The following is a 235,295-nucleotide window of genomic DNA, read 5'->3' as shown; positions in this document are numbered from 1 at the left end:
CTTGGGCCTGCTGAGGGCAATATGGTCTTTTCGCCTTTTATCTGAGCTACAAACATTTACATTATTCGGTGCGGTGTGCTGCACACCAAGCCACTTTTTCATGGTGTGTGAGGAACAAAATCGGCATTGGTAGTGTGCTTGATACAAATCCACTTTTTGACAGTGTCCCACACACAAATTTCCCTTTATATAATGGCAGCTGGAGGGAGACCTCCTGTAGCCGGTGATTAAGGGGGGCTGATTGAGGTCAACGGTTGCGGAAGGGTGACACGTGGCAGTCAAGCCTCCAGAAGGCGCAGGCATCTTGTCTTGCCTGGGCTTGGGCCGGAGACCTGGAGTAGCATCAGCCGTTGATCATGAAACGGAGGGCTTTGACCGGAGGAAAGGGCTGACAAAGTCAACACTGAGATGAGCAGATGAGGACAGCGCTGGTGGACAGGCCAAGTCAGCAAGTCTACCGCGCATCACGGCTCCAAGTAGAAAGTAGTTCTCTAACAAAATTACCTGTACACTAGTGGCATTTTATTAGCAGTAAACTACTATCCACTAGTTATACTGGTTGATTTCATTTAACTTAAACCGGAGAAAATGGTACCGTCAAAAACTGTGACAGTTTTCACTTGATAAGTTGATCTCTTGAACTCTTGAAGGCTTTCTCCGGAACCCCTCCTAGAGTCTGGTTACCGTGAAACTCTAGCCAAATTTCATTGTCTCGATGAACATTGAACGTTTGAAATATGATTGGAGAGGAGCAACCAACACACTGATTTGTGAAACAACTAATTGTAGGCAATTGTTTTCACCAAAAGACATGCAGTTAAATTTTTCGCAATGAATGCACCCAATCAATTCCGGATGGTCCAAAACTCATCTTTGGGGGTATTCACAGGTTTGTATTCCGGATGGGACAACAATGCAATGTGGGCCCGACACCCACCTATATATGCTCCCAAAGGCTTGCAGTTGAGTTTTTTCACGTCGAAAGCACCCAATTCACTACGGATGACCCAAAACTCAAGTTTGGGGGTTTTTGGAAGTTTGCATTTTGGATGGGGTAACAGGTACGATGTGGGTCCGACAGGACCGTTCTGGCCACCTTTGCACCGAAAGACTTGCAGTTCAAATTTTCTCAACAAACGCACCAAATTCACCCCTAATGACCAAAACTCATGTTTGGGGGTTTTCGGATGTTTGCATTCCAGACAGGGCGCCGGGTGCAATGTGGGCCCGACAGGCCCTTTCTGGCCACCTTTGCACGAGAAGACTTGCAGTTGAATTTTTCGCAACGAACACGCCAAATCCACTGTTGTCGACCCAAAACTCATGTTTGGGGGGTTTTGGAAGTTTGCATTCTGGACGGGGCACCGGGTGCGATGTGGGCCCGCAAGCCCGCTCTAGCCACCTTTGCACAAAAAGACTTGCTATTGAATTTTTTTCACAATGAACGTACCCCATTAATTTTGGATGACCCAAAAATCATCTTTGGGGGTATTCGCAGGTTTGCATTCCGGATAGGGCAAGCCCGACACACACCTATGCGCCAAAAGGCTTGTAGTTGAATTTTTTTCCCGCATCGAACGCACCCAATCCACTCCGAATGAACCAAAACTCATGTTTGGGGTTTTCGGAAGTTTGCATTCCGGACGGGGTAACGGGTACGATGTGGGCGCGATAGGACTGTTCTGGCCACCTTTGCACCAAAAGACTTGTAGTTGAAATTATCTCAATGAACATGTTGTGGATCGGACGAGCCGAAACCAAACAGAAAAAGGTAAAGAGTGGCCAAGGCAACGTAGTAACCTTAGGAAGAGAGGGAGAGCAAGCAAAGTGATTGAGAGAGCAAATGGCCAAAAGTCACCACCTCCACCCTGGGAGCTATTTATAGGGAGGTAGTCGTTTATATTTATTCCATTGGTGGGGTCAAATATTATAAAAAAGTCTCTAGGATTTACAAATAGATCCCTGGGCCTCACAAATAAGCCCTTAAACCACTATTTCGGGCCTCTTTTGTACACAAAGGTGTGCATACCCCCTGCAAACTTAAGGCGCACCCTCATCAAAACGCACCAAATCCACTAATGACGACCCAAACCTCATGTTTGGAGGTTTTCGGAAGTTTGCATTCTGGATGGGGCACCAGGTGCGATGTGGGCTAGATAGGCCTGTTCTGGCCATCTTTGCATGAGAAGACTTGCAGTCGAATTTTTTGCAACGAACGCACCAAATCCACTGAATTTTTGGCCCTAGTATTGACCAATTTTTGGGTCCGCCACTGTGTTCTAGTATTTGCAATTTTGCAGCATCTATCTATTGCAGAATGTTTGTAGAGATACTAGCAGACATTTGTTTTCCTGAACTTTTTTTTTTGAGAATCTTCGGTAGGATTTTTGGCAATAATCAATGTAAGATTTTTTATTATGAGGTCATCTACATTTTGCTATAATGATAGCCTGCATCAAGTTGATAGCTGAACTGATGTGTTTGACTGCATTGCAGATTTTCCCTTTTAGAATTGCAATTAAACTCCATCTGATTGGCATTTTCATTATGTTGTAGGGGCTTGGATGGACAGCCATGCACCTATCCAATTTCTCGTTTCATCAACTTTGCTGATTTTGTTAGGAAGAACTCATTCTTGGAGAGGGTGCTTGATGATCGGCTTATTGATTATGTTGATCCAAGCAGACCATATTTCACATCCAACAAAGGGAAGCAGATATTAAGAGCAGGTCTTATGTTGCCGTATGTATCTAGAGGTCGTGTTGTTTGTGATGGGAGCTTTTGATGACGGACAATGTTGGTTTCGACACTATTGCCTTTCGTAAGTTGGATATTAGGCCATCTGCATCTAGTCCCGGTGGATCCTGTCAGCATATTTTATCTACAGAAGCAACATATGAAGCCTTCATCAGGTTCTTCAAGCGAGAAGCCAAGAAAGTTCTCGGCACCCCATCAGCTGGAAAATCTGTTGAAGTCTTTTGATGGGAGCACTAAAATCAATAGCAATCAAACTATATACCATACAGAATTATTCCCCTCGGAGTTAATTGCAACAATGTATATGGAATGCCATAGGATTTGAGGAAGCAAATCCAAGGGGGGCGGCGATTTTGCTTGCGACAACAGTCATACAGTACACTACAGCTCACTAATAAATTTGCTGGCGAGGAAGAATTTGCAAGGAGCTGGTAGTTCAAAATGTAACCAAACGTCTGAATCTGGTTCTAGATATAGAAGTGTGGCAGTACCGGCCAAATTAATCCGGCTCAAGTGCGCTAACCATCATCTTAAAGGTAATCCCGGCTAACACGCACTTCAAACGGAGTAATCCGGCAGGGCTGTCGGGTAAAGTCCCGAAGAATCCACCTGAGCGTCGATCGAACCCAAAGCTTACAGGCAACCCACACGAAGGTGAGTCCAGAGAGTACAACATTTCACAGATACATTACATTACAGAGTCTTAACTTAATTATTACAAACCAAGTTCGAAATCTCCGAAAGGTACTTGAAGTTCAAATTGAAAGTAGTTCAGAGTTTACTGCAGCGGAAATAAAGCGAGTACTAAACGACGATATAAGATGTCATGATGAAGCCCGTACATGACATCACTCGGCATGGTCATCGTTAGCCGGAGTCGTATCCCACTCCACCGACCAACCAGGAGGTAAAACACACGGCCAGGTCAAACTAGCTATCTGATCTTCGAACGTATCACCTGAAAACAAAGTGGAGCCACAAGCAAGGCTGAGTATTCTAATACTCAGCAAGGCTTACCCGACTAGGATATATTTAACCCTCTAACTAGACATGCAAGGCTTTTGGCTTGAGGGGTTTGTTTTTGCCGAAAAGCAATAAAGAGTAAGTCATTATTTTCCAATTTTAGCTTTCAAGTTCTAGTTTGATTAACCATTCTACATTGACATCTATCCAATAGCAAGCATGGTGAAAGACAATTACTTTTCATCATTCAACCATATTCCTCATAATCAATGTTCCACTTCTTACTCTATGTGGCAAAAGGGTTAAGCAGTCTCAATATCCGTGAGAGACGGACGATTCGAATCGAATTTGTTAACCTGGCCAGGCAGACCTAAACACACGCATGGGGAATGCAATCACCCACATGACTTTTCCCCTTTTTCCCCGGGCATGAAACAGGCCCACCGCCCTAGGGTGCCCTGCACCTGTGCGTGACCAAAGACCAGACAATGGGGAGTATGTTCCACGGTCGGTTCCATCAGGTACTTAAGCTTACTGATTACCATATTCTCGGCATGTGGTTAGTACGTTCAAATGCTTAACCACCACTACCACACACCGCGGCCTTATCCATTTTCACTAAACATACGGGGTATCACAAGTACAACAACTCCGCCCGTAAACCTTATATTGCAGTGTGTAGTAAGCATTCAACTCCTATGAGCTCGCGAGTGACAGGAAATCACTCGACTTCTACCGAATCATTAGCATAGCCAACTAGCGACCTACAGATACTAGTGTTCAAGTATAGGTACCTAGGATCATGCAACTAAGGTTCTAAACAATTCCTGCAACTTAAATGCACAAATAAAATAGGGATATAAATAGTTGCATAAATTTAAAATAGGTGGGTCATGCTCCGGGGCTTGCCTTCCTGAGCGGAGCTAGCCTTAGGCTCTTCTGAACTCTGGTTCAGGTCTTCAGTGATTTCAGTTAGGTTAACATGAGCTTCACGCTACTCACTCTCGGACTCCGGCACCAGCTCGTACGTACTGTCGGCGAGAGTAGTCAAATCTACACGAATGCATATGCGTGAGTTGTGGTGATGGTAACAATCTTAATTTAATTCACTATAGAGTTGTAAAATATTTTCTTTACATCTCCTTGGGCAATCATTTATAGAGTATTATCTAGATTAACTATTTCTTATTAAGTAAGTGGGGGTTTTGTTATTTTTAGAAAAGTTATTTTCAAGTGCAAGCATGGAATATTTAAAACGGCTGATGAGTATAGTTTATGAAGATGAAATTTTTATGGAGAGTCAATTACTCAATTACAAACGTGCCATAAAATTTTCAGCTATTTTCACTAAGCATATTAATTATTAAAAATGCATTAAATAGCCACTGCTAGGATTAAGATTCATTTATACAGAACAAACTCTACAAGTAAAGATGCTAAATTTTTTACTGAGTGCTCCAAAACTTATGGTAAGTCTACTGTAAAAATTTCAGATTTAACTAAGCATTACAAAAGGCATGAAAAATAGAACAATGTATAGCTGCAGGGATAAAAACTAAATTCCACATACTGTTATAGCAAATTACAGAGCCTCATCTTTTACCAGCATGGTTATATACTCAAAGTTAACCCCTAGAAAAAATTATTAGAATTTTCATGTGCAGGAACTATTTTTAATGATTTAATGTATCTATCCTCACCAAAAATCATTTGGTCCAGTTGGGTTTACTAAAAATTCTCAAACTTTTTCTATAGACTCTGGGAACGAAAATACAAGTACTGTAAAAGTTTGAACCTATGAAACATATCATAACAACTTAGATAAATAAAACTATCTATCCTAGGCATACATCAAGATTTAAATAAGTGGATAGCTAGGCATATCAACTGTCCACGAAACTTTTACACAAGGTTATACATCTAACATGTAACCCACTGACCAAAAATGGCTAACATCTCATGCTTGTAACTTGAAATCTAATAAAAGGTATATTTTCTTTGTATTTTAAATAAAGCAAAAAATATTGAGAAAATGAAAAAGTGCATGTAGCAAAAGTTGTAGATCTCTTTGTAAAGATTCCATAACAGTTGAGTTATCATTTTTTGATTTTTCTACGATTTTTAAACGAATTTACAACTTTGCTGTTTTTCAAAACAAAAGAAAAAGGAAACGAAAACTTGCATCTAGGCCCCTGGAACAATTTGGGGGCTCGCACATAAGCCCCTGGCCGGAGCTGGAACAGTGGAGGCGGCGGCGGGTGTTTCCCGGCGAGGAGGAGGCTCGCCGGCGGCGGGGATGGCGTCCAGGGGTGAGAGCTCACCGAGCTCTACCTGTGGGTGGGGGATGTCGTCAACAGGGATGGCCGGAGCAGGTGCGCCGACGGCGCACAGGGAGCGGCGGCGGCGGCTGCAGCGGGCGGCGGCGCTCCGGTGGCCTGGGGGGTGGTCGAGGGGTGGGGAGCTTCACGGCGGCGAGGAGAAGCTAGCTAGGGGGTCCATTGGAGGCGAGGAAGGGCGGGGGAGGGGGCTCCACGACGGGGTGGTGCTCGGCGGCGACAATGGTGGCCGCGGCGGCGTTCCAGGACGCGGGGAGGGGAGTGGGGGCTTGGCTTGGGGTGGAATGGAGAGGGGAGGAGCTGGAACATGAGGTGGCGAAGTGAATGGGGAGGAGAGAGCTCGGCAGGAGGGGGTTAAGGCCGGGCGGCACTTGTGGCCGTCGGCGCGTCGCGAAGCCGTCGTCGCGGAGTGCCACCGAATCGAGCAGGGGCACAGCGAGGGCGGGTGAGCGCTTGAATGCGTGCGCGGAGTCAACGGCGGGGAAGGGCGCGCGGTGGCGTGGCCGGGCGGCGAGGCAGTGATGGCACCGCGGCGCACAGGGCGCTGGTGGCGAGGGTGCGGGCGGGTGCAGCGAGTGGGGTCCGGCGTGTGCACTCGAGCGGGGTGGATAGTCATCGGCGCGGCGTCGCCGCGCTCGGTGGCAGTGGCGTAGCGGGCGGGCGGCAGCGACGTAGCGAGCGCGCGCGCGTGCGCGCTCAAGTGCCTGCACGCGCAGAGAGGGCAGGGAGAGCGAGGGAGAGAGAGGGAAGAGAGAAAGAGAGTGGAGAGAGAAAGAGAGAAGTCAACCGGGTTTGACTCCAAAATAAATCAAATTTTTGTATTGAAACTCCAAAAAGTTTGAATACGAAAGTTGTTTAAAAAGTCGAAATCTACAACTTTCGTTTCAGTCATTTTCCCATTTGAGGTTTCGTTTGCAAGTTAAAAATTTAAATTCAAGTTTAAATGAAAACCCCCTAAACCCACTGTTTTTCGGGGTTTTCTCCAAATTTCATATTGTAACTTGAAAAACCTTGAATACGAAAGTTGTTTGCCTTGTCAAACTTTACAACTTTTGTTTTGGGCAAAAGTTCATTTGGGCTAAGGTGTGAGAGTTGACTTTTTGGTTTAATTAAACAGATTTCTGACTTTTAAGTAATTTGAAAATTGGGGGGGGGGGGGTTAACTTGTCATTTCACATTAATTGCAGGTTTAAACAGTGATAAACACCGGAGGTGTCACAAGAAGTACTGGAGGAAGCATGTCGTGATGAAAATTCTCTCACGGTAGTGTTCGCAAGCTCGGATGAAAAACTTCTAGTTGAAAATCTGGAGCAGTTCAGTTGCATGACATATATCTCATTCTGTATGCAGTGAAAGTGAGAGTTGAAACTAGGTGTATGCTTTAAGTTATTTTGCACCAGCTGCGGTTTAGCTAGCCACTGCATGATGTATTTTTTATTGTTGGTGTTAGTGTGGGAATCTTTGGCTGCACCAGATTAGACATATGTATACATTGTTGTTCCTGTCCGAGTCTAACAAATCTAATTTTGGTGGAACTGTGGGTGTGTTAGGCTCATCTCATATCAGCTAAGGCTATAGTCTCCTTTTATTTTGCTTCTTGCTATTCAGCATGGTACAATATATATCGATGTAATGAACAATTTTGGCTGGATGTGTTGATTTGATGTACTATGATCATTGCTAGTGGCCTCTGTAAGGATCGATGGACCAAGAGGGGGGGTGAATTGGGCCTTTTTCAAATTCTAAAACAAAGTAAAGCAACCTTAACCTATGCAATGCTAGTAGGGCACCAATTCACCAACCGGATAACTAAGCTTCTAACACAAGCTAAGAGAGCTAAAACAAAGTAAAGCCTAGCAAGGTAGAGCTAAGTTATGATCTCTAAGTCAAGCACATGAGTAAATTGCATGAAAGAAAATGCTTGAATAAAAGGAATGGACAAGAGACAACCGGATTTTTTCCCGTGGTATCGATGTGTTGGCACACACCCCTAATCCACGTTGTGACACTCACAAAGAGTATTGTCACCTCCCAAGTCACCGAGACGAGGGCGCTCACTAAGAGTCTCCGTTCACCATCCCGGCGTGGTGGAGATCAAGCCACGTACAATCTTCTTCTCCGGGCTCCCACAATCCTTGGCAAGCTCCGCGAGAAACACCTCGATCACCAAGATCGCCTAGGTGATGCCAATCACCAAGAGTAACAAGCTAAGGCCTTCACTTGAGCAAGAACCGATCACCAAGAACGGATGCACACTAGCTTCTCTCTACTCAAGTCCTTAATCTTGCTTCTTGATTGATTGAATGCACAAGTATGTGAATGATGAAGCTCAAGGTGGCTCTTGACTATGGTATGAGTGTTTGGATGTTGCCTGGTGTCAAGAGTGGGCGAAATGACCCATTGGAGGGGTATATATAGGCAGCTCACACAAATAGAGCCGTTGGAGAAAAACTGCCAGAAAACTGCGTAGCGCCGGTTAATCCGACGTACCCCCCATTGTCATCGTCGGTTTAACCGGTGAATGTAAACTGCCTCTTCTGAAAACTAGCCGTTACAACTGGGGCAGATTAACCGACGTAGCATCGGTTTAACCGGTGAGTGTAGTTGTCCACTGAACCACTGAAAAATCAAGTCTCTGGACAACTGCACCGACGTTAACTCAAACCTATCGTCGGTTTAACCGGTGAGTACAACTTTTGAATTCCTCTGAAAAAACCATCTCACTGGTCAATTGCACCGACGTCTTGATTCAAACAGCGTCGGTTAATCCGGTGAATAGAACTTGAATTTCCCTGGAAAAACCAACTCTGGACCAATGCACCGACGTTAAATTCAAACACGTCGGTTTAACCGGTGTATTGAATTTGTCCAGACTCTGCTGACTTCGTTTAACCGACGTATAGAAAATTGAGAGCGTCGGTTAAACCGGTGTATAGACTTTTTCTGATTTTGTCTTTTCTGATTTGAGTCTTGAATGAAATCCAAATATTCTTGAGATATAGTTTGAGAACCACTTATTTGAACTTCTAGAAACCTGAGTGACCATAGTGTGCATCCATTTTCAAATGACCATGTCCATGCTCAAGTTACTAAGCCTTAACCCCTCTTAATAGTGCGATCACTACAAAACTATAAAACCTATACTAACCTAAGTGTCCTTCTCAACCTTGTGACACTTAGGACTAGAAAGATCCTTAGCCTTGACATATATAAGTTGAAAACCGAGATCGCCTTTTAGAATAACCGAAATTGAGGGGCCTCTTTTGACATATGACCAAATGAGCGATAATGATCTATTAAGCTGCACAAACTCATTAGTCACAATAATGGTTGTCATTAATCACCGAAACATACCTTGAGGGCCTAGATGCTTACAATCTCCCCCTTTTTGGTGATTGATGACAACACAAACATAAATAACGAGAGAGCGAGAAAGATAAAACAGGATAAACACAAGCAAACTCGAAAGCAGGACCAAAGAGCTCAAAGGCTCAAACGAAATCCATAGATATGTCTCAAAGAACGGCATACTCAAGCAACAAATGTACATATCCATGAATTAACACCAAATGTGATACAAAGAAACAAAGTCCTGATAACTACGAGCTCTCTCTAGCTCTACCCTCCCCCTAACTCTGGTGCTCCCCCTAACACCTCTCCCCCTTTGGCATCAAAGCACCAAAAGGCGAGCTACGGGTCGTGCTGTCGTGGTACGGCGACGAAGCGGTCCGGGTCGTCGTCGTCGGACGGAGAACTCTCACCCTCGGTGACAGACGGAAGCTGCTGGTCTGGGTCTGAGCTCACTGGGGGAGTAACTGTCGTGGAGGCTCTCGTGCTGGCACTGCCTGGTAGAGGATCCGTAGAAGTCGTAACCGGGTCAGCAGAAGAAGTACCAATATCTGAAGAGGTGACTGCTGAGGCTGCCGGCTGCGTCGACTGTGGAAGCAGGGACTCCTCTACTGCTCCTCCCCCTGAAGGTGCTGCCTGAAGTGAGGAGGGGAGGGCGACCGACTGAACCGCTGGCGGTGAGTCCTGAAAGAGTGTGGTCGCCGGCAGTGGTGAAAAGAGCGGACGACCGGCAGACCCAAAGAGTGCTGACATCGAGAACGTGGTCTCCGGTGTCGCTGAGGTAGCTGGAGCTGCAGTAGGAGCTGGAGCTGGTGTAACGGCAAGCTGAGGTGCTCCAACACCCTGAAGGCCTGGCTGTCCTGGCTGCTGCGGGGCGAGTCCGGTGTGAGAGTAAAGCTGTGAGATCATCCCGAACATCGCCATCATGCCCTGCTGCATCTGCTGGAACTGAGCGTCTGTCCTCTGTGAAACTCTGTCAATGAGGCCGACAAAACGCTCCTCTGTCGCTGCCCGCTCTCGGGCGGCCTCTCTCTGTATAGCAGCAATCTGGGCCTCATGGGCTCTCCTGGCCTCCTCCTGAGCAAGCCTGTCCTCTCTCTGCTGGGTCACGAGCTGCTGTAGTAGTGAAGTGAGCTCGGACGGCTGAGTCACCTGAGACTCAGAGACTATAGCAGCTGCTGAAGTCGGAGGTGCTGGCTGTCCTGAACCTTCTGCCTCGTGATCGTGACTGGCTGGGGCAGCTGAAGGAAAGTACTCAACGTCGTCGGAGGAGTCTGACTCAAGCTCAGACCAGTGAATCTCATCATCTCCCCCGGGAAGCTGTGCCTCTGCTGCTAGGAGTGCCTCATCCTCCTCTGCCACTCGTGCCTGAACCTCCGGTGACAGTTGAGCCATCGCTGCTCTATCTGCGTGTCTGCCCCTCCTCCTGTCCTGTGGAGCCGTGGGTCGGTAGACAGGGAACCTGGGAGCCTCGTCGTGACGGTAAGGGGCACTGATGGGTGACTCTGCTGGCACTATCATAGAGCATATGTAACTGATCCAGTGCGCATAGGGAAACTGTCGCACCACACCCATCCCATCAGTGATCACATCCTCTATCTCAGCCAGAATAAAGTCAACTATGTCAAACGGCTCGTGAGTGAGGATGTGTAGAAGCAGGAGCTGCTGCAGTCCCGTAAACCCCTCTGGGTAGCCACTCCTCGGTAACAGAGTCCTCCGGAGTGCCATATGAACAGCGTAAGCCTCTAGGGTCAGCAAGCTCGGCACTCTGGCGTAAGAGGCTGGGAACGGCTGGCGGAAGCACTGAGTGATCGCCTCGTGAGAAGGAGCAATCCCGCCAACCATCGCCCTGCGGGGTGGATCTGAGTCCCCGTAAACCCTCTCGTGCAGCGAGACGTCGACCAGGTCAACTCCAAGAATACCAGCAATGGTCGCCCTCGACAAACCAAAGTCCTGCCCTCCAAACATGAAGTGTACGGCTCTGCGCTCGGGGGCTATCCAAGCTGTAGCGTAGAACACTCTGACCCAGTCCTCGATATAACGGTTCTGCTCCATCTCTAGCAGTCTAGGCAGACCTCTGAAGTGAGCAAAGTGTGCTCTCACATCTGCTCCCCCTGCGGCTGTCCTCAGTGAGACCCAGTCAAGAACCCTGTGCTGAAAGATCCGGTGGCCCCGCCTCTGGTAGGTCTCGTAGAAACTGGCCTGTAGCAAAGTCCAGAACCTCCTGTCGACTCTGCTGTCTCGGGTCACCGGGAACCAGACCTCCTCGTCAACACTCCACCTGAGCCTCTTGACCTTGGCCGCATTGGCTCGGGTCAAGTTCTGGAGCAGCACACCTGGCTCCAGACGCACAACAGTGTCCATACGGAACACTGCGCGCTCGGCCTCTAGGGCCTCGGCTCTACGAGCTGCTGCTGCTGCAGCTGTGGACCTGCGAGGCTCCTGTGGCTGGTGACCTCCTCGCGTCCTCGGTCCAGTGCGACGCTCGGTCGCTGGTGAAGTCTCTGCTGCTGGGGATGTCTGCCGAGTGCGGCCAGACCGTCGTAGAGTCGGTGACTCCTGTGTGCTCTGCCCCTGAGACTGCTCGGACTGCTCTGCCTCTGAATCTGAATCTGCAGCTGTATCTGACTGATCTGACTCTGCTGCTGCTGCTGTCGCGGCTCTGGTGGCCCTGGCACCTCTCACTCTGCCCATGCCCCTGCCTCTGCCTCTGCCTCTGGGGTCCTCCCTGATCTGGAACGGACGAGCGCGGCCTGATGCCTGCTCCTCGGCGGCCTTGGCCACCATCTCGGCCTTCTCGGCCTCCTTCTCTGCACGAGTCCGCTTGCGAGCGGGCTTCTCGACCACAACTTCCTTCCCTTTCCTCTTCTCGCGACCCATCTCGACTGACGGTGTGCGAAACACGAACGCGGCGTGAAAGAGGCAGCTCAGGCAAATCGTCGAGCACCTGGCGAGCTTCTGATCGGGTGCTGCTGCGGTGTGGCTGCGGCTGCGGCGTGGAGGCGTGGAGCACGGCGGCGCCCGGCAGTGGCGGCGTGGAGCGGCGTGGAGTAGCGTGGAGCGGCGGCGGCGGTGGCTACGCGCGCAGGCGGCGGCGCAGGCGCGCACGGGCGGCGCTGGGCGAGCGCGAGGGCGCGGCGGCGGCGACTTCGACGTGCAGGCGAGCGGCGGCGCGGATGGCGCACGGCGGCGCGTGGGCTGTGGCGGAGCGGCGGCGGTGGTCTTGCAGGCGAGCGGCGGCGCGGATGGAGCGACGGCGGCGGCGCGAAGGGAAGGCGGCGGCGGCTCGAAGATGGAAGCGGGCGAAACAGAGGAAAGAGAGGCGGCGGCTCGAGCACGACTAATATATGACAGGTGGGACCCGCGATTTTCCTTTACACCGGTCGATCCGACGTCTAGGGTATGAGCGCCGGTTGATTGCGTCGGTGTAGTTCACCCGAGATTCTACCAGATCTGTTTTTGAACGCCGGTTGAACCGATGCTGTCAAAAATGAACTCGTCGGTTGATTGATCAAAGCACCGGTTGATTGCTAGGTCTGTTTTGCATTTATGATCACCGGTTGATCCGATGATGTGACTTTTGTATACGCCGGTTGAACGCCTGAAACTTGACTGAGCTGAGACAAACTTTAGTAACGCCGGTTGAACCGATGATGATGCTCCATTGAACGTCGGTTTAACCGGTGAAGCCAAAAACCCCACACTCAGCTCACTCTGCTATGCTAAGTCCAATAAACTTATAAAATTCAAATAAACTCAAGTTAATGGACTTGCATAGGCGACTTTACCCCTCAAAATAAATAGGATAGCACACTTGCTTAAATAAATTTCTTTTTAAACACAAGGAAAAGCCGCAAGAGAGACAAAGCGCCAAATAAAATGTATGAGCCATGTCATAGGAATATTGAAGATAGAAAGCTTCAAACTCATCATGACATTGCTCACTAGGCAATAACGCACCTAACACTTTGCTCTTTTCACTTTTCATGAATTAAGATCTTGTATATGAAAACAAGTCTCATTTTCATCAAGTGATCTCCTTTGTGACCCTAACGCATGCAATGATGATGCAAACTACAACCACATGCGAAAGTATAATAAACATGAAGTGCACACCTATATGACAAGAAATGCATAACAAGAAATTAAGATCTACTTGTCAAGTTTGAACCCACGGGAAGCTTCTTCATGATGAGCCTTTCTACAAGCCTAGAGGAAAACAAGTGGACCACCACCTCTAGCTAAACCCTTGCTCATCACTATCTTACCATGGTTAGACAAGTGTCCTATATGTATGCATTTTTCTATATGACATGGCAACTTACATGACGTTTGCCGCATCTAACACATTGAGCTCATTTCTTAGCCTAACAAAGGTACTCTCGTCTAAAGGTTTTGTGAATATATCCGCCAATTGCTCCTCGGATCTCACACCTTGAAGGGAAATGTCCCCCTTGGCTTCGTGATCACGCAAGAAGTGATGGCGAATATCAATGTGCTTTGTGCGAGAGTGTTGAACTGGATTCTTGGCAATTTTTACGGCACTTTCATTGTCACAAAGGAGTGGGATCCTATCTAGTTTCACACCAAAGTCCAAAAGGGTTTGCTTCATATATAGGATTTGGGCACAACATGCACCGGCCGCTATATATTCCGCTTCCGCGGTGGACAAAGCCACGGAATTCTGCTTCTTACTCGACCAAGAAACTAGAGAACGCCCAAGCAAGTGGCAACCCCCGGAGGTACTCTTGCGATCCACACGGCTTCCGGCAAAATCCGAATCCGAGTATCCCAAGAGATCTAAACTAGCGCCTTTGGGGTACCACAAGCCTATGCTAGGAGTGTGCTTGAGATACCGAAGGATCCTATTCACAGCCGAAAGGTGTGACTCCTTTGGGTTAGCTTGAAAGCGGGCACACAAGCACACACTAAACATTATATCGGGCCTAGATGCGGTAAGGTAAAGCAAAGACCCTATCATAGAACGATAGAGGGATTGATCAATCGGTTTACCGTCCACATCCAAGTCGAGATGCCCATTGGTTGCCATGGGTGTCTTGATTGGCTTGCACTCATCCATCTTGAACTTCTTCAAGATATCTTTGGTATATTTTTCTTGATGGATGAATGTCCCTTCCTTCATTTGTTTGACTTGAAAACCAAGGAAGAAGGTCAATTCGCCAATCATGGACATCTCGAATTCCCTAGACATCATGGTAGCAAACTCATGGCTTAGCAAATCATTAGTTGAGCCAAAAATAATATCGTCAACATAAATTTGACAAATGAAAAGATCCCCGTTGACGTCTTTTGTGAACAACGTGGTGTCCACCCTCCCGATCTTGAAGCCTTGCATGATTAGGAAGTCACGAAGCCTCTCATACCAAGCCCTTGGAGCTTGTTTGAGCCCATAGAGTGCCTTGTGCAACCTATAAACATGGTTAGGATTCCTCGGATCTTCAAACCCGGGAGGTTGCTCAACATAAACAAGTTCGTTAATAACGCCATTTAAGAATGCACTTTTCACATCCATTTGATACAACTTAATGTTATGATGTGAAGAGTAAGCAAGAAGGATACGGATAGCTTCAAGTCTTGCGACCGGAGCAAAAGTTTCACCAAAATCCAAACCTTCGACTTGAGAAAACCCTTTTGCCACAAGTCTTGCTTTGTTGCGTACCACCACCCCATGTTCATCTTGCTTGTTCCGAAAGACCCACTTGGTGCCGATGATGTTCTTGTCTTTTGGAGGAGCTTCGAGGACCCAAACTTCATTGCGGGTGAAGTTGTTCAACTCATCTTGCATGGCCATCACCCAATCCGAGTCCTCAAGCGCTTCCTCTATGCTAGTGGGTTCAATACAAGAAACAAACGAGTGATGTTCGCAAAATGAAGCATGTTTAGAGCGAGTTCTTACTCCTTTTGATGGACTACCAATGATTTGACCAATTGGATGATCCTTGGAGATGCGACCATGCTTCACTAGCGGTACTTGCGTTGATGCTTGTTGGGGTGGATCATGAGTGACTTGTGCTTGTGGTGGAACACTTTGCTCTTCTTGTTCTTGAACTTGGGGTGTTGGCGTTGGCACATCTTCTTGAGGTTGTGTATCATCTTTTTCTTGATCTTCATCCACTTGGGGCGCCGTGGAGGTGCTTGGTGTAGATGAGGAAGGTCCTCCTCCTTGATCATTGTCTTCATGCACCTCTTCCGGCTTGATATCCCCAATGGACATATTTTTCAAAGCTTCATCAATTTCCTCATCACCTACATTCTCATAGCCAACAACCTCCTCTTGGGAGCCATTAGATTCATCAAACTCCACATCACATGTTTCTTCAACTAACCCGGAGGTTTGATTGAATACTCTATATGCTTTGGAGTTTGATGCATAACCAAGAAAGAAACCTTCATCACATCTACTTTCAAACTTACCGAGCCTTTTCTTCTTATAGATGAAGCATTTGCAACCAAAGACTCGAAAGTATGATATATTTGGTTTCTTCCCGGTGATGAGCTCATATGGAGTTTTCTTGAGGAGTCGGTGAGGATATACTCGGTTGGATGCATGACACGCCGTGTTGATTGCTTCCGCCCAAAACTTCTCGGACGTGCCATAATCATCCAACATTGCTCTAGCTAGGGTGATGAGAGTCTTGTTCTTTCTTTCCACCACTCCATTTTGTTGAGGCGTGTAGGTGGCGGAAAACTCATGCTTGATGCCCTCTTCATCGCACCATTCTTCAATTTTCATGTTCTTGAATTCGGTGCCGTTGTCACTCCGGATCTTCACAATTGGGGAGTTGTACTCCCTTTGAGCTCTTCTTGCAAATGTCTTGAAGAGTTCCGGAGTTTCACCCTTATCGCCTAGAAACATAACCCAAGTGTAACGTGAAAAATCATCAACAATTACTAGGCAATAGAGGTTACCACCAATGCTCTTGTATGTAGTTGGACCAAAGAGATCCATGTGAAGTAGCTCGAGCGGCTTGGAGGTAGACAACATCGTCTTGATGGGATGATGTGTTGCAACTTGCTTCCCGGCTTGACATGCTTTACATAGCTTATTCTTGTCAAAGGTGACGTCCTTCAAGCCGGTGATCATCCCTCTCTTGTGGGCTTTCTTGAGGTTGCTCATGCCAATATGAGCAATTCTTCTATGCCAAAGCCACCCAAGAGAAGACTTGGTGAAGAGGCATGTCATGGTGCTTGTTTGCTTTGAAGAGAAATCCACCAAGTAAATGTTGCCATGCCTAAACCCCGTGAATACCAATGACTTGTCTTTTTCATGAGTTACTACAACACCATTCTTGTCAAAGGCACACGTTAGTCCAAGATCACACAATTGAGCAATTGAAATAAGATTAAAACTAAGTGCTTCTACAAACAAAACATTAGAAATAGATAAATCTTTAGAAATTGCTATTCTACCCAAACCTAAAACTTTTCCCCTTGAGTTATCACCATAGGTGACATGTTCATGATCGCCGGGGTCTTCAAGGGAGGTGAACATGCTATCATTGCCGGTCATATGTTGAGAGCAACCGCTATCAAGTACCCAATGTTTTCCACCGGCTTTGTAGTTCACCTACACACATGAGAATTCACTTTTGAGTTTTAGGAACCCAAACAAGCTTTGGGCCTTGCACATGTGTGACAAGAGCTTTTGGGACCCAAAGTTGCTTGGGGAGCTTCTTCTTTGACTCCTTAGTGAGTTTGCCAATGAATTTGGCCTTCACCTTACCCTTCACCTTACTCAAGAGAAAATGGTTATTTTGAAATATTGAAGAGTAATTCTTGGGTAATTTAGGAAGAGGACGTGATGGTAGAGTGCACTCCCTAGTGTGGTGCCCGGTGACTTGGCAATGTTGGCAATATGATCCAACTTCCTTGATGAAGCTAATCTTGATCTCCGGAGAAGGAGTAGTGGCTATGTTTGGCTCCGGAAATGAACCAAGACCTCTCTTGCCATAGTCACGGGCATTGTTGAAGAGAATCTCTTTGTGGATGTATTCTCCTCTTGAGAGCTTCTCCACACTACTCTTGAGGCTTGCAACTTGATCCATCAAATCCTTTTCCCTAGAAGGTGCAAGCTCGGGCAAAGCATTAGTAGCATTTGCATTAATGAGTAGGTCATCACATGAAGTAGAAGCATTGACCTTCTCAATAGTTTCATGAGCAAAGTTCTCAAGACTTGGGTCAATTGCTTCATAGGCAAATTCAAGTTCTTGATACTTGTGAGCCAACTCCCTATGCTCTTGTTTAAGCTTTTTGTGGCTCTCTTCAACTTGCTTAGCAAGTACAAGTGACTCATTGTGCTTTTTGAGCAAGTCATTGTACTTGCCAAGCAAATCGGAGTGGGCAAGCTCTAACTTTGCACGAGTGCTCTCAAGAATCTTGACTTTGCCCTTTTCCCTCTTGATGACGGATGTATACTCATTAATGAGGTTAGCAAACTCATTGGGGTCAAGCTCATCATCACTATCATCTTCACTCTCACATACCTTAGAGTTACCTTTGGCCATGAGGCACATTGGAGGTGGAGGTAGTGATGGTTCTTCATTTGTGAGGGCGATGGTGACTATGTCTTCTTCATCACTTGAATCTTCGCTTGATGAGACATCGGTCACCCACTCTTGTTTTTCCACCAAGAAGCTTCTCTTGGTGTGCCCTTTCTTCTTTGGGAAGAGCTTGGTCTTCTTGTCATGGCTCTTTTTCTTCCCAAGTCTCTTGTTTTTATTCTTCCTTTCTTCTTCTTCATCATCGCTTGAATCATGGCGATGCTTGCTCTTGTGATCCTTGTTTCTTTTGTCCGGCTTGGGGCAATTTGGACGGATGTGACCTTTTTCTCCACAATTGTAGCAAATTTTGTTCTTGACATCCATTGGCCGGAACATTCCCTTCTTAGAGTCAAAGTTGAACCCCTTCTTGTTGATCTTGTCATTCAAGCGGGTGAACTTTCTCATCATAAGAGCAAGCTCTCCATCATCTTCAACATCGGATGAGCTTTCATGATGATCATCTTCTTCATTGCTTGAGCTAGAATCTTGCTTGATCATCTTGAGCTTGCGGGCTTTGTTTGCCTTGGTCTTTAGAGCAATTGATTTGCTTGAAGTTGGCTCTTCGGACATACCAAGGATACTCATCTCATGAGCGCGAATTTCGCCCACAAGTTCTCCTACTTCCATTGTGTCAAGATTCTCCTTTTGAAGCATAGCATTGATGATGTTATACTTGGGCTTCGGGAGGAGCATGAGAATCTTGCGATTGATGGAGGCACTGTCAATTTTGGATATTTCAAGTGCATTAATGTCCTTGACAATGACATTCAAGCGAGAGTACATATCATTGCAATTTTCATGAGCTAGCATTTTAAAAGAATCATACTTAGCTCTAAACAAGTGATATTTTTGTTCACGGACTTTTGTGGAGCCTTCATGAATTTCAATTAGTTCTTTCCATATATCACTTGCTAAGTCCATGTCATTAACTCTAGCAAAGACTTCCTCACTAATGGCTTCGAAAATTGCATTTCTAGCCTTAGCATTCCATTTTAATTGTTCGGTGGTGGGAGTTCCGGTGAACCCGGTCTTAGTCGCCAACCATACTTCGGGGGCAATCGCATCAAGGTATGCGGCCATGCGAACTTTCCAATAGGCAAAGTTCTTGCCCTCGAAGTGAGGCGGCGAACCACCCATCTTGGCCATAGCTCTAGGCGGTGAAGCCTAATGATCCAAATGAGCAACGAGGCTCTGATACCAATTGTAAGGATCGATGGACCAAGAGGGGGGGTGAATTGGGCCTTTTTCAAATTCTAAAACAAAGTAAAGCAACCTTAACCTATGCAATGCTAGTAGGGCACCAATTCACCAACCGGATAACTAAGCTTCTAACACAAGCTAAGAGAGCTAAAACAAAGTAAAGCCTAGCAAGGTAGAGCTAAGTTATGATCTCTAAGTCAAGCACATGAGTAAATTGCATGAAAGAAAATGCTTGAATAAAAGGAATGGACAAGAGACAACCGGATTTTTTCCCGTGGTATCGATGTGTTGGCACACACCCCTAATCCACGTTGTGACACTCACAAAGAGTATTGTCACCTCCCAAGTCACCGAGACGAGGGCGCTCACTAAGAGTCTCCGTTCACCATCCCGGCGTGGTGGAGATCAAGCCACGTACAATCTTCTTCTCCGGGCTCCCACAATCCTTGGCAAGCTCCGCGAGAAACACCTCGATCACCAAGATCGCCTAGGTGATGCCAATCACCAAGAGTAACAAGCTAAGGCCTTCACTTGAGCAAGAACCGATCACCAAGAACGGATGCACACTAGCTTCTCTCTACTCAAGTCCTTAATCTTGCTTCTTGATTGATTGAATGCACAAGTATGTGAATGATGAAGCTCAAGGTGGCTCTTGACTATGGTATGAGTGTTTGGATGTTGCCTGGTGTCAAGAGTGGGCGAAATGACCCATTGGAGGGGTATATATAGGCAGCTCACACAAATAGAGCCGTTGGAGAAAAACTGCCAGAAAACTGCGTAGCGCCGGTTAATCCGACGTACCCCCCATTGTCATCGTCGGTTTAACCGGTGAATGTAAACTGCCTCTTCTGAAAACTAGCCGTTACAACTGGGGCAGATTAACCGACGTAGCATCGGTTTAACCGGTGAGTGTAGTTGTCCACTGAACCACTGAAAAATCAAGTCTCTGGACAACTGCACCGACGTTAACTCAAACCTATCGTCGGTTTAACCGGTGAGTACAACTTTTGAATTCCTCTGAAAAAACCATCTCACTGGTCAATTGCACCGACGTCTTGATTCAAACAGCGTCGGTTAATCCGGTGAATAGAACTTGAATTTCCCTGGAAAAACCAACTCTGGACCAATGCACCGACGTTAAATTCAAACACGTCGGTTTAACCGGTGTATTGAATTTGTCCAGACTCTGCTGACTTCGTTTAACCGACGTATAGAAAATTGAGAGCGTCGGTTAAACCGGTGTATAGACTTTTTCTGATTTTGTCTTTTCTGATTTGAGTCTTGAATGAAATCCAAATATTCTTGAGATATAGTTTGAGAACCACTTATTTGAACTTCTAGAAACCTGAGTGACCATAGTGTGCATCCATTTTCAAATGACCATGTCCATGCTCAAGTTACTAAGCCTTAACCCCTCTTAATAGTGCGATCACTACAAAACTATAAAACCTATACTAACCTAAGTGTCCTTCTCAACCTTGTGACACTTAGGACTAGAAAGATCCTTAGCCTTGACATATATAAGTTGAAAACCGAGATCGCCTTTTAGAATAACCGAAATTGAGGGGCCTCTTTTGACATATGACCAAATGAGCGATAATGATCTATTAAGCTGCACAAACTCATTAGTCACAATAATGGTTGTCATTAATCACCGAAACATACCTTGAGGGCCTAGATGCTTACAGCCTCTGCTCTATATCAATGTACTATGATCATTGCTTACGGATTAACATGCAGCCTGAGTATGGATTCTCTAATTGCAGTATTGAGAAATCAGTGTTCGACTCCTTATATGGATCATTACCCACACTACTTTCTCTATAGATACCTTTACACCAACACTAATATGGGAGACCAACTCTCTACAGGGGAACTCAAATTTTTATTCACAACTCAATTTGATACAACACTAGAGAACACTTGCACTCTTTATGTGGCTATCCTGTCATGGCACCACTATAATACATTGCATCATTGCCATCTCCTACTTGTGACCCTTTATGCCATGGTATGGCAAGGGGGAGGGGGGCACCCCTATCTATAGAAATCCATGGCTCATTTTGCCATGTGTCCATCTTTTACACACTTCCTACAAAATATGTAACTGTAGAATTTCCTCATACTTATCTAACCATACAAATACCTAGTTTCTAGAGAATACCACACTTCACCATGAAGCTTGACAACTATTACTCATACTTGCTCTCCACTCTTCTAGAACATTCTTACCTTGCCATGATTTTATCCTCGTGCATTACAAAGTTAGTTTCTGTGATTTCCACAATCTTCTAGAATATTCCAAATATACATTGCATATTTCAACATGTAGCTTTTCTATGAGTTGGAGTAAGTCCCACACTTTTCTATAAGTTGGAGCTCGGGTGTCTTGGTCGAGTGGTTGTGTTGTTTGTTGTACTCCCCTTCTTCTTAATAGTCAGGAACATTTTTAACTTAAATAAATATAGCCTATAAATGATGCATTCATGGTGGCATTGTATTGGTGTTCTTGTTTGAAAAGATTTAAAATATTTAAAAGCTTATAGTTTGGGCTAAACCCTTTCTCGTTTTCTCCTTCCTCCTTCCCTTTTCTCCGTCCCCGTCCAACCCCGGGACCTCCTATCCATAGGATGTCCTACTCGTAACCTCGAGTAGGACAGCCCATTTAGGTCCATTAGATTGTCCTAAATAGGCCCACTATGAGAAGGTAAATAATATTTGTTTTAAAAATAAATGTTCTGTAACAATGTTCTAGAATATTTTTCTGGGACAAAATTAAATATTCCCTAATATTTTTTGGAATATTTTTAGGTAACAAAATCAAATGTTCCAGAAGATTTTTCTAGAATATTTTTTAGAAACATTTTCTGGAACAAAAATCAAATAGTCAGTACATTTTCTCGGTATTAATCAAATGTTCCCAAATGTTGTTTTGGAACATTTTCTTGAACAATTTTCTCAAAATATTATTGTATAACATTTTTACGAGACATTATGCGAAATATATTGTTCAAAAATATTATGGAACATTTTATTTTGTGCAAAATATATAGAAATTTATTTATAAAAAGAAAAAAGAAACAAAATAAAAATAGAAATAGAAATAATAATAAAAGAAAAAATGGACACTAGCCGCCCCGCCGGTTGCTAGAGATGGCAGCGGATCGGGTTCGGTGCGGGTATCTGCGGGTTTCGGGTTTTCGGGTTTCGGGTTTGGTGTTGGTTTTTCGCCCACGGTTTTCAGGTTCGGGTTCGGGTTCGATTTCGGGTTCGGTTTCGGGTTTTGGTTTCCACCCGTGGATATCCAATGGATATCCGAAATAAATTATTTGGAATTAAAACTCATGTTTTATAATATATTAATGATAATTTGTTTACTTAGACTATTAAATTTATTGAAAGTTGAGTCATGAAAATATTTATTATTTGTTGCATCTTGTTTATTCATGTGAATATATGTATATTTATCTGCGGGTTTCGGGTATCCATTCGGGTTTCGGGTATCCATTCGGGTTTCGGGTATCCACGGGTTTGGTTTTGGTGATGGATTTCCACCCGAATCGGTTTCGGGTTCGGGTTCGGGTTTCGATTTCGGATTTCGGTTTTGGGTGCACGGAGACTCCACCCGATCCGAACCCGACCCGTTGCCATCCTTACCGGTTGCGGGCGCCGGCGAGTGGCCGTGGTTGCGACCGCTGGGCAGGCCGACGTGGGGTTTTATCGATCGGGCGCCGAATCGGTGGGTGCGGGCTACGGTTTGGCGTCCATCCGCGCGCTCTCGAGATCTGCTCTGCGTCGCGCGCTCGAGGTTCCTTCCTAGAAGCTGCCGGTTTCCGCCAGAAGTGGCGAGGTCTGGGGGCGCCGGTTTCCGCCAGAAGTGGCGAGGTCCGGGGGCGCCGAAACGAACGGCAGGGAAGGCGCCTTCTGTTGGTCGTGTTGTCGGTCATGACACTTGTCACTGCCAAAACCATCTACTCCCGTTCAAATAATAATAATAATAATAATAATAATAATAATAATAATAATAATAATAATAAGGGCACCCTTAATGATGTTCTAGATAGCAAGCTTATTGTGGCAAGATCCACCTCAGCTATAGGCAACACTATAGATCGGTTATTCAACAATCTATCAGTACCATTTATTTAACCCTACAGATTTTTTATGGCAACGAGGAAAGTGGTATAGATTTTGATGGCGATGAGCAAATTCTCAATTAGTCTCACATTAGTAGTTCGAGAAAATTGTAATTATAGGACACGAAACAATAGGTTCACTAAAATGACCTTTGAAACATTGACTCTTTATTATGCATGATATTTGTGGTCTTTAATCAACATTCACTCTAAAATACATGTATTTTACCTTGATGCGACTCTTTTGCCCTTCTGCTTTTCCTCCGTGACCGACGCCACCCCGTATCGATCAATTCATCATCTCCCTAAGCGCCGACGCCCAACGCCGTGCACACCGCCGCCCGCCGCCGCCGTTGGTGTCAAGCGGCGACCTGGACTCCGTCTCCTCAATCACACTCCGTGCGCAGTCTGGTACCCTAGGTTGAAGAACTTGGCGCCGACGAGCTTGTTGTTGCAGTACGCGGAGGCGTTGAATCGTCGGCGTCGAGACGCAGCGGCCACCAAACGTGCTAGGCGCGGGGGCGATGGGTCCGCGGCGAACGACGCGCGGTTCTTCAGGTACACGCCGGTGTCGACGAGGCCTATCACGACGCCCGTGGTGCCGGGAGGCGAGGTGCGCGGCCTGGGCCCCCGTCAGCCGCGCCGCGAAGCCCATGACGTGGGCTGCAGCAAAAACACAGAGGGGGCAAAAGGGACATTACACACCTCAAATACATGAAAAAGAAAAAAAGAAAAGAGGAAAAATACACCTAATGTCATGTATAACAAAGCGTTAATGTTTTGAGTCATTTTAGCGAAGTCGATATTTGGAGTCATATAATTGTGAAGCGCATTGTTTGGATCTAGATGTACCTCAATCGTAACTTTATTTTCTGGCTGTTCTCATACTTTAAAGTGCAGGGTTTCCTCTTTTATTGTTTATCGGTGGAACTAGCAAATCACCGACAGAGAACAACTGGCAAAGACGATGACATTTGTTATATTACAAATGAAAAGGTTAGTTAGCAGCCTTTGTCATCATTGCGTGCATATATTATTATATATCTGCAAGAGGTCAGATGGCATGATCTTGATACAAGTTTATCTGCAATCTAGCGTGTTTCCATGTCGGTCTAATTGTTTGAGGTATAAGCCAAGAGCTTCAAGTACAGATGAAACCTAAGAATAGTTTAGTTTGTGTTTGAGCTCTGAATAAAAGTCAAGGGAACATGTAGGGGTAGATGCAATGAATTGTATGGAGTTGGTAACGAGGTTGTTTATACTTTTTGCATTGGGCTGTTCATAGTTAATCACGTTCCTAAATTTATCTTTTAAAAAAAGATCAGCAATAATGTTATCACTAGAAACATCAGCTCCCGTTTTAATTTGTTCTAGAGATTGTATAATTGTCATGCTCACGGAGCAGAAACCATCTGATGTGATTAACAATTATCTAGATTGTTTTTTTTTTGAACAAGTGATCATCTAGAATGGTGAATGGTCAGAAACTCCAAAGTCCAAACCACGTCTTTAGGAGAGAAAAAGCAAGCTTGGTTCGAACAGTGAATGGTCAGAAGTCCAAACCTGTCCTTTAATTTGTTTTTAGGAAGATCAGGTAAAAGGTTGCTTGCTGAAGCAACCAAGATGGCTTGCTTGCAATTCAAGGACTATCGCAATGGACTTTCAGTGCTTGAAGAACTGTGGACGGGCAAATGTTCCATCTCTATTCAAATGATAAACAAAAATGAATGAACTTCAAAGTCAGAAGTCTTGAGTAATTGATACACGCTTCTTGCTGATTGACCAAAACTAATTAATTTTTAAGCTTATGAATGAAATGCGTACATCACAATATAAAATCCATGAATATTTTCAATGTTCAAATGATGTGTTATGGCCTGTGAAAATCGACCTACCATTTGCAAAATTTAAACAACAAGAGCTTCAAGGTAAAAAGGTCCAAAATGGACTGTCAATTAAAAAGTAGAACATGAACGAGCGTATGGCAATATGTAAAATAGTGTAAGACCAGATTTGCATTGCCATGTGCAGCGCTTGAACTGCACTCAGGCTCCATCTTTACAAGCAACAAGATCTATGAGCAGCCAGCTTGTTCTAGTGCTGCACAAGTCAGTTTCAGTGTTCTTGGATCACAAGACCAAAAGGCATGCTTCACGACTACTCAGAAAATAAAAAAGGCATGCTTTGTAGCTGACCAACTCACAACGGTAAAGTGGCGGTTACTTATCACCATTGGGCCTCAAGACAGCTGCACTTGTTGTTAACCTTTAGGTAAAATCCCTACTTTTTAACCATCCGATGCAGCTTTATTTTCCCACTCAACAAATAATTTCCGGCCTCATTTCTAATATTTTAATGAGTGGCCACCCATGGATTTGCAAAAGTCATCATCATCATATCAAAGGGCTGAGTGCAAAACACCACTGCAAAAAGATGTTTTTTTAGGATATGGTTAAAAAGTAGCATGATTTTTTAGGGTCAGCCACATCACTGTTGCCATGTAGGGATGAGGTATACATGGAGATTATTTTTGTGTGCATTTAATTAATATACATCTCTGTGGTGGTGTGTTCTCTTTTTGTGCTCATTAGGAGGTGAGATGGTGGCGTCTTTTGCTTCGCATCCAGGGATTAGCTTTCTTTAATCTCATGATGAGTATTGGATCAGAAGCAACGGCTCACAGCATGTCAACCATTTGTGTAGGCATAAAATATGAAGGCGGTGGAGGTGGTGGAATCCACTTGTTGTTAGGGCTTGAAAGGCAGAGATATCACAGGATTACAAATCTTCTTTTGGTCACTTCACAATCTACTGTGCCTAAGCTTTTATTTTTCTTGATTTGCTATAAACTAAAATGTATGGATTGTCTTCAAAGTGTGACAGTTACTTTATGAAATGTTACATCTAGAATTCCATTGTATGATTCTGAAAAAAAAAGCTACTTGTGTATATTTACATATCTGTCTGCATTTTTCCTATAAGGCACTGCCACAGATAGAGCCTCATATGCTTAGTACGTGGTTCAAGAAAAAAGTTTAGGAAATAAAAGCACTCAATTTGCATAGAATATTAGAGCTATAGCTCTCCATTAGTGGACACTCTTTTTATCAATTCAGAAAAAAGTAAAATTTTGTTGTGATGACGAGACGCAATTAGGCGGTGATAGTGGATGATGCATCTAGTGTGAGTAGTACCCCAACAATAGATAGATTGCCCGGCACATTTCCAGGTGTTTGCAAGCCCTTGCACTCTTGTAGCTGGTGATAAAAAGGAGGGGAATCCATCAGTTCCATTCCATATTTCCATCCATCCATAGAACATTTGCTTTGTGGAATGGGAGGGGTATAAAGCAGAGGCATGCATAAAAGGGAATCTGCAGACAGCACTTGGACTGATGGAAATTTCTTGAGGGTGAGTGGAGCTGGATGCCTCTCAGCCTCTGTGATCTCTCACTCTGTGTGTGCAGTGCTTGTAGACATGCATCAAGTGGAGGTGCAAACATATTTGGTTTGGAAGACCGAAAGTCCAAGGCCATGAAGTTGCTCGCCTTTTTACCAGCCGGATAATCATGGCTCCCAGCAGATTAGGGTATTAGGCCCCACTGCTGCTGCCATTCTCTGAGGATCGTATAGATTGTGTAAGCTGAAGCCCTAAGCATCTTCTAGTGCAAATTCAAACCATATCAGTATATCATACAAATTTTTATATTCACCCATGTTTTATGCTTGTGCTCTTTGCTCTTTGTGGACCCAACAAATATATGCATATATATAGGTGATTCTGGAAGCAATTTCAATGGACAGACTTGATAGATATGCAAAATGAAGAATCACTCGAGAGTTGAATAGCAAGATCACTTTTTTGTGTGCAATTTTTTTTTGAAATTTCGAATCACTGTATGGAATGCACTAAATACTGAACATATAATCGCTGTTACAAAAGTCTGCTCTGTTTCTTTGTGCTAGTCCTGATGACCTGAAGGGGGCATCTGTTCCCACGGAAAGAAGGGGGGAAAGGGTAAAATGAAGGCATCAGGTGGTTTGCATGTCACGTCAGACCTGATTTGGCCCACTGCAAGAAGTATCAGCCCAAAAAGCAACCGAAGATAATGGGCTCTGTAAACAGCCCAACGAAGTTCAGGAATCGAGTTGCCGTCCGATGTATTCTCCGGCGCCGGACACGCGGCCGCCGCGACGATGGACTGCGCCGGAGGCGGAGGCCCCGTCGAAGACTTGCTCCTCGGTGGCGCCGGCGACGACGGAGATCTCGCCATCTTCTGCGATGGCGTGCCCACGCTGGCCGGCGATGGAGGGTACGGCGAAACCAACTGTAACGATTCTTTCTTTCTTGTAGATGCAGTAGACTATATGCCGTGCGTAGATTTTATACTCCCGCGGTCGTTGTCGCTGCAGATTGTTTTTTTTTTAATTTGTGGGCGGTGTTCGTTAAATTATTATAGACTTGATTTGGGTGATGTAGTCTCTGATGCCTATGTGCTACTCCATATAGCCTTCGCGTATCTTTTTTCCCTCAAAAAGAAAGGAGCCTTATGATCTGTCAGGAAACAGTTTTGAGGGAAGAGTCCCTGCATTTCTGTAAGACTGAAACCTAATCTGCGGTTTTGGCTTATGCGAGTTTAGGAAATTTCACCTGTCGGCTGTCCTTGTGTATGGGTGGATTGAATTTGATATTTGCATTAGAGAATTGCAGCACTAGTTGCTCCATAGGTGCATCCAAGCAAATGCTGTGTTGATACCTGTGAATGGTAATATTCTACATTACTTGTTAATTCTTGTTACAAGTACGTAGATTTTACTGCATATATGAGTGCTGGTGCTGACGTCATTACAAGTCTTGCTAGCGATCCTTGAAGCAATCAGCGTTTGTGTGCTAGCTGGGAGCCTGGGATAGGCTGCTCCGATGTTCATCCTGCATTATATAATATATGGAAATGATTTGCATAATTATGGGCTAGATGTTTGTATTCTATCTTTCAACTGAAATATAAGCAGCAGAATCTTTTACCAGATACTTGAGCAGCTGCACTGCACTTACACATGTTCTGTTTATATTTTCTTTTGTTGTATTCGGTACTTAATTTGCAATTGTGGCAGACTTGGGATTGATGGATTCAGTGGAGATGATTGTGGCTTTGAGCAATCTAATTTAGGGAAAAGGTATGGCTTTATATCCTTACCCTTATTTCTGATTTTGAAGTATTCTTGTATTTAGCTGAATCATTTTCTTTAATGCGTGTGGATGTATTTGAGCCTCTTGCCCTTCCATTTCATTGGTTCAAATCTCCCAACTGGATAACTCGAGACTTTAGTGTTTATAACAAGCATGCAAATCCAGCCAGATACTCACCCAATAGCATAATGCTACAACTTTTTTTTATTTCTTATGCTTGCCGATGTTATAACTAGCACTACCAACATAGCATCTGTTTAGTATTATTTTTTTATCCACTTGTTTAACACAACTACTTAGATTTTATGCAGGCCTAGAGATGAACCATCTTCATCTGGTACGAAATCCAAAGCTTGTCGTGAAAAAATGAGGAGGGATAGGCTGAATGACAGGTACCGTGAAAGTGAAACTACACCTCTCAGCCATAGTTCTAGAAGAAAGGGTGCACATAGAAAGGGTGCACATACTTGCATATAACTTAGTTCTGATCTATTATTTTGACCTGCAGATTTCTGGAATTAAGTTCGGTTATGAATCCTGGTAAGCAAGCTAAGTTGGATAAAGCAAATATCTTAAGTGATGCAGCCCGTATGTTGGCACAACTTAGAGGTGAGGCAGAAAAGCTTAAAGAATCAAATGAGAAGCTGCGAGAGAATATCAAGGACCTGAAGGTATCTTCTTCATACAGCTGATTTTTCTTACAAATATTCCTCTGGATTTCAGAACATTTGATGCCCTCTGCATTCTTCATGTATTTTACAATTGTGTGTGGTGAAAATGCATGTTATTTTTGTTGTTCTGCTTATACATACCAGGTCCAAGCAGGCAAACTTGTTCTACTAAGTCCTGCCCATTTTGTTTATCCCGCAGCCATTGCTTGGTCCATGAATTAAGTTTCTAGATATGCTATAATTAATATGCAAGTTTAGTGATCGGTGGTTTGACCTCCCATACCTCTATATAGAGCCTACGAGCCAGCGAATTTGTAGGTTTTCAATTGCGAAATCATATATTATCTTTCCAGGAGGAGAAGAATGAGCTCCGAGAAGAGAAAGTGAGACTGAAGGCAGAAAAGGAGAGACTGGAGCAGCAAGTTAAAGCAATGAGTGCAGCTCCTACAGGATATGTTCCCCATCTCCCTCATCCAGCTGCATACCATCCTGCTGCTTTTGCTCCATTTGCACCACCGCAGCAGGCTCCAACCAATAAAGGCGCTCCAATCCCCGCAGCGTTCCTTGGGATGGCAATGTGGCAGTGGCTGCCTCCGACTGTGGTGGACACAACTCAAGATCCGAAGCTCTGGCCACCAAATGCTTAGCTGCAGCTACTGCATAATGCTGCTGTCTCATCCATTGGCGGCAAATCAGTGTCTGTAGGTCCCTGGAGAGGAAAGAAGTCTGCAACTCCGGTCATGATTTTTCTGTTACTGTTATTTCCAGCAGTTGTTCCATTGAAGGGTGATGTCTGTAATTAATATGGATCTTAACCCGCTAGTTGCATATATTCCATTGCGACCTTGTCTCGTCTCACCATCTGTGAGCATGATCTGCTGAAGCTGTCTGTCTGATCTTTGTTTTCCAAGGTTCCGATTTGAGCATCAGCAATTTTTGTATTGTCGTGCTAGTTCTCGTCAGGGTTAGCGTGTGAGCACACAGCTCATGCACAGCGGAATAAAATAATGTGATAAGATAAATCATTTCCGGTTCTCAGCTCATGCACATACAGCTGATCCAGAAAATATGTTAGGAATGAGCTCATCGACAAAAAATAAAAAAAAAATGCTCTGCAAAGGGAAAAACAACTCAGGATACGCATCTCTTTATCACTATCATTGTCAGTGATCACAAATAATACGGGAGTGTATTTCTACTGCTCTTTACAATGTCCTTTTTGCTCAAAAGAAAAGGCTCCCCGTGATCTCAAACTAGAGCAAACTTGCATAACTGTTAACAAACTCAGTTTTCTCTTTCCGCTTCCTCTATGTGTTTTTCCCCTTCAAATACAGGATCAGAATGATATAACAAAGGTGCTCTAATCAAGAACAGGAACAAACCCACCACTTTTCGATTTGGATCTGTGCGATTTCTATTATGCCTCCTGTTGTCCATAACGGCACTGAATGGATTCCCCAGCGATGAGCTTCTCCAGGGCATCTGGCGGAAGGCCAATCATCTCAAGTGTTTTCTCCCAAACCAACTGCGAAGTTTCAAGGTTGTGTGCCTCTTCAGATGCATTCATTGGATTACAATCGTAATTAATGCAAGCGCAAACAGGCCAGTCTTCAGACTTCAGCATCTCACAGTATTCCAGAACCTGGGGGTCAGATGCTGCAAATATTGTACTCCTAGAACCTGAATGGCATAAATATTTGTGTATATCAGAAGATGTATAGGTTGTTAAATGATAAAATATGCCAACAGAAGTTCAAAAATTCACCTTCTTGAGCATCAAATATGAAGTAGGGAATCAAATGATAGGCAGCTACAACAACCTTAGGAAGATCTCTTGCCTGTGTCATGTGATAAGCACCAACTTTTAGCGAACAAACATACAAAAGGAAAGAAGAATGGGTTGATACATTGTACACATGAACCACTTATCCCGCAATATATGCACCTTTTAATTATGTTCAATTAATCATGAGGTGTCATTGTGTTCAATTAATCATGAGGGTTGACTTCCAACCCTTTATATATTTCTCAAAACGTGAAAGTTTGGTAGCAAACATGTTATAGGAATTCACCTCGTGAAACAGAACAAATGATTAGAGAGAGAAAAAATGGAAATGGAACTCACAACATTCGTGTCGACAATCCCAGGAGAAGCGCAAATAATGTTGATGCCAGCTTCTGCAGGGATTCTCTTATGAAGCATGCTGCTAAATTTTATCTGAGAGTGAAACAAAGAATAGTTCAGACCTAACTAACATGAAACACACATGCATGTATAGGTTAGTGTATTGTTCCAATAGAACAGAAGAAAAAACAGTTGAAAAACAAACAACATTTTAGTAGCAATCTATGACAAATGTGGTACCTGTGCCAACTTGCTATTTGAATATCCCAGCCAACTTCTATATTTCCTCTTTCTCAAGTTCATATCCTCAGCATCAACAAAGCCTACAGTGTGCATCTGTAATTGGAGACATACATGTCGGATGCTGCTAATGGTCAAAATAAAAACTGTACAATTGCAACATACTTGATTTCAAATCAACATCAGAATGGAAAATCTTTGGACTTGGAAAAACAGTTGATTGCATTCATGGTAGAAAATTGCACACTAGAGCAGAATTGGTGAGGGAACAGAACTCACAATTGAATTGACATTAACAATTCTGCAGGGAGAACCTCGGAGAAGGGAAGGTATAAGCAACATCGCCAGTAATGCAGGTGCAAGATGGTTTACTTGCATGTGCTCTTCGTGACCATCCTTTGAAAAACGCTGTGGCTCTGCATGAAAGCGAAAGTGTTGATTACCTCTAGTACAACTTAAATACAGCATGTCTGCTTAAACGAACCCTAGAAGGTCAACACCCAAAGGATTGCGCTTGTAATTAAGCAGACCTCCTATAGCGAAGATTCCAGCATTGTTGATCAACACGTGTAAGGGTGCCATACGAGCATTCCAAGCATCAGCAAATTTGACAACCGAATCGAGGGAAAGCAGGTCAAGTTCCATCACCTTAAAGATTAATGTTCAAGAAATATCAAATACCTTGAAGATAAACCAAATGAAAAGATGCCTGACAAAGTTATAAACATGCCTTCATTCTTCAACAATAAAGGTATCCATATCTTTTGATTGATTATAGATGTCCAGTGTGAGCATAGATATAGACAGCATTAGTTTTTTTTTTAAAAAAAATGGCAGCATAAGTGGTTAAGGGCATACATCTTAAACAAACATAATCAGAAGCTCAAATTTATGTTACATCAGATCAAAAAAGGGTAGTAATATATGCCTTGAAGGCAACAATCAGGAAGTACAAAATATATTTAGCATGTTAAAAGCCCTCATCCATCAACCAGGGCCATAGCAAGCATCTTGAAAATTTACCTCAGCATTTAGTGGAGCTCCTGTTTCTGAACTTTCATTCTGCCATTTCTGAATCAACTCTTGTGCCACCTTGGGTCTCCTAACTGCCATCACAACATGTGCCCCGGCCTGTGTGAGTTGTCTGTTATGATGATGAAGGTAAAAGGATCCAGATTAGTATCATCTTCAGAACAAGATGCAAGCTTCTCACAGTGGAGCCTGCCTTCTGATCTATAGCTTCGTACAAAGACAACTTCACTTCAAAATTCCCACTGATTAAAGGAAAATGTGAGCTGGCAAGAAGACTAGTTTCTCCAATATACAATGGAGGTGAGTAAACAGAGACACCTTGAAGTTGAACAATTTTTTCCTTAATTCACTGATTAGATCAAAAGAAAGTTTTGAATCAACACAACAGAACATTTTAAGCTACTGCATGGCCAGATGCAGAGTTGACATGTTGAGCGCAGTCAGATTTTGACGTATTTACAGGTTTGTAGAGTGTCGAGGCACCATCATGAACTAGAAATAAATACTTAAGTCACTAAAATACACACAAATGAAATGAGGAGACATGTACTCCCTCCGTTCCAAAATGTAGTTCATTTTGGCTTTTATAGATTCTTAGTATTTACTATGCATCTAGATATAATATATGTCTAGGTGCATAGCAAAATGCATACTTCAATTAATTTTTGGTTGGCACAGAAGTCACATTTCACATGAACGGAAAGACAACATGCGTCGAGCCAGGGATGCTTGTTTTCCACATACATCAACGAATAAGCAAAAATGTTACTTTTTTGTAAAGAAAAAGAACTCTAATTTGTGTTTTTCAAAATTTCCTTCTTATGTGTTATTTGTATCTTTATTTAATTCTTTCTATGGTTATTTCAAAAACCTTTCCCTATGTTATTTTGTGTGGTTAGAGTGCTTGACATGATCATCTAGAATGTTTGATTGATTGAATTCACAACTTTCTAGTGAAGGAAAGCTATACTCAAGTACTCTCTCTCTCTCTCTCCCCCCCCCCCCTCTCGTTATATCAGCAAAAAGACTGAGAAAGATACACTAAACAGGATCTGCTCTTGAGTATGTTATCATCCATTCGAATTGAAGAAACAGCCCTAAGCTCGGCAACAATCCTGCAGGCAGCAGGCAAACCGCAATGGCCGGATAAAAGATACAGCAACGCGAAGAAGAGAAAGGAAAGAGAGACCTTGCGATCTCGAGGCCGATGCCGCTGGTGGCGCCGGTGACGATGATGGAGACGCCCTCGAGCGGGGGCAGCTCGAGCGGGTTGGCGAGGTGGCTGGCGGCGATGCGCTGGAAGAGGAACTCCCCCACGATGGCCATCCAGCCGCGGCCCCATTCGAGCCACCCCAGCGCCTCCCTCTTCCCCCTCGGCTCCCCCGCCCCATCCTTGCCGCTGGCGGCGGCTCCCTCCCCGGCTGAGGAGGCGCTCTCGCCCCCGTCCTCCGCCGGCGCGCGGCGGTGGCGCAGGTCGCCGGCCATGTGGGAGGAGGAGGAGGGAGAAGACACGAATCGAATCTTTGAGGAGGGAGGGAGGAGGCCGCGCCGGCGTCGTGTGGACTGGTGGTAGTTACTGTGCAGTGGTGTGGGTGGAGCTGGAGCGAGATGGCGATCTGTGCTGCCGCGACGGACACGAGACGGCGACTCCAGCTGGGCCGTTCCGTGTTCGGCTGGCCCATTCTGGGCTGCTTGCGGCTGGTTGCGGCTGCTCCTGCTGCATCCTGCATGCGCCCGCAGCTGTGCAGCAGTCGGCTGCTTTTTGCAGCCGTCATCCGTCAAGCAGCCGCTGCTGCTTTCACGTGCCACGCACTCACGCTGCTGCTTTTTGGAGCCCTTGTCGCCTTTGTCGGACCTGCACGCCCCGTGGCGCCCACGGAGGATTGATTACAAAACTCTATGATACTCCATGGGTAGGTAGTCCAGGCTCCATCGGCACTGTTTACTCTATGCATCTACCCACACGATTTTGTTTTAGAAGGTACACTTCTCAAATTCTAGAAGATTTGTCAATTTTTTTCCGCAAAATCTATACATCACGCACGCGGCTGCGAGCCAACGCGTCGCACCAACACGTCGCAGAAGGGGGAAAGGCGGAAAGCCCATGTTCATCTTCTTGCCTGGGCTAGAGGAGGGGGAGCAACCGCCAGCGGGCTAGGAGAAGGGGAGGGGGAGGGGTGGTAGGGGGTGGAGCGGCAGCGAGCGAGGTCGCCGGTGACCGGAGTGGTGAAGGAGGCAGCGAAGCTATAGAGTTTCGAATTGTCGGGACTTCCATGGCCACCGACCGATGGAGGGTTAGGTGATGCAGGAGCGCCGTCAGCCGGGCGCGGGGCCGGACATTGTGTGGGCAGTGGTCGACGGTAGCGAGTTTGGTTAGCGTTGGAGAACGGGGCGGGGGCGGTGGAGCAGTGCGCCGAAGGACCGGAGATGTGAAAATTGCGATGAATAGGCGCTCTCAACACCAACCCCCCCCCCCCCCCCGGTTTGGAGGTAGATCCAGGATCAAACTAATTAATGCATTCAACAGACACACCTGTAGGTGTCCAAGTTGAAAGGAGTGGGTAGCACTGAACCTGGTGTTGATATCTGTCACGCTCAATTTAATTCAGTCCAAGCCGCAGTTTTAATTAGCTGAAATTTTAGCGTGGCTGTATAGTGGATGAAATGGTGATAAAAGCATGGGAAAATTGACATCATTTAGGGAACTATAATGGAGATGCACGCATGTGAGTTTCCTAGACATCTTTCATGACTGCTTCACCAAAGAAAGTTACAGTAGTTACTCGTGCATTGGAATCTTAGGCACTACTGTGATGCGCATACTTACCTATGGCTCCTTTCAGTGCTGTTGAGACTTGAGATTATAGGGGGACCGAGCGGTAGCTCAGGTGGTGTGCGCTCTAGGTGTGGAGAGGATTTTCCCTCCGGGTGCTGAGGCGTGCGTGTGTGAGTGTGTGCGCGCGCGTGTGGTGAGAGTGCCTCAGTATGGTACGTTTCGAGACTACTCGGATAATTTTGTTTGTATTGAGTCCGGTCAACATGAACGTCTGAAATCTTACATGACTAGCTCCGGGTGGTGGCGCGAGGCCGGCGACAAGCTCCGTGCCGGCGGCGGCAGGATATTCGGGGCCGGTGAGGCTCCCATGGTGTTGCATTGGAATTTTTTTATTGTTGTAATGATTGTTTCAAAACGGCGTTGCCGCGCTTCGGCCTCGATTGGCCAGCATGAATACCATGAGCCCGGATACATATCTGTCGATAGTAACAAAATTAAATTTGGGTTGCTAGGAAATATTGAGAAAGAAATATTCCATAATCTCGTACAGTTTGCCCCTCTGTCCATTCTCTCGTATGTCGTGGTCCAAGCAGGTAACATGGTATAGCTCCTACTAGGCATTTTCTGTCTGTTGACCACAACAGAATAACTCTGAAAATCTTATGGTAAAAAAAAATAAAAAAAAGGTAGATGGCAATATTGGATGAACGACAATGCTAGATTATGATATTTACTAATGTAGCACATGAAGAATGAGATCATGCAGGTTTGCAAGGATGTTTTGCTTGCTATTGACCATCGGCCAGCCTTGCAAATTGTTACTTGAACGTGTGTAATATGATCATCAGTTTCTTCCAGAAGTTTTGCTGATGGAAGCTGTAGATTGGCCTGGTCAGGCTGGAATATTGAGTTATCAATAGATTTCTCAAGTAAACAGCACAAGATACACAATCAAGTAGCAAGATTTGGGAATTTTTTACTATCGCCCTTGTGATTGCAAGACGCACTGCTAGTGCTAGTTTCAGTAAGCCTTTCCCTTTTGGAGGAAAGCAAAGCAGATAAGTAATGTAAGTAGCACTAAGTCATTCAGATGTATGTGTACTTGAAATAAGTATTAAAGAGGAAATGAGTTCTTACCTTTATTTTCCTTTTTTTTTCTCCTTGTGTCTGGTTGATTTGTTGATTTCTGATATTTGGGATCTGCAAAAAATAAAAAAAACAATGTAGCAGTTCATGTTCTCCAAATATAGGCCCCCGAGCATTGAAGAGTAGCAACAGCTATGGAAGTGATTTGTAACAGTAGTGAATATGTAGTTCTTTTTTTTACAAAGTTTTATTAGATGTTCATTTAATGTGTATGTATAGTGAAATAACATATGAGAGATTAAATAATAATGTTGATAGATGCATCAACAGAGATGGATTTCACAATATAAATAAATGGTTTAGGACTGCAGTCACCAAGTAATTTAAAATTTCATCATTTCAGAAAGGGCATATGAAAAGTAAATTATCCTGTCACTTTCTGGAACTGTTGGTACACCATTTTTAGATAAGAACTCAATTGAGTCAGGATTATTGGATGAAAGAAAATGTAATCCCCAAGTCAACTAATTCAGAATTACTGAATAAAAGAAAGTGTAGTTCACAACTTGTATTCTTAAATTTTAGAGTACAAGCAGATAGATGAACATGTAAACACTTCATTTTGTTTCATTTGCAGTATACAAAACATATATACATACATCGGAAGATTAAGTATGCCCAACTCATTTCTCAGTTGTACACCTCAGAAAGGCTTATTTTATTTTTCATCCCTACACTTTAAAAATTCTGATTGATATATGGATTGGACGTGCCATGAAATGACATTTGCAAAGTTACCAAATATTACCATCTGACACTATAACCTTAAACATCTCTACAGAGGATAGCATCTCGGTGCCCCCCAGAAATATAACCAGAAATTAGCTGACTTATTCAGAACCTAGCATATACGGAAAGCAATAAGAAAAGTTCGGAGATAGTTTGAATAGATCCTTGTCATAAATCACGATGGACTTGTGCCAAGTAATCCATTGGATGTTCTGATTTGTACTGATTTGATAATACACCACAAAAAATTGAAGGTAGTAAAATAAATTGGCTATTACGATTTATGATATTGATATGCTGAAACTTTTTATTTTCTGTAAGATAAAGGATAACAGCTTGAGGGTTTATTTTGTATCCTGAATTATATTTACCTTGTATAAGAACCATCCGAATGTATGCTTATTTACTATAACTAACAGAGATGTCAAATGTTGTCTAATTATTAATGGGGAAAAACTGAATGTCTATTCAGAATTTGGAGTTACACAAAGCATTGAGCTATTGTATAAAGATGCAATCTCAGAACTGCATGCCTGCCAAAATCGACAAATTCATCAAACAAAAGTTAGTCCGAATGGTGCTAAATTGAATCAAGGGAAAGCTTATGATGTTACCTCGCTAATATATCCTGCTGGTTGTGCGGATGGGTGCAGCTACATCGGCGATGGCAGTTCAGAACTTCAGATTAGATGGAGGGCCCTCCGTCCTCCGTCCTCGGCGCGAGCCGCGGGTGTAGCGAAAATGGCCTCTCATGCCATATTTCAATATAATGTTTTGGTGATTGATATAGACAACACAACACTTGGACTAATGTCACAGAACAGTCCAAATAACACCGATCAAGTGCACTAATCAACCATTTAACTTAATCCTCTGCTACTGCACTTCACCAGTATACCCAGACTGCCTGCTATAACCAGGATCGATTACACGGGAACTCTCACCAAAAGACGAGCACATGTGATTACAAGCAACAAAAGTTTTCAAACTTAACTTACAACCAGAGTTAAACAAAAGTCTCCAAATTAATTTACAATAAAGTTTTACAAGCCAGGTTACATTTCGAATACAGAGTTCAAACGCAGCGGAAAGTACAAACAGGTTAAAACAAGTTTCAAAATACATTACGGTAGATAACGTCGATGACAAAAGAAAAGCTTCGCATCTTGCCCACTGATGTGAGGCTCCCCTGCCAGCACTTCACGGAGAAGACGGAACCCACTCGACCGTCCAACCTGGAGGAAGAGGCTGACCAATCCAGGACGCACCAATTTCCTCGAAGTCTTCCGGAATACAGCCTGCTCAGAAGGATTACAACCAAACCCTGAGTACTTTAATACTCAGCAAGGCTTACCCGACTATTGGTATATACTTAGCCGACTCCTAATTATGCAAGGCTTTTGGCTCTGGAGTTCTTTTGCTGAAAAGCTACTAATACTGGATCCCTACTTTCAATATTTTAGCTCCAATTGTGTTGATAGCTAGAAACTAGATTTGCCTAGTTCTCTAGAGCATACATGGTTAATCATATTATCTTTTCAAGAACATCAACATAAATCCATCTTTTCTCTTTCTGCCCTTTCAATCCTTACTACGATGCGACGCATTGACCAAGGCTCTCATATCCGCGAGTCACGGCGAATCGATCCGATTTAACCTTGCAAGGTGGACCTAACTCACACGACACGTGAAAACCCCGTCGGGCCACACACGTCAACTGTTCCCACAATTACCCCGAAGTCTGAATCAACCCCGCAAACACCCGGATGATGAGCCCCGCACGTGCGAATACCCGGTGAACCCGTGGGCCACTTCACCATCCGTCAACCCTACCCAGCACCGCAGGTCGAGACTCAGATTCCGACGCAATTAAGGTAATTAGCTTACCGATTTCGACTACCTCCTACTCCCGGTATGTGGTTAGTACTGTTCAATCCTCAGTCAAAGGGCCAACAACGGAACGGTCCTCAATCGACACAGGCGGAGACTTAACTTTCTTTACTCAATAACCATGTCCAACTTTCCCTCCGCCCGGTCTCCAATTTCCCTTCTCATTGCATTATTTCTCATAACACTGCCTGAAGTAACAACCATATATCTCGCGGGTGACAGGAAATCACCCGTCTTCTACCGAGTTTACTTAAACATAGCGGTGCTAACGATAACTACACTAGTAAAGACACTGGGTATACAAGATTATGCATCTATGGTTCCAATCAATTCCTTGAATGTAAATGCACAATACTTAAAGTATAACATGGAGTAATTAAAATAAGGGATATGCTCCGGGGCTTGCCTTGCAGGTCAACAGTGTTAGTGGCTTCTTCGGGAGCTTGATCAACGACTTCTCCTGGCTTCGGTTCTTCTGCGGAAGGCTTCTGGACTGTCTCGGCAATCAGCTCGTATGCGACTTCGGTTTCCACGTCTATACGATAAAATATGCCATGCATGAGACTCACGAAAAGATACAATGCAATGCAGTACTCGCAACTAAAATTATAGACAAAACCGATAAATAGCACTCTCAAAACTACGGTCCAAAGGAATGGTGTAGTGTTGAGATGGGGTTTCGGTTGCTAATTCCTTTTAGCCTGAAGTGCTTCCTAACAAGCAAAAGTTACTAAACTCGCTTTGAAGGATTAAACACAACCCTAGAAAAGAAATTAAACACTACAGATACACACACACACACAAAGGCCATGCACCTGAAACTTTTTCAGTGGACTACACATGCAAGGAGTAAGCTACCATAAAATTTTCAGAATTTTTAGACAAACAGAACAACCGATACAAAATGAATTATCTTAAACGTAAATCATAATTTTAGCAGGGCCAAAAGTGACATTTCACCCGCACAAGTATTTTTCTTCTGAAGACCTCGATTTTAGAAACCTAACAAAATTTATTTTGTATTTTTAGGATTTTTCCTCGATTTTATACAAAATTTCAATGATTTCAGCTGAAACATCACAAAAAGAATAAAAGAAAAACTATCCTTAACCCCCCCTCTGACCCGTGGGCCCCACTTGGCGGTGGCACCGAGAGAAAAGAGAGGGGGGCTCCCCTGCTCTGCCTGCCTCGGCCGCGTTGTAGGATCAAGAACACCGACTAGAGGGGGGGTGAATAGACGGTTTAAAATCTAAAGCCAACAACACTAGAGAAATTTAATTAGTAACAAAGGAAAGCCCTATGTCATGCTATTACTATCTCTAGATGGGTTTGCAACCTAGGGTGACAAGAGACAAATCAAGCTCTAGTAAAGTAAATTGCTCAAAGTAAAAGCAAGTATTAAAGTGAGCAAGAGAAGTAACCAAGCTTGACACAAGAGATTATCCCGTGGTGTCGATGACTTGCCGGTCACCCCTAATCCACGTTGAGGTGGATTCCAAGAATCAACCGCTCCTCTATCAAGAACCTCTTGATCTTGAGCCGGCTAGAATCAAGGAACCGCTCCACACCTCGATTCCACTAGAGTTGCTCTTCACCACTCCGGTGAGGTGAGCACAAAACCTCTCACAACCGAAATCGGGGCTCCTCAACAATCTCCTTGGAGGAGCTCCACGAAATCCACTTATCCAAGCCGTCTAGGGAGCGGCAACTCCCAAGAGTAACAAGTTGATGATGCTTGCTTGAAGTTTCCCTAATGCCACAAAGCTCAAACTCTTGATGCAATACACTAGGAAGCTCTCACACTCTCAAGAATGCAATCTCTAAGCAAGTGTGTGTGAGAGAGGGATGCTTTAGCTCTAAGATGTCAAGTATGCTGTCCAAATGGCCAAGAGAGCCTCCCAATGGCCGGGCATTGGGTATATATAGACACCCCTCAAAAAACTAGCCGTTACACTCTTTTCTGCGAAGTCGCGGACCGTCCGCGTTTCAAAAACCGGACTGTCCGCCGTTATAAACCAGTGAGTCAGAGTGCAATAAATGCATGTCAAAACTAGCCGTTAAGCCCTGGCGGACCGTCCGCGCCCCAGTGGCGGACCGTCCGCAGTTAAAAGTTCCAACCCACCAGAGACTAACATCGTCTCTGGAACAATTTTGAGATTAGCCTGCGGACCGTCCGCGCCTCAGGAGCGGACCGTCCGCAGTTTAACTTTTGAGCCCAAACCAGAGAAACATCCTCTCTGGTACAAACCTGAGATTAGCCGGCGGACCGTCCGCCGTTCAACTTTGAAGCTCACACCAGACAGACACCCTTTCTGGTACACATTTGAAAAACAGTGGCGGACCGTCCGCCCACCTGGGCCGGACCGTCCGCGAGCCCACCAGAGACTCTGCAAGCTCTCTGGAACGGTCGCGGACTGTCCGCCCCTCTGGTGCGGACTGTCCGCCGTTACTCAGTCAGCTCTCAAACTTAGTCTTTTTCAAATCTTTTCAAAACGCCGTTAGCCCTCATGCATGCAACTAGACATTTTGAGCAAAATGGCACTAAAGACCCGTCAAGCATGAGTACACAACCCCTCTTGATAGTACGGCTATCTATCCAATAAATCCAGTCACTTTTCATCCACTAAACGCCTTGTGACCGGTAAAATACAAAAGCCCTATTTTATACCTTTGCCTTGAGCCTGAGCTTTGCTCATCATCTCCAAAACTCCATACGTTCACAATCAAATCTCTTTCATCCGTGGATCAACCTATACTCATTATCTCAACTGAAATCGTTAATCCACAAACCGTTGTCATTAATTACCGAACTCGAATTAGGGGCCTAGATGCTTTCACGCGTGCCGGCGGCGCGCCTGCGCGAGCGCACCGGCCCTACGTCGGCCGGTCGGCCGGCGGGGTAGCGCAGGCGGGGCAGCGTGCAGCTCGCGCGCAGGGAGGCCCGCGCGGGGGTACCCCGGGGCGGAGCTAAGCGGCGGCGGCGCACAAGGCAGAGGCGGCGGCGGTGCTCGGCGAAGCAGGGGCGCGCGGCGTTCTCGCCAGCGCGGGACACGGCGGCTGCGCAGCAGGTTGGGTCGACGACCAGGGCCCCCAGGCGGCTCCGGGGCGCGCGGCAACGGCCCGTGGCCCCGCACAGGGGCAGCCCGCGGCGTGCGCCCGCGATGGCAGCATGGCCGCCATGGCGGCGCAGCTGTGCCCCGGCGAGGGCGGTGCCGAAGGAAGGGGAAAAAGGGACGGGGACAATGAGGGGCTCGCGGAGACGCTCACCACGGCTTGAATCGGGCGGAGGTGGACCGGAGGACGGAGATCGACGGAGGGGCGGAGCTCCGGCGCAGCGAGGCAATGGCGGCCGGTGACGCAGGCGCTCTGGAGGTCGATTCGGCCCGGGGTTGGCTCGAACGAGATCGGGAACGGGTGGAGGAGGCAAAGGGCGAAGCCAGGGAAGCTCTGGCGCGAGGGATCGAGGCGGGGTGTCGAGGATGGCCGACGGGGACGCCGGCGATGGCCTGCTCGGGCTCGGCTCGACCCACGCGCGAGGAAGGAGAAAGAAAGGGGAAAACGGACACGGCTCTGGGAGAGGGGATAAGGATGGGCACGCGAGCGCGGCGGGCGAGGTTCGCCGACGTCCGACGCGTGGCGTCGCCGGTGCTGTTGCCGTCGGCGCGCGTACGACTTCGAGAGCACAGTAGCCCAGTTGAATTCGTTTGCACAGATTTTGACCAAAGTTTGATAGCCCAAAACTACAAATTTCATATGGGAACATGAAATTTGACCAAAATAGAAGTTGTAGAGGAATAGAAAGTCTGCAACTTTTGTTTTGGGCGCAAGTTGATTCGAAGCTCGGATCATGGAGAAAAACACGCTCGAACTCGACTAAACCGATGTTTACCGCGCGAACACGATTAACGCTAATGACAAGATTAACTCCTAATTAGCGAATCTAAGCTCATAATTAGCGCTCAGTAACACTGGGGTGTTACAACTAATATGATTGTTAAGATGATCATTCTCAGACTTTTAAGTTCAAGTGATGACAAAGAGAAGATAGGCGTAGCTAGGCCCGAAGGGCCGCACCTACGGTGGTTCTCTTCGGTCCAAAGGACAAGAATTGAAGAGACCGTGAAAAAATCCAAGTCGAAAAGATCAAAATGAAGACAATTTGCTATCACCGGTTAAATCGATGATGAGCAAATTGCACTCATCAGTGCAATGACACATAGAAGCTACGAGCTAGGGTTTGGCACCGGATTAACCGGCGTTGGGTGTTTTACACTCACCGGTGTAATGGACTTGGAGGCCGAAGAAGCAGCAGGAGTTTTACAAGCACCGGTTAAACCGGCGATCAAGGCAAAGTGAACGTTAGTGTAGTTGTCCAGAGAGTTGGTTTTCGGGAACTCTGGGACAGTTACATGCACCGGTTAAACCGACGATGAAGATACATTCATCGGTTGATTACGTCGGTTGATTAAGGTAGCCGTTGAAGTATAACGGCTAGTTGGAAAAAGGTGCTCACCGGTTAAACCGGTGATGACACAAAGTGGATCATCGGTATAACCGGTGATAACGCTTTTTGTCAGCCACATTTCCAATGGCTCTTTTGGGGTGTGTGTGTGTTATATATACCCCCCAAGGCCGGTTGCTGCATATGGTTGGACGCCAGAAAAGTTGAAGGAAGTGTTGCCCAAGCAAACTAACATCTCCAACCATCCTAGCAAAGCTTAGTGTCATATCTAGCTTGTGAGAAGCTTTGAGAGAGTGCTTTGTGCACTTGTATAGGGATTAGTTCTTGCGAGAGCTCCCTTGAGCAAAGTCTTGCTGCGACAAGCAATCGTGTACTCGTCGTGTGACCCTTCGACTTGGTGTGGAGAGGCAACGACACTTTGTGCGGGGAAGGAGACCCCTCTTGGTGAGAAGCTCCAATAGTGAAGACGGTGCCGTTGGTGATGCTTTGAGAGAGACGGTGGCGGTGGCCTTGTCTTGGTGACTTGGCGCCACTTAGCCTTTGCTTGCCGGAAGTCTTGGTGGTGAACGCAAGACGGTGATCAAGCGAAGAGACTTGGCATCACACTTGTTCGTATTGGACAAGTGGCCGTGGACGTAGGGAGGGACTTGGTGTCCTAACCGAACCACGTTAAATCGTGTGTCTTGGTGTTTTCACGGGAGTTTGTATATTCTCTCCCTTACCTCTTTACTTACCGTATTACGTTTCCGCATTTTCTCTTTCTTGCGTGCCTTTACTTTCCTAGTTAGTTTGATTAGGATTGGCTATAGGTTGCAAGTCTTTTAGGGGTAAGTAGACAGTAGCATAGATAAACCTTAGTCATAACTAGCATGTGTAGGACGTGTTAGGTTTATCTTATGCAAATAGATTGAGCCCTAGGATAGAAAGCGATTAGCGACCCTATTCACCCCCCTCCCCCTCTAGGGTCGGACACCCAGTGATCCTTACAGTGGGGTCACGCCGGGCCGCCCGTGCCGCCGCGCCGCGCCAAGCTGCCCGCTGGGCCACTGTGTAGGACGAGAACGAAGAAGGACGACGCCACGCGGCGTCAGGAAGCCACGCCGAGCCGCCGCGCCAGCCGCTCGGCCACCGCGCGCCGCCGGGCCTGGACGCACAGCCGCGGCTCGCCTGTGTCGCACAGTCGGCCGCACCCACCCGCGCCGAGCGTAGCAGCCCGGCGGCCGGGCAGGACAGAGCAGGCGGGCAGGACAGAGCAGGCAAGCAAGCAGTCGGCCGTCGCCGCCGCGAGCGACAGTGGATGGGGAGAGGTACGTTCTCACTTGGAACTGGTGTTGGTGGCCAATCCTAGTGCAGCAGGGAGGCGCGACGAGGTCAGTAGCCAAGGAAGGCGCGAGTGGCAAAGGCGAGGGGGAACGTCGCCGGCGGCTTACGCAGACTACTTGAGCCCAGACGCGGTCGCCGGCGAAGAGAGGCGAGGGGGAATGACGTTTGCGGCTGAGTAGACGGAGCCGGTGGGCGGAGCGGCAAGCGGCAACGCATTGCCCTCTATCGCCGGCCTCTGGCACGGCCACCCGGTCCCCGCGCCGCGCGTCTCTGCCACCACCAGGAGCAGGGCGCCGAGGATGAAGAGCGGGAGGGGGAGCTGGAGGGGGGGCACGCCGCACGCACACTGCTCTCGCCAACAAACCGCGTTGACGCCCCTGCCGAGCTCGACCTGCTGGTGCACCCTCGCGCCAGAGCCGGAGCTGCGCGTCGCTCCCCCATGCTGGGGCGCCGACAGACACGGCACGCCGCCCTACGCAGGGGGGGCGGCGGCGAGAGGAGGGAGAGAGAGGGCCGCAAGGAGGAGGGAGGGAGGAGAGTTTGGAATGGGGTTTATCAAGATTTTGCTGAAAGGTGAGGGGTTTTTTGCAAAAAAAACCTGAGAGAGGAGGATGGACTGCGGGTTGATTTTATTAAAGTTTGAGGACCTTTTTGCAAAACAATCGGCAAATGCAAGATCTAGGCCATCCGCTCGCCCGATCGGACGGTCGAGGCGATGACGCGACCTGGCACGCTCTGGTGCCGGGGAATGAACCCAGGTTTCGATATTGGAAGATGTTACCATGGGGATATTCTGATTGTGGGTTGATTTTTTATGTTGCACGAATTTGATGTTGCGGTACTCTTGTCTTGATGTTGCATGATTTTAATAAATGTTGCATTAAACAACGTTATGACATGACGGTGGGAATTTACCCTTCGCATCCATATGCATTTTGATGCGTTTCATTTTGCAAATATTAATCTTTTTTATGTTTATGTTATATTTTTAATGTTGCGAATTTCCTATCGCATATGCGGACGCTGCTAGCGCCGTTCAGAAAAAGAAAAAAAATGAAGTTGGATTCATTCCTTGAACGCGTTAGACTGACATAATGACCCCACCCCATCGCTTCCATCCCCAATCTTACCTTTCTACCGTACCGTCCTCGCCGCTCCGGACCTCCGGCTGCGCTCGCTCTTGCCACCGCCCTGCCGCGATGACGACGAACCAGGGCGTTCTCCTCTGCCGCGCTCCCCGGCCCTCGCCGGCGCCTACGTCCGCCGCTCTCTTGCGGTCTCTCTCTTGCTCCTCCTCCTCCGCCGCCTCCCCATCCATTGCTACGTCGAGGAGCCGCCGCGGCCGTCTCGCCGCACCACCACCACCACCACGTAAGGCACGAATCCCTTTCTTTCTCTCTTCTTTTAAGTCACCATTCAGCTTTTGTAGTGAGCGGGAATGGTTTGGGTTCTGCCTGCTTGTGGGCAACTGGGCAAGTGCGCACTGAATCGGTTGCGCTCGTCATTTGCTTTTGTGGGAGTAAGCGCAGTGGCGGAGCTAGAAACCAAACATAGGGGGGGCTATTTTGCATAATAAAATAGATCAACATGTTCACAAGTGACTAACTGATGGTTGTTCTTCATCTTGTATTTGTTCCATTTCAATTAAGAGGCTGGGAACTGGAGGTTCCTCTTGGTCCACAATCGGATCATCTCTTTTCCTTTTGAAAAATTCATAAATGGGTTTTTCTTTAACCATCTGTACCTAAAAAATTAAAAGCAGTTCCCCTGTACTTGAGGTTCGAAAGGAAGAATAATCAAGAAGAGATAAAGAATGTGCCTAGTTACCTTAATCTGACTTCCTGAGCCCCTGACCAAGAAGGAACAAGACCTGCTCGTGCTCAGTTCCCCTGGCTGTGCAGCGGCAGTCTAGAAAATTAGGGATTCGACAAATGGATTGGGGATTGGGATATTGGAATGGGGATTGGCGATTGCAGCCGTTGGAGTCTGGAGATTGCGATTCGCGAAGCTAGCAGCAGGTGACGAAGGCCAATGAGCGGCGGCAGGCGGTGGAGCTAGAATCCAGGGGGCGGCGGCGGAGGGGGAGGCGACTCCCGACGAGATACACAGCACCGTGGCGCTGGCCGGCTGTATCGCAGCAAATGCGACTACCGCGATGTGATTTAGTCTGGGCCAAATCGCAGCATATCCTTGAGATTTAGTCTGGGCCAAGGGGGGGCCACGGCCCACGTTGGCCAATACACAGCTCCGCCAGTGAGTAAGCGCTTATAATAAGAACTAGAAGAAACCTCATAATAAACAGAGTATATGCTTCATTAACAAAATTCTTTAGGAACTGGTCTTACTGTAGTTCAGTGGGCAAATTTTTTTGGGTACTAATGTGTGCATGTCGATCGGACCTATGTTGAGTTGGATTTTTATCTTTTCCTTGTTTCAAAAATACTTGAAGCTGACTTTTGTAATAACACGTTTGATCTCCTTGGTCATATACCCCTCGCTCTGTGTGCTGTGGATGCTCAGGCTAGCATTATGTAACTTAGAAAAGTATGCCTTACATCATGACAAACATGTAATTGCAGGCTGTGTAGCTGCTCCAAGTACTGCTAAAGCAGAAGACCAAACTGAGCCTGAAGTTGCAATGGGGTACACAATGACTGAAATATGCGACAAGTTCATTGAGTTCTTCATGCACAAGAAACCGGAAACAAAGGACTGGAGAAAAGTATTGGTGTTTAGAGAGGAGTGGCAGAGGTATAGAAAACACTTCTACAAGCGTTGTCAAGTGCGCATAGATATGGAGACTGATTCTTCATTGAAGCAGAAGTTGGTTGTACTTGCTAGAAAAGTCAAGAAGGTAAGTCATTATTTGGTCTCTTTATGCACCTTCGTCCAGTGTGTTTTGACGATTCTCAACATAATCTTTGTTACTGCCCTAAAAAACCGCAATCTTTGTCACTGCCAATTTCTGGAATTTCAGCTATTTAGATTAGATAGCGTTACTGTTGATTTCTAACCAAACAATAGAAATGCGTAGGTCCATTATCTCATAATTTTGTAACATTTTTCATGCTTTCAATTATTTTTCAGATCGATGATGAAATAGAGAAGCACATGGAACTCTTCACTGAGATTAGAGATAACCCTGCTGATATTAATGCTATTGTTGCAAGACGACGAAAGGATTTCACTGGGGAGTTCTTTCGCCATCTTAATTTCCTTGTGAATGCTTATAATGGCCTTGATGAGAGAGATGGTAACTGTCTACCTTCTGTCATTTTTTTAATAAGGTGATTAACCACTAACAAATATTCACACTATGATAAGGATATTAAAACAGACTAAGCTTAAGAACCTGTTGCTTCCTGAGAACATGGAGCATGATTTCTAGTTCAATTCCAGATCTCAAAATATGGATAAAAAGGTTACATGCACAACATAGAAGTTGTGTTTAGGTTATTTTTATTTAGTCTTCTCTTTTGCTTCATCTGGATGGTATGTTGACCCAGTCAACATATTGTATGAACATATCAGTCTAGTTATTGCCATCTTCTTTTGGTGTGAATTGGTGCGAAGACATGAATTGCAGTGTAGTTATTGTTCTGGATATTGCTTTTTATCTTATGGGCTGATTAGCTCTAAATGTTATGCAGGCGTTGCCAGGCTTGGGGCAAAATGTCTATCTGCAATCCATGCGTACGATTGCACACTGGAACAGTTGGACATTGAATCTGCCCAGTCAAAGTTCGACGATATACTGAATTCTTCTTCACTAGAGGATGCCTGTGACAAGATCAAAAGCTTAGCTAAGGCTAAAGAACTTGACTCATCATTAATTCTTCTAATTAACAGAGCTTGGGCTGCTGCAAAAGACTCTACGACTATGAAGGATGAGGTTGGTTGCCTTACATCATTGCATAATTAGATGCTATGGGATTTCTAGACTCAGTTAGGCGCGCTCTATTTCCATTTCATATTTGACTTCCGAATCACCAACATGTTGTATAAAACTATGACTAAATTTGATACTCTGATTATACGGTGTAGTAAGTATATGATAAGATTTTGAAGAAATAAGTGCATATACTAGTACAAAATTAGTGGCTAAAACTTGCAGATAACCTTTTCTTATTCATATGCATGGTGCAGGTCAAGGACATAATGTATCATATTTATATAACTACAAAGGAAAGCCTCAAGAGCATCTCACCTCCAGAAATGAAGCTTATTAAGTATCTGCTGAATATTGAAGATCCTGAAGAGAGATTTGGTGCTCTTGCAACTGCTTTCTCTCCAGGAGATGAGCGAGAAACCAAGGATGAAGATGCTCTTTACACGTAAGAATTTATTGGCAAAGAAGATTTGGTTATATTGATTTCATGACCAGCAAAACTATTTCATGATATGACATATTAGTTTTGCCATACATATAGATTTTCTGATTCCTTATCTATACTTTTATTTGAAGTTATTGGACAACATTATGTTTAAGTAATGTTATTTAAGTAATGATATGACTTGATAATTCACTGACCTTTCCCCCTTTTGTTTGCTCAACTAGTTATCCTTCAGCAGTGCCTAGATGCTTGACTGTTTTTCTGGATTCCTATCTATCCATGAAAAGTAAAATGTCTAAATAAAATACCACGTAATGATTTATGGAACAATGTTCATAGTTGGGTACATGACTGAAATTTGAAATCCAGAATATATAAAGTGAATTCATCATATGTTAGAAAACAAGCTGTTGAGCTAGGCACGACTGTAATCTGCTAAATAAATGGGTGCCATTTTACTTTTTGTTTGAGCTGAGGGCTAAGGCGCTTGGTGTGATCAGATGTTTTCCATGAAGTCAGTCGGACTGAGACATGGCATTATTGATATGTTGTTTGCATGCAGAACTCCCAACGAACTCCACAAATGGATCAAAATGATGCTCGATTCATACCACCTCAACAAGGAGGAGACGGATTTTATGGATGCGAGGAAGATGAGCGACCCGGTAATCATCCAGAGATTAAGTTTGCTGAAAGAGACAATTGAGGAAGAATACATGAAGCAGTATATACATCCCGATGAGAAGGATTCCATGGACGATGAGGAATCAGAAGACTGAGCTTATATACACGTAAGCTGACTTAGAACCCATATGGTGAAGATTCAAGAGATGGTAGAATCCATCTGGTGAAGATTCAAGAGATGATAGAACCCATCTGGTGAAGATTCAAGAGATGGCAGCGCTGACGATCCATGTGACTAGATAGCCGATGCCCTGCTGCTTTTATTCACGAGAGATGGTTGGTAATTTGTGGCCTGCTAGTAGCATTGTCATGAAGGTACCTACCTTGTGTTGAAGGCTTAAAGCTCAGGTTTTTCTGTTCTAGTATTAATTAGAAATATGATGCTGCGGTTTTGAAATACGCGATGCCTAGTCAAATGTAACTGTTAACCAGGACAGTAACTGTACTTTGTGCAAGTGAATGAGACAGATATGATGATATACGAAGGTTCCACCATCTTTGTGCATATTGACATCAGACCTTCCCCAAGGTTGTTGAATGTTGATGTTTATGAGAGGGGACTAGGGGAGGGGAGATGCAAATTGGTATGCACGGCAGCCGACACTTTTTTCTCTACGCACCTGCCCTAGTGCCCTGCCCACACACACCCTTTCATCCACAAACTTTTGTCGATTGATGAATGCTCCTTGCCCATTCAGGTGGGTTCATCCACACCATTTCTCTACGCACCCTTTGTATGTTTGCTGGAGCATTCCTTGTTGTCGGAGGATAGATGGACATAGACTAATTGTGTCAGTAAACTAAGGCATTGATTGATACTTGTAATAATTTGGACTGGACATCCAGGGCTGTGTTTAGTTGCGAAAAGGATGACAAAAGTGTTTGCGAAAAGCACTGTAGCATTTTTCGTTTGTATGTGATAAATATTGTCCTACCATAGGCTAACTAGGCTCAAAAGATTCGTCTCGCAACGTACATCAAAATTATGCAATTAGTTTTTTTATTTACCTACATTTAGTACTCCATACATGGGTCATTTGCTATATTTAATGTTTCGATGTGATGGAAAGTTTGAAAAATTTGGATGAGTTGGAGGAACTAAACACAGCCCAGGAATGCTTGTACTACCAATCAGCAAGCATTGTTTCCGTGCTGTTGGCATCGCCGTTGACTAGAACAGCGATTAGTGGAGAGGAGGGCGGGCGGGGAGCGGCGCAGCGTCGGCTGCGCTGCGCTGCGTGCGCCGCCGCCCTCTGCTCCCGCACGCGCGAGGCGTCAAGCGCGCGGCGGCGCACAGGAAAGGACACGGCGGCGCCGCGGCGGCGGGCCCCAGCTTGGTAGCTGGCCGTGAAGCCACGTCACCCACAAGAGCATGCGTGCGTGTCATACACAGCCACAGGAAGGAGGGGGAAAAAACATGCGGTGCAAAATGCTCCTCCCCTCCCGCTCGGGATGTCCTCCGGGCCCAACCAAAGCCATCCGCGCCGCAGCCGGCGCAGCGCAGCGCAGCGCAGCAGCCATGGCCACCTCTTCCTCGCCGCTCGCCGCGCTCCACTCCTCCTTCCTCTCCTCCACTCCTTCCCCGCCGTGCAACGTGGCGGCGCCCCCCCGGCGGCGGAGGGTACCGTACCCTCGCATCCGGGCCATTGACCTCGACCAGAACACGGTAATAAATTAAGACGCACGCCACCGGTGGAGCATTGCATTGCATCAGTGCCCAGATCAACCGTGTCTGATTTCTTTCTTGGTGGCTCCGATCTATCCAGATTGTGGCCATATCGGTGGGCGTCGTCAGCATCGCCGTCGGGATAGGTGTCCCCGTCTTCTACGAGACCCAAATCGACAATGCTGTCAGTTCTCTTCTCACTCATCAATTTAGAATTGACAGTCAACACTTTACACTTACTAGCAGCGTACAACACAGTTGACTGTAACTGAAGATCCAAGCTCGATTCTAACTGCTAATGTTCTGTATATTTAAAGTTCAAAAATGTTCTGTATATTTAGTGAAAAGTCAGCCTTTGATGCCTTTTTTTTTGATGCATGCAGTCAAAGAGGGAGAATACACAGCCGTGCTTCCCCTGCAGCGGCTCTGGCGCACGTATGTCCTGATTATGCCCCCTAACCTTACAATTGATGCCTTCACTTTGCTCTGTTCTTCTGTTTGCCATTCCCAGCATTATATGATTAGCATAATATATTGGCATTATGCGTGCAGCTGAGTGGTACGACACAATATTATGGATGGTTAACACTACCTGAATTTTCATGTTTCTCAAACACCACAGCGTGTCCCTCTATCCCATAGTCACAGGATTCGGGGTCGAGGGTACCATTCCTTGACCTGGAAACACCGATCCCATCCCGGAAATGCAGGGTCATTTTCATTCCCGCCCTGTAAAAACCTCTCACGAGGACCGTATCTCGTCCCTCGACCCCGTTCCTCGACCCCATCGACTCCGAATCTTTGTGACTGCTCTATCCTCATGGCCATACTTAAAAATGATGCCACTGAGAAAGCACTCAAAGCAGTGTTTTCTTTTCACTTAATCAGGAAAGAAGGTTGAAACCGCTATATCAGTGAAGGTAAATGCACGAGCTTCACTGAACTAATCATGATGCATAGAAATAGATGATATCTTTTAGGCAGGGATTGATTTATACAATACATACGGTATAGCTTGTAACTGGACTGATTCTCTTCATTTTTATTTTTTTTATTTGGAATAGCATCTAGCAGTCCAGAATATTGAACAGAAAACCGTTGATTTTCCAGAGGTATGCAGGTTTTGCACTGGAAAGGGCATCGTTACTGTAGTGCTTGGCGCAGGCGAGACTGAAGAATCAAAGTGTGTCAACTGTGATGGCATCGGCTCTTTGACATGCACCACATGCCAAGGCTCTGGGATCCAACCACGCTATCTTGACCGCAGGTAATATGCTCTTATCCAAAGTTTCTGCATGCAATTAAGCATCTCTATTTCCTTTTATAATTGATAACCTCATCGCTCGTGTCAGCAAAAATTGTGGGCACCATCATGGACTTACCAAAATGAAAATCATGTTCCACATGTCTAAATTAGATGAAACTATACATTTCTGTCACAAAAAAGATGAAAATGTGCTTGACATGGGGCCCTTTGTGTAGAGGTGGAACACTTGCTTCTCTCAGGTAGCCCATATTGTTTGAGTGAATGATACATAACCTGTCATGCTGAAGATTTCTCTTTTCCCTTTGATCATTGTCCATAAAATCAAAAGGACCCTATATGTTCTTTCTTCTATGGCTAAAGTTTTTTTAATAAAAATAAATAAAGTTTTGGCTAAATAAAATTCCAAAAATGAAAGCAATTGAAGCAGACAAGGTGAAACTTTGATAACAGAGACGTCTGACGATTTTTCACTTGTGATACTCAGGGAGTTCAAGGATGACGACTGAATGAAGGTTTTGTTTTAATATTTCTTGTGGGTGTGCCGGAAGATGTAAAATCACTGCCTGATTTGAGGACGGCGTTGCTTATTCAGAAGAGCTGTACGTGTACCTATCAGCCATCAGGATCCCATGCATCTGATTGTTTTGTGTTGTGTTACCTGTGTATCTGTCCCAGTTCGGTAAATACATATATGGCAGCGGAGAAGATGACTCGAACACAAGTGTTGGACGTTTTGCGACTGATGTAAATGTAATATTACCGTGTTCGTTTAACGTTTGGAGTTTACTGGCCCTAATAATCTGTAAGTGCATGCTGGATTACTGCATTGGGGAAAAGGCATTCGTGTCTCACCAAAATAGATTGGCGAAAATAAATTTTTGTTTTTAGTTTCTGTTGCTGAATGGCTGTTTCAGGCTCGAATTGGAAGATAATTTTTTCGGAGGAAAAAATATGAAGAAATATTGGCTTCGCCCGGACTCGAACCGGAGACCTTCAGTGTGTTAGACTGACGTGATAACCAACTACACCACGAAACCTTGCTGTTTAGATGTTTAAAGTTAATATTAACGTCATAATCATAATTTGTCGTCGCTAGCAACTCGACACGTAGCCATTGACCCCTGCCAAAATTAGCAACCCCATGCAGTGCGCGAGATTGCATGACGACCATCCGCTTACTCGCCCTGGAAAGTGGCCAAAAAAAAAATCTTCATTATTAATTACAAAAATAAAAATTAAAAAACACATGGAATGAGGATCGATCGGAGTTCCAACAGATTAATCACACTCTGTCGTTGTGCCTTGCAAGCATTATCTCACTCTCGATCAGCGACTTGATAAATCCTATTATTATTCATTTCTTTATTATTATCATCATCATCAGTGGGGGAAGAAATTAGAGAGAGCTATCTAGCTAGCACGGAGGGACAGACAGTCCCTCCCAGCCACTAATTAACTCCCCCAAACGTCGAATCCCTCTCCTCTGCATGCATTGCTTCGCTTTCTCTCATCATCCTCCTCCTCGGCTCCTCGTCCGCTTTCTTCGATCGCCCGGTCCGGCCGGCCGGTGTCGCCCACGGCACGGCACCAGCAGGGGAGTCGAATCGAATCGATCCCACCCGGCGGTGGCAATCGGCATCATCATCAGATCAATTGTGTAGCTAGCTAGGTAGAGCTAGTCGTCGATCGATTATATTGGCGGTGGATGGCGGCGGAGGGGTCGTCGGAGGCGGCGGTGCGGGAGGCGCTGTCGACGGAGAAGGCGTTCGAGCGGGAGAAGCTGCCGGCGTGGTCGGAGCAGATCACGGTGCGGTCGCTGGTGGTGAGCACGGCGCTGGGGCTCTTCCTGAGCTTCATCGTCATGAAGCTCAACCTCACGTCCGGGATCGTGCCGTCGCTCAACATGTCGGCGGGCCTGCTGGCCTTCTTCCTCATGAAGACGTGGACCAGCGCGCTGGAGCGCTGCGGCATCTTCCCCAAGCCCTTCACGCGCCAGGAGAACACCGTCGTGCAGACCTGCGTAATCTCCTGCTCAAGCATCGCATTCAGCGGTCGGTGCCTAGCTCGGTGGTTGTTGTTGTTCATATATAATTATATATATATATATATACACAAATATTTGCATATATGATATCTATATGTGCATGCCTATGCGGCAGGCGGGTTCGGCACCTACATCCTTGGCATGAGCAAGCAGATCGCCGAGGGCTTCGACGAGGCCAAGACGAGCATCAACGTGGAGGAGCCGTCGCTGGGGCGGATCATCGCCTTCCTCTTCCTCGTCAGCTTCGTGGGGCTCTTCTCCATCGTGCCGCTGCGCAAGATCATGATCATCAGCTACAAGCTCACCTACCCCAGCGGCTCCGCCACGGCGCACCTCATCAACAGCTTCCACACGCCGCAGGGGGCGATCCAGGCCAAGCAGCAGGTCTCCATCCTCTTCAAGTCCTTCGCCGGCAGCTTCCTGTGGTCGCTCTTCCAGTGGTTCTACTCGGCGGGGCCCGGGTGCGGCTTCAGCTCCTTCCCCACCTTCGGCATGGAGGCCTACCGGCGGCGCTTCTTCTTCGACTTCTCGGCCACGTACGTGGGCGTGGGGATGATCTGCCCCTACATCATCAACTTCTCGCTGCTGCTGGGGTCCGTCGTGTCGTGGGGGCTCATGTGGCCCTACATCGAGAGCAAGCGGGGGCTCTGGTACGACGCCAAGCTGCCCCGGAGCAGCCTGCACGGCCTCAACGGCTACCAGATCTTCATCTCCATCGCCATGATCATCGGCGACGGGCTCTTCAACTTCCTCGTCATCCTGGTGCGGACCACCTACGACATGTACCTGAAGCGGACCAAGCCGGCGGAGGCGGCGGCCAAGCCGTTCGCCGGCGTGGACATCAACGAGCGCCAGGTGCTAAGCTTCGACGACCGCCGCCGGACGCAGGTGGGTTTGCATTGGTTGTCGATATATATATATATATATATAACACTTATATATATATATAGGTGTTCCTCAAGGACCAGATCCCCACCTCCATCGCCACCGGCGCTTACGTGCTCCTGGCCGCCATCTCCGTCGTTGCCATCCCGCACATCTTCCGGCAGCTCAAGCCCAAGCACGTGGTGTGGGCCTACGTTGTGGCGCCCGTCTTCGCCTTCTGCAACGCCTACGGCACGGGCCTCACCGACTGGTCCCTCTCCAGCAGCTACGGCAAGCTGGCCATCTTCATCTTCGGCGCCAGCATCGGGTCCCAGGACGGCGGCGTGGTGGCCGGCCTCGCCGCGTGCGGGCTGATGATGGGCATCGTCTCCACCGCCTCCGACCTCATCCAGGACTTCAAGACGGGGTACCTGACGCTGACCTCGCCGCGCTCCATGTTCGTGAGCCAGGTCATGGGCACCGGGCTGGGCTGCATCATCAGCCCCGTCGTGTTCTGGATCTTCTACAAGGCCTACGACATCGGCCTGGAGGAGGGGTACCCGGCGCCCTACGCCAAGATCTACCGGGGCATCGCGCTGCTGGGCGTCAACGGGTGGAACCAGCTGCCCAAGTACTGCCTCCGCTTCTGCCTCGCCTTCTTCCTCCTGGCCATCGCCATCTGCGCGCTCAAGGAGGTGGCCAAGGCGCGCGGGTGGTGGCTGCAGGACTACATCCCCAGCGCGCTGGGCATGGCGGTGCCCTTCTTCCTGGGCTCCTTCTTCACCATCGACATGTGCGTGGGGAGCATCGTGCTCTACCTGTGGAGCAAGTCGGACCGGGTGCGCGCCCACATGTTCGCGCCGGCCGTCGCGTCGGGGCTCATCTGCGGCGACGGCATCTGGTCGCTGCCGTCCTCCATCCTGTCGCTGCTCAACATCAACCCGCCCATGTGCCTCAGGGTCTTCTCCGCCGAGACCAACTATCAGGTGGAGGAGTTCCTCTGGACGCTGCGCAACCCGGCGGCAACATAGCCATAGCGTGCTTTGCATTGATCATTATTAATTCCATTTCTTCATTCCTTCCAAATCATCACCAGCTAGCTCTAATTAATTATTAGTTTAGTGCATGCATGCTAGCTAATTATATTATTTGATGAGTGCGCTAGCTAGTCTTGATTGTACTTGTACCTACCTCGCTCTAGGGTCGTTAAGTTTTACAGACACATACAGCATATACATGTATGTACTTTCTTAGCTTCTTCTTCATTTTAATTTGCTGGCTGATTTGGTAAGTGTAGAAGATGGTGATTGATCGATCCTTGTATTTTATAAAAACAGCATTGTTCATGCATTACTGTAGGAATTGAAATCTCGAGAAATTAACTTGCATTAATTGTCTCCCTACCAAGTCAATTAATTCTAGTAGCCAGAACGGTTTTCTGATGCGGCTCTGCATATTCAGGTTCTCTGCTTTTGAAATAAATTGTGCCATTTCAATCAATTCCACTATTCTTTTTCAAAGAGATTCTGTACGTTTGGAGATGAGACAATATAAATATATAAAGCCAATGCAACTTCTGTGTTCTAGCTAGCCATGGCATTTCATTTGACACGCTGCAGCCAAATACCTTAAGATTTTTAATAACGTACGTAACGTGCACTATGTGTGTAATCTTACAGAACTCCAATTGAAATGAGAGTGCAAACTTCACATTCAAACAACCCCGGCCCTTAACTTTGACTACTACCATACGCACACTGCTATGTAAAAGCAACTTAATTAACCTGCAATTCAAGAAGAGCAATCAAATTAATAAAGGCGCGCGGTGCATGCTTATGGCAAATTCTAATCCTGTTATCAGCTAGCGAATCAACAATGCTCAGAGGCAAGCATGGATCGGAGTCGGAGATGAAAAATTGCATGTATTCACTTGTAAATTCAGACTGAAATTAACTCAATTACAAGTGGATACAACACGGCAACTACGCCACGGTCTTCCCTACGGAAAATTTACAAAGATCCCAAGAAGAAGAAGCTATGTCCTAGTCAGTGTAGCCAGGAAGGCGTCCAACTTGACATTTTCACTGCTCGACACGAACTTGATGCACATGGGCGCCGTTACGTGCGTCAGCGCCACCATCGACGACAGCAGGTTCCCGAGCCCATCCCCGCAGATCATCCCCGATGCCACCGCCGCCGAGAACGCCGGCGCCTTGCCGGAGTCGGCGTGCCTCCACAGGTACATCACCAGGCTGCCCACAAACATGTCGATGGGCATGCGCGCGGGCACCACGAAGGCGATGGCCACGCAGATGGTGCTCGGCATGTACGGCGCCACGCGCCACTGCTTCCGTGCGGCCACATCCCGGAACACGCTCAGCGCCAGCGCCAGCGCGAAGAAGAGCTTGCAGAGCCACAGGCTGTGCAGGGGCAGCCCCTTCCCGCCAGCGCTCAGCATGGCGATGCCGCGGTACACCCGGGCGTAGGGCGCGTCGAAGAGGTTGGTGTCACCGTCCTGCGCCTTGTAGAAGGCCCAGAACATGACCGGGTTGATGACGCACCCGAGCCCCGTGCCGATGGCCTGGCTGATGAACACCGCGCGCGGCGAGGTTAGGGTTAGATACCCAGTCTTGAGTTCCTGCATCAGGTTGTTACTGTTGCACATGGTCGCCATCACGATCCCGCAGGAGACGAGGCCAGCGATCACACCGCCATTGTTACAGCCCACGACCGAGCCAACGAGGAGCATAGCCAGCTTGCCGTAGGTACTCGACAGGTTCATGTCAGTCACGCCAAAACCATAGGCGTCGCAGAAGGCGAAGACCGGAGCAGCCAGGTAGATGAGGGCGACATGGTGGGGCCTTATCTGCGGGTAGAGGTAGGGGATGGCGATGGTGCAGAGCGCCGATAGGAGGATGTAGCAGAGAATGCTAACACAGTTTGGTATATGGTCCCGGACAAACACCTGTGCCCTGTGCCGGTCGTCAAAGCTCTGCATCGTCTTCTGCTGCTCAGCAGCATTGAGGCTGTGGAACGGCAACTGCATGTCACTATCATCATCACTGTCATGATCTTGTCCCTGCATTGGCTGCCTGCGCCTCTTGTACATGGCGCACAATGTGCAGAACATGATCGACATGAAGTTGAAGAGGCCATCGGCGAGTATCATGGACACTCCAATGAAAACCTTATATCCCTTCATGTTGCTGAGGGTTGCCGTGCTAAGGTCAGTAGTGTACCAGATCCCCTCCTTTGCTGCAATGTATGGCGAAACAATCCCCCATGAGATAACACTCCCGATGAACAAGGAGACGGTGATTATGTATGGGCATAGCATGCCGATGGCGATATTGGTCATGCAGAAGTCGAAGTAGAATCTGATCAATGAAATTGAAAGCACAATTGTTAATTCCATACATTTGCGATGTAAAAATGGATCATTAGCTGGTTGATAGCCTTGCTACATACCCATGCTTATATGCCTCGAGGCCAAACACTGGGAAGGCTCTGAAGCCGCAGCCCTTTGCAGCAGTGAAAAACCACTGGAATGCATTCCAGAATATGGTCCCCCCCAATGATCTGAACAGCATGTGCACTTGTTGCCTGTAAGAGCAAGCACATAAATGAGTAAATTTTTTTATCCAACAAATGGATTTACTCGTTTTCAGTTCATTCAGCTAGCTGATGATACGTGCCTTGCGTTGTTGGCGCCTTGAGGGGTATGGAAACTATTGATAAGTTGTGCTGTGGCCATGCCACTAGGGTATGTCAACCCGTGTCGAATGATCATGACCTTCCTGAAGGGCATGAGGATGAACATTCCAGAAAAACTGACGAGGAAGAGGAAAGTGATCAACCGGCCAATGCTGGGCTCGACAATATTCTTTCCATCCCCGACATCCCCTCCAGCTGCTTCCTTGCCCATTGCGAGAATGTATGTTCCAAACCCTCCTGAAAATGAAATTAGCGAAGCATGTTACAACCTACTACCCCATGTAATAGGATGTCAACATGATAGAGTATAGTGACTAAAGATTTGCATGCTGTGCATATAACATATACCACTAAATGTAATGGCGGAGCAGGCGGCGACACAGGTTTGGATGACAGTGTTCTCTTGCCGGGTGAATGGCAGGTGTGCCACCTCAAAGTAATCAAGAATACGGATTAATGCACGAGAGAGGTAAAAACCAATGAGGCCGGCTGGGATGGTGAGTGGTGGGAGGAAGCCTGAGTTTAGGCTGATCTTCATGGCGACGGCACTGAGGGATGCACCAAGGATGAGGCTAACCACCAATGACCGTAAGGTGATGGTCTCCGACAGCGATGAGATGGGATCAGCCTCAAAGGCACGTTCTGTTGAGATGCCTTCCTGGGGATCGTTGACATGATCCATTGTGGGGGACCGATTAGTTGCTCTTGATGGAACAGTAAGGTTTAACTATTTATTTGATTCTGTGTGTATGTCTTGGTTAAAACCAAGACATACACACAGAATCAAATGCTCGATGCAATTGGAGAGAAGGGGAGAGAAGGCTTTTATAGGGAGCATGGTAGTTAATTAAGGACTACTGTTCCTTCTAAGTATAGGGTGTTCGCATTTGCAACCTTGAAACTATCTTTAGCTTGCCTTTTTTATAGTGGTGTTTCGTTTCTTCGTGGGATTAATCTGTAACACACATCAAAATAAGTATATTATTAGCATCACGTGTCAAAACAAAGTGCAACAAACTACCATGCAAAGAAAATGACAAGAATGCATCGTTACTAAAACTAGCAAGAAAATAGAGTGGAGCGTGTGAGGCACGATTAAATTGAAATATCTCCTATAGCCAACCGGTTGTGTCCGTTAATTACCTTCTAATTTCCACAACATTGTATGGTTAGAATTGTCCCTCAATGCAACCAGCTGCAACAACCCAACCTGCGACCTCATTCTCTCTATAAAGAGCCAAACCTTTGTAGCCAATCAAAATTCTGAAGATCAGCTTGAGCAATCGGCGTCTGAGGACAATCTTCCACCCTTACATGCATCCCTCAAACTCTCTCTGACAAGTTGTCATATGCAATTTGTTGGAGAGAGGAAAGGGAGAAAGCATGGAGCCAGTTGGTGATCCAAGAGAGGGCCCATCAACAGAGCGCGCATTTGAAGGAGAGCCGGTTCGAGCATGGACTGAGCAGATCACCGTGCGATCAGTGGTGGCAAGCATATTACTTGGCACCATCTTAAGTAGTGTGGGCATGAATCTTGTCTTCATGACTGGGGTGGTGCCATCTCTCAACATCCCAGCAGCCATGCTAAGTCTAATTCTCCTTAAGATATGGACGCACATATTATGGAGATTCGATGTGTTCCATGAGCCTTTCACCCGTCAGGAGAACACAATCATCCAGACATGTGTGGTTGCATGTGCCAGCATGGTGTCCAGTGGTGAGTATATAGATGCAATCATCATTAACTAAAATAATTGGATGTGATCATAGCTCACCTCTAGCATGTTATCAGGTGGTTTTGGATCGTTCTTGCTCTCAATGAGTTCAAGAGAAGCAGTGGACATCAAAGCTAGACAGGACGACATAAACATCAGTGTACCAAGTCTAGGAAAATTAATAGTCTTCTATTTACTCATAAGCTTTGTTGGCTTGTTTGCCATTATTCCGATGACGAAGGTAATGATAATTGCCCCTGCAATATCAGCTACCATATTAGCTCATGCACAATAATCGAATCAGTATCATTCAGTTAATGACTAAACGAAAGCAAGGTTATAAATTCGACATTTGGGCTCCTCTGTCCCCTCTAAATGTGTTCTTGTTTTTTTTTCTTTTGCGTGTTCCTAGACCATGATCATCCGCCATCGGCTAACATACGCAACTGGCACAGCTACAGCACACCTCATCAACAGCTTCCATACACCCCAAGGAGTTCAGCAAGCAAGGTGAGACATTAATGATCGCTATAATTTGGCTAACAAACTTGTAAACATATTACCAAATCACTTACATTTCTGCACTTTTCGAGCGTAGGAGGCAAGTGTCTGTCATGCTTCAATCCTTCACAGGAAGCCTGTGCTGGAACATTTTTCAATGGTTTTACACAGGTGGACCTAACTGTGGACTTGCTTCGATCCCGACGTTTGGACTCAAAGCATACAAAAGAGGGTAAGGAATAGGCAAACAATTAAAAAATACGAGGGGGTAAAATCGAATTTGATGTGTATGTTACCAGCAAACTAGCAATTATATGTGCAATGAAACTATGCAAAGTATCTTTTTAAAGACATCCTTGTAGAAACACTAACACAAACGAAAAATCATTCTAAAGTCATACATGTTTTTTGGGAAGCGTATAGTATAAAAATCTAATTAATCATGAGATTGTTTTATATCCTTGCAGCTTCTACTTTAATTTCTCTGCAACTTACGTTGGTGTTGGAATGATCTGCCCAACAGTTGTAAGTATTTCAATGCTTGCTGGTAGCATTCTCTCCTCGGGAATCTTGTTGCCCTACATTGAATCCAAGAAAGGAGTATGGTACAATTCAGAATACAAAGAAAGCAGTATGATGGGCATCTATGGGTACAAGGTAATCATGCTACATTCTTCACACAGGCTTAGCAACATAAATAACATTGCTAACAATTTGACAATAAATTAGTTCATTTTCCTGTTAGGAATTTGTCTTCAATGCTTAACTATGGTCATCCCAATTCATTCATGTGGAACAGGTGCTGATCTCCATAGCAATGATGCTTGGGGATGGTTTATTCCAGCTTCTCCTGATACCATTCAAAGCAATGAGGAATTTACGCAGGAAACAACAACAACTAGCAGCAGCAACCAATGCCTTCAGGAGCGTGGATGCCATAAGACGCACTGTCCTTAGCTTTGATGATCGCCGCAGGACACATATATTTCTCAAAGATAACATTCCCCTCTCCTATGCCATCCTGGGCTACACTATACTGGCAATTATTTCTACAATTGCGATTCCACACATCTATTGCCAGATAAAATATCAGCACATCATCGTTGCTTACATATTTGCCCCTCTCCTGGCATTCTGCAATGCCTATGGTACTGGTATCACAGACCTAAACCTCTACAATCAGTATGCAAAGATTGTGATCATGATATTTGGGTTCTGGATCACTGCTGCAAAGGGTGGGGTGATTGGTGGTCTTGTGATTTGTGTAATCATGACGCTAATCATCAGCACAGCTGGGGACTTCATGCAAGATCTCAAGACTGGCTATCTCACACTCACCTCGCCAAGGTCCATGTTCCTGGCTCAGGCGATTGGAACAACGATAGGCTGCATCATCAACCCAATTCTTTTCTGGGTGTTCTATCATTGCTACCTACATGACTCCACAGGAAGCTACCCTGCGCCATTTGCCAGGGTCTACCGCATCATAGCCGTGGTCGGTGCTGGAGGCTTCGTTGAACTACCAAAGTATTCCATTGCAATCAGCATACCCATTTTCTTTTTAGCAATAGCCACGAGTGCTATTAGGGAGGTCGCCATACATAAGAATTGGCGCATCCAGCACTATATCCCAAGCGTCGCTGCAATATCAGTGGCATTTCTTATACATCCTACCACATCCATAGACATGTGCATTGGCAGTTTAATACTTCTAGCGTGGAACAAGGTTGACGCCGAAGATGCGAATCTTCTTGCATCGGTAGTGGCATCCGGACTGATCTGTGGCGAAGGGATATTTGCAATACCAGACTCATTGATGGGGATCTACAATGTCACTCCACCAATGTGCATAAGGTTCTTGGCTTCAGATGTGAACGAGAAGGTAGATGCGTTCCTAGCAAAACAAGCTCACTAAAGTGTGGTTTGTTAATGGTAGTTGTGTAAATTGGCAGACAGTCCTTGTGTAAATTATTCTTCTTACTCGATTTTCGTAGCGAGGTTAATGGTAGCTACTGGCCATATGTGAATACCTCTTCTTGTTCTTCTTCGATTTTTGTAATGAGGTTAACTGTAGTTATCAGCCACAGGCTGTTGTAAATACAGAATAATTTTCCCCAATTGTGGAATGGGGAGAACACTACTGTGGACAATCAAATTGCATATATGTAGTGTGCGCCTTATACTTTATCTGATCGAGACCAAGGATTTGATGATCAATGCGAAGCAACATCTGCTGGCGAGGCCAGGGGAAAAGGGGAAGAAATTCTAGGTTTTCTAAGATTTTCCCGAATACAAACGCGATCCTTGAGACCAGCTAAATGACAAAAGTATCGGCAGTAGCAAACAGGAAAGATAAGAGAGAGATTTTTGTTACTGTACTTGTTCAGAGGACGCCCCTTGTCGCCGCCGGTGTACGGACTCGCCGAGCAACGCCGGTGAATGCAAGGAGGGAGGAGTGAGGACTGAGGGGCCAGCGCGAGGCCGCTGGGGCAGTGGGGGAATCAGTAGTGGGGCCCAGATGTCAGTCATACGAGAGGAGGGATGGGTTGTAAGGTGGGCTTTCGGCCCAAAATGGCCTAGGCCCATCTGTGGTTCTCTAGGGTTTCGAGGCGACCAACCACGTTATGAGAGAGCCTCCCCTCTCCCTGCCGCCGCCGCCACTCCATTCTCACTAGCACCACTGCAACCTGCAAGCGAAGAGACGATCCCTCACTCAGCTCCCCGTGCGCCGCCCTCCACGCTCCCACGACTTGTCTGTTCTTCCTCTCGGCCCTCGGTCTTCCTTTCCTGGCGGCGACGACAGGGCGAGTTGCGCCGCTGCCCGTTGTTCGTCGAGCGACGGGCGCTTCGCCGGCGACGAACATCCGACAGCGGTATGCCTGCCTATTCCCCTCCCTTCCCATCCTGCTGCGCGAAATCAAACACCCAAACCTCTAACATGCGGTATTTGAATTCGGATCTGACCATGATTTGACCCCTAGCAGTTATTGGCGTGTCCTATACTGGTTCCGCCCCTCCCTTGAGGAGGAGAGGGAGGGAGGTAGATGAATAGAAGCATTTGCCACCACCTTCTCTCCCTCTGCAAAACGCTCAGGGAGCTCCAGAAACTCCACGCCCAGGCCGTTGCCCAGGGTCTCCACCCACGTCACCAGTCCGTTTCCTGCAAAATCTTCCGCTGCTATGCTGACTTTGGCCGCGCAGCTGATGCTCGCAAGCTGTTTGATGAGATCCCCCGCCCGGACCTCGTCTCCTTTACCAGCCTCATGTCCCTCCACATCCGGTTAGAGCGCCACCGCGCGGCTCTATCCTTGTTCTCGCGTGCTGTTGCCGATGGTCACCGCCCTGACGGCTTTGCTGTTGTCGGTGCCCTGTCGGCCTCTGGCGGGGCTGGTGACCACCAGGTTGGTAGGGCGGTGCACGGCCTGATTTTCCGGCTTGGATTGCACTCTGAAGTGGTAGTTGGAAATGCGCTGGTTGATATGTATAGTCGGTGTGGGAAGTTTGAGTCCGCACTACTCGTGTTTGATAGAATGTTTCTGAAAGATGAGATCACTTGGGGTAGCATGCTGCATGGTTACATTAAGTGTGCTGGTTTCGATTTGGCATTATCATTCTTTGATCAGATGCCTGTGAAGAGTGTAGTCGCTTGGACAGCGCTGATTACTGGTCACGTACAAGTCAGGTTGCCTGTACGGGCCCTTGAGCTTTTTGGTAGGATGGTACTGGAGGGCCATTGCCCTACTCATGTCACAATTGTGGGCGTACTCTCAGCTTGTGCTGACATTGGTGCGCTGGATCTAGGACGAATCATCCATGGATATGGAATAAAATGTAATGCTAGCTCAAACATAATTGTTAGCAATGCTCTGATGGATATGTATGCAAAGAGTGGAAGCGTTGAGATGGCATTTTCCGTATTCCAAGAAGTTCAATCAAAGGATGCTTTCACGTGGACTACTATGATCTCATGTTTCACTGTCCAGGGAGATGGGAGAAAAGCTCTTGAGCTCTTTTGGGACATGCTTAGGTCTGGTGTAGTTCCGAACAGTGTAACATTTGTTTCTGTTTTGTCTGCATGCAGCCATGCTGGACTAATAGAAGAAGGTAGACAGTTGTTTGGCACAATGCGTGAAATGTACGGTATTGATCCCCAGCTTGAGCACTATGGATGCATGGTTGATCTGTTAGCACGTGGAGGGATGCTAGAGGAAGCAGAAGCTCTTATAGTTGATATGAATGTGGAACCTGATATTGTTATATGGAGGTCACTTCTTAGTGCCTGCCTGGTTCATCGTAATGCTAGGTTGGCTGAGATTGCTGGAAAGGAAATTATGAAGAGAGAACCAGGGGATGATGGGGTTTATGTGCTTCTTTGGAACATGTATGCCTCATCAAATAAATGGAGAGAAGCTCGAGCGATAAGGCAGCAAATGTTGACTAGGAAGATCTTCAAAAAACCAGGGTGTAGTTGGATAGAAGTTGATGGTGTTGTCCATGAATTCTTGGTAGAGGACAAGACACACGATGCTCGAAGGGAAATTTATGAAACCTTGGAGTACATGAATAGGCAGTTTAAGATGGATCTTAGATCACACTCATGGGAACAACATAGTTCATCCTTCTTTGTTGATGGGGAAATAATTGTATAGATTCTAGATTCATATACTGTCCATTTCTAGTGTAATTGATTCATATGAGTCGTCCCACGAAATAGCCTTTTTGTTCCTAAATTGAATTTAATAATCTTATTATAATTGGGAGCTTACTGATTTGTCTCCATGTGACTCTAGATCAAAATTGTAGGCATTCAATTCTTGTAAATTGATGGAAAGGCATTATAATAAATATTATGGGATTGCTTTTACATGTTTTATTTCAAACACAAAGTTTCAAAGAAATTTATTCTAAATAGCGTGCTGTTCTCCTTTAGTTTATGAATTTGTAATAACTGTGTTTAATGAGCTCGGTGTAAAGAAGAGCAAGACAGATAGATACATAACTTTTATTTATTGAGTTGATTCCTCTCCTTTTTTGGCTATTTTACTGCATTGTACTCCCTCCGTTCCAATAGGTCATTTTCAGTTTTCTAGATGCATAATTTTTACTATGTATCTAGATGTAGGGTATATCTGGTGCATAGCGAAAGCTATGTACGAAAGCCAAAACGACCTGTAATTTGGGATGGAGTATTCTCTTTATGGAAATGTTTCATTCAGCTTTTTCCTACATTATGATGCATGATTATGCATGTCACATTTTTTTAATTGTGATTCTGTTATTGTTAGATGTGTTCTGGAGATGAGATCGATGGAGATGCAAGTGTTGGACATAATGGTTTCAAGGATATAAGGCGCTACAATTGTGAGTTTTGCACTGTTGTCAGGTCAAAGAAATGCCTGATTCAAGCTCACATGGTTGAACATCATAAGGTACAAGCATTCTGTAATATATTAGATGCATGTGCCCGTGCCTTTATCCTTGATAATGGCTGTATTGATATCCATATGTTTATCTTATTTGTAGTCTTGTATCAGTTTGTTCTCTTGAGCTAGCTATATTAACATCATTTAACTTTGTAATGGCTGCCTTGCAAAACTTGGAATAATTCTTGTATCATGAAACCCACTATTCCAGCTACATTATCATTGTTTTGGAGCATTGCAATAATTCCAGAGTTTTCTCCAAAATGTATCTGCAGGATGAACTGGACAAATCAGAAACTTACAACTCCAATGGGGAAAAGATTGTTTGTGAGGAGGAACATAGGTGCCTAGAGTGTGGAGCTTGTTTCCAGAAACCAGCTCATCTGAAGCAGCACATGCAAAGTCACTCAAATGAGGTTGGTATTCGATATTCATCATCTCTAAGTCCAATATGAGCTGTCTTCTTTTATAGTTTTGGCACTGATGGACCAAAACATGTCAGATTTTAGATTTAATAAAGAACATGCTTTAAACATATTCTATGCATTTATCAGGCTCACTGTAGCATTGTTATTTTACTACTTGATTCACTAAATACAGTTGTTTTGCAGGATATAGATAGTTAACAGCGTGAAGCATTGGATCCCATTTAAAGAACTCCAAAATGCGATGAGGCAATTTTTCATCTTGTCTGAACTAGTAACAGGTTGGGATGACCACCTGTGAAGCTTCAACAAGATTGCTTCCTTCACGCTCATTGAGTAGGTTTGTCCTTGTACAAAATTTCCTTTTCTTTTTACCATGGTGCTCATTGGATAAACATTGCATCCCTTAATTTCTAATGATGGAATTACTTCTTGCCCTTAACACGCATGATAGTTCTATGGTTGACAGTGCTAATTTGTATGGCACCTTTTGTTATGGATGAATTCAGTGAATTTGGGAGTTCATTTCCTCCTTTGTTTCCTTATTCTTTATTTGTTTATTTGGGCCTCTAACTTTGGGAGCCTTTGGCAATCTGGCAATCCAACATCAAAAATATCATCTCAGAAATCTTGGGCCTTCGCAAAAAGGGCTCCTTTAGCTTGTTATGGTGTTGAATTTTGTTCCTTGACATTAAGCACTTGACTGCTGCAAAGATTAGATGCATATGGATCCTTTGTGGATAAGGCTTGAAATATCGTCCTTCCAGTCTGCTATGTCTTCACAGGCTTCCTCATGGAGTCGAGAAGATACTTGAGGATCCAATATCAAAATGTCACCTCAGAAAGCTGGGGCCATTCTTCATTGGTTCTCAGCTCGCTATGGTGACAATAGTCCTTTACCCTGTCACCGTGCAAGGAAAAAACAATGTACTGAAGTGAAGTGCTGAACTTGGTCTTGTGCTGTAAGTAGTATATGGACTCTCTGGAGATAAGGGTGGGATATCCTCCCTTCATTCTGCCATGTCTTCACAGGCTTCCTTATGGGAGATTTAAGAAGATGCTTGAGGATCCAATATTAAAATGTCGTCTCAGAAAGCTAGGGCCATTCTTCTTTGGTTCTCAGCTCGCTATGGTGACAATAGTCCTTGTATAGTAGTACTCACAAAGCTGATTTTTTTTTTGCTTTGTTATATTTCTGTTGCTTGCTTCACATGACGTTACATAGTTTAGAAGTATATTGTTTTTACCTTTTTTGTTTAGAGCTTTTTCTTCTATTTCTGTGTTACACTGTTTTTTCTTAATGTTATTCTTTTTCTGCGACCGTGATGTTATTCTGAACATGATGTTATTCGATTTTAACAACTACAGCGAAAAGATGTTGCTAACAGTTCCTCTGTGGTTCCCTCATCGTAATCCAGTAGCGTTTATGATTCTGGGTTGTTTTAGATAATTGATTGGTTAAAATGTTTGAAGCATTTACCAAAGTTGTAAACATACAAGAATGGAAATATTTTGTTCTTAACCCATGTTCTTGCTTTGGTTGTAGAGACTCTTCATTTGCCAACTCGAAGACTGCCCCTTCAGCTATAAAAGGAAGGACCACTTGAATAGACACATGCTTAAGCATCAGGGCAAGTTGTTCAGTTGCACTGTGGACGGTTGTGATAGGAGATTCAGTATCAAGGCAAATATGCAACGGCATGTTAAGGAGTTCCATGACGATGTTAAGGAATTCCATGACAATGAAAATGTCACTAAAAGCAACCAGCAGTTTATTTGCAAAGAGGAGGGCTGTAACAAGGCTTTCAAGTATCTCTCAAAGTTGAAGAAACATGAGGAGTCACATGGTATGTCAATACTACCAGAAATATAATTAGGATATTAAATTGAATTAACTGAAACTTATTTGCTGTTATGTTCATCAGGACTGTTCAATTTTTTTTACAGCTTTTGGTATCTCCAAATTTGAGTGCTTTTATGTGATGTTTTTCTTGCAGTCAAATTGAACTATACTGAGGTAGTGTGCTGTGAACCGGGCTGCATGAAGATGTTCACAAATGTTGAATGCCTGAGGGCTCATAACCAATCTTGCCATCAGCATGTTCAGTGTGAGATATGTGGGAAAAAGCACCTGAAGAAGAACATCAAGCGGCACCTACAAGCCCATGACGAGGTGGCCTCCGGTGAAAGAATCAAATGCACCTTTGATGGTTGTGATCGCTCCTTTTCCAGTGTAAGCAATATTTTATAGATTCTCAAGTGCACTTGGCGATGTCTCCTTTCAGTCCAATACTTAACTGTTTTGCAGATTTTGAACTGAAATGTTCATGTGTTCCTTTGCAGAAATCAAATCTGACTAAGCATAAGAAGGCATGCCATGACCGAATGAAACATTTCACATGCCGAGTTGCTGGGTGTGGCAAGGTGTTCACCTACAAGCACGTTAGGGACAACCATGAGAAATCCAGCGCACATGTATATGTTGAGGTTAGTGCCACTACCTGACTCGTATAATTTTCAAGCTAATAGACAAGCTAGTCCACTACCTGACTTTGCCACGTTACGCTAGTCGTTAGAGTTAATGCTGCTCGTGTCCTGTGATCAAATCATGTGAACCTGTCAGTAACAAGCTACCACATGCAGGGAGACTTTGAGGAGATGGACGAGCAGCTGCGCTCGCGACCGAGAGGTGGACGGAAGAGGAAAGCACTGACGGTGGAGACATTGACACGCAAGAGGGTGACGATTCCTGGTGAGGCATCATCACTGTTAGATGGGGCGGAGTATCTAAGCTGGTTGCTATCAGGTGGTGATGAAGCTCAGTAGCCTGCGGCGTCTTTTGCTATGTTGGGAAAGGTGTCACACTGTACATGGGTATATTTTAGGGTATGTAAAGCCGGTGCAGTTTGGTTCCCAAAAAAAAAAAAAAAGCTGGTGCAGTTTGGTGGTGGTGGTGTGTGTGTGCTGCAGCTGATCTAATATTAGTAGTTAGTACAGGAGCGCTCGAGTTTTGTAAGGAACTTGTTATCTCTGTTGTAGTTTGTGGCAGTAGTGTATTTTGACCATTTCACTTTTAAATGAAAAGTCTGATATGAGCTATGTTTGTTGGAAGAATTCTGCCGTCTATTGGAAGATTCTCGGAAGATTCTTGCTTTTCAATTATGTGTTTTCTTGTTGGAGTCATTTGGTGGTTGTGAAGAACTAGTTAAGAATTCTCCTGCTCCGAGGCTGATACTGAGTCATGATCTATTGCCAGACCGTTTAATTCTCTGGGAAGGATCAGTTGTAAAATCCCTAATTATTTATGCAAAACCAACGTACTTTCCTGGTAAAAACTTCTGCCACAATGAAGGCTTATGATTGGTTGCTGAACCCTGCCTTTAAACGCACGAAATTCAAGCAAGGGAGCGGAAATCGCATTGAGTTCAGTCTTTCTCCTTGCTGCAGCCTGCATGCATGTATAGGTACGCCCTGAAGCTGGAGAAATGACGGGCATGAAGCGGAAGCGCAGTCCCTGGCGGACCCCTGATGTAACTTTGGTGCCGCCTCCGTGTCGCTGCTTAATTAGATAGCCTTAATTGGCTCCATCCAAGGATCTACCCCTAAGGTAATTTGATTTACCTTCGGAGCTTGATCTTGCAATTGACTCGCATGGCCCTTTTGCTTTGCTTTGCAAGAAAGCCACACCAAGGTTGGAGGCCTGGCACCTTTTGGTACGAAGGTTAAGTCTCTAGCCTTGTGGCCTGGTCCACTCTCTGCTATATACTATAATAACTTTGCCCTAAAATAAGTGTACTAGGCATCATTTTTTTTATCTGCATGGAAATTGGGTCTATGTCTATTATTCGCCAAAGGTTCATCTGCACAATATTTGAAATACAACAAACTAACAATATTTTGAAACTACTTTCAAGGATAAATCTCTTACTAGGGTAAATGTGCGTGCGTGTATTCGGAAGTATGCTTCACATAAGCGCCTAGCATCCATACTATATTTAAAGCAGTGATGAATTGTTTCGATCAGTCTTCTTTCTTCTAAAAGTGATTTATTTTGCGAGAATTTTCCAACCGCTCTGTCGATTTTTTATTCAGGAAAAAAAACACACAAAAAGTGCCTGAGAAGAACCCGTGGGGGTGGGCTCACATGTCAATTGGCCGGTAGGAGCACGAGCCACGCGGCACGCCTCTCCCGCGTCCCGACCATTCCGAGTCCACCGCGCGAGGGGGCCAGCCACGCGACCCCAGCCAATCCCACGGCTCCGAGCGGAGGCGGCCCGTCCCGGCCGTCGGATGCGCTGCACGGACGGCCGCGGCGCCCCCAGCACAGAGGCCACCGCGATTGGCTCGGGATTCCACGCGTCTCTCTCCTATTGGCCCAGGTCGGAGGCATGACGTCCCGGCCAGCGCGACGGGCGCCGCGAGATCCCGAGCCCCCGTTCACGGCAGCCCACTTTATAAGCCGCGGTCTCTCTCTCTCTCCCCCCCCCACCATCAGACTCGTCAGTTCGAAACCAAGGATCAGAAGCCCACCCCCCACGAAGAGCGGAGAAGCTTCCAGAGGAGAGGGAGCGCGTTGGTGCTGCGGCTGGTCGTGGTGCGGCCATGGATCGGGTTCGCGGATCCGCGTTCCTGCTCGCCGTCCTGCTCGCAGGTACGCGATCTCCTCTCGTCCCCCCCCCCCCCCCTGCGGGGTTTCTCTGGGGGGTTTTGCGTGCTCGTTTGTTTCATTTGCTACGGGATCTGCGATTGGGTTAGGTTTACTGTTGCTCTGGCCTCGATCTGCGATGTTTACATACGAATGAGTTGGGTGATGAATTGAGGAGATATGATTGGTAGCGACTAGTGAGGCCGGTGGATCAGAAAAGCTGGTCACTCGGGTTCGAAGACTGGGTGCTCAGTTTGATAATTGATAGGATCCTCTAGCCTGTTAATGTGATCTAGGGTTTACAACCTTGTTTCTAGTACCGCCTTGATATAATACTTCTAGGTAGTTCTGTTGCGCGAGGAATGGAGTCTAGTGAATGCGATTTCCCCCCTACAAAACTCGGTTGCACTGGCTCTGACTGAGCTCTCGCAGTAGCTAGCTGTTTGATTACATGTAATTGCCCTGATGCCTCGATCTTGTGACTGGCTTGATCGGGATCATGGTATAACAAAGAGTTTGCGCTGTAATTTAAGTGTATGAAGCAAACTGTGTGATTTTCATCTCATGTCCTAAACATCCAAGGGCATTGGATTTGGAATTGGAATAAATATAACAGGCTAGTTTCACCCCTTAGTGTGGAACATTCAGTTTCAGTGGAGTAGTAGGGATGTATCTGCATTGGCTCTTTACTGGTGTCTGTGTTGCCACAATTACATTTCAGTTGTAGTTGCTGTATATGTTCTGGTAATGTTCAGGGCAACCGCATGGTCATTGTCACTTAATCATTCTTGTTCTGTATGCAGGATCCCTGTTTGCATTCTCAGTTGCAAAGGAGGAGACCAAGAAGCTCGGAACTGTGATTGGTATTGATCTCGGTACCACCTACTCCTGTGTCGGTGTCTACAAGAACGGTCATGTCGAGATCATCGCCAATGACCAGGGTAACCGTATCACACCCTCATGGGTTGCCTTCACCGATAGTGAGAGGCTCATCGGTGAGGCTGCCAAGAACCAGGCAGCTGTCAACCCTGAAAGGACCATCTTCGACGTCAAGCGTCTGATCGGAAGAAAGTAACACCTCTCTCCCACAACCTATTTATCACATTTCTTCTTTCTGAGGATGTCTGGTGTCCTAACTGTAATCCCGATTGTTCAGGTTTGAGGACAAGGAAGTCCAGAGGGACATGAAACTTGTTCCCTACAAGATTGTTAACAAGGATGGTAAGCCCTACATTCAGGTCAAGATCAAGGATGGAGAGAACAAGGTCTTCAGCCCTGAGGAGATCAGTGCCATGATTCTTGGCAAGATGAAGGATACTGCTGAGGCATACCTTGGCAAGAAGATCAATGATGCTGTTGTCACTGTCCCTGGTTAGTAACTGTTCTGCAGGTTACCTGTTGTGGTTCTTATATCAATGCTGTGGCTTACATTTTTCTGCTCTGTTTTCAGCGTACTTCAACGATGCGCAGAGGCAGGCAACCAAGGATGCTGGTGTCATTTCCGGCCTCAATGTTGCTAGGATCATCAATGAGCCAACTGCTGCTGCTATTGCCTATGGTTTGGACAAGAAGGGTGGCGAGAAGAACATCCTTGTCTTCGACCTTGGTGGTGGTACTTTCGATGTCAGCATCTTGACCATTGACAATGGTGTGTTTGAGGTGCTTGCCACCAACGGTGACACCCATCTTGGAGGTGAGTGAAATGTTTTTTTTTTGTCATTAAGTCAGCTGACTGTACAGTACATAGCTGTTGAGTACTATTAAATCATGATAATGACATACATTCATAGGCTTCTTGAGAACTTGTATGGCTATGATTCAGACATCATTGTAATTATATACAAGCTGTCTGCATTTAAATATATTATGATACATGCTCTGCTTTGAGATGAATTAATCAATCATAAATGTGGTTTTTACATTGAATCTGGTCTGCATCCTTTCTTGACATTCATTGCTTCAGCTCTGTGAATTATTACATGAGTAATCTGCTAGAACATTTATTTACTGTGAACTTGTATTGTTGTTGGCATGACTGATGCTGAGTTGTATCTTTTCTTCAGGTGAGGACTTTGACCAGAGGATCATGGAGTACTTCATCAAGTTGATCAAGAAGAAGTACAGCAAGGACATCAGCAAGGACAACCGTGCTCTTGGAAAGCTGAGGAGGGAAGCTGAGCGTGCCAAGAGAGCCCTCAGCAACCAGCACCAGGTCCGTGTTGAGATTGAGTCCCTCTTCGACGGGACCGATTTCTCGGAGCCGCTGACCCGTGCCAGGTTCGAGGAGCTGAACAACGATCTGTTCCGCAAGACCATGGGCCCTGTCAAGAAGGCCATGGAGGATGCTGGCCTTGAGAAGAGCCAGATCCACGAGATTGTCCTTGTTGGTGGAAGCACCAGGATTCCCAAGGTCCAGCAGCTCCTCAGGGACTACTTTGATGGCAAGGAGCCGAACAAGGGTGTAAACCCTGATGAAGCTGTTGCTTATGGTGCTGCGGTGCAGGGAAGCATCTTGAGCGGCGAGGGTGGTGACGAGACCAAAGGTTTGTCTCATCTTTCTGTGTTCCCTTTCTGACTGCTAGCAGACAGTTAATTAGTTATCATCCTGCTTACACCAGTGTGGTTTTTTGCCTTTATGCAGATATCCTTCTCCTTGACGTTGCTCCCCTGACCCTTGGTATTGAGACTGTTGGAGGAGTCATGACCAAGTTGATCCCCAGGAACACAGTCATCCCCACCAAGAAGTCACAGGTGTTCACCACCTACCAGGACCAGCAGACCACTGTCTCCATCCAGGTAATGACGAGCAGCCTGCTTTGCCTCTGCTGGAAATTCCACTATGAGCTGTGTCCTATATAGGTGGTAACCTGCTTTATCTGCATCTCTGCAGGTCTTTGAGGGTGAGCGCAGCATGACCAAGGACTGCCGCCTTCTTGGCAAGTTCGATCTCTCTGGCATTCCACGAGCTCCCAGGTGCGTTGCTGCTATCCAGGAAAGAGATAATAGTCTGTGTGTTTAACCTGGTGAATGAATGAGTCCAGTGTTGTCTGACCGATGATGGTATGTTAATTTTGCAGGGGCACTCCCCAGATTGAGGTGACCTTCGAGGTTGATGCCAACGGTATCCTGAACGTGAAGGCTGAGGACAAGGGCACTGGCAAGTCAGAGAAGATCACGATCACCAACGAGAAGGGCCGCCTGAGCCAGGAGGAGATTGACCGCATGGTCCGGGAGGCGGAGGAGTTTGCCGAGGAGGACAAGAAGGTGAAGGAGAAGATCGACGCCCGGAACCAGCTTGAGACGTATGTGTACAACATGAAGAACACAATCGGCGACAAGGACAAGCTGGCTGACAAGCTGGAGAGCGAGGAGAAGGAGAAGGTGGAGGAGGCCCTCAAGGAGGCCCTGGAGTGGCTGGACGATAACCAGTCGGCCGAGAAGGAGGACTACGAGGAGAAGCTCAAGGAGGTGGAGGCCGTGTGCAACCCCATCATCTCGGCCGTGTACCAGAGGTCCGGCGGTGCCCCGGGTGGTGGTGCTGACGGCGAGGGCGGTGTTGATGACGACCATGATGAGCTGTAGATGGTTCTGGAAAGCCAAATTTTGTAATGGTGTTTAGGGGGGGCATATGAATGACTCTTGGGGCCGGCGGGAAAGTTACGGAGACTAATCTTTCTTTCTCTGAATGGATGCATCGCTGCTCTGTCTCTAGTCTTCTGAGTGTAGAACTCTTTTATTTTTGCTTGTGATTTTTCTTCTACTAGAGGATTCGAATCAGAATTTATGTGAAGAAAAAAAAGATGCTTCGGAATTTATCTTTGGTTGCCTCCGCTCTGCTTGCTAAGTAGCTGGTGCCACTTTATGAATCTGGATTGAATGGTGATGTGGTTGAAGTAAAGCTGATTGCTTTGAACGCAACCCAGTAGGATTGGAAACCAAGGGTTTTGTGCCGCTTTCTTTCTTCCTTCCTTCCTTTTTGATTTTTTTTTTCAAAACCGAATTTGACAAACCAAAAGGCGACTGCTACAGATCGATTGGCCCCAACCCAAGTATTTCGGGCCATGGAGGAGTTGTGCTTGATCGTCCTGCGACGAAGCTGGCTAGCTGGCTAGGTTGTTCAGTGAGTGAGTAGTCGCTTTGGCTAGGTTGTTCACTCAGTGAGTAGTCGCTTTTATGTTCCCTTGTCCCAACTTTTATTTAGGAATCTAGTAAAAGGTGGTAGTCGTAACATCAAGTGTAACTCGAAACTGTTTTTTTCTATCTTAATATAAAGAAGCGAAAGCTCTCTTGCATTTTCGAAAAATAAATAAATAAATCAGTTTGAAAAGTTTAGATGATTAAGTTGAACAAGAGTGGTGCCCCGTCCATGCATGTCCTTATTATGAAGTGGGAACTGGGAAGTGAGAATCTGCTCCGCGTGCAAACCTCGCTCGCTCCATTTTGCCGGCAGACAAAACTCAGATATACATAGCATTCCAAAACAGAGGTGAGCAGCATGCTAGCATCAGCAGTAGGGAGCTCCTATCTATCTTGACATTCATCTTTAAAGTTCACTTTGGTCTAATTATCTGCTGCAAACATGTTCAATATTTTATTGGGATTAACTCAACATTTTATTAAACGTATTCAACATTTGGCTTTTAAAATATTGAAATTGTAAAAGACAAATGTTGAAAACACTAAAATAGAGATGTTGAAGGTTTCTTCTCCGGCGAGGTCGAGGTGAGGTTTTCTTCTCCGACGGCGGCGTGCGCGGCCACAGCGCCGGCAGCAGCAGGCAGCGCAGCGCAGCACAGCAACGCAGCAGCCGCAGCGCGCAGCAGGCGAAGCACGGGCTTAGGGGCGGCGGTGGCGCATGGCGAGAAAGCGGGTAGGAGGAGAAAGGCCAGAGTTAAAATTCAATAAATGAGATAGTTTGCACAAATCTCAAATACTAAAAGGTGGAGATTTTTTTTTTGGAAAATGTATAGAATTCTCGTAAGCAGCAGGCAGAACGGAACACAAGAGTAAGAAAAGGCCAAGCGGCCGGCCGTCCGGATGGCCCATATAATATGTAAACGGGTGGATTTTTCTCTGTAGCGCTGGGCTGGCATGGCAGATGATGTCGTCTAGGCCCAATACTAGAGGCTAGGCTGGTACAGGCCTCAAAACACCTAAGATCCCTCCCCTCTAGGCAGAGAAGAAAATGTTGGGGGTGGTAGGATGTAAAATTAAAAATGGTGTCCCAGCATCAAATAAAAAACTATTTTCTTAATCCCAAAAGAAAAAGAAGAGAATAAACTGTATTCTCACGATCCAAGAGATCGATTTGATGACTGACCACACCGTCGTACGTCGTCACTTCAGGTAGCCTTCTCAGTAAATTAAAAAAAGAAAAAATGAGAGGGAGAAAATCTTAGCCGGTTGTTGATTCCAACACGCAAATCGACCTTGTGCTGATGAGAGATGAGCATGAGAAGAGAATTGCTAGCAAGACGAGGGGCATGCGCATGCAACGATACTTTTGTGACGGGGATGGAGCTAGACAGGTTTGTCCGCGCGCTCGTTCTTCCAAGGCGCAGACGAGGATCTTCGATCCAGACCGCTCGTATTCGATCGGACGGCTGCCACGAGTCGCACGGTCGCTGTGTCCACCGAGGTAGCCGTCAGTCACCGAGCGAATCATGCATGTGCAAGTAGCTTCTTGGATTTGGACTAGCAGCATGTACACGGGAAAGTCATAGGTGTACCTTGCGGTCATGACAGATTTACGTCCATCGTGAAGCCAATCGTGTGAGATCCTGTCCCCACATGGCGTATACAAGTGATATTTTATTTTTTTTACCATATACCTACCTTTACTGCCACCGATGGAATCTCGAGCTGACACATGAGCACATAAAGTTACTTTGAGACATGCAAAAAGCTGACTCACTCTGTACCACTTATTTAAAAAACTACCATTGCACATGGCCACTTATTTGATTAATGGTCCAACTATTTGAACATAAACCAAGGTACCATATTTTTTTAATTTAACTGGTGACCTATTTATTTGAACACAAATCAAGGTACCATTTTGATATACACATTGATACTGCATACGAAGAACCCATGAACACACATCTTGCTCATGAGAAAAAAATATCAAGAGAAATAAAATTAAAATTCTCATGTATCAGCTTTGTTCAACTGAAATATTTTTTTAACCCATGTATACTAGAAACTTTAATGTACAACTAAATCTCAACGTATTAAAAGTAGTTGATCTATAATTTATTATAAATCAGAATAGGTACACAACAAATTTCAAAAAACAAACATTCACAACAACGCACTAATAAAATAAAAATAATATTTATTCACAGCCATCTTCTCTCTTGTACAGTACAATTAAATAGAAGAAACATAAAATCAAATCATAAGTACACTAATAAAATCAGGTACCTCAGGACACTAATATGTACACCATGTTACACTTTCTTGCATAATAAAATATCAGGTATATAAAAAATCAAATCATAATCACACTAATAAAATTAGGTACCTCAGGACACTCATATGTACACCATGGTACGCTTTCTTGCATAATAAAATACCAAGTACACTAATTGTGAATATACTAGGTATGGAAACTCCAAAAACAAGGCACGAGAACTGCCTGGTGAGCCTGAACAGCATCTCGGCTACCTCAATCTCTTCCTGGTTGAAAGATAGAGACTTCGACATCTTCGGCAGCGGCGGTTGTGGACGGCTGTGGTGCAGTTGTTGAACGAGCTGGTGCTGGGGATGGTCATGGCCACTGCTTCAGCGCTGGCCCTGAACGAGCCAGTTGCAGAGCTTGCAGATCTCAAATTCTCCATGAAGAGATTCTGCGAAATAATTCCAATCGAAGGCCAAACAAAGAGCCGGAACAATTCAAATAGAATAATTGGTGAAGAAACTCAAATGCGAAGCATCAGCGGATTATGGCCATTTCGAACGAGTAGTATATTCAAAGAAACAACTGAATCGGAGAGAACCCAGTACCACGCGCCGGCCTTCGTGTTGCCGGGATGCCCGAGCCGTGTGCCGGCTTGCGCGGCCGCGCTTGCGCACCTGAGCCGTGTGGTGGCGCTGCAGGATGCCAGCCACGGTCAAAGCAGCAGCCACAGCCGCGGCGAGAGCTAGCTCGTCTTGGGGTCGTCGGGGCGGCCGCCGAGCCACCGTCCTGGCAGCTCGCACACACGGGGTTCTCCGTCTTCTCGTCGCCGGCGCCGAACGAGTGGAGTGGGACGCTGACCGGCGGAGAGGCGCAAGCGGTTGTGCGCGGCGTCGGGACGGCCTCCTGTTGCCCAGGACACCCGGTCTGCAAGGCGCCGCCCACGCACTGCTGCAGATGGCCTGCTCGGTGGCCGCGGCAGCCGGCACGCCGGGGACCGGGGCGCCGGCGGCCTCGCTGGAGGACGATGGAGGCGGTCTCGCCAGACTAGGACAACGCTGCGGCCGCCAAGCACGCGGTGCCGCTGCTTTCGACCTCCCCGCCGCTGCTCTTGTTCTTGTGGCAGAACCACCTGAATTATCCCGGCTCAAGTGCGCAGGACATCACCATAAAGGCAACACCAGCTCAAACGCACTTCAAACAGAACAATTCTTGGTCTGTCGGGTAACATCCCGATACAACCACCGGTTCTCGGATCGAACAAGCATACCCCGCACGAAGGCGAGTCCAGAGATATTACAACCACAATTTTACAACACAGGCAAAGTAATGATTACAAACCAGTTCAAACCATTATTACAAAAACCAACTTTAGTAAAACAGTTATACAAGCCTTAAGTGTAAAACTTCAGAGTTAAAACAGCGGAAGATAACACACGACGGCTACAACACGTCGCAAAAGTATACCAGGCTAGCCCAACCATGGTATCACTCGTCAGGGTCATTGCCGGCCGAAGACGTATCCCACTCTACGGACCAGCCAGGAGGCAAAGAGCAGGGATAGGTCAAGCTAGCGATCTGATCCTCAAAACTCATACCTGAAAAAGGGTTTCAACAGCAAGGCTGAGTATTCTAATACTCAGCAAGTCTTAACCGTCAACGGGTATAAGTAGCCCACTTTAGCTAGACTATGCAAGGTTTTGTGAGGCTCTGGTTTTCCATTTGCTGAAAAGCAATAAAGAGTAGATCCTTACTTTCAAGTTTTAGCTTTCAAGATTCTAGTTGATTAACCATTCTATGTAAGCCACTACTATCCAATCATTGTAGAACTTCTAAGCAAGCATCAAGATTGATCATAATATTGTTGCTCTTATTACTCTGTGTGGCAAAGGGATCAAGCAGTCCCAAACTGTGAGAAGCAGACGATTCGAATCGAATTTCTTAACCTGGCCAGGTAGACCTAACACACACGTCTGGAACACCGTCGGGTCGTTCCCAAACAACCATTTACCTTTCATTCCGGCTTGTGGATAGGGTCACTCTCCCCGACTACAGGGCACCAACTTCCTCCCTGCAGCCGCGGTGTTGCGCAACATAAACATAAATAAAACCTATCTCTAAGAGAGAGTGAAAGGTATATCCACTCCCCGGTCCAATCGGTTACTAGGCTTGCCGCGTACCATATTTACGGCATGTGGCTAGTACGTTCAAAAACTTAACCACCGTTACCACACACCGCAACCTTAGCAAGTTCATCAACACAGACGAGGTCTCACATAAGGTCATGATATCGAACACAACCCCGTCTGTCGTCCTTATATTGATAACAGAAAGGTAAACAAGCAATTCCTATAGAACTAGCGAGTGACAGGCAATCACTCGACTTTTACCGGTCCTATAAGCTTAGCAAGTAGTCGAACTCAAGTCTAGTGTTCAGTACATAGGTTCCTAGGATCATGCATCTAGGGTTTCAATTCAAAACCTAAGAACTGTAAATGCATAAGCAAGTAATAACAGTAAATGATAATAATTTGAAATATAGGTTATGTCCGGGGCTTGCCTTCTCGGTAGTCACTAACTATTTCAGCCCTAGGCTCTTCCGAACTTTGGTCCGGGGCTTCAGTTAGTATAGTAGTGTTCGCTTGAGCTTCGAGATCACCTCCTTCGAAATCCGGGATTAGCTCCTACGTTCCGTCCGATAAAGCAGTCGTATCTATATGTAATGCAAAAACAATATTATAAACACACATGGACAATCATTTATAGAGTAGTAACTCAACAAATCTAACTACACAAGGCATCATGATCAACAGCACAAGAAAGCTATACTAACTTCCTAAACGAGTGGGAGTTGTTTCCTAAAGCAAGTAAACTATGGTTTGCTAATAAATAAACAACTCAGAGCACAAATAGTAATAAATTTAGCAAAACATTACCCTAAACATAACATGAACAGATTAGACTATCCTGTAAAAATCATGCCAAAACATGTAGCCAATTATTCATAACAATTCAATCATTCAGACCACACCTAGAACAAGATTGAATTACACAGGCTAAACCATAGCAAAACAGAATCTCAAAATTTAACAGAAGGCCTACACAGGGATGAGTTAGCAACGGTGAATTTTTCATGATTTTATCTACACATAAACAATTCTGAGAAAATAAACAAAAAAGACATCAGATTAACAAGATTCATTTTTAGCTCCTGTTCTACTCATTAATTGGGTCTCAAACTTCACGGACAAGCCAAACTATTCAAAAAGATCACTCATAAATATTTGCATGATTTATCATCAGCATAAACTATTTATCATAATTAAAATCTATTAAACAAGGATTAAATCAAATAAATAGCTACACATGAGAACTGACCACGAAATATTTATAGAAACACTATATTCACACGAGTAATTCACCATAAAAATTTCACTGCAATACATGGCTTCAAACAATAGTTAAGAAAAAGATAAAACAACTAGTATTTATGCACCTAGTAACATAAATCTAATTTTCCAGCAAAAAGTTTCAACTAACACCCAGCATATTATGATTCTACTGTATAGATCTACTCTCAAAGATTCCAAAACAACTAGATTTGCTAATTTACGAATTTTCTACGAATTTCTATTGAATTTCAAATTTCACTGCAAAAATTACAAAGGAGCCCTTAATGCTACTATTCAAATGTGCCACGGGGTTTGCAGACAGCCCCCTGGAACTTTTGTTCCTTTTAACACGGGGTCCTTGGCCAGGGAAGATGAACAGGGAAGGGGGGCCGGCCAAAATCCGGTGATGTGGGTCGTCGGCGGCGAGAAGGGAGAGGTCAGGGAGCTAGAGGGGACCACGGCGCATCTGAAGAGGGTTTTGGGTGGGGTGGAGGTGGACTGCAGCGGTGGCTCGACGTGTGCCGGCGGCCAGCGGCAAGCTACGCTAGTGGAGGCATCGCTCCGATGAGGCGTAGAGGGGGAGATTGGGCTGGGGAGCTTCGGTAGAACTCGATGGAGGTGATAGAGCTGCGGATTTGAGCACTGAGGGGCGGAGGGTGGCTGTCCGCGGCGAGCTCCGAGCTCGGGCGGTAATGGCGGCGCTAATGGTGGTTGGGTGGTGGTGTTCGGGGGTTTGGGGTCGGGGAAACGGCAAACGGATGAAGGGAACGGGTTGCGAGGGCGGCTCTGGGCTCGGCGGGGGCGCGTGGCAGAGCAAGGAAGGGCACAGCGCGATAGCAAAGGGCGGTGGGGAAGCTCCGGAGCGACGCGTGGGCTAGCAGGCAGGAGGTGGCGTGGGGAGGCGGCTCTCCACGGCGGGCGGGCGGCGCTCTGCACAGCGGCGGCGGGGAAAACAGAGGAAAGGAGCTGGAGGAAGGGGAAAAGGACCCAAACGTAATTTCTGAAATTTCCAGGGACCAAACTATAAAGAAGAGATAACTTTTAAAATAGGGCTCAAATGAAAAAGTGCCCAACATGAAAGTTGTTCAACTTTTCAAGATCTACAACTTTGATGTTGTGCAAATATTTATTTGATCAAAGATTCAAGAGCTAATTTTGAAAACATAAGAGGGATTTTGAATTCCAGGAATTTTGTCTTTTTCAATGCAATTTCACTTCAAATTTAGGCTGAATTGAAAAGATTCCTGCCATGTAATGATTACACTACATTTTGCAAAAACACCCTCCACAAAAGCTATAATTTCACATCCTATTCAAATATAACTGCAGAAAGGACCTTGCATAAAATCATAATTACACATATAACCTTTACATTTACAAAAATATCTTTTTTCAAGCCATTCAAGCATATGATGCATACAATAGATACACAACTACTGTGCAGACACCTAGGGTGTCACAGTTCTGACCCCAGCCATGGCGCCGAGCAGCTCCTCGGGCCGCGTCTGCAACACCGACGCGATGCGCTCCAGCGTGCACCGCAGCCCCTCCCTCACCATGGCCTCCACCTCTTGCCCGAGCTGGAAAGCCAGTCGAGGCGCGGCGGGGCGGCCACGTTCACCTCAGGGCGGTCGGCCCGCTCCGATGGTGGCGCGGTGGTCCTCAAGGAGTGCCAGCCCGAACAGCACCCTCACCGCGATGCTCAGCGAGCGCCATGCTGAGGGTTGGTAGCGAGTCGCGAGCTCCTCCTCGGCGGCGGCGTCATCGTCGAGGCTCTTGTCATAGGTGTCGTCGGTGTTGTGTTGACCTTCGCCGGCGCCGCCGCTGTTGACCATGAGCCGCACGCCCCGGCGGCGGCCTCGGAGCTGCTGGATCTAGCACCTACGCCATTGGATCTTGGTAGTACACCATCCTCCCGGTCCACGGCCATCAGCTAGTGGAGGCGGCGGTCGGCGTGCAATCCCCGCGGAGGAGGTGTCCGAGGCGGGCAAGGATCCGTGCCGCGCCATGACCCGCGATGCCCAGGGCGCCGGAGCTGGTGCAGATTTGCGGCGGCGTGCAGTGCGCGAGGAGAGAGAGGGGTTGACGGGGGATGAAGAGAGCGCGCCCCAGAGCCCGCCGTCGCCGCCGACCATGTGGACGACCCCGGAGCCGGCGAAGTTGATGACGCCGGAGCCGAAGAGGAGCGGACCGGACGTGCGGCTCGCGGCGTCCCACCCGTCAGTGGACCAGAACCGACCGTGCCGCTACCTCGCAGGCCACCGCGCAGGAGGCCGCGCCCCCCGCACCCTCCACCCCAGGGCCGCGCACCCTCCGCCAGGGGCCCGCCGCGAGCATGGCCGGCGGCGGCTCCCTTGGACGCGCAGCTCTGCCGGAGAGGGAGGTGAAGAGAGCGGATCCGGATCCATGGCGAGGGCGCGAGGATGAGCTTGGGAGGAGAGGAGAGGGAGGGCCGGCACTGGATCTGGATGCCTCCATGGCGAGCGCGGTCGGCGGCGGCGGCGGCTCCGGCAACCGCAGCGCGTGGAGGCCTTGCCCCGGCCACCCCTGCTCCGGCCCGCCATGGCCCGCGAGGAGCACGCGAGGCGACGGGGATCTCGGCCACCACGGAGAGGGAGGGCGCGGGGAGCTCCGCCGCCGGGGAGGAGCAGGGGAGAGAGAGAGGATTCAAATGATTTTGAAATGTTCCCCAACTACATGTGCTACTGCCCCGACACGTCAGACGTATTTCTCGGTGAACGCAAATACGTACAATACATCTGCCAACAAAAAAAGTACATGACAGTAGTACATGTCCCCACATCTGTCTGGTATAGCATGTATCCCCATAGCAGATTCAACGGTACAGATAAGACCTACCATGGTACTAGGGAGTATAAAATCTTGATCCCATGCACACGGATATGGATGGATCGCAAAGCAACACATTGCATATAATGCATACGTATATATGGACGAGTACTAGTCTATAGTACTCGAATGGGATGCATGCTGGTGTTGAGTCTTGCAGGAATTGGACTAGTCATCAACTTCAATTTTTGTCCATCATATCGCACTAGTCATCAACTTCAATTTTTGTCCATCATATCGCTGGATTAGGTAGCTATCTAGTATGAGCTACAGATCGATTGAGAAGGGGGAAGAAATAAAAGAAGTAAAAATATACAAGCTAGCTGGCTGTTAGGTGATGGTGAGAGAGAAAAGAAAAGCTATAAATCTAACCATATTGATAAATTGTGAATAAATCTAGACGGGAAAACAGCGATGCACCAGAGGTCAAAGCCTAGATAGATTCGATAACTTTTGAATAGATCTAAACGAAGCTACAACGATACGCCCAAAAGCTAAAGCTCAGATATACTCGGTAAAACGAAGACTTACCAGCAAATCAAGTCGATCGAATGTGAGACGTCCTTGATCAGCTTAAAAGAACTCGTCGAAAAGAAAATAGCGAAGTCGCCGACAAAAAAGTAAATTGCAGAGAAATTGTAAAGGGTTGTTGTATTGAATGTGTATCCACTTTTTCCGGTCCCGTACAACTGATATATATAGCCTACGCTAACAAGTCCTAGCCGATTACATCAAACACATTGCTTGACTAGAAAGTAAAAAGATTTCCTACATAAACTATACTAAATAATAACCGAATCATCATAATCCTGGTTGAGATCGAACTTTCTTTTTCTCCCTGATTCATTGGCAAAAACCACCATCATCCAATTGCACAACCCAACGGATCAGTATCTTCTAGAATATTCCTTCGGTCCATCGGCTGCAACTCTATCGGCTGACCCCAGTCCTGTACATAATTTGGTTTCTTCCAGATCGGCAACCTTCTCTTTCACATTTCCGATCATCATTGACACGTGCCGAAAAACGGTGTCAACAGAGGGAAACCCTAGGAACTCCTATATATTGTAAACATTTACTCATTGAGGAATTAAGCTGCAACAAATATTTTGTTGCCGGCTTCTCTGGAAGCCCTAGCCGCCCCTCTCCTCTTCCACGCTCTCGTTCATCGTCTTCATTGCTCACGCCTTGCATAGTGGAACCCTAGTTCCTACCAACCACTACTCTCTATTGTTACCATGCTGCAACTTGTTGCTACAGCTACTACTATAGCTAGCTACTGCTGCTAGTCAGTATAAGTACAGGTGCAGAGCATCTCATAGCTGCTCCACGACGTGTGTGAGCTGGAGCAAGGCTAATTACCCATAATTAAGTAGCTAAGCATGGCAGATGCCTTAGGACTAACCAGTATGGGACATGAGAACCTTTTGAGGCAAGGGCGAATATAACATCACCTAAGGCAAACCGTGATTTGTTGATGAACTGTGACTCCTTCAGCCTAGCTCCTTCTGCTCCAATTTTAGCTACTCTCTCACTACCAGCAAGATCTACCAACCACATATGGCTTCTGCTCCTCAGACCCATCACCAAATTATTGCTCCTAACAGTGGTCCGAACCAAACTGCATAACACGAGGCAAAATGGTTATCAAAATATTGCAGTAATGACAATCCCTATGCTATTGACAAATGTTGAATTTAAAGGGTAGCAGGCCTACCTGTGAGAGCGGCTACTGAGTTTATTTGCATTAGTGGATCCAACAGATCTATTTTGAGCCCCAAATTTCAATTTCTCCCATACATCATCGATGTTTTGTACTGGAACTCAGTCAAACTACGTACCTCTTCAGTTCCATCAGCAGTGAACTTAATATCTAGCCTTGCATCATAACAAGATAACATGATTTAACAACAAAAACTTTTCTTGTCAAAAGGAGAAAGAAATCAAATGTACCTACCTCTTTGATTGCTGAATGCTCTTATCAAAGGAGATTTCTGATGTTTTCATTATAAACTTCTAAGATGCTGACACAAAATTTGTATGCAGCACACCCACTTCTCTCCTCTGATATTCTGAACAATTTTTTCAAAACTCTATAATTTACACTCTTATTTTCTGGAACTCCTTCCATTGTGAATGTTTTCTTGGTTCTAGTGGGTCCATATGCAAATATGCATACATCAAAACCGTCCATTACTGATCTAATAACAGGAACAACCTCTAAAAATACAGCCTCTAAAGAAAACAAATAGTTAAGTTCATCATCCTAACATGTGTATATAAGAATACCACTGTTTAAAATAGCGAGCTAAAGCATTTAGCGATTGGTGTTTGTAGAGGCTAGAAAAGGCTATAGCAGGCTACAGCCTAGCTAACCCATATAGCGGTTTTATAAATATCACGTGTTCAGAAATTAACCCACTAACCTTGACACCATCTTCTTTTGTAGACATTATACCCACACTACACCGAAAAAACCCCTCACATAGACACTAATGTGAGAGATCAACTCTATATGGAACTCAACTCTTTATTCACCATAACTTACTACAACACAAGACTGTAGTACTCTTTATCTCGCTATTCTACCATGACACTACTACACTACATGACAATCTTGTCATCTTCTATTTGAGACCTCTTATGTCATGGTGTGGCAACTGGGGAGAGGAGCACCCCTATTTATGACTCTATGGCTCATATGGTTTTGCCATATGTCCATCTTCTACACACTTTTTTACAAAATATCTAACTCTAGAATTTTCCTCGTACTTATCTAACCATACAAATATCTAATTTCTGGAGTATTTCATATTTCACCATGAAGCATGGTAACCATGATTCATGCATATATATACTCTCTAATTTTCTAGAAGCTTCTCACAATTATGCACTTCTACTTCAACACCATGCATAAATCTATGAGCAATTTTGCATATAAACATGAAATCAAGAAAATTTTATGTACTGAAGTATATCTTGAACTTCATTCCCTCGTCACATCATTGACAAAATACTAAATTTTGTAAATGACGAAGTTCAATACTAAATTAATAATAAATAAAGACTAATTTATATAGTTTACCTAGCTAATAAATAACCCTTAGTTTAGCGGCTATAGCGGGATATAACTGTCTCTTAGCAGATTTAGCATTTTAGAGCTAAGAGATGGATATCCTAGCTTTCTCCTTTCTCAAAAGCTATGCAGGCTATAACAGTGGCTATAGCCGGTTATTTAGAACTTTGGTCATAACAGACTATGGAAGGGTAAGATATGTGTCTCACTATAATCAATCTTGCACGGTTGCACTTATTTCTATAATATCAAACAGACTTGGTAAAGGTAACTTTTCAACAGAATGCATCTTGTTATTGAAGCTCTAGTTATTAATAACAACATGAATATAATATTTTGCTGTTGCAGCTTTCTCCCACTAGTATACCAGCAGCTGTGAGAGAATACCGCAAGGAGCTGTTAGGGATGCAGGCGGGGCGGGTTTTGCGGTAGGCCCATTGGACCGACCCGCGCTGCAAGCCCCGCGGCCTGCCAGCTGGAAAAATAGGAGGACTGCGCAATGGTGTTTAGGAGCGGTTGTGAGATGCACAATGTCTGTTGCTAATATTGTTCTATCAAAACCTGGAAGTGAAAACTGCTGCTTGCTGCTTCCAGGATTGGTAGTTTGTACAGTCATCCGTTACCGGCGATGTTCATCCTTTCATGATTTCATTATCTTATATGGATTGTGCATAGTTATTAGCTGAGAAGAAAACCATGTTGATACTAATCATTAAGTAGCTGAAGTATCCATTCATTGCTCTAAGAATCGCTTGCTTGAATTTCTACTCGTCTATTCAGTTTAAACCTTCTGAAAATTCTACTGCCGACAGAATATTTGCTAGTGATGGATCGCTTGCTGCTTGTTTTTCCAATATATGCTATTGAAAAAATGTGCTCCCTGTTGAGACTAGGTGCGGGATGCCTGAACTTGGTAGTCATATAGATTTGATTGTCATTTAAAAATCACATTGAAACTGTTTTGTGTAGCCTACATGCCCAAAATGTGGAGTAAAACTGATGAGACCAAATAGAGATTTTCAGATGTCATCAGCATATAAGGCATTCTCCTTTTTCTCTTTATTTTTGAATCCAGTGCTTGTTTGATAGTCATTGTTCAGATCAATGCAGTGGACTCTTTACTTTGCACAACTGTGTAAGTCATCAAATTGTCTCTTCTTTCTTGAATTGTGCATAGAGTTTAAAACTGGTGAGGACTTATAGATTGGCCATGTTTAGTATTAAACAAGGTAACTGTTATGCTCTTAAACTACTCATACACTTATGTATTAAACTGCTGAGGACTTATAGATTGGCCATGTTTAGTATTAAACAAGGTAACTGTTATATGCTCTTAAACTACTCACACACTTATATATTCACCGTATGGAATGGAATGCTCCCATTCCAGATCTCAAGTAGGATTTTATTGATGGCCTGTTCTTCACCCACGTGAAATCTTCATGCACTTATCACTAAGATGTACTGTAGGAAGCTAAGTAAAGGATGCAGCATTTAGTTTACAACATACATAAATTTTCTGTGAAATATATGAAATTTGGAAATACTCACACATTAATTTTGGACGGAACACAAGAGTAAGAAAAGGACAAGCGGCCGGCCATCTGGATCGATGGCCCATATGATATGTAAAAGGGTGGGTTTTTCGCTGTAGGGCTGGGCTGGCAGATGATGCCGTCGAGGCCCAATACTACAGGCCTCAAAACACTGTAGTCTAGTGGTTACATGAGCCACGGTAGCACCTGAGGTCCTGGGTTCGACTCCCCATAGGAGCAAATATTATGAGATTTAACGGCGTTGTGCATTTAGTGGTAGGCGACGTTCCCGTCGACAGCGAGGCGCCTGTGGTGACTTCGACAATCTCGAGGATTTGCCGGCTCAGTCTTCAAAGATGCTCATAGGGATAGGATTTGCGTACATGTATTCATAGTGGTGTGAGTGTGCGTGCGTTATGAGTGTCGGAGTTGTATTGTGTGATCTCAAAAAAAACCTAAAATGTGGTTCCCTTTCCCTCCCCTCACGCTGAGAAGAAAATGTTGGGGTGGCAGGATGTGAAATTAAAAATGGTGTCTCAGCATCAAATAGAAAATTATTTTTTGTAATTTCAAAAGAAAAGAAGAGAATAAATTTTATTGTTGCTACCAGAGAGGAACATAATTACCTACGTATTCATCACCTCTAGTTTAATTTCTCTCACACGCATGGCATGTTTACGACCCTTTGCCAACTTCACTATTCTCACGATCGAAGAGATCTATATGATGACTGACCACCCGTACGTCGTCACTACATGGAGCCTTTGCAGTAAATAAAAAAAAAAGAAAAAGAAGAGAAAATAATTGTAGCCGGCCGGTTGTTCATTCCATTCCAACACGCAAATCGACTTTGTGACTGATGAGAGATGAGCATGAGAAGAAAATTACTAGTAAGACGAGGGCATGCAACCATACTTTTGCGACGGAGATGGAGCTAGACAGGTTTGTCCGTGCGCTCCTTCTTCCAACTTCCAAGGCGTCTGCCCACCAGACAAACCCACACACAGGCGTGGCGTAGACGAGGATCTTCGATCCAGACCGCTCGTGTTCGGATCGGGCGGCTGCCAGGAGTCGCACGGTCGCTGTGGCCACCGAGGTAGCCGTCGGTCACCGAGCGAATCATGCTTGTGCAAGTAGCTTGGATTTGGACTAGCAGCATGCACACGGATATGGATGGATCGCAAAGCAACACATTGCATATAATGCATATATATGGACGAGTACTAGCCTATAGTACTCGAATGGGATGCATGCAAGTGTTGAGTTTTGCAGGAATAGGACTAGTCAACAACTTCAAGTTTTGTCCATGCACTCTGTTCTACTGGATGCGGCTGGTGACTAGTGCTGGTTTGTTGTGAGAGAAAATTACTACTGGCTGGCTGGTGCTGACTTGGTGTGAGAAAAAAATACTATTGGGTGGCTGGAGAAGCAGCCAGCAGAACAGATCTCGGTAGCTATCTAGTATGAGCTACAGATCGATTGAGAAGGGGGAAGAAATTAAAAAAAAAGTAAAAATATACAAGCTAGCTGGCTGCTAGGTGATGGAGAGAGAGAAAAAAAGCTATAAATCTAACCGATATCGAATATAATGCATGCCGGAGGACGAGCGTTAGCTCGGTTGGTCGGTCTCCCAGTTGTGGAGCCACCGCTCGCGGGGTCGATCCCCGGTTGGGACGGTTCCTGCGTGCCTAGCCGGGGATTTATTCCCCTGAGGGGTGCCGGGGTGTGGTGTGTGTGGGTGAGTGTGTAGGTGTGTGCTCCGGTAGATGCGTCCCCAGACTTCTCGGTAGCTCACCTGCGTTTGAGCGTGCGGTCGGCGCGGGTGCCGAACTGAGTTCTTATATGATTCCCAGTGCTCTTGGGTGCTTTAAAAAAAACATGCCGGGAACGAATTGAAGAAAAATCTTGAGCGTGAATAATTATATTTGTCACGGGCACCACCAGCTAGCGCCGACCGGCCGGCCGGGATGCATGGTCATCAGGTGGTCCGCCCACTGCCAAGCTCTAGATGGATGCATATGGACGAACGATCGAATTGGATGCATGCATGGGACTCTATGACAAGCTCTGATAACCGTACACATAAAAACACTAGAAGCTCGCTAGAATCCCAAGGAAGGAAGCTGTGTCCCGCACGCAGGCACAAGTTAGTCGCCCATCAGCAGCGACAGATTTCCATCTCCTTCCCAATCCTGTGTCAACCAGTACAGTAAGAAAATTCATGTTCTTGTGTTCAGATCTTGGCAAACAAAAAATCCAGATCTTGGCAGCTTTTTGCGTTCGTACGTGTTGTGCATCGACTGTAGAGGTAATAATAATGAAAAGAAATTACGAGCAAGCTAGTCTCGCTTCTCGATCTACGCTACTCCTGTTCTAGATTAGAGATAGAGAGACTTTTAGATAGATAGATATCGGATGGATTATATATGGACCAAATTAAGATATATAGATACATATACATACATCGATCGATGAAGCTAGCTAGCTACTAGCTAGCTAACGTCGTGTTTAGTTCCAAAAAAATCAAAATTCCAAAACATGGAGACTTAAATCTAGATGAAATAAAAAACGCATTGCACAGTTTGCCTGTAAATTGCGAGACGAATTTAATGAATCTAATTAGACCATAATTAGATGCTAAATTGCTACAGTAACACTACAGTAAACAATCTCTAATGACGGATTAATTAGGCTCCCGTGTATCCCCATCCGATCCAATCCATATAGCAGGGGAGCGCAGCAGCGACCCATCGACTCAAGGACACGGCTGCTGGCCAGGCATCCTTGTCACGTACCCCGGAAAGATACGAATAATCTCATGTCACCTAGCTATCTTGGAAACGCACTGCTGCTAGTCAAGCTCGTGCGTGCACAGCTAGGCTGCCTCTCTTCCTAGCCTTCCTGTGGTTTTCACAGACTGCAAACTAGTATAATAAATATCTGTTCCTACTGTAGCATGATGCAAATATGCAGTACTGGACACGATAAGTGATAAGTGGGGCAGATGCATGATTGCCCACACTTTTCTTAATTAATAATAACACTCCAGAATGAATCATGCCAGAAATGATAAATAATGGAACTTTCCCTTTTCCTTTTTCTGTCCTAGCTACCAATTAAAGCAAGCTAATAAGTTAACGTACGCCTCTTGAATTATTTGTGTATATATATGCTTGTATAATAATTAGATGTGCAGGAAATGCACCGGAGTTCAACCAGCTTGCTGTTCAGAATATATGTATACACACACACTACATGCACGTACTACTACTATGGAATACTTCATCATATATAGAAAGACAATCTATCTATGTATCAAGCCAACTCTGATTTAACTAAATTAATCTGTACCAAGAATATGCTACCACGCACTGTGCTACAAGAAGAGAAATAAAATTATAGTACAAGATTTTATTTTTCATGCCCCGGCTGGCGGCTAAACACTAGAAGCTCGCTAGAATCCCAAGGAAGGAAGCTGTGTCCCGCACGCAGGCACAAGTTAGTCGCCCATCAGCAGCGACAGATTTCCATCTCCTTCCCAATCCTGTGTCAACCAGTACAGTAAGAAAATTCATGTTCTTGTGTTCAGATCTTGGCAAACAAAAAATCCAGATCTTGGCAGCTTTTTGCGTTCGTACGTGTTGTGCATCGACTGTAGAGGCAAACGTAACCATGCATGTGGCCTAGCCGCCTAGTAGACCTTCACCGGTTCACCCAAGTGCAGCTTGTGACTGCAGCCACTTTGTTAGTACTCTGTCAGTGCTCCTTGTTTAGTTGTGGCAGTAAAGATTTTGAAATGAAATTTTTTCACATTTGAAGTACTAAATATAGATTAATTACAAAACTAATTATAGATCTCGTCTGTAAACTACGAGACGAATTTTTTAAGACTAAGCAATCCATCATGAGCGCATGATTACTGTAGCAATTTAGTGTCTAATCATGATCTAATTAGGCTCATTAGATTTGTCTCGTAATTTACAAACAAACTATGCAATTAGTTTTCTATTTCGTATAGATTTAATACTCCATACATGTAAAATTCTCATTCCATGTGATAGTTTTGGAATTTTGAATTTCGCAGCTAAACAAAGCCTAATAGCGTAGCAGTGAGTGAAGTAGAAGTACTCCGTACTAACTGAAGTGACACCACACCACACGAGTAGTACACCACACGCGCAACAAATGGGGTGTAGCGTCGTCCTATCTTTGTGATTCTGTGCTCGTCGAGCTTCTCATTGGTCCTTGATATTTCTCTCTCCTCTCTTGATCATCACTCCATCAGGCCAGGTGCCGCCGTCTCCTCCGATCCTTGAGTTCGGTACAAATTAAACAATCAAAACAGGTCGACGAACAAATTCAACATTAGTGAGTCATTAACGCACTAACCAGGCCAGCAGCCCCTCGCCTAATCCTACGCTAATTGGAAGATTGGATCATCACCGCCGATCGATGTGATCACCTTATCGCCTCCAGATTTCACAGGGGCCCACTCGCCGGATCCAATCCAAGGTGCAGCGAACCTAGCTAGCAGCCTAGCTCCTTGGCTTTGTTTGGATTTTGACCGCCAATTAGAGGTGTCAAATAAAGGTAGTTTATAAAATCAACTTCAAAACCCCTGCGCTAGGAATCCTGACGAATCTAATAAGACTTGTGACCGCGTGATTCGAAGATGGTTACTGTAGCATTACTGTAGCCAATTAATTAATTATTATCATTAGATTCGTCGAGAAAAATTACATTTATTTCTGAAGAGATTTTGCAAATAAACTTCATTTAGTACTTTATGCAGAGTCTAGAAGTGGTCTTTTAGAAACTCTAAGAGAAACCAAACAAAACCTCCCATACCGTAGGTGATCGACCTTAGTACGTTTTTCCACACGTGGCGGGGCCCTGCCACATCATCCACTCATGGCCGTCTCCCGGGCCCGCCTGGCGGTGGGTGGTGGCGGTTGCCGGCGACCTCACCGGGAGGTGGCGGCACCGCTCGCCTCGCCGCTATTTAAGCGGCAGATCAGCTGGGAGAGTGAGCAAGGCACACTCTTCTACTCCTCTCCTGCTGCAGTCCCACTCCTACACTCCACTCACAGCAAGCTCTAGCCATGGATCCCACCAAGGTGAGCGCAAGCAGCCATCTTTTCCATCGGCATGGAGTATTATTGTAGCTAGTTAGTTAATCTCTGATTAATTATACACTCAGGTCGAGCTAGCTACTAATTATTACTAGCAATGAAATTATAAATCTTTTTGTTTTTATTATGAACTACTCCGCGCGCGTGTGCTAGTATTAATCAAGCAAGTACTAATACGACGCGCATGGCATGTGGGCGGCGCGTGGCAGTTCCGGCCGTCGAGCTCGCACGACGGCGGCGTGACGACGACCAACGCCGGCGCTCCTGTGTGGAACGACAACGAGGCCCTGACGGTGGGCCCCCGCGGGCCCATCCTGCTGGAGGACTACCACCTGATCGAGAAGGTGGCCCACTTCGCCCGCGAGCGCATCCCGGAGCGCGTCGTCCACGCGCGCGGCGCCTCCGCCAAGGGCTTCTTCGAGTGCACCCACGACGTGTCGGACCTGACCTGCGCCGACTTCCTCCGCGGCCCCGGCGCCCGCACGCCGGTGATCGTGCGCTTCTCCACGGTGATCCACGAGCGCGGCAGCCCGGAGACGATCCGCGACCCGCGCGGGTTCGCCGTCAAGTTCTACACGCGGGAGGGCAACTGGGACCTGCTCGGCAACAACTTCCCCGTCTTCTTCATCCGCGACGGCATCAAGTTCCCCGACGTGATCCACGCCTTCAAGCCCAACCCCAGGTCGCACGTGCAGGAGTACTGGCGCGTCTTCGACTTCCTCTCGCACCACCCGGAGAGCCTCCACACCTTCTTCTTCCTCTTCGACGACGTCGGCGTGCCCGCCGACTACCGCCACATGGAGGGCTTCGGCGTCAACACCTACACCTTCGTCAACAAAGCCGGCAAGGCCAGCTACGTCAAGTTCCACTGGAAGCCCACCTGCGGGGTGCGCTGCATCCGCACCGACGAGGAGGCGGCGCTCGTCGGGGGGCGCAACCACAGCCACGCCACGCAGGACCTCTACGACTCCATCGCCGCGGGCAGCTTCCCGGAGTGGCAGCTGCTGGTGCAGGTGATGGACCCGGACACAGAGGACCAGTACGACTTCGACCCGCTGGACGACACCAAGACGTGGCCCGAGGACCTGCTGCCGCTGCGGCCGGTGGGGCGGCTGGTGCTGGACCGGAACGTGGACAACTTCTTCAACGAGAACGAGCAGCTGGCGTTCGGCCCCGGGCTGGTGGTGCCGGGGATCTACTACTCGGACGACAAGATGCTGCAGTGCCGGGTGTTCGCGTACGCCGACACGCAGCGCTACCGGCTGGGGCCCAACTACCTGATGCTGCCCGTGAACGCGCCGCGGTGCGCGCACCACAACAACCACTACGACGGCGCCATGAACTTCATGCACCGGGACGAGGAGGTGGACTACTACCCGTCCAGGCACGCGCCGCTGCGGCAGGCGCCGCCGGTGCCGGTGCCGCCGAGGCCGCTGGCGGGGAGGAGGGAGAAGGCCACCATCAGGAAGCCCAACGACTTCCAGCAGCCCGGGGAGAGGTACCGGTCCTGGGACGCCGACAGGCAGGAGCGGTTCGTCCGGAGGTTCGCCGACTCGCTGGGGCACCCAAAGGTCAGCCAGGAGCTGAGATCGATCTGGATCGACCTGCTCTCGAAGGTACTGATCTGAATTCTGAATACAGTTATAATCTTCCTTCAGTTCCATCATCAGTTGTATCTGAATTTTGTGCGTCGTCTATGCAGTGCGACGCGTCGCTGGGGAAGAAGATCGCCACCCGCCTCAACGTCAAGCCAAGCATGTGAAGATATATGGAGTCCGGCCGTCCTCTCCTCTCCTTATCCAGCGAGCAATAACACGAGCCAGCGGCAGGACACCAGAGATAGATTGATAGATGTTGATCATCATCAGGCTGCATGCGTGTGTGTCAGTCAAGTTTATTCGTTACATCTGCATGCTATATATATTCCTATGTATGTCACATATATATGTATATACATACGCATGTACTACTCTACTCTACTACATATATACCTGAATGCATGTATCGACGATGAACATTACTGCTAGCCGCTGCTCAAGTACTACAGTATACTGATGATCGATAATCCAACGTTGCCTGACGCTGCTTGGCCGGCGTTCGTCAGTCATCTTCAGCTCCTGGCGATCGATCGATCGATCTCGCCGGAGTAAAGTACCTCTCAACTGTCCAGTCCACAATTGCCGTCCAGATTACTGAAAGTTGGGAGTCCGTTTTGTGCATTTCTAGCGGGATATTTTCAGAAAGTCCAAACCTTACCTCCCAGATGGCCAGACGCGTGTCCCGCCTCCAACAAGCTGACGCCCCTGGGCATCCTGGCGACCCACCGCCACCTCGCCACCGATTCCGTTGCGGCGCAGGACTTCTTCATCTACAGCGTTGACATGAACACTACGACTGTGGAGTCGTTTTCTCAGTATATCAATGGCGACGAGGATCTTGGAACTGTGGACGCCGACTTTTTTTTGTTTTTGAAGCTAAAGGCAGGAGCACTGCCAGATCATTTAAGAAGAAGAAGCAAGCGAGTTCTTACAATAGCTGTGATTACATAAAACTTAAATAGACTCAAACTCATTGACAACAACAACAATACAACACTAGGGAGTCCCTCGCTCCTCGCACGCCCTGTTGCCTGAAGGCCATCTCCTGCTTGATGAGGCCAAAGATCCGTACCGGAGTTTGCATGAGCCCTTGGAAGATCCTCCTATTCCTCTCATTCCAGATATTCCACACCGTGTAGAGAAGAATGGCCGCAAGTGTGGGCTTGGTATGTGTTGTAGCTAGTCACATAGCATCGTTCCACCAAACCTGAACCTGCACTCCCGACGGTGGCATAGAGAAGAGCCCCCCGTCCAAGTGTGAACCAAGAACCAAACCTCCTGAGCAAACGGGCAATGCAAGCAGAGATGAGCAGCTGTTTCAGGTGCTTGATCGCAGAGACAACACACCGGGTTACACGGAATTCCTTTGACCAACAAGATGTCTGCGGTCTGAATTTTTTGCTGAAGTAAAAGCCATCCAAAGAAACGATGCTTGCCCTCAGCCTTTGCCTTCCAGATAGCCTTAGAATTGAAGGTGCAGTAAGACCCGACGAATTGGATCTCATACGCCGACTTGGAAGAGTACAACCCATTTGCAGACCATTTCCAAGTGATTGTGTCGGCTTGATCAGAGAAGGTGACCTCCTGCACTCTTTCCCACAGAAGAACAAATTCAGCCATCTCCTCTGCAGTTGACATCCTCCATAAACCCCGAGTCCAGGTTTGATTTTCCACCTCCTCTCTGACAGTTAAACTCTTGCGCCAAGCCAGCTTGTAAAGATGTGGAGCTAGATCCCGAGGAGCAACCCCATCAGACCACGTTGAATCCCAGAATGAGGCTGTGCGACCATCTCCCAGAGTAACCACTGTTGAGAATCTGAAAAGGTGCTTATCAGTCTCATTACAAGGAATGTCATACCCCACCCATGGCCGATCTGGGTCGGTCCACTTGAACCATAGCCATCGCAAACGCAGGACTCTGCTGAATTTTTCCAGGTCAAGCACACCCAACCCTCCAGCAAGCTTCGGCCGTTTGATCTTGTCCCAGGCAACTAAGCATTGTGCACCATTGGCTTCCGCAGTTCCTTTCCACAAGAAAGCCCTTCTGATCTTGTCTAACTTCTTGATAGCCCATTTTTTCGGTTCAAAAATGGTTAGGAAATACACTGGAATGGATGAGAGCACCGTGTTGACGAGTTTGAGGCGAGCAGATTTGTTCAAGAACGAGCCCTTCCAAGCTGGCAATCTGTTGGCCACCTTGTCGATGATAGGTTGGATGTCGACACGTCGCAGCTGCCTGGTGTGTAACGGTAAACCCAGATAGGTGCATGGAAAATTCTTTACTAGGCAGGGAAAACCTTGCAACACATCTTCTAGATTGACATCATGACAGTGAATTGGATAAGCCGCACACTTGCTGAGATTAATATTCAAACCAGAAGCCTGACCAAACATGTGCAGCAGAGTGGAAACTGCCTGCACCTCATCCCTAACCGGATTCAGAAAAATTGCTGCATCGTCGGCGTATAAACTTGCCCTCAGTTTAACTGATCTACCTCCCAAATCAGTCAGGACACCCTCCCTAGCTGCCATCTCAAACAGACGCTGCAAAGGTTCCATGGCTATAATGAACAAAAGGGGAGATAGGGGATCTCCTTGTCTGAGCCCCCTGAAATGCCTGAACCACTTTCCTTTGACCCCATTCAGGAGCACTGACGTTGAACTAGAGCCCAGCAGAGTCGAGATCCAAGCCCTCCATCTTGTCCGAAAGCTAAATTGCTCCAAAACTTCCATTAGAAAGTCCCACCTTACACTATCAAATGCTTTTGCAATATCCAACTTCAGAAAAAGTCCAGATTTTTTGGACCTATGCAACTCTCTGACAATACTCTGAGCATAGAGAAAATTGTCATGTATGCTCCTGCGCTTGATAAAGGCACTCTGAGCTCTTGAGATCAAACCATTGAGTTCCCCTAACAAACGGGTTGCAAGAATTTTTGAGATCAGCTTAGCAATGGAATGTGTTAAGCTTATAGGCCGAAAGTCCCCAATTGCCTGCGCATCCTCCTTCTTTGGAAGCAGAATCATATGGGCCTTGTTCAAATGCAAGAGATGTTGATCATGCTGTTGATGGAAGAATTCCAGAGCTGCCATGATGTCGTTCTTAATTATTGGCCAACTTCTTTTGAGGAACAGCCCAATGAACCCATCCGGCCCCGGTGCCTTGTCGGCAGCAATTTTGCCGATGACTGCATGAACCTCTTCCTCGGTGAAAGGATCCTCAAGATGTGCCAATTCGTGACGCTGCAACTGCAGATGCTCCCAGTTTAGTGTTGTCTCTCTTGGCGAAGGAGGGCCAAACAGTGAACTGTAGTGCTGGAAAACTGCCTCGGCTTTATCATGGTGGGAGAAAAGTGTTGAATCTCCTATTTTAAGTGACTGAATAAAATTCTTCCTTCTCCTGCCATTTGCTTGCATGTAAAAATTTTTTGAGCTTGCCTCTGCCGCTTTGACTACTGTTAATCTGGCCGACTGCTTTGCCCTCAGTTTTGCCACAGCAGTCATTCCGAAGAATCTGACCTTCAAATCCCTCTTCAGATCAATCTCTTCCTGACTAAGTTGCCTGAAATCTTGGACGACGTCAAGGATTGCAATTAGCATTCTAGCAGCACAAAGGAGGACCCGGTTATTTCCAATTATCGATCTAGCCCAGCTTCTCAAGGCAGTGCTGGTTCTCTGTAGTTTTGTATGCAGACGCAGAAACGGATTTGACAGCCACACTTCTTTGCTCCAGGCTTGCTATACCACATCGTCATAACCATGCAGTCTAGGCCAGAAAGCTTCAAATCTGAACCCTGTATGCTTCTTGATTGCCTCATGTGCAGCCATGAATAAAGGACAGTGATCAGACACTCGAGAAGAGAGTGCCTGAAGAAAGACATTCGGTTTCAACAAATCCCAGTCGGGGGTGCAGAAGGCGCGATCGATCCTTGTCTGAGTTCGGTCATTTGACCAAGTGAACTTGCGACCTCTCAGGTTTAGCTCTTTCAAGTGCAAGTCTTGTACCACATCTCTGAAAGCTCCCATCAGACGCCTATTCAGGTTGTCATTGCTTTTGTCATTTGCATGCAGAATAAGGTTGAAGTCCCCAATGATAATCCATTTGTCCAGCACGCTCTGACTGATCCAGCGCAGCTCCCCTAGTAATTGCAGTTTCTCTTGATCATTTTGTGGGCCATAGACAGCAGTGATGCACCACACCTCCCCCCCTGAAATAGCTTGCACTATTGCAGTTACCGTGTGCACACCCACCTCAGCTGAGACAATTTTGTAATGCTCCTCATTTGTGCCTAAAAGGATGCCCCCTCTCGTCCCTATTGCCGGCAACACAACAAAGTTCTGCACAAAACATGTGCCCAAGATCTCAGATACCAGAGCTGCATCAACCTGCTCAAGCTTTGTTTCTTGCAGAGCGACGATAGTTGCTTTAGTTTCAGATACCAAATCCCTGACCACCTTCCTCCTGACCGGGTTATTGAGACCCCGGACATTCCAATTCAGAATGTTACAGTTGTACTCTAACATAAGCAACGGAAACCCCTTGGGGTCCACACAAGTAACGAGGAACTCCCCCTACACTCACACAACTACCAACTAAGATACAAAGGACCCCCAGCTGAGCTAAAACACACACACGAAACACACACATCAACACCAACACGAGCTCAGGCAGGACTCCCCCTTGAAGCGGCCAAGGCCGCACATCATGCTTCGGCATCAATGAGCAGAGGCCCCAGGCTATCTGCGGCCTCTCCCTCCGGCAAACCAAAAGCTTCCCTCATGTCCCCCACGACCTCATGCTGCAGAGGTCCCAGAAAAGTCTGATGGAACTAATTCTGTTCGGCAGGAGTTGGGATGCTAGCTGCAACACTGACGCCACACTTTTTTAAGAGCAAAGCAGTCGCCTGCTCCTCCACAGTCAAGCCAGATTTCGGCTTACTCGCCAGCCGCACACTGCGCCTTTCAGATTTTGGCTCCGGAGCAACACCTGAAGCCTTTGCCCTGGTCCTGATCGGCGGAGTATGGAGGATAGACTCCCTGACTGGAGCAACCAGGCGCGCGAAAGAATTTGAACCCTCCGGATCATCCCTCCGCTCGTTCCCCGCCTGAAGCACAAGTCCAACATCAGGTCCCAGACCAGGCCCACCAAGCCCCTCTCCCTCTATCATCTGTCCATCCTGCCCAGAGACCAAAGCAGAAACGGCCTCTGTGTCCCGGCCCAAAATCACCGAGCCCGTCGTCCCCCCCATCGCGGCAAACGCAGCAGGCCCAAAACCAGCAGAAATGTTTGTTGCCGCCGAGAGAGCCTCCAGACCCATCGGATCCAAATCCAAATCAAGCTGTGAGCACAAGTTGGCGCGCTCGTGATCTCCTTGGAGCAGCGCAGCCATGTCAGGTTGCAGCTGCAGCACGCCCATCTCTCCCTGCGAACGAAGCTCCTGAGTCGCATGCAGAACGACCCCAAGCTTTACAGCAGCCTCCAGCAGCATTGGGTCGCACCCCATTGCATGGTTATCCGGTGTTTCATGAAAGAGGAAACCTATCCCTGCCTCCGCCGGATCAGCGATGTCTGCCTTCCCAACTCGGGTGCGAACCTCGGGGACGGCGCCACGGCCGCCAGCTGCACTGTCTTCCCCAAGTCCGTTGAAGGCACTGTTCACCTGCTCGACGACCTCCGCGACATGGCCACGAAAGTGACTCCCAGAGCTCTGGCCAGCGTACGGGCCACTCTGGTGTCCGCTACCTCCACCGGCGGCGCCCCCATCCGCGCGCCGGAAACCGGCCAGGGGAGGCGGAGGGAACTGCATACGACCACCTCCAGGACCCCTGTCCGGTGATTTGTCCGGACGACGACCACCCAGTCTGTCACGCGCCGGCATCCTCGGCGGCGATCTCCTCCGATCCGGTACCCCAAGGCGCCAGTTGAAATGATGCTTCACCGGCCACTCTCTCTCCGGCGAATCAGCCGGAAACCCGCTGTTGTCGCTCTCGTAACTCTTCCAAGATGGACCACCCGGCGGCGAGGTGAAATCCGGAACCTCGTCAATGTGCAGAATGACCTCATAATCAAGCAGGTTTGCAATCCCCGGACGAACCTCTGGCAACTCCATGTCTGCATTCCCCATCTGCACCAAGAACTCATGATACTCCTCCTCCGAGAACTCCACCGGCTCCTCCAACTTCAAAGTACCCTCTACCGCGATGCTATCCGGATCCTTGGTGGTGACCCAGACACACACGCAGGCTCTCTCATCCTCCCTCCGCTTCTCTGTGTCGATCCTATCCACAACCGTCTCCGCCGAGAACAGCATGCTGATGGTGTCGATGTCGGCGGCATGAGCAGGGACTCCTTCAATACAGACACGTACCCGAAACTTGAGCTTGCTCGTCGACGCCACCCCGAACTGACGCGTCCACGGCATAAGATGGAGGCGAGTGCTTCCCACAGACAGCTGACGACGCCCCAGCGCGGCGTTGCGCTGCGCCGGCTGGCCAAACCGAAGAAGGAAGGTAGCATCCTTGATCTTGGAGATAGTCACAGCAAACCCCGGAATGCGCAGCTGCTGGAACACATCCCTGTGCACTTGCTCACATGACAAGCGCACCCTTGCATCCAGCTGCACCCCAACGAGAGAATGCAGCTGGACATCGCGCTCCGCCTCCCTGATGGCCCTAGTGCGGGGCGCACAAGCGGTCACCCATGCAGGGCGGTGTTCCGGATCACCCGGAATGAGCTCCATCTTCCTCGCCGGCGCCGCTTCCTTGGATCCTCCCGACTCCGACTCCTTGACAACAGGTCTCCACCCAGCACGTCCTCCAGCGCTAGCAGCTTTGCAATAGCGAGCTTTGTGGCCGGACTTTGAGCACAGTATGCAGCGCGGCGGGTCTCTACACTGAGCTATGCGATGGTCGCGAGCAAAGCAGTTGAAGCACCTATCCCCAGCCCTAGCCCTGAGAGTCTGGATAAGGCTGGAGGACGAGGAACCGCGGTCGCCAAGACGCTCCAGAGCGGGGACCCGGCGAGCATCCCGGCCATGAAGACCTACCTTCCCTCCAGCCCGGTCATGAATGCGAGCCAGCAGCCTCTCCCAAACCGGGGTGCGTTCGCCCCGCAGCTTACTTCTCTCCACGCTCCAACCACCCCTAGCTTGAGTAGCAGCATTGATGCGCGGTCGAAAGGTCCTGACCCCGACGAGAGCATCCCTGTAGGAAACGCGGTGCGCTGTCGGCTTGACAACGACCGAACGGAGCTTTCGCCCATCCTTCTGCAGCCCAGATCGCTGCCCCTCGGATACGCTCCTTGAATCATCCCCATCTCCTCCGCCAGACTTGAATGCCCCAGCACCAGGGCTTGAGGTCTCCGATGCCGAGTAAAACTGTAGATCTAACGCTTCCTCAATGGTAGAGAAAGGCACGGCATGGGTAGTTGGCGAGCGGGGTGTAGCCGGCGGTGGGTCACCGGACGGCTGTGAAGGCAGTGGTGGTGGTGGTGGTGGCGGAGGCGGCGGCGGCGGTTGAGGAGAGCTCATGACTCCTTTTTCCCGTGGACGCCGACTTGACCCGACGAAGGTCCACCTCTCCCTTGCCCTTCCTCACCTGCGTACCTCCAGCATCATCCCTCAAGGTAACATTATTATTGCTAGCTGCTTAATTGATTTTTGCTGGTTGCATATTTATTGCTGCATATATGCAAGCTGTTCATCACTAATTTAATCTTACTTGTTAGCATTTCACTACTGAGTACTGTAAGATCTAGCAGCCTATATATATTTCTCCAACCAGAACAGTGCGTGATGTAGCTAGCCTGCATGCTACTTAGCGAAAGATAAGCAATAGGCTTAATTATGAATGGAGGAGTTAGTTGTCAATACCTTCTTTCATAGACATAGTATGGTGTTGGAAATAAATTATTTAGCAGTTGCAAGTAAAGTATACCAGTACGTATTTACCTTCAGTAGTGTCTCTGTTTTTGGCAATTCTTTTCTATAGCACAACTACTTACTTAATTTACGAAGCACCGTTGCATGCTAGCCTGATCTTGCTAACAGAAGCAAGTTTAGTTTGAACATCGTCCATCTAGATCATTTTTGTCACAGTATTTATAATGTATTGCAGGAAGAGGAAGGATGTCGAATGAATCGCGTCTGCCAACTTCATCGTACTTCTTACTATCTAATGGTTCGACAAGAGAGACTTATGTCATGTTTGTCAACAAACTGAAGGAGCTATTTCATCTCGTGGCCTAGGAAGGATCTTACGGTCTACTTTTATGCTGTATCAACGGATACTACGCAGGACGTCTGTGCATCTTCGCTATAAGCAGCAACTTGGTTACGCGACTGCGACACTAATGCAGCTGCGTGATTTGCTGGATGCCTACAGCCAACCTAGTTGAATCCTAGCCGGTATGAAGAATCTTATTTTCTTTTTTTTATTAGGCAATTGTGCCCGTGCCGTAGCAACGCAAAATTGGCATAAGTATTGAATACGTATAGTTGCCCGTTAATTTATAGGGATCTTCGTGATCGAGTCGTGAATGAAAGTCTAGTCTGACTCTCATACGGGATGGACTAAGGTTCACCTGTCAATGACATAAGGGGGACCAAACCAAACAATTAGGCGACCAAATCAAAAATTGAGGTGGAAACCTTACTCGCTTTAGTAATAGGTATAGATGATGTATGAATGGATAAGCATGCTTATCTAGTTTATGGTGTGTTCCGGAGGTTCCTAAAAAGTAGAACTTGTGAAATTGTAGGTACAAATTTCAAATTGTGTTCTGGCTCTATATATCATCATACCCGTCCCTGGCCTCACCCAGTCGGCCCCATCGAAGAACGATCTGTTCTGTACCTACAAGTTCACACTATTAAAAAATTCTTTCTAGTAGGAAAAAAAAACTCCAGGGAACGCTAACGGAGCCGGCCTAACGGCGCTGGGTGAGGGCACATGCCCACGTGGGCACAAAGTATTTTCCGTTGCTTACTTTTCACAAGATCGCCCCTGCCCTTCAAACTTGTAAGATTCGGTGGAAAGCCTCTACAAATTATCCTACAGCAGTAAGCCAATCACGAGAGTTAATGTAGCCTAGAAGACTGAAACGCATTCTCAACAGCCACAGTACAGTATTTCTGTACAGACAGGCCTTAATTTGCCAGTCCTCCGCCCCAGAAAGAGCAGGGGGGAGAAAAAGGAAGAGAAAGGAAAACAAATCAAAATGACTCAAAATTGTCACCGGGAGGGTCCCGTCCAATGTGCAGCACCGAGATCCTAGCTAATCAGCTAACCCTATTTGTGCACGTCAAAATAGCCTCCTTCAACCGCTCTTTGTCCAGTGTCGTCTCCACCATCACCTGCGCAGCAAAAATAAAAGCAAATGAGATAAAAAAAAACTCTGCTACATTCAATCTATACTTAGCAATTATGTTCATTTGAACCCGCCTGTAAACTTAAAAGTCCATACCTCTTGCACATTGTTCCCATACCGTGCGAGCAGCTTGTATTTGAGACCAACCACAGGCGCCATGTAAACCTGGCAAGAGAAATCAATTTATTTAGGAAATAAAAGATTTCAGTGGAGGGCTCCCAATAACCAAGTTGCGGATCTTATACCTGAAAGGTTGGAGCTAACCCTGGGCTTTGGAAGAATCTTCCTTTATAAACATCTCTTACATCCTCTATTTTTCGCATCTCCTCCATAAGGGCATCCACCTCAGGCCGCTAGAAATATTCAAATCGTACATCAGAGGGTGAGTCAACTTCGCAGAACAAGGCACTTGTTGAAGGCCAGGAAACATGAAACGAATAAAAGTAGATCAGTACAAGGCTTTATACTTGATACATGTACACAATAACACAACCATTGCAGGACCCGAATTATCTAGGCATTGGTACACTCAACAAATTTATCTCTCTCAAATGAACATGTGACTTTGATCAAAGACAACTGAAAAAGGACTACGATTCTGTTTTTTGAAGGAAAAAGGACTACGATTCTAAGATCCAAAAATCATAAGTAGGAAGATCCCAAGCTTAAAATACCGAATTTAATTCAGGTACAGCACTCCAAGTTCTTCATGGACTCTTAACACAGACATGTCCCTAGGACAACACAAACCCATGTGTGGTGTGTGCGCATGCGATACAGGCCCCATCAGTGGAGATGCAGTAAAGCGTACCATTGCAGGAAGGTTTGGTCCTCATCATACATACTATGCTTTTGCCAGACAGAATTCCACACCCTTAAAAATATTCATTATTTAAACCATGTTTAATGAAAGAATGAGATCGTCCAAACCTCAAAATCTGCCTGTACAGGTTCAAGAGTTCCACCTAGTGATAAGTCCTCACCAATGACTGCTTCCAAAGCACCTACCGATGGATTTGGCTGCATAGCACAGGAAGGGGCAAGAATTAACAAAAGGAATTCTGAAAAGCACAAATTTAACATGCTGAAAACTTAAGAGATAAAGGGTTAAGTCCAGTACCTTTACATCTTTAAGTGACAAAAAGATGCGGTTATTATTATAGTCCAGTTGAATAACTTTAGCATCCACAACCTGCGAATGAAAAAAAAAATGTATCTCAAAAACTATAATATTATGAGCGTTTTAGCAGTATTTGAAAAGAATAGAGCATTTCTGCGAGAGCTGAAGGTAATCAGAAAAAAAAAGATGCAATCTATAAGGGCTTCTCTAACATTTTGTCAACATAATCGTATCTCAAAACGATCACAGGCAATATTTCCAAGCAAAAGATATTGATCTGGAGTACCTATTAGAGCATATGGAAGAGTTCCGGCAGTTATGGTAGGATAGATTGATAAGAGTTTGTTAGCATTGATTGATTGTAATCACTATGATTGCTTGAGATCCAAGCCACCATATACTACATATCATCCAATATTCGCAGTATATTCATCTTCTCACAGTACCAATAGTCCAGCAACTAAAAGAGGGAGAAGATCAATAATGGGAGCATCACAACTGCAAATTGCCTACCTGACCAATTTTGTAAGAAACTGCTGGATCTAAGGTATCATCCCAAGATACTTCCCATTGCTGAATCAATGCAGGAACCCCTTCAACCTTTGAATGAAATAGTCAGCTGCCAATACTTCATGAAAAATCATACAACGACAGACGGAAGACGGAACTGGACCTACCTCGACAAATATCCCAAAGTAAACAAATCGCTTGATAGTGCATTGAACAATATCTCCAACATTAAGCTTAGCCTGCATAATAAGGCAGTAGTGAATAGTGAATACCGTGCAAACCAATTAGAGTAATAGAGAGTGTATTTCCATTTCAGCTACAAGTAGGACTACAAAGATGTTATGGATTCCATTCATGGGCTCGTACTGCACACAGACTGAAAGAGTTATATTCCATACAAGACTTCTCGATTCCCCTCCTACTTGCTGTTAGATATCAGTGCTTTGCACTTAGATAGGGTAAAATCACCATTGAGGTTTGGAGTAAGGACAGAAACACATTATTCCCTTAAACTTTTGCTGATAATTTTATCTTTATGTTAGGTGACATAAATATATCCGTAAAAGTTGGAACATATAAACAAGAGAAAAGTACCATCAGACTTTTCTTCTTCTGAATCAATTCTTCACTCTCTTTTGGCTTCATAGAGAAAAATATCTTCTTTGAATTTCTGTCAGCAAGGACAACTGACACTCGGAGTCTCTGCAAAACAACAGTGTGCTAACTACAATAATATAAATGCAACAGAATGATAGGACAATACAATAAATGCAGATGCATACTTGACCAATAAATGAAGATAAAAATTTGGATTTCTCTTGGTTGTATGCCCGAAGAAGATCCTCGATCTTCGGCTTAGATGGAAGAGATTCTTGATCCTCACCAGCTACTTCTGAGACTGAGATAGATTCTGGTTCTATGCTACTGTCATGAACCTCATAACCATCCTCTAATCCCAGACTCTGCTTGTACAAGGAAGGATCACCACCCTTCCTTCTTAACCAAGTCTCAAAAGCTAAGAATTTCCATTTTGCAGCAAGATTCCGGTATGGCAAGAAACCTATCAGTGAGTCAAGTGACACCTAGCAAGGAAGTTGTAACAGAGCTCAGACAAGAACAATGCAATAGTTTCATAAAATAGGCGAATATTGAAAAACGAGCTAAAAACTTACAACAAATCCCTTTGGACTGCAATTTATCAGCTCCACCTCAACTTTTTCCCCAGTACTAGCATAATGCTCTAACCTAGTCCAATCACTCTCGGTAATGTCCTGCATTAGTGACTCAGTAACTTAAGATTCATATAAATGTCAAGTACAACCCTTTATGGAGAACATCTCATCACATCACTGAAGCTACATCCACTCTAAGAAGTTTTGGGGTGTTCTGAAAAACCTTGAGATACTGAAACTAAAATATCAGGAAATTACCTCAAGTTTTGATGGTAAGACATTTCCCCCATCATCAACATAATTCCTATTATCAGTAGCATTCATCTTTTCATCAACTGGAGATGGCAATACAGATAGATTTTCTCTACAAAGTAGTAATCAGCATGTTAGTTTTTAAGGTGACAGCATGCATGAAACCTTAATGATACGATATTTCAAAAAGCAAAAGAGCATGGAACAATGGAATGTTCTTAATATGTTACCAAAATAATACACGTGTACATGTCATAACCACCTATCTAGTCCTGCAACTGCAAGTCTCGGTGCGGAGTAAGGAACAAAATGTGCATGAAACATGGTAAGAAACTTCCTAAAAGAAGTAAGGTTTTAGGACATTAGCACAAAAATAGCAAAATGCATGTGTATTAGATAATTTTGCAATGAAAAGCACATGAATACCATGACGAGAAAATACAGGAATGGAACAGATCTTTCACAACCACTGTAAAAATCCCTACTTTTCAACTAGCATGTCAGTAATATTTCCATGTGAGCTTCAAATAAGGATGCAGATATCAAGTGGTAAAAGTTATATGCCAAAATATAATTGTATTGTCCCAGTTCCAGAAGCAAAGTACCTTTTAGGTTTTCCCTGTAAGAAAGCCTGCATAGAGAAATTGTTGCTAGTAGCCGATTGGTTATCCACTGAACCAGCAGAATTATTAGTTTCTTGAATGACAGTTTGACTGGATGGCTGTAGTCCTTGAAAACACCAACATTATATTAGCATGATAGTTGAAAAGAAGCAAATTACAGATTCCTCACGCCTTCCTTACCTGCACTAGAATCGTCATCAAGCCCAGATGATTCATGAATGTTTTCAGTAACTAATTTTGTGCCAGGACCTGAAATTTCGAACATCTCTACAGCATCAGCTTCAAAAGAATAGTTTGCGTGTTCGAGAAAAAAAAAAAGAGAGAATAGTTTGCTTTTTGGGTCACAAATTTGGGGCATTGCAATTCACCATTAGTTTCGAGCTCAAATTCGCGGCTATCCTCTGCAGCAGAAATAGTGGCAGAGCTAGCTGAGGCATGGTCCTGGTCTGGATTAGCAATATCTTTTGTAACATCTGGTTTTTGAAGAAGAGAAATGTTTGTTAAGTCCTCATTCATATCTTTCCTCATTTTCAGGTTAATGTTTGGCTTCATTTTCAGCTTTGACTTCAAATCATCATCCTCACTGTGATGCACGGTGGGTTTCCGCAAGGTGACATCCACATCAGCTGTTCTTGAGATGCTCCCCACTTCACTGTTATTTGTTGCAGCAGCTAAACTCTCTTTGCTAGGCCAACTATCTTGTACCGGAGTGCCCCGTACTATTGGCTTGCTCCCAATTGGCCGTGACAAGGTCAGCGGTGGAATATCTTCCTTTGCTTTGCTCCCTACTGGTCGCAACTGAGACAGAGAAGGCTCGTCTTGCTTCGGTTTGCTTCCTGCTGGTCGCAGTAAAGTCAACGGAGGCCCGTCTTGTTTCGGTTTCCCCATCACAGGCCTTGAAATATTCAAAGAACTCTTTCCTTCAACTGGCTTGCTTATTGTCGGTTGTCTCGTATTCATCGGGGATACACTTTCTGGTGTTTTGAAAGCCTGATCCTTCTTATTGGCATCCATGAACTCCCTCAAAATATCATCCAGCTTGTCCTTTTTAGTGGCAATCAGTTTCTCTACATCGAGGGATGAGGCATCTGGGTCTGATTTCTTAACCAGAATCTGAAAGAATTACGGGAGATGCAAGTCATGCTAACTGTTTGTAGAGAGAGAGAAAATGAAGCAATATAAACCATGCATTCTAAACACAATATCAAGTGGGTTGTGTCATGGTGTACATCAGATAACAATTAGCATCACGCACATGTCAGAAGCAGTAACCACGCATGGCACAGAGTATTTTATCGGATTGGCATGGTTTCATAATTACTACCGAAACAGTAACTGAAGGTCTGAAGCAATAGCAGACACAGCAAAATTGCACTAAGCTGCACATAAATGTTTATACGAATGTTCTAGCAATGTTCCTTTCACCAAAATGTACCAATGTGAAATCCCAGCACGAATTTCCACCGAAAGGGTGAACAAGACAACATTTTCATCCCACTATCATAGTATTATCTAGGCATGGGATGATTAGCACTAGAAATACGTAGAAATGGGGCGACCTTTGCGAGGGTGAGCTTGGGGTCCTCTCCGAGGAAGCGTCCGAAATCCATCTCCATCATGTCCCACTTGTCCAGCGGCGGCAGGTCCCCTCCGTCCCCGCCTACGCGCGGCGGCGGCACCCGGAGGAGGCGCAGCCGTCCGGGGCTGGAGCAAGAGGAGCCTACGCGGCGGCGGAGGAAGAAGGGGCGCGCCGCGGCGGCTCCGGAGCCCGCGAATACGCCGGCCGCGGGGGCGGCGCCGGCGAAGGATTCCATGGCCGGAGCGGTGGGGGAAGGCAGCCAAAGTGGGGGTTTAGCTGAAATTGGGACGCCGTAACGGATAAAGCGCGTAATGTGGGCTTTTCGGGTTTGCGTCGTCGACGGCTGGATTTTGGAAACGTGGCGCCATCTTGACCGTCCGATGGGTAAACAGAGCTCATGTCTGTCCATCCAATTCCAACTGGGTGGAAAGCCTCCACTCGCCACGTCCCAGAGTACATATACTCTGTATACAATACACCTAGGAGAGGGAGCCGTGAGAGCAACCGGCTGCCCTCGGAGCGATACGTGTCCCCTACCCCGGAGAGCGACACGTGTCCCCTACCCCGGAGAGAGACCCCGACGCGGCGCATGGATTTGCCGCACCCACTCTAGTAAAGTGGAGAAATAGTTATCATGTTTCATGTTAAAGTGTGGAATACTATAGAGAAAAAATATTTGTATGATAAGACAAAAATAGAGAAAACTCTAAAAATGTAAAAATGCGTAGAAGCTGAAAACATGACAATAACATATATCATGGAGTCCTATAAATAGATCTACTCTCCTTCCCACTTCCCATATCATGACAATAATATTACCATGTACTGTTATGATAGGATTCCCACATAAAGAGTGTAAGTATCCTCTCGTATTGTATCAAGTTGAGTTGTAAATAAATGTTTGAGTTCATATATATATATTATATCGGAAATTGACAGCTACAACGGTGGGCAGCTACCCCCACCGCGCAGGAGCCTTAGATCCGGATCGGACGGCAACCCCCCGCAACAATTAACGTACCCCATGCGATGCCATCACTGAAATCACTGACCTATAATCTTGAGTGTCTGACACAGAGTCAGTAGGTGAGGGGGAGGACATCGCCTACTACCATTTTTTTATTCGCCTTTTTTTGGGACGCAGCTAATTTACGGCCCGTAAATTAGCCTGTCGTACGGCCGCACCGTTTTATGAAAGCAAAAACTGATTAGCTTTCTATTTTAGGCAACCAAAAACTGATTAGCTTTCTATTTTAGGCAACCAACCCCGTGTCGCCCATGCTGTCGTTGCAGCTGTTTTCTGCCACACCACTGCGCACCCCCAACCCAACGTAATCCAGCAAATTTAACTATTCCACACAAGTGTACATAATTTGCCTGGAAAAAAATTAAAATACTACACGCATGCATATCTTCACCTGAACTACTAATAATTCTTGTCAAGCAACATCTCATAAATTCTTTAGCAATTTGTCTCATAATTTTCTGTACAAAAGCAACCTGATATGGTTTTCTTAACTAATACACAGTATAATTTCAAATATTTGTATTCTCTGGACACAACCATATGCCCAACAAATGTAATGATCATAACTAATTCGGATCTTGCAAATAATTAATTCTAATCTGCAGGCTATGATATGATATTTGTGCATTTGCACTACATCACAAGCAATTCACCAATAATGACTGCACATTTGCTTCCCCTTCATGACCTGCAAATTTGCAATGCATTTAAGAAAATAATATAATACATAATTTGATGTATTTGCCTATTGGGAAGTAATGAAATGCTTCTAGTAATTGATATAATTCTCTATTAGAAAAGTAATGAAGATGCTTCTACTATTTGACAAAAATGGCTATTGCAAAGTACTGATATGCCTATGACGATGTGAAAAAGAAAAAGACAACCATTTCAAACCAAACTGAAGCTCCATACCTGAAACCCAAATTAACAGTGTCACCCCTTCCAAGCCGATGGCCAGACATTGATCAGTACCCGCTTTCCGGCCAGGACCACGAGCCCGTCAATGATGATGCTGCAGCTGGCCATGGAGAAGTGCAGCACCAGGAGCGGTGTCATTGACGGCCGCAGCCGAAGCGTCTCCTTCGTGACGGTTCACGGGTAGGCCATGCCGCTCAAAAATCACCCTCACCGAAACATGAAACTAGGTAAGGAAACATGAATTCATGAAAAGGATAGCAAGTGCACTTAGTGAGTAATATATCACCAAAGACTAAATACTTCTAGAAACAAATGTTGTTTAATCCTTTTTTTAAAGGAAACGTTGCTTGTTTTATATGACCTAATGAAGTACATTGTTTAGCTAATGCATGACCATATTAATGCCTAAATTTGAATATATTAGACTATATTTCTGCCCACATTATTTCCTAATCCAGAACCATATTATTGCCTAAAACAAAGTGCATAACTTGCCTAATCTAAACAACATCATTGCCTAATGGAAGTAAATATTTAGGCAAAAGAAGGCAAGAAATGCACTTGGTCTCACCACACATGTACTTGTTTACTTGATCTAGCTCATCCTGCACATGCACCAGCTTTGCTCATGATCTCCCATGCTGGATAATTTAGCAACCTGCAATGTAAGAACAGAAAAACAAAGAGCAGTTAGATAAGAAAGAATGATGTAAAAAATTGCCTCATGATTTGGACTATTTTTCCTTAGACCTTACCACAACATTGCTTGAGCAGAGTACATTTATTTGTATATTCTCATAGCTATTATTACTTTGTTACTGCCTAATAAAATTCAGTAACTAATTAGATACACCTGCAGGCACATCGTATTGGTGGTATCTCAACCATAATCCCCAATTCCCCAACTAATCCAGCTGCTGCTAGTCGTGCTACTGCAGCACCAAACATAAACAATCCACCAAAATCCAAAGTTAAAAAGGGAACTGTCGGTACCCTGTGGCAGGGATACCCACTCTTACAGCAGCAAGGCAGGACCCGCGTAGTTATCCGTAACTACGCGCAAGGACGGAGTAGCCAGGCCCCACCGGTCAGGCTCTTTTCTCACCAGGCCAACGGCCCCGAACCCGTTCCCTGCCTGGGGATGGGTCCGGAGACGCCACGTGTCTCTAAGAAAGGGAAGCTCCGAGCTGACAGCCGAGGCCTCGGACCCCCCATAGGGGTCCGGGACCTCCTGCGCCCATCCGGACCCCCCTTACCGCGTGGGGGTCCGGAGCCGCCACGTGTCCCGGAGGCACGGGCGCGGGCTCGAGCGCGAGTCCTCCGCAAGGAGACTCGCCCACCCACCACATTTAATGCGGATGGTTGAGGCGTGCTCTATCGCCGCGGCACGCGGGACATCCTTTGTCAGGCCTCACTGTGCACCGCATATTACCAAGGTACACAGTGCAGCCGCCTGTGCCGCACCCGCGCAGAGCCCATCTGCAGCATTAAATGGATACGACGGCACGGCACTTTTCCATCATGCCGCCTACGCCGCAAGCTACACAGCCCGTTCAGCTACGTGGCAGGCGACGCCACTAGCTACGTCTGGCATCGTCCCGACAAGACAGCGCCTGGACATGATGAATGAGGGACTCCAGGAGCAGGCAAGGGATTCCAGGAGAGAGATCCCCGTTGCCCGCGACGCCATGATGTATGAACAGTACGTTATTTTATACTACACCGTTGGGCCCACTTGTCGGGGACCCAACAGCCATGTACGCGCCTCCTTTGAGATATAAAAGGGGGGCGCTCGCTGCGCACTACAAGCTCTCCGGACACACAAGCTCTCAAAACCTCTCTCACTCTCGTGGGAAGGCAATACAACACACAGTGGACGTATGGTATTACGCTTCGGCGGCCCAAACCACTCTAAATCTTGCTGTGTTCATCGTGTTCTTGAGTGAGATCCATCTGGGACTAGCTAACCCCCGAGTACACACCCTCTGGGCTAGGGCGGGTGCCTTCCGCCACCCGGCCGTGGTTTGCAGCACCACGACAGGAACCGAAAAGGAAAACATGCTAGCTAACAAGGGATGGATGTTCAGGCAAAGAGGAAGTAAAAAGTGTAGGATTTTGCAAGTCAACCAAGTCATGCGCTCCAAAATGTACAGAGAAATAAGCAAAGGGATTTTCAATCAGATAAAAGCTTGTGTGTATTAATTGGAACCTAATTTATTTGTTCCGTGATGGTAATAACATAAAAACCTTAATTCTAGACCAAAAGTGTGTCTGACACATGAGATATATGAAATGCTAAAAAAATTGCTTGACCTAAACATTTAAAAGGCTATCTGAATAGTATTTAAATGCCTACTAAAATATGTGAAAATGCTTCTGATAATGATAGTAGATAAGTTTGTGAATCCCAGACATCCAATATGTAGTAAATTCTTATAAGTTGTACCAAAATGCTAGTTGATTTAGCATAAGTTGCCTACCTGTAGGCTGTATTTGCCCCTGAAAATTCAGAGAGAAAATACAAAACAACTGCAGTTGCAATCGCTGGCTACTGCTTAGGAGAAAATCACTTCAGTTTTCCATAGTCGACGACAAAACAGAGGGGAAAACAAGAAACCCCCAAAATTTAGTGTGCGGTCTGTGAACTCATGCATGATATGTAGATTGCTTAATAATAACAAGAAAATTCTAGAGAGCGAAGCTATGTGGTTCTGCATAAGAAATATATCCAAGTGATTAAGAAAAGGTTGCTGTCAAATCTATGCTAGACCCGCCAAAAAAAATCTATGCTAGAACCCCCACCTCAAACCCAATAAAAATCATTATTAAGCTAAAACATTTCACTGGTAAAAAAGCTAAGAAGAAAAAAAAAGCATTCAGTTATCTAGCTCTAGCTCTGAATATCATTCAGTTAAGTTATTATTTCTTCCGACGGAAAAAGGCATGTCTAAAAATCAACATGCTTCCTCTTAAGCTCTTAATCTTAGCTGTCTATTCTTTACCTGACCATAAAAACTGAAATATATTTTCAAGCTTGATCGCATTGTACTTGTGCTTCTCGACAGTAACAATTGGCTAGTGATTTCAGACAAAGTAACCTCTGTCCTGGATTTAAACAAAAACGGATTCGAAAAGCTTCCATGTTGACGGTATGTTCGAATATAACTAATCCTAGAGATACTTGATCAACTAACCCAGGATTAAACACAATTAATAGATGCCTAGACAAGTAGTAAAAAAATCTAGCAACTAGATATGTTGTTCCTTATACTGAATTGAAAAAAAAAGAGAGTAATGAGTATGCTTGACTAAACTTTCTGCACTTTCTCACTAGGAGGCAGCCTTTGCGCTAGCAGCAAAAACACTATTCCCCAGGAGTCCAGGGGCCTTGAATTCATGACAAACAAAAGGATAAAAAATGCACAAGCGCTCAGGGATTGGGGGTAAAAAATGTGTGAGAAGGCAGTAAAAATTGAAGATCCCGTTGAGGAATCTGTCACCTGGTTTGATCCCCTAGATGAATCCCTACCATTTCTCGTCTTCGCATGCATCTGCTCCTCCACCACCACCTAAATCTCACCGCATCTCCATCGAAAAATCCCTAGAAAAAAATCCCCAAAAATTCAGTTCGCTTCGCAACGGAAAACGGAAGAGTATCGAAGGAATCTATAGAGGAGGGAGGGGGGCGCCGATGTGAGGGAGAGCGGTGGAGGGAGGAGGGTGGGGGGTTCACCGGCGTGAGGGAGGGCAATGGAGGCAGGAGGACGACGAGCGCCTCCTTTGCGGGTGAGAGCGCAAGGGGCTCCCCGGACGAGGAGGCCTCGGCGTGGCGGATGGGGGGCCGAGGACAGAGGCAACGACGACGACCGCCTCCAGTGCGGGCAAGAGCGCGAAGGCCTCCCCGGACGAGGAGGCCTCAGTGTGATGGATGGGGCGGTAGGGCCGAGGATAGTGGCAACGACGGTGACCGCCTCCGGCGCGAGCTAGATCGCGAGAGGCTCCCCGGACGAGGAGGCCTCGGTGTGGCGGAGGGGAGGGAGCGGCGAGGACGGCGGCGACGACGCGTCCGCCCGCTGCGGCGGGTTTGAGAGGCTCGATGCGGATCTGGAGAGTGGGGAGAGAAGCTAACCTAGTAGAGAGACAATGGGAGGAGGTGAAATGACGGAGGCAGAACTCGGGAGTGGAAATCTTATTTGTGTCGTGGCTTTCGATGGCGGATGGAGCGGCCGTACACAAACGCAAGTACGCAAGGTTACGGCTGGCTGGTATGGAGTCTTTACCTTTTTTTTGACCCATGCACGAGCGCTCCTCCGGATTAGCAGTTAGCGGTCGGTGTTTTTGCACCTTTTTATGCGGTGCTGTCGCCCAGTGGGAAACGAGTCCTCTCCACGCCGACAGAGCGTCGCTGTGGGCACGCCAGCTGCCCCCCCCCCCCCCCACATTCATTTTTTTGCACTGAATTCAGCAGCGGAGTTGTACTGCAGTACGCGGCGGCACGCCTCTCCCTCCCCCCGCTGCCTCCATGCAAGCCGTTCGCCTGCGCGCCCTGCCTGCATGCAAATCCAACCAATGCCCTGCGTTCCTCTATTCCAACCGGCCAATCAAGTTTAATCCTGTGCATGTACTCCAATTTGCGTGGAGGCCGGTGTAATGTGGCCGACTGCATTCAGTTTTGCTTGGCACGACGAAGATCGGTGGCATTGATTGCGTATCCAGCTTCATGCACGGCTCTGAAGAATTTGAACTTGGCATTTACTTGTACGTACATCTTTGTTCAATATTTAGCCCGCCGTATAGAGAAGTGTCTAATCTCCACGTTGCTGCCACACCGTCTCTTTACTTTGACCTCGACAGGTACAGGAACTCCATACACAAGAACATCCTCTAGTTATGGCAGCTACCCACCCGGCAAGATGGCGCTACCAATCTTGTATATAAGCCAGCTGCTGCTTTTCTCAGTCAGGCATGCAGCGAAAGCTCAGGGACGGAGGCCAGGTAAACGCCCCCCCCCCCCCCCCACTTCTCATTTTGTGGGTGTCTTTTTTTTCGCCGTCCACATTTCCTTATGAATCAACTGCAACCGAGGGCATAAGCAACTCCATGTCCACAAATAGGCAGGTAAAGGAAAGTGAGCAAAAATTTACAGAGGTCTTGGTGATTCATCCGGCATGGACGAGTACAACGCCAGCGACCACATGCAACATCACCAGGTTTCTTTTTCCCCCTAGCGGCAGCAATAGTTGTTGACGTTGAGGTCGACGATACCATCGACGTGCAGAGCTACTCTTTTAATTCTGTTTTGAGTATGTTCTTATTCCTCATATTTACAATTGCAGTTCCGCGGAATGCAAGAAGGTTCAGAACAAAATCCAAGTACAACAATCCGTGACGACGGCAAAGCAATAATCGTATACCAAGGCAGCCAACCCGAGTACAATACACATCTAGGGATCACAGATCAGGTAAACCGCTCAACCGTTCTGTGCCCCCCCCCCCCCCCCCCCCCCCCGCCCCCGATGAGCTTTTATACATGTCAATAGTGAATAATCTCTTTTTTTTTTGTCTGCCGTTCTTTGCTAGCACTTCACGGTACCAGAGAGCCCTATCATCCTGCCTGGAGGTATAAGTAACTACGACGACCTTTTCGAGCTGGGCGGTTACTGGCAAGACATTGCAGCTGAACACAATCATGGGCCCAGCGGCACATCTGACATGGATTTTCCACCCATGCAAAGCCAGCCATGGTCGGCCCCATATTCCGTTGGAGCATCATCGAACCACCCCAACGAGGTAAACAAAGCTCCTCAAAGCATTATTCTATGTTTTTTTCCCATTATATATCTCGTAGCATGCATGGGCTTTATCGCCATGATTTGGTAGGCATATTTGCTGGATGTGAGCATCCCAAAACAAAACCAATTAACTATTTTTTTTCCATCTGCACCACCTCCTTTTTTTTTAAAGAAGTGTAGCACCTACTATTCTAGAACAATGAGTTCTAGACGAACAGTACAGAGACTGAAATGAATTTACTGCTTACCTACCAAAACCCACAATAAATCATTGAACGAGCCTAGAAATATAGACCCCGAGCCTCCTCCCCCTGTGCCCATCAGCACTCCACACATACAGAAAGCCTCCCATGGAACGAGCAGAGTCTTGTTCTTCCACGACGAATCCAGCAACCCAGGCAAGCAATTCAATCCACGGAACCCTGTTGATTTTGGCCGTGGCCTAACAGAATCCCCCTGTCCTAAAGGTTGGAAACTCCCTTTTTTTTCACCAAACTTTTTGTTTAACTGCCGTCATAATTTTTTCAGGTTGGAAAATGCTGCATCGACACCAACGTTCTCGCAGCAACAACTACGGCCGAAGCCTTACCCGGCACCTCCAACGTTAACGTATGGAAGATTACCTACAAATTGCAGTGCACATCGCCGCTGCCACCGTTACGCGCGCTTACTTGCTACTTGAACAGGAGGACCAAGGTAGCCAGCACCCTGATACAATGGAAATTGAAAAGGGGCTAGCATATTGCTCGGAAGGAGTCACCACCATACAGAACTGGTGCGAAAACATCTCCGAGCGGATCCAGGAGCTCCGGGCCATGTTAGCATCAAGCAAGAAGAGAAAGGAAAGGAGCTCATCACAAACACTGCGCACGCCCCCCATTTGCCCTGGACCTCAGTGGAACAAGCCCTGAAGAAGATATCATGAAGGGGAAAACAACCCATGCATCTGCCGGAGGGGGATCTTCCTCCGGAACAGAAGCTACGAGCCAGAGGTTATACCCAAATTTGAAGTCGTACATGTTAGCACCACAGACCTCTTTTTCAATATCTTTTTCGCATTTTTTGGTTATGCTTTTTCTTCTGTAGTTAACCTGGCAAATACCTACTATCCGAATAACCGTTTTGTCCTATTTTTCCTCATGCCGGCATCTCTGGTTGCAGGAACACAACATTCAGGCAATGGAAGCAAAACACAGGGCTGCTCGAGAAGCGCAGCAGTACGTTGCAGAACATTCAGCCTCTGGGGAAAGCTTGCGACGAGTTGGAAAAGTGGATCAATAACATGGCCACACCGCAAGTGCTGGCCAGGTACATAAAAGTATTCAAATTCATAGTTATCACATGCCGTTCCCACCCACACTAAATTTTAACTACATTTCCTGCTCCTTTATTTTTTTGCCATTGCAGTTGCTGGGTAGACATAAAGGCTAAATTGCCAATAAAACTAGCAGGCATCAAGATAAGGGATATGCTCCTCCGCCCTGTTGATCTCGACTACAGTATGGTTGCAACAATTGTCCGGCTCCTAAGGGAACTAGAGCTTGGTTTAGCTGATCAGCGTGGAACACGCCCAACGAGACACTTCGTGGTGCCAGAATGGCTGGTAAGAACGTTGTAATCACATCAATAAATAATTCAGAATGGCCCGATGAACGCTTTGTTTTACTTTGCGCTGCTAAACAGTGTTCTCAGGACAAGCATTAGCGTAGTGACCATCAGAGCCGCACAACCTGCATTTACCTTCAGCAACATTGCTGCGACTAGAAGCATTCAGCCTCTTCGAATGGCGCACACCCATTGGTTGTGCTTCCTTGCGCTTGCTAGCACCTGGGCTCTCCAAAGGAGATTTAAAACGGCACTTTGCTGGCCTACCCCGAGAACGAACGCGCGGTGGCGCGCTGGCACTTGCCAGTTCATTACCACTGCCCATTTCTTCGGTTGGGTGGTCAGAACCAAGACCAGACCCCATCGCTCCATCGTCACTGATCACTGTCAAAGAAGTAATGGCCTGTTTCGCACGAGATAAAGACTGCATCCCGATTTCAAAAGCTGGCCTAGACGTTGAACCTAAACCAACCAGCTCCATAGCAGCTGCATAGAGCAAAGTATGCATACCAGCGACATCGAGATCAGTAACCTGCTGCGCCGCAATGACAGCAGCAAGCTTAGGATCACCAACCGACTTTGCTTCCCTGGTCCATCGCTTCAACAAAAGGCCAGCAGGAATCTCAGTGAAACCATGATGGGTCAGAACCTGACAACCAAACAGACAACAAAGTTAATATAATGTCATCAGGGAACAATTCACTGACGACCTGGCGACAAAGACAAAACAGCACCTTCAGAATGTGACGACAGGGGATCCCGCAATGCTCGAAACGTTTGCATTGGCAAAAGAAATCTGTTGCAGATGGGTTCGAACCGACACAGTACTCAACTAGACCATGGTCCATATAAGGGCCATAATCGAGAAGGATAACTCTGTAGTTCCCAGCTTCAGGTTCGTCAGCGCAAGCAAATTTACCGGATTTAAACAATTCCTTGGAAACCCTCTCGTACATAGCTCTGGTGTAAACTTGAGCAGCATGTAACTCCAGAGGCACCCCAACGCGCAGAGAACGGTGAGCCTATTAGGGGAAAAAATTCAACACGCATATCATCTTATATTGACGCTCGGTGCTGAACATATAAATCAAACCTGTTTAGTAGCATGTTCTTCTTTTCCTTCATCGGCATCACTATCTGCTATCATTCTGTTATACTAGGAAACAAAAAGATGCATGGGAGCCGACCTAGGGATATAAGTCTTCAAAAGATGATTAGCGCTCTCACTGCGTTGAGTGCTAGTCATCCCAGCGCAGAAAGTTTCAGTGAAAAAAGGTTTAGCCCACATATCTCTGTTCTGGTAAGCTCGAGCAAGAAACTCATTTGCCCCAAGACCATGTTCCTCTACCAATTGTGCCCAACGAGTCTCAAACTCTGGGATAGAAACAATCTCATCTACAAGCTCATGCAGCTGCTTCTTAAAAACAGAGTTCTTACTGTATATGCCTCCTAGGGACTCCTTAGCCTTTTTCAGAACATGCCATTTGCACCACCTGTGCCGAGTGGTCGGGAGTTCAATTGCAATTGCAGATTTCATGGCCGGGCACTGGTCTGCAAAAATAAAAACCAAATATGCACCTATAAATTCACGAGAACTAAACGTGTCTTAAAAAAGCTAAACTGAGATTAAGGAAAAAGGAACATAAATTCACACCAGTAAGGATTGTTTTAGGACGTAGACCATCCATAGCTTCAACGAAGGTACGGAATGCCCACTGAAAAGCATCCGTAGTCTCCTCTGTAAGCAGCACAGCTCCAAATATGACGGTCTGGAAATGATGGTTAGCGCCAACGAACAAACCAAACGGCAAGTTGTACAAATTGGTTCGGTAAGTAGTATCAAAAGTGATTGCATCCCCAAAACAAGAATATTTGAACCGGCTAGCACCGTGACACCAAAACAGAGATTTGATCCGCCTCCCATCATCCAACTGCATCCTGACAACCATAGCTGGATCTTGTTCCCTCATGCCGGCAAAGAGCCCAATTGTTTTGCCCGTGTCACCCTCAATCGACTCTTGAGCTAGCCGCCCACAAAGAGTCCTAATTGACTGGCGACTAAAAGGAACATATTTGCTAGAACCATGCATGCTCCCCAAAATAGAACAAACTCTAGAGATTTGGACGTTGTTAGCCCTAAGATTTTGTACTAGGTCACGCGTCATTTGATCTATCCTGCTGTGCGACTTCCACTGCCTTCTCTCACCGCAGGTAGAGGATAGAGGATGGTTATGGGCGCCCACAAAACGACTAATAAACCAAGAGTCATCGTCCTTGCGCAGCAGGCGAATCATTACCGCACAACCACAACGCACGGATCGTGCCTCTTCGCTAGAATCTCGCCCCTACAACCGAAAAGAAATCACTAAACAATAAGTCCGCCTTAAGATATGAAAAGCCTAGGAACAGTTTCATGTCCAATCTTGACTAACCTCACAGGCACAAACGATATCCTGCCTGGTCCTTCTCCCGGAAATGCTAGTTCTGCTACGGCCAAAACGGATTCCAAATCCGAGTTCCCAAGAATACATGTTAAAGAACTCAAACCCCTCTTGTGGAGAATCAAACAGCTTGCCTACTTCGGGTTCAAAGATTGACTTGTCGCCACGGGCATCTGCGTCCCGCAAAGCTCGTTCAATAGCACCATAGTTCCAAGCGGCCGGCAGCCTGCAAGTATAACCAAACAAAGGTTACGAACCAAACAAAATATAGCAAAGCCACCAAAAAAAAAGGCTCAAAGAATCTCTTTGGCAAAAAAAACAGTGCAGGTCAGCACCAAAACTTACCGGACACCATCAGGGACCGAGCTCATCATATTGGAGAATCGTAAAGGGAAGTAACAACGAGCTGGCTTATGAATCCTTGCGGGTCGGGACTATTTATAGGCAGCAAGAAGACCGGAGACAAAAGTTTCCAAGAAATTTACACCCAAACCTGGGCGGGAAGGGCTACGTCCCCGCTGGTTTTTTGGTATACGGACGACTGTACTACGAGTACATCTTGTCCGGCACCAAAGGGGGAAATCAGACCATGTGAACAAGACGCTCGACGGCCTGCTCTTCCAGTGTCAAGCTGTCCGAAGTGAGGCCGTACAACAACAAAGCAGACAGCGCGAAACAGGTGATGAGGAAAAAACAAACAACGGCGACATGCTTAGAGTACACGTAGTATATTTTCCAACAAATAAGCGCCGAACAAAGCAATGCAGTCAAAGCGGCAAGCAAAGCATGCGTCCGCCTACCACCAACTGGCACAACAACACGGTTAGAGAGAGAAAAATGATGGAACAACAAGGACAGCCCAGCAACAACAGCAAGCCAAAACAAAATCGCTGACAAACCACCACCGTTTAACAGGATGGAGCACAGAACGAAGAAGAGGAATACAGAGGGAAGGAATGGATCCATGGAGCAAGACTACAGTTCAGATAGCGCCGGGGTAATAAAGAACGAGGAAAGACCAGCAAATATGAACAGCTGGTGGGCATGGAAGTAAACTCTTGCAGTAAATTCTCAGGGAACGTCGTGTCAACCCAGCAAATGGACATTGAATGGCGTAGCCTGCTGACCAACAGGAAGCGTAGCAAGGACACCCCAGTGGTGCGCCATGCCCCTACATGTGTAGACGTGATCAGCACTATGGACAGAAAGACCATTTCAGGGAGTTTTTATGCGTTTAGCATTGACAGTGGGTGGGTGGGCAGCGGCCCCCCGTTGCAGCAAATCCACAATATATATATTTGGTTTCCCATATATATTAGTGTTGTTGTGAAAGTATCCACATAGAAAATAGTGGGTAAAGGTTCACATAAAGAATCGATGCCAAGGTTATTAGAGGTGTCAATTTCTCAACATGATCCATGGTCCAAGTGCCGATTCAAGTTGACCTTTATATAATGCATATTATTTTTAGTTAGTCTGCCATTCTTTCGATCTTCACTTGTAAAACTTCAGATTCCTACAATATTGAAAATTAGTTTCTTAGATAATACAATTCTACTTAAATACTTTAACTATAACTATATAGTTAAAAATATAACTATATAGTTATTTAATAATAACAAAAAATGTATCATCTCTTTTTTACAATTCCTTAAGATCAATGTCATTGTGCTCTTTGCTTCTCGTTAACTTATTTGCCTGACATTCTGTGCAATCTCCTCCAACCTGAGCTCGAGCTCTTGTTATTTTACTCTTCTAAGCAAATCTTGCTTTTTCTAGTTGGATCTATGTTAAATTTCTTCAAAATAGGTCTTAGATCTTGAGCATCAATATCCTTAAATATAATATCCGAAAAGGAATATAAGTCTACATTTTGTTAAAAGATCTAATACTTAAGCATTGAGATATAACACTAATAGCATGTATAATTCATTGAGATGGTCAGTTGTATCTATATGTACATGATTGAGTCATGAAAGGAGACATATGTCCGTGCATTACTATGGGAGAAAAAAATAAAATATAAAAATGCTTATTCATTGCTTCTAAAGTTTATAAAATAATGTTTGAACTATATTTATATTGCTAATAGAATCTGACCTTGTGCCTCTCACCATAGATATGCAAGCATTCTATATCACACTTTCCTAGTACAAGAAATTTGGAACTCCTTAGCTAGTTAAATTGAGTGATCGAGAAAGATAAACAACTTGAATTTTCGTGTGCTTGGCCACAATGCCTAGTTGATCCTCTCTGAATCCCCTGCCTCTTTCAATCTCTTCGCTCTGTTGCATGTCGACAGGCGTTGAGTTCCTCAACGTTTGCACGTCTTTCATCTCTTTTTCATTGAGATTATTCTCTTTCTTTCTTTCTTGTTAGCTTATACTATGACTCATCCAAAGTCCAAACACGTAGCTAACAGCCAAGACCCACCCCACCCGTCTGTTGAAGAGGCCATCATGCTGGCATGTCAGCAGTTCGGTTGTTTGCCCACCTCCATCGATTCCGCCCTTCATTTGTTCATCACCTTTCGCTCGTCATGGAATAATGTAGTCATTGTGCATCGGCATCTTCATCCTCCAACCGACACCTAAAGCACTTAACTCACCGCCAGCACAAGCAAATCCAATTACGTCAAAGCCGCTAGGACCACGGCCTAAGCGCGCGTGTCCAGAGCCCATCCATGAGCGTGAGTAGCTGAGAGAGCATGTGGAACTCCACTCGCCATGGTTCTAACTGCGGTTGGGGGTTTATGCAGCTCAACGACGAGTGGGCAGATGTGAGCGAGCTGCTTGCGAGTGATGCCTATGCCGTCACAGCTAGCTTTTTGCACAAGTCTGAAGAGGTTCATGTCATACATGCAGTTTTGCCTACACAACGAGGACACAGTCGAGTTCCGTATGTACTCCCTTGTCGTTGTCGAGCAACATATTATCGCCCACATATATAGATCTCGACTCTCGAGTTGCTCCATGGCTATGGGGCTGAGTGGCAGATCAATTGATTGTCATGCTAGTAAGGTTTAGCCGATGGCAGCGGCGTTTGATATATATTTAGCCCCTTGGGTATATCATGTCTTGTTTTATCCCGTGTACATGGTGACCACTTAACTGGTAACAAATTCTGACTTGGATGGGATTTTGCCCAAATTGATGGATTAGGGATGACACACGTGATCTGAGTCATGGACAGAGGTCTAGTCCGACTCACAGACGGGATGAGCTAAGTTCCACATGTCAACGACACAAGACGGATCAAACCAAAAATTTAGACGGACCAAACCAAAAATTTAGGTGAAAACTTTGCTCGCTTTAGAAATATATAGATATAGAAATAGATCATTGCTCTGTTTGAAGCAATAGTCAAGGATTATATTTTGAGGGCTAAAATTTATTCCAAGAAAATAACCCTTCAATGAAATAGCCCTTGAGGAGTTTGAATCCAAGGGCTATTATTTGACTCATAAAATATTTTTTCAGAATTGAGCCCCACTCGAAATAGCTCTAAATAGCATCCTTTGGGGATAGTTTTTTGGATGGACTATTTGCAAATAGCTCAAAAATAGACCTCCTATTTGGCTCCTCTAGAGCTATCTGGGCTATTCGAGGAAGGACTAAAAATAACCCAGGGATTCAAACAGGTCGCATGTAACAAATTGCTCACGCTCTTGCTGCGGTGGGACTATGTGCCCTCCGGGTGTCAACTTTGTATATATTTCGTGGCAAATGATGATATCGCTACGCCAATAAGTTTGATTGTATTATACATATGTCTTTTTTTTTTACTATGTATCATCAATCAATCTCCTAAAGCATGGATGCGAATTTAGCTACGCCCACCTTGCAAACTGTCCCCCGCTGAGGTAACCAATCCATGAGTATCCAGAAAACGTACCCAGAAAATCTCACTCCAATCCCATACACACTCCAGATTCGATCAATCTCAAATCCGACGGCAGCCCTCACTGCAGAGAGATCCATGCAGCAGGATGGTGCATTGCATGCTTCCCTGTCCGTCCATCCGTCCAGCCAGCCCATGGATCTCTCGGAGGTTGAAAGAAAGGGAAAGAGCAGCCCGGCCCCAGAGTCCCGGCCCCGACACCAAGCACTGTTCCTGATCATCGGCGAGGTACGGGCATTATTGATTTGTCATCTTCTCTTGCAACGATTAAGTATTTAGTTGTCCGATATGTCATCACGAGAAGATAATCAAGCACTGATATCTTTGGAAAATGAGATGAAACTACTACATATGGCTAGTTTTTTCATGGATTCGCCATCACAGAGACATTACAAAAGAATGAGCCGTGCATGCAATGGATGGCCTCCAAGCAAGATTTTTATATGCCGTGGTCACACACATTATCAAATTTGTTAATACCCTTTGGTTCCAAATTATAACTAGTTTTTTTACCTTTTTTTGTTCAATAGTTTTTATTACTATATAAACAAGTAGATTTTCGATATATGCCTATAGATACATGTATAGCAAAAAAGTAGATATGCACATAGAAAATAAAAAAAATAAGACACCTGTTTTCAGTTGAGAATTGATTATTATTGTCAGTTTGGAAGTTTTGTTTTCCTGCCCTAATTGACTTTGGAAGGTGCGAATAATTAATGGGAGCATCAGTGCATCACCATCTGAAAACAATGCTTGCTGCTCCTTTCCATTGCGAGCGATCAGGGTGGAAATGGAATGCAGTGATCTGTGATCATTAGTGGTATGGTGAGGTGTATGCACTCCCAAAACATGATCAGGTTAATTGTTGCAGCTGCAGTGGTACGTAAGTTACTGGTGATCTGGCATTTGTGGCCGGCTGGCATGCAAGTTGACCGAGAGATGTATGTATGTCACACCTCCACCTCTGTCCAACTTTATTGGAAGGACGCGCTTTTGGTTGGCTCTCATCTTTACTTTTTCCCTTTTTGCCCCCGCTTCGATCCTTCTAAGGTGACAACAAAACGTGTGGTCCACTTTGTGGCACGTGCACAACAGCAAAAGAGAAGAATGAATAACTAGGTGGTAAAGTGTGTAGTCTACGTCAGTCTCTTCTGTTCTCCTTTTTCTTTCAACCGTTTGCCTACCTGCTTGCACATAAAACTTATGCTGATATTTCACTCTATATTTCTATTTAGCTAATATTGTCGCTCTATATTTGACTACACTCCAACAGACTAGTCAAATCTCACTCTTTATATATCCAGCTATACTCTCTCCTCTCTACAACTCATTGACATGTACTCCCTCTATCCCTAAATATAAGACGTTCTGGAGTTTTTAGAACAGATTATGGTTGTGTAGAAAAGACTCTCCTATCCCTAATTATTAAACATTGGAACTCTATTTGGATAATTAAATATGTGCTAATTAAAATAGCATGTCCTTACTCATGCACCACTCCCACATGCGCCACCCTACATATGGCCGCATGCACGTCTATCTATTGGAAAAGACCCGAAAACGATGCACAATCAAGATGGTTAGGTACACTCTCAACCCAGGATGCCTTACATTTGAGTACAAAATTTAAACTCTAGAATGACCTACATTTTAGGATAAATCTGAACGAGTGGGCCCACAACGCCATCCACCATCCCCTCCTCCAACCTCATCCTTGGCGGCCGGCAGCGCACCGAGCCCTGATTCGGTTCCACTACCGCCTCCGGTGCCGCCACCGGTGCCGACTCCTCCTCCTCGCTCGCTCCAGACTCCACGGCAGGTAGGGGCACGTTCTCCATAGCAGTGGCGCTCCGGGGCGTGGGTCATGTACCTCCCACGTGTCCGGCAGTGGTAGTCGGCGATGTCGAGTGGTTCGACGAGGAGCTGGTAGAAGCAAGCAACAGTCACCCACTTGGCACGCCGGTGGAAGTTGTGCGGGAGAACTGGTGGCCCAGCTTTGTTGGCCTTGCTAAACTTTTTGGTCGATCGACACTGCTTGAACGCGTTGTAGTATCCCAACTCGCATGAGCGAGGGGCGATGATGGAGCACGCGGGGGAGAACAACTCGAGGTTTAAGCTGGCGAGAATGTACTGCCGATGGAGCAAATGTATGCAGCTCGAGGTTTAAGGGGGTTGGGGGTGGCGACGGCAGAGTTGTGGGCGCAAAGAATCGACCGATCGATGATCAGGAGAGGCGTACGTGAGCACACGTAACCACACCCCTGACCATCTCTCTCTCTCTCTCTCTCTCTGCTAGTAGACTGCTAGCTGCAATAATCCGATCCCTCTCCTGATTATTCATTCGCTGTCTAATCAACAAATTGCTTAATTAATCTTGCTCTCCATCGCCAAGTCCCTCCCTCTATCTTTAATTTGTAAACAGTGGAGTATGTCTCTATTACTACATTAATTATATTAGTCTCTCACTCTCTCTGATTTGTATATCTTCAATCCTGGCAAGTGCCCACACGGTCGACGGTGGTGTCCACGTATATACTACTCACTCTTTTTAATATAATTACAAGTAAAATTTCCTTTCTGGATACATAGTTTTATTTTTTTAGTATAATAAAAATAACGTATAATTTGTAATGGAGAAACACAATATATATAGTCAACTATATTTAAAGCTAGCTAGCTGCTAGGTGGCCTGCACCACCGATTCGATCTTTCAAAAAAAAAATCTTGGCAGTACAGCAGGGTAGCTTTTTTTTTATCTCTCCTCCAAGTGCTTGTGTGTGGGCCACTGCTACCCCACTTCCTTGTTCGATCCTATCTCTCTTCTTATCCACTCTGCATGCATCATCGATTGCGTGCATGCTTCTGTGTCACGTCCGTGCGGCATCGATCGAGGATCTACCAGGCCTAGACAGCAATTTAATGTTGCAAAAAAATTAACTAAGATTAAGAGGTGGACGCATCTTTTTTTTGCGAGTGAGGCGGTGGATATTAATTAAGACTTGGGTATGTGTATGATGGAGTTTGTTGTTTCAAGTCCTGGATCATCACCTCAGCTCCAAATACTGTAAAGTATTAGCGTCGCTCACAAAACTAAAAAGGATCTAGTCCAAGCCCATAACATCCACTTGCATTGGCTGCCGTACGTACCTGTCAATAGTGTAACCACCAAAACACTTGGACGCACTCGGATCTCATATCTAAAGCGTAATTTAGCAACCAAATTTAGGTCCTACGTGTGGGTATCTTGTACATAGAATAAAATATTAATTATTAACTGGGTTAGTATTGTTTGTACAACAAGATTACTCATTCATTAGCCGCGCAAAGCTCCTTTTTCCCAATTTCCTTCATGCATATATACATGGTGGTTAAAGAGATTATTATATACTAATATCCCTTCAAAATCACGTGTGCACAAAAATATCTCTTTTTTCTTGAAAACCCCCCAAAATTAGCTCTCGTAATCAGCTAAAAATCAATATTGATGGGAATAAATCACACTTGTGCATTCTCTAGTTCTTTATTTTTTTTTAAAAAAAATGTCTGCCTCTTCCTTTTTCATAATAAAGAAAATGCATATACCCGACCGACCACTGATACATCAAACTTTTAAGAGAACGATCCAATGCCACAAATATAAACTAAAAAATATATAATGTACTAGTCTTTACACAAGACCACCGGGCAGACAACAAGCACCCCAACTAATATTAGTATTAATGATCCAAACTAATCGGAACACACGCACAATACACAAGTTCTTGATTCTTCAGCTCGCTGGCTGGCCTAACTAACTAAATAGCCACGCACGGCAAGGCTAGCTGTACCTCTTCTGCTCCACTTGGTTTGCTCCGACGACATGCATGACCGCCACAGCTCCAACCACAGAAACCTTCCAACCTCCCAAAACCTCTCCTTGTCTTCCCATTGGCCGGCTAGCAACTGTGGCTGCCCACAGCACCACACATCTTCTCTTTCTCTCTCTACCTCTCTGTCGATAGATGTTCATCTGTCTCTCTCTCTCTCTCTCTAGGCCTGGGTCGTTTGGGGAGCAAGTGCTAGTACGACTCAAGTAATTAAAGCAAGACTAGCCCCGGCCGATCCAGCCCCCAAAACTAACAAGAGGCACCAAACCAAAACCAAGAAAAAAACAAACTTTCCCATGCATCATTATTCAGCAAAGAAAAGATTGTAGAACACAGCTAGCACATACACACACACACACACCACGAACAGGAAGCAAGCAGATGAGCTGGTAGCTAGATATATACAGACTAGTACAAACAATCCAGCTGCAATGCCCGGCTATGAGGAGGTCTAGTCCATGAGCAACCCCTCTTATCCGGCCTCGTCCAGCAGCGCCGCCGCTCAGCATCCCCAAGAGACGACCTTGCAGCAGCAAGATCAGCAATCCGCCGGAGGAGCCAGCCAGGCCGCCGGCATTACTCTCCCCCCTGCTGCAGCTGCAGCGTTCGCCGACGACAAGGACGACAACGCCGAGCTGTCGCCTCCGCGGTGCGAATGGGAGTTCCGGCTGGCGGCCACCGTGCCGTCCACCGCCCTGCCGGGGGCGTCCGACGCCATCGGCAGCGTCGACTTCGACCCCACCGGCCGCCTCCTCGCCACCGGCGGCATCGCCCGGAGGATCCGGCTGTACGACGTGGCCTCCCTGCTGCTGGTGGATAGCGGCAGCGACGACACCATCGCCGGCCCCGGCCCCGCGGCGTGCATCTGCGTGCCGGCGAAGCTGAGCAGCGTGCGGTGGCGCCCGGCCGGCGCGGCGGCGGTGGGGTGCGGCGACTACGACGGCGTGGTGACGGAGTACGACGTGGAGCGCGGCGTGGCGGCGTGGGAGCGCGACGAGCACGCGGGGCGGCGCGTGTGGTCGCTGGACTACGCGCCCCCCGGCGGCGCGGCGGCCATGGCGGCGTCCGGGTCGGACGACTGCACGGCGCACGTGTGGGACCCGCGCGCCCCGTCGGCGGGCTGGGCCACCGCGCGCGCGGGCGGCGCCGTGCTGTGCGTGGAGTTCGACCCCTCGGGCGCGCCGCAGCTGGCCATCGGCTCGGCGGACCGGCGCGCGGTGGTGTACGACGTCCGCGCGCTGGGCCGCGGCGCCGTCGCCTCGATGGACGGCCACGGGCGCGCCGTGACGTACGTGCGGTGGGCGGGCGCCGTGGCCGGGGCGGCGCGGCGGGTGGTGACGTCGGCGGCGGACGGGACCCACCGGCTGTGGGAGTGGGGCGGCCCCGCGGCGGCGGCGGCGCGGGAGGTGCGGTCGTACAGCGGCCACGCGAGCGCGCGGAGCTTCGTGGGGATGGGGGTGTGGCGCGGCGCGGGCCTCGTGGCCAGCGGCTCCGAGTCCAACCACGTCTTCGTCTACGACCTCCGGTGGGCCAAGCCCCTCTGGGTACACCCCTTCGTCGGAGGGGCCCGCGGCCCAGCCACTGCTGGTGGTGGTGGTGGGTTCGTCAGCGCGGTGGCGTGGCGACAGGGCGGCGACCACGACGGCGGCGGCGCGCTGGTCGCCGGCGGGTCGGACGGCGTGCTCCAGATGTTCAAGTGCCATCGGCGGAAGGCGGCCGGGGACGGCGACGACGCTTCTCTTCTCATGTGACACTGTTGCTTTGCTTGTGTTTTTCTTTGTCTCTCCCTTTTTATTATTTGTTTATATTTTTTTTCCTTTTCTTTCGGACAAAGAAAAGAAAAGAAGAATTGAGCGACGAGGGTAAGTACATGTTAGACTGAAATTAAATGAGCGGATAAAAGGGGAGTACAGAAGAGAGATCGATGATGCTGAAGATTATTCTTTTTCTTTTTTTCTTTTTTCTTTTTCTGGGCGATTATGCACGCATCATCCCTGACAATGTACTGATCTATTTTTTAATGAATAATAAGAAATACCATGATGACACGATTATTTATTTATCAAATTCCGTGAAGAATTCACTCTACACATATGCTTCTGTTTGCTTGCATTTGCATTGTTGTAACTTGGGCTGTGTTTAGTTTTCCATTTTTGGAATTTTGAAAGTGAATCTTTTAATATTTGAAGTACTAAATATAGGCTAATTACAAAACTAATTACCGAACTCGTCTGTAAACTACGAGACAAATCTAATGAGTCTAATTAATCTATTATTAGAGCATGCTTACTGTAGTTTTAATGTAGCAATTTAGTGTCTAATCACGGCCTAATTAGATTCATTAATTCGTCTCGCGATTTACAGTCCATTTGTGTAATGCGATTTTTTTCCAACTATATTTAATACACCATGCAAGCGATTTACAATTTTTTTTAGAATTTTAAAGTTTGAAACTAAACACGGCCTTGGTATGCTTCCATTTGCATTTGCATTGCACGAGCTCATCATTTATGAGGCGTTTCGCTCTGTTGTTAATTGCACGTGCATCGTACTTCGGTTCTACAGCAACAACGCAGTACGGATTTCTACTCCAAACTGAAAAAATGAACCTGCCTGTCATGCCCTTGCTACATTGTTTTTTTAAAAAAAACAAACGATGTGCTGTACTACATGGGCCTATGTAGTTTTTTTTTGAAACTACATGGGCCTATGTAGTTACTCCTGCTGTGTGCTGTCCAGCAACATCAGCCAGTGGACTAGGCCTCCAATTGGGCCTTAGGGTTCGGTTCTTTAGGCCTGTTCTAATAGAAGGCCAAATTTCTGCAGCCCATGCAGGCCCAAACTCGAAACCCTAAGGCTGCCTCTCGTCATCCCCGCCGCGACTTCCTTCTTCCTTCTCTACCACCTCGGCGGCGGCCTCTCTCTTCCTCGTCCTTCCACCACACGCAGGCGGCAGGCCATCGAGGTGAGCTTACTGCGCCTGCGTCCTCCGGAACCCTAGCGCGCGCGCGGGGCGCGTGAGATCCTTCTCCCTCCTCGCGGGACTGAGGCGTCGCGCTGCTGTTCTCCGCGCAGATGTCGTCGGCGGAGGCGAAGGCGGCGGCGGTGCCGGAGTCGGTGCTGCGGAAGCGCAAGCGCGGGGACCAGTGGGCGGCGGACAAGAAGGAGAAGGCGCTCGCGGACAGGAAGAAGGCGCTCGAGAGCCGCAAGGCCATCTTCGCGCGCGCCGAGCAGTACGCGCAGGAGTACGACGCGCAGGTGAGCGATCCCACGTTCCCATCTGTGTCCAAGCCCCTCCCTTCGTGCCGCGTTGCGCGGCCTGGATGCTTGCGACTGGTATTTGATGGGACGGCGCACAGTTTAGTTTTGGAGGATTTGGTGAACACCGAGTACCTTGCTGATTACAAGTGCTATGATTTATGATAATATAATGCCGATTCTTGACGGGGATATGGTTGCTGATTTTTAGACCAATTGTTAATTAGGCTTTGTTTATTCAGTTAGAAATGTCCTAATGGATTTTTTTTCGTTATGTGCAGGAGAAGGAGCTTGTGCAGCTCAAGCGTGAGGCCCGGCTCAAGGGTGGGTTCTATGTGAGCCCTGAGGCCAAGCTTCTGTTTGTGATCCGCATCCGTGGGTATGAAGCCGTCCTCATAGCACTTGCTGATCCGCTTGCTGTGCTGAAATGCTAATTTTTGGCGAATTTGATGTGTAGTATCAATGCCATGCACCCTAAGACCCGCAAGATCCTGCAGCTCCTGCGTTTGAGGCAGATCTTCAATGGTGTTTTCCTCAAGGTTAACAAGGCCACCATTAACATGCTGCGCAGGGTGGAGCCATACGTTGCGTATGGGTAAGTTCAAATCTGAGCATGTTCTGTTTTCCAAATTTAGCTGCTTCGACCTTGTATCTAAGAATATGGCACATTTCAAATGTGTAAACAGAAATTGTTGCAATCCTTCACATCGCAGACCAGTAGTAACTCTTTAGGTTTCTGTTAGTGTGGCTGGCACACTTTACTATTATGATGTTTAAAATGCCTGGTTTCTGTAATCGGTTGTGGTATGTACCTGGACCGTGGTGTTGTGACATGAATTCAGTAGAAAGATTTGAGGTCTTTATGAATCTTCTGGTTCTGGAGAAAGGCCTAAACTTTTGTCATTATTCTTGTCCTTATCTATCCAGTTAGTGGTTCTGAATTCAAAGATTAGTAAACATTCTGTCTATTTGTTCAGTCGGAACCTTGCTGTCTTTTATTGGCATACTGAGTTACTGACACGATGTTGATGTGTACACTTCCAGATTTAGATTGATTACGTGTAATGCTACATGACTCAGCCCTTTTGTGCCTACTGCGAAAATCTAGTTCGTATTAGGTGCTTTAACGTCTGGATCATAAAGCTGAGTCACCAGAGTCATGGATATTACTAGATACCTATTGTCATAGCGTGTTGATGTTTCAGTTCCTCTGTATTTTAAGTATCAATGATTTAAATGCTTCTATATAGCCTGAAACATCTAGTATTTTATCTTCAGGTATCCAAACCTGAAGAGTGTAAGGGAATTGATTTACAAGAGGGGTTATGGAAAGCTGAACAAGCAGAGGATTCCTCTGAGCTACAACAATGTCATTGAGGAGGTTTGCCATCTTTTGTTGTTGCATTCTGCTGATATATGCATATCAGTTTGAATCTAACTCATTTTTTTCTAATCCCTGCCTGCCAGGGCCTCGGGAACCACAACATCATCTGCATCGAGGATCTTGTCCATGAGATCATGACCGTTGGTCCACATTTCAAGGAGGCCAACAACTTCCTGTGGCCATTCAAGCTGAAGGCACCACTTGGTGGCCTGAAGAAGAGGAACCACTATGTCGAGGGTGGTGATGCTGGTAACCGCGAGAACTACATCAACGAGCTCCTCAAGAGGATGAACTAGGCTCCTGTGAGATTGATCTAGATCTGAGAAGTTGTTTTCCTCTAGGGAGCCATGTCAGGTAATGGCAGATATGAAACTTTGATGTTCCAAACAGAATGTAGAACTTGGCTCTTTCACAGCGAGACTTCCAATAGGAAATCTGTACTGTTTATGCATGCGGAAATATTTGTGTCTATCCACTCATGTTGCCATTCCTGTACGTGTTGTGATGTTCGAATCACTTTCACCCACCATCATCTAAGTAAGCCATCAGTTAATGATCAGCATCCCATCACTGTCTAGATGGACTTTGTATTTTGGAGTGCTTGCTGCGTTAGCCTGCAAGGTCAACCTATAATTGCATCAGAACTTGCACTGTCACCGAAAATCGGGTTATTGGTGAAATCGATTGACTGTACTATGTCAATCTACGTCACCGCATGCAAATGATGTCACGGATGAAAGGTGTCCACGTTGTTGCAGTCCCTTTTCCTGTGTTGTCTCTGTGTTGGAAGGAAATAATTGATGTATTCCTCTAAACTCTAGATGGGTGGGTATATATAGACCTATACATGGGCCTTTATACATGGGCTCAATATACTCCAACACCCCCCCGCAGTCTAAACTACCGGCGCAACGGTGTTCAAGATTGGACAACAAGAAAGCCAACACCCTCCCGCAGTCTGAACAACCGGCACAGCAGTGTTCAAGACTGTACAAGAAGAGAGTACAAATGGCAAATACCCCCCCAGCCACAACTAGCCACCGGCAAACTGGAGTGAAACTCCGAGAAGGTCGAGGAGGACAGTCCTTTGGTGAAGATGTCAGCAAACTGGGAGGTAGTCGGGACATGGAGTACCCGAACATCGCCGATGGCAAACGAAGTGTAGGTCGATCACCACATGCTTCGTCCGCTGATACTGGACGGGGTTGGTGGAGAGATACACGGCGCTGACGTTGTCGCAGTAGACGAGCATGCTCTTGGCGAGCGGGCTGTGGAGCTCCGCGAAGAGCTGTCGTAGTTAGGACGCCTCCGCCACGCCGTTAGCGACAGCACGGTACTCCGCCTCGGCACTGGAGCGGGAGACAACCGGCTGCCGCTTGGACGACCAAGAGACCAGGTTGCCGAATCCTTCACAGTAAGACCAGAAGAGTCAAATTCGATAGGACATGAGTTGTCAGCAGTAAACTGGCGAATAGAAAGAAGGTTGTAAACCATTTGAGGAGCAATAAGAACGTTAGGAAGACAAGGAGCAGAACCCACGGCGGTGATAGGAAGGCAAGACCCATCACCAACTATGATAGAAGAAGGACAAGAAGGGTGTGGGGGTCGGACAGAAGAGAGCATACCAGCATCAGGAGTGGTGCGGAACGAGGCACCCGAGTCAGCAATCCACTCGGTCCTGGCCGGCGGCGTCAGTCCCATGGTGCTGAAGGACTGTGCCAGAGCTGCCTGGTCCCACCCCCATGCCAGGTCGGCTGCAGGCCGGGCTGAGCGGGCGGGGTCCAGGACGGCGCGAAGAGTGGAGCAGCGCCATTGAACATGGCCGCCGGCTGGAGCTGAGGACGAGGCCCCCCTCCCGGACCCTAGAACGGCCACATCGAGATGCGCCCTGACCATGGGTTGCTGAAGGATGGCCAGTGCGTACCTCCAGGGGTAGGGGCAGGAGCCGGAGCCGGCGGAGTCGGCGCGCCCCGACGGCCCCCACCGGTACCGGTACCCCCAGAACCAGAAGTAGAGCCACCAGTGCCACCACGCCCCCCCCCCCCGGCGACGTCCACGACCCCCCCCCCCACACACACCTCCGGTCTGCCCGGCGGGAGCAGCACCAAGGAGAGAGGTGGCAGGGCGGAGGAAGCCGGTGGAGCAGCGACGAGCGCGTTGGAGGTGGACGAGGACGATTCGGGCGCGAGACCCCTGGTGATCTCCTCGAGGGCGAGGTCGTTCCGGACCTGCAGGAAGGAGGGGAAGGGCCTCTGCCAGGCGATCCAACTCTTCAGGTGGTCGTAGGTGCTGCTCAGGCCCCGCAGGACATTGAGCACCAAGACCCGATCGGACACCGGATCCCCAAGGTCGTGAAGAGCATCGGCCATGCCCTTCATCCTCCGGCAGTACTCACCGACGGAGAGGCCCCCCTGCACGAAGGTGCGGAAGGTGGCGTCGAGCTGGAGGGCGCGGTACTCGGCGTTACCGAGGAACTGTCCCTCGAGCACCATCCAAACCTGCCGCGCAGTGTCGCCGTGGGTCCTGACGAGGTCCTGAAGATCTAGGGAGATGGTCCCGAAGATCCAGGACATGGCGACGCTATCGAGGCGCAGCCACGCCTTGTCCTGCGCCTCGATCGGCGTGTCGAGGAGGATGTGGTCGTTGAGGGCGTAGCGGCGGAGGGCGAGCAGGACCTGGTCCCGCCAGCGTCCGGAGGAGGAGGACGTCGGGTCTAGGAGGACGGTGACCAGAGCCCTGATGTTCTGGACACCGGCGGCTTGGAGGTGGAGCTGGGCGACCATGGGGTCAGTCGGGTCGTACCGGGCTCCAGATCCAGCTGGCGGGCCACCGCAGGAGGAAGAGGCGCCGGGCTCGTGGTCGACGGGCAGCTGGCCGGAGGAGACGCGGAGGAAGCGCTTCGCCTCGGCGACCCGGAGCGCGGAGGCGTCGGTCGTGGCGCGCTCGCGCTCCCAGGTGAGGGCAGCCACATGGACCCGCTCCTGGGCCGCCAAGGCCTCCGACTTGGCGGCGAGGAGGGCCGCGGCGAGAGTGGCGTAGGCCTGCTGCCCGCGGAGGGCGGCGGCGGAGAGCGGCACATTCGCGGGCGACATCCCGAGCCCGGTCCACGCGTCATCAGGCGCGGCGTCGGCGGCAGGCTGCTTGCCCACGGCGACAGCGGCGCGGTGGTCTGCGGCGACGGCAGTGGGATCCCGTAGCACCTGCGCCGTGGCCTGCAGGGCGGTTGGATCGACGCCCGCGGCCTGCAGCAGCGCAGGACGGCCGGATCGACGGCGGTGGCGCGCTGGGCACCAGCGCGGGCGCTCTGGGCGGCGGCCGCAGCTGCAGCAGCGTCGGCCGTGGGCCGCTGCGTCTCGGGCTGCACTTGCAGCGCCTGCTGCAGGGAGGCGGCAGCTGGGCACCAGCAGAGCTCAGCGATTGCTGCAGGGTAGGCGGCTGCTGGGCGCCAGCAGAGCTCAGCGCCTGCTGCAAGGGAGGCGGCAGCTGGGCGGCGGCGCTCCCCCCTGCACCTGCACCCGCGGCGGCGGCGGCAGCATCTGCGGGATCCGCGGCGGCCCCATCCGGCGGCGGCAGGGAGGAGACTAGGGCGGCGGGCGGCCTGGGCCCGGCACCCGCGCCCGCGCCAGCTGCTGCAGCGGCGGCGGCGACGGGCTGCAGGGCGGCAGCAGGCCAGATCTGCGGCCCAGGCAGAGGAGGGGAGGGCGCCAGCAGAGCTCAGCGCCTGCTGCGCGGTAGCAGAGGAAGATGAGGGGAGGGGAGGGAAGGAGGAAGGGGAGAGGAGGGACGGCGCCTGGGTATGTAGGAGGAGAAAAAAAAGAATCTAGGCTGATACCATGTTGGAAGGAAATAATTGATGTATTCCTCAAAAACTTATATGGGCGGGTATATATTGACCTATACATGGACCTCTATACATGGGCTCAATATACTCCAACACTCTGTTCTGCCATGGCCGGTTGGTTTTGATGAACTCATGCTTGTTTGGATGCTGATTCCCAAAGATGTAAATTCGTTTCGTCATGGCTGACGCACAATCGGAGCACTCGTGTGGCTACTGAATAATAGCTGTGACATATCCCCTTTTTCTTCTCAGATGTATAAAACAAGTAGATTTATGTGATCTGCATTGGCTTGAGAACTTGTGAGAAATGAGTCTGCTCGTACATGGATGGCCTCATCTCCTCCACTTTGGGCTTTGGGCACCGCCCTTGGCGCAGGCAGGCATGCTAGGATAATGCACCTGCACACACTTGGATAAGCTTTTCTTTGCTTGCCTTTTGTTTTCCGAGACCAGAAATGGCGTTCTTGCAAAGGCATAATCACCAAGGCAATCTCAGCAATGCTGTTTCCTAGTTACTATGCTCCAGCATTAGATAGACAAAAACCACAGGATCAATGGCAAAATTACCTATTTTTCAGCTCTAATATGCATTGCATAAACTCGTTTTTTTTCCTGCTTCCAAATATTCTTTTTGACGAACACAACATCACAACCCCAAACTGTCATTGCAATGTCACTTGTTCTTCATCATTCAAGAACAAAGTCACCATGATTCGTATTTGGGCACAGATGTCCACTTAGCCCTCCACTCAAGAGCCACAACACGGCCTAATTATTCTAGCATACATGCTTAGCAAGATGACATAGTTTTCTCCGCACCCCCTACTTAATTCTGCAAAGATATACTGACAATTTGCAGTGACGGCAGCCTTGATTATTCGGCGCGTATGTCCTCGTATGAGCTGGACCTGCGTATACAATCACCCCATCTCGCCTGCCCCTCTGTGGATTATAATTCTCAAGCAAGCAAGCATTGACTTGCATCCTATCATTGCAAGTACAGATGAGCCCCAGTGCATGTTCCTAGTGGCATTGTTTAGTCCCCGGCATATTTTGCACATCACCATTGTTTCCGTGTTCTTTTATTCGTCGGCGAGCTTTAAATCAAATCGTTTCTCATATTTACTTTGCATTCTAGATGGATGGATGTGACAAGAAGAACAAAAAGTCTTGCTGCTCAGGAAGTTGTTAACTGGGGTGTGGAGTTCAGACTTCAGAGGGCTCCCATTCAGCCAAAAGATTCCTCATATCATCCCTCCATTCAGAGCAATGCAGATAGTTTAACCAGTTGCTCATAATTTTATAGTGCAAGATGCGAAACTGTATGACGATTAGGTGTTTGTCCACATGCAGCTGTGCCCAAGTCAATTTGCCAACAATTATAGTTTTGCCTAGCTTCTTCTAGTTTATAGCTGTCGGCTAATGTTTAGAAAGGATTCTTTTGATTTTTCTCGTAACCAAATCGCCGTGTTTGATGCTGAGACAGAAAACAAGAGGGGATTAGGACGCCCCTTGAGTTGAGATCACATGGAATTGTCCTCTCTTGTAGGACATGGTTGCGTATTAAAATAGGACAGAGATATCAAGCATGATAGGCACCTTTGATAATCATGCCATATTATTAGCTACCTCTAATTCTTTCTACGCACTGGATAACAAATTTCTGCTAATATGTGTCTCTCTTATATGGGGTTAACTATAGCTACTCACTGGATCATGCCTCTTTGTTTTCGGTTCGCGTGCCTTGCGAGCTTGAGCTCATGTTTCAGTCCTTAAGAGAAGGTGTGGTTGCCAGGTATATACACTTGTTGAATCTTATTACTGTACCAGTATAGATGTGACACTTGATTGCGGGTGACAGTTGGCGAGGAAGAAACTGCAGGAGTGATCTGCGTTGATTCAACTTGGTTAACCTTCAGAAGATTCTAACAATTTCTTGCATTCTGTAGCAGAACAGCCTATGGGAAACTTCCATTTGTAAATATCGAGGTCAATCCCACATTCTCACTTCAGCATAGTTACCGGTCGTCATTAGTTTAAATATTTACATCAAAATCTAGCCGAATTCTGTAATTGCTCCCTCTTAATTATGGATCGTGAATGTCCGTAGTTTAACAACATACATAACTTCCAAATCTAAAGGATTTACAGGCAATTGTGTTTGAACCTCATCCATCATGTAGCAGTGTCGACATCGGTTCATCTGTCATTATACAGAAGGTCTTTTCTCTTTCCCAAGTGAAGAACTTAAGAACAAGGAAAGAGAAAAAGTAGTGCCTGCACTTAGATTTGAAAACAACTACTGCCAGGAAAGGACAAGAACATCAGAGTTCATTATGCTTAAGTTGTCAGACTGAAACCATTAGTTATCCTGAAATTGAGCATCACATCATCACTTACCAGTATTCAAGCCAAGTTCATGAAATAGAGGCTGATGTATCACCAAAGGAAAAGGACACCGGTTTACGCACTATATGAAGTTATGACCACACAAAAAATGCGTAAGCCGAACTGATTAGGAGCTCTGAGCAAACCATTCTGCCAACTCAATTGCTCTGACCTTCTTAATGAAAAACGTGCCCAGGCACGGTCGCGAAAAAAAAACTCAATTGCTCTGACATTGGGTGAAAACAGCACCGTGATTGGCATCCAAGCTTCCCATCATTGTTGGTGTGTGCTTCCTGAGGTCATTGTTTATGCATATACCCAAAGCGCATTTTACCATCTTGATCCTTGCAACGCAAATCCTTCTGGATCCCAACAAAGCTGTCGTTTCTTGCGCTCATGGCTCTTTGGTTCATCCTTTGCCTTCTCTAGGCAGATGCTTCCCAATGATTGCCATCAGAAGAGGGATGGATTAATCAGTCGGGCCGTGTCATCGCCAATTCAAGTGTCCGTTCAATTGCAAGAACAGCTCATGTCAATGCTCTCCGCTCATCATTGGTGGAGACAGTCTGGGGGGGGGGGGGGGGGGGGGGGGGCGTCTATATGTCGATTTAAGCGAGTTTAGGCGACAGCATCGTAGAAGTATGGGCGGGCCGCGGGCGGGCGCGCGCCACACGCGCGTCAGCATGGCGCGAGCGGCAACGGAAGCTGGGGCCCGGCCCATTAAGCTAATTGGATGTTAGGCCTGCCATTTGCTTCAGAAGTGATATTTATTGGGAAATGTTCTGATAAAAATTGTTTGGAAATGTTCTGTACTTCTGAGTTGTTTTCACGGTTCAAAATTCTTTTGTTTTGGCATGCGGATGCGCTTCAAATTGATCGCTTCATGGCACTATATCCAATGAAGTAAAAAATTTTAAGGGTATTTTGTAAATGTTCTGGAAAATGTATTTTCTTCATGTTTCGATAACAGTTCAAATTGTTTAAGGGTATTTTGTAAACAATTTTAATTGTTTAATACTTTACAGATATATTTGTTTTCATAATGCCGCGGTTTTTCAAAAAGTGTTCCGGAACATTTCAAAAGCGTTTAGGAACAATTTCAAAAATTATTCCGCAGTATTTTCAAAAGAGTTCCGGAACATTTCTATATTGTTCCAGAACATTAAGACAGTTCTCAAAAGTGTTTCTTTTTCAAAAGTGTTCCGGAAACATTTCAAAAGTATTCCGAAACATTTTAAAAAGTGTTCTGGAACATTCCAAATTGTTCTGAAACATTTTCAAAAGTGTGCTCCAGAACATTGTCACAAGTGTTTCGGAATATTGTTCCGGAACATTAAGACGGTTTTCAAAAAGTATTCCGGAATATTTTCAAAAGTGTTCCGAAACAATTCATAAAGTTCCGGAACATTTCTTTAGTGTTTCGGAACGTTTTCAAAAGTGTTCTGAAATATTTCAAAAGTATTTCGTAATATTTTCAATAGTGTTCGTGGACATTTCTATAGGGTTCCGAAACATTGTCACAAGTGTTTTGGAACATTGTTCCTAAACATTAAGACGATTTTCAAAAATATTCTGAAATATTTTCAAAAGTGTTCCCGAACGTTTTTCATAAGTGTTCAGGAACAATTCAAAAAAGTGCTTAGGAACATTATTTCGGAACATTAAGACGGTTCTCAAAAGTGTTCCCAAACATTGTCGAAAGTGTTCCGGAACAATTTCAAAAGTGTTCCGAAATATTTCAAAAAGTGTTCCGTAGTATTTTCAAAAGAGATCCGAAAGAACATTAAGACCAGAACACTTTTGGGAAACATTTTCCAAAAAGTATTCTGGAACATTTTTATAGTGTTTTGGAACATTGTTCCGAAACATTAAGACGATTTTCAAAAATATTATGGAATATTTTCAAAAGTGTTCCCCAATGTGTTTCAAAAGTGTTCCGGAACAATTCAAAAAAGTGCTCAGGAACATTGTTCCGGAACATTGTTCCGGAATATTAAGACGGTTTTCAAAAAGTGTTTTGGAATATTTTCAAAAGTGTTATGAAACAATTCAAAAAGTTCCGGAACATTTCTATAGTGTTTCAGAACATTTTCAAAAGTGTTCCTAAACATTTTCAAAAGTGTTTCGAAAAATTTTAAAAGTGTTTCACAATATTTTCAAAAGTATTCTGGAACATTTCTATAGTGTTCCGGAATATTGTCACAAGTGTTTTGGAACATTGTTTCGAAATATTAAGACAATTTTCAAAAATATTCTAGAATATTTTCAAAAGTGTTTCGGAACAATTCAAAAAAGTGCTCAAGAACATTGTTCTGAAACATTAAGATGGTTCTCAAAAGTGTTCCGGGACATTTCAAAATGTGTTCCAGAACAATTCAAAAAGTATTCTGCATTATTTTCAAAAGAATTTCGAAATATTTCTATAATGTTTCATTGTCACAAGTGTTTTGGAACATTGTTCCGGAACGTTAATATGGTTTTCAAAAAGTCTGTCAGAATATTTTCAAAAGTAATCCGAAACAATTCATAAAATTCTGGAACATTTCTATAGTGTTCCGGAACATTTTCAAAAGTGTTCCTGAACTTTTTTCAAAACTGTTACCGTATGAATGGTTGGCTTAGCTTGCGTGTGCCTGCAGAAGATGATGAATGGTTGCAGAATCAGCCGGTCTGGCACTGGCTAGAGCTGGTTATCTCCAGCCCAGCCATTTCAGCTCAGCCGAATAGGCTGTCAGTGTTTGCATGAAAAGTACTCTATAAATAGTGTTAAACACTTTATAATGTTTTGAATGATTAAAAAATATTTTTAGGTTTGTTTAGAAATATTTCAGATTGTTTTAAAATATTTCAAATATGGTTGTAAAATATTGCAGATATGTTTGGAGAAACATTTTAGAATTGTACTGGAACATTAGAACATTTAGAAAAAGTTCTGAAACATTGAGAACTTTCTTTTGGAACATTTCAGAGTCTTCCGGAACATGCTGATTTGTTTGGGAACATGAAAAGTTTCCAATAAATAATGTTAAACACTTCATAATATTTTGAATGATTAAAAAATATTTCAGGTTTGTTTGGATAATATTTTAAATTGTTTCAAAACATTTCATATATGTTTGTAAAACATTTCAGAATTGTACAGAAATATTAGAACATTTGAAAAAGTTCTGAGTAAATGTTATAAACACTTTAAAATGTTCCAGAATTCTAAATGTTGTTTAACACTTCAAGACGCTAAACAGATTGTACAATAGAATAGGGGGAAAGCCTCCGGCGACGCAGCGGCGCGCAAAAAGCACGCGCGATGAATAAATGCCCCGTACCTAATGCACGAAGTCAAAAGCTAAGACTATGTTTGTTTCCATCAGTTTTTTAGCCCCTATCACATCAAAAGAAATCTTACTATTTAGGAGTACCAAATAAATTTTGTTTATAAAATTTTCTTGACAGATGAGTGCTAATTTGTGATACGAATCTAATGAGCCTAATTAATCTATGATTTGCTACAGTAATGTTACAGTAATAATTCATTAATTATGAATTAATATACCTCATTATATTCCTCTCGCAATTTAACCCAGAATTCTACGGTTAGTTTTACAATCAAACTTCATTTAATACTAATAAATATCAAGATTCTTTTTGATGTGACATAGTCTAAAGTTTAGTCCCTGAAACCAAACAACTCCTAAATCAAATTAAAGAAGTAAAATTAGGATTAGAAGAAAGAAACGAGAATCCTAGTGTCATTGGTCCCTCCTAATCTATTAACAAAATTAAAATAATGGTAAAATGAGGCCTGCAAATTCCATATCACCTTCTGGGTAGAAAATCGAGAACTGAGTAGCTGACGAATTGATACGAGAACATGTGTTGAATTAATATGGACCGACCTAATAGAAAGTGAAATAGTATTAGATGAGCCGGATAAAAAGAAAGAAAAAATCGATGCCACGTCCAGCGTACGGAACAGCCGAATAACGCAGCGGAACTCCGTAGCGACTTCTGCGCTTCTCGGCTTATGCGACGCGATGGCTGGCAGCCGCGCGCGTGATAAATAGAATTGCCCGACAGTCTGATCTTCATCGCGCTGATTATTGGATAACGGCGCTTTTCACTAAAGAAATTGGATCGTACATTATACTAGTTCCTGACCACTTCATCTGAAACTTAATCCTCAGACTTACGGTCTCTGAAAATACCGTCTCTGAACTGCTGTGCCATTCAGTAAAACTCAGACAACTTTGAAACAGCGTAACCAATACCGCCACCAGTTACGACTACGACAGCATTTTAATTGCTGAAACAAAGCAGTATGTGATCCTAGTGCCAGCAAGCATTCATATTTCACATCATCATTAGAGCGAAGACAAAGTTTAGTGAGGTACTCTGAGAATCTTCCTTGTGTAATGGGCTAATGGCGAGATAGAGGTGACATCCTCTGACCAAGCTCCCCCCTCATAATCTCAAGCATGTGCAGGCAGCCACCTACTCAATTCCTCTCAATTAAACTAAACCGAGAAGCAAAATGTGACAGCCCTTTAAATCACAAGGGGCACATGGTGCCGAGGGACTGCTACTACTGCAACAGCTCATCTTCAGAGACACAAGAGGCGCAAGAACAAGCCTAAAGGAGGAAGACGACGGTGGCGGCGATGGGGTGCCGGTCCTGCGAGAAGCCCAAGATGAACTACCGGAAGGGGCTGTGGTCACCTGAGGAGGACCAGAGGCTCAGGGACTACATCCTCAAGCATGGCCTCGGCTGCTGGAGTGCTGTTCCCGCAAAGGCTGGTGAGAAGATGCTCTGATTTCTCCTATCCTTCCATGCACATTGCTGCATTCATGCACTCCAGCAGGCTGCCGCTGACGCTGAATTCTAGCCTGGTCTGCAAGACTGCAATCAGCAAGTGCAAATTTTGCTTTGTTCAAATTCCTGCATCACCATAGAAATTTTGTTCAAATTCGGCTTTGTGTTTCATTTGAAACGCCACATGCTTGACTAGCGAGGACAAGAGCAATCCATATTTTCAGCTGCAAACTCTACCGTCGTTCGTTTCTGACTTTCCTTTATCCTTTTGGGATGCAATTTGGATTTGTTTCCTCAGGTCTCCAGAGAAACGGCAAGAGCTGCCGCCTGCGTTGGATCAACTACTTGAGGCCCGGATTAAAGCGTGGAATGTTCTCTCAGGAGGAGGAAGACGTCGTCATCAACCTTCAAGCCAAGCTGGGCAACAAGTAATTCTCTCCCGAACTATATGTTTTTCCAAAGAAGTATTCAACGACAGAATGCTTTTTAAGATACAATAGCAAACTAACTAGTGCTTTAGAGCCAGGTACGACCTTGACAAGCCTAGAGAAAATTTGCTAATAATTAACTGCAACAAAAAAAAAGAGAAGCTTTACTGTTGAAGAAAAACAACAACAATTCACATTTCACACCATGCGCATGTTGCTGATGAATTGGGATCTCAGGTGGTCGCAGATTGCGATGCATCTGCCCGGGAGGACCGACAACGAGGTGAAGAACTACTGGAACTCGTACCTGAAGAAGAGGGTGATGCAGGCCCAGGGCGGCTCCAACCCCAAGAGCCCAGCCGAGCTCACCTCCATGAGCACCACCGAGCCGGCCATGTCCATGTCCATGTCCATGCACCACCACCACCACGCCAAGAACAGCAGCGGCAGCACCACGACGTCGCACGACCAAGACGCCAACATCAGCAGCAACGGCCTGTCAGGCCCTGCGCCCCTAGCCCAGCAGCCGTTCGATCACCAGGCGCAGCAGCAGCCCAAGAACTTCGTCTTCTCCGACTGGGTGCCGAAGCCGGAGAGCTACTCGGTGTGCACGCACTGGCCCGCCTCCACGGCGAGCTCCGGCAACGTGACGCCGTCGCACGGCGGCGCCTTCGGGGACCAGATGAGCGGCAGCTACGGCGCGCTGCCGCCGCACCCGGACAACCAGGCCGTCGTCGGCAGCCATGGCGCCGCCGCCACCGGCATTGCAGGTAGCGGGTACTTTGATCTGCTCAACATGGGGGACATCTACGGGGGGTTCAGCTCGACGAACGATGATCTGCTCTTCTGAACTGACGGTGTGGCGGGAGGTGTCATGTGAACAGTGTTTGTGTCGTGCATGAGTGTAAGCAAGAAATGCCGCGGTATACTTCGATTTGATTCTTCTTCTTTTGTCAGAATTAATTAATGTGATGTAGAGAACACACCCTAGGCTGGACATAATTCTTTGGTTTCTTCCTACAATAAAAATGCGCATGAATCTGTTTGTGGGAGTGTAAATGTGAGTTAGTCGACGTACAGTATGCTTCCGACAGGACTTTCCAGTGTAAAGAGGCCATTATTCAATTACTTTTCAAATTTTCAGCTGGTACTTGATTTGTGTGGAAATGGACCTCGAAATCGAACTGGTTAAGTCCTGCCCTAATCCAATCGACAGACAATATACAGATGACATGCATAAGCTCAACGGAAATCACAGCAAAACATTGCTTCTCAGAGACATCTCCCTGTGTCCATGTGAACCAATTTAAATTAGAACTCATTCCAGCTGAACTGTGTAGTAATATCATAACAACCTTACATAGATGTTGCCAAAACTGCATAAGCTTACATGCTTTCTCCGCAACCTCAAAAAATGAAGTCTGGATGACATACTCTGCTTCAACTCGCAAACTGGGACTAAGGTATTATCATAGTTGTGAAAAGGAACAAACGAGGGAGATGCGCTTCAACTTAGTGCTTCTTGCGGGAAAAATGGTTGTCGTTTGGATTTCTTTTCCCACTGAACATTGCAAGTGCCTTCCTCACTGGAGGTTTCAACGGTGCCTTCTTGTCACCGCTGTGTGAAAATATGTCGTCGATGCCCAAGAAATCGTCCTCCTATATGAAAATATGTTAAAGTGGCATCTGAAGTACTTGTAACAAAGACAAGAGGGAGAAGTCATATGCACCCACAACATCACAACTACGATATATAATATACAAGTACTAGAAAGGCCACATGATAGCATAAGAAACTTCTTTGTCTTCATAAAATTAAGCACTCCAGAATATGACCAGTGATTGAAAATATGCTTTTTGTTTACGTTAGAAATGCTATGGCACTAACCTGCTTGCTGGACTTCTTCGATTTTGGATGAAGAACCTTCTGAGGAAGTTGGTCTTCTCGTAGAATGGGGTTCTTAGTTATGGCATCTCTTCCACCTTGGGGCATTGGGAGGGAAAACTGCAAGTGAAGAGGCAAACTGTTACTAGCAGGAATAGATTCTGTAAAATGGTCAGGTCAGCACATGGAAAGATAAATGCAATTGAAGATTTCAAACTAATTCAAAATGAACATGAAAGGTCCTCATGGACACCATACTGCAAGCAATGTGCAGTCTAGGAAGTCATCATACTGCAACATGTGTCTGCCAATATCACAGCAGATTTCCAACTATTCTTTGAACCTAATTTAAGGCAAAGTATTCTTCACTACTGCACTGCTGAACACCATTGACAAATAGATGCATGAAAAGAAATCGCACAGAAACATGTCATGAGCAATACAGAAAGTAATCAAGTAATCCACCACCCTACACTACAGGATTTAAGAACACGTATCTAGGCCACATTAAAGAAAAACAGCATAATTGCATAACTCACCTTTGTGCCGCGAAGTGTAACGCGTGGGCGTCGTGAGGCCATAGTGATCCCATTTTCACCAACAGTTACTGAAACCTTCCGTAAAGTTCCCCCATTGCCACACTTTGGACAAAATATTTTGCCAACCTCTTGGGTCACCTTATAGCAAGCATGACACCTCAAAACCCATCTGTCAAATAAAAAACCAACTACATATGTAAGGAATCTGAAAAAAAATAAAAATAAAATGGATATGGACTTGAATAGCTAGCCAAACAGGCCTGAACATGTTAAAGCCACACACCTATGCATTTGGCGTATCTGCATGCCACCTGGTGCCAAGAGACGGAGGCCAATCTGCAGGATGACATTTTGCATGGCATAGTCACTAGTAACACATGCTACAGTAGACTCAGATAAGGACCTCAGGGCCCAACTCTGCTCACTGCTCTCATCATCCACAGAATGCGCATCATCACCTCCATCACTCTCGCTTTTTATGTCGAGGTTATCCAATTCCTTAGTGCATTCATCAGTATCATCATCATTGGCCAGTTGATCAGAATGTATATGCTCTCCGGCAATTTCATGTTCATTCTCTACTTGACATTCCAATCCGTCAGTACTTGAATTGACTTGCTCAGGGGCAGAAGAAGGGCCATCTGTTGGAGTCAAATCATACTCAGACCCACCATTTTCAGAGAGGACCTTATCAGCATCAATTGATGGAGCAACAGAACTTGTCTCAAGACTTTGTCCAGATTCCTTAAGGGCGTCACGCCTTGCCTTCCTCCGCAGATATCTTCTGTGTGTGCTGCGGCTAACAGCAGGTGTCCAACCTTCGTTATTCTCATCATCTTCCCATGCAGTGCGTGCATCTTTATTAGGCTGGTGTTCTGCATCCTCTTGTGCCTCACAAACACTGTTGGTCTCACTCATGGGGATATCTTGATTCTCAAGATCCTTCAGTGGAAGTATCCGAGAATTGATATCTCCACCTGCTTCAGACACCTGATCCAACTCTTCCCATTCTTTCAGATTAGGGACATTAGAGCCCCAACCAGGAAGTGGAGCTTCAGACAGTTTTCTGACATTCACCTCACGCAGAGGAGGAGGGTGCTCCCGCAAATGGCTAGTCCCATGGATCTCGGCTTCTAACATGTAAGCCAAAGCAATAATCTTGATATCAACATCTGAAAGTGTTTGGATGTCACCTGTCTCCCTGGCAAATTTGGTGACTGCGGGCAATAAGGATACACAAGTGAGCCTCCCATATGGCGTATCAATACACAGTGCTCAGAACAGGACAACTTGCAGTATAGAAGACTAATTATACCAATGTAGTTTCTAATTTGACAAGGCTAAACACATTGCAGTAAGAACGCAAACAATAATACAGTAAGCCAGGATGACATACTAAAACGATATAAAAGGAATACTAGTAGTTCACTAATCTGGAGATGTTTCAGTTCCCCAGGCACCCAGAGTACATAAAATCTGAAACGCACCTAGTGGTTCAACAAGCTTGCTATTTCCGCAACTTTTTTTTTTGAATAAAGGCTATTTCCGCAACTGAAGTCCAAATTAACGACCACGAGCACAAAGCTCAGGGGAGATATAGCTCAGATTTTTTTATGTAGAAAGAGCAAAAAAGGGATATGAGCGATAATTCGAGACCTCGCTTGACGAACTCCGGCGCAGGCTCAACGGTCTCGACGGGGACGGGGAGGAGCGCCAGGCGGCGGCGCGCGGCCGCGTCGCGAACCTCCTCGAGCACCTCCGGCACAGTGACCAGGCGCCCGGCGGTGGTGGAGAGCGCGGAGCCGCCAGCGATGACGGCGTTAGCGTCCACCACGGCCACGGCCACGCCGCTGGAGTTGGCGCAGCTCGCCACGAGCCGGCTCACCGCCTGCGCAGCCGACTCCTGCACCACGGCCTTCCGCTGCGCGGTGGCCGCGGCCCCCCACGCCCCGGCGGCGGGAGGGGGAGGCGGAGGGACGGCCGCATCGTCGGAAGCAGGGACCGCGGGGGCGAGAGGCGGCCACGCTTCCATGGGGTCTAGGGTTTGGGGGCTCACTTTTCTGTTTCCCCCCTTTGCTTTTGCGGTTTAGTATTCCCGCGGGATGGGCGCGCTAAATGTGTCAGGTATTTTGCGTTTCAGTACTCCCTTTGCTAGTTAATTGTAACATTTGCTAGTTAATTGTAATATGGGGCCTGATTAGAATATCGAAACGGTAAGGACCCCTTAGTGAAAACTCACCATCATCCATTCATCCTCACCTCACCAGCATAAAGAAGTGCGCCCCCTCTCAGCGGCAGCGCCCTCCCCCCTTCTCGCCTCCTCATCTGACCCCGGCTCTCGCCTCCGCCAACGGCCGAAACCCTAGTCCCGCCGCCGCCGCCGCCGCCGCTTCCCACTAGATCCAGGGTCTGGGCATCCCCCGATCCGTCGACCAAGTTACTGTCGCTCTTGCCGCTCTCCGCCCAAATCCGTCCCACCCACCCGCCCGCCCTTGCTTTCTCTTCAGATTCGGCGCGCCGCAGCGTGTGACTCGTTTTTTTAATGGTACTGTATCGTATACTTATCGGTGGATAGTGTTTTCTCTTTCATTCATTGTCGCGATTAGCCGGCTTCGTTGATGAACTAATTCCGAGAATGAACTAGCCGGCGTACTGTGCTCAAAAGTTCGATTGTACGAGCAGTGAGATGTAGATTTATTTATCTATTTCCCTTTCTTTTTTGCTGTGATGACTTACCAAGGACGGTATCTGAGCGAGGAATCTATCCTCGCATGATTATACCTGATCTGAGACAAAATGTCTGAGCAAATCTAAAGAGTACGAGTAGTACTTTGCTGTATTCGCGTTATGTTTGTTGTTTGGTCGAAAAAGCTCTCGGGAAATTTCATGCTTCTCCGGTCACTTGTTTGCTGTGATGACATCTACAAGGACGGTATCTGAGTAAGGTGGCTCTTCAAAATGTGCCCCTTCTGTGATTGGATCCAATCTGAATGAGATTCTGAGCAAACAGGTGAAGCACGTGCTGTGCTAGTTGAGCTGCTATAGCCAAATGCTATCATGCTTTCTTTAAAAATTTTGCATCCCCCTTGTTCGACACCCTATAGCTGTTAAACATCAGTGCTATGCAAGTTTTCAGATTTTGTAATTTTAGGTTCCAGTTCCATCCCTCACTTGCGGTGATGACTTGTACAAGGACGGTATCTGAGCGAGGTTGGTTCTTAAAAGGCCATTCCTTGCATGATTACATCTAGAACTGAGACTGATATCTGAGCAGACTTAAATATGTGAACGGAACACTTGTGTTCATAGCTGTGGTTCTATGTAGCTCCTTGAAAGCTTTTTGCTGCCTGTGCTTGTATGGTCCATGTGTTAAATGTTTACAATAAGCAAAACTATTTTGTCCCTCTTAGAAAATTGGTAGCTATTTTGTAATATTTTGATCTATTGTTACGTGTCAATGGATAATTGCTGTGAGGACTCCTTTTAGGACGGTATCTGAAGGGGTGACCTTTAGTGCACCTCATCTGATTATACCAAAACTGAATATGGTTTCTGAGCAAATTTGGGCATAACAACTATGGACCCAACAATGGATTTACCCTTTATTATTAATTACGTTTGTCCTTTTGCAATGCCCACATTATTAGCATTGGCATGCATTTTCTACTTCCTAGAACATTTGTCTTGTGTCATCGTTTGGGTCATGCTTGTTCTGTGTATTTGCTGTGATGACTCCTATTAGGACGGTATCTGAAGGGGGTCACTTTAAAGTGCACCCCAGCTGATTATACCAAAATTGAATATGGTATCTGAGCAAGTCCATCCATATGCCATAGAACCCAACTCATGATTTATCCTTTTTGATCGACCTGATTGATGTAATTGCTTTCCTGATGCTAATGTCATTATATCATCTCTTTTCTATTTTCTTCTGTACCCTCTTTTGTGTCATGCCTGATCTTTGTATTTGCTGTGATGACTCCTATTAGGACGGTATCTGAACGGGGTGACTTTTAAGTGCATCCCTTCTGATTATACCAAAACTGAATATGGTTTCTGAGCAAATCCAGCCATACCACCAGAGAACCCAATTGATGCTTTTCCCATTTTGTTCGACCTGACTGATGCATTTGCATTCTTTGCTTTCCTTATGCCACTGTTACCATAGCATTGGGTTAGTTATTTTCTATTTCCAATCACAGTTTGTAATCTTCTCTGTCCTATTTCGAACCCTGCTGGTTTTATAATTTTTTTTTTTGCTGTGATGATTCCTCAAGGACGGTATCTGAGTGAGGTTGTGCTAGAAAAGCCTTCCTCCTGTGATTACATCCAAACTGACAAGGAATTCTGAGTATAATTTGAGAAAGTAATAAAGCATGCAGTCATATTTTTTTAAAAAAACATTGTGTTGCTATAGTTTCTTCTATGCTTACTTTATTTATCCATTTGTAGCATTCTTGTTTTTTTCTGCATGTTCAATTCCAGTTCTATTTATCTAAAAATATAATAATGGACTTGCGTGTGAGTTTGGCTAGCATGGCTTCCAGATATTTACCTTTGAAGATTTATATTTCTGGGTTATTCTCACTTAGCATTTACACTTCTCTTGCACCTAGCACCCAGTGTAGTTATCTGAGTTGAGTCATGCACCTAGCATCCAGTGTAGTTATCTGAGTTAGAGTCATTATTTGGATGTGCTTGCTCACTGTTTAATCATATTTTCTGCTTTTATGAATTTTGTAAACATTATTCTTTGTGGTTGGTTATCGCACTTACATTCTCATGCAGTACATGTTGTACATGAGTTATACTTCTTAGAGCTAAACCTTATGAGAAATTTTGCCTTGCTCTATGTTCTGATTACATTTGCTAAGTTGTGCTGTTGGCTATATGAGGAAGTGGTTCTCTATCAGCTATATTTTGTTGCAATGATGTGATTACATTTTTTTTCTTATTGAAGTGATCTTGTTGGAATATCACTTTGATTTGTCTCTTTTGCTAATACTGCATATTTTTAATGCTCTTAATTCTCTGTCAGGATGATCATCCACCACCAGAATAGTACGTCTTTAAAAGCTGTCCACTAGACTCATGGAATCTGCTCTTGGTCATACCCCTCTTATACATGGTCTTCCTGATGAGATTGCTCTCATTTGCTTAGCAAGGGTTCCTCGGCGGTTTCATAATGTTCTCAGGTGTGTGTCAAAGAGATGGAGAGAACTGCTATGCAGTGAAGAATGGCACATTTGCCGCAAGAGGAACAACTTGGATGAGTCATGGATTTATGTACTCTGTAGAGAAACAGGCATCAAATGCCATGTATTGGCTCCGGATGCTTCAAGTCGGTCCTTGAGAGTCATGCATATCATTGAACCCCCATGCTCAGGGAGGCAAGGTGTTACCATTGAGGCGTTAGACAAAAGGCTATTTTTTCTGGGTGGATGTAGTTGGCTAAATGATGCTACGGATGAAGTTTACTGTTATGATGCATTGTCGAATCACTGGAGCACAGCAGCTCCGATGCCTACACCCAGGTACTTCTAATGACAATGTTTTCCCTTAATCAGTATCTGTATATGACTGTACCATTTACCTTAAGCTGTATCCTATGTATACCATCACATGTTTTTACCTCGAGCAGTAGTAGATATAGCTCTCATTTTTTTCAATAAGCAGTACATATATATTGCATCTCATTTTTTTCTTAAGCGATACCTACATGTAGCATCTCATGTTGTATCAGTGGTATATATATAGCATCTCTTACAAAATTGGTTACCACTTGCTGATGCATTGTTGCTTCATTTTCAGGTGCTATTTTGTGTCAGCATCTATCAACGAGAAGCTATACATAACTGGTGGACTTGGTTTGACAGACAAGTCACCAAATTCCTGGGACATCTATGACTCGGCCACCGATTCCTGGTGCGCACACAAGAACCCAATGCTCACCCCTGACATAGTGAAGTTTGTTGCATTGGATGAGGAGCTGGTGACCATTCACCAGGCAGCCTGGAACAGAATGTACTTTGCTGGCATATATGATCCGCTGGACCGCACCTGGAGGGGCACAGAAAATGAGATTGCACGCTGTTTCTCCAGCCCAACAGTTGTTGTGGATGGGACACTGTACATGCTAGAGCAGAAGCTTGGGACGACGCTGATGATGTGGCAGAAGGACACCAAGGAGTGGGTCATGGTTGGCAGGCTCTCGGACAAGGTTACAAGGCCTCCGTGCCAACTTGTGGCCATCGGCAGGAAGATTTACGTGATTGGAAGAGGGTTGAGCATAGTGACAGTCGATATGGATACAGCTGCCAGAGTTGATGGGTTCTTGGTTACCACTTCCACTGGCCCATTGGTGGAGCAAGATTTGTCTCCCGAGAGATCCAGGGTTATCACCATCTGAAGGTGGCATATGACTGACGCTGATTACCATCCTTGTTGCCCATATTGTTGGGTTATTGGGATTCTTCATGCACATATACCGTGAATTCAATAAGGTTGACACATGCAGTCAGCTCCTAGCTGCATTTGTTTTGGCTCTTTTGTAGTTTGTTCTCTTTGTATCGACTGTAAGAAAAGAAAAGATAAGATCTGAGGCTGTGCATTGTGTAATACTTGTTTATAGATGACATGATTGATACCTGTAAAGCTGAAGAGTGTGATGCTTGTTATCATAAAGAAACATTCATTCTACTCCATCAGCGAGCATCATTGTGCACTTGACGGTCATATGTGCACGGCTCTTGTGGCACATGAAGTTTCCATGCATGTATTTGCAACAAAATATAAGTGGCGAAATCTGGCTACATTTGTAATGAAGACCTGTCGTCATACCGTATCAAGTGATTAGTTTCCCGTTGGTATTTGTTTCTCAATCTTTGAGTGAGAGCTGACTTTGCATGTTATTTTTTTGTAATTCTTCCGAAGATATATGCTGCGATTTGGTTTTGGTCACCTGTTGACATAGGGAGCGAGGTAAAACAAAAAACAGGACAAAAAAAAAATCATATCAGAGCCAGGTTTCGATCCTGGGACCTGTGGGTTATGGGCCCACCACGCTTCCGCTGCGCCACTCTGATGTTTTTGTTCAGGGTGCAGATGCAAACTTGTTATTGTTTCCTCGAAGCGCATGGACGACTGACGACGTGCCGTCAGCGTCTACTGGAACAGGGAAGCTGCGTATCCCTCGTTCCGCACACGTCTCTGGCTGAAAACGAAATTGGCAGTCTGTTTTGGCCAGGTCCGCAACAGGACAGACAGAAACAAAGTAGGGTGATGGTGGTGGTTTGCGGTAGGCAGGCGGGCGGGCGGGCAGGCTAACAGATCCGACGACAGTGAGTGATGATGACGCTTGCTTGTTTCAGCAATTTTCTTTCATTTCATGGCTGCTCATCCACATCGCGTCGATCGGTCGCCTCCCGTCTCTTCTCTCAACCCCTGCCTGTTTGGATGGAGATGGATCACGCAATGTGTGTAGGCAGGCAGGCAGTGGCAGCCACCAACGGCCGCCGGACTCGACTCTCGCCGGGGCCGCCTGCCTGTTCAACCACTGAATGCATCGTCAACACTAGTCAGCTGGGTGGGTCGAGTGAGTCGGCCACCTCCAAGCGGCAGGCAGGCAGGCAGGCAGCTAGCTGCTCCGGGACGCCCAAGCCTCGCCGTGCAGTCGGTACCAGTTCACGTCATCGACTTGATTGCTCTCCCTGTTAGATTTAATATGGGCTTGGCTCATATTTTATTTAATTAAATCAAATAAATTCTAAGACCCGTATTAAATTTTGGGCTTTGAGAATACTAATTATGGCTGAAAATAATCTTTGTGGTGCATGATGCGGTGTGTGCATGCATGGCGTGACTGAAACTCAATGCTATTAACGTTGGTTGGAAGATGTTTCATCTTCTAATGAGCCAAGTTAAATGCTAGCTAATGGAGAGCTAATGGAGGGGGTTACAAGAGTTTTTCCTCTTGATAATAATAGTCTTTTTCATGCATGCACCACTTACTCTCACGTGAGTTACATGAGAATGAAACGTCACTAATGGAGGGAGTTACAGGATTGATGAAAAGATTTTGTGCTCTGGAGTTTACTCCTCCACAGTGACTAATGTCTATGCACTCGTTCGTTTCCCCGAGCTGCAAATAAAAAGAAAGACTCTCGGTTTTGAACTTGATCGCGCACTTGTCTCCACACTTTTGTTGCATCCATAGCATCTCCGTTCTAGTAAGTCTGGGCGCACAGACTTGCTGGAAGAGCAGGCCTCCGAAACTCCGTCCTCTTCGAGATTCTGCACCGAGTTGAGGGCGAACAAGTTTTTGGGGAGCGCACCAGCACGACTGCTCACTGTGAACAACTACTTCGTCTACTTCTCGGCGTTCGCCTCTGCACAGCGAACACCTGCACGACATCGACTTTGATCGGCTACATCGAACAGGCTTGACTAGCGATGTCGGGTAACGGCGCATCTGGTTCCTTCGGAACCGGCCCCGCCTCTAGGTACTTTCTGAACTTCATGTTCATGTTTATTGTTTTTTGTTATAAGCACGTTGGATCATGCTCTTAATTTTATCTATAAAAATGTCATGATTTATGCTCTCATTTTTGTAATTAAAATGAACCGTAATTGACCTCTAATTCCAACAATCCAAAAACTTGATAGGGCTTTTTCGGTTTCTGGTTTTGCTGCACATCTCAAACCAAATCCTTTTGATGGAACAAATTACAAGAGATGGGTCCGCAAGCTTGAGTTGTGGCTCATATTGATGAGCGTATGGTTCATCACTGAAGGTCCTAGTACTGGACCTCGCACTCTCGAGGAGGAGAGAGCGTACTAGACTGCTGACAACTTGTTCAGAGGGGTTGTGATCAGTGTTCTTGGAGAGAACCTAGTGGATGCTTATATGCATATTCCCACTGGCAAGGAACTGTGGGATGCACTTGAAGCAAAGTTCGGTGCCTCCAATGCAGGCAGTGAGCTGTACGTCATGGAGCAGTTCTACGATTACAGGATGGTCAATGATCGTTCTATCGTCGAACAAGCTCATGAGTTACAGGCGCTTGCAAAGGAGCTTGATAACTTCAAGTGTAATCTGCCGGAAAAATTTATGGCCGGCGGAATAATTGCCAAGCTGCCTCCATCTTGGAGGAATTTTGCTACCTCTCTGAAACACAAGAGACAAGAGTTTACTGTAGCCAGTCTGATCGGCACTCTTGATGTTGAAGAAAAGGCGAGATCAAAGGACATGCATGCTCGTGGCAATGAGGGAGGTTCTAGCGCCCATGTGGTGCAGAAAAAGAATTTCCAAACCCATAAGAACAAAGGCAAAGGAAAGGTAGATTACAAGCACAAAGTTGCTAAGACTACCAACTTTAAGAAGAAGAAGAACACAGAAAAATGCTTTGTGTGCGGTGGTTCTGATCATTGGGCTCGGGATTGCAAGGACCGCAAGGATAAGCAGCAGCACGGGCAGAAGAAGTCTGCAAATGTTGTTATTGGCGATGCTGAGAAGGGAACATCAGGGTATGGTAATCATGCTATTGTTCTTTCAGTTTGTCATTTACCAAATTGGTGGATTGACACAGGGGCTAATATACATGTATGTGCTGATATTTCTCTGTTTTCTTCTTACCCGGTCACAAGGACTGGATCCGTGTTGATGGGAAATGGCTCGAATGCGGCTGTTCGTGGTGTTGGTACGGTCGATCTAAAGTTTACTTCGGGAAAGACCGTGCGACTGAGGAATGTGCAGCATGTCCCCTCAATAAATAAAATCTTGTTAGTGGATCCCTTCTTTGTAAGGATAGTTTTAAGTTGGTGTTTGAGTCGAACAAGTGTGTGCTGTCTAAATTCGGTTCCTTTGTTGGTAAAAGATATGAATGTGATGGTTTGTTTCGCCTATCGTCATCAGACTCTTGTAATAAAGTTGTGAATCATGTGTGTAAGGATGATGCATCTAATATTTGGCATTCATGGCTTTGTCATGTGAATTTTGGTTGTATATTGCGGCTTACCAGTTTGAGTTTAATTCCGAAATTAACTTTGGTCAAGAATCCTAAATTTCAAGTATGTGTGCAATCTAAGCAACCACGCAAACCTCACAAGGCTGCAGAGGCGAGAAACTTGGCACCATTAGAACTTGTTCATTCCGATTTATGCGAAATGAATGGTGTGTTGACTAAAGGAGGAAAGAAACATTTCATAACTTTGATAGATGATTCTACTAGATATTGCTATGTGTACTTGCTTAAATCAAAAGATGAGGCGTTTGATTTTTTCAAGGTCTATAAAGCCGAAGTAGAAAATCAGCTTGAGAGGAAAATAAAACATGTTAGATCGGATCGAGGTGGAGAGTATTTTTCAAATGAGTTTAATTTGTTTTGTGAGGAGCATGGTATTATTCATGAGAGAACTCCACCATATTCTCATGAGTCAAATGGAGTGGCTGAAAGGAAAAACCGCACTCTAATAGAGATGGTTAACGCCATGTTAAAAACAGCTGGACTTCCTTGGGAATGATGGGGTGAAGCCATGTTGACAGCTTGTCATGCTCTTAATAGAGGTCCTATGAAAAACAAAGAGAGGACACCATTCGAGGAAGGGGAAAATAAAAAATTAACACTCTCATACTTGCGTACTTGGGGCTGCTTAGCTAAGGTTAATGTACCAGTTGCTAAGAAACGCAAACTCGGACCAAAAACAGTTGACTGTGTTTTCCTAGGCTATGCTTTTCACAGTGTTGGATATAGATTCTTGATAAATAAATCTGGAGTACCGGACATGCATGTTGGTACAATCATGGAGTCCAGAGATGTTACGTTCTTTGAAAATATTTTTCCAATGAAAGAAACACCTAGCAATTCTAGTCATAAATTTGGTGAAACCCCTGAAATAATGATGAAATAGTATGCTTTGAACAACCACTTGAGGGAAATAATGAGAAGGATGACAATGAAGTAACTTGAAAGAGCAAGCGACAAAGAATTGCAAAGTCTTTTGGTGATGACTTCATTGTGTACCTTGTAGATGACACTCCAAAAACCATTGTTGAGGCTTATGGATCATCTGATGCTGACTATTGGAAGGGAGCAATCAGAAGTGAAATGGATTCCATAATGTCTAATGGGACTTGGGAGGTGGTCAATCGTCCATATGGATGCAAACCTGTTGGATGCAAGTGGGGTTTTAAGAAGAAGCTTAGGCCAGATGGTACTATTGAAAAGTACAAAGCAAGATTTGTGGCTAAGGGTTATACCCAGAAAGAAGGCGAAGATTTCTTTGACACTTATTCACCTGTTGCTAGACTGACAACTATTCGTGTACTACTGTTCTTGGCTGCCTTACACAGTCTTCTCATTCATCAGATGGACGTTAAGACGGCTTTTCCCAACGGAGAGCTGGACGAGAAAATCTATGTGGATCAGCCTGACAGATTTGTAGTAGAAGGTCAGGAAGAAAAAGTGTGTAAGCTGCTAAAATCTTTATATGGCCTGAAACAAGCACCTAAACAATTGCATGAGAAATTTGACAAAACTCTCACGTCAGCAGGCTTTATTGTGAATGAAGCTGATAAGTGTGTGTACTGTCATTTCGGTGGGGGACAAGGAGTGATCATGTGCTTGTACATTGATGACATATTGATCTTTAGGACTAACCTCAATGTGATTGAGGAAGTGAAGAGCTTTTTGTCTCAAAGTTTTGAGATGAAAGATATGGGAGTGGCTGATGTGATTCTGAACATTAAGCTACTGAGAGATGGCAATGGTGGGGTCATACTTATGCAGTCCCACTATGTGGAAAAGATTTTGTGTCGCTTTGGATATAGTGACTGCAAATCTGCTCCCACGCCTTGCGATCCTATTGTGATGTTGCGAAAGAATCGAAGAATCACAAGAGATCAATTGAGATATTCTCAAATCATTGGCTCGCTAATGTATTTAGCTAGCGCCACGAGACCTGATATTTCGTTTGCTGTGAGCAAACTCAGCAGGTTTGTCTCAAATTCTGGAGATGAACATTGGAAGGCTCTCGAGAGAGTGATGCGCTATCTAAAGGGCACAGCGAGCTATGGAATTCACTATGCCAGTTACCCTAAGGTACTTGAGAGCTATAATGACTCGAATTGGATATCTGATGCTGATGAGATAAAAGTCACAAGTGGATATGTGTTCACACTTGGAGGTGGCGCTGTTTCCTGGAAATCTTGCAAGCAGACTATCTTAACGAGGTCAACAATGGAAGCAGAACTCACAGCATTGGATACCGCCACAGTTGAGGCTGAGTGGCTTTGTGAGTTGTTGATGGATCTGCCGGTGGTTGAAAAACCAATACCGGCTGTCCTAATGAACTGTGATAATCAAATTGTGATTGTCAAAGTGAACAGTTTAAAAGACAATATGAAGTTATCAAGGCATGTGAAAAGGCGGTTGAAATCTATCAGAAAAATGAGAAACTCCGGAGTAATAGCATTGGACTACGTTGAGACTGCTAAAAATCTGGTAGATCCTTTTATGAAAGGTCTATCACGAAATGTGATTGACGAGGCATCGAGGGAGATGGCACTGAGACCCACATGAGAGTTATGTCATAGTGGTAACATGTTCTATTTGATCGGAGATCCCATGAATTAGGACAGCGAAACAAACTATTGACTAACTGAGAAGGAGAATACTATTGTATAAACCCACTCTATTGAAGATACACTTTTTCCTTTTTCTGCATGGCAGGTTAGTGAATACCTTAATGTGATCCAAGTGGCTTCTTGAAAGCAAAGATGTTGTCCTGCAGAAACATCTTTTGAGGAACACACCTATATGAGTTCGGCTGCTAGTCACAGTCTATGAGATCGGCTAATTTCTAGAGACTCATGAAAGGCCTCGAAGTATGGCTTATATGCTTCAACCAGAGGGGATGCTTGTTGCAGCCTATTACCTGATAAAGGACTTTGGTAAAAACTCATTTCGCACAAAACTGTCAATTCAAAGTTTAATCCATTGTTCAGTTGTGAATGAGTGTAACTTTTGTTCTAGGCGGATGTTCAACTTCACAGTCTTCGTCAAAAGTCTGGTATATCAAAAAATAGTGGATTTGAGAAACATTTAACATGTGTCTTAGAATTTGGTGGGGATTGTTAGATTTAATATGGGCTTGTCTCATATTTTATTTAATTAAATCAAATAAACTAAGACCCGTATTAAATTTTGCACTTTGAGAATGCTAATTATGGCTGAAAATAATCTTTGTGGTGCATGATGCGGTGTGTGCATGCATGGCGTGACTGAAACTCAATGCTATTAACGTTGGTAGGAAGATGTTTCATCTTCTACTAAGTCAAGTTAAATGCTAGCTAATGGAGGGGGTTACAAGAGTTTTTGCTCTTGATAATAATAGTCTTTTTCATGCATGCACCACTTACTCTCACGTGAGTTATATGAGAATGAAACGTCACTAATGGAGGGAGTTACAGAATTGATGAAAGGATTTTGTGCTCTGGAGTTTACTCCTCCATAGTGACTAATGTCTATGCACTCATTCGTTTTCTGAGTTGCAAATAAAAAGCAAGACTCCCTCTTGGTTTTGAACTTGATCGCGCACTTGTCTCCACACTTTTGTTGCATCCATAGCATCTCCGTTCTAGTAAGTGTGGGCGCACAGACTTGCTGGAAGAGCAGGCCTCCGAAACTCCGTCCTCTTCGAGACTGCACCGAGTTGAGGGCGATCAAGTTTTGGGGGGAGCGCATCAGCGCGAGTGCTCACTGTGAACAACTATTTCGTCTACTTCTCGGCGTTCGTCTCTGCACAGCGAACACCTGCACGGCATCGATTTTGATCAGCTACATCAAACAGGCTCGACTAGCGATGTCGAGTAACGGTGCATCTGGTTCCTTCGGAACTGGCCCCGCCTCTGGGTACTTTCTGAACTTCATGTTCATGTTTATTGTTTTTGTTACAAGCACGTTGAATCATGCTCTTAATTTTATCTATAAAAATATCATGATTTATGCTCTCATTTTTAGAATTAAAATGAACCGTAATTGCCCTCTAATTCCAACATCCCCTCCCTCCCTCCCTCCTTGCTGCCAAATCTTCAATCCACCACCGGTACGGTCGCTCACCGCCATCGAATGGACGTCCGTCGCGTGCGTCAACAGACACGGATTAATGTTGTGGCTGCACTGCACAAGATTGTCACGTCTTGTGAACGCAAACGCGACGGCTAATGATCCGTTCCGGTGGCGTGCGTGCCCGTGATGCTAATCTCAACGTTGATTCATCCCACGAACGAATCCGTACGTTCCAACGCCCGCCGCCGCATGTGACTCGGAATCGGAATCGGAATCGGATCCCCTGCCCTGCTCCGATTCTTGCTCTGCTCCCGCTCCGACCAGGACCTCTGCTCGATCAGGCCGCACCCCCCCCCCCCCCCCCCCCAAAAAAAAACGCACCAGCCACCGCCGCGACGACGATATAGAGGCCAGGCCAGGCCATCCCATCCAAGGCAGAGCAACACCTCGCCTCGCCCTCGCCCGCAGCCATGGCCGCGCCCCCGCCGCCGCCGGGTTGCGCGAGGTTCCCGCCGGTGCACCGCTACGACGCCTCCGCGCGCCCGCGCCGCACCGCCGCCGCGGACCTCGACGGCACGCTGCTGGCCTCCTCCTCCGCCTTCCCCTACTACTTCCTCGTCGCGCTCGAGGCCGGCTCCTACCTGCGCGCCCTCGCGCTCCTGCTCGCCGCGCCGCTCCTGCTGCTCCTCTACACCGCAGTCTCCGAGGCCGCCGCCATCGCGCTGCTCGTCCTCGTCACCTTCGCGGGGCTGCGCGTCCGCGACGTCGAGGCCGTCGCCCGCGGCGTCCTGCCCAGGCACTACGCCGCCGGGGTGCGCGCCGACACCTGGGCCGTCTTCCGCGGCTGCGACGCCCGCCGGGTCGTCGTCACCGCCTCGCCCGCCGTCATGGTGGGGGAGTTCGTGCGCGAGTTCCTCGGCGCCGAGGTCGCGGGGACCGAGCTCGAGACCTGCGCCGGGGGAACCAGGTTCACGGGGCGGATCAAGGCCGTCCTCGTCGGGGAGAGGAAGAGGGAGGTCGTCCAGAGGCTCTTCGCCGGCGGCGACATGCCCGACGTCGGGCTCGGCGACCGCGAGAGCGACCACGACTTCATGGCCATCTGCAAGGTAGGAGGGACACTAATCATCCGTCCAACTACCAACAAATGGATTGATTCAACTTTGTTGTCGAATTAACTATGTTGACTAGTGCTTCTGAGTAGTAATTGTTACTCTTTCTTTGGTTGGCTCAAGCAACAAATATAATTATTAATTGCTACTGTATTGTTCTTCCAATAATATAACCCAACCATACTACTGTCCCTGGAGTGAGTGCTCACAGTCACATCTTCTGACCCCAGCTTGTGTGGCTGCAAAACTTTCTATCTAGTACTAGAAAACATCTCAAAACAAAATTTTCTGCAGAAAAAAAGTTTTTTTTACATGCAATTGTCTGGCACTGATATAAATGTTGTTGTGTGCAGGAAGCCTACATGGTGCCGCCGGACCGCCGCGCCCCGCGCGCCGGCGCCGACTCGCTGCTGTCCCGCGCCATCTTCCACGATGGGCGCCTGGTCCGGCGGCCGGACCCGGCGCAGGCGCTGTTCGCGCTGGCGTACCTCCCGCTGGGCTTCCTCCTGGCCCTGTTCCGCGTCTTCTTCAACCTCATGATCCCGGCGCGCCTCGTCCGCCACACGTACCGCCTGACGGGCATCCGCCTCGCCGTCCGGGGGACCCCGCCGCCGCCACCGCGGCCGGGCGCGCCGGGGTCCCTCCTGGTGTGCAACCACCGCACGGCTCTGGACCCGATCATCATCTCCGTGGCGCTGGGGCGGCCCGTGACGTGCGTCACCTACAGCGTGAGCCGGCTGTCGACGGCGGTCTCGCCGATCCGCGCGGTGGCGCTGACGCGCGACCGCCGCGCCGACGCGGCGCGCATGGCGGCGCTGCTGGCGGAGGGCGACGTGGTGGTGTGCCCCGAGGGGACGACGTGCCGGGAGCCGGCGCTGCTGCGGTTCTCGGCGCTGTTCGCCGAGCTCACGGACCGCGTGGTGCCGGTGGCGCTGGAGGCGAGGCAGGGCACCTACTACGGGTCGACGGCGCGCGGGTGGAAGTGGCTGGATCCCTACTTCTTCTACATGAACCCGCGGCCCGGGTACGAGGTCACCTTCCTGCCGCCGCTGCGGCCGGAGGAGACGTGCGGCGCCGGCGGGAGGAGCGCCGTCGACGTGGCCAACCACGTGCAGCGGCTCATCGCCAAGGAGCTCGGCTTCGAGTGCACGGCGCTCACCAGGAAGGACAAGTACATGAAGCTCGCCGGCAACGACGGCACGGTCAGGAAGACCAACAAGGCCGGCAGCAGGGATGACGACGATGCTGCTGCCAAGAAGGTTGCATGAAGATCGAAGAACATTCTTATTGGCCGCATGCTTGCTGCATTGACTGATTGATTGATTGGGAACAGTGTGATGATCAGCGTGCATATGAACGGAAAGTACTCAATGATGAAAGACCCTGCAGTACATTTTTGTTCACATGGCATTCTTTCATCTCACCCGTCCAATCCGAACTTTGCTATCAAATTTCACGCATTTACAGTTTGACCATTCCAGATTTTCGGATCGAGCTTGAAGTGATTCAAGCATCCAAACTTAAACTGCTTGTGCCTGCCGTGTGCACCTGGAGTCCTTCCCGAGGTGGTCTGTTGTAAAAAATAATTGGACTTGTTTTTAAGTTTCTAGAACTGACATAAAGTATTTTAAAGCGTACTAAAAGTCCTAATCCTTGTCCAGTTAAATGTGGATTGTTATCAAAACTCTAAGCTTAGTTCGGAGTATATATACAAGAGACACCTTCATGATCAGGCTACAATAGCAGCAATAAAATCAGCAGCAGCTAGCAGCGATCGATCAGAGTAGTATCTGACCAACACAGCCAAGGATGAGAGATCCATCAATGGCGGCCAATGATGACCTTGTCCGTCAGTACGGTACTTTCTGGGGGGAAGGGGAAGACCTTTTCGCTGCCGCACCCGACTACGTGAGGGTGAAGGTGGGCTTGCCGACCTTCGCGGAGAAGATGGCCGCCAAGGAAGCCAGGCGGAAGGCCATTGACGCTCGCGAACGGGAGAGGCTGTGGCACAGGAGGGCATTGCGCGCACTCAAGCGCTGCTGCTGCTGCTGCTGCGACTCTAGGGCTTCTTATGACAATGAAAGTAATGATGATTATTACTGCATATATAGTAGTAAGTAGTTGATGAGTGAGTTAGAGGTAGTTTATTTATTATTTTTTAATAAATAAGAGGTAGTTAATTGTGAGCAGCCACACGATTTGTGTTTCAATGGTACCATTAAAGTGTAAAAAGGGAACCAGATCCTCGGGTTTGATATCATAGCTTCGTGATTGTGTTCATCTCTGTTTTTTTTTGTTTTTGTTTAATGATGAACCAGCTATGTGCTTCGCACGTGTAAAAGCACGCAATTCAAGCAATGAAACTTAAGCAGGGGTAACTGCCTGTGCCTGCCGTGTGCACCTGGAGTCCTTCTCGAGATGGTCAAATAGTCTGACTCGTTTTAGTTTCTAGAACTGGGATTCCAAAGTAAAACTATACACTTCCTCCATACCGCCATACAGTATTAGTATTATTGTAAAGGAAGTCACTTCGGACCTCGATACGATTTTCAAAAACATCACTATTTTTTTACTATAAAAAATTTATAAAATATAGTCAATATATATTTTCATAAAACTACATTTCAAGATGAATATACTTATATCATTTTTATATTTTCAAACTCAACTCAAAAAAAATTATTTATAGTCAAAATTTAAAATATTTGACTTAAGACAGATTCAAAATGACTTCTTTACACTATGGAGGGTGTACTAAAATAAAGTCCTGATTCTTGTCCACTTACTTGTGGGTTTTTATCCAAACTCTAAAATTAGTTTGGAGTATATATACTTGAGACATCTTCATATCGTAAATAATTGAGATTGACACAATACAAAGAATATAGTTCCGAACATGACAGTGGCGGACCCAGGAATTGAAACTAGGGTAGTCCTAGCAAAAAAAATTCAGTTGAACTATCATCTTTAAATCTGAACCACTAGCATCATCCACAACTGGATTTGAATCTAAACCACTAGCATCATCCACAACTACAGCTGAACGTGAACCACTGCCATCACACAATGGAGTTTAATTTGAGCCTATACCACTGTCATCATTAAACTGAAATTGGTGGGGAAGAAGCAATCTTGCTTCTTTGCTTTCGCTTCATGTTTCTTAAAAAGAAGGGCAATGCTTCCATTCTTCATGACTCAAGTGCAATGTTTATGAAAAAATAGAGAAATATTTCCATTAAGTGAGATTGAGATGAAATCACAATCACCGATTTGACAATCGCTTCATGTTTATAAAAGAAAGTACTTACTAGTGCTAGTGGCAGTGAGGGTCCGGACGGCGGCCGCACGTGTGCACGGGATGGCTGGAGCCTGGAAGCGGCCAGGCGGGAGGCGCCGGCGCGCCGGGTTCACCGCGGCCGTTGCCGGTGCGTGCAGCGCCCGCCCAGGCGCCCAACAGCAGGGCGCAGCCGCGCAGGGGACACGGGCGCAGTGCGGCAGGCAGCCGGCGGCGGGAGGTCGCCAGACGGGGCCGCGCGGACGGCCGCGTTCGGCAGGAGCCAGGAGGTGGGGCCGCGCGGGTGGCGGCTGGAGGCGTAGGCGCGGGTAGCGGCGGCGCCCTCGGGGTCGGGGTAGGGGAAGGGCCGAACGGACCTTCAGGCTTCAGCTGAGGGAGACTCGGAGAGAGGGACAGGTGACCAGTTGGGCCAAGGGATTTGTTGGGCCAAGTTTGGACACTATTTTGAAGAATTAAAAAGTTTTTGGGCCAAATTTTTGAGTAGTTTTGGGCCTACCCGGACTACCCTTTGGGTCCGCCACTGGAACATAATCAGGCCGCCCAGGGATAAAATCGTCAACAGCTAGCAGCGATCGATCAAAGTAGTATCGGACCAAGATGGCGAGAGATAAAAGATCCATCAATGGATCTTGTTCGTCGGTACAACACTTTCTAGGCGAGAGGGGAAGACCTTTTAATTTCATTGCCGCGCCCGACTACTGGAGGGTGAAGGTGGATGCGCTCGCGGCCGCGATTGCCCCTGCCTTGATTGCCGTCTGCACCGTTCAGCACATTTACGTCTCCGCTTCTTCGCTTCCAACCCGCGTCGCGTTTTTTGACGGACGCCAGTGAAGCTAACGCAAAAAAAAAACGAACGCAAACGCGCCAAACTCGAGCGGAAACGGCTAAAAAGAAAATGAGCAGCAACGTTCCCAGCCCAAATAAACCAAGCAGCAAGCAAGCCAGCGACGCGCCCAAACACGACCGTGACCCGCAAAATCACCAGTCACATGCAAAATCACATCTATCAAAAAAATATGTCAGCAAAGGGAGGGTGAATGTATTGCACCGGTACCGGTCACGCATATGAGGTGGGTGCCACACCTTGCCTGATATTTGTGCCTCGCCGCTCCCACTTGCTTCATCAGGCAAGTTTCAAACTCCAACTCTTTTTTTTTTAATTACAAAGTACAACTCAGACACTCATAACGTACGCACACTCACATCTCTATGAATACACATACGCAAATCCTACCTCTATGAGCATCTTCGAAGACTGAGCCGGCAAATCCTCGAGATTGACAAAGTCACCACAGACGCCTCGCTGTCGACGAGAACGTCACCTACCACTTAATGCACAACGCAGTTAAATCCCAGAATATTCGCTCCCATGAAAAATCGAACCCAGAATCTCATGTGCTAGTGAGGCTTACATTCTCTTTCGCTCAAACTCCAACTCTACAATCTTGTGGCTCAGGTCTTAGTCCACGATACTGCACTGCCGCTTATCGGACAATATCCTATTGATTTTGTGATATGATATTCATACTTCATAATCTATACTAGCGAGAACTACCATACAGTCAAGCAAAACCGAGTTTGGATACATTTTTATAAGAATCAAAATAACTCAAACCGTGTTTATTTTTTAGAAATTCATAATCCAATATGTATACACCAGGTCTGAAACTCATTTGTTAAAAAAAGCCTGAAAGAGGATAAAATATTATTTGTACACATCCGACTGAACTTTCTAAATACATCAAGACCTCGTAGGGAATCATAAGGTGAAGATCACACTAAGTGATCAGTAACCACATCAGAAATGTGGCTCTACCACCAAAATGAAAGAGAAGGTTCTTCCCTGAATCCCCTCACTTACCATGGAAAATTCGTGTAGCATCGTGCCATTAAAATCCATATTTTACTCTGAAAAAACATTTGCAATATCTAGTCACTCATGTTGGTTCATATCATTTACATGGGGCACAAAAAGAAAAGCAGTAACAAGCCACTTTCATGCTAGAGTTATTTTTTATAAATATCTAATTAAAAATGCATAATTTAGCATATAGCATGACACTTGTCTACTTGTTTTTTCAGCATGAGCTAATAGCCAATTCGAAAATAATTATTACTTTCAGAATATATATTTACAAATGACATTGCCTTGAAATCATCTTTACTTAGACATCATAATTTGCATATAAAATATGATTTGCTCTCTGTACTGGTTATATACTGACACAATATGATTTGCATATGAAATATGATTCCACTTTTGTACCATCAAACTTTTGAACCAGCAATATGGAAAGATAGGTGTAAAGTTAAGAAGTAGGACCTAATTGTACGTAGTGCTAATTAACTTTACCAAATTTCCGATCTCCTAGCTATATTGTAAAAGAAGTTCATTTTACTAAATTGAAGTTGAAGTAGTGCATCAACTTGGTACTGTGACATCTGTGCATATGAATCAACAGAGAAATTGGAAATTTTAAGATTTGAGGTAAACTGGTTCAATACATCAATAAAATCAATACATGTATAAAACTTAAAGGAGATCAAAATGGTCCAGCTGTGTGTTATATAAATTTATATAGTTTTGAAAGATAATCTATTGCTTACCATTTTGTACATGAATAAATCCAAGCATAACATGTGCTTGGATTTATTCATGTACAAAATGGTATGCAATAAATTATCTTTCAAAACTATACAAATTTATATAACACACAACTGGTTGGATAATCTATTATCTGCTCACCAATTGATATAAATTTTAGGTAGATTTCCTCAAACGATAGGATTTAATTCATCTATAACCAAGCGACGTGATACTTACTTTGAATTCAAATATATAAGGCAACATAATATCTATAAATGTTACCACATGGCACAAATAATATTATGAGTATCACCTTTGCATAGAAGGAAGCTGCTATGAAATACTCTCCAGCAAATGCAGTGGCTGGGGTTAGAACTGTCATATACAAGAGCTGAAGTCACCAATGATCTTTGCAAGGTGTGATATATTTCTGAAAGTAAGAGTAATTAATAACAAAAGGCAGGTCAATCTTTTTGTCCCTGTTACCAGAATCAATTTAAAGACCTAAATCCTTGAGAATTTTGCACTGGAGGTGTATTAGATAGTATAACAAGCTAACTTTTCACTACTAACTATCATGGTACTATTTAAGAATTAGATTTCAAGAAGAAAATTGTTAACTCCTTGCTGCACACACCAAACTCCCAAGCAAACTCATTCTACTATATATGAATCCCACACAAAAAGGAACAAATATAATTTAAACTTATTATATTTTTTTATCTGTTCATATGAACATCAACATGCTAAAATCGGCACTGGTTTGAAGCTTAAAAGATCTGTCTTATATTAAAACATCAAACTAATTATCCACGCATTACTTAAGTTGTCTTAAATCAATACTTTATAGTTTGATATATATTGGTTAGACAATACTAGTTATCCACACATTACTTAAGTTGTCTAACCAATGTTGTGACCAGAAATATTTGTGCGTGTGTATCTTCCTTACGAACAAATTAAAACAATAAAAAATTTCATTAGCCGGGCCGGGCCTACATTTTCGGGCCGAGACGGGCTTTTCTCCCTGACTTTTTTTTTAGGGCGCTTTTCTCTCTGACTCGAGAACCTTCTCTTCTTCCCCTCTCTCCTCCCTCCTCGCCTCGAGGTGGAAGCCCGGTACAGCGCCGCCCCGGCGACTCGCCGCCATCGCCCTCGCTCCGGTTAGGGCCTTAGCGGGCCGCATCTGCCGCGGGCGGGGGCGGCAGCTGCGGCGCCTTCACTCTTCGCCATCAGCTGCTCAGTGCTCTCCCTTCACCATCGCCGCCGTCTTCCAATACCCCAAGGTCGAAACCAATTTATCTTCCTTTCTTGCTCCTTCCGATGGATGAAATGGAGTGCCTGTTCGGGTGAGAAGAAGAGGGTTTTCTCTAGGAATCTTGTCCGGGTACTAACGAATACTCGCGGGATCTTTTTCGGGTTTGCAGGATTGTGAGGATTTTAAGGGTTTACTCCGAATTCGTTGTGCTGAACCCTATGATGTTGGAATGCCGCTGCTGCCATTAGGGTGTATGTGGTCGCGCGTGTTAGGATACCTTTCGCTACTGTAAACTAGGATGCAGTAGCGGAGTGTGAGTAAAAATTAGGGGGGGGGGGGGGGGCGGTGATCTGCAGGTTCCACTCCAGTGTCAACCTCACAAACTTGCAATAGTTCTGTCGAGTACGGTAATACAAAGAGGGTAGGGTCATCATGCACAAACTCACAGTTCATGATAGTGCTTGCTTATGTTGGTCCTGCTGCTACTTTTGCATGTTAGGGTTATTGGAATACATGAGTTAGGATACGTTTTGGAATGCCAAACCGCTTCAGTATTTTTTTTTATCTGCTTCCTGCCATTGAAAACAGGCCCTTGCTGGGACCTTCATGCTGATTAAATTTTCTGTCTACTGTCAACAGATTCATGGATCTGAAACTTACAGCTGGAAGCATTGTGGGCCATTTGAAAACATTTATCGGCAACCATTAATTCAGAACCTACTGTTGACCAGGTGCTTGCAGCTGTTAGCCACCAGCCTCTATCATCCACTGCATCATTGTAGCCATCATCCTCCACCCGACCACCCCAAGGTTCAACTTGCTCCTCTTCATCCAATTATTTAGGGCATGTATGGGTTGGGAGGAGAGAATTCAGATAGGAATCTTGTTTGGATAGGATTGACTGCTCTAGGAATTTTTTCAGGTTGTGAAGATTGCTGTAGGAATTTTAGGGATTATTTTGAATTTGTCCTACTAAATCATAGGATGCTCAGATTTTGTTGATACTGTTATGTTTTATAGGGTGTGTGAGTGGGTGCGCGCGCTTGCGTGTGTGTGTGTTAGGATATCTTTGTAATTCTAAACTAGCATGCGATGGCTATGATTACTCACTTTATGAGACCAATCGAACGTGTCATTGCAACTCACAAATTATCGGGTTGTTGTGTCCACGTGTCTTTATTTTCTAGTCACTGTCATGTCTTGTGCTTGTAAATTGATTTCTGGAACTAGCATGGAATCTGTTGGGGCTTGTTTGTCTAGTTAGGGAGCATTACTCCAGAATTTTTACTGAAATCTTGTTTACTAAATCTTAAATATGCTTGACTGTTGCTGCTTCTACTTTTGTTGCCATTGTGTGTACTAGAGCTTTCAGGAGTGTGTGATAGTGGCATGTGTTTATTGCCTGTGAATGTGTTGTTGTCTTGGCTTGTTCTTTTTTGCCTAGTTATGATTTCTTAAAAATGTTAATAGTTTTTTTTTTTGCACTCTTATGGTTTCTTTTAGAGCATTTCTTATACATGCAGAAAGAGCTTTCCATCTATTTTCTACCTATCCCTACAAGCTCTCATTAGGAGTTTAGGACATGCTAATGAATTTTTTTTATGTCTACTGCAGAATCATGAAGGCACTTGCATTTGCTGGTATCGCAGGTGTTGTGATCCCTCTTATAGCACCAGAGATTGTAAGGTTACGAAATGCCCTTGAGGATGACCTTGTGCAAAAGTACAACTCAGTAAATGGCATCAAAGATGAATTGATGTCACTCACATATGAGCTTTCGAGCATACAATCATGGGTGGAAAAGCTCGAGCAAATCATCTGGCCATGCGACGAGATGCTTGATTGGTCTCGAAGAGCTACTAAGATACGGTATGAAGTGGACCACTACATCTCTGAGTTCTTATGTGAGGAGAACTCATGTACAAGGGATTTCATAGTCAGGTATATGCTCGTGGATCATGTAAAGGACTTGAAGAGAAGATTGAAAATGCTTGCTAAGAACTATAAAAGCAGTAATTGGGATCAACTAACATCTTCAAATATGCTTGATGGAATGGGCTGCAGAGCTTCATCTATCCTAACACAAGACCATGGAGACCTTCTCGGTTGTCAGGGGCAGCTCAATCACCTCATTGGCCTCTTGCAGATTCCAAAATCTCCTGACAGCCTCAAGGTTATCACCATTGTAGGCAGTGTTGGTTCAGGAAAAACAGCTTTAGCACTAGAAGCATTCAACTCAATCGGCAACGAGTTTGAGAGCAGGGCATCAATATGTGTCTCTGGTTGCGTTGATACTAGAAGCTTACTCAAGGATATCTGTATGCAAGTTGGTGCTGTGGATCTATTGTCTGGTGAACTTTAAACGAATCATCTAATTCGAAAGATCTCTGCTTTACTAGCAACAAAAAGGTTTTTCTTCCTCCCTCTCTGTACAGATATCTCAATATTTAATTCGAATCAGGCTAATCCCATTTTTGTAGAAAGTATATATGGTTTGAGTTTTACAGGATCCACCAAGCGCTTCTGGGGTTGCTAGCTAAATTAGGAACAACGCAAAAACAGCTATCTTACAACTTTACAAGTCTTAAAGCCTGCTAGAATATCCATAAACCCAACAGTTCTAAAATAGCCGTATCAAAGCACACTAACTACAGAAGGCCCTCCTGGGACAGTCTGTTCTTGATTTCCTCCAGGAACAGTTTCATCCAATCCAAGTCTCCAGTGGCTTTCTATGATTGTCTAATGTTGGCGATCAGCATCCTTTAATAGTACGCACCACATCTGCAAGCATGATGTAATTTTGAACAAGAATTTCAGTTGGTGAATTAGGAATATAGCACACATAAAGAGCTTTAGATCATTTCTGGGCACCTCAAGAGGTAGGCAGTTTTCAGTAATATCCTGCATGAGCTTGAACCAAATTTTGTACAAGGAGAAACAAAAAAGACAAAGCAAGGATACCATTGAGTTGGATACACTGTTCATATGGATCCGCAACCCGCATCGGTTGCATGTTGATTTTGTCTTTTTTGTTTCTTCTTGCAGAAAAAAAAAATGTTCAAGCTTAAATTTTACATGAACGTGTAACATTGCATCAACTACCCATATATATTTTTGTTTGATTTTTTTCATGTACATTTTGATGTATTTTTTAAAATGGAAGCTGATGTCTCAATATGCCTCTTGATATCCTTTATGACATCCTTTTTTTTGCTGCTCTACAGGTACTTGATTTTGTTGGATGATTTATGGAGAACAGGAATGTGGGAAAGCTTAAAACCAGCATTTCCTAATAACAAACTTGGTAGCAAAATTGTTTTAACCACTAGGCTTAACAGTGTTGCGCTCATCTGCTCGAAAAGGAAAGAGTTAGTTCTAAAGATGTCACCCTTAAATGATGATGAATCTAGAAAATTGTTTCTCTAACATTTATGGCACAGACAATTGCCCTCTTCAATTTGAAAGAAACATGGGAATCATATTGAAGAAATGTGGTGGCACTCCATTGCTGATTTTGAAAATGGCTGGTCACATTTTAGGGCGTGGGCCTATGCGAATAGATGCTTGGGAGGAGATATCATCAGAGTTGAACTGCTTTCGGGAATGCTCCCAGTCAGAATCCCTTCATTCTCTCCATCAGAATATGTTCCTGAGTTATACACTTCTGCCAAGGCAGCTGAAAGATTGTGCTCTATTCTTGGCCGGATTTCCACGGGGCAGCATTGTTGATATTGATGTTGTAATTTCGTCATGGATAGCAGAAGATCTTGTGCCTACCCCAACTTGCTTGGGAAAAAAGGCTATGTTGTTGTTGTTGTATAGCAGAAGATCTTGTGGCTTCAAGGTCTAGTGGAGCAGCAAATGTGGATGAGTTGATTAATCAACATTTGTTGGAGCCTGTGCAAACTGCTGCAGATGGAAAGGCTGAGTCGGTTAGAGTTTCGAGTCTCGTGCATGATATGCTAGCAAAGATATCTTATGATAAAGGGTTCTACACGGCTGCCTCAAGGCCTGTATCAAGATTGGATAAGACTAGGCTGAATCGGCTGTCTCTTGTTTCAGAAAATGCGGGCTTCATTGCTGACAACAATCTAATCAGTCATCATACAAGAGCAATGATATTGTACTCCTGCAGAGGTGTTCCAAGCCTCTCCACGTGCAAATTCTTGCGACTGCTGCTAGTACACCGGTGCATTGACTTCTCCAATGCAAATCTAAAATCAATTGTTCAGCTTGTGTACTTGAAAGCTTTGATACTCAACACGCCGTCGGTAACACAACTGCCTCGTCAATTTCATAAGTTGCAAATGCTAGAGTCACTAATTATACAAGACTCTTCAGTGACCAAGCTGCCAAATAGTATTATCAATTTTGAGATGTTGACATGCCTGAAAGTTGGCGAGGTAGCGTTTCCTTCTGGCATAGCAAGGTTGCAAAAGTTGGAGAAACTAGAGATATTTGATGTCGGTTCAAGCGTTGAAAATGCTGTAAAAGAGCTCGGGAGCCTGTATAACTTGAGGGTATTTTCATGTTGCTGGGGCTTAAGTACCATCAAGCAAAAAGATGATGTTCGCATTTTCTGGTTTGAGACATCCCTTGGGGAGTTGGTCACAAAAGGTAAACTTGAGGAGCTAACGCTGAGCGGAGGAAATGAGTCTATGGTCCGTATTCTTGCACTGAGGTTTTTCAGATTTGACACCATGGTAAAGCTTCGAAAGCTCTGCGTGGAGAACCAATGCTTTATGATCCGTGTTCCCCCATTCACATCGTATTACTTGAGGCTTGCGCATGTGTCGGTAAGCATGAAAGTTATTGAAGCGGAAGATGTGACAGCACTTGGCAAGTTGCCTTCTTTGGCACTTCTAAAGTTGTGGATTGAAAGTCCTGTATCTATTGAGTTTGGCAAAGATTCATTCTTGCAGCTCCACCGTTTTTTTGTCTTTTCAGATGCTCTTGAGCTCGGTTTCAAAGAAGGATGCCTCTCTAAGCTTGAGAAGCTGCACTTAAAGACCTCAAGTGAAGTTCAAGTCTTGGACCTGGATAAGGTGTCGTCTTTGAATGCCCTGTTTGTAAGCATTGTGGGTTCATGTGCCACTATTGCTAGTGCTATAGCGACTGCGGTAAATAAAGCAACAGCTAAGTGTAAAGGTGTAAGAGTGATCATTATGACTGAGACGATAAGAGATGAAGCTGGTCCATTGTTCGGCGAAGTTTAGGTGTAAAGATTTCGCTACTCATCTGCAATTTTGGTGGTAGATTCCTAGACATTTTTTGCTGATGGTAGAACCCTTGTTTTGTATTCTGTCAAGTTAACAGATCAGCTGATGTTGATGGTAGAACAGAACCCTTGTTGGGTATCCCTTAGGGTGCGAATGAGCTAATCCCTGCGATGTTTTTGTATGTTATTGTGAATGATATTTGTAACATGAGATTTACGGTGGTTAGAGGTGGATCTGGGATTTTGTTGGATTTGATTGCTTGCTGTCTTTGGGGTAATATGCTTCTGCTACTTTTGAGCTTTGTTGTTCATACATGGATATGGATGAGTGCATCAGTTTGAAATAAGGCTGAGTGTATGCATTTTGAGTTGATACCAAGAATCTTTCTGTTAATATTAATGTGTGCGTGCATTTTGAGTTGATGCCAACAATATTTCTGTTAAATAAGCTAGTAGCAGTAGCTGCACAGTTTTGAGATCTTAGGTCAGTCCGTTTAATCTTGATTCGTGAAGCAAGAGAGCAAGCAACACATAGTGCTGCTGCATGATAGGATGCTGCTGGATCTGGATGGATGCTGCTGCCCCTCTCTAGTAGTACGTGCTTGATATCAGGGGAAGCCAAGCAAACCGCCGGCCTGCGAAATTAAACCAATCAACCATGCATCGCGTCCTCCATCCATCCTCTCTTCCCAGATCGATGTCGCGCCAAGCAAAGCAACCTTCTGCTCACTGCATCTTTAATTACTTTTCCTAGATCAATTATATTGATCGATCAGTCAGCAGGGATCATCGTTTGCTGATTTCCTAGCTAGCTAATTGTATGTAATTGGGTTGAGAGTTTTCGTCTCCTAGACGGATACGGTGACTGTCTTCCTCGGACCGGAATACATACGTTGCCAATATTTATTTATTTATTTATTTATTTATTTATACGTATTATATTCCCAGGCAATGTGGCAGCAGGACCCATGCTTCATCGTCAGCCCTCACAGCCTGGACGTAGTGAGCCCCGGCGAGGCGGCGAGAGGTGGCCATCGACCTTCTCCGGCCACCTCCTCTTCTACCAATGGCAGCTGCGACGGCGCGGTGGCAGTGGCACTGGCACCTCTACTCCCAATAGTAGTAATCCTCCTCCGCAGGTGACGTTCCTGGACGCAAAGGACAAGTTCTTTTACCACTTCAACTTCCTGCGCTACTTCACGCACTGTGATGGCCTGGTGTTCGCCCCCACCAACACCGGGCTCTTCCTCTTCAACCCGGCCACCAGGGACGCCATCGCGCTGCCGGATAGTCACCGCAACGATCTACGACGAGCACGTGGAAGATCCAAGTGCTATTGTGCAGGTCTGGGCCTAGATCCGCGCATCGGCAAGTACAAGGTTGTTCAGGCCTTCTACCGGTCAGGCGGTCACTGGATCCCAACACGGGATGGAGGTGTATACTGTTGGTGGCGGCGGCGGTTGGAGGGAGATTGCCAATGATCCTCCGTACCCTGCTAGTAGAATACAGACCGCCCTGGCCGTCGGCGGGTTCATGTTCTGGCGCCTCGACAAGCCCCTGGAGCAAGAGCTGTGGGGCATCCTTGAGCTCAGCCTGGATGATGAGGAGTTCAACGGCGTTGGGCTGCCAGATCGATGATCTCAACCCTGAAGATGATTTCATGCTGGATGTGCTGCACGGCCGGGATCTGTGCCTGACGGCTTGTAGCCGCAGTCAGACAATACTGGATGTATGGGTCCAGCCTATAGCAGGCGAGGGCCTGTACACGATGTGGGAGTGGCGATACGCCATCGAGTTCACGGCTGGTCTTTGCCACACCATGGCGCTTCCTCCTTTTAGCAACAACGTCATCCTGTGGCGACGTGACACTATATACTACTATGACCCGGTAACTGACAAGGTGAAGACATTGTGCGAACTGCGTGACATGAGATACCACCAGGCACGCGAGTGGGAAACTCTCTTTAACTTCGATCTCATGTTCTTCACTGAAAGTCTTGTTCCGATCGCTTAACAGCCGATCGTGAGAATAATTAAGCAGATTGTTGCTGCAAGTATCTTCTTTTGCACATTTATCATTTGCAGGCTTTTTGAGCCATGTGATATATATGTACCAAGTTGAGAGTTTTATGCTAGCTAGTGAATGTATGCTGGTATTTAATTTTCAGCTTAACAATATGTTGTGGCCTGACAAGAACCATGAATTTGCATGGACATTGGTTCATATTTCACATGAAGTGAATCCAGTTCTATTTTTCGTATTTACCTACTCCCTCCGTCCATAAATAATACTGCACATTTGGATGTTGTTCTGATGCTATTGTAACGAGATTTGGGAGTGCATCTAGGATTTCGTTGGCCGTATGTGCAGTGGCCTGTATTTCCTTGCATACTCTCTGCCCTGGATAATGTATTTGCTTGTGCTAATTTTGAGCTTTGCGCTTTGCCCATAAAGAATGCATACATGGATGCGTACATCAGTTAACTGAAGACTAATTGTAGAGAAGGATTTGGATCAACCGTACGTTGTATTGATGCTCTGTGTAGTATATATACACGTTTACAAGAGACCTGTAGACTAACAAACTCAGCTAGATTACAGGAGTCAGCGGGTGAGCCATGCAGGGCGTGGCGAGCGCGCGCGCCTTGCGGGTGACGCCGAGCGGGGCGCGCGGAGCGTGGAACGCGTGGAGCCGTGCGGAACGGAGCCGAGTGGAGCGCGTCGTCCGCGAGACGGGGAGCGCGTCGCGCGCAGGGCGCGTTGTGCGCAAGACCGCGTCGCTCAGCACATGAGTTCCAACACCCCCCGCAGTCTCAGCTCGTGGAACCAACGCAGAGACTGGATCGGAAGTCTTCAAACAACGCCGTCGGCAGACCTTTGGTGAATATATCCGCGAACTGACGGGCGCTCGGAATCTGAAGAATGCGAAGTTCACCAATGGCTACCTTCTCCCGAACGAAGTGGATGTCGATCTCGATGTGTTTGGTTCGCCGGTGATGGACGGGGTTGCGAGCCATGTACACACTGGAGATGTTGTCGCAGTAGGTCACCGTCGCCTTCGGAACGGCGTAGTGAAGCTCGCCAAGAAGTTGTCGGAGCCAAGAGCACTCAGCCACCGCATTGGCGACGCCACGGTACTCCGCCTCCGCGGATGATCTGGAGACGGTAGTCTGTCGCTTGGAGGACCACGAGATGAGCGCGTCGCCGAGGAAGACCGCGAACCCAGAGGTAGAACGACGGGTGTCCGGGCATCCTGCCCAGTCGGCGTCCGTGTACGCGGTGATCGTTGGCGACTTGGCAGCATGAAGATGAAGCCCGAGCGTCGTTGTTCCCTTGATGTACCGAAGGATCCGTTTGAGCATCGCACCGTGACACTCCATGGGCGCATGCATGTGCAAACATACTTGCTGAACGGCGTAAGATATATCGGGCCGAGTCAGTGTCAAGTATTGCAGTGCACCGGCCATGCTTCTGTACCAGGACGCCTCCTCATCACGCCATCGCTGCTGGAGCACTTGGCCTTGGAGTCGGCTGGGGTGGTTGCTGGCTTGCAGTTGGCCATCCCGGCGCGTTCCAAAATGTCGAGGGCGTAGGCGGTCTGTGAGAGAGTGAATCCGTCGGCGGTGCGGCGAACATCCACGCCAAGGAAGTAGCTGACGGGGCCCATGTCCTTCACAGCGAACGCGGACTTGAGGTTGCCGATGAGCAAATGAAGCAGCGCCGGCGTGGAGGCAGACATGATGATGTCGTCGACGTACAGTAGGAGATATGCCATGGACGCACCCTGGCCGTAGACGAACAACGACGAGTCGGAGCGAGACTGCCGGAAGCCGAGCGAGATGGCGTGTTCCGCGAACCTGGTGAACCAGGCACGTGGTGCTTGACGGAGGCCGTAGAGCGAGCGGGAGAGAAGGCATACGGCGTCCGGCTGGTCCACGTCCTCGAATCCCGTCGGCTGCTGGCAGTGAACGCGCTCCGAAATGTCGCCGTGGAGGAACGCGTTCGAGACGTCCAGCTGGTGAGCGGGCCAGTTCTTGGAGGCGATCAGCGTCAAGACGGTGCGGATGGTCGCTGGTTTGACGACGGGGGAGAAAGTTTCGCCAAAGTCGATCCCCGGTCGCTGATGGAATCCACGCACCACCCACCGAGCTTTGTAGCGCTCGAGAGTGCCGTCGGAGTGAAGCTTGTGTTTAAACACCCACTTGCCGGTGATGACCTGCGTGCCAGGAAGTCGAGGGACCAGCGTCCAGGTCTTGTTGCGTTGGAGAGCGTCGAATTCCAACTGCATGGCCTGGCGCCAGTTGTCGTCCTTGAGAGCTTCACGGACGGAGCGCGGGAGGGGTGACATCGTAGGCGCGGTGCTCGCGAGGGCGTACTTGGGGTTTGGCTTGAGGATGCCGGCCTTAGCACGCGTCACAATGTGATGCTGTGGTGGTTGCGGGGCTAAGCGTGTTCCGACAGGTGTGGGCGTCATCGGTGTGGGCGAGGCTGGCGGTGGCGAGAGGCCGGAGTCGGGCGACGAACGCAGGGCCGACGTGGTGGGGACGTGTGGCGTCGGTGGAGAGGAACCGGTGGCAACCGAGGAAGATGACGCCGCCGCTGGTGGGGATGCAGGGACGGCACAGTACACCCGGCGGTGAGGGCGCGCGGGCCCCGGCGTTGTCGAGGTGGGTGGAGCGTCGTCGTCGGTGTGCACAGCCGTGGGTGTAGACGTCATTGGCGTGCGTGGGGACGTCGCGTTCCGGAATGGGAAGACGTTCTCGATGAAGGTAACATGACGCGAGGTGTAGACACGTCGCGTCTCGATGTCGTAGCAACGGTATCCGCGGTGGTCGCTGGGGTAGCCGAGGAAGACGCACGCCACGGAGCGCGGATTGAGCTTGTTCGCCGTCGTTGGCATGACGTTGGGGTAGCAAAGGCAGCCGAAGACACGAAGCTCGTCGTACAGAGGTGGTGCACCGAGGAGGAGTTGGTGTGGCGTCATGACACCCGTGGCGCGGCAAGGACGCCGGTTGATGAGGTATGTCGCCGTGTTCAGGGCCTCCGCCCAAAGAGAACAGGGAGCTGCACTGTGAATTAGTAGCGTGCGAACACAATCGTTAATTGTACGTAAGATCCGCTCGGCCTTCCCATTTTGTTGTGAGGTATAGGGACAAGAGAGGCGGAAGCAGGTGCCCTGTGCAGCAAGGAAATTGCGCAAGGCGTGAGTGTCAAACTCGCGTCCGTTGTCGGTCTGGAGGGCAAGAATGGGCAGCTGAAACTGAGTATGAACGTAGGAGAAGAAGGTGCGAATGACATCCTGGACATCAGACTTATTGCGAATCGGGAAAGTCCATATGTAATGAGTGTAGGCATCAATCAAAACAACATAGTACTTATAACCCGAATTGCTGTAAACTGGAGATGTCCAAACATCGGAATGCACTAGCTGAAAAGGGAAATAAATGGGTGTATCTGAAGAAACAAAAGGGAGCCTAACATGTTTGCCCAGCTGACAATGATGGCACGAGTGAGCAGCTGATTTATTACACTGGAAATCAAAGGACTGGAGAATCTGATGGAGAGCGCGCGAGCCTGGATGCCCAAGGCGGTTGTGCCACAGCTCCACCGTTGGTGACGATGAGGCAGTGAGAGCTTGGTGCTGTGGCAGCCGCAAAGGGTAGAGGTCGCCGGAGTTCTCACATCGGAGCATCACCGTTTGAGTGGCCAGATCCTTGACAGAGAAACCGACGGGATCAAATTCAATGGAGACATTGTTGTCACGGGTTAGCTGTTTGACTGAGATCGGATTCTTAATCAGAGAAGGAGTAAAAAGAACATTATGGAGATGCAGAGAGGAGGATGATGTAGGAATGGTGGCGTCGGCTGTATGTGTGACAGGCAACCGTGCGCCATTTCCGACAGTGACAAAGGAGGGAAAGGGAAGAGGCCGAGGGGAGGAAGTGATACCGGAGGCGGATGACATGTGCGAGGGGGCGCCGGTGTCGAGGTACCAATCTGCAGAGCTTGGTGGCTGGGTGGCGACGCCGGCGTTGTTGAGGGCGGCGTAGAGGGCGCTGGTGTCCCAGGCTGACGCGCCGGAGGAGGAGGAAGGGCCCGGCGCGGGAGAAGGTTGGTGGTGTGCCATCATCGCCTGTTGGGCCGGGAACGGTGGACGGGGGCCCAAGACACCAGAAGCAGGCGCGCGGAAAGGCATGCCCCAGGCCTGGACGAGTCCAGTCCATGGGTTGAAGTTGCCCATCCACGGCGCCGGTGGGCGCTGGGAGGCACCACCTGTGCCGCCTGCGCCTGCGCCGCCGGAGGGCGTGGATCCACCGTTGGGACCGCGGCCGCGACGCTTGTTCTTGGTGCGGTAGCCGCGGTTGCCACCGGTGTCGCCGCCGGGGGAGCCGCCGGTGCCAGAGGGAGGGGCCCCATGGCCAGAGGAGCCCCCGTGAGAAGTGGGTCCGCCAGAGTTGGCGGGACCGGCGTGGCCGGCGAGGAACGCCTGACCGGCCTCCGTCTTGTCATCGTGCTTCAGCTGGAGTTCCTCAAGGGCGAGGAAGGAGCGCGCGCTCTGGAAGGTGTGGGGCGAGCGCCTGGAGGTGATCACCGGCTTGACATGGCGGTTAGGGCTGGGCATTCGGGTTACCCGAAATTTTCGGGTCGGGTAATTCGGGTTTTAGGAATTTCGGATTTCCAAAAATGATACCCGAAATCAGTTGGGAAAAAGAAGAACCCGAAAATTCGGGTACCCGAAAATTCGGGTTCGGGTTCGGGTTTTACCCGAATTACCCGAAATTCTGGAACTCCACATATGCAGTATAAAATCAAATCAAATACACCCAACCATACATCCAGTTCACATGTCCAAACTGACAGTTCAAACGAAATTAACTAACACTTCACACGTCCAAACCGTGACAGTTCACACTTCACATATCACAATTAATAAACATAGTTTTGAAGCACACAAATCAAATCATAGATGAAAAAACAAATCATTTCGGGTTGTTCGGGTATTTCGGGTACCGTGGCCCAATACCCGAACTACCCGTATTAATTTCGGGTACCGTGGGTTGGAACCCGAATTAGAGTTCGGGTTTTTCGGGTTCGGACTTTTCGGGTTCGGGTTCGGGTTTTTCGGGTTCGGGTATCGGGTATCGGGTTTTCTGCCCAGCCATAGTGGCGGTACCTGGGGTTGAGCCCGAGGAGAAGGTTGAGCACTTGGCTCGTTTCCGAGACGGGCTGGCCGATGTCACAAAGTTTGTCGGCGAGACGCTTGAGATGGGAGCAGTACTCGTCGATGCCGGCGTCGCCTTGCGTGATGGACCGCAGCTCGGTCTCGAGGAGGACAGCACGGTGCATCTCGTTGTCGTGGAAGATGTCCTCGACGGCGCCCCAGAGGGTGAACGCGGAGACGCGCGGGCGGTAGACGATGTCGAAGACACTTTTGTTGACGGTGGTGTAGATCCAATTGACGACCGTCTGGTCGATCTGCCGCCACTCGGCGGTGCGCTGAGCCATGGGCGGCGCCGAGCGGACGAACTCGTCGAGGCCGAACTTCCCAAGGACGGACTCGAAGAGGCACCGCCATTGCTCGTAGTTCGCGGTCGGCAAGTCAAGGAGAACGGGAACGTGGGAACGGATGTTCACTTGCTGCACGACGGCGGCGGGAGCAGGTTGTGGTGCATCTGGTAGTAGGTTGGAGGAGGCAGAAGAGCTGGAGGAGGAGTGCGCCGGCGACGACATGGCGGCGCGGCGCGCAGAAAAGAGGGAGAGCGGAAGCTAGAGAAGAGGATCAAAGGTAACTGATACCATGTAGAGAAGGATTTGGATCAACCGTACGTTGTATTGATGCTCTGTGTAGTATATATACACGTTTACAAGAGACCTGTAGACTAACAAACTCAGCTAGATTACAGGAGTCAGCGGGTGAGCCATGCAGGGTGTGGCGAGCGCGCGCGCGCCTTGCGGGTGACGCCGAGCGGGGCGCGCGGAGCGTGGAACGCGTGGAGCCGTGCGGAACGGAGCCGAGTGGAGCGCGTCGTCCGCGAGACGGGGAGCGTGTCGCGCGTCGCGTGCAGGGCGCGTTGTGCGCAAGACCGCGTCCCTCAGCACATGAGTTCCAACACTAATGTATACATTTGAGTTACGTATGTTAATATGGTCGAGTGTATGGACCCAGTGTGTGTGCGCTAAGCTTGTTTTTGTTGTGTCAAATTGAACCTTAATTTGTAAGAGCATGGTTAATGATTTCGCCGATAGCCGGCTGCAACGCATGCATGGGTGGAGGCGGACCCCACCACTATTTATTGAATGGCAGAAGCAACAGCCAGTAGTAGAGAGCACAGCGGCAGGCTTAGCCAATAGCAGCAGGCGTGCTGCTTCTCCGCCCGCCTGAAGCTGGCGCATCGCCAGACGCCAATCTCCTTCTCTTTCTTCATTTCTCTCTCCTCCACGGAGATCTCAACCAACTTCTAGCCTGTTATCATACTTGCTCTAACAGCAATTAAACCTTGCTTTAATTTGTGTGTATCAATCAATCTATAAAAAGTTGAAATAATTGAAATCATTTCTCACCAAGCTTAGGCCCACCGTACCCCTCACGGAGACCCCACTTGTCGGTCCAAAAGGTTTGACAAAAAAGAAGGAGAAATTGGTTTCGTCAATGTTTCCCACCAAAATTCTAATACTTTTTACACTAACAATTTCTTATACCCCACCTCTTATACCCACGTATTACTTTACTTTAGCACATATTTTTATTTTCCTTTCCACATGCATTCACCCATAATTCGTGTCATTATTTATTTTAGAAGAATAATAATTGACATTATTGTTTATGGAAGAAAAAAAGACGTGTATTATTTTTGGAAGGAAAATAATTAACATCATTGCTTGATGGAAGAAAAATTAAAAACGTGCATGTGGCACATACATCTCCGCTAGTTATGTACAAAAGAATGAAGAATTTTAATTTACAACGGACCATACCATGCCATACCAACCAATCGTACTCCAAGGCAGATGGATGCATGGAGCGCCGCAGCTTGCATTGCTTGCTGCAGGTTTTTCTGTCCATAAATCGACCAACCGATTGATCAGTGACCCATGGATCCCTGCTGCGTGCAAGCAACATGCATGTTGATCCAGGCTTCAGGGGTCGACCATCATCGATCTGCTTGGTTTTGGGGGCACCAATGCAAGCAACAACGTGCAGATGCCGGCGAGTATGTCGATCGATCGATCACGAGCTCTTGCTCCTGCCCTTGTCCTTGCGTGACGGAATGCGCATGTATAATATAGGTGATGGATGCATGATCCATCCATCGATTACGAGCTTGCTTTATTTTGCGCAATTGCGTTACGCGATTCAGTCAGTGCCAGTCGCACGCTAACGCTGTCGATTACTAGTCTTGGCAAACACATCTATCCTATCCATCAACTTGTACTATGTAGCTAGAATAACGAAGCAGAGAGCTAGTGAGGCATCACATCGCCTCACCTTCTAGGCCAGCCTTACAAGCCAACCCCTTAACTTGATCGAGCTCACCAACAAGATGCCATGGCCACGCGGGATTTTCGGATCGATGAGGGCATTGCCTGCCCAAGCTCGTGCTAGCCAAAGGCCGGAGCCCAACAAGGCATGGCCAAGCTGGCAGTGACAGCAGCCTGCAGATTAGATTCAGTCGAGCTAAGCTGCACAACACTACAACAGATTCACGAGAAGAATGCATGACTCCTACTTATAGCCGAGGAAGATTCAGTTGCGTTTAACCACCGCTATGGGCGGCCTTACCTCAACTCAAACGGTGCCGCGATATCAGTTATAACTGATCGGTGAGCAGGGGAGAAGCATCAACCAGAGGCTGCTTGCTGCTGCTGCTGCTGCTGCTGCTGCTGCTTCCAAGCTCTTTCTGTAACCTGACGACGAGTGCATTGTTCCTGCCTGATGTCCGCGAAACTGATGGCAGCAGGGACGGACACTCGCATGAACAACTCGACAGTTACCATGAGCATTGTCAAATCTCAATTTGTTCCTTCTGTTTTTCAGCGCGCCGGTAAAGAAGGAAAATGATAACGGCAGTACAAACTTTAAAATTGATGACCGTAGTAGGTGTACATCAAAGTTTCACGACGAGATGAATAATATTTGAATGCAAAAAAGAAACACTAGTAGTAGGGGAAAGGAAAGGTTCAAAGGAATCTCTCTGGTCTCTGCTTGCAAGCAAAGCTAATGTTTGGTTTGTGTAGGGCAAGCTCCTGTATTAAACTTTGACCAATAATTAGAGATATTAAATAAAGGTATTTTATAAAATTAACTTCACAACTCCTGCGCTACTTCGCGAGACGAATCTAATGAGGCCTTTGACCGCACGATTAGAGGATAGTTACTGTAGCATCACTGTAGCCAATCACGGATTAATTACCGTCATTAGGTTCGTCGCGAAAAGTTACATCCATCCGTGAAAAAATTTTCTAAATAAACTTCGTTTAGTGCTTCATGCAGGCACGATTCTCTCGTAGCGCAAGTAGCGCTACTTGCAACCAAACAGGATCCAGTTTAGTAGTACTACTGAAGCCAGTCTGAACTCTGAAACCACCAAACCTGACGAGAAGAAGAGCACTGGTCCGTTTCAAACACCAACTCGATTCAACGCGCGCTAGCTATAAATTCGAGGAGAAATCGCTCCCCGCTCCAATCCCCCCACGAACTGCAAGCTCCTCCTCGTCCTCCGCCCCAATGGCGACCTCCCGCCTCCTGGTTTTCCTCTGCCTCGCCGCCGCCGTCGCGGTGGCGTCCGCCGGAGAAGACGCCCTCCGTCTGCCCCGCGGCGCCAGCTTCCCGGCGGCGCAGGCCGAGCGGCTCATCCGCGCGCTCAACCTCCTGCCAAAGGAGGCAGGGCCGGCCGTCTCCGGCGATGGCCCCGCTGTGGCGCCTGGGGAGCTCCTGGAGCGGCGGGTGAGGCTGCCCGGTGCGCCCGACGGGGTCCAGGACCTCGGCCACCACGCCGGTTACTTCCGCCTGCCACACACGCACGACGCCAGGTGAGCGAGGCCGCATTGCCTGTTTGCTCCGAGAGATTAGTATAATCCCGCGCTCTTGGGTGGTAAAGCTTGGATCTTTTGGTGGGAATTTGCTCCGTTTTCTTGATGAATTTAAATCTCCAGCTTATAAATTTGAAAAGGCAGTCAAATTGCGCTCTTGGCAACTGAAGCTTGGATCTCTACTTGGGAAAGTAGCGTTCTAATAAGAAACTGAAACTCTGGCCTATTTCCCTTGTTCCTATGAAATTAAATGTCCCAAGCTTGGTAATAGTTCTCCAGAAGATAACAATTTCACTATCTGAAATACTAGCTGTAGCCTGTAGAAAGATACGATCTTGTCCCTTTCTATGTGGTAGCTTTGCCTTTGCGTGTAGTTGATACAAAGAATAAGCCTTGTGTGCCTGGGTGGTGCTGCAGGATGTTCTACTTCTTCTTCGAATCGAGGGGCAAGAAGGAGGACCCAGTAGTGATCTGGCTAACGGGAGGGCCTGGCTGCAGCAGTGAGTTGGCCGTCTTCTATGAGAACGGGCCCTTCACCATTGCAAACAACATGTCGCTTGTTTGGAACAAATTTGGTTGGGATACGGTAAGCAATGATATTGACATCATACCTCTCTTATGATCCCTGTCACGTCAGGGGAAATCGACCTGATCACATAGCAAATTCCAGTTTTGACAGACCAAATTTGAATATTTTTTTAATTCGAAATGGGAAGCTTTATTAAAATTTGATGATGATGTTATCAAGTCTTTCATCCAAAGTTGACTAGAGTACCAATAGTTAAGCTATTAGTGGAAACAAGGTCAACATAAGTATCTTTTAAAGTACACTGGCTCTCTTTTTTTTTAGGGGGTGGGGGGGGGGGGACTTTCTTATCCATAAATCAGAATGTTCATATTTGCTATCTATAGTTTAGGTAACGGTTAGTTAGTCAATTACAATCACATCACCACGTTTGCTATCTTTATCCATTCTGAGTCGACAAACACTCTATTCACCAACTTCTCATAGGTCCAGGGTATTACTTAGTAGTTGCAAACACCAGCGGCAGCAAATATGCTTACTATGGTACTGCAGCTTGACTATTCAGAGGATGTCAAAAAACAGATTTTTGGTATTACTGCCATATGTTGATTTCTAGATATGCCAATTGTGTAGCTATCGTTACTTGCCACCTCCAATTTTGATATGACTTGCTTTCTGCAGATCTCAAATATCATATTTGTTGATCAACCTACTGGAACTGGCTTTAGCTACAGCTCTGATGATCGTGATACTCGTCATGATGAGACTGGTGTCAGCAATGATCTATATGACTTTCTCCAGGTCCTACTTTTCTGTTGATTCTCTATAGCTGATGTGCTTTCTTTCTTTTGTTGTATCATCAAGTTCATGTGATGTGTTATAACAACGTAGAACTATAGAAGTTTGGTCAGTTTATTTTTGAAAAGTACTTGAGTATAGAAAAAGAAACTATAATGTTACTTGGCACAAGGGAGCATAACATGTAGAACTCTGGTCCTAATTCTTTCAGGAAAAAAGATGATCACACACAAGATTTTTTTTAAAACCTTTTTTAACTAACAATAAACTTTAAACGAGATTTCCAAATGTGACCCTTTTTGGGCATGCCACGGGCCTTCACATGATACCTAAATTGGCTGCTGCATCAGTCACCAAGGATTTGGCCACACCACGGCCCTTGCCTGTCTAAATGTGTCAGATTTGGAAGTGTATTGAGCTAGTTTTAAAAAAAAAACTAAAAAAATCATACATGGTGGTATAACTACTAAGGCATCAGCAGGTAGAGGCATATGTATGCCTAATCTTATATTATCTTCAACTTGTCCATTGTACGGATCAGTGCCCTTAAGTACTAGCAAGAATTTTTGGATATCAATGCTATTGCTATATATTGTATAAATGTATATTTGCCCTGGTAGTGTAGATATTTCTACTTAGATATTGTTAGGGGTCCTGATCGCAACCTCCCTATGTAGTTTTTCAACTTGGAACCAGGGATTCCACTGTAGCAGAGTCATATATTGGGCTTGATTGTATCGAGTTTGTCGTGGTGTGCAAACCCACAGCCGGGTGGCGTAATGCACCCGACTAAACCCAGAGGGTGAGTACTCGGGGGTTAGCTAGTATTAGCCCAATCTCGGTGGAAGAATACGATGAACACAGCAGTTTTAGAGTGGTTCGGGCCGCCGGAGCGTAATACCCTACATCCACTGTGTGTTGTATTGCTTGCGCTCTCAAGAGGTTGAGAGCTCGGTAGTTCGGAGTGAAACCGAGCTTGTGTTGTGTCTGGCTTGACTCGAGCTTAGCGAGTCTAGGGGGTCTGCGAGCGCCTCCCTTTTATATCTCAAGGGAGGCACGTACACGGCCGTTGAGTCCCCGACAGGTGGGCCCAGCGATGTAGTATAAAGTGACATACTGTACAGACATTATGGCATTGCAGGTGACGGAGATCTTATTCCTGGATTTCCTTGCTCTGTCCGTGGGAATCTTCCGTCCGGCATAGCCATGCCTTGTCTTGTCGAAACGGCGCCAGGGTGTAGCTTGCGGCGTTGCCTGCAGCGTAGCCGAACGGGCCGTGTAGCTTGCGGCGTAGGCGGTATGATGAAAAGGTGCCGTGCCGTCGTATCCATTTAATGCAGCAGACGGGCTCTGCGCGGATGCGGCGCATGCGGCCTCACTGTGTACCTCGGTAATACGCGGTTCTACAGTGAGGCCTGTCAAAGGCTGTCCCGCGTGCCGTGGCGGCAGAGCACGCCTCAACCACCCGCATTGAATGCGGTGGGTGGGCGAGTCATCCAGCGGAAGACTCACGCCCGCTCCTGCGCCTGCGGGACACGTGGTGACCCCAGACCCCGCCCCGGCGGTATATTGGTTCTACGCGCGTGGGAGGTCCGGACGGACGCGGGGAGGTCCCGGACCCCTATGGGGCGTCCGAGCCCTCGGCTGTTGGCGCGGAGCTTCCCCTCCTCAGGGACACGTGGCGTCACCGGACCCGTCCCAGAGCGGGGAGCGGGTCCGGGGCCGTTGGCTCGGTGAGGTAGGAGCCTGACCCGTGGGGCCCGGCTGCTCCGCCCCTTAAGGCGTAGTTACAGATGACTATGCGAGTCCTGCTTTGCTGCAGTAGGAGTGGGTATCCCTGGTACAGGGTACCGACAGAGTTGAATTGAGTAAAACATGCCATTCATGGGTTCTAGCTAATTATTCTGAACTGCCATTTCAGGTATTCTTTAAGAAGCACCCGGAATTTGCAAAGAATGACTTCTATATAACTGGAGAATCTTATGCTGGGCACTACATTCCAGCATTTGCAAGCAGAGTTCACCAAGGAAACAAAGCAAATGAGGGCATTCATATAAACTTAAAGGTTTGATCGTTGTCCTCTCTGCATCAACTTTTTAACCCTTTTTCATCCTTAGCTCCCTTTTTGTTAACATATGCAATTCTTAACTAATTTTCTTCTAGGGTTTTGCTATCGGTAATGGTCTCACAGATCCAGAAATCCAATACAGAGCCTACACAGACTATGCATTGGAAATGAACCTTATTGAGAAATCTGACTATGAAAGGATCAACAGGTTCATCCCACCATGTGAATTTGCAATTAAGATGTGTGGTGAGTGCTACAAAGAAGTCTTTGAGAACATTGCACAATACTTCATTCTTTAGTATTGTCGTGGGGGTTCTAGGGGTACCCACAGCCGGGTGGCGGAACGCACCCGCCTATTCCCAGTGAGGGAGTACTCGGGGAAGTACTAGGCGATGGGGCTGGACCTACGCTGAGAAAGGGACTCAAGAACACACGATTTAGAGTGGTTCGGGCCGCCGGAGCGTAATACCCTACGTCCACTGGGAGATGTATTGTTCTCGGTGGTGTGTATGAACCTATTCTCTGCTGGCCTTGGCTCTTGTCCGGCCTGAGGTTTTCTAGCGGCGCCCCCCCTTTTATAGATCAAGGGGGAGCGGATACATAGGATGTTGGTGCCCCGACAGGTGGGCCCAACGTGACTGTGGCTACAGTGGTAGCGAATCTTTCCTCCGATATGCACACTGCTGCTCTCCTGACTCAGGGGGGTCTTTTCTTGTCCCGTTAGCTAGGCGCCCGTTGGAGTAGCGTAGCTTGCGGCGTGGCCTGCTGAGGCTATTATGTAGCGTCATAATGGGCGGAGCCGAGCCGTCGTATCCATCTGCCACGGCAGACTGGCAGATGCGGTATGGGCGGCGCCAGCGGCTCCACTGCCTTGGTAATACGCGATCAATAGTGTCCCCTGGTCAATGAAACGGCTCAGCTTCTGTCATATCAATGCAGACGTCCACCAACCGCAATGAATGCAATGGTGGGTGAACGTTGGTATGGAAACCCAGACGGCCATGTCTTGTAGACACGTGGCGGCTCCGGACCACCCCGACGCGGGGCGTCGATCTCTTCCCTTAGCGAGGGGTCCGGTTACTATACAGGGGGTCCGGGACCCCATGAGGGGTCCGGGACCCTGCGAGGGTCCGGTCTCCTTGGGAGGTCCGGAGCCCCGGCTGCTTGCGCACGAGTTCCTGCCTCTTCCGGGACACGTGGTGTCTCCGGACCTCTCCCAGCTGTGGAACGGTCCGGGCCGCTGCTGGGAGAACAGGACTCCGGACCGCAGGGGTCCGGCTGTCTGGATGTAGTTAAGGATAACTACAAGATCCTTGCCTGGACACAGCAAGAGGGGGTACCCCAGTCCTGGGGTATCGACAGTGGCCCCCGGGCCCACCTCGGGTGAGGTACGAACCCGCAGGTGGGGCCACCATTGTGATGTGTTCCTACGCAAGTTGATTGCGTTGGTGTGCTCATGGAGAGAGCGGGCATCCCGGACCCCTGAGGCCGGTATGCCTGTTCCCAGGTTCAGGTACTGAGTGCTCTCCATTGGGCGACGAAGGTGTAGGCTTAGGGTACGGAACCAAGTTAAGCGGCTACACAGACTTTGGATCGCTCAGGGAGTAAGCACCACTTCTCGGACCCGGCTCTTGTCGACCGTGGCGAGCGGTCTCCGCCGGAGCGGGCCACCGGAGTGGACTTGGAGCGACCGTGGCGAGCGGTCTCCGCCGGAGCGGGCCACCGGAGTGGACTTGGAGCGACCGTGGCGAGCGGTCTCCGCCGGAGCGGGCCACCGGAGTGGACTTGGAGCGACCGTGGCGAGCGGTCTCCGCCGGAGCGGGCCACCGGAGTGGGCTTGGAGCGACCGTGGCGAGCGGTCTCCGCCGGAGCGGGCCACCGGAGTGGGCTTGGAGCGACCGTGGCGAGCGGTCTCCGCCGGAGCGGGCCACCGGAGTGGACTTGTAGCGACCGTTGCTGACAATCCGATGAAGCATGTTACCGGACCTCATAGTAAGGTGCAAAGAAACCAAGCCTTATACTAGAAGAGAGCCCGGGACCTCTAAAGACAGCAGTCTTGGATACTAGAGTACTTGTAACAGGGTAGTGAAGTACGTAAACTTATGGTACATTACCAGGCTAAGCCACGCGGAGCTTCTCTACCCCAGGATACAAATACCACTTCTCTCAGAGCAGGTCCCTAGGGGTCCGGACTGCCTTCCAGCTAGAAGGGGTGTCTTCTCCTGACCACAAGCCAGCAACTTAACTTGGATTGTTAGCAACAAAGGTAAACTCCGTTCAAGAGGAAAGAATAGTTAAACCAAGGCGAATAAATGTAATCAGGGTGGAGCCTAGGTAAAACCGAGAAAGTAAATCTCCTTTATTTTTGTGGTTGTCACGGTATACATCAGAGGTCGGGATTACGAGGTCGGACCTCCACCGCTCCGGACCGTTTTTTGCCTGTTTGTGTGATAGGGCCAGAGGTCGGGTTTACAAGGTCGGACCTTGACCGCTCTGGACACACACGTAGGCGCCACGTTATTACAAAGGAGGAATTCTCTTAGTCTTTTCTTAGGAGTAACCTACGGCTGTATGCTATACAGCGTGTTCTTCGGAGGTGAAGGCGCCCTGGACGTGCCTGAACCGCATCATCCAGCATCACCTCGGGAGCTCGGGGGACCCCTCCTTGCCTAAGAGCTGTCACATGCTTACATGGCATGAGACAAATTCTTTGGCTTTGAATGGAAGAGGCCCCCTCCCCCTGCCGTCGCCGTTGCCGATGGAAACCAGAGCGCTTGCGCAGCAGATGGACCGGTGCGACGCGTGGAGAAGTGCGGTCGTTCGCCGGCTTGTCCTTGGTGCTGTCTGTAACAGCACCAAGAACCTCAGGCGGCGCCGGACACGACGACACGGCCAACTTCCTCCGGGATGGCCGTCGGCTCCAGGCTCCATGTTGAGAGAAAGCCTTGAGCCGACACCATGCCACCGCAGGGGAAGCGTGGCCGTTGCTTGAGAGAAAACCTTGAGTCGACATAGGGGCAGCAGCGCCCAGCGGCACCTCCGCTGTGCGCCGCTACGCCGGCTCCGAGGTGTCGCAGTGGCGACGCACAGCAGGCGTCGCTGTCGTGCGCCGCCGCACCGAGGGCATTGCTGCGCCAGTGCCAAGACAGGTGGAGTGAGTGTGGCCCTGCCTTCCTTCATCTTCAGGTTCGTCGTTGCAGAGGATGAACACGGCCCCAGAAGCCTGAAGATCCAGTCAGCGCCTGTTCTTCCCCACGGACGGCGCCAAAATGTCGTGGGGGTTCTAGGGGTACCCACAGCCGGGTGGCGGAACGCACCCGCCTATTCCCAGTGAGGGAGTACTCGGGGAAGTACTAGGCGATGGGGCTAGACCTACGCTGAGAAAGGGACTCAAGAACACACGATTTAGAGTGGTTCGGGCCGCCGGAGCGTAATACCCTACGTCCACTGGGAGATGTATTGTTCTCGGTGGTGTGTATGAACCTATCCTCTGCTGGCCTTGGCTCTTGTCCGGCCTGAGGTTTTCTAGCGGCGCCCCCCCTTTTATAGATCAAGGGGGAGCGGATACATAGGACGTTGGTGCCCCGACAGGTGGGCCCAACGTGACTGTGGCTACAGTGGTAGCGAATCTTTCCTCCGATATGCACACTGCTGCTCTCCTGACTCAGGGGGTCTTTTCTTGTCCCGTCAGCTAGGCGCCCGTTGGAGTAGCGTAGCTTGTGGCGTGGCCTGCTGAGGCTATTATGTAGCGTCATAATGGGCGGAGCCGAGCCGTCGTATCCATCTGCCACGGCAGACTGGCAGATGCGGTATGGGCGGCGCCAGCGGCTCCACTGCCTTGGTAATACGCGATCAATAGTGTCCCCTGGTCAATGAAACGGCTCAGCTTCTGTCATATCAATGCAGACGTCCACCAACCGCAATGAATGCAATGGTGGGTGAACGTTGGTATGGAAACCCAGACGGCCATGTCTTGTAGACACGTGGCGGCTCCGGACCACCCCGACGCGGGGCGTCGATCTCTTCCCTTAGCGAGGGGTCCGGTTACTATACAGGGGGTCCGGGACCCCATGAGGGGTCCGGGACCCTGCGAGGGTCCGGTCTCCTTGGGAGGTCCGGAGCCCCGGCTGCTTGCGCACGAGTTCCTGCCTCTTCCGGGACACGTGGTGTCTCCGGACCTCTCCCAGCTGTGGAACGGTCCGGGCCGCTGCTGGGAGAACAGGACTCCGGACCGCAGGGGTCCGGCTGTCTGGATGTAGTTAAGGATAACTACAAGATCCTTGCCTGGACACAGCAAGAGGGGGTACCCCAGTCCTGGGGTACCGACAAGTATCATCATTAAATCAAAAAATGGCATTATTTTCTGGTTACGTGAAAATCTTTTATTTCAACATATGGTGAACTTCCTGATTCTAGCAGAAGAAGATTATAGTGTAGTACTTAAAATGTTCATTGGAATGACACATCCTGAGGTAACTCCATATTAAAATTATCCATACTAAGCTAATGATTCAGGTACCGATGGGAAAGCATCATGCATGGCAGCTTATATGGTCTGCAATAATATTTTCAACTCTATCATGAAGCTTGTTGGGACAAAGAATGTAAGTAAGCAATACCCTTCTATATTAACCTGCCTTTGCAGCTCACTAAGGTGGAGCTTAACACTAGTGGCCCCTTTGCAGTACTATGATGTTAGGAAGGAATGTGAAGGGAAACTTTGCTATGACTTCTCAAACTTGGAGAAGTTCTTTGGTGATAAAACGGTCAAAGAGGCACTTGGAGTTGGTGACATTGAATTCGTCTCTTGCAGTATTACAGTTTATGAAGCAATGCTCACAGACTGGATGCGGAATTTGGAAGTTGGTATCCCAGCTCTACTAGAGGATGGGATCAATGTCCTTATATATGCTGGGGAGTATGACCTTATATGCAATTGGCTCGGTAAGGATACAGCGTGCTCCATAGTTTAATTTACCTATGTATTTATTTTGCACTCTTTTATCTATTGTTGCATCATAATTATGGAAATGCCTTCTCTATGAACATGGCTGCACATACAGAATCTTTTGTCAACCATGTTAATTAATGCGAAACAGAATGACTCAATCACTAGGCTACGAGCAGTAAATTCAAAATAACTTTAGCTCTGACATCCATCAGATCCAGTAATTACTTCAATCAGTATTTGGTTTGCACAGTATTATTTCAGCTGCATAAATGACTTTTACCAATTAGCACTGTGCCCCCTCCCCACTTTTGAAGACATAGTAAGCACAATGAGTCCAGCTGACAAGTTATTTTCTGTCTGCCTGCCTTCTTATGGATGAATCAAAATATTGCTAATATGTTCATAAGAATAAAGAAGTTATTACTACTGCAGATAAATAGGGACCATCTAGAATATGTTTGCAAATAATAGAAACAAATTATATCGAATTAGTTTGCTTGTCAATTCACAAAAGCAAAAAGATGCAAAACATTTTGATGCTAAATAGTCCTTTCTGAAGAACTAGGGGGGACAACATGTGGCATGTTTGGTCTTGTTGTTCTGTCTTATGAGACCGAAAAGACATGTTTACATCAGATCTAAGTCTCTACTTTGGAAACAGTACAAAATGTTAATGCGTGTCAATTCAACTGCAAGTTGCAAACTTTCAGTTGTGGAGGGGCTTTATCAATATTGATATAACAATTATCCTACTTAAGATTATCATATATTGTTTGCTGTCTTACAGGTGCGTCACCAGATTGTTTACTGGTTTTGCAGCAAGGTATCAAGTATGAATCTCTGAATTTTTCTGTTTAAGCAGGAAACTCGAGGTGGGTACACTCAATGGAATGGTCTGGCCAGAAAGACTTTGTATCCTCTAGTGAGTCATCATTTGTAGTAGATGGTGCCGAAGCTGGAGTTTTGAAGAGCCACGGACCACTCAGCTTCCTCAAGGTTGTGATCTAATCTCACTCTTTTCACTTTACCTTGTTTCTTAGTACTCCGTTCTTTCCCCAAAAGGAGATACTTCGTGTTGGCAAAGTTGTGGCAAATTAAGACTGGATCCTCTAGGAATCTAAGTGTACTTTACAAAATGTGCGAAGATAACCTAGTAAAATCTTGTCATAACTGCATACTAAGGACCACTGAACCTGGCTGTCTAATGCTTTAGAATTCTTTCGCACCTAAGCATCACAAGGCTAAACAAACTCACGAGGTATGCGTTTCCATGCAAATGCAGGTTCACAATGCTGGCCACATGGTTCCAATGGATCAGCCCAAAGCTTCTCTAGAAATGCTGAGGAGATTTACCCAAGGAAAACTGAAGGAATTGCTTCCCGAGTCGATGGTTTTTAAGGCAGTGATGTGATTGACCTGAACAGAGTTGCTTGCTAGGTAGTATGAGTTGTCATTCCAAGGAGTGTGTTGCCTAAGCTTCTTGTTTACATTAATTTTTATCCACGGTGCGAGCTGAAATATAACCCTGATAATAACTTTGGGAGGCCTGAAATGTAATTACAGTTCCAGTCATGTATGCTGATGATGAGAAACCCAGTACACGAAGGGGACAGTGTTGGAAGCCTTGTCTGCTGCTCTTGTAAAGCATCTCATGTATACGCGCTCTGATCCCAAAGAAAAATAATAAAAAGAAAGGTTTCTTGAATCCTCTTGGCATTTGCTGTCCTAATCCTCTTGGTGATTTGCTGTCTGATCCGCACGCTCACTGACTGGAAGTCACATGCAAAGCTCAACCCTTTTTTTTTCGAACGCTGTCGCGGCATTGCTGGTTAGTTTTGAGCTGCATAACTTAAATGAAAAGGAGATGGTCCTTAAATTTTCCCTGCTGTTCAGCTTGCCAACACTGTGTCCCTCTCGCATTCGCACATTCAGAATTTTTTTTAAAAGGGGCACACTGCTGCAAAAGTTGAATCTTTTTGGGATCACCGCTAGATCTCATTCACCAACTGACCACAGGCCACTCAGGATTAGCCTGCTGGTTCACATGAAGAAAAGCTTTTGAGGTGTCACTGCATGATCGCCATTCTCTGCTAGGCGTGCGATGTAGTACCAGTGTGTTGAAGGGGCCTTTGAGTTGTTGAAGACAAGGCTAAACAATTGTGGTGCGTGGCAGGAGAATCGTGTAGGACCACCAAAAAGGATTTGGCATTCCCTCTGCATCTCCAGCAAGGTAGTTTTAGATGCAATATCAGCACTAAGAGACAGAGAGACAAAACACCAGCAGCTGCATGCTTATGGTTTTTTTTTTAAAAAAAACGAAGTCACCAGGCAACAGGCATCCTAACTCAAAAGTGTGCCAGGCAGCAAGAGCAGGGTGGGCCCGCCCACGGCGCACACGGGCAATGGACACGGTATCAAGGACACAGGACTCGTGGCTGCAATGTCCTACATGCTGTTGCTAGAATGCTAGGATAGGATTGGAGCAGTTTTTTTTCTCACAAGAATGTGAGGAAGATGAAGTTCGAACCAAGCTATAAGTTGTTTAGTTCCCCCGGATAAAATTTTTGAAATGTAATTTTTTCATATTTGAAGTATTAAATATAGACTAATAACTAAATTAATTACAAAATTTGTCTGTAAACTATGAGACGAATTTATTAAGACTAATTAATTTATCATTAGTATATGTTTACTGTAGCAATTTATTGTCTAATCACGAACTAATTAAGCTCAAAAAATTCGTCTCACAATTTATAGGCAATCTGTAAAAATCGATTTTTTCCGTCTATATTTAATAGGCCATACATATGTCCAAATATTGATGTGATTGATGTGTAAAATTTTTGAGAGAGAACTAAACAAGATCCACTACGAGCTCATCCTCGACATGGAAGATGGAGTTGACACCAGAAAGACGGAGGCCTCGTTTAGTTGCGGAGTGTAAAGTTTTTGAAATAGAATCTTTTCAATTTTGAAGTATTAAATATAGATTGATCACAAAATTAATTACAGAACTCGTCTGTAAATTACGAGACAAATTTAATGAGCCTAATTAATCCGTCACTAGCGCATGGTTACTGTAGTAATTTAGTGTCTAATTATGGCTTAATTAGGCTCATTAGATTCGTCTCGTAATTTACAAGTAAACTATGCAACTAGTTGTTTGTTTCGTTTAGATTTAATACTCCATGCATGTAAGATTCTCATTCAATATGATAGATTTTAAATTTTAAATTTTACAACTAAACAAGTCTGAGCATTTCACACATGCCTCGCTCCCTGAACAGGGGAGAAGCATGTCTGTACACCTCGAGGTCAGGACAATGTCGGGTGTGTTTAGTTCCACCAAAAACATCATTTTCCATCACATCTCCATCACATCGAAACATTAAATATAGCAAATGACCCATGTATGGAGTACTAAATGTAGGTAAATAAAAAAACTAATTGCATAGTTTTGATGTACGTTGCGAGACGAATCTTTTGAGCCTAGTTAGGTCATGGTAGGACAATATCTACCACAAACAAACGAAACATGCTACAGTGCGCTACAGTGCTTTTCACCCCGCGCTACAGTGTATTCGTGGGAACTAAACACAGCCGTCGTTGAAAACACCTCGAGGTCTTGGTCAGAGAAGCTAGTGTGTGGTTCCGGGATCAGTGAGAGCCGAAGCTTCAGGGCGCGTTTAGTTCCCAAAAATTTTCACCTCCCCTTTAAACACATGTATGAAGCACTAAATGTAATTAAATAATAAAATTAATTACACAGTTTGGATGTACATGACGAGACGAATCTTTTAAGCCTAATTAGTGCATGATTAGCCATAAGTGCTACAGTAACCCACATGTGCTAATGACGCGGTCAAAGGCCTCAAAAGATTCGTCTCGTGGTTTCCAAGTGAGTTCTGAAATTAGTTTTTTTAATTAGTGTCCGAAAAGTCCTCCCGACATCCGGTCAAAGTGCTGATTTGACCTCCAAAAATTTTTGCTCGGGGGAACTAAACGCGCCCTCAGCTTTCAGCAGCAACAGCAAGCAGGAGCAGGAGCAGTCAGTTGTCAGGTCAGGTGTCCCCACTGCCGTCTGAACAACCAGCCAGACCAAACTCTGATCTCGGCCGTGTTTGGTTGTAGGGTGAAAAAAATTTCACCCTACTTTAACCATTGATTACGAGTATTAAATACTCCCTCCTTTCCTGTTTATAAGACATGGTGGAACATGACACGGTCTTCTAAATAACACTTTGACCATTTATTTATCATATATTATATCACTTTTGATTATAAACTTATAATCATTGTAAAATATATTTGATTATGAATACAATCATATGAAATTTGCATTATAAAAATAAAAATTTAATAGTCAAATTATTGGTCAAAGATGACAAGGTTTGAATCTTGATATACGTGTATGCCTTATAAACAGGGAAGGAGGGAGTAAAATTTAATTCTAAAACCATCTCCACAACCACCGTGTAAATCGCGAGACGAATCTAATGAGGCTTTTGACCGCGTGATTAGAGGATGGTACTGTAGTATAACTGTAGCAAATCATCAATTAATTACCGTCATTAGATTCATCTCGAAAAATTACACTTATCCCTAAAAAGATTTTACAAATAGACTTCATTTAATACTCCGAGATTCTCTTCTCGGGAAACGCGCGAAATTTACCGCCCTCAGTCGGATGTCACATCCCCCTTCCCCATCCCTGCAGAGGCTGCGGCAGCCTGCTGCAAGTGCTGCATGATGTTCTGAAGACTGTACTCATCCTCCTCGGGCATGGGTTGGGTCAAGAGATGAGTGGCATGGAACATTCTGATCAGATGATGCTAGCTACAGTACTCTCTTACAGAGTGCGGGGTTCAAACCTTAACTTTATTATTTGAGATATATGGCCCTAGAAATTAAGGACGAACCAAAACAAAATAACCCCCATCTTTTGCTTTAAGCACAATTGTATTTCATTTAGTTGAAGAAGATGGGTACCAACAACCAAGAGGCTAAATTAGGACCGACCACGCCACGCCAGCTTCACCTCTATCTTTTGGAGGAGCAATACCAATGCAACACTCGACTCATCAGCAGGATTCTCCGGAACGTACAAACCAAGGAATAATCCCAAGAACCAAAAAGACAGGGCCCATCCATCCCATCCCATCCCATCCGGGTATGTAGATTGAATTGACGCAGAGAAAATCTGAAAAAAAAAAGATTGACGCAGAGAGAAAAAAAAGAGCAAGCAATATCTTTGGTCGCCATCTTTCAAAAAATATCTTTGTTCGCCCGAAAGGGTAGAGCACTCACCAATGGGGCGCTGCGCTCCACTGTGTACTAGTACTAGTACTATACTAGACGAGGGAGAACCGGAGAAAGGAACAAAGGGAGCGTTTAGTTCCCAAAATCAAAAATTTTTGGGTGTCTCGTCGTTGTTTGACCAGATGTCGGGAGGGCTTTTCGAACATTAATTAAAAAACTAATTTCAGAACTCACTTGGAAACCGCGAGACGAATATTTTGAGGCCTTTGACCGCATCATTAGCACATGTGGGTTACTGTAGCACTTATGGCTAATCATGCCCTAATTAGGCTCAAAAGATTCGTCTCGTCGTGTACATCCAAACTGTGTAATTAGTTTTATTATTTAATTACATTTAGTGCTTCATATATGTGTTTTAAAGGGGAGGTGAAAATTTTTGGGTGAAAATTTTTAGGAACTAAACGGGGCCAAAAGCTGCTCATCGAACAACACCAGCGCCGCCGGCACACTTCGGCGGTGTTTGGTTTCAAGTAGCACAAGTATCACAAAAGTTTTGATCAATAATTAGGGATACTAAATAAAAATAATTTATAAAACTAACTCCACAACTCTGCGCTACTTCGCGAGACGAACCTAATGAGGCATTTGACCGCACGATTAGAGGATGGTTACTTAGCATCACTGTAGCCAATCATCGATTAATTACTGTCATTAGATTCGTCGTGAAAAGTTACACCCATTCGTGAAAAAGTTTTATAAATAAATTTCATTTAGTACTCCATACATATGAGATTTTTTCTCAGGAATCATGTGCGATAGGTGTGATAAGAAACCAAACAGAGCCGAACGAACGGGAGAAAAAGGTGGGAAAAGAAAAAGGATCAACGATCCAGGAGGAGGAAGGGAGGCAGGTGGAGTGAACTGTGAAGCATTTACTTGGGACGAGCATATCCATGGAAGATGCCGCCGAATTTCGCAGATGCGCCCGCCCATATCGCTGCTCTCTCCTCGACTCGTGTCTATCTCCCTCTCCCTCTCGCCCCCAAACTCATCCATCAGCTATAAATCCAGTACGCCTCGATCTGGATCCATGGCAACGGCAATGCTGCTCTGCTCAGGAGCGTCTGGTGCTCGAGGGTCGGAGCTCTGCGTCCATGTCGCCGTCGCCAACGCATCGGCGGCCTTCTTGATGATGACCGGCCCGCGCCGGACAGCGCGAGGGCGCTGCTGCTGCTGCTGCCGGTGTCGCCTTCCGCTCTTCTCCGGCAGCGGGGACGCCGGAGGACACTGCAAGGGGGGTCTGATCTGATTTCTACCTAGTTCTGCTCGTCTCGTCGGTGGCTTCTGCAGGGCAAGTCGAATCCTTTGGCATGCATGTTGTACTTGTACCACGTTGAGTGACATATATATATATATATATATATATATATATATATATATATATATATATATATATATATATATACACACACACACACACACACACACACACACACCCGTATGTTCTGAACAAATACACTAGTGCTGCTTCCTTCAGCTGTGACCTTCTTGCTCATGGTTTCTCAAGATACTACATCTTTGGGAATTCTCAAGATGCAAATTTGCTCAGCGCCTTAGATTGCCGAATGATAGCCGTTCCGGGTTGTAAATCTAGCTAGCAGTTCAAACCATCACTCTAGATGAAGAAAGCAACGTCTTGAAAGAAAAAAAGTTGATTTTTTTGGATGGGGCTTTCACATTTGCATCAAGGTCAGTTCATCAGGTGTGACTGGTCTGAACTCAGACCCAACGAAACAGTTTTCAGGTTCATGCATTCCCTTGCCGGCTCACACACTTCAGCTGCCTGTCAGTAGCTTGTTTTTGCGTGCCCAAGTTATAACCGACAGTTAATGCACCGCGTGATGACTGATAAGACAGTTATAACCGACAGAAGAAGCGCCAATCCGTTGGCAGCCAGAACAAACAGTTGGGGGTTGACAGTCCAACAGAAACGTTGACCTGCCATGTACTACTCCAGCTGGCAGTTGCAGGATCCTTGTTGCCTTTTCCCGAGGTGTACAGTACAGCTAGTGTCAACCAGGGTTTAACTTTTCGGCGAAATTTTGCCGAAATTTCGGTTTTTTTTCCGTTTCCGCTAGTTACCGGGATCCGAAATTTCGGTATTTTTCGATATATTTCGTTTCAAAATTCAAAATTCAACAAATTTCGTCCAAAATCCACCGAAATTCGCCGAAATTCACCGAAATTCCGGAACGGAATTCCGTTTCCGCCGATCACCGGGATTCTACCGAAAAACGAAATGGTGAACCCTGGTGTCAACTCACGAGACTGCAGTACGGACAACAAAACCGGAAGGCCAGGATGATTTCCGTTTAAAAAAAAGAACAGACAGGCCTAATAATCTGTTTATTCTCCTGCGCTTATTATTTGCCCGTACACACAGAAATACTAGTGTACAACTCGTTACACAAAGTTAGATGCTCTTTTTACAACATGGTTTCACAATTCACAAAGGAGGCATCGCTCCACACTTTTTAACCTTCGATTGATGTCTATCGGAATCTATGAAACACGATGCGGTCTCGGTGTACTATGTATAACCATGATAGAAATGGAAATCTCCACGGGAAAAAGTATGGAAATATTTTTTAGAAAAATAAAGGAAAAGTGGGCACTACCATTTAGTACTAACCTCTGTTAACAAATAATGGACAATTTTGATTTTACTATTCAAAGTTTGACCTTTAATTTTCTCATAAATTCATTGTTATACCATTTTAAACATACAATGATACTCTAAGTGTTCTCGTTAACTGAATACTTTTTAAATAATTAGCGGTCAAAGTAGCAATAGTAAAAATCAAAATTGACAAGTATTCGTGAACAGAGGTTAGTATTAAGTAAAGAGGTAACCCTAACAGCTGTGTGCTGTTAGGAGGCTACCATTAGCTTCGGACAAGCTGCCCGAGCCAGATTAGATCATGGGCGCAAGGCTCAGTATAAATTTATAAAACGTTTGAGGGGCTCCGTGCAAATACAACCCCTCTGTCTCCCTTTTAGCTTAAAGACCCTCGAACTCTATACAATTTACGATCCGAGGACCCAGCCTGGGTCTCCTTCCCCTTCCCCGGCTTGTGTGTCTCGTTAAAAAACCAGTCGAATCCCGGGAGATAAAAGACACAGAAATCTCCATTCCCAAACCCGGATTAGGGCTTGACCGCCCCCCACCGGCCACCGGAGCCCCGCAGCCCGCCTCCGGGGGGCCGTCTCCGGCGACGATCCGGTGACCCGCGGCGCCGCGCGGGCCCGGTCGACCTAGATCTGCCGCGGGCGCATGAGGGAACCCCGAATCGGCCAGATCTAGAAGCTCCCGCGCCCTCCCGGGACCCCCCGGGCCCGTCACCATGCAGCCCAGCGGGGGGCCCTCCAGCAGCTCGCGGAGCTCGCCGGCGAGCTCGCCGCGGCCGGAGCAGCCGCAGCCGGGCACCCCGGCGTCGGCGCAGCAGCAGTCCCAGCAGCAGCAGCAGCAGCAGCAGCAGCAGCTAGGGTTTAGGAGCCAGGTAGGCCTTGCCTTGTCTGCCCCACCCCCGGCTCGGTGGGATTCGAATTTATTTTGGGTGGTCGTTTTTTTTTTCTTGGGGGCGATGTGATTGGTGGGGAACCGTGCGCCTGCGCGCGCGCGTGGTTGTTGGGATTCGGGGAAAAAAATCTTGCGGCCGTGGCGAAAAGGCCTCCCTCCCGCCTGTACGTGGCCTGCCGCAAACGGTAACGAGGTCTCCTCGATCCTCCCGCAGTGCAGGAGTGTCAGTGCGTCTGGTTGGTTGTCTTGTCCTGCCCCCATGGTGTTCTTCAGCTGGTCGGGTTCCGTTTCGATTTGGGTTTGCATGTGTTGTGTGTGTCTCCAGGTTCCCCAGCCCGTGGGGTTTCTTGTAGTCCCCGGTTTCAATTTGGAATTGTTGTCTCATTCTGATCTCGTCTCAATTCAGTTTGTTTGTTTTTCCGAGTGATTTGGGCCACCTCTGCTCTTTAGTGTGGTTTGATGCGAAAAATTTGTTTGCTTTTAGAAAATCCCAACCATTCAATCGGTTTTGTTTGCTTGTTGTCTTGATGCAGTGTTACAACTGGGTTTTTTCGGTTCTTAGTTTTGCGAGGTTTTAGACTTCTGAACGGGTCACCTTGTGTTGCAGGGAATGATGCATCACCATGAACAGCAGCAAACATACCAATCCGGTGCACCACATGGCATGATGGGACCAGGCGGCGGCGGTAGCTTCCCTCAGTCCTCCAGCCCAATGCCGCCGTTTCAGGGTCAGAGGAACCTGCCGCTATCTGGCGGACCGCAGGGCATGGTTGGAGGTCAGATGCACAACCAGATGGCAATGCAGCAACAATACCTGAAGCTTGCGATGCAGCAGCAGCAGCAGAAGGCGGCCCAGGGTATGCTCCTCCAGCAGCAGGCCAAGATGAATATGCCGGGGTCATCGTCAAGAGACCAAGATATGGTTAACAACCCTGCCAAGATGCAAGAGCTTATGGCCCTTCAGATGTTTAAGCGACAAGCTGAACATATTCAGCAGGCTGAGAAGCAGAAAGAGCAGGGACAACCAAGCAGTAATGAGCAAAGAACTGGGGATATGAGGCCTCCTATGCCTCCTCAAGGAGTACCTGGACAGCAGTTGTCGTCAGTGGGTATGATCAGGCCCATGCAGCCAATGCAAGGCCAAGTGGGCATGGGCAGTGCCGGTGGTGGCCCATTAACACCATTGCAGTTTCAAGCCATCCAAGCCTGGGCAAAGGAGAACAACTTAGACCTGTCCAATCCTACAAACATGAGTGTGATTTCTCAACTCCTGCCGATCTGGCAGTCTAGCAGGATGGCAGCCATGCAGAAACAAAATGAGGCTATGGCTGCGCAGCAGCAAGCAACATCCTCGCAAATGAACAGCGATTCCCCAGGGCATGGCAATGTTGCCAGTCAGGGTGCCCCATTGAAGGCCAGGCAGCCCATTCCCCTGAGCTCAGTTTCTGGTGGAGAAGAGGCTAAGGTAGTGAATTCGAGCAACTTGCAGTTGCAACAACAGTTATCTGCCCATAACAGGGATGGCTCAAATGCTGTGAGGCCACCTATGACAGTGGGTAATGGTTCACAGACGATGCATATCCCACAGAGTTCTGGGCATGTGAATAAGGTTCCTGAGCAATCCAATCCAAAAAATGTCCTTGCAAATTCTGAAGCGGTGCAGATGCAGCATGCAAGACAGATGCAGCAGCTTAACCAAGCTGCTGCCCCCACAGCAATCCCTGGTGAAACAGGAGGGTCACAGGCCCCAACTCCAAGTGCCCGGTCGCAAACGGGGCAAACGGGTTTCACAAAAAATCAACTTCATGTACTCAAAGCTCAGATATTAGCTTTTCGGCGTTTGAAGGTACAATAAAGATAAACCTTAAAAGTCTATTTTGTTTATGTTTATGAGATCCAGCCTGTAATTTTAAGATGTTCAGCTGATCAATCTAATATCATTGCGGTTTTCTTTTTTGCTCCTTTGATTGTCCCTCAATATCAGCGCGGTGATCGAACACTCCCGCCAGAAGTTCTTGAATTGATTGTAACTGGACGGCCTCCTGATTCACAAGGGCAGCAGATTTCTGGACCTCAGGCAACACCTAACCGTGAAAGGCCTGGTGTAAGCAGCGCAGATGAACATGGAAGGCAAATGGAGACTGGTGATAAAGCTCCTGAAAAACAGGCATTGTTGAAGGGACCATGTTTGCCAAAGGTGGAAGTTTCTGCTTCAGAAGATAAAGCTAGTCCTGCCAGTGGTCCTGGTCCCATGCAAGTGATGAAAGCTTCTCCAAAAGAGTCTCTTAAAATTGGACCAGTTTCAGTACCAGAGCATAGTAACAATACTGTGATTAAATCCGAGCAAGATCTAGAACGGGGTATCCAGAGAACACCTGGGAGAAGTGATTACAATGCTGAGAGGGGTAAATCTTTACCAGCAGAAAGTGGTTCAGTAGATGCTGAGCAGACAAAAAGGGCTGCCTCGACAAGCAGTGCCCCAGTCCCAAGAGATGTTCCCAGAAAATACCATGGTCCGCTATTCGATTTCCCGTCTTTCACTAGGAGGCACGATTCCTTGGGACCTACAAATTACAACAGTAATCTGTCACTAGGTTATGATGTGAAAGATTTATTAGCTCAGGAAGGAATGATAGTTCTTGGTAAGAAACGTGAGGATAACTTAAAAAAGATAAGTGGTTTGCTTGCTATTAATCTAGAGAGGAAAAGAATCCGACCTGATCTTGTCTTGAGGCTACAGATTGAAGAAAAGAAGCTCAAACTCCTAGAACATCAGGCTCGGCTCCGGGATGAAGTTGAGCATGAGCAACAAGAAATAATGGCAATGCCAGATAGGATATACAGAAAGTTTGTCAGACAATGTGAACGTCAACGTGTTGACCTTGCAAGACAAGTTCAGCAGATGCAGAAAGCCTCGAGAGAGAAGCAGCTGAAATCCATTTTCCAGTGGCGCAAGAAGCTTTTGGAGGCACATTGGGCTATTCGTGATGCTCGAATAACTCGTAATCGAGGGGTGGCCAAGTACCATGAGAGGATGTTGCGAGAATTCTCAAAGAGGAAAGATGATGATAGGAACAAAAGAATGGAGGCATTGAAAAACAATGATGTGGAAAGATACCGTCAAATTTTGTGGGAACAGCAAACGAGTGTTCCTGGAGATGCAGCTCAAAGATACAATGTTCTATCTTCTTTCCTGACTCAGACTGAAGAGTACCTTTATAAGCTTGGAGGAAAAATAACCGCTACCAAGAGTCAGCAACAAGTAGAAGAAGCAGCAAATGCTGCAGCTGCAGCTGCACGGGCACAGGTATTTGACACTCTTCACTTTGGACTAGTGAAACAGCTCTGTCCCCTGCTCCCTCCTCTTTTGGTTATCGCTGGATAGCAAAGCTTCTTGTAGACATTATTTCAAGCATTTGTGCCTCGCTGCTGCATGTAACCAGGTTCCTTGTTGCTAGTCCTATACATGAACATGCTTCTTGTTTTACAGGGTCTATCTGAGGAAGAAGTGAGGGCTGCTGCACAATGTGCTGGTCAGGAGGTTATGATAAGGAACACATTCTCTGAGATGAATGCACCAAGGGATAATACGTCAGTTAACAAGTAAGAAATCGACAAAGTTGAAAATGTAAATGCATCAGATTTTTTTTTCCAAGTTGCTATTTCTTTACTTCAGAATTTAGATATGCACCTGGAGTAAATTTATGTTGCATTTTCGGAGCCTGCATTTTTTTCCATTTGACATTTGACTGTTTGAGGTATGGTTTGTCAGATTAGATTCAAAACATACTTTTCACTCTTAATAAGTTTTTTTTTACTTCTTTCATATTTTTAGGTACTACACTTTAGCTCATGCTGTCAGTGAAAGAGTTACCAAGCAACCATCACTGTTGCGAGCAGGAACTTTAAGGGACTACCAACTGGTAGGATGTTTTCTTTTAACTGAAGTAATATTCATTTTCATTGTAGTTATGTCCTATCACAGGAGATTTAAAATTCATTTTGTTGGTTATCTAGGTGGGCCTACAGTGGATGCTTTCTTTGTACAATAATAAGTTGAACGGTATTTTGGCTGATGAGATGGGTCTTGGCAAGACTGTGCAGGTGTGTGGCATCCCTTTCTTGTTCTGATTTGCTTGCTTTACTCCTGTTATATCACGACATTTTTTCTTATCATCAATGCTCCCTCTTCTCATTCAATCCAATGCTGCTAGTTTATTTGTATGGCTGCGCTATTTGTTATCACAGGTTATGGCATTGATCGCATACCTGATGGAGTTTAAAGGGAATTATGGCCCACATCTCATAATAGTGCCAAATGCTGTCTTGGTCAATTGGAAGGTACGTCTTCCATGTCATTTCAAGCTTTGAGCTATTTTTTACTTTCCATTTCTAGATACTGTATTTGTTGTATAAACTTAAAAGTTTGCTGTGATGTCTATTCTTGGTTCAGAGTGAACTGCTAAATTGGTTGCCATCAGCATCTTGCATATTTTATGTCGGTGCAAAGGACCAAAGGCAGAAGCTGTTCTCTCAAGTAAGCTGCCTTTTCTTCTGGTAGCTTTTCATATGTCAAGCCTGTACTTACATTTTATTTTAGCAAAATTGCTGATTTCTTGTGAACAAACACAATCAATCCCAATGACTTGCCCTGCCATCGCTTAGTTTGAAAACTTTCTAGAAAGGGATGGGAATCATGCACTGTTTGATTTTGAAGGAATCACCTGCTAAATTAGTATCATCGCCCTTATTTTGCATACCTTTTATTGGATCTGTTTTCATGTCAACCATATCTGTCCTAAATATATAAGAACACATGAGCAAACGTGCTTTAAACTATTTGGAGTAAGTTAAATTGTGCTGTACACGATTCCAGTTTAGTTTTCTTCTTAGTTGAATGGCTGCTCTTATCAGTTGATCCCTGTTTATTTCAAGGTTCTAAAAAACGCTAGACGCTAGGCGAACGTTTGCCTATGGTTTAGAGTTTTTTGTGATTAAACGTAGATTGAACATGATTAAACGTGTGTTGTGATTAAACGACACTGTGATTAAACACAACGCTTGGCCACCGTTCAGTGTTTAATCAAGATTAAACGACATTTAAAAATGTTTTTTAGAACACTGGTTTATTTCTTGATTGGAAGTAATGCTTGCCACATTCTGTTACTTTGCATTGATAAGCTATCTTATAGCAAATACATGCGTATTTTCTTGTATTTAGCTCTTGTAGAAATTTTGCTTCTAATTTTTGAATCGTCTTGCAGGAGGTTATGGCCATGAAATTTAATGTTCTTGTAACAACATATGAATTTGTTATGTTTGACCGTTCCAAGCTTTCAAGGGTTGATTGGAAGTACATTATAATTGATGAGGCGCAGCGGATGAAGGACAGAGACTCAGTCTTGGCGCGTGATCTTGATCGCTATCGTTGCCAACGACGTCTCCTTCTCACTGGTACTCCTCTACAGGTAAACCAGATAAATGTGTATTGCTATTGTTGCCAATATAGCTTTACTAAAAAAAGAGGCTCCCTTTATTATCTACTGATGAAAGAAGCCCCTTCTCTTTTTTACCAGTATAGCTATTTTATCATGTCATTAATGCACCTTTTTTGTTGTAGTTATTTAATGCATTTGGGAATTGATTGCAGAATGATCTCAAGGAGCTCTGGTCCCTCTTGAACCTGTTGCTTCCAGAAGTATTTGACAGTAGTAAGGCATTTCAAGATTGGTTCTCTAAGCCGTTTCAGAGGGATGGTCAGACACATAGTGAAGAAGATGATTGGCTTGAGACAGAGAAGAAAGTAATAATCATTCACAGGCTGCATCAGATTTTGGAACCCTTCATGCTACGTAGGCGTGTGGAAGATGTTGAAGGCTCACTTCCACGGAAGGTGCTATCATTTTTTCGCATGTCATGCATTGGTCAATTTGTTTGGTAAGTTTGCAACATTATTAATCCGGCATGTTGTTGCAGGATTCTATTGTTTTGAGGTGTAGAATGTCTGCCATTCAAGGAGCTATATATGATTGGATCAAATCTACTGGTACTATTAGAGTTGATCCTGAAGATGAGAAAAAACGTGCACAAAGAAATCCCATGTACCAGTTCAAGACATACAAGAATCTCAACAACAAGTGCATGGAGCTAAGAAAAGTTTGTAACCATCCTCTCCTGTCATATCCATTCTTGAATCATGGGAAAGATTTTGTGATCAGATCTTGCGGGAAGTTGTGGAATCTTGATAGAATTTTAATTAAGCTTCATAGGGCAGGCCATCGTGTTCTCCTTTTTAGCACAATGACAAAACTTCTTGACATCATGGAAGACTATTTGCAATGGAGGCGACTTGTTTACAGGCGAATTGATGGAACAACAAGCTTGGAAGATCGAGAGTCGGCGATTGTTGACTTCAACAGGCCTAATTCTGATTGTTTTATATTCTTGCTTAGTATTCGTGCTGCTGGTAGGGGTCTGAATCTTCAGAGCGCAGACACTGTTGTAATATATGACCCTGATCCAAATCCACAAAACGAAGAGCAAGCAGTTGCTAGGGCCCATCGTATAGGGCAGACTAGGGAGGTGAAGGTTATTTACATGGAGGCTGTTGTTGATAACATATCTAGTTATCACAAAGAGGATGAGTTGAGAAATGGAGGGAGTGGAGATTTGGAGGATGATCTTGCTGGGAAAGACAGGTACATGGGATCAATTGAGAGTCTCATCCGCAGCAATATCCAACAATACAAAATTGATATGGCAGATGAGGTCATTAATGCTGGTCGTTTTGATCAAAGAACGACCCATGAGGAAAGGCGGATGACTTTAGAGACACTCCTGCATGATGAAGAGAGATATCAAGAAACTGTTCACGACGTGCCTTCATTACAGGAAGTGAACCGAATGATTGCTAGGACTGAACGTGAAGTTGAACTTTTTGATCAGATGGACGAAGACTTCGATTGGACTGGGGATATGGTGAAACATCATCAGGTTCCAAAGTGGCTTCGTGTTAGCTCTACTGAAGTAGATGCTGTTGTGGCAAGTCTATCCAAAAAACCGTCTAGAAATATGTCATCTGGTGGCATTGCTTTAGACACTAATGATATACCTGAGAAGAGAAGGGGGCGGCCAAAGGGTACTGGCAAGTATTCCATCTACAGGGAGATTGATGATGAAGATCTTGAAGAATCTGATGAAGATTCTGAAGAGAGGAATACCACCACACCCCTGCCTGATGATGGGGAAATAGGGGAATTCGAAGATGAAGAGGACAATGATGATTTGGTACCTGATAACAAGGATGAATCAGAGGAAGAAGAGCCTATCCATGATGGCAGGTACAATTTTACCGATGGATTAGGTAGCAGAAAAGCTAACAGGATGGAAGACGCTGGTTCCACAGGTTCTTCTTCTGGAAGCAGGAGATTACCACCGCCTGCACCTTCTTCATCTTCGAAAAAATTGCGGTCCCTATCTGCTCTGGATGCCCGCCCTGGTTCTTTGTCAAGGAGAACTGTATGTGTTGGCAACTTGGCATATTGTTGTTATGTCTTTTTTTTTTGTTTCTGCTTGAATTTATATGTTAATTAGCTCATCATTCTTTTAAACTGGTGATTTGCAGCCTGATGACCTAGAGGAAGGTGAGATTGCAATGTCAGGTGACTCACATATGGACGTCCAGCAGTCAGGGAGCTGGAATCATGAACGTGATGACGGCGAGGATGAGCAAGTGTTGCAACCAAAAATAAAACGCAAAAGGAGTATTCGTGTTCGTCCAAGGCCTAATGCAGAAAAGCAGGAAGATAGATCTGGCGGAGAAGGGGTCTTCCCCCAGCGTGGTACTCATCTTGCATTTCAAGGAGATTGTGATTATGATTCACAATTTAAGTCTGACTTAGGTGCCCGTCTTTTTGCTGATCCAGCTGCCAGGCAGCAAGACGCAGTTCATCCTATATTCAAACAGAAGCGCAACATGCCATCTAAGAAGGTTTCGCCTGCTTCTAGGACAGGGAAATTGACTTACTTGTCTGGATCTGGTGAAGGATCTGCTGAACGCTCCAAGGAAAATTGGAGCAGTAAGGCCATTGACTCTGCTTCCCCAGAGTACCGCGGCACAAAGATGTCTGACAGTATGCAAAGAAAGGTACGCACACAAACTTACACTCTTTGTGCAGTACTGCATTTATTGGTGATTGTTCTATTGAATGTTCTTCAAATTGAGTGGGATTCTCTGGAGGAATTATCTGTAGAATTTTGTCGACTTTCCATACCTGCCCAGGAGGTGAAGCAGAGTGAGGACTGCCTCATCCATACGAATGGGAAGGGCTGTATCATGAAAGCACCATTTTTTGCAAAAAAAATAATTTTAGTTTTGACAAGTTATGCTTAATGTGCCACATATTTTAACATCTGGGTCACATGCAGTGGAAGTGTTTTCTGTTAGCTTTATACGTATGTAATTGGAATTTAAGATTTAGCTTTATTTTGTGGCTCGTTCTGTTTCTTGGCATGCCATATACTCCCCTCCCAAAAAGACTGTTCTTTTAGAAAATTTCATACGCGCTACTCATCCTAAGAAATGACCTTGTTGCCCCTAATTAATTTAGCAATTGTGATTGAAAAAGGTGTTGTTTATTTGGTTTTCTAGATCCTCAATAAATGTATATGCATTGGAATTAGAAAAGTAGAATCTACAAAACATTTGATTCGCTCTATTCGCTTTTGTATACAATTTTTTCTTGGTACTTGACATTGCTTTAATTAGATGGATCTTACTACAAGCTAAACAAACACTCTTTGTGGGACAAATTTTAAAGGCTAAAACAAAAATTTTTTTGGGACGGAGGTAGTAGTATTTATCAATATTGTCTCAGCAGGGATTCTTTTGTTCCTGGCTTGTCATTGGATCTTTATATTTTACCTTTTGTTATATATATACTATCCCATATGGCTGAGCTGAAGCTGTTTTCGACCTGAATACCTGCAGTGCAAGAATGTGATAAGCAAGCTATGGAGGAGGATTGACAAAGAGGGTCATCAAATCATACCTAATATATCTTCTTGGTGGCGGAGGAATGAAAATTCCTCATTCAGAGGTCCAGCTGGTAGCACCCTTGACCTACAGAAAATTGAACAGCGAGTTGATGGATTCGAGTATAGCGCTGTAACTGAGTTCATAGCGGACATGCAGCAGATGTTGAAGAGTGTGGTTCAGCATTTCAGCTATAGGCCTGAGGTAGTCCTATTGTTTTGCATCAAACATTGGTTATATTTGTCATCTATGCTTCTAACAGTTCTGAACTTGTGCTTGGTGTTGTAGCCTAATAGAATATTAATTTACTCCAATTAAAAATGCAGGTCCGAATAGAAGCTGAGACCCTCCATAACTTATTTTTCAACATAATGAAGATTGCCTTCCCAGACTCAGACTTCAGCGAAGCTAAGAATGCGATGTCATTTTCGAATCCCGGAGGAGCTGCAAGTGGTGCTGCTGGGCAGTCGACAAAGCAAGCTGCTTTGGGCCATAAGCGCCGAGCTAGCACCAGTGAAGCAGAGCAGCATGGTTCGGGACATAGCAGGCATAATCAGCCTAGCGAGGTTCCTAGCCGGACTCACAGTTCTAGATCTGAGAGAGATTCGAGGCATTCTGGATCTGGCAACAGGGATCAACTCCCGGATGGTGCTGGGTTATTGCACCCAAGCGATATGTTCATTGTTAAGAAGAAAAGACAAGAACGGCCAAGGAACAGCATTGGTTCTCCATCTAGCTCAGGCCGAGCTGGACCGCTCTCGCCAACCAACCCTGGGCGGCTGGGCGCGGTGCCCTCACCCAGAGGTGCCAGGATGCCATTCCAAAGGGATGCGCATCCATCCCAGCAGTCGATGCATTCTACTGTTTGGGGTGCGCACTCAGATCATGGGGGGAGTTCCTCGACACCCGGCATTGGGGACATCCAGTGGGCCAAGCCAGCCAAGCGACAAAGGACTGACACCGGCAAGAGGCGGCCGAGCCATTTGTGAGGATTCTTTGCATCGCGGTGTACATTCTCTGGCATCCTTGATTGGTCTAACCTGTGAAGTGTGGACTCCAGCGGTGTACATTCGCGTCAATTTGGCATCCTGTCGAGTCCATCCTTTGCATATATGACCGCCTTGCTGGCCTTTTGTTGCTGTGGGCATCTGGAATTTTTTCCTTGTATGTTAGGTTCATCATTCTGTAAAGGGGGAATTCTTATGGTGGTGCGGTGCAGCTAGAAAATGTCGTTCACGTAGCATTGAAGATGAAGAGGATCAGTCGGCCTTGATAATAAATTAGTTATTTATTCCCATGTTTTATGGCTCTAGTGTCCGAGTGAATTCGGCATCGTCGCGTCGGGGGCCCTCTCTTTGTAGTGTATCCAAAGTCAGAGGTCAGGCGTCACGGCCATGGCATCAAGTTGTTACATCATCTGGAAAACCCCATTATTTCATTCTCGGCAGCGGCATGTAGTATCGTTTGTTGTCGGAGGAGGGGGGACGGGGTGTGTGGTGTCGCATCGCCCCCAAGTTCAGGCCGTTCGTCTTCGGGGACCAATAATCAATACGGTACATCGCTACCAGCCTTATCGTGTCATGTAATCTTTTCACGGACTCTATTTCTTGTCTCCCTTTCTTTTTTTGGACTAGTACATACTGCAGCTGGTCTGGGCCTTTTGACAGGACGGGCTGACAGCCTGCCTGCCTGACACACACGGCCCACTCTGAAACCCCCACATAAACCTTGATCTAGCCCATTCAATACAAAACTTGAAAGCTGGCTTGTGTAAATAGTATAAAACTTGAAAACTCCTAACTGCCGCTGCAACCCCTCCTCTGTGGCTCTGTCTGCCTCTAGCTACTGAAAAGCCAAAGGCCAACTGTTATGTTACCTAACGGAAGTGACGATAAGCTACGATATTTTTTTTTTAGATTAGGTACGATACTTCTTAATACACCAAACCAATTTGCAGAGTGTGTTAATTTGGGTCTAGGTTGGTAGAGTAGGGTGCCGTCGAGCATCAAGCCCATCTACACTTGCTTCAACTTTAGTGCCTATTCTAAATATTAAAAAAACCCCAAAAACTTGAACTTGAGTGATCGAATAAAAAACCCCAACAAACTAAAATTGATCTCGCAGAAACTACCTAACTTCCTATCACCGTGACTGTCGACGATTCGGAGTTAATTAATTAAATGTATATATGGATGCAGCCGAATTGTCTTGTTTGCTTCCTTATAATGCGTGTTGGCAATCAGGTAATGTGATCGGGCAAATTGATAGTAAGAAGAAAAAAAAGGTACATATACCTGTCAACTTCTAAGCTTCCAAAACTTGAACAAACAGCAAATTGGATGTATATCATATACTCCTATAGCACACAAACTGAACCAAATTATATATGAAAAACATGCATTACTAGATGGGTCTTTTAATTGCTCGAGTCAAATGCTGTTGAAAGCAACTGCTAGCAACATGGCAACTTGTTAATTCGTGGAGGATCCAAGAATCAAGGAGACGCATCATAGCTAGCTTATAAATTGCGGCCGACAACCCTGATAAGTTCAAACGGTCACATACTACTCACATATTTCTATCCCACTGCCTGTCCAGCTATATATATATATATATATATATATATATATATATATATATATTGCAGAAGCTACATAAAAGAAAAAATACTATTGTTTTCCTTTTCAGTCGATTGGAAAAGTTTTTTTTTCTTTTTGTAAAAATCATGAGTGTCTGTGTTGTACTGTGTAATACAACAACAACAACAACAACATAGCCTTTTTTCCCCAAGCAAGTTGGGGTACTGTGTTGTACTGTGTAATCTTAAAAAAAAACATGGCGCGCCACCGGGTTATTGCACAAAGTTAGCTGTAAACGAAGACGCAACTAGGTTATTATCGCTAGTTAATTTGTTTTCAGTTTTCATGTACGTATATGTGTACTCTCGATTAATTAGTTTTGCATTTGACTATATGTACCTTGGCCTCTGAATTAAATTAGTATGCGTATGCACACACGGTCGAGCTGCTAGCTGCTGAGATTCTTGCCCCTACAAATGGCAATCCAAATGTTTCTACCTTCAAGCTGTTCTCACTCTCACGATTATTCGCAAGCACACAAGTTGCCATGCAAGTTGGAGAAATGTTGTCCCTTCTCGATTATTCACAGGCAGAGAATGAACACGCCGCCTAAGCTAAGCTGCTAGCTCTATCGATCTCTGTTAGTTAGGGTCGTCGTCGTTGACACATGTGTATGAATAAATTAAAAGTGTTTTGCAAAATTTGGGAATGGAAGTCGTCGACGGACTGGTCATCGGCCAATGAAAAGCGTGCATGCGTCAGCTGATGAAGATGTGTAATCTTGTTCGCCTCTGGCCGTTCGATCGCTGCAAAAGATGAAGTAGGTAGCTAGCTAGAGGTTAACCCGATCGATCGAACGAGACAATGCAAGTCGGCCCCGTGTAATAAGCAAGTAAACGGATGAGAGTGCGTCAGCCTTGAGCTCTTCCTTTCCCTCGCAAGCAAGCTACTAGCCTTAATTAATTGGTCATCTGAAGCTTAAACACATCAATGAGATGAAGAAATTAAGCAACGCAAGCTCCTTCAGATATATTTAGGACTGAAAAATTAAATCAGTATGCAGTGTATGCACGGCAGATGGGCTGATGATGATTCAGGACCTCAAGAGACCACACGGGGTCGAGCTGCTAGCTGCTGAGATTGCCCCCACAAATGGCAATCCCAATGTTTATATACCTTACCTCCACGCTGTTCTCACTCGCACGATTATTCACAAGCACACAAGTTGCCATGCAAGTTTGTTGTCCCTCTCGATTATTCACAGGCAATCGCTGTAAACATATATTTATTGGCCATCTGAAGCTTAAACATATCATGAGATGGATGAAGAAATTAAGCAATCGCTGCTTCAGATATATTTAGGACTGAAAATTGTTTATTAGCTACATATATGATTCATTTCACTAGCTAGCATGCATGATTGTATGGCAGCTGGAGCTAGCACCACAGGAGACTCCCAGGCCCCAGCTATACTACTAGTATAATTAATCTCTTGATCATTCATACAGATTATCAGGTTAAATTCTAACACAAGCTAAGTGGCTGATCGATGTACCTAATAAGCCGAAGCTTCAGAGATACAGAAATATCTGAACACAGCTCGGATTACTGTCAACAACAACGAAGCTTGTGAGCTGACAGTCGGCTGCACTGCACGCAGTATGAATGAAACTTGGGCAAGTTTCAGTCGTCATCGTCGACCAGAAAAAGAAACAAGAGCTTGTGGCAGCAGCCGGTAGGTGTGGCCATTTTTTTTCTCCTGCAGCAGCTGCCAGCAAGCTAAGAATCGATTTTCTCCTAAAAAAAGAAGAAGAAAAAAAGAGAGCTAAGAATCGAGTCTGGACAGGCAGCCGGTTGGCCGCCAGCAGCAGATTCTGATCCTTGGCCGATCCCACGGGATGAGGCCAGAGCCACATTCCAGTTCCGGTGATGCGGCGCCGAGGAATCCAGTTTTCAAGCATTCTTCTTGCCAGATACTGCCTCCAACCCTACTAGATTAATCCTGACCTGATCCCGTCACCCTCAATAATTCACCTTGTTAATTGTTTCATATCGACGACTGAGCGTGTCTCGCTGCATCCAATCTCCACGGACCGTGTTGCAACAACGCGAGTTTCCAGGCGCCACCAGTGATCGATCGTCATCCCCAAAATGTCAACTCCCCTGCTACTGCTAGCTATATATACCCCATCCATGCCGGATCATCAAGCACAAGCACCAATCAGCCACCACCTGCATTTGCAAAGCACTCATCAACAAGAGCGAGCAAGCTCAAAAAAGCTAGCTTCAAGTTGAAGAGGAGGGAGGCAATGGCGGACATGGAGCTCGGCGCGCCGGGGAGCTCGCTGCACGGCGTCACGGGGCGCGAGCCTGCGTTCGCCCTCTCCACGGAGGCACCCGCCGGCGACTCGGCAGCCAAGTTCGACCTGCCGGTGGACTCGGAGCACAAGGCCAAGAGCATCCGGCTCTTCTCCTTCGCCAACCCGCACATGCGGACCTTCCACCTGTCGTGGATCTCCTTCTTCACCTGCTTCGTCTCCACCTTCGCGGCGGCGCCGCTGGTGCCCATCATCCGCGACAACCTCAACCTCACCAAGGCCGACATCGGCAACGCCGGCGTGGCCTCCGTGTCGGGCTCCATCTTCTCCCGTCTCGCCATGGGCGCCGTCTGCGACCTCCTGGGCCCGCGCTACGGCTGCGCGTTCCTCATCATGCTCGCCGCGCCCACCGTGTTCTGCATGTCGCTCATCGACAACGCCGCGGGCTACATCGCCGTCAGGTTCCTGATCGGCTTCTCGCTGGCGACGTTCGTGTCGTGCCAGTACTGGATGAGCACCATGTTCAACAGCAAGATCATCGGCACCGTCAACGGGCTGGCCGCCGGCTGGGGGAACATGGGCGGCGGCGCCACGCAGCTCATCATGCCGCTCGTCTACGACGTCATCCGCAAGTGCGGCGCCACGCCCTTCACGGCGTGGCGGCTCGCCTACTTCGTGCCGGGGTCGCTGCACATCCTGATGGGCGTCCTCGTGCTCACCCTCGGGCAGGACCTCCCCGACGGCAATCTCAGGACCCTGCAGAAGAAGGGCGACGCCAACAAGGACAAGTTCTCCAAGGTGATGTGGTACGCCGTGACCAACTACCGGACATGGATCTTCGTCCTCCTCTACGGCTACTGCATGGGCGTCGAGCTCACCACCGACAACGTCATCGCCGAGTACTACTACGACCACTTCGACCTGGACCTCCGCGTCGCCGGCATCATCGCCGCCTGCTTCGGCATGGCCAACATCGTGGCGCGGCCCCTGGGCGGGATCCTATCCGACGTCGGCGCGCGCTACTGGGGCATGCGCGCGCGCCTCTGGAACATCTGGATCCTCCAGACCGCCGGCGGCGCCTTCTGCCTCTGGCTCGGCCGCGCCAGCACGCTCCCGGCCTCCATCACCGCCATGGTGCTCTTCTCCTTCTGCGCGCAGGCGGCCTGCGGCGCCATCTTCGGCGTCACCCCGTTCGTGTCCCGGCGCTCCCTCGGCATCATCTCCGGCATGACCGGCGCCGGCGGCAACTTCGGCGCGGGGCTGACGCAGCTGCTATTCTTCACGTCGTCCAAGTACTCCACGGGGACGGGGCTGGAGTACATGGGGATCATGATCATGGCCTGCACCCTGCCGGTGGTGTTCGTGCACTTCCCGCAGTGGGGATCCATGTTCTTCCCTCCCAGCTCCGGCGCCGCCGAGGAGCACTACTACGGGTCGGAGTGGAGCGAGGAGGAGAAGAGCAAGGGCCTCCACAGCGCTAGCCTCAAGTTCGCCGAGAACAGCCGCTCCGAGCGCGGCAAGCTCAGAAACAACGCCGTCGAGGCCAAAGCAACCACGCCGCCAAACACCACGCCGGAGCACGTCTAAACAAAGTAGATATATACATACAGGCCATCATACAAGAAAAAGACATGAGCTTACGTTCAAAAAAAAAACAGAAAAAGACATGAGCATTTTTCTAGTACGTACTGCAGTTAAGTGAGAAGTGTCTTATGTACTTGTAATCCGTTATCTCAAACAAATCAAATACACACATTTTATTTTACTACCAGGAGGATTTTATTTCCGAAGCCTTGACTAATCTGCACATATAAGGGATGCTTTGAATTGAACAACATGTAAAGAAGTTCCTAAAAAACCAAAAATATCATAGACTCGATCGTTAAAGTTCAGTGTACACTTTACACCCTCGAATTTCGTAAAAATCCGATTTACAACCTTTAAATGGTTTCAAAGGCGATCTTGTTGTTTCTAAAAAAGATCTAAAAAAATAAAACTAATTCATTTTAAATTAAAAAATAGAAAATTAGTACCAAATTTTTTTTCTAAAAATATAACCTATCTAATTTTATTCTATGTAAATATTATTTATCTAAAATAATGGACATAAATACAAGCAACTAAATACTAAAAAATAGAAAAATAGATTCGAATAACTGACAAGTAGAATGTCAATGGGTAGGTTACATTTTCAGAAAAGTAATGACACCTTTTTTCATATTTTTTAATTTAAAATGAATTATATATGAATTTTTCAGCTTAAACTTGAATATTTTTAATTTTCAGAAAAACCACCTTTGAAACCATCCGAAAGGGTAAAATTTGTGGCGGTGGCGGAGGACGCCGAAAATTTTAGGTGTGGCGGTGGATTACTAGATTATGTTCAAATATTATACGGAAATAAATGTTCACAATAAAAATATGGTTTAGAAGTACCTCAAATGAAGAAAAACACGTAAAGTACGCATCAAATCAACAATTGGACCAAAGAAGCTATCAAACAAAGAGAAAACATAAATTAGTAACGAAATATTAGAGTTAAAATATTAAATATAATACAAGATACACAATTAGAGTATAGAGTTATACCGGTATATTTATTATTAGTGGCGTCTAGGAGACTTTGGCAATTTCATATTTCTATCTTTTTTCTTCTGAAAAGCCTTCTTGATAGATTCAAGTTCAATTCCTTTAAATATCTCCCGCTCAATATACACCACCATCAAGTCATTAAGCCAACCATCGGACATCTTGTTCCGCAACTCAGTTTTAATAATCTTCATGGCTGAAAAGGCTCTTTCAATTGATGCAGTTGCTACTGGTAGCAGCAATGCCAGCTCAATTAGGCGATAAACCAAGGGAAATATTTCATGCCTCTTAAGTTCAACCATTTTTATTGCTAGGCTTGCAAGGTCATAACAAGCTCTGAATGCCTCAACTCTTCTAACATGAATAATGAAGGTTTCTAACTGGTCTCTTATTCTTTTCCGGTCATCAAAAGAAAAATCATCCAAATATATATCCGTGAGGCGAGCAAGTTTATTCACATCAAAGTTAGAGAATGAATCTCTAGGATCAAGGCAAGCAAAGCAAGTAAGTAATTCCGATGATACCTCACTGAATCGATGATCAAACTCTGTTGTGATAGCATCTATGGTAGCAAAGAAGGTATCAACATGAAAGTAATGATCTTGAGTGATGTTGTTTCTCCCTCCTTTCCTTGATCTACCAAATCTTGGTACACTATCATTTTCTTGGCAAAATGTTTTGACTTCTTCAAGTAGTGGCTCATAACTACTAGGAAAAACATGACTACTAGGTTGAGATGGACCTCGTTCCATGAAAGCCCTCCTAATTTCATCTCTAATATTAGGACTAAATTGCTCAATTGGAATCCGAAGCCCCGGATCAGAAATGATATAATCCGGATTGAACTCAGTTATTGTACCTTGATCATTTTCATTGCTACCTGCCTGTTGGCCTATGGTATTAGTGTCCTCCAAATGAGTTTCCACCACCTCTTCCTCCTCTATTATGGCATTACCAACTTCACTTCCATGAGTGCTTGGGTTTGTGCTACTGGATCCGAATGGACTAAAATAGTTCTTTAGATCTGAAATAAATAGTCAAATCCACATTAAAGTAAATTAGCTTAAGTTCCCAATCCTATACAACACCCAAAAAAACACTACTTCTCTCACCTCTTCCTTGTGCATTTCTTTTCCATTTTCTGCTAGAGCTTGGTTGTTGCTCCATGGAGCTTGAGCCGGCGGCTGCCTTCCCTTCCCTAGTTTCTGCTGCAGTGAGTGAGTAATTCTGTAATTGAGATTTGAGAGTGACCGAGGGATGGAGGGAGAGGGTAAGGGACAGAGGGATGAGGGAGGGAGTACCGGAGGCCGCAGCGGCGCTGCGGGGAGCCGGAGAGGGGGCTGCCGGCTGCGCCCGCGCCGCTGCAGGGAGCCGGGGAGGCGGCGAGGCTCCCAGGCACGGCGCGGACACGGGGAGTCACCGAGGCGCCGAGCCGGGGATGAAGGCCGGAGGGCGTGGGCGCCGGCACGCCACTGCAGCCTGCAGCAGGGAGCCGGGGAGGCAGTGAGGTGCCCAGGCGCGTCGGGGCCGGAGGGGCGGAGGGCGAGGGCGCCGCTGCAGGGAGCCGGGATCTGGGCGAGGGCGTACTGACGAAGTTGCGGCTGCTAGGGTCAGGGAGGTAAACCGGACTTTCTTCATGGGCCGATGTATATTCCCACTATGGGCCGGGCCGAGGTATGGCGAGAGCCACACCTCGCCACACTGGGCCCTCCGCCACTGATTTGTGGGGTTTTGACAGTTGACCTATGTTACTCGGTTTTGTTGTTGAAGAAGGTTGATTTGATGGTGCAAACTGAATTTTTCCCCTTATATTGATAGAAATAGCCATCGGATCTTCTAATGATTTGCATGTAATTACTCACCCCCCACCCACCATACGTCATGAGAAATAAGCTTGCTGTATGGAAAGCCCCGCTACTGACCCGACCTCATAGGTAGTGGACTATGTTGTGCGCACACGGACACGGATTATTCACATTAACTAGCAAATACTCCCTCCATCCCAATTTTACTATAGGTAATATAAATTTTACTCGGATCTATATAAGACCACCAATTTTATGCTCTTTGACTCCATGTATCCATGTATAAGCCGTGCAAATTATTGATTATTAGGTTTTCGATTGATTTGTTCTGATTCCGATTATGATACTGATTGATAGATTAATAAATTATTGCTTGCTTAAAAAATAGCATAGATTAATTACATCATGCTCTCATCCTTCGAGAGAGAAGAAAAAGTGTGCGTCGCCCGGACACGCACAAGTCTCAATTGCATGCAGTTAGAAAATCAAATGCAAGTTGAATAGGGTGTGTCCTTATCCGACTAAGCATACATTGCATACCTGTCAGTTGGTCTTTCGACGACCATTTGTACGTCGCAAGTGTCCATGTCACTTTTATTGGACTCAGGTTATGCGCCCGGGCGTACTGCATAGCATCCTGCAGTACCGGAATAAAGAAAATATCCCGGCAGCGGGGTACTGCATGCCATCCGGTATCCTTGCGTCGCTCCCTGTTTCCTTCAAATCTAGAGGGATAGAGGACCTCCCGTGGGGACCAGCAGTCCGCCCGCTGAGCCGTCCCGCCATCTGTGCCACGAGGAGCCGAGCGGGAGCAGGGGAGAGGACCGGGGCCCGGCAATCCGCCCGCCGCCGCCATCGTGCCCAGCAGCTCGGCGCCGCGCCCTGTTCCCCTTCCCCGGCCGGCCGCGCACGGCTCCGCGCCTATGCAGGTAGCCCAAAGTCAGTTACCTATTAGCTTCTGTATGAAATCAAATAAAGGGCAAAAGTCTAAATTACCCCCTCAACTATAGCTAAAGTCTGGATAACCCTCTAAACTATGGTTTAGTTTATTTTGCCCCCAAACTATGATCTTTGGTTCAAATTACCCTCTAATAAAATTTATCTTTTTATTTCTCCATTCATAGGTGGAGTTTTAAGTTGAAATTTTGCAAGATAACATCATACACCACAACGCAGGTTAGATACATTGTAATTTTTATCATTATTTTGATATATTAGGATGTTTAATAATAAATTAATCATTGCAGTTCAAATTTATATGAAAACCAATGGGGAAAATTTATAACTTTTTTTTCTAAATTTTTATTGTGATGTCCACTACTACTCTGCAAAATTTGAAATTAAAATTCAACTTGTGCATGGAGTAACAAAAAAGACAAATTGTATGATGGGGAACTAAATGGCATAGTTTAGTGGGTAAATTGAACCAAGTTATAGATTAGGGGGTTATCCAGACTTTGGCTATAGTTGAGAGAGGTAAATTGAACTTTTTCCTTAGATAAATGTGCAATTGGAGCTTAATTGTCTGATCCAATCCACAATGTAAACTTTGAATCAGACGAGACATGATGAGATGGTCAGATTAATTAGGCAAGTCAAAACAAGCATATTGTGATGGAGAAAATATAGGCCAGTGATCGATCATCAGTTCAGGAATTGAGCTGGGAATATGGATTGACTATGATACTACTAGGAACGACACAAACCAAAATTAAAGGTCAGTAGCATATATATCTCAATTGTAAAAGTTGATGGTTACTAAATTTTTTCATAAATGTTTATAGATTTGCATGAACATTTATAGAAAAATACTTTAGGTTCAACTATATTTAACGATCTGCATAAATATTTATAGAAAAAAATAATAAATACTCAAACGAATGAAAAAGTATATACTATTTATCTACTGATGCAACTTTTACACTTTAAGAAGGCAACTTTTACAAAAATGGCCTTATAAAGGGTAAAGGATGGTAATTCCTTCTCATTTTGTACAAGAGCAATATAATACTTTATTATTACACAACAAAATGTAAAATGTGTACTCACTATAGTACGTACATATGTGCCTCACAACCTTTATTGAATTGCTGCCGTATACATGTATATAGGAAGATTCATGCGCACAAACAGCAGGCGCCTATATATGCTCTTACTGTACGCCTCAGACGTGCTCCGGCGTGTTGTTTGGCGGCGTGGCGGCGGCGGCGGCCTCGATGACGTTGCGCCTTCCGCGCTCGGAGCGGCTGTTCTCGGCGAACTTGAGGCTGGCGCTGTGGAGCCCCTTGCTCTTCTCCTCCTCGCTCCACTCCGAGCTGTAGTAGCGCTCCTCGTCGGCGCCGGCGTTGGCCGGGAAGAGCATGGAACCCCACTGCGGGAAGTGCACCAGCACCACCGGCAGCGTGCACGCTATGATCATGATCCCCATGTACTCCAGCCCCGTCCCCGTGGAGTACTTGGACGACGTGAAGAATAGCAGCTGCGTCAGCCCCGCGCCGAAGTTGCCGCCGGCGCCGGTCATGCCGGAGATGATGCCGAGGGAGCGCCGGGACACGAACGGGGTGACGCCGAAGATGGCGCCGCAGGCCGCCTGCACGCAGAAGGAGAAGAGCACCATGGCGGTGATGGAGGTCGGGAGCGTGCTGGCGCGGCCGAGCCAGAGGCAGAAGGCGCCGCCGGCGGTCTGGAGGATCCAGATGTTCCAGAGGCGCGCGCGCATGCCCCAGTAGCGCGCGCCGACGTCGGAGAGGATCCCGCCCAGGGGCCGCGCCACGATGTTGGCCATGCCGAAGCAGGCGGCGATGATGCCGGCGACGCGGAGGTCCAGGTCGAAGTGGTCGTAGTAGTACTCGGCGATGACGTTGTCGGTGGTGAGCTCGACGCCCATGCAGTAGCCGTAGAGGAGGACGAAGATCCATGTCCGGTAGTTGGTCACGGCGTACCACATCACCTTGGAGAACTTGTCCTTGTTGGCGTCGCCCTTCTTCTGCAGGGTCCTGAGATTGCCGTCGGGGAGGTCCTGCCCGAGGGTGAGCACGAGGACGCCCATCAGGATGTGCAGCGACCCCGGCACGAAGTAGGCGAGCCGCCACGCCGTGAAGGGCGTGGCGCCGCACTTGCGGATGACGTCGTAGACGAGCGGCATGATGAGCTGCGTGGCGCCGCCGCCCATGTTCCCCCAGCCGGCGGCCAGCCCGTTGACGGTGCCGATGATCTTGCTGTTGAACATGGTGCTCATCCAGTACTGGCACGACACGAACGTCGCCAGCGAGAAGCCGATCAGGAACCTGACGGCGATGTAGCCCGCGGCGTTGTCGATGAGCGACATGCAGAATACGGTGGGCGCGGCGAGCATGATGAGGAACGCGCAGCCGTAGCGCGGGCCCAGGAGGTCGCAGACGGCGCCCATGGCGAGACGGGAGAAGATGGAGCCCGACACGGAGGCCACGCCGGCGTTGCCGATGTCGGCCTTGGTGAGGTTGAGGTTGTCGCGGATGATGGGCACCAGCGGCGCCGCCGCGAAGGTGGAGACGAAGCAGGTGAAGAAGGAGATCCACGACAGGTGGAAGGTCCGCATGTGCGGGTTGGCGAAGGAGAAGAGCCGGATGCTCTTGGCCTTGTGCTCCGAGTCCACCGGCAGGTCGAACTTGCTCGCCGCCGCGGCATCCTCCGTGGAGAAGGCGAACGTCGGCTCGCGCCCCGTCATGCCGTGCAGCGAGCTCCCCGGTGCGCCGATCTCCATGGCCGCCATTGCTAGCTAGCTGCTCTCGATCGGTGTGTGACCGAGGTAGCTGCTGAAGCTAATCGATCACTGGGTGCTTGCTTGGGATGCTTTATCTGCACTGGATTGATCGGTATTTATAGCTCCTGGTGGAGTTGACATTTTGCAAAACTCACTGGGATTATCAGACAGTACTGTCTGGTATGTACGGCAACCGTACGTGTTGGGCCCGATCGATGACAGTGAGGGCAGAACCGGTGCTTGGCCTTTGGGGCCGTGGATAAGTACGGTCGACTATAGGCTAGTTGATGAGACGACAGGATCGATCGATAACCTTCGCATTACTCTATTATCTAAATTGAACAGAAACAGCAAGCAGAGCAAAGACGAATATACAAGTGGGCAAGAGGGGAGGTTAGAATATAGAACAAATTGAAGTCAGAAGAGCTTGTTGGGGGAGAACCTGCGCGCCGCATCTCCAGAGACGCTGCAGCTTGGCGGGAGTGAGAGGGCGTCCTCTTCTCCTCCCCATGGCCTTGGAATCCTCCAAGGATCAGGACAATAATCCGCCCGGGGTCACCGCCTGGTTGCTCGGGGTCGGCAACGCAAATCCAGCAAGGTCGCCGTCGTCTTGGTCCGTCATTCGTAGCTGTGCCTTAGCTTTTCCAGATAGTAGTGTTCATCGCTACACCAGAAAGGATCGTACATGAAATTCAGCTGGCGGCTTCAGAATTCAGACTTTCAGTGCATGCTGCATGCAAGTTGAGAACTTGAGATCCATCAGTTCAGTGCAGCAGCTTGTTATTGGAAAATTTCAGAGAATAATAGACGATAATATAGTGTGTGTTAGCCGACAGAAAGCATATCTTTTGCCGCTATCGAACGGCCACAATTATTTACAATTACAGCAGCATGCATGATGCAAAGGAGAATTGGAGACAGACGACGACGACAATATAATGCTTGAATGCAATGCATCGGTCTGGGTGTCGATCAGACTTTGGAATTAATATAATATCTGCGGGCAAACGACGACACACGTATGCCGACCCTGACAGGCGACGTGCATCTAGCGATCCAGCTCCTGCTGGATCAGCTCGCTCGTTCAGCTAGCAACAACCAACCGTGTGTGTTGGAGTATATTGAGCTCATGTGTATAGAGGCTCATGTATAGATATTATATATACCCACCCTTCTAGGGTTGGAGGAATACAGCAATTATTCTCTCCATTATTGTATCATTAGCCTAGGGTTTCTCTCTCTCCTCTTTCTTCTCCCCTACCTCCCCTGCCGCAGCAGCCGTCGCGGGCCGCCGGCGCCGCCCCCCTCCCCCTCCTCCTTCCCTCCTCCTCCTCCTCCCCTGCGCCGGGCGCTGCCTCTGCGTGGGATGCCGCCGCGGCTTGGCCTCAGATCCGCCCCGCCGCCTCTCTGCAGCCCACCGCCGCCGCCTATGCTCCGGCTGGCGTGGTCGGCGCGGGGCCCCTGCAGCCCGCCGTCGCCGCCTGGGCCCGACCCGAGGGGCCCCGATCCGCCGCCGCCCAACCTAGACCAGGCGCAGGCGCGGCGGGATCCACGGGATACGCCCTCCCTGGCCCGCGCGCGGGCACCGCGGCGGCCGCCCCCGCCCCCGCGGTGGCCTTTGCCGCCGTTCTTGGGCAGGACGCGGACGCCGCCATCGCCGAAGGAGCCCTGGACGCCGCCCTCCCGGCTCCAGGCGCGGGCCCAGGCGCGGGAGCTGCCCCTGGCGGCCCCCTGCAGCCGGCCCTGCCTCTGCAGCAGAACCTGGATGCCGCCGTCCCTACTCCAGGCACGGGCCCAGGCGCGGGACCCCCCGACGGTCCCCTGCAGCCGGCCATGTCCGCTGCGGCCACCACAGTCCACCGCGCCGCCGTCGCCGCCATCGATCCGGCCGTCCTGCGGGCCGCGGCGCAGTTGCTGCAGGCCGCGGGCGCCGATCCGGCCGCCCTGCAGGCCGTGGCGCAGCTGCTACAGGATCCCGTCGCCACCGCCGCGGCCCACCGCGCCGCTGTCGCGTGGACCGGGCTCGGGATGTCGCCTGCAGATGCGCCGCGTGGACCGGGCTCGGGATGTCGCCTACGGATGCGCCGCGTGGACCGGGCTCGGGATGTCGCCTGCGGATGCGCCGCTCTCCGCCGCCGCCCTCCGCGGGCCGCAGGCCGACGCCGCCCTCGCCGCAGCCCTCCTCGCCGCCAAGTCGGAGGCTTCGACGGCCCAGGAGCGGGTCCGCGTGGCTGCCCTCGCCTGGGAGCGCGAGTGCGCCGCGACCGACGCCTCCGCTCTCCGGGTCGCCAAGGCGGAGCGCTTCCTCCGCGCCTCCTCCGGCTAGCTGCCCGTCGACCCCGAGCTAGGCGCCTCTTCTTCCCGCCGTGCCTCGCCCGTTGGATCTTGAGCCCGGTACGACCCGACCGACCCCATGGTCGCCCAGCTCCACCTCCAAGCCGCCGGGGTCCAGAACATCAGGGCCCTGGTCTCCGTCCTCCTCGACCCTGCGTCCTCCTCCTACGGCCGCTGGCGGGACTAGGTTCTGCTCGCCCTCCGCCGCTACGTCCTCGACGACCACGTCATTGTCGACTTGCCGATCGAGGCGCGAGACGTGGCGTGGCTGCGCCTCGACAGCGTCGCCATGTCCTGGATCTTTGGGACCATCTCCCTGGATCTTCAGGACCTCGTCAGGGTCCACGGCGGCACCGCGCGGCAGGCCTGGGTGGCGCTCGAGGGCCAGTTCCTCGGCAACGCCGAGTACCGCGCCCTCCAGCTCGACGCCACCTTCCGCACCTTTGTGCAGGGGGACCTCTCCGTCGGTGAGTACTGCCGGCGGATGAAGAGCATGGCCGATGCTCTTCACGACCTTGGGGATCCAGTGTCCGATCGGGTCTTGGTGCTCAATGTCGTGCGGGGCTTGAGCAGCACCTACGACCACCTGAAGGGCTGGATCGCCCGTCAGAGGCCCTTCCCCACCTTCCTGCAGGTCCGGGTCGATCTCGCCCTCGAGGAGATCACCAGGGGTCTCGCACCCAGATCGTCCTCGCCCACCCCCTCCGCGCTCGTTGCTGCTCCACCGACCTCCTCCGCTGCTCCTGCCACCTCCCTGTTCGGTGCTGCTCCTGCCGGGTAGACTGGAGGAGGGGGGGCGTGGACGTCGCCGCCGAGGGAGAAGTGGTGGCGGTGGTGGCACCGGTGGCCCTGCTTCTGGGGGTACCAGTACCGGTGGGGGCCGTCGGGGCGCGCCGACACCGGCTCCAGCTCCCGCTCCTGCCCCTGCCCCTGTAGGTTGCCGTTCCAGGGTCCGGGAGGGGGGCGTCGTCCTCAGCTCCAGCCGACGGCCATGTTCACTGGCGCTGCTCCTCTCTTTGCGCCGTCCTGGACTCCACCCGCTCAGCCCAGCCAGCAGCTGACCTGGCCTGGGGGTGGGACCAGGCCGCACTGGCGCAGTCCTTCAGCACCATGGGACTGACGCCGCCGGCCAGCACCGAGTGGATCGCCGATTCGGGTGCCTCATTCCACACCACTCCAGATGCTGGTATTCTCTCTTCTGTCCGACCCCCACACCCCGCTTGTCCTTCTTCTATCATGGTTGGTGATGGGTCTTACCTTCCTGTCACCGCCGTGGGTTCTGCTCCTCGTCTTCCTAATGTTCTTGTTGCTCCTCAAATGGTTCACAACCTTCTTTCTATTTGCCAGTTTACTGCTGACAACTCATGTTCTATCAAATTTGACTCCTCTGGTCTTACTGTGAAGGATTCGGCTTCCCGGCGTCCGCTCGGTGCTGGCCGGCGGCGTCATAGTTTTACCATGCCTCTCATGTCATAGTTTTGGCTAGGACATTAGGAAATCGCTCAACAATATTACTCCGAACTCAATATCTTAATTATTTCCGATTCGAGCTCAACGATAAAACTTTTATTTCTTTTTCTTGATTGTGTGTTTGTTTGTTTGCGTCGTAGACCACGGTGTGAACGAAGGAGAGCCCGTTAACGAGCAGTACTGCGAGCCAACAAACGAGGACCAGTTCCGCGACCCCGAGCCCAAAGGACAGTGCTTCGACCGGGACCTCCCCGAAGGCTTCGAAGACGGCAAGTTCAATCCCATCCTTTGATGCAATCTTTTGTCCTAGTTTTTGTAAACACAACCTATTGGCCTGTTTTACAAAATTGCATATGTTTTGCCTGCTGAAAACACGGTTGGATAGCCACCCCTTGATTTGTTATAACCATTCCTTGACCACCTAGGTTAATGTATGAATGTGTTGTTTGGATGTTAATCACTGCTAGAACGCTTAGGATCACATGCTCAATACAACTTGTTTCATAAAAAAAATGTGTCTGTGTGTGGGAAGGGACAAAAGTGGAAACTTTCGAAAGATGAGTCTAGACGGGATGGATGACATTTCTGTGTGATTTGCCGTTTGGTGTGCTCGTGCCTGTGTGGCAGAACAAGGAAGGGAGATATCCATCTTGTCACCACTAAGGACCGAGTTGGTGTGTCATCTCACCTAACTCCACTATCGTGCAAACCACTTGACCGTTGTATGTGCAACGGCTTAGCATAAACCCCACTAGTTAGTCTGATAGGCATCAGGAGAGCTGAGAGCAACGGGTGATCAAGAAGAAGGGATTAGCTCTGTGTGACTTATGCCCCGGTTACAACCTCTGTGATAGGTCAATGACCCCTTGGTGCATCCCGTGATGGCTAGTCAGGTCTAGCTAAGGTGGGTAATGGTTTTGTTGGGATCTGCACCGACACTAAGGTGATCGAGTTGCGGTACCCCGCTTGTGGGTAAAGTTGCACACCTCTGCAGAGTTAAGAATCTATTCGAATAGCCATGCCCACGGTACTGTGCGAGTTACAGTGTGGTCACATAACTAGTGTTTATTTCGGGATGGGTTGGCGTGAGTTGTTTTGGAAATGTGTCCGGCAGTTGTGCCGTGTGCTACGGAGGATGAGGAGTTCGGTAGCAGCTTAAAACTTGGATCCTGTGTGGATCAACCCTTTGTGTTACTCGGAATAGGAAAACTGGTTTTGGAAAACATTTTCTTTCAAATGAACCCTTGCATAAAATACTGTTTTCCGCAAATTAAACCCTAGCCTTATCCTTGATTTACCCTGCGCATTATATTCTGTTTATACCCCCTCCGTGGGTGTGGTTGGACTTGCTGAGTACGTTTGTACTCACCCCATTCTTAATTTTTACAGAGGATGACCCCGACTTCGTTCCAGAGGACGTTGAGTAGGGTACTGTCCTACACCTAGCCTTGCATGTGGATTTGAGTCACCCGCAGGAGATACCGCATGGCGCAAGACTCTGATGACTTTCTTTTTATATTTAATATCATTGCGTCCTCGCGATAGTGGTACTTCTCTGCTCACTACCGCGTAGAGTTGTACGGTAATGAACCATCTGATGTAATAAATGTGTCATCAGCCTCCTGGGACTGATGTTTGTAACATATTTAAGTCTTCTGTTATGAGGGGACGCTTCACCGGACCTCTGGTCGTGCCGCGCGCGGACCCGGTGTCTTCCGCTGCGCCACGCGCGGCCCCGGTGGCTTCACCTACACTTGCGGGGTACGCTCAGCCGGTGCAGGTGTACTGGCGTCGCTCGGCGCCGACCCCGACCCCGACACCGCAGCGGTACGCTGAGCCGGTGCAAGTGTACCGGCGTCATTCGGCGCCGACACTGGCGCCGCCTCCTGCTCCGAAGGCTCCTGCGACGCCGACGCCAGAGCCGTCGCCGCCGCCGCCTCCTCCGGCTCCCTCTCGAGCCGAGCCGGAGGTATACCACCCGCCAGTCATCCATCGGGATCCTCGGCATATCCATCCCATGGTGACTCGGCGGATGGCGTCTCAGGCCGCGACTCTCTCCGCCACCGTGGGAGAGCCGCGGGTCTCTCCGGTACCCTCCTCTGTCCGCGACGCCTTGGCGGATCCTCACTGCCGTCGCGCAATGGAAGAGGAGTACGCGGCTCTTCTTGCCAACCAGACATGGGACCTCGTGCCGCGTCCGTCTGGTTGCAATGTGGTGACTGGCAAGTGGATCTGGACGCATAAGCATCGGGCTGATGGCACACTGGAGCGCTACAAGGCTCGCTGGGTTCTCCGGAGGTTCATTCAGCGGCCTGGTGTGGACTATGATGAGACCTTCAGCCTAGTCGTGAAGCCCGCTACGGTGCTCACGGTCCTCTCGCTTGCGCTCTCGCGCTCTTGGCCTGTGCACCAACTGGACGTGAAGAATGCGTTTCTTCACGTCACTCTGTCAGAGACTGTCTACTGCTCTCAGCCAGTGGGATTTGTGGATTTGAGTCGTCCGGATATGGTCTGCCGGCTCAACAAGTCTATCTATGGACTGAAGCAGGCTTCTCGGGCTTGGTACTCTCGGTTCGCCACGTTCTTGCTGACTTTGGGGTCCACCGAGGCCAAGTCTGACACGTCTCTCTTCGTCTACCACCGTAAACATTGTGCTATACGTTGATGACATTGTGCTCACAGCCTCTAGTCAGCGGTTGCTTCAGAGTGTCATCACCTCTCTGCAGTAGGAGTTTGCTATGAAGGATCTCGGTCAGCTCCACCACTTCTTGGGCGTCACTGTTGAGCCTCACCCATCTGGTCTTCTCCTGCACCAGCGGCAGTACGCACTCGATATCCTGGAGCGGGCTGGGATGACTGATTGCAAGCCCTGCTCCACTCCTGTCGACACTCAGGCGAAATTGTCCACTGATCTGGGTGATCCGGTGGCTGATCCTTCTGCCTACCGGAGTCTGGCTGGTGCTTTGCAGTACCTCACCTTCACCAGGCCGGACCTCACATACACTGTCCAGCAGGTCTGTCTCCATATGCATGATCCCCGGGAGTCACACCTTGCTGCGCTGAAGCGTCTCCTCCGCTCCGTCCGTGGCACTGTGGACCTCGGCCTGGTGATTCACCGCTCGTCCTCTGTTGAGTTGGTGGTCCACACAGACGCTGACTGGACTGGCTGCCCGGACACTCGTCGCTCCACTTCTGGCTACGCCGTCTTCCTGGGCGGCAACCTGGTTTCCTGGTCCTCCAAGCGTCAGTCGGTTGTCTCTCGCTCCAGTGCCGAGGCGGAGTACCGGGCTGTTGTTAACGGCGTAGCGGAGGCATCCTGGCTACGACAGCTCTTGGCGGAGCTCCACAGCCCGCTCGCCAAGAGCACACTCGTCTACTGCGACAACATCAGCGTCGTGTATCTCTCCACCAACCCCGTCCAGCATCAGCGGACGAAGCACGTGGAGATCGACCTACACTTCGTGCGCGACAGAGTCGCAATCGGCGATGTTAGGGTACTCCATGTCCCGACTACCTCCCAGTTTGCTGACATCTTCACCAAGGGGCTGCCCTCCTCGACCTTCTCGGAGTTTCTATCCAGTCTCAACGTAGCCGGTGCCTAGTTGTGGCTGCGGGGGGTATTTGCCCTTTGTACGCTATTTGTACTCTCTTCTTGTCCAGTCTTGAACACCGCTGCGTCGGTAGTTCAGACTGCGGGGGGTGTTAGTTTTCTTGTTGTCCAGTCTTGAACACCGCTGCGCCGGTAGTTCAGACTGCGGGGGGTGTTGGAGTATATTGAGCCCATGTGTTTAGATGCTCATGTATAGGTGTTATATATACCCACCCTTATATGGTTGGAGGAATACAGTAATTATTCTCTCCATCAGTGTGAGTGTGACCTGACGACATGGGAATGGGATGAACAAGCTACGTTGCCTACTCCCCGAGCACAGGGCCGAATTAATGGAAGGGGGCAACAAATCAAATGACCTCTTGCTCAATATAGGAGACCGGCCAGTACGTAATAACAACCCAAGGGAAGGATTAATCGAATTGAATTGAATTACTACTATATACTAGCTGATGTATAGCGGTATATAAAGATAATAATCAACCCTGCATATTTGTTATTCCTATGTAATATATAGGTAGTTGTTGAGACTCATCAATAAATAAAGAGAATAGCTTTTAATTTAGGAGAAAGAGAGATAATTAAAGAAAAAAAGGCAGCAGTTTATTTGTCCATTGAAGAAGCTAATAATCTAAGCTTCAGAAAAGAAGAAGAAGAAGAAGCTAATTAATCTAAAGAAGTGTAGTTGGCCCTTATAACATATCTGGGCTGCCGACCCTGTTATGCATACCTTTCCACGATGATAAGCGATGATTAAGAGAGTCAAACTACATGGATGACACATTGCTTGCTCATACTGTTTTATTTGATGAGTAGGTGGTGTTTGACTTGCGCATCCAGGCAAATAATTTGCATCGCTAATCAAATTTATCTTGGCTTTCGTACAGCAGCCGTACGAGGGCCCACGATCTACAAAGTTGCGTTGCTCTTAGAAAAAGTATGTAATAATATTCAAACAAAAGAAACTGAAGCCGTCTGATCGAATTGGCCTTGTTTTCAGCGTTCTTAGCAGCAGCAGGCCTTTTGAGCCTTGTTTTCCAAACATGGCCTTTTTGTCTTGGCCCAAGGCATTTCTCTTCGAATGGGCTGCATATAAAGCACTGCGATGGTTCTTTTCTGGCCCACTATCTACCCTGTATCTTTTCCTTGATCGTCGGCTGCATACTGCATTGTTTGTCTCTTCCATGGCTGCAACTGCATCACATCACA

At 46.8% G+C, this 235,295-nt stretch overlaps 25 protein-coding genes, 3 long non-coding RNA genes, 8 other non-coding genes and 2 pseudogenes across 60 annotated transcripts; 28 read left to right on the top strand and 10 right to left on the bottom strand.

Annotated features, from left to right (window-relative positions):
• The first annotated feature begins 27,394 nt into the window (after window positions 1-27,394).
• Window positions 27,395-30,045, top strand: LOC120698602 (transcription factor ILR3-like). Of its 2 annotated transcripts, none has more exons than XM_039982318.1 (5): window positions 27,395-27,630; window positions 28,416-28,478; window positions 28,803-28,883; window positions 29,000-29,162; window positions 29,516-30,045. In XM_039982318.1, the coding sequence occupies exons 1-5, from the start codon at window positions 27,410-27,412 to the stop codon at window positions 29,807-29,809; spliced, it is 822 nt and encodes a 273-aa protein (XP_039838252.1). In that variant the 5' UTR covers window positions 27,395-27,409; the 3' UTR covers window positions 29,810-30,045. The 2 variants fall into 2 exon arrangements, with proteins under 2 accessions (XP_039838252.1, XP_039838327.1); XM_039982393.1 differs by having other exon boundaries at window positions 27,435-27,613.
• Window positions 30,046-30,281: 236 nt separating this feature from the next.
• On the bottom strand, window positions 30,282-34,222 carry LOC120698530 (dehydrogenase/reductase SDR family member FEY-like). Its single transcript, XM_039982224.1, has 8 exons — window positions 33,749-34,222; window positions 32,551-32,671; window positions 32,058-32,175; window positions 31,807-31,943; window positions 31,528-31,623; window positions 31,288-31,380; window positions 30,928-31,000; window positions 30,282-30,842 (listed from the first exon to the last, which is right to left on the bottom strand). Exons 1-8 carry the CDS (start codon window positions 34,042-34,044, stop codon window positions 30,580-30,582), a joined length of 1,197 nt encoding a protein of 398 aa, XP_039838158.1. The 5' UTR covers window positions 34,045-34,222; the 3' UTR covers window positions 30,282-30,579.
• A 1,521-nt stretch (window positions 34,223-35,743) lies between these two features.
• Window positions 35,744-37,789, bottom strand: LOC120698482. The gene is made up of 2 exons (XR_005684876.1): window positions 36,473-37,789; window positions 35,744-36,232 (listed from the first exon to the last, which is right to left on the bottom strand). It is a non-coding gene; the product is annotated as an uncharacterized LOC120698482 (long non-coding RNA).
• An 8,217-nt stretch (window positions 37,790-46,006) lies between these two features.
• Window positions 46,007-50,408, top strand: LOC120698258 (uncharacterized protein At4g37920-like). Of its 4 annotated transcripts, none has more exons than XM_039981824.1 (6): window positions 46,007-46,256; window positions 47,465-47,739; window positions 47,973-48,138; window positions 48,536-48,777; window positions 49,032-49,219; window positions 49,782-50,408. In XM_039981824.1, exons 1-6 carry the CDS (start codon window positions 46,085-46,087, stop codon window positions 49,996-49,998), a joined length of 1,260 nt encoding a protein of 419 aa, XP_039837758.1. In that variant the 5' UTR covers window positions 46,007-46,084; the 3' UTR covers window positions 49,999-50,408. The 4 variants fall into 4 exon arrangements, with proteins under 4 accessions (XP_039837758.1, XP_039837897.1, XP_039837822.1 ...); XM_039981963.1 differs by having other exon boundaries at window positions 46,013-46,247; window positions 49,782-50,395; XM_039981888.1 differs by having other exon boundaries at window positions 46,013-46,253; window positions 49,782-50,395.
• A 657-nt stretch (window positions 50,409-51,065) lies between these two features.
• On the top strand, window positions 51,066-53,716 carry LOC120698168 (protein SPA, chloroplastic-like). Its single transcript, XM_039981728.1, has 5 exons — window positions 51,066-51,569; window positions 51,670-51,753; window positions 51,953-52,004; window positions 52,680-52,836; window positions 53,321-53,716. The coding sequence occupies exons 1-5, from the start codon at window positions 51,276-51,278 to the stop codon at window positions 53,340-53,342; spliced, it is 609 nt and encodes a 202-aa protein (XP_039837662.1). The 5' UTR covers window positions 51,066-51,275; the 3' UTR covers window positions 53,343-53,716.
• An 83-nt stretch (window positions 53,717-53,799) lies between these two features.
• Window positions 53,800-53,873, bottom strand: TRNAV-AAC. Its single transcript has one exon. It is a non-coding gene; the product is annotated as a tRNA-Val (tRNA).
• Window positions 53,874-54,541: 668 nt separating this feature from the next.
• LOC120650869 (probable metal-nicotianamine transporter YSL8) lies at window positions 54,542-57,027 on the top strand. The gene is made up of 3 exons (XM_039928165.1): window positions 54,542-54,887; window positions 54,996-55,768; window positions 55,831-57,027. Exons 1-3 carry the CDS (start codon window positions 54,542-54,544, stop codon window positions 56,773-56,775), a joined length of 2,064 nt encoding a protein of 687 aa, XP_039784099.1. The 3' UTR covers window positions 56,776-57,027.
• Window positions 57,028-57,653: 626 nt separating this feature from the next.
• LOC120697720 (probable metal-nicotianamine transporter YSL7) lies at window positions 57,654-64,204 on the bottom strand. 6 transcript variants are annotated; one of them, XM_039981219.1, is made up of 9 exons: window positions 64,054-64,204; window positions 62,170-62,252; window positions 61,749-61,886; window positions 61,234-61,430; window positions 60,602-61,106; window positions 59,807-60,413; window positions 59,440-59,695; window positions 59,213-59,347; window positions 57,780-59,121 (listed from the first exon to the last, which is right to left on the bottom strand). In XM_039981219.1, exons 6-9 carry the CDS (start codon window positions 60,138-60,140, stop codon window positions 57,780-57,782), a joined length of 2,067 nt encoding a protein of 688 aa, XP_039837153.1. In that variant the 5' UTR covers window positions 60,141-60,413; window positions 60,602-61,106; window positions 61,234-61,430; window positions 61,749-61,886; window positions 62,170-62,252; window positions 64,054-64,204. The 6 variants fall into 6 exon arrangements, with proteins under 6 accessions (XP_039836994.1, XP_039837376.1, XP_039837226.1 ...); XM_039981060.1 differs by having other exon boundaries at window positions 57,654-59,121; window positions 61,749-62,252; XM_039981292.1 differs by lacking the exon at window positions 59,807-60,413 and having other exon boundaries at window positions 57,661-59,121.
• Window positions 61,406-63,589, top strand: LOC120647639 (probable metal-nicotianamine transporter YSL18). The gene is made up of 4 exons (XM_039924508.1): window positions 61,406-61,414; window positions 61,586-61,683; window positions 62,142-62,331; window positions 62,474-63,589. Exons 1-4 carry the CDS (start codon window positions 61,406-61,408, stop codon window positions 63,587-63,589), a joined length of 1,413 nt encoding a protein of 470 aa, XP_039780442.1.
• A 102-nt stretch (window positions 64,205-64,306) lies between the features above and the next one.
• Window positions 64,307-70,636, top strand: LOC120698053 (transcription factor IIIA-like). Of its 2 annotated transcripts, XM_039981615.1 has the most exons (7): window positions 64,314-64,547; window positions 66,960-67,103; window positions 67,373-67,513; window positions 69,069-69,369; window positions 69,520-69,755; window positions 69,866-70,009; window positions 70,166-70,636. In XM_039981615.1, the coding sequence occupies exons 2-7, from the start codon at window positions 66,960-66,962 to the stop codon at window positions 70,346-70,348; spliced, it is 1,149 nt and encodes a 382-aa protein (XP_039837549.1). In that variant the 5' UTR covers window positions 64,314-64,547; the 3' UTR covers window positions 70,349-70,636. The 2 variants fall into 2 exon arrangements, with proteins under 2 accessions (XP_039837480.1, XP_039837549.1); XM_039981546.1 differs by lacking the exons at window positions 66,960-67,103; window positions 67,373-67,513; window positions 69,069-69,369; ... (1 more) ...; window positions 69,866-70,009; window positions 70,166-70,636 and adding an exon at window positions 64,659-66,538 and having other exon boundaries at window positions 64,307-64,547.
• A 1,329-nt stretch (window positions 70,637-71,965) lies between these two features.
• LOC120697631 (heat shock 70 kDa protein BIP1-like) lies at window positions 71,966-75,982 on the top strand. Its single transcript, XM_039980950.1, has 8 exons — window positions 71,966-72,173; window positions 72,971-73,238; window positions 73,324-73,538; window positions 73,618-73,860; window positions 74,231-74,710; window positions 74,809-74,963; window positions 75,058-75,140; window positions 75,245-75,982. The coding sequence occupies exons 1-8, from the start codon at window positions 72,125-72,127 to the stop codon at window positions 75,747-75,749; spliced, it is 1,998 nt and encodes a 665-aa protein (XP_039836884.1). The 5' UTR covers window positions 71,966-72,124; the 3' UTR covers window positions 75,750-75,982.
• Window positions 75,983-94,379: 18,397 nt separating this feature from the next.
• LOC120697493 (catalase isozyme 3-like) lies at window positions 94,380-96,578 on the top strand. Its single transcript, XM_039980780.1, has 3 exons — window positions 94,380-94,537; window positions 94,762-96,168; window positions 96,255-96,578. The coding sequence occupies exons 1-3, from the start codon at window positions 94,523-94,525 to the stop codon at window positions 96,312-96,314; spliced, it is 1,482 nt and encodes a 493-aa protein (XP_039836714.1). The 5' UTR covers window positions 94,380-94,522; the 3' UTR covers window positions 96,315-96,578.
• A 7,112-nt stretch (window positions 96,579-103,690) lies between these two features.
• LOC120697573 lies at window positions 103,691-104,945 on the top strand. Its single transcript, XR_005684559.1, has 3 exons — window positions 103,691-103,774; window positions 104,266-104,555; window positions 104,664-104,945. It is a non-coding gene; the product is annotated as an uncharacterized LOC120697573 (long non-coding RNA).
• A 278-nt stretch (window positions 104,946-105,223) lies between these two features.
• Window positions 105,224-111,050, bottom strand: LOC120697393. 2 transcript variants are annotated; one of them, XR_005684500.1, is made up of 15 exons: window positions 110,754-111,050; window positions 109,563-110,307; window positions 109,375-109,443; window positions 109,177-109,300; window positions 108,578-108,683; window positions 108,320-108,418; window positions 107,930-108,229; window positions 107,742-107,849; window positions 107,315-107,386; window positions 107,151-107,237; window positions 106,638-106,709; window positions 106,448-106,537; window positions 105,763-105,925; window positions 105,614-105,682; window positions 105,224-105,503 (listed from the first exon to the last, which is right to left on the bottom strand). XR_005684500.1 is itself a non-coding variant. In XM_039980644.1 (15 exons), the coding sequence occupies exons 1-15, from the start codon at window positions 111,006-111,008 to the stop codon at window positions 105,429-105,431; spliced, it is 2,379 nt and encodes a 792-aa protein (XP_039836578.1). In that variant the 5' UTR covers window positions 111,009-111,049; the 3' UTR covers window positions 105,224-105,428. The 2 variants fall into 2 exon arrangements, 1 of the variants encoding a protein (XP_039836578.1); XM_039980644.1 differs by having other exon boundaries at window positions 105,763-105,870; window positions 110,754-111,049.
• Window positions 111,051-119,036: 7,986 nt separating this feature from the next.
• LOC120650856 lies at window positions 119,037-120,158 on the top strand. Of its 2 annotated transcripts, none has more exons than XM_039928154.1 (4): window positions 119,037-119,122; window positions 119,200-119,505; window positions 119,675-119,821; window positions 119,921-120,158. In XM_039928154.1, exons 2-4 carry the CDS (start codon window positions 119,435-119,437, stop codon window positions 120,129-120,131), a joined length of 429 nt encoding a protein of 142 aa, XP_039784088.1. In that variant the 5' UTR covers window positions 119,037-119,122; window positions 119,200-119,434; the 3' UTR covers window positions 120,132-120,158. The 2 variants fall into 2 exon arrangements, with proteins under 2 accessions (XP_039784088.1, XP_039784080.1); XM_039928146.1 differs by having other exon boundaries at window positions 119,200-119,532.
• A 30-nt stretch (window positions 120,159-120,188) lies between these two features.
• LOC120647631 (protein FAR1-RELATED SEQUENCE 12-like) lies at window positions 120,189-123,653 on the bottom strand. Its single transcript, XM_039924496.1, has 6 exons — window positions 122,905-123,653; window positions 122,551-122,785; window positions 121,773-122,463; window positions 121,212-121,669; window positions 120,853-121,140; window positions 120,189-120,767 (listed from the first exon to the last, which is right to left on the bottom strand). Exons 4-6 carry the CDS (start codon window positions 121,263-121,265, stop codon window positions 120,189-120,191), a joined length of 921 nt encoding a protein of 306 aa, XP_039780430.1. The 5' UTR covers window positions 121,266-121,669; window positions 121,773-122,463; window positions 122,551-122,785; window positions 122,905-123,653.
• A 6,667-nt stretch (window positions 123,654-130,320) lies between these two features.
• Window positions 130,321-132,388, top strand: LOC120697318 (WD repeat-containing protein RUP2-like). Its single transcript, XM_039980527.1, has one exon. It carries the CDS (start codon window positions 130,787-130,789, stop codon window positions 132,077-132,079), a length of 1,293 nt encoding a protein of 430 aa, XP_039836461.1. The 5' UTR covers window positions 130,321-130,786; the 3' UTR covers window positions 132,080-132,388.
• Window positions 132,389-133,165: 777 nt separating this feature from the next.
• LOC120697236 (60S ribosomal protein L7-3-like) lies at window positions 133,166-135,529 on the top strand. Its single transcript, XM_039980426.1, has 6 exons — window positions 133,166-133,293; window positions 133,404-133,586; window positions 133,868-133,965; window positions 134,044-134,181; window positions 134,865-134,967; window positions 135,054-135,529. The coding sequence occupies exons 2-6, from the start codon at window positions 133,404-133,406 to the stop codon at window positions 135,264-135,266; spliced, it is 735 nt and encodes a 244-aa protein (XP_039836360.1). The 5' UTR covers window positions 133,166-133,293; the 3' UTR covers window positions 135,267-135,529.
• Window positions 135,530-145,715: 10,186 nt separating this feature from the next.
• On the top strand, window positions 145,716-147,559 carry LOC120697154 (transcription factor LAF1-like). Its single transcript, XM_039980321.1, has 3 exons — window positions 145,716-145,990; window positions 146,305-146,434; window positions 146,672-147,559. Exons 1-3 carry the CDS (start codon window positions 145,855-145,857, stop codon window positions 147,282-147,284), a joined length of 879 nt encoding a protein of 292 aa, XP_039836255.1. The 5' UTR covers window positions 145,716-145,854; the 3' UTR covers window positions 147,285-147,559.
• Window positions 147,560-147,721: 162 nt separating this feature from the next.
• On the bottom strand, window positions 147,722-150,936 carry LOC120696889 (RNA-binding NOB1-like protein). Its single transcript, XM_039979951.1, has 5 exons — window positions 150,515-150,936; window positions 149,142-150,075; window positions 148,859-149,027; window positions 148,323-148,439; window positions 147,722-148,093 (listed from the first exon to the last, which is right to left on the bottom strand). Exons 1-5 carry the CDS (start codon window positions 150,888-150,890, stop codon window positions 147,947-147,949), a joined length of 1,743 nt encoding a protein of 580 aa, XP_039835885.1. The 5' UTR covers window positions 150,891-150,936; the 3' UTR covers window positions 147,722-147,946.
• A 184-nt stretch (window positions 150,937-151,120) lies between these two features.
• LOC120696958 (F-box/kelch-repeat protein SKIP4-like) lies at window positions 151,121-155,683 on the top strand. 3 transcript variants are annotated; one of them, XM_039980066.1, is made up of 3 exons: window positions 151,160-151,403; window positions 153,897-154,392; window positions 154,670-155,267. In XM_039980066.1, exons 2-3 carry the CDS (start codon window positions 153,950-153,952, stop codon window positions 155,265-155,267), a joined length of 1,041 nt encoding a protein of 346 aa, XP_039836000.1. In that variant the 5' UTR covers window positions 151,160-151,403; window positions 153,897-153,949. The 3 variants fall into 3 exon arrangements, with proteins under 3 accessions (XP_039836153.1, XP_039836000.1, XP_039836082.1); XM_039980148.1 differs by lacking the exon at window positions 151,160-151,403 and adding an exon at window positions 151,418-152,068; XM_039980219.1 differs by having other exon boundaries at window positions 151,121-154,392; window positions 154,670-155,683.
• Window positions 151,575-151,669, top strand: LOC120658135 (annotated as a pseudogene).
• Window positions 151,762-151,867, top strand: LOC120658125. Its single transcript, XR_005668528.1, has one exon. It is a non-coding gene; the product is annotated as a small nucleolar RNA Z118/Z121/Z120 (small nucleolar RNA).
• On the top strand, window positions 152,027-152,135 carry LOC120658142. The gene has a single exon (XR_005668532.1). It is a non-coding gene; the product is annotated as a small nucleolar RNA Z118/Z121/Z120 (small nucleolar RNA).
• Window positions 152,321-152,421, top strand: LOC120658147. The gene has a single exon (XR_005668533.1). It is a non-coding gene; the product is annotated as a small nucleolar RNA Z118/Z121/Z120 (small nucleolar RNA).
• On the top strand, window positions 152,576-152,678 carry LOC120658136. The gene has a single exon (XR_005668531.1). It is a non-coding gene; the product is annotated as a small nucleolar RNA Z118/Z121/Z120 (small nucleolar RNA).
• On the top strand, window positions 152,823-152,925 carry LOC120658132. Its single transcript, XR_005668529.1, has one exon. It is a non-coding gene; the product is annotated as a small nucleolar RNA Z118/Z121/Z120 (small nucleolar RNA).
• Window positions 153,112-153,216, top strand: LOC120658134. Its single transcript, XR_005668530.1, has one exon. It is a non-coding gene; the product is annotated as a small nucleolar RNA Z118/Z121/Z120 (small nucleolar RNA).
• A 188-nt stretch (window positions 155,684-155,871) lies between the features above and the next one.
• TRNAM-CAU lies at window positions 155,872-155,943 on the bottom strand. Its single transcript has one exon. It is a non-coding gene; the product is annotated as a tRNA-Met (tRNA).
• Window positions 155,944-163,297: 7,354 nt separating this feature from the next.
• On the top strand, window positions 163,298-165,635 carry LOC120696802 (glycerol-3-phosphate 2-O-acyltransferase 4-like). Its single transcript, XM_039979840.1, has 2 exons — window positions 163,298-164,030; window positions 164,387-165,635. The coding sequence occupies exons 1-2, from the start codon at window positions 163,395-163,397 to the stop codon at window positions 165,299-165,301; spliced, it is 1,551 nt and encodes a 516-aa protein (XP_039835774.1). The 5' UTR covers window positions 163,298-163,394; the 3' UTR covers window positions 165,302-165,635.
• Window positions 165,636-168,933: 3,298 nt separating this feature from the next.
• Window positions 168,934-170,888, bottom strand: LOC120696744. The gene is made up of 2 exons (XR_005684292.1): window positions 170,229-170,888; window positions 168,934-169,236 (listed from the first exon to the last, which is right to left on the bottom strand). It is a non-coding gene; the product is annotated as an uncharacterized LOC120696744 (long non-coding RNA).
• Window positions 170,889-170,972: 84 nt separating this feature from the next.
• Window positions 170,973-176,704, top strand: LOC120696402 (disease resistance protein RGA5-like). Of its 5 annotated transcripts, XM_039979589.1 has the most exons (6): window positions 170,973-171,201; window positions 171,813-171,983; window positions 172,788-173,582; window positions 174,398-174,937; window positions 175,002-175,969; window positions 176,121-176,704. In XM_039979589.1, exons 4-6 carry the CDS (start codon window positions 174,568-174,570, stop codon window positions 176,178-176,180), a joined length of 1,398 nt encoding a protein of 465 aa, XP_039835523.1. In that variant the 5' UTR covers window positions 170,973-171,201; window positions 171,813-171,983; window positions 172,788-173,582; window positions 174,398-174,567; the 3' UTR covers window positions 176,181-176,704. The 5 variants fall into 5 exon arrangements, with proteins under 5 accessions (XP_039835523.1, XP_039835394.1, XP_039835460.1 ...); XM_039979460.1 differs by having other exon boundaries at window positions 170,975-171,201; window positions 171,813-171,904; window positions 175,002-176,704; XM_039979526.1 differs by having other exon boundaries at window positions 170,975-171,201; window positions 174,713-174,937; window positions 175,002-176,704.
• On the top strand, window positions 172,792-173,535 carry LOC120647624. Its single transcript, XM_039924484.1, has one exon. The coding sequence runs from the start codon at window positions 172,792-172,794 to the stop codon at window positions 173,533-173,535; it is 744 nt and encodes a 247-aa protein (XP_039780418.1).
• A 641-nt stretch (window positions 176,705-177,345) lies between the features above and the next one.
• On the top strand, window positions 177,346-178,617 carry LOC120650847 (annotated as a pseudogene).
• An 8,405-nt stretch (window positions 178,618-187,022) lies between these two features.
• LOC120696184 (serine carboxypeptidase 3-like) lies at window positions 187,023-197,471 on the top strand. 2 transcript variants are annotated; one of them, XM_039979348.1, is made up of 9 exons: window positions 187,023-187,423; window positions 187,841-188,009; window positions 188,631-188,750; window positions 190,669-190,812; window positions 190,911-191,061; window positions 195,319-195,419; window positions 195,501-195,759; window positions 196,629-196,762; window positions 197,049-197,471. In XM_039979348.1, the coding sequence occupies exons 1-9, from the start codon at window positions 187,119-187,121 to the stop codon at window positions 197,175-197,177; spliced, it is 1,512 nt and encodes a 503-aa protein (XP_039835282.1). In that variant the 5' UTR covers window positions 187,023-187,118; the 3' UTR covers window positions 197,178-197,471. The 2 variants fall into 2 exon arrangements, with proteins under 2 accessions (XP_039835282.1, XP_039835327.1); XM_039979393.1 differs by having other exon boundaries at window positions 187,082-187,423; window positions 195,331-195,419.
• A 6,591-nt stretch (window positions 197,472-204,062) lies between these two features.
• On the top strand, window positions 204,063-214,943 carry LOC120695744 (ATP-dependent helicase BRM-like). Of its 6 annotated transcripts, none has more exons than XM_039979055.1 (15): window positions 204,063-204,585; window positions 205,213-206,451; window positions 206,590-207,912; window positions 208,096-208,208; window positions 208,441-208,528; window positions 208,623-208,709; window positions 208,854-208,946; window positions 209,059-209,142; window positions 209,870-210,073; window positions 210,256-210,498; window positions 210,582-212,123; window positions 212,230-212,446; window positions 212,531-212,751; window positions 213,595-213,843; window positions 213,966-214,943. In XM_039979055.1, exons 1-15 carry the CDS (start codon window positions 204,430-204,432, stop codon window positions 214,626-214,628), a joined length of 6,522 nt encoding a protein of 2,173 aa, XP_039834989.1. In that variant the 5' UTR covers window positions 204,063-204,429; the 3' UTR covers window positions 214,629-214,943. The 6 variants fall into 6 exon arrangements, with proteins under 6 accessions (XP_039834989.1, XP_039834927.1, XP_039835196.1 ...); XM_039979262.1 differs by lacking the exon at window positions 204,063-204,585 and adding an exon at window positions 204,687-204,790; XM_039979202.1 differs by lacking the exon at window positions 204,063-204,585 and adding an exon at window positions 204,750-204,841.
• Window positions 214,944-218,446: 3,503 nt separating this feature from the next.
• On the top strand, window positions 218,447-220,304 carry LOC120695228 (high-affinity nitrate transporter 2.1-like). Its single transcript, XM_039978549.1, has one exon. The coding sequence runs from the start codon at window positions 218,528-218,530 to the stop codon at window positions 220,121-220,123; it is 1,596 nt and encodes a 531-aa protein (XP_039834483.1). The 5' UTR covers window positions 218,447-218,527; the 3' UTR covers window positions 220,124-220,304.
• A 4,519-nt stretch (window positions 220,305-224,823) lies between these two features.
• LOC120695321 (high-affinity nitrate transporter 2.1) lies at window positions 224,824-226,746 on the bottom strand. The gene has a single exon (XM_039978628.1). The coding sequence runs from the start codon at window positions 226,679-226,681 to the stop codon at window positions 225,095-225,097; it is 1,587 nt and encodes a 528-aa protein (XP_039834562.1). The 5' UTR covers window positions 226,682-226,746; the 3' UTR covers window positions 224,824-225,094.
• Window positions 226,747-235,295: the final 8,549 nt, after the last annotated feature.

The sequence above is a fragment of the Panicum virgatum genome, chromosome 1K (assembly GCF_016808335.1).
Source record: "Panicum virgatum strain AP13 chromosome 1K, P.virgatum_v5, whole genome shotgun sequence".
Taxonomy (NCBI): domain Eukaryota; kingdom Viridiplantae; phylum Streptophyta; class Magnoliopsida; order Poales; family Poaceae; genus Panicum; species Panicum virgatum.
This window is presented reverse-complemented; position numbering and strand designations above follow the sequence as displayed.

Bases quoted from the DNA above. Each gene is read 5' to 3' on its own strand.
- LOC120698602 (XM_039982318.1), top strand. From the start codon at position 27,410: ATGGGCTCTGTAAACAGCCCAACGAAGTTCAGGAATCGAGTTGCCGTC. The intron at 27,631-28,415 runs GTAACGATTCTT...CAATTGTGGCAG, and splicing joins AGGGTACGGCGAAACCAACT to ACTTGGGATTGATGGATTCA. The intron at 28,884-28,999 runs GTACCGTGAAAG...TTTGACCTGCAG, and splicing joins AGGGATAGGCTGAATGACAG to ATTTCTGGAATTAAGTTCGG.
- LOC120698530 (XM_039982224.1), bottom strand. From the start codon at position 34,044: ATGGCCGGCGACCTGCGCCACCGCCGCGCGCCGGCGGAGGACGGGGGC. The intron at 31,944-32,057 runs GTCTGCTTAATT...GCTTTCATGCAG, and splicing joins TGGAATCTTCGCTATAGGAG to AGCCACAGCGTTTTTCAAAG. The intron at 31,001-31,287 runs GTGAGTTCCATT...CACATGACACAG, and splicing joins GGATTGTCGACACGAATGTT to GCAAGAGATCTTCCTAAGGT.
- LOC120698258 (XM_039981824.1), top strand. From the start codon at position 46,085: ATGACGACGAACCAGGGCGTTCTCCTCTGCCGCGCTCCCCGGCCCTCG. The intron at 46,257-47,464 runs GTAAGGCACGAA...ATGTAATTGCAG, and splicing joins CGCACCACCACCACCACCAC to GCTGTGTAGCTGCTCCAAGT. The intron at 48,778-49,031 runs GTTGGTTGCCTT...TGCATGGTGCAG, and splicing joins CTACGACTATGAAGGATGAG to GTCAAGGACATAATGTATCA.
- LOC120698168 (XM_039981728.1), top strand. From the start codon at position 51,276: ATGCGTGCGTGTCATACACAGCCACAGGAAGGAGGGGGAAAAAACATG. The intron at 51,754-51,952 runs GTCAGTTCTCTT...TGATGCATGCAG, and splicing joins AGACCCAAATCGACAATGCT to TCAAAGAGGGAGAATACACA. The intron at 52,837-53,320 runs GTAATATGCTCT...TGTGATACTCAG, and splicing joins CCACGCTATCTTGACCGCAG to GGAGTTCAAGGATGACGACT.
- LOC120650869 (XM_039928165.1), top strand. From the start codon at position 54,542: ATGGCGGCGGAGGGGTCGTCGGAGGCGGCGGTGCGGGAGGCGCTGTCG. The intron at 54,888-54,995 runs GTCGGTGCCTAG...CCTATGCGGCAG, and splicing joins CTCAAGCATCGCATTCAGCG to GCGGGTTCGGCACCTACATC. The intron at 55,769-55,830 runs GTGGGTTTGCAT...ATATATATATAG, and splicing joins ACGACCGCCGCCGGACGCAG to GTGTTCCTCAAGGACCAGAT.
- LOC120697720 (XM_039981060.1), bottom strand. From the start codon at position 60,140: ATGGATCATGTCAACGATCCCCAGGAAGGCATCTCAACAGAACGTGCC. The intron at 59,696-59,806 runs GTATATGTTATA...TTTCATTTTCAG, and splicing joins CTCCGCCATTACATTTAGTG to GAGGGTTTGGAACATACATT. The intron at 59,122-59,212 runs GTATGTAGCAAG...TTCATTGATCAG, and splicing joins CTCGAGGCATATAAGCATGG to ATTCTACTTCGACTTCTGCA.
- LOC120647639 (XM_039924508.1), top strand. The intron at 61,684-62,141 runs GTGAGACATTAA...ATATCCTTGCAG, and splicing joins CAAGGAGTTCAGCAAGCAAG to CTTCTACTTTAATTTCTCTG. The intron at 62,332-62,473 runs GTAATCATGCTA...CATGTGGAACAG, and splicing joins TGGGCATCTATGGGTACAAG to GTGCTGATCTCCATAGCAAT.
- LOC120698053 (XM_039981546.1), top strand. From the start codon at position 64,719: ATGAATAGAAGCATTTGCCACCACCTTCTCTCCCTCTGCAAAACGCTC.
- LOC120697631 (XM_039980950.1), top strand. From the start codon at position 72,125: ATGGATCGGGTTCGCGGATCCGCGTTCCTGCTCGCCGTCCTGCTCGCA. The intron at 74,711-74,808 runs GTTTGTCTCATC...GCCTTTATGCAG, and splicing joins GGGTGGTGACGAGACCAAAG to ATATCCTTCTCCTTGACGTT. The intron at 74,964-75,057 runs GTAATGACGAGC...GCATCTCTGCAG, and splicing joins AGACCACTGTCTCCATCCAG to GTCTTTGAGGGTGAGCGCAG.
- LOC120697493 (XM_039980780.1), top strand. The intron at 96,169-96,254 runs GTACTGATCTGA...TCGTCTATGCAG, and splicing joins GGATCGACCTGCTCTCGAAG to TGCGACGCGTCGCTGGGGAA.
- LOC120697393 (XM_039980644.1), bottom strand. From the start codon at position 111,008: ATGGAATCCTTCGCCGGCGCCGCCCCCGCGGCCGGCGTATTCGCGGGC. The intron at 109,301-109,374 runs GTAAGGAAGGCG...GGTGTTTTCAAG, and splicing joins TGATGACGATTCTAGTGCAG to GACTACAGCCATCCAGTCAA. The intron at 108,684-109,176 runs GTACTTTGCTTC...ACTACTTTGTAG, and splicing joins TTACAGGGAAAACCTAAAAG to AGAAAATCTATCTGTATTGC.
- LOC120650856 (XM_039928146.1), top strand. From the start codon at position 119,435: ATGAAGGGGAAAACAACCCATGCATCTGCCGGAGGGGGATCTTCCTCC. The intron at 119,533-119,674 runs GTTAGCACCACA...CTCTGGTTGCAG, and splicing joins CCAAATTTGAAGTCGTACAT to GAACACAACATTCAGGCAAT. The intron at 119,822-119,920 runs GTACATAAAAGT...TTGCCATTGCAG, and splicing joins ACACCGCAAGTGCTGGCCAG to TTGCTGGGTAGACATAAAGG.
- LOC120647631 (XM_039924496.1), bottom strand. From the start codon at position 121,265: ATGATAGCAGATAGTGATGCCGATGAAGGAAAAGAAGAACATGCTACT. The intron at 121,141-121,211 runs GTTTGATTTATA...TTCCCCTAATAG, and splicing joins AAGAACATGCTACTAAACAG to GCTCACCGTTCTCTGCGCGT. The intron at 120,768-120,852 runs GTGCTGTTTTGT...TTTGGTTGTCAG, and splicing joins CCTGTCGTCACATTCTGAAG to GTTCTGACCCATCATGGTTT.
- LOC120697318 (XM_039980527.1), top strand. From the start codon at position 130,787: ATGAGCAACCCCTCTTATCCGGCCTCGTCCAGCAGCGCCGCCGCTCAG.
- LOC120697236 (XM_039980426.1), top strand. From the start codon at position 133,404: ATGTCGTCGGCGGAGGCGAAGGCGGCGGCGGTGCCGGAGTCGGTGCTG. The intron at 133,587-133,867 runs GTGAGCGATCCC...CGTTATGTGCAG, and splicing joins CGCAGGAGTACGACGCGCAG to GAGAAGGAGCTTGTGCAGCT. The intron at 133,966-134,043 runs GTATGAAGCCGT...TTTGATGTGTAG, and splicing joins TTTGTGATCCGCATCCGTGG to TATCAATGCCATGCACCCTA.
- LOC120697154 (XM_039980321.1), top strand. From the start codon at position 145,855: ATGGGGTGCCGGTCCTGCGAGAAGCCCAAGATGAACTACCGGAAGGGG. The intron at 145,991-146,304 runs GTGAGAAGATGC...TTGTTTCCTCAG, and splicing joins TGCTGTTCCCGCAAAGGCTG to GTCTCCAGAGAAACGGCAAG. The intron at 146,435-146,671 runs GTAATTCTCTCC...TTGGGATCTCAG, and splicing joins CAAGCCAAGCTGGGCAACAA to GTGGTCGCAGATTGCGATGC.
- LOC120696889 (XM_039979951.1), bottom strand. From the start codon at position 150,890: ATGGAAGCGTGGCCGCCTCTCGCCCCCGCGGTCCCTGCTTCCGACGAT. The intron at 149,028-149,141 runs GTGTGTGGCTTT...TTTATTTGACAG, and splicing joins CAGATACGCCAAATGCATAG to ATGGGTTTTGAGGTGTCATG. The intron at 148,094-148,322 runs GTTAGTGCCATA...ATTTTCATATAG, and splicing joins CGAAGAAGTCCAGCAAGCAG to GAGGACGATTTCTTGGGCAT.
- LOC120696958 (XM_039980219.1), top strand. From the start codon at position 153,950: ATGGAATCTGCTCTTGGTCATACCCCTCTTATACATGGTCTTCCTGAT. The intron at 154,393-154,669 runs GTACTTCTAATG...CTTCATTTTCAG, and splicing joins GCTCCGATGCCTACACCCAG to GTGCTATTTTGTGTCAGCAT.
- LOC120696802 (XM_039979840.1), top strand. From the start codon at position 163,395: ATGGCCGCGCCCCCGCCGCCGCCGGGTTGCGCGAGGTTCCCGCCGGTG. The intron at 164,031-164,386 runs GTAGGAGGGACA...TGTTGTGTGCAG, and splicing joins ACTTCATGGCCATCTGCAAG to GAAGCCTACATGGTGCCGCC.
- LOC120647624 (XM_039924484.1), top strand. From the start codon at position 172,792: ATGAAGGCACTTGCATTTGCTGGTATCGCAGGTGTTGTGATCCCTCTT.
- LOC120696402 (XM_039979460.1), top strand. From the start codon at position 174,568: ATGATGATGAATCTAGAAAATTGTTTCTCTAACATTTATGGCACAGAC. The intron at 174,938-175,001 runs ATCTTGTGCCTA...GTATAGCAGAAG, and splicing joins TTCGTCATGGATAGCAGAAG to ATCTTGTGGCTTCAAGGTCT.
- LOC120696184 (XM_039979348.1), top strand. From the start codon at position 187,119: ATGGCGACCTCCCGCCTCCTGGTTTTCCTCTGCCTCGCCGCCGCCGTC. The intron at 187,424-187,840 runs GTGAGCGAGGCC...GTGGTGCTGCAG, and splicing joins CCACACACGCACGACGCCAG to GATGTTCTACTTCTTCTTCG. The intron at 195,760-196,628 runs GTAAGGATACAG...CTGTTTAAGCAG, and splicing joins CCTTATATGCAATTGGCTCG to GAAACTCGAGGTGGGTACAC.
- LOC120695744 (XM_039978993.1), top strand. From the start codon at position 204,430: ATGCAGCCCAGCGGGGGGCCCTCCAGCAGCTCGCGGAGCTCGCCGGCG. The intron at 207,913-208,095 runs GTATTTGACACT...CTTGTTTTACAG, and splicing joins CTGCAGCTGCACGGGCACAG to GGTCTATCTGAGGAAGAAGT. The intron at 208,529-208,622 runs GTAGGATGTTTT...TTGGTTATCTAG, and splicing joins CTTTAAGGGACTACCAACTG to GTGGGCCTACAGTGGATGCT.
- LOC120695228 (XM_039978549.1), top strand. From the start codon at position 218,528: ATGGCGGACATGGAGCTCGGCGCGCCGGGGAGCTCGCTGCACGGCGTC.
- LOC120695321 (XM_039978628.1), bottom strand. From the start codon at position 226,681: ATGGCGGCCATGGAGATCGGCGCACCGGGGAGCTCGCTGCACGGCATG.